Here is a 248,420-nt window from a genome sequence, read left to right on the forward strand (position 1 = left end):
ATTATCTTCTCCTGTAAGTGTGAAGCTTTTTTTTTTAATATGGTAAGGACATGGAACTTTACTCAGGAGGCACAGCGCATGATAGCGTGCTCCACGCACCAACATCAGACTCCTCAAGTCTGTGCAACGCTTGCCTTGTGGTCCAAGGAGGGGGCTCCCGAAGAGGAGACTTTGGCTTCTTTGCCACCCCGGCCCCTGCCATTCCCAACAACCTAGAGAGCACTCTGCGTCTGGTAAGGGTTCCTCAAACACGGCAGACTTCGCCGACTGACGGGCTCCACGCCTCCACTTCCCATCATTACGGAGGCTGGGCCCCAAGGATGGCAGAAGAATTAAGCCACTATAATCATTAGTGGAATGAGGCGATCTCACGGGGTGGGGGTGGGGGGCAGGTCCCAGCTGCTACAAAATACAAAATACACGAAGGCCAGACTGTTTGCAGAGATTTTACTCTGTGGATGGTGGTGTCAAAAGGACCAGTGAAGAGTCTTACAGAGGTGCCCACGGCCTGGGGCCATGCAGGTGAATTTCCTCAATCCCTCCTCCCTCAGCACTCTCTTGCACTTCCAGCTCCTTGATACAAAGTTCTTGTGTCGGCTGAAATCTTGGAAAGCCTCCTCTCCCCATCATTAGACGGGTAAGGAAACTAAGTATAAACAAACATTCTTCAAGCCAGCTGAAGGTGAGCTAAGGAAGATGGGTAGGAAGCCATGTCATGTTGACTGTCCCTCGTGAGCACATCAGCACCTGTCATGCTCCCTGCTCTCCTCCTTTCCTCTCTGTGGCTCTCTGACTCCCATCTGCCCCAGGCTCCTAGACAAGACTTAGGGGGCCCCAGGGGCATTGAGGGCCTTCAGCAACAAGGCAGTCTGGCTGCTGATCGTATAACCCAGAGTCCCCGTGTCACAGGGACCTGAATCTCTTTGCCTGGGCCTCAGCTCTCCGAGAAGCTGTGGATTCTGCCTGGGTCTCCAGCTCGTGCCGTCTCCTACTTTCCCATTCCTGTCCCATTCCCTGTGCTGAGGTGAGGAGTCCTGCCATTTCTTTTATTTATTTATTTAGGCTGCGCCAGGTCTTAGTTGCAGCACACGGGGTATTTAGTTGCAGCATGAGGGCTCTTACTTGCAGCATGCATGTGGGATCTAGTTCCCTGACTAGGGATGGAACCCAGGCCCCCTGCATTGGGAGTGTGTAGTCTTAACCACTGGACCACCAGGGAAGTCCCCTCCCGCCACTTCTTGCAGGACCTCCTGGGCAAAAGCTAATACTCAGAGTGCATCTTTGCTTTTAGTCTTTATACTGATTGAATGGCAAAAATGGGACGTTCACCTTATAGCAGAAGAAGAAAACATGGGAATCCAGCTTCATAGCCGATAACATACTCTATCTTGTTTTATGTCCAATTATATTATTTTGCCAATACATTCCTTCCGTGCTCTGGAAAGTCAGGATATTGGGGTGACATGAGTAAATGATATTGAAATGTTGGGAGAGAGGCATGTTATTATGTACACAGGGATATGAATCCCTCCATCCATGCTATACCCTTGTTCCTAGAGGCCAACCATTCACCTGGACCCATCCACACCTCTTGACAACGTGCTGTCTGGTTTCCACACCAAGAGCCCAATGGGCACATCTAGTTGCAGGTTCTTGGCCCTTTTGACCTACTTCATCTAGCTGGAGTTAATTGCTCCATATTCAACCACGTCACAAAAAAAAAAAAAACCCGGAGGTGAGGTAACTATAGTTCAAAAGCTGGCCATCCTAATGTGATGCACGAATACATTTTGCATGACAGTTAGGAAGATGAGGCATTAAGTGGCTCAAAATGAAACTCGGTCATGTATAATTACCATGCAATGAAAAGAATATAATTTAAAACTATTAAATTTAAAAAAAGTGTCTGCATTGAGAGTTAGAGTTCTTCCATTAAGAATAAATCTTCATGAAACATATGGCTTATAGTGGCCTAGGGGTCTCGCTTAAACCTCACCAAAGGTGAGTTCAATTAAAAGTTCATCTTAGCTTCAAACTTTATCAAAGCCTTGAATTCATTAATATTTTCAATAGCTCATCTCTCTCATTTTAAGCCCTTCAGGCTCCATTACATCTAACTGTTTGCTGGATTTGGACCTCTTAAAGTCTTTTTTTTTTAAACCCAGGTCTTTGGACAGAGCCATATTTTAATTATACAGTATAATTTTTCAGTTCCCATTTTCTAGTCTCTCTTATTGTCAACTACTTATCGGCAAATGCTTAGACACAGCTATTCTTTCTAGGTTGAAGAAGCCAGAAACTATCCTCATACTATAAGAATCTCAAACTATACAGGTTTTTCCCACGGCTTAAAAAAGTGTGGGAGGGCTTCCCTGGTGGCGCAGTGGTTGAGAGTCCGCCTGCCAATGCAGGGGACATGGGTTCGTGCCCCGGTCCGGGAAGATCCTGCATGCCGCGAAGCGGCTGGTCCCGTGAGCCATGGCCGCTGAGCCTGCGCGTCCGAAGCCTGTGCTCCCCAACGGGAGAGGCTACAACAGTGACAGGCCTGCGTACAGCAAAAAAAAAAAAAAAAAAAAAAAAAAGTGTGGGGAAAAAGTTGTGTCTCTTCAAGTAATCTTTATTTTTTGGCTGTCTTGGGTCTTCGTTACTGCACACAGGCTTTCTCTAGTTGCAGCGAGCGGGGGCTACTCTGCATTGCAGTGCGCAGGCTTCTCACTGCAGTGGCTTCTATTGTTGCAGAGCACAAGCCCTAGAGTATGCGGGCTTCAGTAGTTGCGGCACGTGGGCTCAGTAGTTGTGGCTCGTGGGTTCTAGAACGCAGGCTCAGTAGTTGCGGTGCACAGGCTTAGCTGCTCCGCGGCATGTGGGATCTTCCCAGACCACAGATTGAACCCGTGTCCCCTGCGTTGGCAGGCGGATTCTTAGCCACTGTGCCACCAGGGAAGTCCTTCAAGTAATCTTTTAAAATATGTTTACACTGTATGTTCTCACATATTTATAAAGAGTGGCCAGCAACTCCACCTGCAGAAGTGGAAGCACAGAATATATCCCGCATTCCCCCACTCCTCCCAGCCCCCAGTCAGTGGGGGGTGAGCAGGGGGTAGTGGGATTCTGGAGGAGGTCCCTCAGAACTGGAGAACAAATGGGGCCAATCGACCAAATGGTATAAAAAGGCTGGAGGTAAAGGTAGAGACGGGAGATGCAAACAGAGGAGGGATATCTGGGACTGAGGGAGATCCCCAGCAAGGATGGGAATGGACTTCGGAATGTGGGAGGTGAGAGGTAAAATCCCACAAGAACACTCCTGGGGGGCAGGTCAACAAACAGCATCAGAGGGCTTTGGTCTCCCCACCCTCTATTTTTGTGTGGCACCAAATGTTGCCTTGAATCTGGGGGAACCAGAAATTTAGGTCAGCTCCCTCCCTTATGTGATGACTGAGCAGCTCATTGATACAGAACCCTGGGTGGTACTCTGGTGAGGATACCAACGGACACTCAAACAGTACCACTGTGGCAGAATTTTTCAGCCTACTTGCCTTATACCAGCCCTGCTTGAGCAGTCATAGGAAAGCATGGTGGTTAAGAGCCATGGGCCAGTCTGGATGGGTTCAAATCCTGGCTCTGCTACTTATTAGCTGCACGATCCTGGGCAAGTTACTTAATTACCTTGTGACTCAATTTCCCTATCTATCTGTAAAATAGGGATAATAATAGTACGTATTCTACAGGGTTGTTGTAAAGATTTCATGATTAATACACATGAAGATCTTACAACAGGGCCTGGAACACAGCAAGCACTCAATAAATACTAGGTACTATTATTATGTGAAGTAAGTCAGAAAGAGAAAAACAAATATCATATAATATCGCTTATATGTGGAATCTGGAAAAATTGTACAGGTGAACTTATTTGCAAAACAGAAATAGAGACACAGATGTAGAGAACAAACATATGGATACCAAGGCGGGAGAGGGGGTGGGATGAATTGGGAGACTGGGATTGACATACATACACTAATATGTATAAAATAGATAACTAATGAGAGCCTGCTGTATAGCACAGGGAACTATACTCAGTGCTCTGTGGTGACCTAAATGGGAAGGAAATCCAAAAAAGAGGGGATAAATGTATACATATAATTGATTCACTTTACTGTACAGCAAGAAAGTAACACAATATTGTAAGGCGACTATACCCCAATCAAAATTAATTTTAAAACAAGATCCTACAACAGGGTCTGGAACATAGTAAACACTCAATAAATACTAGCTACTATTATTATTGTTTCCTCTATCTTGGTTCAAGGTCCTGGCATCTGAAACCTCCCTCATAATTCTTCCTTCCTCCCCCAGAATCCTCCAAATTCCCACCCACATTTCTTTATCCCTGTAGACCAAAAGTCCTTTTTCTCTCATTTTTTTTCTTACAAGAGGCCTAGAGTTCCTATCAGGCAGATCCTGATTGCTTCACAAGGAAGCCGTCCAGTCACATAAACAAAGAAAAAAAATGAGAAACTGGGCTTCACCAAAATTAAAATTTTCAAAGGACATTATTAAGAAAATGAGATGACAAATAGCAGACTGGGAGAAAAAGTAAACAGAATACATATATCTGACAAAAGACTTGTATCCAGAATATACAAAGAACTCATAAAATGACAGCACAACTTTTAAAAATGAGCACAAGATTTAAAAAGGCATTTCACAATGGATAAATGGCCAATTAGCACATGAACAGAAGCTCAACATCATTAATTGGTATGGAAATGCAAATTAAAACCACATCGAGAGAGTTGGCAAGGAGGCAGAGAAAAGGGAACCCTCATACACTGTTGCTGGGAATGTAAACTAGTGCAGCCACTATGAAAAACAGTATGGAGGTTCCTCAAAAAGTTTAAAAATAGAACTACCATATGATCCAGCAATCCCACTTCTGGGTATATATCCAAAGGGAATGATATCACTATGTGGAAGAGACATCTGCACTCCCATGTTCATTGTACTATTTATTCACAAACGCTAAGACACGGAAACAATCGAAATGTCCATTGAGGGATAAAGAAAATGTGGTACATACATACAATGGAATGTTATTCAGCCATAAAAAAGGAAGGAAATCCTGCCTTTTGCAACCACATGGACAGGTCTTGAGGGCATTATTCTAAGTAAAATAAGTCAGAGAAAAACAAATAATGTATGATCTCACTTATATGTGGAATCTAAAAAAAAAAATCAAATTCATAGAAACAGAGAGTAGATTGGTGGTTGCCAGGAGCTGGGGAAAACAGGGAGATAAACTTGTTTGTCAAAGGTTACAAACTTCCAGTTATAAGAAGAATAAGTTCTGGGGATCTAACGTATAACATGGTGACTATAGTTAATACTACAATATTTTATACTTGCAAGTTGCTGAAAGTAGATTTTAAGCATTCTCACCAAAAAAGAAAAAAAAAAAAAAGACAACTCTGTGAGGTGATGGAGGTGCTAATCAACTTGATTGTGGGACTCATTTATTTCACAAGATACATGTATATCAAATCATCACATTGTACACTTTAAATATATTACTAATTTGTCCACTGTACCTCAATAAAACTAGAAGAAAAATGAAAATAAAACACGTTGAGAGATTACCTCTCAATATCCTCTAGAATGGCTGAAATAAAAGAAACAAAAAAGAAAAACATGGTCCAAAAGGTTACATGCACACCCCTATGTTCATTGCAGCACTATTTACAATAGCCAAGACATGGAAGCAACCTAAATGTCCATCAACAGAGGAATGGATAAAGAAGATGTGGTACATACATACAATGGAATATTACTCAGCCATTAAAAAGAATGAAATAATGCCATTTGCAGCAACATGGATGGACCTAGAGATTATCATACTGAGTGAAGTAAGTCAGAGAAAGAGAAATATCGTATGATATCACTTATAAGTGGAATCTAAAAAGAAATGATACAAAAGAACTTACAAAACAGAAACAGACTTAGAGAAGGAACTTATGGTTACCGGGGGGAAGGGTGGGGGGAAGGGATAGTTAGGGAGTTTGGGAGTGACATGCACACTCTGCTGTATTTAAAATGGATAACCATCAAGGACCTACTGTATAGCACAGGGAACTCTGCTCAATGTCATGTAACAACCTAAATGGGAAAAGATTTTGAAAAAAGCATAGATACATGTATATGTATAACTGAATTACTTTGCTGTACACCTGAAACTAACACAACTTTGTTAATCAACTATACTCCAATATAAAAGAAAAAGTTAAAAAAAAAAGAAACAAACAAAAAAGATTGACAACACCAAATATGGCAAGGATACAGAAAAGTTGGGGCCTCATACACTCCTGGTGGAACTGTAAAACAGAACGGTCATTTTGGAAAAGAGTTTGGTAGTTTCTTATAAAGTTAAACACAAATTGACCATACAACCTCACAATTCCACTGTCTGGTATTTCACTCAAGAGAAATCAAACTATATCCACACGAAGACGTGTACTCAAATGTTCACAGCAGCTTTATTCATAACAGCCCCAAATCAGAAACAACCCAAATATCCATCAACAGGGGAACAGATAAAAGAAATGGAACATCCATGCAATGGAACACTGATGAGCGATAAAAACGGATTGCCAATACGTGCAACACCAGGGAAACGTTTTCAAAACGTTATGCTAAGTAAAAGAAGACAGACACACAAAAATTCTTTTTTGTGTGCGATTTTCTGTGCCATCTGATTCTTTCACAGGAAATTCCTGAACAGGCAAAACTGATCTTATAACGGCAGAGAAGGCAAATCAGTGGTTTCCTGGGGCTGGGGTCCAGGAATTGACTGCACAGGGGCATAAGGGAACTGTTTGAGGTGACGGAAATATTCTGTATCTTGATTGTGCTGGCTGGTGGTTACATGGGTTTCAAAACTTGTAAAAACCCACTGAACGGAAAAACAAAAAAACCCCACATGAAATTGTATACTTAAAATGGGTGCATTTTATTGTATGTAAATTTTACCTCAGATCATTTGATTTTTTAAAAAAGCAGCCAATCTGGTTTCTTTAGCAACAGAAAAACCAGTTCTCCAAGTCAGGGGTGACAGGGGGTAGGAAAGTTGGTAGGTGGGGGTGGGGTGGGGTGGGGTGTCAGTTTTTAAAAAACACAATTACTTGCATGGTGCTCTCTGGGAGGAAAACTGTTTCATGAGTCCCGGAAAAGTTGTTCTACCCTGCCCCGCACCCCTCCAAAAGGCCAGACGACTCCTTTAAGGCATCTGGCGGGTGGGGGGTCGGGAGGAGAACAAGTGTGTCCTATCACCCTGCGGCTCCCTCTTCCCTCTGGTACTTCAGTTCTGCTGGGGTCAGGGCAGCAGAGGTAAAGTCCCTGGTCCGAGTCCTCTTGTGGCACAGGTTCCAGAGACAGGCAGGGAAGCGGAGCAATAGATGCTTTCACACCTCTGCCAGGTGTGTGAGCCCTAGAGAGAGAAGCTGGACTCAGGAGCTGGGCCTGGGGCTCTCCAGGGCCTGTTCTCCCATAAGGGTAGAGCTGGTTACACGGGAGAAACAGGCTGTTTAGGCCGACAGTCAGAGGCCCCACCTCCCTTCTGCTCAGGATCTGACGGCCCCAGAAGGCCAAGGTCTAGACTGAGCTGCAGCACAGCCTCCACTCCCCGCTCTCCATCACTCCCACCTTCAACCCATCACCAAGTCCTGTCAATCCTCATCCAAGCACATTTCAAATGCCTCCCTTTTCTTGATCTCTCCTGTCCTCACCCCAGTTCAGGGCACTCTGCATCTTTGTACGTATCTCCCTACTCTTCTTCCTGCTCCCATTTTTTCCTCCCTACACTCCATCCAAAGCAGTCAAGTGATCTGTTAAAAAAGTAAACTAGGGCTTCCCTGGTGGCGCAGTGGTTGAGAGTCCGCCTGCCGATGCAGGGGACAAGGGTTCGTGCCCCGGTCCGGGAAGATCCCACATGCCGCGGAGCGGCTGGGCCCATGAGCCATGGCCGCTAAGCCTGCGCGTCCGGAGGCTGTGCTCCGCAACGGGAGAGGCCACAGCGGTGAGAGGCCCGTGTACCGCAAAAAAAAAAAAAAAAATAGTATACTAGATAACTCTTTGCCCCAAACCCTTCAAAGGTAAGTCATTACTTTTAGGAAGAACTCCGAAATCCTTAAGCTGTCCTTTGAAGCTTTGCAGAATCTAGTCCTGCCAGCCTCTCTGGAACCATCTGATGCCTTCTACTTCTCACTCATGATGCTTTGGCCACCCTAACCCTCTCTCCTCTCCTCAAACACGCCCTCTTTCCTGCCTCTGGGTCTCTGCACATGCTATTCCCTCTCCTTTTGTGGTCTTCTCCTCCACTCTTCGCCTGGCCCGTGCTTCAGGTTTCAGTTTAGAAGCCACATCCTGCTCCTTTATGCTCACGTAATACTCTGTAATTTTTTTCTTCATACATTTTGTGATATTCTGTAATTATACATTGATTGATGTGACTCTTTGTTTCATGTCTGTTGCCCTAATTACACTTAACAAAGGCAACAACAGCATCTGATTTGCTCCTCACTGGATTCTTGAGCCCAAGCATCGTGATTGGCACTTAAGAGGCCTAAGAAGATATTCTTTAAACGGATGGATGAATGAATAGAGGAGTGTTTGTATTTATTTATTTATTTTCGTGTAGTTCTTTTTATTATACCAATTTATGTGCGAAGAGTTACTTTCCACTTAATATAAATACAGTTTCATACTAGAAATTCCATGGAGTTCAAGCCAATCCTTATTTGCATTCCTTGAAATGGAGTATACGAACTGGACAACCTTCCTTGTGTAGGACATGTGATATCACATGTTGACCATGCGCTGACCCTCTCAGCTTAATCCCCCAATACTGTTCCAAAGTCCTAATTTGCTTGGTTTAGCCTTTCCAAAGTCTTTTTTTTTTTTTTTAATGAATTTTATTATTTTTTTTTTTTGGCTGAGTTGGGTCTTCGTTGCTGCACGCGGGCTTTCTCTAGTTGTGGCAAGCGGGGGCTACTCTTCGTTGTGATGCGCAGGCTTCTCATTGCTGTGGCTTCTCTTGTTGCAGAGCAGGGGCTCTAGGCGCATGGGCTTCAGCAGTTGTGGCGCGAGGGCCCAGTAGTTGTGGCTCACAGGCTCTAGAGCGCAGGCTCAGTAGTTGCGGCGCACAGGCTTAGTGGCTCTGCGGCATGTGGGATCTTCCCGGACGGGGGCACGAACCCGTGTCCCCTGCATTGGCAGGCGGGTTCTTAACCACTGCGCCACCAGGGAAGTCCCCCAAAGTCTTTCTTTATCTTAGCTTTTTTTTTTAAAGATGTACTTAAATGAGTTATTTTGCTGGTTGCTTCCATATTGCTTCATTCAAAATCCAAAATGGAGTTCAGAAAGACAACAAATAAAATTACAGCTAAAGTGCAAACTACATTTCTGAGTATCTGCCAAGTAGACACACCCAATCCAACGTGCTCCTTCCAGTTCAATGGATTCCCCATTGCACCACCCGTGAAAATGTCAGTAGTCTTCATGAACCCCACAGAACTTACTGTCTCTTAGTTTCCCTTCTACTCTTAACCTTACCAACCGCCTATCAGGTACTGCAGAGAAGTGTTTTTAAAATCTAGGCTTTATTATTTTTTTAGGTATGGCAAGGCCAACAGATCAGGAGATGACTACCATTGAAAAAATAGTTTGTTAAACCCACAGATCCCAAGAGAAGGGGGCATGGCAAACCATGGGGGCACAAAGGGAAGCCCCAGTGTCGGCCAGGTGTCAGAGGCAGTGAGGGGGAAGTGTGGACAAGAGCCTTCACTGAGGTTTCCTCAGTAAGTAACAGGTGAGGCAAGGTAAGAAGGCTGAGGATTGGTTAGTTTGAATAATCTCATTGGATTCTGGGCATATTTGGGGCTGTCCTTAGTTGCCTTAGTGGGGCCTCGGTCCTCGGGTGATTAGGGCAGGTAGATCATGGCTGGAGCAGAAGAGCCCAGTAGAGGAGGTAGTTGGGGGTGTGGGATCTGGATTGGTTGGTTTGCAGTTGAAAGGTACACTCCCAGGTGAGTTGCTTACATCTCTAGGAACTGGCTAATCCCAGGAAGGGCAGTCTCTCCAGAGTCAGCTGGGCCCCAAGAGGTCAGAGCATCAGAGTACAGCAAATAGGAGATGTGACAAATTCAAGGGGCAAGCTGAGTATTTAATTTGAAGGAATTCCCCGAGAGGACTGGTCCTTCAGTTATTCTCACACACGCGCGCACGCGCACACACACACACACACACACACACACACACACACACGCATACTCTATACCCAACCATGGGACAGTAGGAACGAGCACAGCTCTCTGCTTTCTTTCTAGAAGCCGGACAGACACTTCTTCCTTCTTGTTTCCTTTCTACCAGGGATATTAGGACCAGTAACCACCTTCCCAACTAAAAGCTTGTATAACTCCCAGGGCACCTGGGCTTCTGCTTCAGAAAAGGACACCCATTCAGCTGGAACCAGAGCAGTGACACGCTCTGGGGAGGGCAGCACGCCTGCTCCATGCGCAGAAGGTGCCTATGGGAAGGCCTGTGAGTTACCAGGAAGAACCCGGCCACCCGCAGATGCATTCCTCCTGGGGGTGGCGGGGTGTTGGTCAGAGTTCTAGGTTGTGGGCCACAGAATCCACCCCAGCTAGTTTGAACAGACAGCTTTATGCAGGGTTAAAGACAGATCACAGAATCAGTGGAGGGTCTCAAGGAACAGACACCAGCAGGAGGCTCCAGGAAGCACTCCCCAGACCACAACACAGAACCGTGCAGCCATGGGACCTTCCGCTCGTGCACGACTAAGCAGCTTCAGAAGCAGGCATCTCCGAGAAGCTGCTTCCTAAATCAGGAAGCCACCACCAGCAGCCACCAGATCCATGCCGCCTCTCCCACAATCCGTCCCACTTTCCTCCTGACATAATCCAACGTCACATGCACGGCCATCTGGTTGGTAGAAAGTAATTCACGTCCTGTACTCTAGGGGCAGGGGAGTCTGGGAAATGCCATTTTTAGCTCCGGCCTCTCATTTAGAGTGGGTGTGTGTGTCTATTAATCCATGTGTCCACCGCACATGGTCTGGTACCTTTCACTGGGCCTAGTATATGTTTTTAAAGCACCGAGCATGCTTACTGTTTTAAAACTGTGAATTATTGGACAAAATTCTCTGTCCCTAAATCTCAGTGGCTATGGCTGTACTCCCCATGATCCAATTTTCCAGATGCTCAAGGCCCACCTTCCTGGACATTTAAAGATGACTGTCCTCTACCCTCTGTTGGCATATACATGGCTTTTTAGAACGTAGAACCTAACATTTGCGCAAAATCCAACTTAAGATTATAGCTGCTTATCTAGCAGAAGATCACATTTCCCAGCTAGATGAGCCATTATTTTCTGCTGGGCCAGCTCAAGAGGCTTAGCAACTGGTCTTGACATTTTCTGTCCCCTGAAATGCATTAAAAAAAAAAATCCCTGTAACCCATAAGACACACAGGTGAGGAATACCTTATCGGCATCCTCAGGATTTACATCAAGATCTCTGAGTTCAAATCCTGTCTCTCCCATGATTTCTATGTGTAATTTTGGGCAAGTCATTTAACTTCATGAGACAGCAATTTTCTCACCTATAAAACAGGCCTGGTAGCGACTACTTCATAAAGCTGTTGAGAAAAGGACACAAGATAATAATATATAAAAACACTGTGTACACTGAAAAACTATTGACCTGAGCTAGCAAGTAGGCTTCATCTCATGAGCCAACTCCCATGAATTTATTAGCACTGCCTGGAGAAGTGGGTTGAGAAGGATTCTGAGGCTGTGTCTGGGCTCACCGGGAAACAGTGCTGTTGACTGGCAGCAATGCCTGTTGTGATTACCAGAGATTGTTGGCATTTGAAGGGCATCACAGATGCCACCTATTTGACGTTACCACTCTGGATGTGTGGGTGTTGTAATTATCATTATAATGGCAGAAGTCTTCTGGGGTGGCCTTAAGAAGACTGTCATTAAAGAAGCAGCAGAGGGACTTCCCTGGTGGCACAGTGGTTAAGAATCTGCCTGCCAATGCACAGGAGGACAGGGGTTCGATCTCTGCAACAAGAGAAGCCACCACAATGAGAAGCCCGTGCAATGCAACGGAGAGTAGCTCCCGCTCGCCGTAACTAGAGAAAGCCCGTGCACAGCAACGAAGACCCAACGCAGCCAAAAATAAATAAATTTATTTTTAAAAAATCAGCAGAAAATCACCTGAAAAAGAACAAGGCTTGAAAAATCAAGTGATTCATTTTGTCAGACTAGGAATTGATTTCCCAAAACAGCAAACTCCAGCAGGGCCACAGTGCGCTAGGAACAGAGCTGAACACTTGGTTCCTTCGCATTTCCCTCGGGAGCCCCTTCTCCTCTGCTCCTTTGTCAAGTCTCCAGGCCAGGCCCTCTTCCATTGCCATGACACGGATTCCCAGAGCGATCTTATCCCCTCCTATGTCTTCACACCCTTCCACGGATATCTCTGGCCCAGATCTCCCAAGAGCTCTCCACCTGTGTATCCAAACTGCTATCTGCACATTTACACGCAGTCTGTATGAGACCCAGTGTCTAGCTGCAAGCAACAGAAAACACCTCTGGCATGTGTATGCAGAAAAAAACCTTCATTTAAAAAGATACCAAAGAGAGACTTCCCTGGTCCAGCGGTTGAGACTTCGCGCTTCTAATGCAGGGGGCGTGGGTTCGATCCCTGGTTGGGGAACTAAGATCCCACATGCCGCATGGCAAAAAAAAAAAAAAAGATATTAAATAGCTCATGGAATCTCTGAAAGGACAACCAGGCAACACAGCAGAGAACAGTGTCAAAGGTCAAGCCACAGAACAGCCACCAGAGGACACAGGCACAGCGTCTTGAGCCACTGATCTCACGGACGCTGAATAGTGGATACTGCAGCTATGACAGCTGCCACCACAGCCTCTCAACACCGGCCACCGCCTCGCTCACCTGAATGGATTCTGCTCAGCTGCTGCTTCTTTGAGTTAACTTACAAATCAAAGTCCGGGGGGTGAGAAATGTCTGAGTGCCAGAGCCTAGGTTGTGTGCCCATGCTTTTGACTCAAGTAAGTCTGAGAAGGCAAGTCTTGATTTTTCGCTTTATGGTGGGAGGTAGGCTCTGCTTCATAAAGTTTGGAAGAGGGTTTGGGTGCTAGGTGGCACTTTCAGGCCAAGGTGGGTAAGAAGTAGGTATGTGTTCTTCACTTTCTCCCCCCTTTAGGTCTAAGGCCCTGGGAGATGGTGGAGCCACAAGATGGAAGGATGCTGAGTCCCTAAACCACCATGTCACCATGCTGACCCTGAATACCTGCACTGGAACATCATGTGGACCAAGAAAAAGGTTTTTTAATAAAAACTTTTATTATTTTAGGCCACTGATATCGTGGAGTTTATTTCTTAGAGCAGCTAGTACAGTAAGTCCCCTACATACAAACGAGTTCCGTTCCAAGAGCACATTCATCAGTCCAGTTTGTTCGTTAAGTCCAACAGAGTTAGCCTAGGTACCCAACTAACACAATCAGCTATATAGTACTGTACTGTCATAGGTTTATAATACTTTTCACACAAACAATACATAAAAAAAAACAAACACAAAAAATAAAGAAAACATTTTGACTCTTAAAGCACAGTACCTTGAAAAGTACTGTAGTACAGTACAACAGCTGGCATGCAGGGGCTGACATCTAGTGAACAGGCAAGAAGAGTTGACTGGAGGAGGGCGAGGAGGTGGGAGATGGTAGAGCTGAAGGATCGTCAGCAACAGGAGACGGAGGGCGAGCTGCAACGTCACTCACGCCTGACATGGATGGCACAGGTTCTGGCTCCTTGCTGGATTCAATTCTATCTACCCTCTTGAAAAAACGATCCAGTGATGTCTGGGTAGCAGCTCTTTTATTCTCGTCATAGATGACACGGTAGCACTGGATTGCATTCTGAATGGCTGCTGCAACCTTCGTGTACCGTTCTACGTCCAGGTCCTGTGCCTCAAAAACTGACAGTGCCTCCTCAAATACAGAAAATCCCCTTGCCATTTCCTGCGTCGCGAATCTCTTTGGTTCTTCAGTTACTTCTTCTTCCTCTTGTCTCTCTTTGTCCTTTCTCTGGGCATGTTCACACCTTTGAAAATTTGCAAGTTGAAGGTTCATATGTAGGGGACCTACTGTATCATCCTAACTTTCACAGTGGCCAAAATTTAAAACTTCCACTTCATTGACTCAAGAGATACCTCAAATTCAGGAGGTCATCGTCTTTATCCAATACCTCCAAACTTGCTCTCTTTTGTTGTCCATCTCCCCGGTCCTCAGTCAGAACCCTGGTTGTCACCTTGCATTCCTCTCTCTGTTTCCCTCCTGAAATTCAACCAGAGACCAAATCCTGGAGATTTTCTCCTATCAGTCCTCTCCTCACTGTTCCCCCTTGGGCTGCCTTGGCCTACTCACCGATTCTCATCTTTTTCCTGCCCTGACTATTGGGTCAGTCTCCTAGTTGGTCCCTGCCTTCATTCCACCTCAACTCTCGTCCATCCATCCATCTATCCGACCATCCATCCAAAGATCCACCCATCCATCCATCCATTCATCCAATCATCCACCCATCTATCCGTTTAATTTCCATTTATTAAATGCATCATCCTGTGCTAAATAGTGTAAATACTACAATAAATGAGTCTCTGACAGAGATGACTGGGAGGACCAACATTAATGAAATAGTCTCACTAATAAATAATGAATAGGTGCTATGAAAGAAAATGACACGTTGTTCTGAGAGTATCATAATGGGGCCTAAAACTGGTCAAGGGGCCAAGGAAGCCTTCCCCGTGGAGATGACCTCTGAGCTGAGGTCTAAAGGATGGAGAAGGCAAACCGGCAGGGGTGGGGGTTGAGTGGAATAGGACTACGATCTTGCAAGCAGAGGTAACAGTGAGTGTGAAGGTTCTGAGGCAGGGGGGATCAAGACACGTTTGGGAACCTGTAAGTCCAAGGCAGCACAGGAACCAGTCTTTTTTATCACCATGCTCCCCGGACCTAGCAGAGTATCTGGCATATAATAGGGTTTCAACAGTTTGCAAATGAACCAGTGAAAGAGTGGGTAAGGGAAGGGATGGGTAACAGGGGATGGATGGACAAGATATTAAGCTGAAATGCATGGCACGAGGTACAACCAAGAAACAGAGCTTCGGCCTCCTCCTCTCCCTGCTCCAGGTTTGCCCAACTCCAACCCTTACTCCAGCCTAGGTCCACAGGTGCTTACACCCATCATAGCACTTAGTACACAGTGTGTTACTGACTGGTAACTGTCTTCCTCCTCCCCGCTAATAATGAGCTCCACAGGCACTTGTCTTGTTTACCAGCACTGCCCAGCACCCAGTCCACTGCCTGCACAGAGGAAGCACTGCATAAACATTTAATGAGTTCATAGGCATAGGAGGCAAACACCAAGCATCAAAGTCAGTGGGGGCAGGAGAGGGTGGAGTCCGTTGTGAGTAAAACATGAGTCAGCTGCAGGCATCAGGTGGCACAAAAGAGGTTGAAAGCACACATATGCCAGTGGCATTTAAGAGCCACATCTGGAGACAAGCCCAGAAGCAGCACAGGTGAACAAGGACACAGGTGTGGGAGACACGGGGCAGGCCCAAGTCACTGGTGATGGCCTCCTTCTGGCTGCTCAAAACGTTCTGACTTACACCTGCCAGGTCATGCCATGGCCTTCAAAAACGAAACACCCACACCTGACACTTCACAGCTTCTCTACTGCATTACAGCTGTGTGTGTGTGTGTGTGTCTGTCTGTCTGTCTGTCTGGGCTGAATTCCTGTGGGACACTGGCACCCCACCAAGGGAGCTCCCTTTTCTATTAGCCTCAGCACGCTGCTAGTGCCCTGCCCACTGCCCTCTTAGTAGGATCCAGCAAATGTGTGTTGGCGGAATGAACAGCTGGCAGAAGACCTGGCAGTTAGACCAGCTGGTGGGGAGGACCCTAAACAAACAGAACCTTTGGCGGGAAATCTAGCAACACCAGGCCCCATGGATGACTGTGAGGTTGTTGTCTGAATGCTTCCTGTTTGCTTGCTTGAACCCAAACTTCCTACAGTGTCTATTCCGGTCCTCTCGTTTTGACTTGCCATCTTTCAAAATGATCAGCTTCATCACGTCATCCTGTCCTTTGGGCTCCTAGGTTCTGCAACAACTAAATTGCATCTTCATGTAATTACTCATTAAGCATTTACTGAGTCTCTATTAAATATGCTAGATATTAAATCTTCAGACTCAAGATTCTGAAGAATCTGGTAGGGAGCACAGCCAAAGAACAAACACGCACAATTCAGGCTGATAAGAGAACAAAGCACCCAGGGGTCACTGGGAAAAGACACCCAAATCAACATAATGTACGATTTTATCTTCAATGTTTTTTTCTGACTTCATTTCCTCACGTATAAGAATGACTAATGAACCAGAATTGGAGGAATGTGGGTCAGAAATGCCACTAACTGTTTCCCACACACCCAGCTGTGTGGTCCTTCAGAGCATCTGGGAACAAATACCAACCCTGCATTGTTCAGGTTTCCAGGGCTCAAGCCTAGGGATTTCACCTCGGGGCCAGCAATTACTCACTTTGTGTCCAGCCACCCCTCATTCTCAGCTGCCCAAGGACCTCAATCCCTGGGCCTCATCACTCTATACTAGAGTGACCAACTGTCCCAGTTTCCCCAGGACCGGCTCAGTTTTTTTGTTTGTTTTTTAAATTTTTTGGCCGTGCCGCATGGCATGTGGAGTCTTAGTTCCCTGACCAGGGATCAAACCCATGCCCCCTGCATTGGAAGCATGGGGTCTTAATCACTGGACCACCAGGGAGGTCCCCTAGTTCAGTGTTAGCACTGTCCCGGGAAGCCCTTCAGTCCTGGGTAAACCAGGACAGTTGATCATCACCCTACACTCTGTACCCTTTGCTGCACATGCTGGTCTGCACACGTCCCAGGGCAGCTGGTCTGGGGCTCACAGAGGGAGAGGCGGGAACTGCTGCACAGAGGATCTTGGGGTTAGCACCTGCCTCTCTGATCTGGCGCCCTGCCAGCCCCAGCTCCCAGGCTCCAGGCCATTCAAACCTGCTGCCTGCTGACTCAGCCACACCTCGTCTGCTGAGTCAGTCCCGGTGGGGAGGCAGGAAGGGCGGCTTTGAGATCGATCGCGAGGAAGGGTGGAGATCCTGCTGCTTCTTGTTCGTTCCTCTCTCCTCTATCTTAGCAGCTAGCTCCACGGAGCAGGGGCCAATGGTGAAAGAGTTCAGAGTAGCCTGGGTTTCTCCACTCAGTGGGGCTTAGAGGAAGCCCTTGGCCCAGGCCACAGGCCCCCCTTCTCAGGTCTCCCCTGTGGCCATTTGGACACAGGACCTCCAGACCCCAGGGACCAGCCTAGAGCACCCATGTTGCCTGGAACCCAGCCCCCTCTCATTTTCCCACTCCACAGGGACTCTTCAGGGCTGCCCGGGCCCCTTGGCCGATATCTGACAAGCACTCTGTCCCCTCCCACCCTGAAGGGGCCTCGCCTTGTTGCTGCCAGCGTCCCATGGCTCAGGGCCAGGGCTTCCACCTCCTGGGCTGATCTCAGGGCGTGGGTTGCCCAGTTGCCCAGTCTGAAGTCTGGCAGCTGCCTGGACTAGGATCCCATGTTTTACCCTATGCCTCCCCGTACAGGGAAATCTGTACGCTGACTTTTCTGAACCTCTGAGCTGGCAACTCCCGTGGGTTCTGTCCCACCCCACCCAGCGGCACTCTCAGGGTCAGTTACAGTCAGGCAGCTGATGCGGTGGAAACGAGGCACCATGGGAAGTGTCAGTCCTTCCTCCTCTCCTTCCCAATCAACGCTTTCCCCACCAGCTAGCGGCTGGGTCCCTGGAGAGCTGTGAGGAGGATGTGGGAGGAGTACGGGACTATTTCTAGACTCACTACCTCCGAGCTGGAAGGAACCCAGCCTCCCACCTGTGCGGGAAAGGAATCTTGCTGCTCTCTGCAGAGAAACGGCCTTTAGCCTTTGCTTAAATCTGCCATGTTCACTCCCTTTCCGGTGTCTAGTGACTGGTTGGGTCGTGCCCACTGACAGCGCGTTTTCCCTCCATACTCATCTCTTACATGGAAACCAGCCCCTTATACATGCCGTATCCAGTGCTGAGCTCCTAGGTGAGCTTAGTGGGCACCGTTGTGTTTGGAGTAACAGCTCTCCCAAAGGACATGCCCAGCCCCGACTGTATTAATCAGGGTCCCAACAGGCGGCTCGCTCATTAGAATAATGCGAGGAAGACTTATTGACAAAGGGACTCTTTTCCAAGTTGTAGGTGAGATATAGAACCACAGGGATAGCGCAGTGACCCGCCTCAAGTAGCAGTGGAGATCTTACTCCGTCGGCCTGCAGGACGAAAGGAGGAACCCTGGGCAGATGGCGTCCAGTACAAGAGGCTGTCTACCGGGACTACCTGGGGCTTCCCAAATACACTCTCCACCCCAGACTCCCAATGCTTGGGTGGGACCCAGGGGCCAGGGGCCCAGGGGCCCAGGGGCAGGAGTGGGGTCTTCAAGTTTCTTGGAGCAACTACTAGTGAGTGCAAGCTGGATTACCAGCACCTGCAGAACAGAGACTCTGGATTTTACCATCGAATATGCCAGCTGAGTCTGGGGCTGAGAAAGAGCAACGTTTGAGGGCTCAGGATTCAGGCAGCTGCTGGCCTGAGCAGGAAACCTGGGCAAAGTGCACAGAGAGCCAGTGAGAGGCCCTGCAAATGGGGTGAGTGCATAGGGTCTATTGCTTTTGTTTGTTTTGACTGTGCTGTGCAGCACGCAGGCTCTCAGTTCCCAGACCAGGGATCAAACCCGTGGCCCCTGTATTAGGAGCGAGGAGTCAACCACTGACCACCAGGGAAGTCCCCATGGGGTCTACTGTAATTGGCCTCTGGCCGTGGTCCAGCCTGTGTTGCTCCCCGAGTTTTCTTTGCTGCTCCAGACCCAGGATCCATTTCCTTGAGTAAAAGATCACTCCTTCCTCTCCCCACCAGGGAGCTCCTTGTCCATCCCTGTCAATTCAGATGGGTGACCCTGTCCTGTCCTGTTGGCTGGTCCAGCTCAGCTATGGTCTCTCCTTTGGGCCTGGAGCCTTGTTCTGGGGGCCCATGTACTGCCCAGTCAGTCTGTGATCCAAACCAGTGCTTCTTAAAGTGTAAGATGCGTAAAAATCCTCTGGAGATCTTATTAAAATGGCAACACTGATCTCCACCAGGTCCTAGAGGACTCAGAGGTGATGCATTTCCGACAGGCTCTCAGATGATGCTGATGTGCCCTCTCCACAGACCACACTTGACTAGCAAGGCATTAACCCAGCGGTTTTCAAACTTTGGATCAGAACCACCCAGAGAACATGATAAAAACACAAAGGCCCAGAGCCTTTTCTCCTTCCAGGAGCCTGGGTCTCAGTGGGCTGTGTTAGCTCTCCAGGGGATTCTGACACACACTAGAGTTTGAGAACCACTGCTCTGATCCACCACTGAGGCTTCATGTGGCAGCTGGCCGGCCTGATTGGGTGGCACTGGTTACCACCTACACTTGAGACCCTTGCACGACCCCCTGGCAAGGGCTCCTGTAAGACTCGGTTTCATAGGGATGGCCTTAGGTTGTAAATCCTATAGGGAGGGTCTGCGACCCCTTCCTTTAAACCACAGCTTGACGAGGAAAATCGCCTCTGTCAGGATATAAATTAACATGGAGCTCCTAATAACTGGAGCTTTGAGGGAGTAAAACGTGCTCAGTGTGGAGAGGCCGGCGGCCAGGCCACAGCTAATGGACACTTCCACGGAGGCCTCTGTGTTTACTTTCATCAACCAGTTATCATACTGTATCGTTTTATTAGGTTTTTCTTTTTTTTAACCTTTTGGTTTTTTAAAAAATTATTTTCAGATTATAAAATACAAGGTCATTGGTGAAAATATGAAAAATACACGAAAAAAGAAGGTCAGCAGGGGGACTTCCCTGGTGGCGCAGTAGTTAAGAATTTGCCTGCCAATGCAGGGGACACGGGTTCGAGCCCTGGTCCAGGAATATCCCACATGCCACGGAGCAACTAAGCCCATGTGCCACAACTACTGAGCCTGTGCTCTAGAGTCTGCAAGCCACAACTACTGAGCCTGAGAGCTACAACTACTGAGCCCGTGCACCTAGAGCCTATCTTCCACAACAAGAGAAGCCACTGCAATGAGAAGCCTGTGCACCGCAACGAAGAGTAGCCCCCGCTCGCTGCAGCTAGAGAAAGCCCATGTGCAGCAACGAAGACCTAACACAGCTAAAAATTAATTAATTAATTTAAAAAAAAAAAAGAAAGCCAATAGGAGACTTCCTTGGTGGTCCAGTAGCTAAGACTCCACGCTCCCAATGCAGGGGACCCAGGTTTGATCCCTGGTCAGGGAACTAGATCCGCATGCCACAACTAAGAACCCACATGCTGCAATGAAGATCCCACACGTGGGGGCTTCCCTGGCGGCACAGTGGTTGAGAATCCACCTGCCAATGCAGGGGACACGGGTTTGAGCCCTGGTCCAGGAAGATCCCACATGCTGCAGAGCAACTCAGCCCGTGTGCCACAAGTACTGAGCCTGCGCTCTAGAGCTCACGTTCCACGACTACTGAGCCCGTGTGCCACACTACTGAAGCCCACGCGCCTAGAGCCTGTGCTCCACAACAAGAGAAGCCCCCTCAAAGAGAAGCCCGCGCACCGCAACAAAGAGTAGCCCCTGCTCACCGCAACCAGAGAAAGCCCACGCACAGCAACGAAGACCCAACGCAGCCTAAATAAATAAATTTATATATATATAAAAAGGGTCCCGCACGTGGCAACTAAGACCGGTGGAGACAAATAAATAAATAAATAAATAAATATTTAAGGGGGAAAAAAAAGCCAAAAGTAAAAGTCATCCACAATCCCATTACTCAGAGAAAACTATGAACATTTCCCATCTATCTTCCTAGGCATGCATATGTGTATGTATATATAGATAGATACATACATATATAAGGTACACATTGTTTAATTTAGTTTTTAAAATGAAATATATATTCATTATAAGAAATTTAAATACTTCAGAAGTAAGTTTCCTCTTACCACTCAAATCCATCCCTCAGAAATAAGAGACACTATTTTCAATGTGATATGTCTTTTCAGGTACTTATTTTATTTGTATGTATACATGTGTCTATATTTTAACATAAATATGACCTTAACATAGTACTGCTCTGTGACTTGCCTTTTTCACTTATATATTACTGAAATATTTTCATACTCAACTTTCTCTCTTGCTTTGTTCACTTAACTTCCACAGGTAGTTTACGGACTCTCTGTAAACTGAAATATTCAACTGAACGGATATAGTTATTGAAACTCACTTAGCATTTCTTTGTTGTTGTTGTTATTCTTTCTTTTTAATTTATTTATTTTTGGCTGCGTTGGGTCTTCGTTGCGGCGAGCGAGGGCTATTCTTCGTTGTGGCGTGCGGGCTTCTCATTGTGGTAGCTTCTCTTGTCGTGGAGCATGGACTCTAGGCGCATGGGCTTCAGTAGTCGTGGCACGCGGGCTCAGTAGTTGTAGCTCGCAGGCTCAGTAGTTGTGGCTCGCAGGCTCTAGGGTGCAGGCTCAGTAACTGCGGCAGATGGGCTTAGTTGCTCCACGGCATGTGGGATCTTCCCAGACCAGGGCTCGAACCCGTGTACCCTGTATTGGCAGGCGGATTCTTAACCACTGCTCCACCAGGGAAGTCCCGTTGTTGTTATTCTTGATTTTAACTTAGTTTTTAAATTACAGAAGCAATATGTGAGTACATTCAATCTATAAAAAATTCAAAGTACAAAGAAAAAAGAGCAAAATCTCAGTCTCCTTCCCTCCCCACCCATATTTCTGTCCAGCAGCAGCCCCTAGTGACAGTCTTTTCTGTGCATTGACATATATGTACATATTTACTTAATTGGAATCACACTGTACCTATTGCTCTGCAACTTGTTTTTGCCATACACACAGAAGTCAACAGGGCCTTCACTAGCTTTGAACTGCCTTTACCCTTTACCAGATTTAGAAAAAGCACTCCTTCCTCAAATAAAATATTTTTGTTAGGGTATTACTGCACAATCTGATCCACTCTGCCCAGGGTGCGCAGCAGCCTGGCTGTGTACCCACAGCACCCACACTGTCACCCACATATACCCTGAACTCCCTGGACACCAGGGTCCTTGGGCTTCCAAATGGTGCACGCTCTATCTCCAGATGAGGAATGTGTGTGAATCTCTAGATTCAGAGTTGGGAAGGAGGCAGGAATTGGTGTAGTAGGTGAACAAGAAGAGACTTCAGTGGGCTCTCTCGTGCAGTGGACAACCTGGAGATGAACTTGACTGTATTCAACAGCTACATAGCCGTCCATAGGACGGCTGAACAAAACTTAGTCAGATGTTCCCTTATGGATGGATACTTAGGTAGTTTTATATCTACCTACCTACCTACCTATCTACCTACCTGCGTACCTACCTACCTACCTATCTGCCTAACAGCTGTCTCTGTTGTTATTATCAATACAAACAATGGTGTTAGAAACTTCTTTATTCACACTTTTTTATGTGAGTTTCTGTGGTCTAGACTACAAAAAGTACAATTACTGGGACAGAGACAGGTACATTTTAAATTTTGAAAACTATTGTGTTCTGGTATTTTGGAGCCCCAAACTGCATGATTGAGAGTCCTTGTTTCATTGTGTCCTTTCCAGCTTTACAAATTATTAAAGCAATTCCCTAATTCTGGAGGCAAGACATGGTCTCTTCCTATTGTTTTACTTTGCATTTCTTTGCTTCCTAAGTTAGGTTGAACATGTTTACAACTGTGCTGGGCAATTCCTTTTAGTTGCTTGCTAACTGTCTGTGTGTGTCCTTACTCATTTATCTATTGCAAGAGGCCATCTAATTCTAGCCACGGCTGGGTTAGATAACTAATTAGATAACATTTATAATTACTGTTTACTGAGTATTTTTGTGCCAGACACTGTGCTAAGCCCTTTGCATAAAATGTTTTTCATTTAATCAACCTAATGAAGAAAATATAATTAACTCCACTTTAAAGATAAGGAAATGAAGCTCACGGAACTTAAACAACTTGCTCCACATCACTCACCTGGTAAGTGAAGGAGCCACAATTTGAGCCCAGCACTGTGCCCAGCGTTCTAACCACTGAGCTGTTTTGTCGCCAGGGTCTCTTGCAACTTTAATACTTTGTGATTCATTGACTGACTCATTGATTTGACAGACAGACAAGGGAGCAAACGCACATCTACATGGTATCCAGGCACCGTGAGGTTGCCAGGCGCTACCTCTAAGGGCAACACCCGTAGTGCTGAGTGAAGGCTGTGCTGTAGGCTGATAAGAAAAACGGGAAAGGGCTGTTATGGGAACCTGGATGAGTAGCTGAATGGAACAGGTCACATGACAGGAGCTGTGGACTTTGGTAGAAGAATATCATTAACCTTCTGTGACCCAGCAGGAGTAGAACCAAGAATCAATAACCCGACCTCACGATCCTTCCTCCCTCCCGTCTCCTGCCAGTGTTTCCAGTTGGAAGCCAAAGGACAAGGATGCTCTCTGAGGCAGTCTATGTGGGTCAGCCTCTCAGGGCACAAAGTTGGGGGGAAATATGAAAAAAGTGTATCCAAAGAGGCAAACAGAAAATATATTAAAAATTAAAATTAAAAAAAAGGAAAATATCCAGCATCCTGTCTTCTGCATATCAGTGGTGGGTTCCCAGCAATGGCTGGGAATCCATTTGTCTTGCTCACTGAAAAGGATACACCTTAGAAGTGGCCAGGGGTGGGGTCTATTGGCCCAGGGCCCAGCCAAGGCAGGTCACTGACACATGAGAGGAAACAGGTTCTGATGAGTGTTTGAGGGGTTACTGAGAGTTGTTGGGTTGTTTTTTTTTTTTAATTATTTTAGAATAGTTTTTAGATTTACAGAAAAGTTACGAAGATAGTACAGAGCACCCAGTTTCCCCTACTATCAACTATTACTTATGGTACATTTGTCACAATTAATGAACCAATACTGATACATTATTATTAACTGAAGTCATACTTTATTGAGATTTCCTTAGTTTTCACTTAATGTCCTTTATTTGTTCCAAGATCCCACCCAGGATAGCACATTGCATTTAGTTGTCATGTGTCCTTCTGCTCTTCTAGACAGTTATGCAGACTAAGATAGGCTAAAAGAAGTAAAATTCTGAAAATACAAATGAGAGGAGCCTAGTGTAGAAGAAACAAAGCCAACATGGAAATCAAACAGTGCGGGACCTCCATACAGAAGAGACACAGCTCAGAGGTAAATTCACCATCATAAAGGCTTCTGTACAAGAGAGATAATAAGAAAACAGACACTTTATGATTTTAGGGGAAGGGGAAGTATCCTATAAAACTATTAGGAAGAAAGTAATTAAGTATTTAAATTAATTAGAAGCTATAAAAAAAGAGAATTGATAAATAAATATAAGATGGTACATTTTTAAAGTGATGATGAAAAAATGATAATCCTCTGAACTTTAGTCAAGAAGTGGGAGTCATTACAATTAGAGCGAAGAAAAGGGATCTACAGATAGGTTTAAGAGAGTTCTATGTCTAGAGAATGAATGCTTAGCTTGGCCATCCTAATGTTGTTAGGATGCCCTGCCTGGGTGAGGCCTGTAGCACATCCCCTGAGCGGCTTCATGGGGTGGCATTCCCTATCCTCGTGTGGTTACCTCAGGCCCTCAGTCTTGCATCTCAGAACACTGGTTTTGTCATCAGATTCATTTCTCATAGAGGGACTCGCATTAGCCAAGTTTGTAAGACTGATACATAAATCCAAGCATCAATTTGCAAATTGAAAAATGAGAAATATAACTGAGGCTGGAAAACAGCCCAATCATATTAACTCCTAACAAAGGAAGTCAGATATGGAGCACTTCATAATCAAAATAGCCTTGTAGAGAATGGAAACCGGATAAATGCATCACCTTACAAGGATGGTCTTGCCAGCTAGACCAGCATATATGAAATCCAGCCGCTGAAACTACGCCCCGGACAGTGCTGAGATGGGTACTGCCCATGACTGCATCTCTGCCTCTCCTTTGTCTCTGCTTCTATGGTGACGGACTCTCCCCCACTTATAATTGACACATGCTTGTTTCAGATAGGTTAGTGCATTGGAAAAGGCTACATTAACAATGGAAGGCCTGGGGCCACTCTCTCTTTAGCTATGAAGTCCATGGACATAGGTCCATGGTCCATAGATAGGTATAGGAACTCCCTAAAATAATTTTCCTTATACCTAGTTTGCACAGTTTTCTAAGGAGAGAATCCATAGCCTTTATCAGACCCTCAAAGAGGTCCACAAACTAAAATCTTTTAACATTTCTACTATAGTCCTAATGAGTTGGGTTTGCAGTTCAGTTCTCAGCAGACAATTTTACATCCTAGTGCTTGGAGGCAACCCACATGAGCCCTGGAGTACTCACAGTACAAGCATATACTGGCAAACTTGAAAATCTCAATGAAGTAAACCGTTTTCTATAAAAACATATATTGTCAAAATTGATAAAACATGGAGTGAAAAACCTGACTCCATCAGTAAGTCAAGCAGAGACTGAGAAGGTTATCAAGAATAATACTGGAGGGCTTCCCTGGCGGCACAGTGGTTGGGAGTCCGCCTGCCAATGCAGGGGACATGGGTTCGAGCGCTGCTCCGAGAAGATTCCACATGCCGCAGAGCACCTAGGCCCATGTGCCACAACTACTGAGCCCGCGTGCCACAACTACTGAAGCCCACGCACCTAGAGCCCATGCTCCGCAATAAGAGAAGACACCACAATGAGAAGCCCGTGCACCACAACGAAGAGTAGCCCCTGCTCGCCGCAACTAGAGAAAGCCCACACGTGGCAACGAAGACCCAATGCAGCCAATAAATAAATAAATAAATTTATATGTTAAAAAAAACCCCTAACTTTTGGAATTGTCTCTGGGCCCAAGGGGCAAGGCAATGGGTATTCCTGTATCTGATCAACTTCACGCAGGTGGAACTTGGGACCTGGAGAGGAGAGGGGAAGGATTCGGTTCAGGGGTAGACTTTAGTCCTCCCAGCTTCCTTGCTGCTGGTAGTAGGGGAGTGTCTGAATACCAGCCCTACCACTGGGCAGAGGAACTACTGCTGGAGCAGAAAGCAAACATGGATAGGACTGCCAGGACGCTGACAGCTGGAGCAACGCAACCAACAGCAGAATGAATAGCAGAGACTCTTCTGCCGATTTGGCTGATGTACTGGTTTTCTCTCTTTGAAGATAAGTATCCTTTGGCCTGAGTAAGTAAGTCCCCCGGAATTATCATGGAAGGGAGGGAAAGGGAGAAGAACCTTTGCCATAGGTAAATTGGGAGTTTAGAATCATTTAATGTAAGTTCATTTGATACTACTGATGAATTGGGCTATATCAAGTAGATATAGATAAAGAAACCTAAAATAGAATAGTAGCAGATGTAATTAAATCACGTAATGAAATAAAAACTCACCATAGCTACATGAAGTAATGCAAGAAAAATGCAATATAAGTAAATCTACTGATATACTACTTTACAACTGTGGATCAAATCTGAAAATGATCTCAGGAATGATCTTCAAAGATGGGGAAAAGTCAGTCATATAACTCATAGCCATTTCTAATAAAAACTAAATGTAAAAATACAAGTTACTTCCTTAACATCATTTTTTTAAAGGTGTTTATTCCAAATAAATCAGCATTTGTCAGAAACTAGCCCAGAGTATCATATATTGTCAATATTATTTAATTTCCTTGGAAAATTCTGGCTACAGCAATAAGACATGCAATGTAATAAGTATCAAAACTGGAAAAGAGAGAGAGAAAATACTATTTCATTAATGGCAAAAACAACGAAAGAATTAAAAACTATTTTAAAAGATCAATTAAATGGTCAGGTATAAAAGAAATATACAGAATTAAATATAATTAATTAATTATAATTAATTATATTATAAATGACCAGTTTGAAAATATATTAAAAAAAAATTTCATCCACAGTATCGACAAAGCATAATACAAGTGAGTTATTAATGACAAATACTATGATCATTTCTCCAGACAATGCCAAATGTCCCCAGGGGGACAAAATCATCCCTAGTTTAGAACAATTGTTCTAGATCAAACTATTTTGAGAATAAGAATCACCTGGAGGCTTACTAAAAATAGATTCCCAGGCTCCTTCCCTAGAGATTCTGATTTATTGTGCCCAGATTATGGACTTGCAATCTGAATTTTTTAAATGTTCCAGAACTTCTTATTGGTGGAGTTGAGAACTGCTCCATAAGGAATGTTGGCCCAACAGAGGTTTCGTTAAGGGAAACACTGACTGAAACCGCCCACCCTGGACAGGCACCACAGTAACCATTTGCACGAGTTCTCTTAAACAGAAGCTCCTGGTAAGGAACACAGAACTAGCAAGCCACCACCAACTGGAAGAATTCAGGAAAGGTCAAAAGGAGACACCAGTCTGTATGTCCTCCCAACCTCAGAGAATCTTCCTCGCTGGAATCCACCTTGGCTGAGCGATGTGGGCACCACCAGTAAGGACCCTGAGTCAGAACGATTGGCCAGAGACGACCCGGAAACTAACCCCATCACCATAAAACCCGAGACTGCGAGACACGTGGCAGAGCAGTACTCCAGGGCTCCCTTACCCCACGGCTCTCCCCGGGCGCCCCTTCCCCATAAAGTCTCCTGCTTTGACAGCACGTGTGTCTCCTCGGACAATTCATTTCTGAGTGTTCAACAAGAGCCCGCTCTCGGGCCCTGAAAGGGGTCCCCCTTCCTGCAACAGTTTGACCTGCTCACTTTGTGTTTCAGGAAGATCCTGGAGGCAGCGGGAGGATCAACTGGGTGGGCTGTGGAGGATGTAGAAAAGAGAATAGGAGTTGGAGGCTACTGCTTCCATTCAGGTGAGAAATAATACGGGGGGGCGGGGGGTGTATGCGGCAGTGGGGGTGGGGTACATTTCAGAGATATCTCTAAGGCAGAATCGGCGAAAATTTGTGACTAATTAGATGTAGGGGAGGGGATAACTTAAGAAAAGGGTAAGTCAACATTTAAAACTTTAAAATTTTGATACCCTTAAGCAAGCGAAAGGACAACACACAAATGGGAAACTATATTTCCAAATTATGTATCTGATAAGAGGCTTGTATTCAGAATATGTAAAGAACACTTACAACCAACAATGAAAAGATAAATAACTCAATTTAAAAATGGGCAGGGCTTCCCTGGTGGCGCAGTGGTTGAGAGTCCGCCTGCCGATGCAGGGGACACGGGTTCGTGCCCTGGTCCGGAAGGATCCCACATGCCGCGAAGCGGCTGGGCCCGTGAGCCGTGGCCGCTGAGCCTGTGCGTCCGGAGCCTGTGCTCCGCAGCGGGAGAGGCCACAACGGTGAGAGGCCCGCGTACCGCAAAAAAAAAAAAAAAAAAAAAAGGGCAAAGGATCTGAGTAGACATTTTTTCAAAGACAATATACAAATGGCCAGCAAGCACATAAAAAGATGCTCAACATCATTAGCCACTAAGAAATGCAAATCAAAACCACAACATACCACTTCATTCTCATAGGGTGGTTATAATCAATAAGACAGATCAATAATGTGTTGTCAAGGATGTGGAGAACGTGAAACTCACTCATTGCTGATGGGAGTATACAATGGTATAGCCCCTCTGAAAAACAGTCTAGTACTTCTTCAAATGGTTAAACATAGAGTTTCCATAATTCCACTCTTAGGTACCTACTCAAGAGAAATGAAAACATGTCTCCAGAAAAGCTTGTATACAAACACTCAGGGTAGCACTATTCATAGGAGGCAAAAAGTGTAAACTCAAATATCCATGAAGTGACGGATAAATAAATGTGGTATATCCATGTAATGAAATATTACTCAGCAACAAAAAGAAATAAAGTATTGATACAACATAGATGAACCACGAAAACATTATGCTAAGTGGAAGATGCCAGTCACAAAAGACCGTGTATTGTATGACTCCATATTTATGAAGTGTCTAAAACAGGCCAATCTATAGAGACACAAAATAAGATTAGTGGTTGCCTAGGGTTGGGTGGGGGGATTGGGGGAAAAACGGAGTGACTACTAATGGGTAGAGGGTTTCTTTTGGGGTTATAAAATGTTCTAAAAGTGATTATGGGGATATTGGCACAACTCTGTGAATATGCTAAAAACTAACTGAATTGTACCCTTTTTAAAAACTGAATTATAGTTGATTTACAATATTGTGTTAGGTTCAGGTGTACAGCAAAGTGATTCAGTTATATATATATATTTAAAACTTTTCCATTATAGGTTATTACGAGATATTGAATAAAGTTTCCTGTGCTGTACAGTAAATCTTTGTTGCTTATCTATTTTATATATAGTCATGTTATCTGTTGATCCCATACTCCTAATTTATCCCTCCCACCGCTTCCCTTTTGGTAACCATAAATTTGTTTTCTATATCTGAGAGTCTGTTTCTGTTTTGTAAATAAGTTCATTTGTATTATTTTCTAGATTCTGCATATAAGTGATATTATGTAATACTTGTCTTTCTCTGAACTGTATCCATTGAATGGGTGAATTCTATGGTATACGTATTAAATCTCAATGAAGTAGTTTTAAAAAATTTTTTTTAAAGAAAGGAAAAGGATGAGGTTCTAGCTCTAATAACTGTAAATGAGGTGTCACCATTGGCCAAAATTGGGACCACAGGAGGCAAGAATGTGTTTGGGGGAAGAAAATGAACCTTGGATATATTGAATGCCTCTGAGAAGAGACACTGGATACCGTGGTCTGGAGCACAGAAGAGAGGAAGGACTGGAGATAATAATGCAAATTATCATTTATCGAGCATCTATTAGGTAGGTACCTGTGCTGTAAATGTATTGTTTATGTATACACTGCCAATGAGAAGTGTTATATTAATTTAAACACGTCAATGAGAGGGGGCCCTTTAGCTCTCTTACTTCCTGCTGTATCCTGGTTGTTACCAACACAGGCTGGCAGAAAGTCAGCATGCGATGTTCGCTTGATGAGTACAAATGTAGTATCTTTTAACCCACATAACAACCGTTTGAGGTAGGTTTTTGTCCCATTTTACATGATTTGCTTAAGACCACAAAGCTAATTAGTAGCAGCGGTCTGTCTGAATTCCAAATCACTATGCAATACTGTCATCTCTCAGTACAGACTTGGAACTAAAGGGAGCAAAAGAGGCCATGTAAACCTATGCCATGTAAACCATGCAAATTCATAACAAATATACGTGAATACTCAACTGTGTTAGGTGCCAAGGTTAATATAATGATAAACTGGGCAAGAATCTGAATGAAAAGAAATTTAAGATAAAATCCCTAGGAACTTGATCATATCCTTGCCAGTTCACAAAGCTCTTTCACACATATTATTGCATCAACCGCCCCCCATCAAATCCCTAATAAATACTATTGCCACTCCCATCAGGCTTTTACCCTCCACCTAAACTATATTCTCCAAGGTGATTTCTATGTTGCTAAATGCAACAGTCAATTCTCAGTCCTCTTCACACTTGAACTATCAGCAGCTTTTGATACTTGCTCCTTAACCCACTTTTTCACTTGGCTTCTAGGACACCAAACTCTTTCTGTTTTCCTCCAACCTCCTGTTTCCTCCTTCTTGGTCTCCCCTGTGAATTCCTACACTTCTCCGTGAACTCTCAATGTCAGAACCCCCAGGGCTCAGTCCTTGGTCTGCTTTGTATTCACTTCCTGCTCAGTCTCAAGGCTTTACGTACTATTTATATGATGATGACTCCCAAACCGATATCTTCCCCTCACCTGAGCCCCAGCTCCAGCGATATACATCCAACTGCCCACCTGACATCTCGACTCGGACGTGTAAACATAATCTCGAATGCAACGTGGGCCAGAAGAATCTCCTGATCTCCATCCTGTTCCCTCTTTCAGTTGCACAAGCCAAAAACCTGAATGTTACCTTTGACTCTTCACTGTCCCCCACTACGTCCCATCTATCAGGAAATTCTGTTGGCTCTACTGGTCCAAGTCACCGCTCTCTCTCACGTGGATGCAGACAGTATCCTCCTAAAAGTTCCTGCTTCTACCCTGTTTGCGCCGTTAGTCCACTCTCAACATGACAGGAAGAATGATCCTTTAAAATCTGAGTCAGATCATGTTACTTTTCTGCTCAAAACCATGCACTGGCTCTACAGTAAAAGCCAATGGCCCCCCCAGGCCCTACGTGAGCAGGTCCTCCCTACCTCCCTAACTTCCTCTCCTATTCTCCCCAGCTCACCCGGCTCTAGGAACACCAATTTCCTGGCCGTTCCTGCCTTGGGGCCCATTGTTCTAACAGTTCTCTCAGTCTGGAATGCTCTTCTCCCAGGTATTCAGGACTACACCCTCATCTCTTACAATTCTATTCAAACCTCACTTTCTCAATGAAGCCTACCTTGACTGCTCTGTTTAACACTGCAACCCACCCTCCCACAGCCTCTACCCTGCTCTACTTTTTCTTCAGTCTATACCACTTACCATCTTCTAACTTACATACTTATGTTTTTCGTGTCTCCCCCATTAGAATGAAAAATCTATAAAGGTAGTGATCTTTGTTTTGTTTGCTGATGTTTCCCAGACTCAAAAAATTGAGACCCAGAGAGGTTGAGTATTGCTCAATGTCTCTGAGTAACACGTTTGATTAGGGATCTGAACCCTGGCCAAAAACCTAAGTTCCTTTCATATAGTTCTTCTACCCAGTGACAAGAGGGCAGTGAACAGCTGAAAGTACCCCAGGTGGCCCAGGCTGCAAAATTATTCCTAGTACCAGAAGAATCCACCAAACTTTTATAATTCACCATTTCCTCTCCTTATAGTTCTTGTTCTATAATGGCTTCCCATTTCCCACTAAGTAAAGTCAACTACTCAATTTGGCTTCGAAGATCTGTAAAATAATTGACCGTAACACCATCTCTAGTCTCCATTATAACCTGATCTCCAGTCCCCATTATCAGGGATGATGTCCTTGGGCAAAATCCTCTTTTGCTGCATTAGTCCATTGTTTGTATGTATGTTTTTAAAATTAAACTTGAATGCATTTTAAAACCACATTTTGAATACCTTTCGGTCCTGGGCAAGACCCTCCAGTTTACTACTGTCCCCCTTCTTTGGCTTACACTAGGTGTAACTTCACAGAGCACTCCTTACCTTGCTCCTGAAGCATCTGTTTGACACCGCATAACATTTCACATTCTGTTCTTCAAACCCCCACACTGCATCTTCCAGCCTCTTTAGGAGAGCAGGAAAATGCTTCTTTTGGTTCCCAGCAGGCTGGGCCGTATGCACTCTTCAGTGCCAAAAACCAATGCCACCTTCTCCTTGAAAACTTCTTTCTGGCCCCTATCTCTCCTCTATAATTAACTGCTTCTTATCCCAAAGCCGTATTTCAAAACACCTTACCTTTACAGTCAGTCACCTCAAAATCTCTCCCCCCAGCGCCACCCGACTAGGGTGAGGATAGTGAGATACTTCAAGCTTAAAATTTAAAGGGGCACCAAAAAGCTCAGTAATCAAGATAAATAATATTTCAATTACTATATATTTTAAAAATTAAATTCATTCACTTTTTTTGGCGAGGCATGTGGGATCTTAGTTCCCCAACCAGGGATCGAACCCTCGCCCCCTGCACTGGAAGCGTGGAATCTTCACCACTGGACCGCCAGGGAAGTCCCTAATACTATATTTTCTTAAACATCAAAATTAGTTCCAAAAAAAAAGATTCATGAACAAAACATCAAATATAAAATTAAAGAGGATCCTCAGGACTCGGTCCGCCTCCTACCTGCCGGCCCCATCCGAACCCCTCTTTCACGGTAGGACTGAATATCCTCGAACTCCGATCTTGTACTTCTTGAACTGCACGTGAGCCCGAAGGCCGAGAAACTGCGGGGGAGCCATTCTCATCACCCCACGCCCCAGCGTAGTAGCGCGGCCTGCTCCACTCAGCCGGGAAGCGGACACGCGCTTTTGGAAACGCTGGGAGTTGGGTGCCTGTGGGGGCGTGTGTATCGGTGCATATATGTGCGTGTGTGTGTGTGTGTGTGTGTGTGTGTGGCACACGTGTGCACGTGCGCTTCTCTTCTTCCTTCTCTTTCCAAGCCATGGCTCAGGGCGGGGCAGAGTACTGCCTTCGAATACGCACCCGGACCCTGGACTTTGCGCTTGCAAAGATGGAGTGGGGGCACGAGGTTGCACGTGGGGAGAGCTCGGAATTCCTCTTGCACAACTGGCAGGTGGAGCGCAACTCTTTCTGGCGCCTCAACCCGGGACAGGAACATGGGACACCCTTCGAGGTAGCAGAGGGACCTGAACCTACTGCCCCCGACCCAACACATCACCGCACAACGCCTCGAAACGTCCTCCCGCCGCCAGGAAGAGGAACCCAGGGAGACCGGAGGAAAGGACAGTGGAGGCGGAGAGGGCGGAGGAGCGTCTCCCCTCGCTCCGCCCCGCCTCTTCTCTGGGCCCTAGCCAATCGCTGCGCGCTCCGAGCCCTGGCCCCGCCCCTCATCACGGGCTCCGGCCTGCGGCTCCGCCCCGGCCGGTGATAATTAGGCTGCGGGCGGGGGGTGCCGCGTCAGCGCTAGGAGCCGGCCAATCTCGGAGCTCTCCACGGCGGCCGCGTCACAGGCCGAACAACCAAACAGAAAAGTTTAATAAACAGCAGGCGGAGGGGCTGGTGGCGGCGGCCGGGCCGGGGCGAGCGGGGTTTTGGTGGCCTCACCTGTCCCCATTCACCGGCGGCGACCGGCGGCGGCGGGCAGCGCGTCAGGCGGAGAGAGCCGCCGCCAGGTGAGGACCGCGGCCCACAGGGCCCTGGCGGCCCGGCGCCACCCCTCCCCCTCTCACTCCCTTCCCCCACTCGGTTGAGGCTGAGACGAGGCCCTCCCCCGGCTCTTCCCGGCCCGGGGGAGCCGGAAGCTGAGGGCGGCCGGCGGGCGCAGCAGGTGGTGGGCTGGCCGCTCGCTCGCGGGCCCGGGCCGGGCGTTTGCTGAGGGGCGAGGGGATTCCCGGCCCCGGGGGCAGGGGCCGGGGCGCCGCGGTCCCCCTCGGGCGCGCGCCCGGCGCTCGCGGTCCGGGGCTTACCGCCGGGGGCGGGGGCTGGCGCGCAGAGGTCGGATTCCTACTCCCTGCGGGCCGCGGGGGCCGCTGCGCTCGCCACTCGCACCCGGTGCCAAGCAGTTGGCGGGTGAGGGGTCGGAGGGACGCCGGGCACCCTCGGGCGCGTCCCTGTCACCAGCCCCGGTCAAGTTCCCCGCCCCGCGGCTCCGAGCCTGAGTCCTTTTTGAAATGTTTTTCACCTGCCGTGTTTTCAAAAGCCGGCGAGGAGGAAAGTCTAGCAAGTCGGACTAGAAAAGGGGATTGGGGTCGGTCTCTTTTTCCTCTGCTTCTGTTTGGTGGACTCAGGATTTCTGAATTTTACTCTCAAATACTATTTTCAAGTTGCCGTCTAGCTACGTAAACAAGTACAGCAGAATATTGTGTTTGAAATAATTTTAACTTTACGTTGAAAGCTTGTGCTAAACCACACGATTAAGGTGCTCTCATGATGTATGTTCACAGCTAGAAGGTCGTTCAACATTGTGAAGAAGTTAAGGGCTTAGGGTTACACACAGACCATTTATGTTTAAAGTTGTTTGGCGGTAAAAACTGGTTAGTTTTTAATGGTTTAATGCTCCGAGAAAGAGATTTAAAGTCCTCTTGCAGATCAAATTCGGAATGTGACTTTTTAATGTAAAATCCCGTACACTTTTAAGGTTAGTTATGTAATATTTATATTGCCAATTTTAGGACACTTGCCAAGTTTCCCGTAGTCTAGGGCTTCAGGGGAAAATGTTCTCTTTCTGCAAAATTCCCAAACAGGTTGTCTTTTAACTTTTTTTCTTTAACGTTTTAAAACACATTTAATGAGACAGGGATCGCAAAGGTGTACAGGAGGAGTATTTAGGGGTTGTTGGATTATTATCTCGATTGTAGTGATAATTTCCTGTGAAATTATCACGACAGATCACATTTTACACTTTAAAGTGTGTGCACTTTATTGTATGTCACTTATACCTCCATAAAGCCCTTTTTTAAGAAGCCAAGTATTCAAAGTATATTTGATACCACAAGAGTATGAATACACACAGTGCGGTATAAAGAGATAAAATATAATAAAACTCCTGATTTGCACCCCCAAACCAATAACTGGAACATTACCAAAACTTGCATATGTTTATGAGTTTCTTACCTGTCTTATACCTCTGCCTCTTCTTACTGAGGTAATCATTTCAGTGTAGTGGATTTTGTTTACCATTCTGTTTCATTTTTTAGAAAGTTTCATCACATAACGTTTGTGTGCTCAGTGTGTTTAGTTTGCTTTTCTTTTGAGCTTTATAAAAGTAGCATGCGGCTGTAGTTCAGTCCTTTCATTGCTGTACAATATTGTGTTAATCTTCCGTAACTCATGGGACTTCAGATTATGTTTTTGATTTTGTTTTGCTGTCAACAGCTGTGCTTTATGAACATTTGTTTCCTGGCTCCTGGTGCACAAGTGCCAGAGTTTCTTTAGAGTGAATGTAGATTTCATTGGGAAATTTTAGGTAGTCAGGAGTAAAAGAGATTGAAATACTAGAAATAAAATAAATGAAAAACTTTAGGATTCTCTTTTATGTTTTAATGGAAGATTCGTATCCGTAGTGGTTGGTTCACAGTTTTTGAACATTTGCATGAGAACCCAGGATTCCTGTTGATCTGTATACAATGACTTTTTTCCTTGGAAATCCCGTGGTAAGAAGTCTGGCACTATTTGATACCTCCTTTTTCAGTGCAAAATGTAAACATAGTAGAAAAAAACACTTGATTGGGTATAAAATAAATCACTCTGTGTTCCTCCTTCCCCCTTTGTAGTCTCTGGCAAATTACTTAAAACTTCTCTTGTGCCTTAGTATACTCATGTAAAAGAAACCTGTCCTAAGTTTATCCTTTCAGTTATGCAGACTTTAGTTAAGGGGAGCACACACATATCGAATGGCAGAGCCTTTAAGGAAAAGGATTAGGACCAAAGTGTTTTCTCTGGAATTACATTGAGTGTGTCCTTGGGAACATTTTTGGAGAAAGGTGTGTGGTGAGTATTTACCAGGATATGTTAATCACACATTTAAGTACTTTTTATTTCCTTTGCCTCAGATTTGGGAGTGCTTTTATTTATCATGCAAACAGCAATGCAAAGACAAATTAGGGAGCAGTATTAACTTCCTGAAAACGGTGTGTAAGTAATATGAGGTTATGTATATCTTTGAATAAGCTGTTTTTTGTTTAAAGGCATGAGAGATGGGGTGTGTGTGTGTTTTGAACAGGGTATGCAGCCTGCAGACAAATGTCACGATGCTTTGTTTTGATAGGGCTATTTTATCGTGTTAAAAAAAACAACTCACTTTTGTATTTGATTATAAGGGCATTTTTTTTTCAAACTTTCAGAAAATTTACAAAGAATAAATAATCATTAACATTTTGGCAGGTATACCCCCAGTCTTTCTGTTTTTGTGTATTCTTCATATCCTAAACAACTAAATGTTGAATTGTAAACAATACTAGACTGCTTCTATCTTCAAAACTTACCCCAAATATGATCCCTCTCAACATCTTTGTTGTACAAAAGATGGTGGTAGTAGTCACCTAACTGGTACCTTTTCTTCAATCTGTCTCCTACCGTCTACTTGCTTTTCCTGTGCAGAACAATCATTTAAATGTATAAATTAGATTATGTTATTCCCAGACTCAAAACCCTCCACAACTTTTCAGTACACAAAATAAATTCAAACTTTTTTATACCCTAGACCAGCGATGTCCAATGGAAATATAGTAGGAGTTACAAATGCGAGCCACATAAGAAATTTAAAATTTTCTGATAGCTGCATTTACCAAAAAAAGGGAGAGAAACAGGTGAAATATTTTTTAACCGAAAAATATTATGATTCAACAAGTAATCAATATAAGAAATTATTAATGGAGTATTTTACTTACCTTTTTTCAGACTGTCTTCGCAATTCGTTGTGTATTTTCCACTTCAGGTACTTTTTAGGCTGGCCTTGCTTGTGGCTACAGATTGGATGGTGCTGCTCGAGACTATCAGGCCTGCCAGCTTCATACACTTACATCCTGCCACTCTCCCCTGACTCATGTACCCCCAGTAATACTGGTCTTTTTGGGGGTTCGTGAGCATGCCAAGCTTAGTTCTTAAAATTGTTGTTCCTTCTGCCTGGAACACTCAGTCGTGTTTTGTTCAAAAGTCACTCCTTTTGAGATGCCTTCTCAGACCACTTTCCCTGACAACTCTGTTACCCTTCTTCATTTCCTTTTACAACCTAACATCTGAAATGATTTATTTGGTTATTGTCTGTATCCCCTGCTTGAATGTAAACTGTTGGGGGCCACAGGATTTCCTCATGTTTATCATTAGGTCCCCATATATTAAAAATTAATTTTTAAAAGGTGCATACCATTTCATCTTATGAAATACTGTAATTTAACTAGTCACCTGTTGTGTATAACGTGTTACTTTATCCCATTTTCACTATTATAATGTGGTAAAGAACATCTTAAGAGCTAAATCTTACTATGTATTTCTCATTCCTTTATGATTCAGCCTGTCTTAAAATTGCTTAAAGGATATGAACATTTTTTGTCTTTTCATAAATACTGACAAATCTTGTCTTAAAAGTTTGACTAACATTATAGTATGAAGTTGACCAAACCTGTGTAAAGTTTGACTGAAAATATGAGAGAATACACATTTCCTCCATATCTTTACCAAGAAATAGTATTTTCTTTCCTTCTTTTCCTTTCCATAAGATTTATTATTTATTTCTTAGATTAATTAATTATGATAATGAGTAGAGATATAGGTGTTGGACATCTAGTTTGTCTTTGGCTCATTTGGGGTGGTGTTTTGTGTTTGCGATACCCTTTTTAGCCTTTTATATATTTAGGATAGCCACTGTTTGACACATACTGCAAACGTTTTCCCTGGCTCTTCATTAGCCTTTCATTTGTTTATGATATATATTTTTTAATAATGTAGAAGAGTTTTTACCTTTTAAGAAGTTTAGGTTAATACTTTCCTTTTATATTTAGCTTCTACTTTCATATTTAATGGATTCTCCTACCCAGATAACTGTTTTCTTCTAGTTGTTTTGTGGTTTCATTTTTCATATCTATCTCTCTTCTGTTCATCCAGGATTTATTTTGACATAACATGTGAAGTGAAATAATTGTCCTTATTTTTCCTTAATAGTCAATCAGTTATTTCAGCCCCATTAAAGAAAACTTTTTCTTTTGTCTTCAAATAAAGCTACTTTTGTCATATACTAAATACATATATGTTTGGTTCTTTTTACCTTTTATTCTTTTTAGCTTTTATTCAGTATAAATCAGTGCACATGGTTTTAGTAACTGGGAGTAATAATGTGTTTTTATTTTGTTATTGTTAAGTCTTACCATCCCCCTTTTCCCCCCAAATTTTTGGTTGTTGCTTTGTTAGTCCTCGAGTTTTTTAGTTGATTCTTTAGGGTCGTTTTAGTTGATTCTTTAGGTTTTTGGTTTTGAATTTTTAAATTAAAAAAATATTGTGTTATTTCTACACTTAATGTTTTATGTTGTATAATGAAAAGAATTTTAATGCCATTAAGTTTTCCTTTGAGCCTAGTTTTAGCTCTGTTCCTTAAAATTTGACAAGAAATATTTTTATTAAAATCCCTGCAGTTGCAGTTTTCATTCTTTAAACCATTGCTCCATGCTAGTTGGACATTGTGCTAAGTGCTGAGGATACAAGGATGAAAATGACACAGGGTCTTTGCTCTCATGGAGTTTACAGTCTGTTGGAAAAGCTAGGCTATTAACAAACCAATGAGTAAACAGTTTCCAGATTTTGACAAGTGCTGGGAAGGAAAGAAATAGGGTGTGCTGATAGAGATTAGAAGGTGCTAGTTGGATGTCCTGAGATTATAATGTTTAAAGTTAGTGGTGATACTAAAGTGTGTTTGAGGAGTTTTCTTAGCTTCCCCAGTCTGTCAGAACATTAAAAAAATGACACACTGAACTTTTTCTGTAGAAGTTTTTTGTAAAAATTGCCTTGCAGACAGCTTCAAACTCCACCCTACCCCCTCCACCCCGTATCTTCCAGTTGGATTACTGCCTTAACGCTTGTCCTGTATAGAAAATTTGGAACTGTGATTCTGAGTTCTAAGATCAGGAAAGTGCTGGGGGAAGTTTCCCAAGTAAAGGGAACTGCTAGCACAAAGGGGACGAAAAGTACCTGGCTTGATTTAGGATTTGACCGAGATTGGAATGACTGGAGTTTACTGAGTGAAGAGAGTGGGACAGACTTTATTGCAAGACTTACTTCCAAGTGGTAAGGCTGCTTCCACTTCGCCGCCACCTTCCTATCCTATTTATATTCCATGATCCAAATCAGTCGCCTGCAAATAACTTTGTTTTGCTCCTTGATACTTTCTTTCATTATTTCTACTGTATTTTCACTTTTTCCCCATTCAGGATCTTTGCATATGCTGTCCCCGTTTGCTTAATTGTGATTTTCTTGATGAATTAATCCTTAATGCTGGCAAAAGAGGTTAAGTTCTTCTGTTGGCTATATTTAATCTTTTCACATCGGACACATTTGCTTTGTTTTAGCATCTTTTTCTTCTAAAGCTGTGCTTTCCAATCTGGTAGTTACTAGCCATTTGTGGCTGTTTATTATTAACTAAAGTTAAATAATATAAAAAATTCATATCCTCAGGCTTACTAGTCACGTTTCAGGTGCTCAGTAACCACATGTGACTAGTGGCTATTATAATGGACAGCAGAGATAAAGAGTCTTTTACAACGATGAAAATTTATCTTAATTTATAAATAATCATGTGGCTGATAGCTACGGTATTTTATTTAAGTTTAAGTAGCCACATCTGGCTATTGAAATATGGCAAGTCTGAATTGAGATGTGCTGTAAGTATGAAATAAGAACTCGATTTCTAGCACAAAAAAGGGACAAGAGCTCAATTTTTAAATTATTGATTACATATTGAAATAATTCATTACTTTTAAAAATGCTTTTACATGTTTTACATTAAATAAAATATTACATTCAATTTAACTTTATTGAAATGTTTTAGCGTGGCCACTAGAAAATGGAAAATAGTATGTGGCTCGCATTGTTTTTTTGCTGGACAGCACTGGTCTAACTCTAGACTGTAAGTTTCTACAATGGAGAGACAGTTCACCATGGCATCCACAGCAGCTAGTGGTGCCCAGCATATAGTAGGTGTTCAAAAAGTTTGATGGATGAATAAACTTTTCAATAGGTAGAGAATGCTCCCTATTCAACTTGTGCTTTTTAAAATTTTTGGTTTTCTTCATGACTAAAATTAAATATGTTTTCCTGTGACTTGAGAAGAGAAGCTTTTCTTTTGATAGCTATATAAAAATTATCCTTATGAAATAATTGCTACGCATCATTCGTCTTTTGGGTTTTTTGGGTTTTTCTGGGTTTTTTTCCCTGGCTTAGGCTGCTAAAGAAAGGGGAATTTAAAGTCTGCCAATCTGTTTTCTTTCATTTTTCTATATCTATTGTGTGTTATTTGGCACATGAAAATTTATGACTATTAAATCTAAATAATTGAGGATTATGAATGCTTTTTCCTTTACTTATACTTCGGTCTCAATACTATGATCTCTGTTCCTTTTTAATTTACTTTATTGGTAACCTGTTTATTCCTTTAGATTTAAAGCAATTTACTGTCTTATAAAAGACATCAGCTTGGTTTATGCTTTCTAATCTGTTTATTTTCTTAATGTTTCCTTTGTGTTTAGTATTTTGCTGAATGGGCCATCACCACCCTCCCTCTCTCCCCGATTCTCACCTTGTATTCTTTTCCCTTAACAAGTTAGAAGGTAGTCATCAGGAGTTGCAAACTCAAATACATACCTCACTTCTGTAGACACCATGTATTTGTCAGGGAAATATTTCTTAATTTTTTTCTTCCTCCGTTAGTTGGTGTTTTTCAGACTTTACCCTTAGTGACCCTAGTCATGTTTTTGCTAATGTCAGGGTGGTCCTTTCACCTACTACTGCCTTAACTACCTGTATTTATATTTTATATTATATATAAAGTATATTTTATATTATACCTGTAATTATATTTATATAGCACCCAGGGATACTACTGCCAAGGATTAATTTCTGTTGTAGGAAGAATAGTTTGAGCTATTCTCAGTGCTTAAAAATTCTGTGGAAGTTTTCACCCTGCTCTGTTTGTACCAAAAGTTGTTCCTAATAGTCTAGGTATTGATTCTTTATATAGGGTCTTTTTAATCAAAAGTGAAATGAGACCAAGTTGTTCAGTGGCTTGTGCTCTTCTAAATTGTTTTCAGTTGATAGGTTTGGGAAAACCTCTGAACTCCCACAAAGAATATACAATACGTCCTTTGAATACTTGATGTTCAAAAAGTGATATTGTCACATGCAATCTGGGAGCCTTGAAGCTTTTGCAGCCTCCCTGTTCCTATGAAGCAATATTGTTTTCAAATAATCTCAGTTGTGGTAATGCTTTCTTTTCGTTTATTTTTGCTGTTGTTTTCTTCTACTATGGATTTAGGAGAGGAATAAAATACCCTTAATTTTAACCTGTAAGCCACCTAAAATGATATTTATCAACTTGAAGTTCTTTCAAGTAGGTCCTGGAGATCTTTGAACAATCTGGAATAGCTAAGTCTATATTTCTCTTTTCTGTTGGTTATAGATTGAGAGTGGTTCTGGTGTTAAATTAGTGTATGTTCTATGCGTTTGTTTTACACAGATAATTAACTTCAATGTGAAAATCTGGCGTTAGAACAAAGGTTCTTTTGGTTCCCATAACTGTCTACTAATTTTATGCTTGGCACATTTTAAGATTAAAATATTTGCCATCTTTTTTTCTATAACCCTGTAAAATTTTGGCCATCTAAAACTTGTTTTATGATTAACTCAAGTTCTATGCTGTAACTCAAATTATGTATTTTTTCTATTGTTTGTTCCTGTACCTCTTCTGCTTCCAGTGTCCTTTTGCAAGTGTTCACACAGTGGGAAGAAAACCTGAACTTGACTCGTGAAGTACTGGGCATTCACAGCCATGAATCCTTGCAAAGGATTTTGGGACTAGACCTCTGTGAATTGGCTCTTTCAATTTGTCCACTTAAAAGGCATAATAGATTATGCAGCTGTTTGGGCTTCTGCAGGGTATTACTCCATATTCATGTCTAGTTGCAATTATGTGAATTTTCAGTTTCTTACAAAGGCTTCTCTTTGTATTCAAAACAAGTTTGTTGGCTTTATGTTGTTCTAATATATGAATTTTCTTTGAGGAAAAATGCTTGAAAGGTTTTTAACTTAGAAAACTAAATTCAAATTTAAAATTATATAAACTTACTGAATATGTTTTAAGAAGGAGCTACGCTAATTTGCTTTAATTTTGAATGTGTTTTTATAAATCAGTCAATTTTTGGTAGAGCTTAATATTATTTAAATGTCATTCAGTCAGATAATGATTAATGTCAGAGTAGTAGTTAATGGGTCAAGCTCCTAAAAACACACAGTTCTAATTAAAATAAACATAATAAAATACAGCAAATTTAGTAATGTACAAAGTGACTGTAGGTCTTTTTTGTTGAAAAATCAGAATCTCTGTAGTAAAAATAACATTTAACATAACTTACTGTTTTAAGAGGTGTATGTATACCCTTCAGCTGTACCTTAGGGTTTCCATGCCACGTTAAAGTAATACTTAAGTAGGGTACAAAATAGTGTCCAACCATCTCTTAAAAAAATAATAATGATTTTTTAAAAAACCAGCTTAAACCATTCCGAACTTTATACCTGAACATGTTCATTAGAACAAGTTGCCTTCTCCTTTTATAGATATCCATCTGCAGTGGATAAGCATTATCCTTGCAAAAACGCGCAATGTCAGACCTGTAAATGTGGTAATATAGAAATAATGTTTCTGCCTCATTTTTCTTCAGTTTCAAATAGAATTATCAGTCTGATGTCACTGAAAATTTCATTCTATTCTTGTGATACTGAGAACAGAAGTATCAGTGAATTTGATAGCTTAGAAATGAAATTTTTGCATTCAGTGTTTTAGTGCTATGTATTTTCACTTAAGATGTGGTTTTATGTTTAAGTCTTAGAGAAAAGACTGTTTTGTTCTTATTAGCAAAATTTTGCAATGGATTTTCTGTTGCCGTTTTAAAATTTTCATACTAAATGTGAACTGTATTGAAAAAGGAGTCTTTATAAAGCATAACTTCACCTTCAGGCTCTGTAAAAAATATCAAATGATTTAGCTTAAAAGCATTGTATTTTAAACAGTTGGTTGCTGAACTGCAAATTAATGCTGCATCTGTGAGATTTTCATTTCTGTTACTTGGTTTATTTATTTTTTACCTAGACAAAAGAGTAAGCAAATAGTATGTGATGGGAAAACTGAAACATTACCTACTGTTCCTTTAAGAAACCAGCTTATCCAGGGGGTTTTAGAGTGTTTACCTAACCTGCTAGCAAGGAAAAGTTCTTTAAAATAATGGATATTAGCCGTATCCAATCACAATTATCAGTTTCACTAACAGGGAGGAGATTTTACTCTTCAGCCACTAAAATTGGAGAAGGTGGAGCTTGGTATTCAGGTTTGGTTGCTTTGGAGTACAGCTTCAAGTGAAGTTAATCTGAGGTGAAGCAAACAGAAAATTGTGGAGGTTTTGTTGGTAGGATTTTTGTTCTAATCTTTTAATGATCCTTTATTTTACACTTTTGCTCCTTTATGCTTCTGTGTATGTTAGGTTTTGTCATTGTTGCTATTTTCTGATGCAAACTGAACATTAAAATTAAGCAGGGAAGCAGAACAAAAGGGCTGTTTGGACAGGAAATAGGTGTTCAGAGAATCAAACTTGACTTTCTTTATCATTACTTTGAGTTCAGAATTTAAGTGTCATTAAAAAATACTTGAATAAAAATCATCTCCAGTAACAGGCTTTTCTCTTGGATTGGATGTTTGAGGAGTCATTTGTCAGTTTTTGTAAATGACATCTTGAGGAGGTCTATTTGATATGTCATTTTCCTTGAACTTAAAATGTTATTAAGTTGCTAAAAGATATATGTGGTAGGGTTAAGTTGGTCCTTTTTAAAGAATTGAAATGCCAGCTGTTTAATTTTTTTTTTATCCCCCAGCATACCTCCCCTTTTTAAAAACTTCAGTATACTTTAAATCTAGCAATATTGTTGGCATTTTTAATATGCTTATAATTTTAGTTTTGTTTTTTAAAAGATCATGGATTCATTTTATATAGAACAAGGTAAAAACTTTCTCCTTCCTTCAAACTTCATTTCTTTCAAAGGTGGACGTAAAGTAATTGACACCCTTTTGAAACAGGAAATGGATGGATTTCTATTTTTCAGAGGTATAGGTAGACTACCAAAACTTAAAAAAAAGTATCTATGAATCTAGTGACATTTCTTACTTATGAAATAATTGTAGTATGTTTCAGTACCAGAAGTTTCCTTTAGAGGCTCATGTCTTTATATTGTTGCTCTTTGATCGCATAGAAATTAAGGTATAGAATAATTTGAATAATCAGTATACTTGTATTTGCTATGCTTCTTCTTCCAGATCATGTAAAAGTTTTTAAATTAATGCTTTTCTGCTCTATCTATTGCATAAGCAATACTATAGTAATAATAAAATCAAGAAAAGTCACCCAGATATCCACAAGATCATCATGAGGTGGTCTTATTTTTTTCCCCCTCTTCTATTCTGCACCTTACCATATTCTTTTATTTTCCCCCTCATTGTAAATAAAGGCAGTTTTATGTTTTTTCGTTAAACTATATCATGTATTGTTAAAATTGTTTTCATTTCATTTGCTATGTAATTCTCTTAGGTTAATGGGACCTTAATTTACCTAGTCTTTTACCTGTTTTACGTTTAGATTGTTCCTAATTTTTCACCATTTTAAACGGTATTGCGTTGAACAAACCTCTTTGTGTACATTTTAGAATACTTTCCTCTTTATTTCTTTTGGAAAAATCCCCTGGAGTGGGCTTACCTAGATCAAAGGATATAAACACTTCAGTAGCCAAATTGCCTTTCGAAAAGGTTATTCCAATTTATATTGCCACCAGAAGAATGTGCTTCAAAAATTTCTCTAATGGGTAGCCCCTGAAGTGTTCTCATTAAAGTGTGCCTCTGAAGCTCTCTGACTTGTTGATTAGTTTTTGCCTAAACTAATAGCCTATTTTAAATTCCATTTTCCAAGATGTAGATGGATCTAAATCCATTCTCTGGACATTAAGATCAGCTGAAGGAAATTGGGAGCATTTTTACCCACTTAAGTGAGTAATTATATCTTTGTTGGTTAATATTGTTATGTATTGCTTCATTTAAGTAGAGGGCTTAATGTTTTACATTGGCATTGTTGTTCCCGCCAGCTTTCCTCAGTACATGTTTCTTTGGTAAGCACATACCAGAAGAAGTATTTTCTTTTAAGAAAGTACATCAGAAACATTTTTTTGAGAGGGGGCGGTAGTATTTGACTTAACTCTGAACAGGTATGAATAGCACATTTCTGATTTTTTAAGTACAATATAGAAACAATTAGTGTGTATAGATCAAGGTTTTAAGATGATATATTACACCTTTCCAGTATTTCACAGGCTTTCAATTGAAGGTAAAATGACTACACACACGTAGTGTGTTACTAGTCCTATGTTGTTTCCGTTTGTCTGTAAGAGCATTCTCCATTTGACAATAACTTCTGCATTATGTATGTACTCTTGCCAGCTAGTCTGTTAAATAGAATAGGCTATAATTGTTTAGGATAGGAACTTGTTAACTAATGCACCAGAATAAACTTAAAAAGTTGTTTTAAAGCAAAATTCTGTAAGACGTTTAAAAATTCTAATTTTAATTTATAAATGGGAGCCAGTATTAAGTCATGAGTTAAGCTCTAACTCACTGATGGAACCAGTAGTTGAGCATGTATGTATAATCTTGAATTAAATAGTCTAGCTCATTTTGCAATTTAAGTAATTTATTTTCTGTAAATTTTTGCTGATAAATTTAGTATCTCTAATTTTCAGAGCTAACGTTGGTATGTTGGTCACTTTGTTTGTTACGGGGGAAGTGTTGTTTGTTTGTTTGTTTTTCTTTTAATGCCTATTTTGTTTTTCATGGCTTAAGAGTTTGATTTTTCCAGATACTTTGGTTTTCTTAACATTTGGAATGGAAGAGAAAAAACTTAAAACTCATCACTTTTAATTAATGAAATAATTGTTGCAAAATACATTTTCTCTGCATTTAAATTTGCTAGATGTGTCAGAATTTTATACAGATAATCTAAATACTGTATTCATGAGTAGAACAATTGTTTAAGTTTCACCTGAATATTTAAAATTTATGTTGGTGCTTGAATATTTATATCATATTTCTTTTGTTCTGAATTTGAGAAGATGCATTTAATTTTCTTCTTAAGAGATTCATCTTATTGCTGCCAGATAGAGATGAAGGTACTTGTAAATATAACAATTTTAGTGAAAGTCATTCAAATTTGGCTGTAGATTACATTTTGATGGGTACCCAACATAAAGGTTTACCTACTCCTCTAGTACTCTGGTAACATTAGAACCTTGAGAACAGATAATCTTTAATTGTTTCTCTACTGTACTGGTCTCTGGTTGCAGAACTAGGGAGTATCCTTTTTAGTACACTAGTTTCATTCGGAGTGTAGAAGCCAGTTCTCTAGAGGGAGAAGAATCTCTAAATGACCTAATATTGAGGCAAGATAACAATAGTGATAGCCCTATTTTATTCTTTTAGAATGGAGAAAAAAAGTGATCTAGAGGGGAGATATTAAATGCATTCAAAGTCTCTATTGTTCATCTCCATTCAAGGGGAATACAGTGATTTTTCATTTTCTTAATGACATAAGGAAAAAGGTTAAGGGGCAGCAAGTTGGTAAAACTTGAAAGAGCCTAGAAACCGTGGCTTAGTAATTACAAGGTCTCTTTGTTCTGTGTAATAGGGGGACTTTACAGTTTTGCAATGTTTTTCCTGTATGGCTTCTTTATAAAAGCAGGTAAATGTTTTAGGAGGGTTTTTTTGTTTTTGTTTTTAAATAACTTAGGAATGCTTATTTATTAACTGATGTGTATATTAACCTGTTTGGCTGAATCTGATTTTCTGCATTTGTATGCCATTAGGAAAAAAAAAGAACTCAAAACATTACTGTGGCTAGTAATGTTATGGTAGAAGGGAACAGATCCATCTATCTCTCTATACCTTTTTTTTCCCCTCCCCAAATAAGCATCTTGGGTACTTCCCCTACTCCCATGTTTTTTTGTTTGTTTGTTTGTTTTTTTGGTCAGTACTTGATTTCTTAGCAAAATTTAGCACTACTGACTACTCTTTATTTCTTGAAACTCCTCCCATAAGTTTAATGATATGCCTGGGCTTCCTTCTGTTTGTGATCTCTGTCCTTGCAAATGTTTCCTCTTTACAACCATTAAGTATTGGAATTTTGTAGGATTCTGACCTTAACACTTTTCTCTATATACTTTTTGGGTAATCTCCAGTCCCATATCTTCAGTTAACATCCTGTATATATTAACAATTCTGAGATTGGCATCATGAATAGTTTTTTTGTTTGCACTTGAGACCTCTGTTCACCCAGCTCATGAATATTTCTTCCATACCTGTGTTAAACTCAACAAAGCTAAACTTACCTGCTTATTTTGTCCTCCCCAGCAGCATCCCTCAAGCCCTTTTTTCCCTCCTCTCACAATAAGTGGGTATTACTATCCATGCCAGAACCCAGGTGTCATTCTGATTCTTCCTTTTCTTCATCCCCAGTTAGCCACAACTTCCTATTGATTTTAAACCCATAGTACCTCTAGGATCCATCCTTCTTTTTCTTCACCATCTTAGCACACGTCATGCTGTGGTTTCTCAGATTACTAAAACAGCATCCTGACTGATCTTCACTTCCAGTTTTGGCTCTCTATAATACATTCTTCACTATGCATTCACATATGTCTCTCTGCTTAAAATTCTTTAGTGATTTCTTATTGCCCTTTGAACTTTCTTAACTACCAGCTAATTCTGTGCTAAGTATTCTCTGAGGTTGTCACCAAACAATCTTAAGAGGGGAAGTATTGTTACCTTCATTTAACAAGTGAGATGATTTAATGAGAACCTACTGTATAGCACAGGGAACTCAGTGCTCTGTGGTGACCTAAATGTGAAGGAACTCTAAAAAAGAAGGGGGTATATGTATACGTATAGCTGATTCACTTTGCTGTTATATAGAAACTAACACAACATTGTAAAGTAACTGTACTCCAATAAAAATTAATTAAAAACGCAAGTGAGATGATTTAGAAATGCTTGCTGATTTGTCCAGGGTTGCCTTAGCTGGTGAGTGGCTAGCATACTTTGAACTGAAGTTTGCCACATCAGACTCCTTCCTCTTAACCACCCAGCCATGTGCCTTCCTAAGCTAAGCCTTACTTACTTCTCCATCTTTTTTCCCCACACCATTCCGAACTATTTGCAGTCCCTCCTTCTAAGACATACTCAAAACTTGTTGCCTGAGGGACTTCCCTGGCCATCCAGTGGTCAGGGCTCTGCGCTTCCACTGCAGGGGGATACAGGTTCGATCGCTGATCGGGAAACTACGATCCCACACGCTGCTCGGTGCGACCTAAAAAACAAAAACTTGTTGCCTGAGCCTAAAGTTGCTTTAAGGAAAACAAACATTTTCAAAGAAGAATTCCTGACAATTTTTTGGAACACTCCAAAAAGATATGACATTTTAGCATCCCTAGAATGTAAGAAGATAAAAGAATGAGACATAGGAAAAATAAAAGTAGTTTTCCATATGGGGTTAGTTTTGAATTTCAAAGCTGTTGAATTCCTCACATTTAATAAAAGCTTGAGACCTAGTTGTGTAAGAGGAAGATTAGGGAAAGTGTGAAAGCACTTTATCTGAGCTATTTGAAATGCTAATGACCTCCTTAAATAGCTGTTAGCCAGGACGTTGTGTTCATTTTTTCATCCAGGTGTATAAAGAATCTACCTGTGAACACAAGTCATATGAGGTACTGAGTAACTTATAGGTAGGGAAGTAGGCTCCATATATTTGTTTATATATCAAGTATATCATCAAAAAAGTTAAATATTGCAGTGAATCTTGCCTAGAAAGAAAATTGAGATAAACTGAGAAATAGTTGACTTGGAATCATTTTCATTTCAGTTATTTTATTTCTTTCCTCTCTCTCTCTCGACCGTCTCCCTCCAACATATTTTAAGGCAAAAGGACCTCCCCTGGACCAAAAAACCCCAAGAACCTTTTAAATCTATAGCTTTTAAAGAAACTTGGTGTTAAAAGAAAAAGAGCAAGTAGATAGAGGTTTTGTAAATATAGGTAAATAATAGTCTCTTTGAAGGGTTTGATTTCTTAACTATAGTTGGGAATTAATGTAATTATAAATTTTTAATAAAAATCCATGGTTGCCCATTATAAAAACAGAAGTTTTTGTTGACCATTGAAGTATTTTAGAAGTGGAAAATGCCATACTACTCTCAAGTTTTAATTTGGTATATTTTACTATCCAGAGTAATCTTTTGCTTTTTTTTAAATAATAAAATCAACTAACAGCTCATTTAATAGATGTTAAATGTTATAATACATTCGTATAATAATAATAAAACAGAAGAAATTTGAAAATAATGTATTACTTAGCTTTGATAAATAAGAATACACAGTTATTTCTCTTAAATGTTTAGATAGTTACTTAAAATATATAATGTACCCCTTCTGAATGAGAACCAAATCTTGATAGCTATAGAACTTTATAAAATACATTCACTTTTAATAGGAAAAATAAGTCTTGGCAGATTAAAGTGGAAACCTACACTGAAAAGGTCTCATTAATTGCCTAAAATAATTGTTACAGTAAGCCAGTTCTTAGCTGTATGCATAGAGGCTAGTTGGTTGTCAAACCCAGTTGACTAGTCAGGTGAGTTTACAAAGTGCTAAAAGACTGGTCTTTCTCTGAAGGATTCCTATCTTATAAGTCAGTATTGTGTATTACTGAGTGCCAAATTGTGGTTTGTTAAAAATGATTGCTGTAGGAGACAGAGTCAAGATGGCATACTAGGAGGATGCAGAATTTGTGTCTCCTCACAACTAGGACACCTACCAGGCACTGGTGGGGGACCATGGGCACCTAAGGGGACAGGAGGAACCCCCAGTGACTGGCTTGCAGGATCTTGGTTCCCAGGCCAGAGGTCGGGCCCGAGCTCCCGTGGTGGGAACTCCAAGTCCAAACAGCTGGACTAACAGAGAACCTCAGACCCCAGGGAATATCAATCGGAGTGAGGCCTCCCAGAGGTCCTCATCTCAGCACCAAGACCCAGCTCTATCCAACTGTCTGCAAACTCCAGTGTTGGACATCTCAGGCCAAACAACCAGTGAGACAGGAATACAGCACCACCTATTTAAAACAAAAACAAAAGAAACAAAAAAAATTGTCACATACAGTGGAACAAGGTAGAAACCTACAAGACCAAATAAATGAATAAATAGGCAACCTACCTGAAAAAGAATTCAGAGTAATGATAGTAAAGATGATCCAAAATCTCAGAAACAGAATGGAGAAAATACAAGAAACATTTAACAAGGATCTAGGAGAACTAAAGAGCAAACAAACAGTGATGAACAACACAGTTACTGAAATTAAAAATATTCTAGGGCTTCCCTGGTGGCACAGTGGTTGAGAGTCCACCTGCTGATGCAGGGGACACGGGTTCATGCCCTGGTTGGGGAAGATCCCATATGCCGCGGAGCGGCTAGGCCTGTGAGCCATGGCCGCTGCGCCTGCGCATTCCGGAGCCTGTGCTCTGCAATGAGAGAGGCCACAACAGTGACAGGCCGGCGTACCGCAAAAAAAAAAAAAAAAAAAAAAAACCCAACTCTAGAAGGAATCAATAACAATAACTGAGGCAAAAGACCAGATAAGTGAGCTGGAAGATAAAATGATGGAAATAACTGCCAGGGAGCAGAGTAAAGAAAAATGAGTGAAAATAATTGAAGACAGTCTGAGAGACCCCTGGGACTACATTAAATGCACCAACATTCAAATTATAGGGGTCCCAGAAGAAGAAGAGAAAAAGAGAGGGTCTGAGACAATATTTGAAGAGATTATAGTCGAAAACTTCCCTAATATGGGAAAGGAAATAGACAAGTCCAGGAAGCACAGAGAGTACCATACAGGATAAACCCAAAGAGAAACACGCTGAGACACATATTAAAGTATCAAAGATTAAATACAAAGAAAAAATGCTGAAAGCAGCAAGGGAAAAGGAACAAATAACATACAAGGGAATCCCCATAAGGTTAACAGCTGATTTTTCAGCAGAAACTCTGCAAGCCAGAAGGGAATGGCAGGACATATTTAAAGTGGTGAAAGGGGAGAACCTACAACCAGGATGACTCTACCCAGCAAGGATCTCACTCCGATTTGACAGAGAAATCAAAGGCTTTACAGACAAGCAAAAGCTAAGAGAATTCAGCAACACCAAACCAGCTTTACAACAAATCCTAAAGGAACTTCTTTAAGTGGAAACACAAGAGAAGAAAAAGACCCACAAAAACAAACCCAAATCAGTTAACAAAATGGTAATAGGAGCATACGTATCAATAATCACCTTGAATGTAAATGTATTAAATGCTCCAACCAAAAGACACAGACTGGCTGAATGGATACAAAAACAAGACCCTTATATGCTGTCTACAAGAAACCCACTTCAGACCTAGGGACACATACAGACTGAAAGTGAGGGGATAGAAATTTCCATGCAAATGGAAATCACAAGAAAGCTGGAGTAGCAATACTCATATCACATGTAATAGACTGTAAAATAAAGACTATTAAAACATATAAGGTAGGACAGTACATAATGATTAAGGGATCAATCCAAGAAGAAAACATAACAATTATAAATATTTCTGCCCCCAACACAGGAGCACCTCAATACATAAGGCAAATGCTAACAGCCATAAAAGGAGAAATTGACAGTAACACAATAATAGTAGGGGATTTTAACACCCCACTTAAACCAATAAACAGATCATCCAGACAGAATATAAATAAGGAAACACAAGCTTTAAATGACACAATACACCAGATAGAGTTAATTGATGTTTTTAGGACATTCCACCCAAAAGCAGAAGAATACACTTTCTTCTCAAGTGTTCATGGAACATTGTCCAGGATAGAGACCCATATCTTGGGTCACAAATCAAGCCTTGGTAAATTTAAGAAAACTGAAATCGTATCAAGTATCTTTTCCGACCACAATGCTATGAGACTAGATAATCAGTTACAAGAAAAGAACTATAAAAAATACAGACACATGGAGGCCAAACAATATACTACTAAATAACCAAGAGCTCACTGAAGAAATCAAAGAGGAAATCAAAAAATACCTAGAAACAAATACAATGGAAACACGACGACCCAAAACCTATGGGATGCAGCAAAAGCAATTCTAAGAGGGACGTTCATAGCTATACAATTCTACCTCAAGAAACAAGAAACATCTCAAACAACCTAACTTTACACCTAAAGCAATTAGAGAAAGAAGAACAGAAAAATAACCCCAAACTTAGTGGAAGGAAAGAAATTATAAAGATCAGATCAGAAATGAATGAAAAAGAAATGACGGAAACAGTAGCAAAGAACGATAAAACTAAAAGCTGATTCTTTGAGAAGATAAACAAAATTGGTAAATCATTAGCCAGACTCATCAAGAAAAAAAGAAGACTCAAATCAACAGAATTAGAAATGAGAAAGAACTAACAACCGACACTGCAGAAATACAAAGGATCATGAGAGATTACTACCAGCAACTCTGTGCCAATAAAATGGACAACCTGGAAGAAATGGACAAATTCTTAGAAAAGCACAACCTTCTGAGATGGAACCAGGAAGAAATAGAAACTATAAACAGAGCAATAACAAGCACTGAAATTGAAACTGTGATTAAAAATCTTCCAACACACAAAAGCCCAGGACCAGACGGCTTCACAGGCGAATTCTATCAAACATTTAGAGAAGAACTAACACCTATTCTTCTCAAACTCTTGCAAAATATAGCAGAGGGAGGAACACTCCCAAACTAATTCTACGAGGTCACCATCACCCTGATGCGAAAACCAGACAAAGATGTCACAAAACAAGAAAACTACAGGCCAGTATCTCTGATGAACATAGGTGAAAAAATCCTCAACAAAATACTAGCAAACAGAATCCAACAGCACATTAAAAGGATCACACACCATGATCAGGTGGGGTTTATCCCAGGAATGCAAGGATTCTTCAATATATGCAAATCAGTCAATGTGATAAACCAGATTAATAAATTGAAGGATAAAAACCATATAATAATCTCAATAGATGCAGAAAAAGCTTTTGACAAAATTCAACACCCATTTATGATAAAAATCTCCAGAAGTAGGCATACTGGGAACCTACCTGAACATAATAAAGGCCATATATGACAAGCCCACAGACAACATCATTCTCAGTGGTGAAAAACTGAAACCATTTCCTCTAAGATCAGGAACAAGACAAGGTTGCCCACTCTCACCACTATTATTCAACATAGTTTTGGAAGTTTTAGCCACAGCAATCAGAGAAGAAAAAAATAAAAGGAATCCAAATTGGAAAAGAAGTAAAACTGTCACTGCTTGCAGATGACACAATACTATACATAGAGTATCCTAAAGATGCTACCAGAAAACTACTAGAGCTAATCAATGAATTTGGTAGAGTAGCAGGATACAAAATTAATGCACAGAAATTTCTTGCATTCCTATACACTAATGATGAAAAATCTGAAAGGGAAATTAAGGAAACACTCCCATTTACCATTGCAACAAAAAGAATAAAATACCTAGGAATAAACCTACCTAAGGAGAAAAAAGACTTGTATGCAGAAAAGTGTAAGACACTGATGAAAGAAATTAAAGATGATACAGACAGATGGAGAGATATACTATGTTCTTGGATTGGAAGAATCAACATTGTGAAGATGACTATACTACCCAGATTCAATGCAATCCCTATCAAACTACCAATGGCATTTTTCACAGAACTAGAACAAAAAATTGCACAACTTGTATGGAAACACAAAAGACCCTGAATAGCCGACACAGTCTTGAGAAAGAAAAACTGAGTTGGAGGAATCAGGCTCCCGGACTTCAGACTATACTACAAAGCTACAGTAATTAAGACAGTATGGTATAGGCACAAAAGCAGAAATACAGATCAGTGGAACAGGATAGAAAGCCCAGAGATAAAGCCACACACAAATGGTCACCTTATCTTTGATAAAGGAGGCAAGAGTATACAATGGAGAAAAGATAGCCTCTTCAATAAGTGGTGCTGGGAAAATTGGACAGCTACATGTAAAAGAATGAAGCTAGAACACTTCCTAACACCATACATAAAAATAAACTTAAAATGGATTAAAGGCCTAAATGTAAGACCAGACACTATAAAATTCTTAGAGGAAAGCATAGGCAGAGCATGCTGACATAAATCACAGCAAGATCCTTTTTGACCCACCTCCTAGAGAAATGGAAATGAAAACAAAAATAAACAAATGAGACCTAATGAAACTTAAAAGCTTTTGAACAGCCAAGGAAACCATAAAAAAGATGAAAAGACAACCTTCAGAATGGGAGATAATATTTGCATACAAAGCTACTGACAAAAGATTATCCAAAATATACAAGCAGCTCATGCAGCTCAATATCAAAAAGACAGACAGCTCATTCCAAAAATGGGCTGAAGACCTAAACAGATATTTCTCCAAAGAAGATATACAGATTGCCAACAAACACATGAAAGGATACTCAACATCACTAATCATTAGAGAAATGCAAATTAAAACTGCAATGAGGTATCACCTCACACCAGTCAGAATGCCCATCATCAGAAACTCTACAAACAATTAATGCTGGAGAGGGTGTGGAGAAAAGGGAACCCTCTTGCACTGTTGTAAAGTGGTACAGCCACTATGGAGAATAGTATGGAGGTTCCTTAGAAAACTAAAAATAGAACAACCATATGACCCAGCAATTCCGCTATTGGGCATATACCCTGAGAAAATCATAATTCAAAAAGAGTCATGTACCACAGTGTTCAGGCAACACTATTTACAATAGCCAGGACAAGGAAGCAACCTAAGTGTCCATCAACAGTTGAATGGATAAGGGAGATGTGGCACATATATACAATGGAATATTACTCAGCCACAAAAAGAAGTGAAATTGAGTTATTGTAGCGAGGTGGATGGACCTAGAGTCTGTCATACAGAATGAGGTAAGTCAGAAAGAGAAAAACGAATACCATACGCGAGCACAAATATGTGGAATATAAAAAAAGAAAAATGGCTTTGATGAACCTAGGGGCAGGACAGGAATAAAGACATAGAGAATGGACTTGAGGACGCAGGGAGGGGGAAGGGTAAGCTGGGACAAAGTGAGAGAGTAGCACTGACCTGTATACACTACCAAATGTAAAATAGATACCTAGTGGGAAGCAGCTGCATGGCACAGGAAGATCAGCTCGGTGCTTTGCGACCACCTAGAGGGGTGGGATAGGGAGGGTGGGAGGGAGACGCAAGAGTGAGGGATATGGAGATATGCATATAGCTGATCCACTTTGTTATACTGCAGAAACTAACAACACCGTAAAGCAATTATACTCCAATAAATATGTTTAAAAAAAATGATTGTTGAAGGTTGTATATGTTTGAGTCTGCCCAGGTGATGCAGTGCTGCTACCAACTTTTTAAAAATTTAATATAATTTTATTTTGGATATAGAGCAAAAGCTTTAATTCTGTTCACCTGGAAAGGGACCACCCCAAAATGGTAAAGCAGGAAGAGTAGTAGAGGGACATGCTCCCTTCCACATTTTCCTGGTTCAGCAGGTTCTATGTAATTTTCCACTTGCCCAGGAAGCTCCAACTTCATGGGATTCTTCAGGTGATGAAGAGGCATGGCAAATACACTCTGTATGTGAGAATGACGCGACTGTGAGCAGTGGTGAACTATCGAAAGCTTCTATGCAGAGAAGTGGTGACAACAATGTTAAAGAGGATTAATTTAATAATTACAACACATATACTGAACATTGTATCAGACAGTTTACCTTTTTTTTAGTTTTAATATTTAAGAGCAGTTTTAGGTTCACAGCAAAATTAAGAGGAAGGTACAGAGATTTCCTGTGTATCACCTGTGTCCCCACACATGCATAGCCTACCCCATTATCAACATTCCTCACTGGAATGGTACATTTGTTAAAAATGATGAACCTGCATTGACACATCATTATCACCCAAAGCTCATAGTTTACTTTAGAGTTCACTCGTTGTTATATATTCTGTAGATTTGGGCAAACATACAAGGAGATGTATGCATCATTATAGTATCATAAGAGTTTTTTCACTGCCCTAAAAATCCTTTATATTCCTCTTGTTTAACCCTTCCCTCTCCTCCTCTGCCCCTGACAACACTGATCTTTTTACTGTCTCCAAAGTTTTACCTTTTTCAGGATGTCATATAGTTGGAAGCACACCATATGTAGCATTTTCAGTTTGGCTTTTTCTCTTAGTAATACGCATTAAGCTTCCTTCGTGTCTTTTCATGGCTTGCTATCTTATTTCTTTTTGGCACTGAATAATATTCCATTGTGTGGTTGTACCACAGTGTATTAATCCATTTCCCTACTGAAAGACATCTCAGTTGCTTCAGATACTTAACTCTTCACAGAATATTCCTTTGTCACCTGCCCTAACTGAAGCTTTCCCAAAGACCGCCACTTTCCTGTGGTCTTCTCAAGCGGTGGCTATTGATTCTTGTTAAAAGGGGAGTGAGGTCTGTGTTTTCTAACTCCCTTTGTCAAACCATTGCTCTTCCGAGCAGAAATCCTGTGATCCTTCTAATATGACTGTTTCTCCTGTCCATTGTCTCATCTATATCATCTTCATGTTTATTGAGGATTTTGGCACCTGATTTAAGTTCTTTTTTCTCCTGTTTAGCCATCCAAGTGACTTTCCACTTCTATGAATTCAGGGATTTTGGTTTTTTTAATGTATTCTTTTTTTTTTAATGTATTCTTTTATCCTCAGTGCCTAGAACAGTGGTTGGCACATAAATGTGCTCACTTAATATTTATTGAATCAATAAACTTTTAATAAATTTTTATAAACTTCCTGACTTCTGTCTCCACAGAGCTTTAGCAATCTATTCCAAAGACCAAGCCTGAGACCTTATCACTGCTTGAAACAATTCCACCCCAGAAATTTTTTTCTGAGTATAGAAGTATAATACATGATAATTACTAAAAATTCAGTAAATAGACAAAAAAAATCGTTCATAATCTAGCTATCTAGAGATGAAAATGGATATTTTGCCTATATCTTTTTTTCCTCTACACATATGTTTTAAAGTTTTTGGAATGAGGAGTCATAATGCAAATACTGTTGAAAACACCCAGATGTTTTATGTGTGTGTAATTTTAGGGTTTATTGTGAAATCTTACCATGTAATTATTCTTTATTCACTCAAAGCATATTAATGCCTGCTCTGTGCTAGGCAGTGTGCCAGTTGCTAAAGATACAACATTAAAGGAAACAGCCCCTGCACTAAAGATGCTTTACATAAATCTCTTAAGTGATGACATCATTGTCAATGGCTCCATAGTGTTCTGTTGTATGAAGTACCATAGTTTGTTTAACCAACCCGCTATCCTTTTTGCTTAGGGAGTAATTTTTTTTACTCTGAGAAACAGTGCTGCCATCAGTATGTCCTTAGGGTAAATTCATAGAAGTGGAATCTTGGGTCAAAGTGTACATGCATTTTTAAGTTGTTCTGGGGAAAAGTTGTACTACTTTATATTCTCACCAAGAAAGTATGTATTGGGTTGGCCAAAGAGTGCTTTCGGTTTTTTAAGTAAAAATAAAAGAAACATTTTTCATTTTCACCAAGAACCTCATTGAACAACATATTTACCCTTTTGTTCCACTGCCTTCTGCCGTTTTTCAGGCAACTTCATAATTCCATCTTCCCAAAACTTTTTATCTTTTTGAGCAAACAACTGTTCCAGGTGCCCTTTACAGTATTCCAAGAAATCGAAATTTTTCCATTAAGAGAATTTTGTAAAGACCTAAATAAATGGAAATCTGAAGGTGCAATGTCTGGTGAATACGGCAGATGAATCAGAACTTACCAGCCAAGCTGTAACAGTTTTTGCCTGGTCATCAGAGAAACATGCAGTCTTGGGTTATCTTGATGGAAGATTATGCGTTTTTTGTTGACTAATTCTGGACACTTTTTGTCGAGTGCTGCTTTCAGTTGGTCTAATTGGGAGCAGTACTTGTTGGAATTAATCGTTTGGTTTTCCAGAAGGAGCACATTATAGAGGACTCCTTTCCAATCCCACCGTATACACAACATCACCTTCTTTGGATGAAGACCAGCCTTTGGTGTGGTTGGTGGTGGTTCGTTTCACTTGTCCCACGATCTCTTCCATTCCACCTTATTGTACAGTATCCACTTTTCTTCGCCTGTCACAATTTAAAAACAGAACTTTTTCATTACATTTAAGTAGAGAATTGCATGCAGAAATATGGTCAAGAAGGTTTTTTTTTGCTTAACTTATGTGGAACTCAAACATCAAAGCAATCAACATAACCAAGCTGGTGCAAATGATTTTCAACGCTTGATTTGGATATTTTGAGTATGTTGGCTATGGTCCTGCGTGGTATAACGTTTATTGTTCTCAATTATGTCTTGATTTGATCACTATCAACTTCAACTGGTCTCCCCGACCGTGGAGCATTGTCCAGCGAGAAGTCTCCAGCACAAAACTTCACAAACCACTTTTGACACATTAGATCAGTTAAAGCACCTTCTCCACACACTGCACAAATCTTTTTTGGCAATTCAGTTGCATTTTTACCTTTCTTGATATAATAAAGCGTATGCCAAAAATGTTTACACAAAAATTCACCAATTTTGGTAAGTTTTTCTAATGCATGCTGATATGACAGCTGTCACATACAATCTAACAAAATTGTTTCGAATAAGTTAAAGGCAACTAAGTGCTACTAGAGCCATCTTACAGAAAACCCGAATGAACATTTTGGCCAACCCAATAAAAGCTAGTTTAACTGCATAATAAACCAGTAGGTATGTTCATTTTTGAGTGATTGCCAATTTGGTGAGTAAAATTTTTTTCTTTATTGAGGTGTAATTTCCATACCATAAAATTCACCCATTTAATAAGTGTTCAGTAATTTTTAATAAATTTACAGAGTTGTGTAATTACTACCACGCTGCAGTTTTAGAACATTTCCATCACTCCAGAAAGATCCCTTGAGTCTGTTTTTAAACAGGACTCATTTCCATCCCCAGTCCTGGGTATCCAACCAATAGTCTGCTTCTCTATCTCTGTAGATTTGCTCTTTCTCAGCATTTCATATAAATGGGAATCATAAAATACATGGTCTTTTGAGTTTGGCTTCTTTCACCTAGGATGTTTTTGAGGTATATCCGTCTATCATTAGCTTCATCCTTTTCTTTTTTTTTCCCTTCTGTATCTATAATTAGCTTGGTCCATTTTTTTCTTTTCTTTTTTCTTCTTTTTTTCCCCCTTTTTTTCCTTTTTTCTTAAGTGGAATTAAACAGCATTTATCCTTTTGTGTCTGGCTCATTTCACTTAGCATGATGTCTTCAGGGTTCATTCATCTTGTAGCATATATGAGAATTTCACTCCTTTGCAAGGCTAAATAATATTCCATTGTATGTATATATGTCACATTTCGTTTATCCATTCATCCATCCATGGACATGGCGTTGTTTCTACCTTTTGGCTATTGTGAGTAATGGTGGTATAAACATTAGTATATAAATATCTGTTCTAGTTCTTGCTTTCAAATCTTTTGGGTATATGCCCAGAAGTGGAATTGCTGGATCATAGCAGTCCTATATTTAGCTTTTTGAGGAACTGCCAAGCTCTTTTCCATAGAGGCTGCACCATTTTACATTCCCACCACCAACGCACGAAGCTTCCAATTACTCCACATCCTTGCCAAAACGTACTGACTTTTTGAGAATAGCCATCTTAATGATATGAAGTGGTATCTCATTCTGGTTTTGATTTGCATTTCTTAATGATTAGTGATATTGAGCCTCTTTTCATGTGCTTATGGTCCATGCTTGGGTGTACCTTCTTCGGGGATATGTCTATTCAAGTCCTTTGCCCATTTTTGGATTAGGTTGTTTGTTGAGTTGTAGGAGTTCTTTATATATTCTAGATATTAATTGCCTATCAGGTAAATCATTTGCAAATATTTTCTCCCATGCTGTGGGTTGTCTTTTTACTCTGTTGATAGTGCCCTTTGATGGACAAAATTTTACAGTTTTGATAATGTCCAAATTATGTTTTTCCTTTTTTTGCTTGTGCTTTCGGTATCATATCCAAGAAATCATTGCCAAATTCAGTGTTTATATCTTTTGCCATATGTTTTCTCCTAGGAGTTTTGTAGTTTTAGCTCTTATGTTTAGGTTTTTGATCCATTTTCAGTTAATTTTTGCATGTGGTATAAGGTAAAGGGTTCAGCTTCATTCTTTTGCGTGGATATCCTATTTTCCTGGCACTGTTTGTTGAAAAGGCTGTCCTTTCTCCATTGAATTGTCTTGGCTTAATCATTTTTTATTGCCAAATAGTATTCATTGTGTAGATATATACCATATTGTATTTATCCATTTACCAACTGATGGACATTTGGATTGTTTCCAGTGTTTGGCTAGTCTGAATAATGCTGCTATGAACATTTATGTGTAAGTTTTTGTGTGGCATACATTTTTGTTTCTCTTAGGTAGAAACCTAAAACTGGAATTAGTAGGTCATGTGATAACTGCATGTTTATAGGAAATGGCTAAACTGTTTTCTTAAGTTTCTGTGTCTTTCACATTCCTACCAAGTAATGCATGAGTGTTTCACTTTACCCTCACCAACATTTAGTATATATAGTAAGTCTTTTTGAATTTAACCATTCTAGTAGATGTGGAATGGCATCTCATTGTGGGGTTAATTTGCATTTCTTAAATGACGAATAACTAATGTTGAATGCTAATCTCCTATTTTTCTGGCTGTAGCCTCCTGTCATTCCAATTCTCGCTCCCTTTTTCCCACCACACTTAGTCTTAAGCTTGATTAAGACATCCACTTTCAACACCTGTTGTTTCGTCTTTTCCTTAGCTTCAGTTCCTTCTTCAATTACTTTTCTTCCCAGTATTCTTAGCTTCTAGTCTTGGAGCAATTCTACTGTTTATATACTCTGCTTTTTTTTTTTTTTTTTTTGCGGTACAAGGGCCTCTCAGTGGTTGTGGCCTCTCCCGTTGCGGAGCACAGGCGCTGGACGCACAGGCTCCGCGGCCATGGCTCACGGGCCCAGCCGCTCTGCGGCATGTGGAATCTTCCCGGACCTGGGCACGAACCCGTGTCCCCTGCATCGGCAGGTGGACTCTCAACCACTGCACCACCAGGGAAGCCCTATATACTCTGCTTTTAAACCTAAGCTGCTGAATGCTACCAGAGAAAGTCACAGAATTTTATGTTTTGATACCATTGTGAATTTTTCTGCAACTTTTTAAAATTTTTTATTTTATTTTATTTTTGGCTGCGTTGCGTCTTCGTTGCTGCGTGCAGGCTTTTCTCCACTTGCACTGAGCGGGAGCTACCCCTTGCTGCGGTTTATGGGCTTCTCGTTGTGGTGGCCTCTCATTGCAGAGCACAGGCTCTAGGCACGCAGGCCTCAGCAGCCGCGGCACATGGGCTCAGTTGTTGTGGCACGCGGGCTCCGGAGTGCAGACTCAGTAGTTGTGGCTCGTGGGCTCCAGAGTGCAGGTTCAGTAGTTGTGGCACACCGGCCCAGTTGCTCTGTGGCATGTGGGATCCTCCCAGACCAGGGCGCGAACCCGTGTCCCCTGCATTGGCAGGCAGATTCCTAACCACTGCGCCACCAGGGAAGCTCTTTCTATAACTTTTTATTTTGATTTAGTTTCATATAGAAGTTGCATAAACATTACAAAGAGCTCCCATTCCCTTTTCCTAGGTTATCAATTGTTACGCTTTGTCCCATCTGCTTTATCATATTCTGTCTTCTGTGTGTGTGTGTGTGTGTGTATGTGTGTGTGTGTGTGTGTGTGTGTGTGTGTGTGTGTGTACAAATATAGGCATATTTTTTCTGAATCATTTGAGAGTTAAGCTGGAGACTTGGGTTATATAGCTATTAAGTGGTAAAGCAGGGATTTAAATTCAGATCTTTCTTTGGTCTCCCTTGTATCTGGCACGTACTTGGTGCTCTGGGAATGCTTCTTGAATTGACCAGTGACTACAACTCACCTGTTAGAATCTATATCGTGTCTCTTCTTGGGGTTTTAGCATGTATAGGTGCGTGGGCTTTGAAGTCAGACTCCCTGGATTCAAATCCTTGCTTTACCACTTACTAGCTGTTTGACCTGAGCAAGTTCCATAATCTCACGAGGCCTCAGTTCCCTCATTTCTAAAATGGAGGTGATAATATTCCTACTTAAAATTGTGAATATTAGAGGAGACAATGCAGGTAAAGAATTTATCATGGACCCTCTCATTTCTATTCTTATCTTGTCCTGCTACTCTGATTTAGCTACTAGCTTCTCTTAGTTTGTCCTGCCCCATGATTTTTTAACTGACAGAGTTGATGAGACATCTAAGTGAATTTCTAGGCAGTTAGCAAAAAGAGAACTCTGGAGAAAGTTCTAGGCTAGAGTCATACTTGGAAGACATTTACTCAGACCTGCTAGTTAGAGCTTTGAAACTTGAACTTTGTAGATAAAAAGACAAATAGCAGGTGATGAGATATTGAGATACAGGTCCCAGGAGCCATAAATCTTTGGACATTCCAGTTTTCAAGTATTTTTTATTGGCTTCTAAACTTTTGAAATATTTCAGAAATATCAACTTTTTGGCATCCATAAAATACAGTCACATACTTGGAAGCAGTACAGAAATTTGAGGTACCCTGATGTTTCTGCCCCTTTTCTACACCCTCTCCAAAGGTACATGTTTTTTTCAATAAAATATTCTATCCTGTTAGATCACACATCCTAGGTTTTGATTCAGAAGATAATGATCATCATAGGTGTGACCCATTTGACAAGTAGGAGGAAAAGAAATCATCAAAGGAATTAATTCCAGAGTAAGATTTCATTAAATGTTATATTGTCTTTTTTTTTTAACTGAGCAGTCATTCTTTATTTTTTTTAACATCTTTATTGGAGTATAATTGCTTTACAATGTTTTGTTAGTTTCTGCTGTATAACGAAGTGAATCAGCTGTACATATACATATATCCCCATATCCCCTCCCTCTTGCATCTCCCTCCCACCCTCCCAATCCCACCCCTCTAGGTGGTCACAAAGCACCAAGCTGATCTCCCTGTGCTATGCAGCTGCTTTGCACTAGCTATCTGTTTCACATTTGGAAGTGTATATATGTCCATGCCACTCTCACTTCGTCCCAGCCTACCCTCCTCCCTCCATGTCCTCAAGTCCATTTTCTACATCTACGTCTTTATTTCTGTCCTGTCCCTAGGTTCTTCAGAACCTTTTGTGTGTTTCTTTTTTAGATTCCATATATATGTGTTAGCATACGGTATTTGTTTTTCTCTTTCTGACTTACTTCAGACTTTAGGTCCATCCACCTCACTACAGATAACTCAGTTTCATTTCTTTTTATGGCTGAGTAATATTCCATTGTACACATATGCCACATCTTCTTTATCCATTCATTTGTCGATGGACACTTAGGTTGCTTCCATGTCCTGGCTATTGTAAACAGAGCTGCAATGAACATTGTGGTACATGACTCTTTTTGAATTTATATTGTCTTTTTAGTCAGTAAGATGTCAGTAACTATTCGTTAGTTGCTTTATTTATCAGAGGAAATGGGGCAAGGGGGACATGCACATGAAATCAGAGAAAGTGTAAATGATAATCAGAGAAAATGTAAATGATCACAAGAATCCCTGATGAATTTAGATGTTTAATTGCCAGCTTGTATATGATTAAACTCCAACCATATTTTATTCTTCTAATTTGATAGTTTTCTCAGAATAATTATCCCTTTGAAGGAAATGGGTTACCAGGACCTCTTGTCAGATTCCTTTTACAGAATGAGTTCCATGTAGATAAAATTTTTATAGTGCTGTCTTCCCATGAAAATCAGGAGTAAAATATTTTAGAAAAATAGCACAGAGCCTTGCCAATTTGTCATCAATATCCTTGGTTTGGTTGTCTGTAATAAACAGATTCCGGACTTCCTTGGCGGTCCAGTGGTTAAGACACTTCCACTGCAGGGGGCATGGGTGTGATCCCTGGTCGGGGAGCTAAGATCCCACGTGCTGCAAATCGTGGCCAAAAAAATAGAAGAAAAAAAAAAAAAACAGATCCCATTTTTCAATACATGCATACCTTTAATACCTCACTCTGACGGTGAGTGTTAACAGGTGATAAAATTCTAGAATTTAAAATTTTACTGTTTGATAATGAGAAAGCTTATTTCTCAAGTTAAGACCAAATCAGTTGCAGTGATTATTCATTTGACATTTTGGGGTAGAAACTGTTTTATATTTTCAGTACCTTAACTCTTAAAATGAGAATGCTACATAAATTGAGGATGTTTATTAGTAAAGAGAGAACAATATGCTGGTTTGCTGGTTGTGGCCACTTGATTTCACATTTATGGTATATCTTAAGACAAAACAAAAATGTATGAATAACTATAGAAACACAAATATATTTCATACTAACTAGAAATCTTGCGTGTCAGATGAGTCTAAGTGACTGTCAGTTTTTTTAGCAGAGGAAAATGAAACTGAGTGTTTATTAATAGGAAAAGGTAGAATTATTTTGTACTGCAGGTGAAATATTTTTTTATTACCTATTTGTTAGACCTAGCTTCTTAAATAATTAGGAGAGACAAAAAGGTTTTAAGTAACATTCACAGTACATAGGTAGCAAGATAATTATACCCCAGAGTGTCTATAAGGTGTTAGCCACAGCTGAGCTTTTTTTTTTTTTCTTTTTCTTTTTCTTTACGCGGGCCTCTCACTGTTGTGGCCTCTCCCGTTGCGGAGCACAGGCTCCGCGGCCGTGGCTCACGGGCCCAGCCGCTCCGTGGCATGTGGGATCTTCGCGGACCGGGGCACGAACCCGTGTCCCCTGCATCGGCAGGCGTACTCTCAACCACTGTGCCACCAGGGAAGCGCCAGCTGAGCATTTTTAAATGATCATAATCCCAGGAGGTCTAATTATTTCATAGTTTACATTTGCTTAATCAGAATATATATTGAATGGTCACTCCATCTTTTTGATGGAAACTTTTATTTCATAGTTGGTTTTAGAAGTTTAGAAAAAGCAAGAAAAGAAACCACGTTAACCACATTAACCACACAAGTTATTCTCTGCAAAATTCACCTTGGAATAATACAGGCATAATGGATATATTGTAACTTCGTTCTATGAAATCAAACTTTTGTACACCTGCCTCATGTGTTACCTTTTTTATTTAAAAAAAAAACAGGGAAAAGTTCATACAGTTCTCAGTTCTTTATGAGAAATAGCCATCTTGGTGAAGAAGGGCTTGTTTTGTCTTTTCTGTTAGTATAGGAGGATAGCACTGACGGTGTTCCCATGTGGTTAGGTCCTCACCCTCTGGAAATGATTGAGGCAGAGAGCGTGATGCCAGGGGTTTTTTTTCCTATTAAATACTTATTCATTTTCTCATTGGGGTGCATGTATCTTTTTGAATTAGTGTTTTGGGATGTTTTACATATATATCTATATATATACACACACACCCAGGAGTGGAATTGCTGGGTCATATGTTAGTTCTGTTTTTAGTTTTTGGAGAAACCGCATGTTTTCCACAGTGGCTGCACCAGTTTACACCCCCACCAACAGTGTACGAGGGTTCACGTTTCTCCACATCCTCACCAACATTTGTTATATGTGTTCTTTTTGAAGATAGCCATTCTGACAGGTGTAAGGTGATATTGTGGTTTTGATTTGCGTTTCCCTGGTGATTAGCGATGTTGAGCATCTTTCCATGTGCCTGTTGGCCGTCTGCATTTCCTCTTTGGCAAAATGTCTATTCAGTTCTTCTGCCCATTTTTTAATCAGGTTGTTTGGTTTTTGATGTTGAGTTGTATGAGCTGTTTATATCGTTTACAAATATTTTCTCCCATTCAGTAGATTGGTCTTTTCATTTTGTCATTAGTTTCCTTTGCTGTGCAAAAGCTTTTAAGTTTAATTAGGTCCCATTTGTATATTTTTGCTTTTATTTCCTTTGTTTTAGGAGATGCATCCAAAAAAATATTGCTCAGATTTATGTCAGACTGTTCTGCCTTTGAGGAAAACTCAGACTTCTTAAACTTGCATATCTCTTGAAATTTTGAATCATACTCTCCTTGGTCTTTGGTTCTGTATGACTTAAAGTCAGGTCCTTGGGACTTTAACTTCCTGGCAGTATATTGAGGCTAATGTTAGAGCTAGTTGGACTTCATCCAGCAGATTTAAGACAAATAAATGAGGAGCTATTATAGGGCCTATTGTTGATGAAGTAGAAACAATTTTCAGCTGAATGCTAAATGGCTTCAAAGAGTATGGTGCCTAGTAATTTATTTTGTGTTTTTTAACTACACATGGAAACAGAAGAGAAAAGCCTGATCTTGGAATGACTGATTTAGGCCTGCCAAACAATTACAGGTATCACTAACATAGGAACTTAAAATTATCGAGGTGATCTCTATGTAATATTGAAACAAGATCAGTGGAGATTCACGTGTTGACTTTTAAGTAGTTTTAAAGCTAATATGCTGCTTTTTTTCTTAATTAAGGGAGACTTGAAAATTACTTAAATTACTGGTGGTTTTTTCAGCATTAGAAGTAGTGAAAATATACAGATAGGATTTTTTTTTTGGCTGAATTGGGTCTTTGTTGCTGAGTGCAGGCTTTCTCTAGTTGCGGCAAGTGGGCTTCTCACCGCGGTGGCTTCTCTTGTTGCGGAGCATGGGCTCTAGGCTCACGGGCTCAGTAGTTGTGGCACACAGGCTTAGTTGCTCTGTGGCATGTGGAATCTTCCCGGACCAGGGCTCGAACCCGTGTCCCCTGCATTGGCAGGCAGATTCTTAACCACCGCGCCATCAGGGAAGCCCGCACATAGGATGTTGTAATGCTGTGAAAAAGAGACTACTTTGATTGTATTTGTATATAGTTTTTATGTTTTAAATGACCTATGGGTTACATTAAATTCCTGAAGAGAATATAGTACAAATTAGAAAGTTTTAAACACAGACTTGTCATCTGGCACACTAATTTTAGATTGTCATAGATTAATCCGCTTCACTATTTAATGGCCTGAAGGAGGAAAGGAGCTAATTTAAACTGGATTAGTGTATTCTACACTGTTAAAGCATTCCCAGATAGATCCTAAAAATTAAAGATGGAAAAGACTGGTAATTTGATTTTTACACAGGTGATTGGATTTCCTATAATTGATATATATAGGGGTTCAGGGTTTGTTTTCGTGATGTGGGTAAATGCAAGTGTTAATCCATTGTATAAACATTTGAGTGCCTAGAACACCTGTTCTATGCAGGTGTGCCAGATACTAGAAATACAGTGGTGAGCAAGACAGATGGCTCCTAAAATTTCGTGTTATTAAAATGTAGTGGGCTGAATTACATGGTCTAAATTTGACCAGGAAAGTGGCTTGTGTATTAACATGTGCTTTGTTTCTAAGTAGTGGTGTTTTTATATTTACTTTTCTCCATATATACATATCTCACTTGCAACAGATAATACTTATCTGCAAGATAACTATTAACTGGGATAAATGCAAGAGGATTTATAGACAAAAAATGGTTTGACGTTTATTGGAAACTTTTAAAAAATCAACTATATATTCTCAGTGAACAGAACATGGTATTTAAAACACCAGTTATTCAAATTAACATTTTTATTAGATGGGTAGTAGCAGTTTAATTTATTCAAACTTTTAAATGGTAAGAGTTATGAGAACAAAGGACCACACCTAACTCATTGAGGCTGGATTTGTGTCTTATTTTTTTTGTATCCCTCACAACTCTGCATATAGTCAGTGATGAGTGAATGGGTTCATTGAAGGTGTTTACCCGGGAGTGTTTTATCTTGGCAATTTTGATATAACCATTATACTAATAGAATTGAGAAAAATTGTTTAAATAAAAGGCTACTCTTTTTTTAAAAAAATAGCTGTTGTTTTGAGCATTTCAACTTTGTAGTAAATGAGTAAAAATGTGTCAAATTACAGGGTTTTTTTTTTAATACTTTAAGATTCTTTTAAGTTCTCTGAAGAAATCTCTTGGCCTCAAATTACCCAGCTTATTATAAGGTAATCTTTAGGTTTTATATTTGATTACTGGTTACTAAACTCTTCAGGAGAAGGACTTTTGTTTTTAATGAAAGTTCTTATCTGATAAACTCTTCAGGAACACAAATTAGTTTGTAGCATAACTAGTAATTGGACAAAGAAGTGTGGGGAAATTGCTTTTTCTGTATTTTATGAAGAATTAGGAAACATTCAGAGGTGATTCTTGATGAAAGGAATAAGCTATGCTGCCTTTTATTTTTTAAAATAAATTTATTTGTTTCTTTGTTTATTTTTGGCTGCATTGGATCTTTGTTGCTGTGTGCAGACTTTCTCTAGTTGCGGCGAGCAGGGGCTGCTCTTCGTTGCGGTGCGTGTGCTTCTCATCGCGGTGGCTTCTCTTGTTGCGGAGCACGGGCTCTAGGCGCGCGGGCTTCAGTAGTTGTAGCTCGCTGGGCCTAGAGCGAAGGCTTAGTAGCTGTGGCGCATGGGCTTGGTTGCTCTGGGGCATGTGTGATCTTCCTGGACCAGGGCTCGAACCCTGGTCCCCTGCACTGGCAGGCAGATTTTTAACCACTGCGCCACCAGGGAAGCCCCAGTAACATGTTATTTTAAAAAGCAGTCGAAGCTGATCTTGTTTAAGGTACCAAATCATTTTCAGGTTTTGGAAATTATATAAGAAGTTGATACGGAGAGAAGGTAAGAAAGGGAAAAGTTTGTTTTTCTGCTTATATCTAAATGAGGATAAGTTTTTAGAAAATTATTTTAAAATGTAAAAAATAAAATAATTACTTAGAGGAAAACTGATACTTGCAGAAACTTGAACTCATTAGTTATGTGGCTCATCTTGGTGTAACTCATACTTGTAATATTTATCCTTTACCTAGCATAGGTATAAATCTGAGTAATATTTTGAACCAAAATGACTTTCTCTACTCCATTGTCCTTTCTTCTTCTTCTTCTTCTTTTTTTTTTTTTTTTTGCGGTACGCGGGCCTCTCACTGTTGTGGCCTCTCCCGCTGTGGAGCACAGGCTCCAGACTCGCAGGCTCAGCGGCCATGGCTCACGGTCCCAGCCGCTCTGCGGCATGTGGGATCTTCCCTGACCGGGGCACGAACCCGTGTCCCCTGTATCGGCAGGCAGACTCTCAACCACTGCACCAGCAGGGGAGCCCTCTTATTATTTTTAAAAAGCAATTTTATTGAGATAAATCTGCATACAATAAAACTTACTCATTTAAAATGTGCAGTTTTAGTTACGAGAGTTGAAAATAGTTGTGTAACCATCACTTTGATCGTGATGTGGAGCATTTCTGTCACACTTTGGAGTTAATCTTGTCTCCTACCCCTGGTCCCTGGATCTGCTTTCTGTCATAGTTGCTTTTTGTAGCAATTCATATAAATTGACTCATACATTATATAGTCGTATCTGTCTTTTTTCACTTAGCATAATAATTTGGAGATTCACCCATGTTGTTATGTTCATAAGTAGTTCATTTCTTGTTATTACTGAATAGTATTCCATTGTGTGGATATACTGCAATTTGTTTATCCATTCACATTTGAAGGATATTTGGATTGTTTCCAGTTCTTGGCTACTATAAATAAGGCCACTATGAACAATTGAGTACACGTCTTTTCAGGGACATGTGTGTAAATACCTGTAAATGGGAGCTTTGCTGTAGTTTAAATGTAAGGCCTTGTCTCTTAGTTTTGATGGGGGAGATAGAAAAATTTATGTTAAACCAGAAGGTCAAAATTTATCTCAGGGAAAGAGTCAAATTGCCAGCTATTACTCCTATTCTTATACTTCTGTTTTATTCTTTATCTTCCTTCCCCCCAAAAAAGGCTATTACCTTTTCCCTTAACTAAAACGTCTTATAAAATGGCATTCCTTATTTAAAACTCAAATTTATAAGAATATGCTAATTTCTTTTCAGCACAGTTGTTCTCAAAGGGCTTTTTTTTTTTTTAAGTATAGTTGATTTACAATGTTGTGTTAAGAATATGCTAAATTTTGAATGGGCTAGTTGAACCATGGCTATTTTATACATTTCCTGTCCCCTACCCCCTAGTATTTCCACCTCCTACTAAACTTTATTGTTTTGGAGCCTTTTTTCATTTCTTTCTATAGCACCCCCTTTCTCTTCAGAATAGGGACCTGTATAGTACACATGACTTAAGGGAAATACAGAAGAAGCTACAGATAAAGGTTCATGATTTGTCATGTCATATATTAGGGGTTTACTGGAGATTGAGATGCAGACCATGTTGATCTGACTTAATGAAACCTGTGAAGTAAGCTGTATTTGCTGACTCATCTATATATGTTATAATCTCTTCTGCAGTGTAGTTAAGAATTGATTTAGAAGCAGGTGATACCTGAAAACTTGCTCCCTGCCCTCCCAAATATATTCATATGTATACATACAAATGCCCGTATACACATCCCATATTTCTTAAGTTATTTTGAGTTGGTCAGATTTCACTCACGGTGTGGGTTATTCTAATCCTTTTATTATAACAGCATTTACTGCAGCATTTAGGGAAACGGAGTTTGAATTGAGGTCAGAGGAAAAATTTGGAGAGTTAGCAGGTAGATTGGGTAGGGTAGAGTATTTGACACATGCTACCTGAGAAAAAGGGAGAGAAGGCAGGGAGTGGAATAAAATAATTTTGCCTGTTTTGCAGTTGGGCATTCTACAAGTACTTATTAAAATTAAAATGCCTTTTTTTTTAACAAGGTAATGTTTGGTGCTGTTGAGTTACAAAGATTAATCTGATATAGAGCCTGCCTGAAAGAAGGCCACACGGCTCAGTAACACTGTTCCAGACCTGGAATTAACTAAAGTACCAGTAAATATTGTACCAGTTAACGTTGCTCATACCTGATAAGAGGGTATATCCAGATTAGTATAGGAGACTAAAATTCAGCCCTTTGTCCCAGGTCAGCTTTGTCCTGACCCTTCAGTTTTGCTGGCTATCTACCCCTCCAATTCCTGCCTCTGTCTCTGTTAGACTGTGAGCTAAGTGACGTGTTGTTCTATTCTGCTCCTTTACAAGGTGGATTGTTTGTGAGATTTCCTACTAGAGAGACTGCTGTTCTGAGCGTCCTGACAAGTAAAACAAAAATGGAGTACGGGCATAGACTGCAAATAATTACAATATAGTCAAAGCGGTGCTCTTAACAACTGTCGCAGCCTTACAAAGACTGACTCTTATAGTAGGTAAAAGACAATCCAAAGTAAGTTAAAACAAGGGAAAATAGGTTAAGCCATTGGAGAGGAAGGAGAACATGAAATTAGTGAGGTGATAGTGAGGATTTTCTCCTTTATGCACATTTTATTTTATTCATTTTCTCTCTTTTTTTTCCACCTCTTTCCTCCCTCTCCTTTATTTTGTGGTTTTATGCCACTGAAATGTTTGTGTTTTATCCATTTGTGTTTTGGCCTCTCAGTGATAAACATTTTGTTATCTTGTCTTTTCCAGGTGCTCTGTAGGTCAGTGTGTGCTTTGCTGGCTTCTTATTGGCATTACAGAGTTTGGGTGGGACATTTGTTTTAGTATTTCCCTTGTATATTATTGATCACTCAACTCTTGCTTTGGTATTGCTTTGCTACCTGGCATAACTAGAAATTAACTTAATTTGGAGTTTTTAACAAGGACACACCTGCTACTGCATATCCAACTGAGGAATAGCCCTGCTTTATTGGAGAAGTTTGTCTCTTTAACTGCAATAGAATAAGAAGGTTGAGAGGAGGCATTCACTTGACTCATAAGCATTCACATCTGATGTTTTCAATGAGAGCACTATTTCTTACAGTTGATTAAAATGGATAATCACAAATCAGTTTAGATTGCCATTGAATTAGAGTTTGAGTGTATGGAGATGAGATAGGAAATAATAGTTCACTTGTTATTGTTAGGTATTTGGTTGAAATCCTTAGAACATCAGGTCCAAATATTTATTTTTCTCAGGTCTTATTTTGAAATAATCTCAAATTTATAGGAAGTTGCATTAATAATACAAATAATTCCCATATACCCCCGGCAAGATTCACTCATTGTTAACATTTTGCTACATTTGTGCTATCATTCTGTTATATTATTTTTTTTTCCTAACTGAGAATAAGTTGCATGCATCTTGTCCCTTTACCATATAGTACTTAGACATATACTTTCTAAAAACAGCATTCTTATATTTTCAAGGACATTCCAGTTATCATATCAAGGAAATTTAACACTGATATAATATAATTCTCTAATATACAGCCCACATTCAGATTTCTCTAGTTTCCTCAGTAATGTTCTTTAATAATTTTTTTTCCAGTCTAAGATCCAACCCACAATATTCATTGTGTTTAGTTGTCATGTCTCTATTTTCCTTTAATCAGAACCATTTCCTTAACCTTTCTTTGTCTTTTATGACACTGATACTTTTGAAGAGTGACAGACCATTTATTTATAGAATATCCCTCAATCTGGGTTTCTCTCATGTGTCCTTGTGATGAAATTTAGGAAATATAGTAGTTTGGGCAGGAATGCTACATTACTGCTATGTGCTTCTCAGGGCATCACATCAGGAGGCATATGTCCATTTGTCCTGTTTTCAGTGATACCAACTTCGATCTTTTGGGGGGGTTTTTGGGGGTTTTTTTGTTGTTTTTTTTGTGGTACGCGGGCCTCTCACTGTTGTGGCCTCTCCCGTTGTGGAGCACAGGCTCCGGACGCGCAGGCTCAGCGGCCATGGCTCACGGGCCCAGCCGCTCCGTGGCATGTGGGATCTTCCCGGACCGGGGCACCAACCCGTGTCCCCTGCCTCGGCAGGCGGACTCTCAACCACTGCGCCACCAGGGAAGCCCTATAAAGAAACATTTGAGTTATTTTGAATGAATCCTAAAACCTTTATCCATCTTTTATGGCATAGCAAATACACAGTCAATTTTCAGCATTAAGTAGAACTTTAAAAATTAGCCAGTGAATTTTGAGTGTTTGGATTCTATTTCTTATGATGTTTTAAAGCCATGTTGTTAATATAAATAGTAAATTTACTCTGTAAAATCCTAAAACTTTTCCTAAAATTTACTATAGAAATTGGGGTTAATAATATACCTTTATGGGGGGAAAATAGTTATCTAGCTATTTTAGGACATATTGATTGAACACAGTTTTATTTTCCAGACAAGCTTTCTATAACACTTGAGTAACCTGTCGCAGTAATTATACTATAGAAATTTTAATCTGTGGGGAAATGTGGTGTAACCCTTCATTGTAAATGTTAGAAATATGGCTCCTCTTTCTGTCACAACGGGACCAAGAGTCTCTTTCTCCTCAGTCAGGAGGGTCCCAAAGGATATTCTTGGGACACTGAGGGCACCCCGCTATCTCCTTGTAAAAGTTGTTCTTTAATTGGTGGCTCTTTATGCTAAAGAAATTAGCTAAACTTTAGAAAAAAAGAAAAATACCTAGTTTTGCTTACTTTGGGTACAAATGATTATAAAAAGTAATTCTTCCTTACCTAGCCTGTGGCCAGGTGAAGAAAAATCTATATGTTAAAGTTACATATTGTCAAATTATACATTGGTGTCAGATAGCAAATGAAATGTTTTTCTTAATTTTACATAGCAGCCCTTTTATAGCTATAATAGTGAAAGCACTCCTTAAAAGTTTAGACAATTAAAATGTACATAGTCAGTTTGAACTGTCTCAACTCTGTTTCATGTTAAATGTGTTACAAGAATGAATCTGAAGTCTGCTGCAGTAAAACACTGAAGGCTTTAAAATGTTTTCTTGCATAAAACTCAAAGTTTAGCTGCTTATGAGGGTAGGGAAGGCAGGAAGCTAATGTCTGTCTCAAGATACAGGACAGCTGTTTGCTCATCAACCTCAACTGTGTGAGTAGACTTAAGCCTGTAACCCTATGTAATTAGGCATAATAATTTAAAATTTTTTAAATCTAAAGTGCTTAAAGATAACACATCAGTGTGATGAGATTTTTTTAGGGTCTATTTTTTTTCTGGTGGGTGCGATGTTGAGGGTAGAGTGGGTGGTAGATTTTTATTTATAAAATATTTTTGAGAATATCACTTAATAACCATGCATCTTTTTTCATCATTATTCCATTCCTGTGAAGCAAAAGAATATAAATCTTTAGATCCCTTTATTTTGCAGTTGATTTCAGCCTTTTAAAATTAATACTTTAACCAAACAGTCATGAAAATGTATTTTGGGAATATGATGTTAGATATTAATATAGAAAATTGCTCTTGGAAATAATTAAATAACTTAAATTATAATTAATAATTTTTTTAAATTTATTTATTTGACTGTGTTGGGTCTTTGTTGTAGTTCACGGGCTTCTCACCGCAGTGGCTTCTCTTGTTGTGGAGCACGGGCTGTAGGCACACAGGCTCAGTAGTGGTGGCATGCGGGCTCAGTAGTTGTGGTGCACAGACTTAGTTGCTCCACGGCATGTGGGATCTTCCCGGACCAGGGATCGAACCAGTGTCCCCTGTATTGGCAGGCGGATTCTAACTGCTGCGCCACCAGCGAAGTCCCTAAACATGACATTTCTTGATGACACACAGCTGTATTTGTCTGGAACATGAAAGATTGGTCTTGCATCAGATGTAACTCCACAAAAGAGGAGGAAAGGAAGCAAAAATATGTCTTAAAGAATGTTGGTGAAAGTTAGGTATATTTTCTTTGGGTTTTAGGTAAAGTGATTTTTAGCAAATTCAGCAAAGTCATTGTAATGTTATTTTAAAATAAAGGCATGGATGGGTGAATTAAGTGGTGTTGCAGGTTTTGAGTTCTGTCGGTAGTGACTGCTTCTTGGATTAAAGTGAGCCATTTTTTTACATTTAGATGCTGGTAGAGTGCTTTCTAATCTAGAAGCACTGGTAGTGTTATGGATGGTGCATTAAGTCTTTCAGGAAGGATTAGGTGTCAGTGGTTTTATTGTAAGAGAATCTCCTGTGTTCGGGATGATCCTACTAAAGCCTAAAAGTAGTCTGGGTTTCAGCACTGACCATCACTCTCACTGTGTGTTTAGAAACATGGTGGGTGTTGTGGGGGGAGGTTGTAGCAAGAAGTAGAAACACAGCTTTATGTTCTGTAAGAACTTGCTGTTTACTGGAATCTAATCAGGGGCCTGAACACATCTGAACAGATACCCATTCTAACTGAAAATGGGAAAGGGGGAGATTATTTTAAAAGATATGTGAAAATCTTGTGGAATTGGCAAGAAGTTTACAGCTTTGGTACCTTTCTATGTGTTTGGTGTTCTTCCTCTTCTCCACCCCAACCTTTTCAGATTGGTTCATTGGGTCAGTTTTTCACCCGTGTCTACATAACTTTTCTGGAGATATTATCCCATGGTACCAATGGAGCAACAAGAGTTAAGACCTGTAGGTAGTACAGGTTGTATTAAAAGGAAATGTTAACAAGGAGTCAATAGTTGGCAAGTCTAACTGCAATTTCTTTAACTGATTAGGAAGCAGGGAGGGGGCTGATAATATTACCTTCCTCATACAGATATGGTGAAACTAAATGAGACAGTTCATCTAAAGTGCTTAGCACAGGGTCTAGTACATAACAGCTAATGTTTTCAGTGAGTACTTACTAATGCATATCGAAGTATGTACTTTTCTAATCTGATTTTTTAATTTAGGGAGAAGGTTTGGAGAACTTAAGATTAAATGATGACCTATGGATACCTCACTCAGAGCATTTAATTCAGAGGTGGAGTGGCTGTCTGACTGGGCTGGTAGTTATGCCCTAAACTGTTCATGATATTCTATTAACCTTAGATTGGCTTACTGTTGAGCATTGTATGTTTTTAATCAGGAGCTTAGAATAGTTTTTCCGTATTTGTTTTAGCCATTTGAACCCTTTGTTCAAATGAAGTCTTTTACAGAAACCTGGTATTTAAAAATAGTAAAAAGGAACTGTTCTTGAAGCAGAAATGTTCAACCCAATCTACCATCTCAGTTTTCTCCTCACCTGTGCCCTCTGCCTTGGCAATCATTGATAGAATGCATAGTTATAAGAAGTAAAAGCACACTTATGAGAAATTAATTTAGTGAATGATTGCCTGAATGGATAAGCATGCATAATCCCATACACACCCTTAGATGTTTTAAGATTTTATTTTTGACTCTGGCTGCTTGTAGACTGGCTGTTAACTGAAGTTGACCATGATACTGGTTTATCTTGAAAGGTGGTACTAATAAACAACCCCAGAAACTTGTATTTTACTTTACAGATATTGTTGACCATACCACATATCACATTGTGTTCTCCTTATAAACTATATGTGAAATACTCACTCTTATGTTATCTGAGTCAAGGTTAATTGTATTTCTGAGTGAATGATTTCATTTTTCTTTTGAATATTGTACCTCTTAACTAGTCATATCCTTTGCATTGGCTGTTAGGAAGAGTAGAGTCAGCTGAATGGCTTCTAATTAGTAAAAAAGCCCTATGGGCATGCGTTTTGTTTTGACAATATACCTGACCCCTCATTTTTTCTACCACTTTGTCTTGGATTGACCATTTTTGCTTCTGTCTAATGTCATATAGCATGCATTTTAAAAGTCACCTTAAATCCTTTTCAACACACCATGAAGTATATAAAAAATCATAGTGATGCGTTTAGTGAACAGCACTTGTTAAACCCTCCGTCCCATTATAGGGTGATGCTTATAGGTTTAAATTCAGACACCTTAGCGTGGATACAAAGCCTTCACTATATGGCCTTACTGTTTCTAGGATTAGTCCATCCTGTATTCCAGACACACAGGATTCTCTCCCCTGATAAGATACCGTACTTACTTTATCCTGCCCCATAAGTATAAGTAGTAGGTATAAGCACTTACTAATCAATGTATCCTTTTATAAACTTTGGTAGGAGGATGTTAGAAACCTTTCCCTCACACTTGTAATCAAGAAATCAGCTCGGTAGGAAGTAAGGTTAAGAGATCTCCTAACAGGCGATCACTGTCTGTGAGACAAAGGACACCTTTTATGTACCTGCCCTTTGTGAGCTGTGGGTAAAGAAGGAGTCTTGGATTTATGACTGTAAGATGTTATGGAAAAACCCGAACGAACTTTTTGGCTAACACAATATTTGTGGCTTCTTTCTCACAACTAAAGTGGAGTTGAGTAGTTACCACAGACTATATGGCACACAAAGCCTAAATTATTTACTTATCAGGCCCTTTAGAGGAAAACTTTACCAACTCGTAATATACAGTGTTGGGGATACAACCCTGAAAAAACTAAATAATCATTTTGTGTATTTTATTTGGTTTTTCTCTTTTTCTATTAGTCTTTACAGACTATATTATCAGTTCATCGTTCATATTTCAATTCATATTGAAATTCGATGTTGGTTACTATAAATAGCTCTCATAACTCTGAGTTTGTGGGGTATGTGTCCTTAGTAGGCCTTTCCCTGAAATGAGAAACTAAGAGCCGTATGCCCAGATTCTGTCCAAGGGTAGACTTCAATTTGGGGTATGTGGGTAGGAAACTAGAATGAGGGAAGACTTTACTGTGCAGTACCAGTATCCCACAATAGGTCAAAGAGGAAGAATACAATGAAGTATAATTAGTTTCAAGATTTAATAAAATTAGTACTTTTATTGTTTAATCAAGAATATTCATAAGTGGTACTTTTTGGGGGGGAAGAAGGTAAGAGTATGGTGATGAAGAATACAGTGGCTGCTGACTGCTAGTACAGTTTGGTGCATGAAGCCAAGGCTCCAGCTTGTTTTACCTTCCCTTGCTTTTACGCTGCCAGTCGACACAGTGAAAAGGCAAATAACAAGTTCTTATTTTTATGAAAATAGTTTTGACCCCCTGGGCCTCTGAGAGAATCTCAGGGATCGGATCCCCAGGGGGTCCACAGATAAGCTTTGAGAATTACTGACCTAGGGCATGGACTCTAGCCAGACTGCTAAGGTTGACTCTTAGTTCCATCACTTACTACTAGCTGTATGACTTAAGCAATTTACTTTAACCTCTCCATGCTTGTCTGTGATATGGTGATAATACCTATTGCCTAGGTTTGTTATGAGGATAAAGGAGTTGAGGTTTATAAACGTGCTTAGAACAGTGCTTGGCACATAAAGCACTATATAAATATTATTAAATAAAACCAAATGGTAAATCCGGTTATTTGTATAAAAAGTGTTATACAAAGTTTCAGAAGAACAGGAGAGATTTAAATTCAGAGATTGACCATACAATGGAAGAAATCAGGGAGAAACATTCATTTACAAGTATTGGAAACTAAGTTGGAGATTTGCCTTAGGAGAAGAGATTTCTTAAAGGGGCTGGGGACAGAGAGGTGAAGCACAAAGTCATGCGTGTTGAGTTATGAGGTTTAAGGTCAGAGAAGAAGAAATAAAAAGAAGGTTCATACAAGTGGATCTTGCATACATAGAGCTTATTTTGTTAGTCTTTTGGAGAATAAAAGTGAATGAAAGCCCATGAATGTGGAAACCAATGGGAAAATTTGAGTGGGTTCCCCATTTTGCAAAAAAAGGTATTGGGTTGCCTTGTGCAGATAGTAACTAATTCTTTAAGATATGCAATATGGAACCTAGGTCGGTTTGAGAACATAAAATTGACTGCAACTTTAATTATAAAACTACTAGGTTTGGTATGCCAACTTAAGCAAATTGCTAAATGAACCTCTCTCTGAGTGAAATGAATTAGAAAAGATACCCCAAAACTTAGAGTGTGAGGCTAAGCATCTTTGTTCAGTGTACAAACTGTATAACATATGTATTGGGCCCTGCTGGCAAATCTAGATCTTTTCTCAAACAGCAAATTCAGTTTCTTTAAAAAGAGCCTATTGCAGCCTGTTTGCCTTGTGGTAAATTCTTGGTTACCACAGGTTGTAGTACAAGGCTGCGCTACCTTGCCAGCACAGTTTCATTCATGCATTCAACAAATATTGAATGTCTACCATGTGCCAGGCATTATTTTAAGCATCAGTGAATAAAATGGACAGAATCTGCTGTTACAGAGGTGACATTTTAGTAAAGGGACGAGAGATAAGTGTAATTTAATAGTAAATTAAGATCAAAGGCATTGAAGAAAAATAAAACTGGAAAGGGTAATAAAGGATGCTGGTTGCAATTTTAAATGGGGTAAAGGAAGCCCTCTCTCAGAAGATGACATTTGAGCAAAGGTCCTGAAGGAGATGAGGGGACCTAGTTGTAGTGACTTCTGGAGGGTAGAAGTTACAGCAGTTACAAAGGCCTTATGACAGGAGCATAGCTGGCATATCTGTATATGATCAGGGAGGAGTGGGAGAGGAGGTCAGGTAATGGGGGAACAGATTATAAAAGAGCCTTTAAGTCATGGTAAGGAGTTTGGCTTTTACTTGGTGAATTGAAGGATTTTGAGTAAGCAAGCAGTGTGATCTGCTTTAGATTTTAACATAATCACTGGCTGCTGTATTGAAAATACACCATAGGAAGATAAGAACAGAAGCAAGGAGACCTATATACCAGTAACTATATTAGTTATCAATTGCTATATAGCAAATTATTCCAAAAACTTCATGGTTTAAAACAACAAACACTTATTGTCTCACACAGTTTCTGTCAGGAATATAGACGTAGCTTAGCTGTGTAATTTTGGCTCAGAGTCTCTCATGAGGTTGCAGCTCAGAGATTAGCCAAGGTTGCAGTCATCCAAACACTTAACCAGGGCTGAAGGATTTGCTTCCAAGTTCACTCATGCACCTTTTGGCCAGAGACCTCAGTTCTCAGCAAGTGGGGCTGTCCTTATGACAGTGGTAGCCGCCTTCCCTGGAGTGAGTGATCTACGAGAGAGAGAGAGCAAGGCAGTAGCCATAATGTACAGTGTCTTTTATGACTAGACTCAGAAATGACAAACCAACACTTCCACAGTATTCTGTTGGTTATCCAGACCAACACTGATAAAATGTGGGAGGGGACTACAAAGGGCCAGAATATCAGGAGGCATGGGGATCATTGGGGGCCACCTTGGAGGCTGGCAACAAATAGAAAATGAAATTTTAAAAAGATACCATGTATTGCCTTTTAACAAATACCTAGGAATATCTACAAGAAATATGCAAGACCTGCATGAACACTGTCAAAACATTACAGGGAACTTAAAGAAGACCTAAATTTAAGAGTCTGCTGTGTTTGTACATCTGTAGATTCAGCACAACGCTAACAGGTCCCCCTCCCATAGAAATTGACAAACTGAATCTAAAATTTGTATGGAAATGTGGAAACTGCCAAGAATAAGCAACACAATCTTGAGGAAGAATAAAACTGATACCAGCTATCCAAAATCTATAATAACTTGAAACAGGATAGACAAAATAGACCAGTGGGATAGAATTGAGAGTCTAGGAAAAGACCCGCATTACATGTATGATAACCCATGTATGGACAAGAGTGAGACTGCAGTGCAGTAGGGAGAGGACAGTCTTTTCAATAAATGGATTTGGGTTAATTAGATAACCATATGGAGAAAAACATGAATCTTAATCCCTACCTTATTCCATACAAAAAATCAACTCCAGATGGATTACAGATCTAAATGTGAAAGGTAAAATAATAAAATTAATAGGAAAATAGAGAGCATCTTCGTGACCTTGGAGTAGGCAAAGATTTTTAAAATAGCTAACTATAAAAGGTAATTGTTAACAAAATCATATTAAGGTGAATTTTGGTTTCAAGACACCATTAAAAATGGAAAGACAAACCATCGTGGAAGGTAAAGTAAGCAAAAGGCAATCCAACAGAAAAAAGTACACAGAAAACTTAGACACTTAACAAAAGAGGATTTTAAGAATATTTAAAATAGAAAGGCAGATGTATTAATTTCTTAGGGCTGCAATTACAAATTAATACAAACTAGGGAGCTTAAAAACAACAAAAATTTATTCTCTCACAGTTCTGGAGGCCAGAAGTTCAAAATCAAGGGGTTGGCAGTGCCATGCTCTGTACAAGCTCTAGGAGAGAATACATTTCTTGCTGCCAGATTCTAGTGGCTGCATGCATTCTTTGGCTTGTGGCCACATCACTCCAGTCTCTGCCTTTGTCTTCACATCACCTTCTCCTCTGTGTCTCTCAAAACTCTCTCTGCCTTTCTCTTATAAGTATACATGTGATTGCATCTTAAGCCCAACCGAACAATCCAGACTAGCTCCTCTTCTTAAGATCCTTAACTTAATCATCTTTTGCCATATAAGATAGTATTCAGAGATTGCAGAGATTAGCACATAGACATGTCTTTGGGGCTACCATTTTGCCCAGTATAGCAGGCAGTACTAAGTATTGGTGAGGTATGGAGTAACCGGAATGCTCATACTTTGCCAGGGGCTCTAACGTTGCCAGGAGTGTGTAAATTTGTATAACCCGCTTTGGGAACTGGTAGTATCTGCTTAAAGGTGAACATACATATACCCTGTGACCCAACGTGTCCCCTCCTAGGTATATACTGAGCAGAAATGTGTATGTATGTTAGTCAAAAAACACATAAAATAATGTTCATAACAGCAATATTTGTCATAGTCATAAGCTGGAAAGTTCCCAAATCCCTGTCATCACTAGAGTAGATAGTGGTTTATTCATACAGTGTAATACAGTGTAATATACTAGATAGCAAAGAGAAGGAGTGGACTGTGGTTGGACACATTAGCGTGGTTGAATCTCAAAAACAATTTGAGAGAAGCCAGACACAATGTGTGTACACTGTATAATTCCATTTATTAAAAGTTGAAGAATAGGAAAAGCGAATCTAGAGTATTAGAAGTCAGCATAATGGTTATCCTTGGGGAAAGGATAATATTTGGAAAAGAGCATGAGGAAGCTTTTGAGGGGTACTGATGATAATCTGTTTCTTTTTTTTTTTTTTTTTTTTTTTTATTGCGGTACGCGGGCCTCTCACTGTTGTGGCCTCTCCCGTTGCGGAGCACAGGCTCCGGACGCGCAGGCTCAGCGGCCATGGCTCACGGGCCTAGCTGCTCCGCAGCATGTGGGATCTTCCCAGACCCGGGGCACGAACCCGTGTCGCCTGCATCGGCAGGCGGACTCTCAACCACTGTGCCACCAGGGAAGCCCGATAATCTGTTTCTTGATTGGGGTGCTTAGTTACCCAGTTGTGTTCAATTTGTGAAAATTTAAGCTTTACACTTGGGACTTGTATATGTTTAAAGAAAAAAAGAATGGGAGTTGTTGGTTACTTTTGTAGGTTTCTTTACTATAGGACATCTCAGTTGAACTAATGGGAGTATCTTTCATTTTGATATGCATTGATTATTCTGTTCTGTTTGAAAGTTTTAGTAGAGCAACTTGATTATAACATTTGTAAGGACTTTGAATTGCAAGTGACAGAAGCCCAAAGCAAACTAAAGCAAAATGAGAATTTGTTCACATAATTGGGAAGTCTGAGGGGTGGAGCTGTCCTCAGTAAGCCTTTGTCTTGGCTGTCTCCTTCCTACCCATTTTGGCTTTGCTTACCTTATTTTAATTAATTATGCGGCCTCTTTCTCCATTGTGGCAGAGACGGCCACCAGCAGCACCAGGTTTACATTGTATTGTCTTCAATGTAATCTCAGAGCAAAGTCTGCCTCTTTCCCAGTAGCACCAGTAAAATCCAGGAGGAATGAATGATTGGCTCAGATTGAGTCATAATGCCCAGGCTTGGATCACGTGCCCATCACTGAGACAGGTCTGGCCCTGAGGAGGAGGGCTTAAGCCTACCCAAAGCAAATGAAATGGTCTTCCCACAGGAACAAGAGGTTCTGTTAATCTGAAAGAGGAAGGAAACATACCAGGCAGACAGAAACTATCAGTTTCAGGAATATGGATGTCTTCCCAGTCCAGTTATTGAATGATTTTATAATTATTAAGATACCACGGATTTTATTTAGCCTTGGTGAATAGAAAACTGTGTGCTAAAATAGAGGACAGTTTGTACCAATAACATTACTGTCATTTTTCACATCATAGCTACAGCTTTCTGTATAAACTATACCTGGTGATACAGATTTGGATGAAATATTGCCTTTCATAGTTCTTTCCCCTTATTGGGTGATGAACATATACTTAAATAAGAGATGAGGCTTAGCAAGAGCAAATAATACTTTAAATTTACATTACTTGGATTAGAGACTCCCACAGTTAATAATATTACCTGTGCTTGAGTCCCATGTCTACCTAGCCTCCCCACATCATCTTCAGTGATGACCGCATTAAAGTCATTTGCTTATTTAATCCAGAGGTTGGCGGATTTTTGGTTCATCACCTGTTTTTGTTCAGCACATGAGCCAAGAATGGTTTTTGCATTTTTAAGTGGTGGGAGGAAAAATCAAAAGAGGGACATTTTATGATGTGAAAATTCTGTGAAATTCAAATTTTGGTGGCCATAAGTATAGCTCATTTGTTTACATATTGTCAGTGACTGCTTTTACACGACAACAGCCGAATTGAGTAGTTGTAACAGAGACTGTATGGTCCTGAAGCCTAAAATATTTACTGTCTGGTCATTTACCAAAAGGTTTGCCAACAACTGATATACACATTTTTGGGCAGAATGTGACAAATTAGAGTCAGATGATGGGAATGCCAATCAGAGTTTTTCTGAAACCTGTCTTCTTCAACTGGAGACACTTACAGTGGCTTCTTTTTGTGAGATTTATCATGCCAGTCAATGAAAACTTTCCTTATATCAATAACTGGGAGGTTTGTATATATTAGAATTAGCTTTGGAGTCTCTTATCCTTACATAACCTAGTATGTTGAAATTGATGAATTATTTGCTGGGAAGGAATATATAGTATCCTCAAAGATGTTATTCTCATGTTAGCTGGACTCATGCCTTTTTGTCTTTCAGCCCAAGAAACAGCAGGAAAGACAACCTGACATAGGGAACTGGGGACTGCTATACAGAGAGAGAACTACAAAGCATCCTCAGTGCAGTAGGAACCCTAATCCAAAGTCCCTATACTTTTATCAGAGTGAGTAGCGTTCGTCTCAACTGTTCTATATTGAGTCATACTTTCTGATCTATTTGCTTTATGAACTTTCCTAGATATTTTGTAATCTCTGCAAAGGTTCTTGACCTCCAGAACATATGTATGTTGCCCATATGATAGGTATCATCATAGGTTAAGATTAGGTAACTGAAAGTGAAGGTAGCCTTGAATTGGAGAGTATAAGCTCTATCTAAGAGCTCTATCTAAGGGTCCTAGCTGATTGGTTTTAATTTTGGGAACATCAGTCCACTGTTGTCAGGTCTTGCTGTTTTTCAAGAGAAGCTGGAAACCTGGGTTTTTTATTTGACATTCCCCAATTTCTGAATGCTAACAATAATTTTTAAAAGTTAATATGTGCTGGCTTACCAGACATGCCTGTGGGTCAGATTTAACTTGTTTGCCAGTTAACAACTTCTGTATTTAAGTCATCATTATAAATTATATATCCTCCCTATTTATTTCAGGAGCAGGGAGAAGAACAATGAAATGAAAAATTATATATGCCTTTTGTAACTGGCTTGGGTTACTGATCATTCTTGCTGAATGACTGTTTCAGTATATAAATTATGAGTACTGTGATTGAAACATTTTTCATCAATCTGTTGTCGCCCCTTTTCAATGGAAAATGACCATTTTTCGCCTGATGTGAATACTTCTAACAATAATGAAATGTGTTTATTCAACAAAATATTTTGTAATATTCATATAGGCATAAAGGGGATTTGAAGAAGAAACTGTTTAACTGGGAAATGATTTGTATACCTGTAAAGCACTTGAGTAATGGTAAGCTTAAGTGCCCCAAAAGGGTGGTGTACAGACAGCTTCTGTAGGAATACAGAGCAGAGGAGGATCGAGGTGGACAGAAATGAACCCAGAAGAAGTAGAATTTAAGCTGATTCCTTAATAAGATTGTTATAGGCAGAGTGAAGAAGCGGACAACATTTACGAAGGAAAGAGCAGTATGAGCTGGAAGCTTGTTTCCAGCAACGAGGATGATTTGTTTCAAACAGATAGGCGCAAAAGGACCCTCTGCTTTTAGGCAGAGCAGAGTTAGAGCAGTTACTGAGTTTCTGCTAGGTGCCAGGCACTATATGGAAGCTTTCTGTATACACTGTCTTAAATAAATATGAGCACACTTTTAAAAATAATTAATTAATTTAGTTTTGGCTGTATTGGGCCTTTGTTGCTGTGTACAGCTTTCTCTAGTTGCAGCTAGTGGGGGCTACTCTTCGTTGTGGTGCACCGGCTTCTCATTGCGGTGGCTTCTCCTGTTGCAGAGCACGGGCTCTAGGCGCCCAGGCTTCAGTAGTTGTGGCTCGTGGGCTCTAGAGCACAGGCTCAGTAGTTGTGGCACGTGTGTTTAGTTGCTCCAGGGCGTGTGGGATCCTCCAGGACCAGGGTTCGAACCCGTGTCCCGTGCACTGGCAGGCGGATTCTTAACCACTGTGCCACCAGGGAAGTTCTGAGCACACCTTTTTTTTTTTTACATCTTTATTGGAGTATAATTGCTTTACAATGGTGTGTTAGTTTCTGCTGTGTAACAAAGTGAATTAACTATACGTATACATATATCCCCATATCCTCTCCCTCTTGCATCTCCCTCCCACCCTCCCTATCCCATCCCTCTAGGTGGTCACAAAGCACCGAGCTGGTTTCCCTCCCTCTGCTATGCTGTTGCTTCCCACTAGCTATCTGTTTTACAATTGGGAGTGTATATATGTCAATGCCACTCTCTCACTTCGTCCCAGCTTACCCTTCCCCCTCCCCGTGTGCTCAAGTCCATTTTCTACGTCTGCATCTTTATTCCTGTCCTGCCCCTGGGTTCTTCAGAACCTTTTTTTTTTCTTTTTTGGATTCCGTACATATGTGTTAGCGTATGGTATTTGTTTTTCTCTTTCTGACTTCACTCTGTATGACAGTCTCTAGGTCCATCCACGTCACTACAAATAACTCAATCTCGTTTCTTTTTATGGCTGAAAAAACATGGAACGCTTCACGAATTTGTGTATCATCCTTGTGTAGGGGCCATGCTGATCTTCTCTGTATCATTCCAATTTTAGTATATGTGCTGCTGCTGAAGCAAGCACCTGAGCACACTTTTAAGGAGTTGAACTTAAGGAAGTTTAGTAACACGTCCAAGCTCTTATAGGTAATTAAAACGGCAAAACTGGGATCTGACCCCCAAGCCTGTTCACTTTTCACTCAGCTTACTTTCCAGGGAGATTGGGCTGGTTAAGGCAAATTATGTAGAGCATGAATGCCAGGTCTAGTACTCCTTTCTGGGGAAATTATTTAGTAACTAGAACAGAAGTAATACGATGAGAACTGAGTGTTTTAGGAGAATTTAAATAAGTGGATTGTGAGGAGAGGCAGTAAAACAGAAGAAAAAAACTGTTAAAATAACCCAGATGTGAAGTGATAAAGTCAGAATTGGGATGCAAAGAAGAAAAGAGCATGAGATATTTCAGAATGAAAATTATTGGAACTTGGTGACTTAAAATTCTATGGGATGAAGCAGAGGGAAATAAGTTTAATTGACATGTATTTGCAGTTATAATTGAGTCTGTGTTGCATTCATTCATTGCTGTCCTTTTGTCAGAATTTGAATAATTGGTAATGAATTTTCTTTGCAATCTTAATATTTGATCTTGAATTTTTATGCTAATGAGAATTTTTAGGTTAAAAGACTTAAAGGAAAAACAAATTTTCTCAAGAACTTGGTTAAGCTAATTAAAGCTGCATAATATCTTAAGGTTGAATAAATGAATGAAAGTTTAAATTATCTTTTAATGAAAAGAATAAGAATTCATAAATGCTCATGAATTTATGTTTGGCAGGGACAGGATGGACTTTGAAAGTCATTCTCTTTGTTTTTTTAGATCCAAAAAAAAAAAAAAAGGACATTGACCTAATTGCTTACTAGATATGTGACCTTGGGCAAGTTATTCAGTCTCTTTGAATATCAGTTTCCTCATTTAAGAATGGGGATATCAGTAATACCAACATCATAGGGTTCTGGAGAGAATTAAATGAGATAATATAAATAAAACAATAAAGACAGTTTTTGGCCCATAGTAAGCTCTGAATAACTAAGTACTATCCGAGTGGGGTAGGGAGGACAGTCAGTTGTAGGTTTAATTATGAATGTTAAGAGTCAGAAATCACATTTTCTGAATTCTCTTTAATTTGTAAATTTTTTTTTTTAATTACACCATGCTAATCCATTTTTCTCTGTATGTCTGGTAATCTCATTCTTTACCTCCTTGGATTTGTGGTTTTCTAATCCCACAATACATAGAGCAATTAAGGAATTGTTCTGCCTTCTCATGCTCTTTCCTCTTTTTCTTTCCTGAATGCCAAGCTAATGGGTCCTCCAAATTGTTTACCTACCAAAAAGGTACAGTAGCAAGGGGATGCGAGATTTCCAGTTTCTCCATAGCTACCCCATCTTTGCCACTACACATAAAGATAAACTAAGATACCCTTTTATGGCTTTTGGTCTTTTCCTGAATCTTCATGGAAAGGTACATTTTGTGGCCTAAAAATGAATAACTAACACTGATTCTTTTCCTTTTTCTCTTTCTCTCTCTTTTTTTCTTTTCTTTTTAAGTAAGCTGTGAAATCTTTTGTGCTTCTTATCTGCCAGGATAATAGCTTTTTATAAGAAAGCTCTTGACTTATGAAAATAATTGCTAGTTTGCAACTGTGCAGGGCAGTTTGGCTTGGGGAAATTGCTAGTGTTACATGTTTTAAATTTTAGTCTTACTATTCAGAAGCAGGGATTGTGATACAAAAAACTTGGTGGTCATATTGTACTTTTAATCTGTGAATATTTACTTGAGTTTTTATAGAAATAAGATATTTATCTTCTCCGGATGCTTGTACATTGCCAGTATATACTGAAAGATTTATCAGTACCAGTGGGGAAGGTTCTTTAATTCTTATAACATATCATTTTAATGTCATTAATAGGTAGCATAGAATAGTTGGTGATTTAGAACAGTGTTCCTCGAGAATTCCCTGGCAGTCCAGTGGTTAGGACTCGGTGCTTTTACTGCTCGGGTTCCATCCCTGGTAAGGGAACTAAGATCCCACAAGCTACACGGCGCAGCCAAAAAACAAAAGTGTTTCTCAATCTTTTTTCCTTTATTGCCCTCCCCCCCATCCCCAGGAGCCTTTTAAAACAGTTTTTTCCTAATTGGCTTCCTACCTCCATAAAATTTTAATTCCACATATATATAATAGTTATCTATTTATGTATTATATGTATAGCTGTGTTTTATACATAAATAGTAAGGGGTGTTTTTTTTTTGTACTCCCATTCCCCGGAGAATCAGTGCTTGCCTTCTTGAGGTGATTCTGCCTGCATTGATGGTTTACAGAGTGGATTCTCAAAATTTTTGGTTTCAGAACCTTTGTATTCTCTAAAATTATTGAGCACGTTGAAGAGCTTTTGTTTATGTTTGTCATATCTAGCGAAAATTTTATCATGCTACAAATTAAAGTGAGAAAAATCACAAAATATTTATTAATTTATTTAAAAATATTTTATGAAAAATAACCATTTCTCCCTCCCCCCTGCCCAAATGGTTTGGTGAGAAATGTGGCATTGTTACACATTTTTGCAAATCTCTTTAAGGTCTGGCTTAATAGCAAACAGCAGGATTCTCATAGTTGCCTCTGCATTCATTCTGTTACAATGTTAAAAAGAAAAGCTGGTGTCATACAGATATGTAGTTGGAAAAGGAAGGAGTATTTTAATAACCTTTTCAGATAATAGAGGTTTGTCTTCTTCGATATTACACCAAAATGTAACAATTTGTAGTTTCTTAAAGGGATAGTTGCAATGTAGGATCTCATACTATATAAAAACCTTTTGTCTGTTACTCTAAAATCCAGTGTTCTTTCACTTTGAATAAATCTTTTGTTCATGAATAATTTTGTACTGTCATACATTGGTCACTTAGGAAATATTGGTTTACTGACTTACGCAGACCTTCCAAATGTCAATAGTAGTACCAACTACTCACATGTCATTAATATAACCACTGACCTCATCAAAGACTCTCTAAAAATTGGAGAAACTTGTCAAGCTTTTTTTCATTTGAATGTTGTCCTCGGCAATAAATAGTATTAGTTATTTTTCTTGAAGTGACAGGCTTATTACTTCATTCATTTTTGAGAAAATATCTGCCACATACTCAAGTCTGAATAACCAGAGTTTGTCATTCGTTCTTTGAAATAAAAAACTTGTTCTGTGAAAAAGGTGACTCGGTTAGGTTGTAACTCAGACTATTGCACAAGTGCTTTTTCTTCAGTCATCATACTTCCTATATGCAGCAGGAATGCTTTATGTGTACTTCCCAGTTTGTCACAAAAAATATTAGCAAGACGTGTGTTCAGGCTCAAGATTTAATAAAATTAATAATTTTATTGTCACAGTGTGGTGATGAAGAATAGAAGGTAGTATACTTCACTGCCACTGTTATGGTTTGGCTCCTTGATGAAGCTCCAGGTTTTTAGCCACCATTGCTTTTGTACCGCAAATGCACATGTCAACATGGTGGAAAAGGCAAACTAGTTAGCATTAGTATGAAAACAGTTTTGACCTCCCCAGGGGTCCAAGGAGCAAACATTGAGAACCACTGATTTAGAGCTTGGACTTCTACTGAATCTCAGCTCCATCACTTATTAGCTACATCCATGACTTTGAGCAATTACCCTGATTCCAAACCAGACAACCACACTATTCCTCATGAATATAGGCCCCCAAAATCAACAAAATGTTTGACATTTGCTTTTCTATCCTAACATTGTTAATGGATTTTTTTTAGTTTGATACACTGTATATGTATTTACAGAACTACAGGAAAGGGAGGGTTTTTAAAAGTAGCATAATGTATAAAGCAGAGCAGCCAAGATTAGATTCTGAAATGACTTGCCATCATGAAGTAAAAAAGATGTTTGTCAGAATCCCAAATTACATTCCTAGGCCTAAAGATCTTTTATTTATATTCCTAGGCCTAAAGGTCTAAAGATTCTAAACAGTTTTAGGTTTTTCTTTTTAAAGGCAAATGCTAAACCTGCTTTGTTTTGTAGAGTCAAATGCATTATTGCTCTTGGTTCTGAAATTTGCATTGAATACCCTCCCCCCATTCTACAACTGTCTTTTCAAATAATTTAGGTGAAGAAAAAAAATCTGTTAATGGTAAACAGTGAATGTTTATCAGTTCAGGGAAACTTCAGTGGCAGAACAGTGTCCTTCGCTTAGTCTTGTCCTGTATGATCTTTGAACATACACTCATCTGTAAATACACATACGCGCATTTTGGAGGAAACTTCATTTCATTTGTGAGGCTTTTGTTTTGTTTTGTTTTTTAATAAAGTGAGATAGAACCTCTTATTACCTTCTCACGTTATTTATGCCAAAGAACCACTTGCTGTATGGGAGAAATGGCACATGGGGTTCTTCCATCTGCTGTAATTGATTATTGCCTGTGTGGTTCCCAAACAGTTCCTCTGCCTGTTAGTTTTTAAATTTTAAATAACTCTAAAAATAAATAAATATTTTGTTCCCAATTACATAAGTAGTATCTTCATTTAAGAGGATTTTAAAAGTACAGAGAAGGTACAAATCAGAAAAAAAAAATCACAGTTAGCTTTGCCATCCTTGGATATATTCTTTCTTATCCTTATTGATGGTTAATAGATGCATTTTTTGGTACTAATTGGCAACATATTGTATATACATTTCATATTGTGCTTTTTCATTCATTATCAGCAATTTCCTCCTTCAAAAAGAATTCTAAAATATTTTTAATGACTGCTTAACTTTTGAAAAAAAATCCATTCTCCTAATATTAGATATTTAAGTTATTTTAAGTTTCTCAGCATTATAAATATACTGTAAAACACATCCCTTGTGTGTGTGTGTATGTATATATATATACATATGTATGTATATATAATTTTCTCCTGATTATAGCCTAGTTATTCTGTTGAACGAGAATTGGTTCAAAAGGGCAATCTTTTTACAAGGCTCTTAAGGTGAGTTGCCACATAGCTTTCCAAAAAGATTGACACAACTTCTCATTTTTCCAGTGTTCTGCCAATTTCTCCACATCTTCACCAGCATTGATATTCTGTTCAATGCTTTTTAAACAGAAAACATTATGCAAGTTAAAACATGAACTTTCAGCAAAAGTTTAAATGCTTAAAAGTTAATAATATAACACATAGCGAACTGTATTTCTCATTACTAGGAGTCCAAGCTGAACCTAGACTTAAAGGATTTTCCTTAACATTCTGATGGTGCGGAGTCTTTAGTACAGATTCCCTTCTCTAGTTCATAACATTTTTTGAACCAGTACAGACCGACTTGTATACAGTGGGTCGGAGATAAAAGTTCAGTTTGTATCCTTTTGATCTTTATTTTTTTCTGTCTCTACCTCAGCCTATGTGTTGAGGCAGCTGCACAGAGTGCTTTAGGGCAGAGTATAAGTGCATTTTCCTTTATTATATAAAGCAAATTTGGATAATGTATGATTGTAGTGTGTGTCTGAGTTCTTTGCTAATTCTGTGTAAATTTCAGGTGTGCAACAGAGGAACATGGCTCAAGAAACTAATCACAGCCAAGTGCCTATGCTTTGTTCCACTGGCTGCGGATTTTATGGAAACCCTCGTACAAATGGCATGTGTTCAGTATGTTATAAAGAACATCTTCAAAGACAGAATAGTAGTAATGGTAGAATAAGCCCACCTGGTAAGTAATTCTTACCTGGTAAGTAAAACACAGCACTATTCATAATTGAGATATACCTGAATAGCACAGGGTACCCAGTACCTTTTTCTACTTTCACATTTTACTTCTTTTACTACACTTACATCAGGAAAATGTCTCATTACATAATGTGATTATCAGTGGTAGGGAAACAGGAATAGGAGTATCTTTACCCGTTGAAAAGAACTACTTCTTACTTGCTGTGTTAGAGAATTCTATTATCTTATTAAAATAGAGGCACACTTCATTCAAGTATATATAGCTGTCTTGGAAAATAAGGTGTAAGGGAGTGAGGGCTGTACGAGGACCTTGCTTCTTTTATCTAGGATGACTTTTGAAGCCAAGACAGTTGTAGAAGGAAAGAGTGAGTTATATATAGCCACAGCTGACTGTAGAAAAAGCCTTTCTCCATTAGGAAGGAGAGATGTAACAGTTTGACTCAGAGAAAGGGATGTTCATCCCCAGTTCATTTGAGTTCTTTATGCATTTTTATGTCAAAGGATTTTCCTGGAAATGAAGTGGCTTTTGTTTCAGTAGTTGTGTAAGAAGGATCATGAGGATTTTGAGTATAAGCTTTGCAAAAGTAAAGTGTTAATGGTACTCATCTAGGATAGTTCTCATGTAGCTTAATGCCTAAATGTATAGGTTTTCGTGGTGAATGAAAGTGCAGGCTGTTACTTAGTTCATTTAAAATTGTGTGTAGAGTCTTTCTCATCATTGCTTCATGTTGAAGCCAGAAGCTAGAATCATTTAATCAAAACTTCTTTACTTAAGGCTAAGATCAAATGAATATAAATTATTGTTTTTTAAGTCATCATCTACATTTCTGCCTTATAAAGAACAGGTAGAATAATATAACCTGAGCACAGATTTTAATTTTGAACTTATGTTTGCCTTACTGCAAAATTCTTTTTTATTTGAAATATTTGTGCGCTAGTACTTGGAAGACATTTGTGAATTAAAGGGTTTGGGTAATAATCAGTCCTAAGAAATCGTAGTTTAATTTTGGATATATACATTTTGTATATGGTTTCCTTGGTTAAAATCAGCATTCTTTTCATAGGCAAACTATTGAAAAAATTTTAACTAAAGTAATGAACTGGCTTATTATATAGTAAAACAAAATCCATATACTATATTTCGTGGAAAACTGATCTTGATTTTTGTAGATGAGGTGTTGGCCTGCCCAGGGTACAGAGTCACTAACCTGAGATGTGGTCCTGTTACAGCACCTTCTGTCAGTAGTCTGTCTGAGTCTTTACCAGTTCAGTGCACAGATGGCAGTGTCCCAGAAACTCAGTCGGCGTTAGACTCTACATCTTCATCTATGCAGCCAAGGTAAGATGTAGCCTCTGAAGTGTGATTGGAAAGCTATTGAAAAGTAAAGCATATATTCCATATGATCAGTTCTGTTAAGAAGGAAAACTGTGTAGTCAGCTTAGGATTAACTGGCATAAAATTATTATTATTAGTGACTAGTCAGAAAAATCTTTTTATTGGTTTTAAATTGGGGTGGGAGTAGGGAGTTGTCTTTTTAAGTCTCAGATTTCCTTTCAGACAGGTTTTTCTTTATTTCTCTTCATAATATATCCTGACCAACCCTTGAAGTCCTTCTGAAGCATGTTCAGTTCTTCTAGTCGTAGGCTTATTATGCAAGTACTAGTGCTTTGTATTAAAAAGTACAGTCTTGTCACAGGTTCCCTTCGTTTAATATCATGATGTGGTACTGATACCTATTTGTACTGTAGTGTATTTTTTCTTTTTAACTTTGAAGTCACATCATTTAGAAGCCTGAAAACACAGAAATGTTTGTTTTATTCTTACTCTACTGTTAGGAAACAGATATTAAGTTTCTACTCTGAAGTTCCTTTTTCCAGTTTATGATGGGAGTTCTGCTATGCAAGTGTATCATATAGAACTTTGTATTAGGGTTCCTGAATTATGTCTTTATCATACTAGTTTTCATTTAGTGAATTCATACACAGTGGACATATACTGTTGCTTTATTTTCAAAGCAATAAACTTCTGGTCCAAATTGGTCTCAAGTTTCAAAGCTCTGTAGTTATGTTTAAGTTATAAAAAAAAGTATCTCTGATTAATTCTTGTCTTAATGATCTACTTACATATGTGAACTCTTACTTATTAATCACTTTAGTTACTCTTCATGCATAGAGATCATCTTTTAAAATCTAAATATTTTTGCTTTTCTAGCCCTGTATCAAATCAGTCACTTTTATCAGAATCTGTAGCATCTTCCCAAGTGGACAGTACATCTGTGGATAAAGCAATACCTGAAACAGAAGACCTGCAAGGTTTGCACATGAACTAGCGTATATTTTGTCATTTATTTAACATTTGAATATTACAAGCCAGGCGCTATCTTAGATGCGTATGTTTTTTAAATTACCTGCCTAAGATAACGTATTTTTACGTTTGTTTTCTTTATGAGCAGAATATTTTATATCCTCAAGTATTTAATTGACTGCAATGTTGGGAGCCATTTCCCACTTATATATAATTAGGTCATCAGCATAAACATAGAAAATTAAAAATCTGTTTTGTTTAAGAAATATAATTAAATGAATAAGTGGTGGTATTATACTGTTCTCTTTTACTGTTTTGCCCAATTTAACCTAAATACTATTTCCTCTCCCAGCAAACTGGGGCTGCTGGTTTGAGAGGAATCTCTTGCTTTTGACTCAGGTTATCTAAGTGACTGATTATTTTGACTGGCAGTGACACCCTCTTTCCCCGTGTGTGACTTCCAGCACAACAGTCACATTCAGTTACTCTTACTTATAGCATGGTGTCTCTTGTTCTTGCCCATGCTCTTTATATCCACATTATGTGGATTAAAGTGAAGTGGATCTAGGAAGACTTGAAAATGTGTTTGAAGGCTTTCTTAGTGGGCAGAGATGGTGGAGGAGGCATTTAGGATGCTGTTAAAAATCTGTGCTTAGTTATATTCTATTACTGTGTGGAAACAATGTGTAAATTGAGAAGGATACTCTGGAAAGACAAGTCCAAAGATGAGCTGTGTGTCATTTTACCTATGGCATGATTTAAAGGGAGAAGATGCCATGCCCAGTGAAACCTTTCCATTGTACATGGTGTTCACAGGGTGGTGACAGATATATCTGGCAATCCTAGCTGAAGTTTGCTGAAGTTTAAATTCAGTTAAGCTAGCTAATTCCCCTTCCTCTGATTTCATGCCCAACAAATGATTGGTATAATTTGCCTCTTTGTAGATTTTGCCATAGAAAAATATACTGTCTGACCAACATAAGTATTCCAGTATAACATAAGTATTAGGTGAATAATTTTTATTTTTTAGTTAAATAGGAAAGTTTAAGGTTGGGCAGAGATAAGGAATATTTTAAAAACAGAAATAGAAAAATTCCCCAAATCTAGTTATCCATTAGACGTGGGAAATAAGACAGGGGTGGTATTAAAGCTTTCGGTTGTATGACAGTTGAAATGGCAATGGTGTGGTTGTTTGCGACAGGGAGGTTGAAAGAAGTAATGGTTAGACAAGATTTTAGATAGAGTAAATTGGAAGTGGTCAAATTTCAAAACTTAAAATCTCAATTGGAGGTTGTAGATAGTTAATAGGTATTTAAATGTATGATCAGTATTATGTCTGAGATTTGGAAGTCCTTGGCATAGGTTGAAAATGAGAGGCAAAATCAAGAAGAGCAAGTAGGATAATGAGTCAGCAAAGGGGAGAGGAAGAAGTCATCTAGATCCTGGTTAGTTTTAGGCCACAGATGTCAACAGAGAGTTTTCAAGAAGCAAAGGTTGCTTAGCAATTTTGAGAGAGAGCTAAGTAAGGAAGAATGAGAATAGGCTGCCAACCATGAAGGTGTTATTTATGTCTTACAATCGAACAAATTTTAGAATGTTGGTAGTGGGAAAATATATGCTGCTTAAGAATAAAATAGCAGGGATTTCCCTGGTGGTGCAGTGGTTAAGAATCTGGCTGCCAAGACAGGGGACACAGGTTCAGTCCCTGGTCCAGGAAGATCCCACATGCGGCAGAGCAGCTAAGCCCGTGCACCACAACTACCGAGCCTGCACTCTAGAGCCCTTGAGCCACAACTACTGATCCTATGTACTGCAACTACAGAAGCCTGCACACCCTAGAGCCCGTGCTCCTCAAGAGAAGCCACTGCAATGAGAAGCCCACGCACCACAACTAGAGAAAGCCCACACACAGCAACGAAGACCCAACGCAGCCAAAAACAAAATAAATAAATAAATTTATTTTTTTTTTAAGAAAAAGAATAAAATAGCAGTTGTTTTGCAAGTTTGACAAAAAATGAAGATTGTGTGAACTAATGTAATATGAAGTGACATTTATGGTGTATGGAGAACAATACAGTTTTCTCCACATAGCCATAGATACATTAATGCAAACAGTGGTCTTGATGCCATATTAGGAGAAATTGTAGAGGGGTTTTAAATTGTATAGCCTCCTTTTTTCACTGTAATTTCAGTGACTTTTAAGTTAAACCAGTATTAACTTTTAAGTACCTTTTAAAAACTTAACATTCATAATTTCAGCATAGAAGAATCTTTGAACAATCAGATGTAAGTTTCATCTGAGTTTGAGAGGATTCGTTTTCAATGGGTAAAATCTCTTAACAGCCTAGTTTTTAAAAAATATACTGTTGAATTAAAAATGTCTTTTGTTATAAACATGCACACGAATATGTGTATATATATACACATACACTCATAACACATAATGTACTTGTGACTTCCCTATTTGATAGGAACAAATGCAGAGAATATTTTTTCCATCTACTTAATAGATGGACGAAAAGAGAAGTCTTTGACTCAAGTCCTGTGGTCATTTGAGCTGTAACTGGAACCTAGGCACCTGACTCTAGGCCATTATTCTTTCCACTAGACAGTTGTGGTGCTTCCTGGACTAGGATGTTCTTGTGTGTGTTTCTGTTGCCATATCCAGCCCTCCCTCAGTTCCCAGGGTAGGATCAACTGGTTTGGTGACCTACCCAGGTATCTCTTCTCTTCCTTATTATTCCACTTGTATTCCTCAAGGGAAATTTTTTTAGATAGGAAGATCATCCCAGGTAGAAGAGGGTACAAGAGTAGCATCTGTGTGCCTAAGCCAGAATTTCCTAACATTGTCGTTGGAGTTTTCAGAATAGTGTCCTTGAAACAGCTTTTTTTCTCTGTAGGTATTCTGCTTATAATTAGGTAAGTTGCCACCAGGTGGTTGGTACTGCTTCCATTTTGTCCTCACGGCTCTGAATAATTTTTCTCCTGTTTAACGGAGAAGCTCTGAAGAATTTTTTTCATGTTTACCTGAGAATTTACCATATTACTGCATCTTTCTCATTTAATTATGCCTTTTAACTTAATAAACAACAGTACCTCACTTACACAGTATCAGTTAGGAATGACAGATTTCCAGTTTATGAAAGCTTAGCTTTGTATTAAAAAAATTTTTTTTCAAGTTTTTTTTTTTTGGACGCATTAGGTCTTTGTTGCTGCACATGGGCTTTCTCTCTAGTTGCCGTAAGTGGGGGCCACTCTTGGTTGTAGTGCGCGGGCTTCTCATTGCGGTGGCTTCTCTTGTTGCGGAGCACGGGCTCTAGGTGCGCAGGCTTTAGTAGTTGCGGCATGCAGGCCCGAGAGCACACAGGCTTCGGTAGTTGTGGTGTGTGGGCTCAGTAGTTGTGGCTTGCGGGCTGTAAAGCGTGGGCTTAGTAGTTGTGGAGCATGGGCTTAGTTGCTCCTCGGCATGTGGGATCTTCCCAGACCAGGGCTCGAACCCATGTCCCCTACGTTGGCAGGCGGATTCTTAACCACTGGACCACAAGGGAAGTCCCAGTTTAGCTTTTTAAAAATGAAAACTTTTAAGTGTCTTTGTGCACTCTAAACTATCATACTTCATTTCTATTAGAACAATATGCTTAACTTCAGTTAACCTCTCAGTCCCTCAGGTATTGGAGCAGAGTAAAAAGAATATGGAATTTGGATTCAGAAGTTCTGTTTTCATATCTTGACACCTCCTCTTCTCTGAACCTTATTTTAATTATTTTTGAAGGAGAATCATAACCATGTCCACCTTAGAAGTTATTAGAAGTCAGTGAAATAAGATGAAATGTGTTTTGTTAATAACTACAAAGGATATTCTTATTCTGTATGATACCAGTGTTTGGGGAGGCTTAGCATAAGAGAATATTGAAGCTTTCCAGCAGTAGAATGTAATCATGACTAAGGTGGTGAGCTCTCTGTCACAGAAGTGTTTTCAGAGAGCTGACTTACTGTCAGGAACAAAGTAGAGGGGATCTCTGCACTGAGTGGCAGAGTAAATTAGAATTCTCATAGTCTTTTCAGCTCTGAGGGTTCCTTTCTTCATACCAAGTTGAATTGTCAGATCAGTGGTTCAGAGCAATCAGAGAGGAATAGTCCCTTTCAACTAAAAATCAGGAATTTGTATGGATTAAAAATCAGAGATTGATTTTTAAAGAGTGGGTGATAATAGCCAATACAATCTGGACAAAGTTGGAGGACTAACAATTCCCAATTTAAAAACTTAATACAGGCTACAATAATCAAGACTACATGGTACTAGTATGAGGATAGTCATATAGATCAATGTAATAGAATTGAGAGTCCAGAAATAGCATTCTCACATTTACAGGCAATTGATTTTCCAACAAGGTGGTGCCAAGATCATTCCATAGGGAAAAAACATATGATGCTGGGCCATTTAAACAAATAAAGTTGGATCCCTACCTCACTCGGTACACAAACATTTACACAAAATACATCAAAGACCAATATGTAAGAGCTAAAACTATAAAACATGTAAGAGAAAACAGGCATAAATCTTCATGACCTTGGATTAGGTTTCTTTTGACATGACACCTACAGCTCAGCAAAGAAAAAATAGACACATTGAACTACATCAAAATTAAAAACCTTTTTGCTTCAAAGGACTATCAAGAGTGAAAAGACAACACAGAAAGGGGAAAAATTTGCAAATTGTATATCTGATTAGAACATATAAAGAAATATAATTCTACAATAAAGAGAACCCAATTTTTAAAAGGGCAAAGGGTTTGAATAGGCATTTCTCCAAAGAAGATCTAAAAATGGCCAAAGTGTTAAGGATGTGGAGAGATTGGAACCCTCATTCATTATTGTTGGGAATGTAAAATGGTGCAGCCACTTTGAGAAACAGTTTGACAGTTAAAAAAGTTAACTCAAAGTTAAATAGAATTAACTAAATGACCAAGAAATTCCATTCCTAATTCCCAAGAGATTGAAAAAATGTGTTCACACAAAAACTTATATAAGAATATTCATAGCAGCATTATTCATAATTAACAAAATATGGAAAGAACCCATAATGGCTGTCAACAGATGATTGGATAAACAAGGAGTGGTATATTCATACACTGGAATAGTATTCGGCCGTAAAAAGGAATGACGTTCTGATACGTGCTGCAACGTGGATGAACTTTGAAAATATACTAAATAAAAGAAGCCAGGTACAAAAGGCCAGCGTATTGTGTGACTCCATTTATGTGAAAGATAGGCACCATGAAGAGGGCTTTTTTGCTGGAGAAGAGTTTGTAAAAGCAAAAGCATACTGGTAGGAAAACACGAAATTTGGGAGATAGAACAACAGTTGCTAGAGTGGCCAGTTCAGACAAGTATGTGTTGGAACTAAAGTTGGAAAGATTGTGTAGAATCAGGTCATGGAAAATCTCTACGGTATTGGGTTCTAATCCATGATAAGGGAAGAGAGCCATTTTGAAGGTTGGTTGCTTCTTTTTGTTTGTTATAAGATGACACAAAGTTGTATTTTAAGGATTCATTTAACAGTGTTTTGCCTCCAGATAGCTGCTATTAGAAACTGATCTCATTTACAGAGCTGCTCTCTTCAGGATGGTGGCCACTAGCCTCATGTGATCACTTGAAATGTGGCTAGTCCGAAGTTAGATATTTAGTGCATATTTATTTGCCAGTTACACTCTAGTTGTAACATATACAGTGCTTTTGAAGACTTAGTAGCAAAAAAGACAAAGTGAAATATTCTGTTAATACTTTTCATATTGATTTTTTATTTAAATGATAACATAAATTAGTTTTATCTGTTTCTACTTTTTAACATACCTGCTAGAAAATATAAAATTAAATATATGATTCTCATTATTTTTTTTTGGACCCTATTTTTTTTGGACCGTTAGCCCGCTATGCAGGCTAATTTTTCTCTTGAATATTAAAAAAAATTTTCATTTTGTAATGGATTTTTTTTTTGCTGTGTTGGTCTTCGTTGCTGCGCGAGGGCTTCCTCTAGTTGCTGTGAGCAGGGGCTACTCTTTGTTGCAGTGCGCAGGCTTCTCATAGCGGTGGCTTCTCTTGTCGCGGAGCATGGGCTCTAGGCGCACGGGCTTCAGTAGTTGTGGCACATGGGCTCAGTAGTTGTGGCTCATGGGCTCTAGAGCGCAGGCTCAGTAGTTGTGGCGCAGGGGCTTAGTTGCTCCTCGGCATACGGGATCTTGCCGGACCACGGCTCGAACCCATGTCCCCTGCATTGGCAGGCGGATTCTTAACCACTGCGCCGCCAGGGAAGGCTTGTAATGGATTTTTGAGCTAAGAATAACATAAAGATCATTTTGTTCTCCCCCTTATTTTGCAGGTAAGAAAGTGAAGTCCAGAGAAGGGAAATGAATTTTATCCCAATGGGTCATTGTAAAAGTGTACATTTATTCACTCAGTATCTGTTGAGCAACCACTCTGTGTAAGCACTGGGTATACAGTGGTGAACAGAAATAGTCCCCACCCTCAGAATGCTTAGTCTAATCCTTGAATGAGACTTGTCATGACAAGTTATATATATGGATATATGTTATATATATAACATATATCCATATATGTAAGGTATATATGCTATATTACATAGATATTGTATCTACTGTAAGATAATGTTTGGGGATTACGTAATAATGTCATCTTATGTTCAGTTTTATTTTTCACCATGTGTCTTGACTATGCCCCCAAACAGGTAGTGCTAAATAGTTTTATGTACTCATTGTTATATTTGTGTACTTTTTTCTTTCTTTTCTTTCTTTTCTTCCCTCCCTCCCTTCCTTCCTTCCTTCCTTCCACAGGATGCAGAGCATAGGGCCTTGTTCCTCTTGAATGTGGTCCTCCATGTGGGTAGTTAAACCAGTTTTACCTGCCTGGTGCTTTTTGAAGTATCTTTAAAGTAGTGGTCAGAAGACTTTGTCTAGTTGAGATTACCATTAAAAATTATTAGCAAGTGCTGTACAGTTTATCTCTCAGCCTTTATGCCATTGCATAGGCCTCCCAAATAGCCCTTTAGGACCACTGGATGCAACACAGGCAGCCACCTGTTCTTTATCATTAACAAGTAGGTATTCTCTGTTTACAATTCTCAATTCAGAATATGAAAAACTGCCTAGTTCTGAGGAAACTGTCCTTATTTTGGCTTCAGGTTCAATAAGAGTATGGCCCTTTGGCCCTTAGTCTACTGTATGGCTTGCTTGCTTATTTATTTATTTAGTATGGCCGTTTTAAAAGATTGTTTCCTTTTACGTAACTTAGAGTTTGATAATTATGGTTTGCTTTGATCTTAAATCTCACATGAAAATTGGGGAAACAGGAGTAATTTCTAAGAATCTTAGACTTTTACAAAATACTGTTATCATCTTGCCCATGAATTCATTTGGTAAATGTTTAAATTCAGGTACCAGCCATTAACTGCAGGTAAGCTAAGGTTACCTTAGTCTGATGAGGATATAGTGGACATTGGTCAGCCTCAAATTTGAACCCTAGTTTATAAGCTTTTAGCGTGCCACCTGATCCTTCACTTCAAAGGTTATGCAGTTACCTCAGTTAAAGAGAAACCGTTTGCTTTGACAGATCTTTAGGGTTAATACTGTGAAATGTCTCTGTTGAGGTATGCAGTAGCATTTGTATCCATAGTAGGTAAATGTATTTTCACTATTCCAGATACCAAAGTTTGTGTCTCAGTAGTTAAATTGGTTCTGTTAAATATGTAATCTTGTGGGATAGTGGTGTTGTTACTGCCAGTAAAGCATTATTTATATTAGTATATTTGAGTATCAGACTTGCTTGGGAGAATAGGTATGCCTTATAGATTTCAAAGGTAATAAATAGAATAGATTCTTTTCTGATTGCAAGTTAACTATTTTTGAGCTCTTTACACACAGCCCAACCTTATCTGATACTGTTCTAGGAGCTGGGGATAAAACAGTAAGCGAGACATTCAGCCCCTGCCCTCATGGAGCTTACATTCTAGGGGTATTTACTTATTAAAAATAAAAGGCTTTATGTATCCACATTTTGTTTCAAAAAAAAAAATGTAGATATTGGTAGCACTGTCTCCCATCTAGCTTTAGAATGTCCAGGTGGAATAATCATGTTATAGAGTTCTTCATTCATGCATATTTATTTGTTAGTTTGTGGTGTTTTGCCTTTTGTCATATTTTGTTAATAATGTGTTGACATAAGCAGGTTAGAATCCATTGCATCAAATGTTTGAGCATCTACTGTGTGTAGTTCACTGTGATAGGTGCTGGAAATTCAAACAGGGAATAGGATGCTATCCCTCTTCTCAGCAGGCTTACAGTATAGTTGGGGAAATGGAGCACATAAATACAATAGGTAAATAACTCAGTACTAATTCAGTTCAACAGATATTTATTGAATGCCTGCTGTGTAGTAGGAGGCACTGGTAACAAGGATGAAAATGACAGGTTCCTGCCCTGAAAGGTTAAGGGCAGGTTAAAGTCAAATAGGCATTTACAGGGCTTCCCTGGTGGCGCAGTGGTTGAGAGTCCGCCTGCCAATGCAGGGGACACAGGTTCGTGCCCCGGTCCGGGAAGATCCCACATGCCGCGGAGCCTGCGCGTCCGGAGCCCGTGCTCCGCAACGGGAGAGGCCACAACAGTGAGAGGCCCGCGTACCGGGGGAGGGAAAAAGGCATTTATAATATAATAGTGCAGAAAGTGCTACCGGGCATAGTAGGGTTTCCTAGTCTAAGTTGTGGGGGAGGGAATGGAGTAAGAGCTGATAATATAAGCTTAAACAAAAAAGACACATTGGAGTTAGCCAGGTAAGGAGGAGAGGGACAAGGGGGCATAGGAAAAGTGTTCCACATAGAAAGGACAACTTTTACAAAAAACCCAGAGGTAAGAGAGAATTTAGTATGTTCAGGGAAACTGCAAATACTTCACTATGCCTGAAGCATGGATTATTGTTGAGGAATGGTGAGAGACAAGGCTAGAAAAGAAGGATGAGAAAAATCCTGAAGGACCTCTGGGCTTTATTTATCCTGGGGGTTAGTGGGGAGTCGTCAAAGAATTTTAAACATTGGAGGGCACATCATTAGATTCTCATGTAAGGCAGATGACTTGGATGCAATGTGTGAAGCATGGATGGAAGAGGGGGCTCATGTGAAGTGCCCAGAATTTGGTAGAGAGTACTTAAGGGAATTAAGGGTAATCAGAATGAAACGTTGCAAGAGAACTGAGACAGGGTTTCCTGGAGGCTTTAAAGGGCAATTGAATGGTGAAATGAGAGAAAGGAAGCCCTTTTGAATTGGTTGTACACAGCAGAGGTACCTGGCATAGTCCCATAGATTGGTTAAGCAGTAGATTACTGAAGAAGGAGGACTGGTTGGTGATAAAATTGGAGAGGTTAAATCCTTGATCCCTGGCAAGTCACTGACTGTTTTAGCACAAGATACCATGTCTGCTAGGTCACCTGATAGATTCTAACTCTAGTAACAGCATTTGGGAGGGCCAGGGTAGTTAGTGAGAGGGAGTGGCAGGGGTCACATTAGTTAGGATTTAGGGGCAATAATTAGACCTGAATTTTGATGCAGCTGGCCTTGGCTTCAACACTTAAATCAATTTATTATCTTAATTGTAACATTTTAATCAATTTATCTTATTCTCAATATTTTAAAGGTTTTATATGAAACATTCTGAGAATTTTGAACATACTTAGTATTCCACTAAATCTTGGTTTCAGGCTTTTTCCCCTTATTCTCTTTGAAGTCTACATAGTTCTGAGCTCAACAGTATTTAGAAGTTTGCATGTGACCATTTTCTTACACACTCCCTTAGAATACCCAAGTAGTATTTGTGTTTTGTATGTCTTTTATTGGTCAAATACATAATTATTAGAAATTTTAGAAAATATAGTGCTTTTATAGTCACTTGTTAACAAGTCAGTGTATAGTCTAGATTTTCTCCATGTGTGTATACATACATGCATACTTAACATACATATATGCATTTCACCAAAAGGGGGTCATATTATATAAACTACTTTGTAACTTAATGTGAGCATCTTTCCATGCTAGTAAATAAATAAATTACTCAGTTATCCTCTGAATAAACAGATCAGTGGGGGTGGGGTGAGGGGTAACAACCACCCAAATTTCAAAATCTCATTGAATAATTAAATTTTACCACCTTCCTATTTTTATCAGCTTCAGTATCAGAAACGGCACAGCAGCCATCTGAAGAGGAAAACAAGTCTCTTGAAAAACCAAAACAAAAAAAGAATCGCTGTTTCATGTGCAGGAAGAAAGTGGGACTTACTGGTAAGGGCCTAAATCACATGATTTAAAATTAAGATTTTATTTATGATGATGCATGACTTACTATTAATGGCTTCAATTAAGATTGTTTTTGTTCCCATATGAGTTAATAATAGATATGCTTCACCTTCTGAATTTTCTTAAATAAAAGTAGCTTTAATTACATACCTAATAGTAAAATGAATAGCTTTTCTTTTAAAAATTCATTTCAGCTGAGTTTGAGAATATTAGACAGGTAAGGTCAGTGCGCCAGGTGCTGTGAAGGGGCAAAGATGTGGCTCCTGCCTTCAGAGAGCCAAAATTGTTGTGTGTGAGAGAATATTTAAGTCCTTGGTGAACTGTGAAGTACTTTCTCTATGTAAAGTAGCTAGTCACAGGTTGTCATGAGGGTTCAGAGAGCTCATATGTAAGGTGATAGCCGCGTGCTGCCACGCAATAAGTAATCAATACATGTTGACTACTGTAACAGAGCTGTTAGCTGGGATTGTTATTAAGAGAGGGAGGGGCTTCCCTAGTGGCGCAGTGGTTGAGAGTCTGCCTGCCGATGCAGGGCACACGGGTTCGTGCCCCGGTCCGGGAAGATCCCACATGCCGCAGAGCGGCTGGGCCCGTGAGACGTGGCCGCTGAGCCTGCGCGTCCGGAGCCTGTGCTCCGCAACGGGAGAGGCCACAACAGTGAGAGGCCCGTGTACCGCAAAAAAAAAAAAAAAAAAGAGAGAGCGGGAGAAGAAAATGTTTGAAATATTACTTGGATATTTGGCAAAGAGAGTACATTTAAGTGCAGTCAAATAGATTTCTTTGGGAATTCAGGGATGGATGTGATTAATTTATATAAAAGAAGAGGAGTAGAGGCCCATCAAAGTCATGAAGGTAGAATGTTTCAGCTGGGTCTTGAAAGATGAGTAGGACTTAATAAGTGATGGAAATGGGAGCATTTCAGGCAAAAAAAAAAAAATACCTTGAACAAAAGCTCACAGAAAGGATAGGGCATGTTTAGGGGACCGTAAAAGGGGATTGTAGCACAAAATATATGAAGAAGGGGGTTAGATACCACCATAGAGATAAGGCTAATGATGTGTACTGTGGTTAATTGATGGGGAACAGTTGCAGCTATAAATAGTTACCATTTATTGTTTACTATGTGCCAGACATTGTGCTGAATACTCTAAGAAATTGGCTTAAGAGGAGATAAGTTTGTTTTTTTAAATTTATTTTTGGCTGCGTTGGGTCTTTGTTGCTGTGCGTGGGCTTTCTCTAGTAACAGCGAGCCGGGGCTACTCTTCATTGCGGTACATGAGCTTCTCATTGTGGTGGTTTCTCTTTTGCAGAGCACAGGCTCTAGGTGCGCGGGTTTCAGTAGTTGTGCCACATGGGCTCAGTAGTTGTGGTGCATGGGCTTAGTTGCTCCGCAGCATGTGCGATCTTCCCGGACCAGGGCTCAAACCCGTGTCCCCTGCATTGACAGGCGGATTCTTAACCACTGTGCCACCAGGGAAGCCCGAGATAAGATTTTGAGTAAATTGTGTTTTAGGAAGGTTTATCTGGCTAAGGTGTAGATAAAGAGGAAAGGAGATTTACAGTCTGATATCAGAGATGTTTAAGACTGGCCCATGCCTTGGCAAATGTATTTATTTAAAGAGTACAGACGTGAACAAGTAAGGCATTTTAAAGTGTACATATTTAGCATCAAATACTGTCTTTCTAAACCTCAGAAACTTGGACTTCACGATTAGAAAGAAGGCTGCGACTTAGTAATTTCTGTCTTGTCAGTCTAGTATTATTCTTGGCTCCATTTTTCATTCATTATTATGAAGTTATAGGGGAATTCCTTGGCGGTCCAGTCATTAAGACTCCACACTTCCACTGTCGAGGGCCCAGGTTCCGTCCCTTGTCGGGGAACTAAGATCCCACAAGCTGTGTGGTGCAGCCAAAAAAATAATAATAAAATTTTAAAAATAAAAGAAAATTATGAAGTTACAGAGTATCTTTTTGAAGTTTAAAAAAATTTGGTAAAGGAAGTTTACATCAAATGTCAATGTTTAAAATTTTGATTCCTATCTTCCATTTCCAGTAATTCCATCATACCATAAAATCCTAATTTGGGGGTGCAGGACTGGTTTTATTTAAAGACTATCCACACTGCTTATTTCTCTGTTTTGGCTTCAGTTCTTGGGGCATTTCCCTAAAATCAGTAGCATTTATTGCATGTTTACTATATGTTAGGCACTTAATACTTCCTCATTTAATTCTTACTGTAACCGATTCCAAAGTTAGAGATGCAGAAGCTAAGGGTCAAGTAATTTGCCTGTGTTAGTAAATAGATTCAGGCTTAGGCAACCGTAACATCTCATGCTGTAAATCACTCAGCCAGATTACAGTTCACCTCTCCATTGGAGGTTAGCCAAGGAAAGCTAATATACTATGCTATTTGTTAACAGTTCTGTCAAAAGTTTCATTTCCTCTTCCTTAATTAAATCTTAAGATTGCCTTCTGACAGTATGCTTATTTTTTCACATTGTAGTATTTGAGGAGTGTTTCAATTTAGCAACCCTGTTTTTGATAGGAAGCAATTTGTGTCACGGGTGAAAACTTGAGCTCAGAGAAGTGGTTATGACTTGGTCTGCTGATACAAACTTGTATTTGTATTTGTAGGTAGGAAAAAGAAATGAAGCTATCAGCTATGGATTTTGAGAATGTTACTAGGTTGTGAAACTGCTTGTTTGGAATGATTCTTTAGATTGCTGCCCTAAATATATGATCTTTTTAACATTAATTATGCTAGAGAGTTTAATATTTTTAGACCTTCCATTCAACTCACGTATGTGTATTAATCCATTTTCAGGGTTTGAATGTCGGTGTGGAAATGTTTACTGTGGTGTACACCGTTACTCAGATGTACACAATTGCTCTTACAATTACAAAGCTGATGCTGCTGAGAAAATCAGAAAAGAAAATCCAGTAGTTGTTGGTGAAAAGATCCAGAAGATTTGAACTCCTGGAATACAAAATCCTTTGACCATCTGCAAACTAAAAATTGACTTGAGGTTTTTTTTCCTAGTCATTGGGAATGTAGAGCAATGTATCTTGCATAGACCTTTTAATCATGCATGTCATCAGAAGAATAGATTTTTGTTTTTGTTTTGAAAATGACTCTGAACATTTATTTACATTGCAGTTTCTGTGGCTGAAAAGACTTAAGTAAACTTTACAAGTATTATCCTTTTAAGATCATTTTAATTTTAGTTGAGTGCCGAGGGCTTTTATAACAAACGTGGAGAAATGTTGGAGGGCTGTGATTTTTCCAGTATTAAACATGCATGCGTTAATCTTGCAGTTTATTTTCTCATTGTGTATGTATATATAGCTTTTCTCTGCAGCACGATTTCTCTTTTGATAAATGCCCTTTAGGGCACAACTAGTTATCAGTAACTGAATGTATCTTAATCATTATGGCTGCTTCTGTTTTTCATTAACAAAGGTTATACATATGTTAGCATATAGTTTCTTTGCACCCACTATTTATGTCTGAATCATTTGTCACAGGAGAGTGTGTGCTGAAGAGATTCTAAGTTTGTGTGTTTTTAAATTTTTTTGAGCAAGGGAAGGAAAAGCTGTATGCATTTCATTGCTGACTGCAGGTTTCTTTCAGATTGTGTTCATTGGTCTGTGTGTATACAATATGAAGAATGATCTGAAGTAATTGTGCTGTATTTATGTTTATCTACCAGTCTTTGATTAAATAAAAAGGAAAACCATAATGTTCCCTTGTATTACTTTTTCTCTTATTCTTTCTGGTAGTTCATTTTGACTTTGGTCCTTCAGTTTTCTACTTTACTTAATTTTGTGAGATGAACTCACATCTGTTTGTGAGTAATCTTAGGATGACAAACTGTGATCTTACATTCCTGTGAGTCGAACATGTCATATTTTCTAGCTCTTGTCTGATTCTCTGTTCTGAACTCTGTCACACTGAATTAGCATCTAGCAGAAGCTTCGTTTTGGTAGGATTAGAGAAACAAACAGCATAGCTCAAACACGGCAGTTGGAGAATTGTGAAGTAGAAAGACCTCCAAAAGACCATTTGTCCTGTGGTTTCAAACTTACCTGGCCGCCAACCTTTTTAAAACTTGAAATATGTAAACAGATTAAAATAGTATTTTACAATACAAATGTCTATGTTTACATTTGTTTGCTTACTACTTGTGTACTCTATCTTAGTATGTATATTGTACCTTCATATGTCATATGTAATGATGGCTTAGCATTGAAATCTGTAAATAAGAGAAAACCATTATGACTATCTCAATAGATCCAGTTAAAGTATTTATTAGAATTTAATACCCATTCATGATAAAAACCCTTGATAAATTAGGACTAAAAAGGAATTTCCTTAAGGTGATAGTTTCTATGTAAAACCAAATAAACAAAAGACAAGCATCTTCCAAAAAGAGGAAAATTCATTTCCCTTTAAAGTCAGAAACAAAGGGCTGGTTTTCCACTATCAGTGCTTATATTAAAAATCGTGTCAGAGATCCTAGCCAATTTTATAAGAAATAGAAAGTAGTAAACTCATTATTTGTACATTACATGTTTGTTTTTTAGAAAGCCCAAATAAATCTAAAGAGAAAGTACCAGAAATACAGGGTTTTGTTAGGTGGTAGGTGTAACATTAATTTTCAGAAGGCAGTTGCATTTCTTTATAGCAGAAACAACTAGAAAACTGGAGGACATCTTTTACAATACCAAGTACCTAGGAAATTAACAATGTATGTTGAAAACCTCTTTAAGAAAAAATTCTTAAACATTAAGAGATAACTAAGACCTCAAAAAATAGACATGTTCGTGGCTAGGCAGACAATATCATGAAGATGTCATTTGTACCCAAATAGACCTATAGATTCAAAGCAATTCCTATCAAAAATCCCACCAAGTTTTCTCTTGGAACTTATTAAAGTGATTCTAAAGTAAAAGATAAAGGAGAGCAAAAGGCTAGGACATTTCAGAAAGGAAGGAGCAGGGAGGTGGGCATTTTTCCTGCTGATGTTAAGACTCACTGTGAAGCCATGTTAATTAAAATAGTGTGGTATTAGCTAAGGGCTGTACAGAATCCCAGTAGATTAGACCAAAATGCCCAGAAAAAGCCATGCATGAGCTGAACTTGGTATAAGAGTGGTGGGACACCACACTGGGGAAAGGAGACTATTAGATACTGAGAGCACAACTCAGTGTGGAAAAAGGTGAAAATTGATCCCTATGTCATACCATAGGGGAAAAAAATTAATGTCTTAAATGTAAAACAAAAGTTTTAAACTCTTAAAAAAAAAAGATGATTACTGCTTAGACCTTGGGATACAGAAGGACTGTTTAAGACACAAAGCATTAACTGAAAGTATTATTGATGAATTTGTCTATTAAAATGAGGCATTTTAAACCAAAAATACCTTAAGGTATCTTCAAAGAAAGGGAAAAGCCAAGTTTCAAACCAGGAGAAGTTACAGTGCAAATCAAGACCATAGTAAAATACTATTTTACACTCATTCAATTGGCAAAAATGTAAAAGTCTTGCAGTATCTAGTGTTGGAGGGATTCCACACAATCTCTTAAAGTTTCCTGATACTAACCAAAAGTGGTTCAATCCTTCAAATGCTTTGGTAATTAATACCTTTTAAAGTTGGACTTTCAAACATCCTATAATCCAGAAATTTTACTCCTAAGTGTATACCCAAGACAAACTTGCACATAGGTGTAACAGGAGACATAGGAATTTTCATAGCATTGTTTACAGAAAGCAAAAATCCAGAAACCACTCAAGTCCCCACTGAAGAATGATGGGTAAATAAAATGTGATATATTACAATGGAATAGAAATATAGTGATCAGAACTAGAGATCCCTACAGACAACAAAATAGAAGTACCAGATAGTAAGCCAACACCTTTTTGCAAGTCACGTAGATGGAATTTATATGAAGAGAAGGCAGGGTAGTGATGACAAAATTCAGTATGATATCCTTAGATGGGAAGAGGCCAGGCATGTGGTACCATATGATCAAGGCCTTGACTTTTTTAGACATAACTAAAAGCAGGCTATGTGTGAGCCAATGCTGAGAGTCTTATGAACCAAGAATTATGATTAATCCAATTTCCTGTACCTGAAGTCCAAAGTCATAATTATGAACCTTTTTTATGACCACATGTTAAAATCGGGAGTTTTGGCAATGATTTGTTTGTTATTTTTTTTCTCCATGCACATGGTTTATTCTTAAAAACTTTTATTGAATATTTAGGAAAAAGTCCAAAATACAGGTAAATGAGTCAAAAGAGGTAATCCTTTTTAAAGATAATTATACAAATTGCTTAATTGCGACTTTAGTTCTAAGTAACTCAGCTTACTAGTATGGCTGACCATTTCTAATGTAGATGGTTAGTTGTTCCATGGTGTTTCTAGATAAAACACCAAAACCATGATTCATGAAAAAGATTTTTAAGTTGGACTTTTTTACAATTAAAAATTGTTCTGCAAAAGACATTGTTAAGAGAACAAAAAAACAAGCCACAGACTGGGAGAAAATAGTAGTAAAACACATAAAAGACTTCTAAATATAAAAATAACTCTTAACTGTATGAAAACAACCCAATTAAAAAGTGGTCAAGGGGCTTCCCTGGTGGCGCAGTGGTTGAGAGTCCGCCTGCCGATGCAGGGGACACAGGTTTGTGCCCCGGTCCGGGAAGATCCCACATGCCGCGGAGCGGCTGGGCCCGTGAGCCATGGCCGCCGGGCCTGTGCGTCCGGAGCCTGTGCTCCACAACGGGAGAGGCCACAACAGTGAGAGGCCCGCGTACAGCAAAAAAAAAAAAAAAAAGTGGTCAAAACATCAAGACACCTCATCGAAGATATACAGATGGCAAATAAGCAAATGAAAAGATGGTCAACATAATATGTCATTGGAGAATTGCAAATTAAAATGAGAGAGCACTACATACCTATTAGAATAGCTAAAATCCAAAACAACACCAAATGCTGTTGAGGATGTGGAGCAACAGGAACTCTCATTCATTGGTGATGGGAATGCAACATGGGACAGAAGAAAGTTTGGCAGTTCCTTAAAGCTGATCAGAGTCTTACAACCTAGCAGTTGCACTCCTAGGTATTTGTCAAATGAATTAAAAACTATGTCCACTCAGAAATCTGTACCCAAATGTTTTTAGAAGTTTTATCCATAATTGCCCCAAATTGGAAGCAACGAAGATGTCCTTCAGATGTACCAGTAAACTGTGGTATATCTATATAATGGAACCGTATTCAGCAATAAAAAGAAATGGGCCGTCAAGGCACAAAATAACATGGAGGAACTTTAAATATATTGCTCAGTGAAATAAGCTGTCTGAAAAGGCTTGCTACTATATGACATTCTGGAAAATGCAAAACTATAGAGACATTAAAGAGTGGTGGCTATGGGTTTAGGTAGAGGAAGGAAGGAATAAATAGGTGAAGCACAGGGAATTTTAAGGCAGTGAAACAGTCTACGTGACACTGTAATGGTGTATACATAACAGGATGCATTTGTCCAAACGCAGAACTGTACAACACAAAAAGCAGAACCCTGGGAATTCCCTGGTGGTCCAGTGGTTAGGACTGGGTGCTTTCACAGCCAGGGGCCCAGGATCGACCTTGATTGGGGAAGTCAGATCCCACAAGCCACGAGGCACAGCCAAAAAAAACCCTAAGGTAGACCTTGGACTTCAGTTAATAATATTGTATCAATACTTGTTTATCAATGATGACAAATGTACCATACAAATCCAAGATGTTAATAATAGAGGAAACTGTGTCAGGGCAGGGGTGTATATGAGAACTCTTTGTACTTTCTGCTTAATTTTTCTGTGAACCCGACACTGCTGTAAAAAATAAAGTCTATTAGTTAAAAAGACAAGGAAAGTGGCTGTCCTCTGTTGGTAGGTTCAGACAACTCTGTAGAGACCCCTGCAGAGGATGCCTGGGACTGCTTCTTCTGGCTTTCTGGTTTGGTCTACTTTTAGGTAGCATAGCACACCTTTCACCTTAAAAAAAAAAAAAGTCACGTTAAATTTCAGGGCCATGGGACACCACTACATACAGCAGAGTCTATAGGTGTACTGTCTAGTAGAGTAACCACTAGTTTATACGTGGCTTTTTAAATTTAAGGGACTTCCCTGGTGGTGCATTGGTTAAGAATCTGTCTGCCAATACAGGGGACATGGGTTCGAGCCCTGGTCCGGGAAGATCCTACATGCTGCGGAGCAACTAAGCCCGTGCGCCACAGCTACTGAGCCTGCACTGTAGAGCCCATGAGCCACGACTACAGAAGCCCGCGCGCCTAGAGCCCATGCTCCACAAGAGAAGTCACCGCAATGAGAAGACTGCACACCGCAACGAAGAGTAGCCCCCGCTCACGGCAACTAGAGAAAGGCTGCGCGCAGTAAGACCCAAGGCATCCAAAAATAATTAAATAAATTTATTAAATTTTTTTTTAATTTAAATTTTTTTAATTTATTCTTTTTGCGGTATGCGGGCCTCTCACTGCTGTGGTCTCTCCTGTTGTGGAACACAGGCTCTGGACGCGCAGGCTCAGCGGCCATGGCTCACGGGCCCAGCCACTCCGCGGCATGTGGGATCTTCCCGGACCGGGGCATGAACCCGTGTCCCGTGCATCGGCAGGCGGACTCTCAACCACTGCACCACCAGGGAAGCCCAGGAGTAGAGCTTTTGATCTGAAAACCTTAGGTAAGAGAGAAGCCGGTCTAAACTTAGTGCTGTATTTCTGGGTTTTCTTAGAAAGGAAGGAGCAGAGATGTTTATGAGAGACATATTTCAGTGGGCAGTTGTTGTTGACAGGAAAGCAGTGTTTGGGGAGAGAGGCACTGAGAATTGTCTCTGCAACTATGCCAAACAGGTTGGATACAGAGTACATGTTAAATGTTGAAATTTCTCTGCATTTTTGGGTACAGGATGTGACCCACAGCTAAAGCTCAAAAAGACCCTGAAAATTCAGATGGGAAAAGGAAAAATTTGGATGGGAAAACTCTTCGATAAGTATTCATACAAAAAAGCAAAACAAAGTTATAAGTATCTTGTTGAAATCACAGAGAAGGAGGATCTGAAAAGTTGCATGTGCTTTGATAACAATAAACGAAAGCTCCTTGTATGGTACACATTATTATCCAGTCAGTTGTCACTGATATTCTCTCTACTTAACATGCTGCTTATTTATGGGTCTTTCAGATCCTGCTTAAATCCAATATGGCTTTGAGGTAGTATTCCATCAAAACATGGAAACAATAAAAGCAGACTAAAGACAGAATAAAAGAGGGCAGGAAGAAGAAAATTTGTCTTGCAAAAAACCCAGCCCTGATTGAGCTGGTTCATTTGGGTCTACTTCAGAATTATCAAGAAAAAGAGGAAAAAACAAAACAAACAAACAAAAAGGGAGCTATGATAGAGACCGAGCTCTTCAATGAAGCAAATATCTTCTCTCCTTAAGGCTCAGGCTCAGAAATGCTTATTGTGAACGTTTCAGAGGGGACACCATGTGTTTGGCATGTATACCATACACTTTAGCATCAGAGGGCTGTGTATCATGTGCAAACATGAGTGACATTCTGTTCTCTCCAAGGAGTTCAACCTTTAGAGGACCTTGCAACTGGACTCAAGTAATTCAAGTGCAAGTGAAATTTGTAGGGTGGGGAGAAGGGAATGGATGGATTCCTTAGGGTTGCCCAAAAAGGCCACCCTCCTTCTCCCAGTGCAGGCAGAGTCCACTTCCTGCTTATCTGGATGGCAGTTGCCAGCCTCTCGGAGCCCTTGCAAGACATCTGCGCACTGGATTCAGAAAGCCCTTTCCAGTTCTCTTGTAAGGGAGTCAGGGGCATGCTTGTGTGAACGAGGCCAGCAGTGCAGCTGTTGGAGCCTCTTGGGTGCTACATTTTAGCATCCGAGGGAGGTACTGAATTTGGTGCTACAGAGGCTCAAACCAGCCCTTCGTGATGGAGGTGCCAAAACTCACTTCCGGTCCTGAAAGCACCCATACCCTTCGACCCAGGAATTTACCCTCCGGCAAAAGTGTAGGAAAAGGAAAACATTTTGTGCATGCAGATCTCATGGCTCCATTATTATTACAATCCCGAACATTGCAATTTCTTCAGGTGATGAAAATGATAATAATGAAACCTATTTGACCACAAGGAAAAATGTTCAGGAGAAAAATGTAAGGAAAGACTGAAAAATTGCCTCTCTGTAAAGTTCACAAAGATGGAAAAATCATGTGCATAACAAATGGAACGAGCAAATAACATGAAAATGTGAAAACTGTAGGATGGTGGGATTACAGGCAATATTTTTTCCTTAAAACTCTTTTTTATAATTGTTGTAATGTACATGCTCAACAAACTCCCTCCCAAAAGAGGAGAAAGAAAAAATATAGTGTATTTGCAAGTTACTTCAAATGTTTTTTTCCAAATAGAGAACAGCTTTGGTGTCTTCAGGCACTATATATAATTAGTGGGTTGGCAAGTCTATTTTAAAACTAGGAAATCTTCCTCCCCCTTCAACTATCTCATGCCCACACCCCTTCCCATACACACATCAGCCCTACACCCTTCCCCCCAAAAGTTTTCTCTTTACATGGTTTTTATCATCTAGGCTTTCATTAGCTTGTGAGTATTCAGGGGAAGCTCCTGGCCCATTGCTCACACAGCCCATGCTCAGAAAATAAGGAAGCTGCTGTGCAGTATGCCCAGGGCCTGGATGGGGTGGGGGGCAGGGGAGGAGGCTCACTGGTTATTGATTCATTGCCTTTAGTCAGTAGTTTCTTATTATTTACTTAAGTATTTATGGAGTACCTATTCTGTGCTAGGTGTTTTGCTGGGCGTTGACAAAGCTACACAAAGAATAAGAAAGACAGTTCCTGTCTCTAAGGGGAGGGGCAGGGCCAGTACAGAACAAGTAAATAGTTTATTGCCCTGCAGCTAAAGAGTCACTAGAATTCTGTAGGTATTAGGTGCTGCCTGGAAGAGTAACCAAAAGTGGGGTCCGGCTGCTCGCTGCTCAAAAGCCAATAAAGAGGCAAGGTTGGTGGAAAGGAAAGTTTGCTTTATTTTGGATGCTGGCAACGGAGGGGCGGGGAGGAGGGTGGACTCCTGTCCGAAGGCTGACTCCCCCCACTGACAATCGGGGGCAAGAGCTTTTACAGACGGAGGCGGGGGGCTACATGCAGAAACAGCACAGTCAGCTCCGACAGTCATCTTGAACTTGGTCATTGGTGGTCTGATCAGCGTCATCTTGATTGTTTTAGCTAGAGTTAATCTTCAGTTCCAGGGTTGGTTTCTATTTCTTTGAGGCCAGTTCTCTGCATTGTGGCAGCTTATGTCATGGCTACAGTCTGGTCATCATGTGGTTAACTTCTTCCACCTGGTGCGGGTTTCCGTACCTACAAGACAGATCACAGGATATGGCTCAGAATATTATCTGTAGCCCTTGAGGGGAAACTAAAGGTCCTTGACTTTGCTTACTGACTGAACTATTATTGTTTAGTCCTGTTTGCTTTTCTTTGCTTCTGCATTTTCTCACTTCTCTGATTAAACTTATCCTTTGGCTAAAGTTTTTCCACAGACAAAAGGCAGGTGGAGGACATGGGGGGCATAGACCATAGCGTCCTGCTCCATTTCAGAAGGCTTCTTATTATAATAAGGCCACAGAACAAGAGTTGGGACCTTGTCCTGTTTCTTTTCCCCTTTCTGGAACCTGCCAGAATGAGTCAGAACATCTACCACTGCCAGAGACTGCCCTTCATCCCCCCACCCCCACCCCCACCCCCCCCGCCAGGGCAGACTTAACCAAAACTGAGGTCTACCCTTGGCACAGACACTCGGGGCAGGAGATGAGAGCCGAGAACAGGTTGAGCAAGAGGGAGCCCCTTGCAGGGTGACCACTGGTCAGCTCCAACCATCTGGACCTAGGGAGGAGGTTCAGCAGCCAGCCCTACTTGTAATACCCCCTCATCTCAGGCCTTCTGGTTTCAGGCCCTCTTATCTCACATGATGCCACCAACCCAGCCTCTCCTCTCTCCAAGCCAAACTGCAGGGCAGCCTCCCTAACTCTGCAGAGTTGTGTGTATGTATTCTTTTTTTAATTAAAAAAATTTTTTATTAACTTTTTGGCTGCATTGGGTCTTTGTTGTGGTGCACTGGCTTATCATTGCGGTGGCTTCTCGTTGCAGAGCACCTGCTCTAGGCGCTTGGGCTTTAGTAGTTACAGCACACGGGCTCAGTAGTTGCAGCACACGGGCTCAGTAGTTGTGGTGCACAGGCTTAGTTGCTCCTAGGCATGTGGGATCTTCCCAGACCAGGGCTCAAACCCATGTCCCCTGCATTGGCAGGTGGATTCTTAACCACTGCGCCATCAGGGAAGTCCCAGTCACCCACAGTTTTAATACTTGATTCTAACTACAAGCTCTTTGGTACACACTTTACTGCTGATCTTGTTGAAAAGGCAGCGTTGTTTTAGAGTTGAGGACAGAGGAAGGAAGACAGGGAGGAACAGCTGGGAGACTTGGGACTGGCTGTTGACAAATGTGTTTGAAGAATGAAGATGACTGAACCTGATTTAGGGAGCAGGATAGTGGATGAGAGGAGATATGGGCAAGACATTGCAGGCAAAGGAGGTGCAACTTCTATTTACTTTTAGGTCTTTCCATCTATCATTATTATTCATTATGAAATGTTTTTGAAGGGAAACTTATGTTTACAAACCTTAGGATGATTCTGCCACCTTTAAAAATAATTTCTAGGATTTTGGCTTAAATTGGTTTTCAAATTTATTTTCAGACAGCTCTGCTTGTGTATCCATTAATTCTTTAACTTTGGACTCTACTGTCGCAAGAATTCCCAAGCAAATTAATCAAAAGTCAGTGTTGCAAATACTGGTTTGTGTATTGATGAGTATTGTGCAGCCTATACTTTAATTTTAACCCACTTAAAGAAATAATTTTGTTAGGTTTCTAAGAAATTGCATTTCTATTATAAATGTATTTTCAGACAGTGCTGACCACTTTACCTTTATAGCTGTGTTCTCTCCTTTTTTGATTGTCTTCTTCAAAAAGAAAAGCAAAACCCAGACACAAAGAAATGGCTACCTTTCTGGTTGGATGTCCCTGGGGGTAAAAAAGTAGTTAATTGATAACTAACTCTGTGCCAGGCATTATTTGACCATCACAGAAATCCTGGAGTAGGTATTGTTATTATGTCTGTTTTACAGATGAGGAAACGGATGATTGGAGAGTTTAACTTGCCTAAAGCTAAACACTTTTGGTGCTGTCAGAGGTGGATCTCAAATCTTCCTCCTTTTTGCTGTTAGTCACCAGCATTGCAAAGAGGATTAAGGTGTAAATTTGTTCTTCTTCTCTCCCTCCCTTCCTTCATTTTTTTCTCCCTCACTCCCTTTCCCTCTCTTTCTTTTCTCTCTGTATTTTTTTTCTCAGTCTCCCCTTTCAATCTTTACACACAAATAGTTTCTTTATGCCAGGCACAAATGCTCCATAATTAATTCAATTCTCCTATCAACTCTGTGGAGTAGAAACCATGATCATCAATGTCATACAGAGAAGAAAGCTGAGGCAGAAAGGGGTTAAGTAACTTGTCCAAGGTCAAACATCTTGTCAGTGTCATTTTAACACTAGAATATGAAATAAACAGGTGAGTTATATTTTCTAGAATATTAATCTCATTAATGTAAGCCACAAAACAGGCACGACTGTTCCTTTCCCCGATAAAGTGGAAATGCCATAGCTGACAGATTAGCATGGTTTATGAAGGCAGAAAGGACGAGACTGGAAGCATTGTACCAGCCCCGGAGGCAGCGTCTGGCGTCAAAGGGTCTGCTGTGTCCCGGAAACCCAACAAGACTTCTGTTGAGCAGAAGAGCGGGCCACGCAGCCGGGGGAAAACGAGGCTGAAGTCACCAGGGGCAGAGCCTTAAACGCCAAGCTGGGGATCGCTCTCGGTAGAACCAGGGCCCCTGGGCCTGGCAGCTGGACCGAGGTCTCCCGGGAGGTGGACTCCGGGACCAGGACCTTCAAAGAGGAGGCGGGGCTGCTTGCGAAGGGTCAAAACTGTAGTGGGAGAGCCCGGAAGGACCGTGCGGGGGTGGAGCTTGCGAAGCTGGAGTGACAGGGAGAGGAGGGATTGTGCAGGGGTGGAGTTTGCTGAGGAACAGGCCTAGTGGAGGGGCGGTCTCTTGGTGGGCGGGGGCTCCAGGAGGGGCGGAGCCCTAGGAGGGGGCGGGCAGGGTCCTACCGTGTCACAGCGTCAGCTCTGGAGGGACGGGCCTGAAGGGGCGGAGCCCGCAGGGGGCGCGACCCTGCCTGACCACCTCTGCGAATCCAGTCTTGCTGGTCGCGCGCAGCTCGCAGCCCGCCACCCTGCTCCGTGCCACCAGCATGTCTTTCGTCCCAGTGGCCGAGGATTCCGACTTCCCCATCCACAACCTGCCCTACGGCGTCTTCTCCACCAAAGGCAACGTGAGCTGCAGTGTTCGGCTTCCGGGCGCGGGGAGGGAGGGCTTCCCCTCCGCCCGGGACCCCCACGCCACCTTCCTGCTCCGCCCCTGGCCTCAGCCCAGCCCTGCCACCTCCGCCAGCACCCGACGGAGCAGGACATCGGGCCCGTCGTTTCCCTGCTAGACGCCTCTCGCGAAGACCGCCGGTGTCATTTGGGGCCTAACGAGCGGTGCCTCGCATTCTCCTCCCTGGGGAGTGCGATGGGAGGTGGGGTGGAGGCAAGGGCCTTTTTTCTTTGGAGGGGCCGATCATGGAGAGTACTTGTGGGTTCAGATCCCTCCTGGTAACTTTCTAGATGTGCAAGTTATTGAAATTCTCAGCCTCAGTTTCTGCAGGTTTGTGTGAGAATTAAACGCAAAATGAAACGGTACATATGAGTCTCCCTTTCGGGTAGGCAGAGCAAGTTCTCTTATTATTACAGAGGAGTTGAAACACAATCATACTGCCTACTCCGAAGTCATTTGGCTTTGTTGTCTCCCCCCAAGGCACCACGTTGTAACCGGTTGTTTTCTCCCAGGTTAGCCTCTAACCCTAGAACTCGGGAAATATTAACTGACCCGGTATTTTCAGTAGCTCGGAGGGATGAGCGCCTTTGCTGGCAGTAGAGGCCTGGGATCTAAGAGGTTACGTTTCTTTACTTCCAGCTGGCCTTCTTTCAGCTCCCTGGGCTCCCTGGCATTCCCTTGCTGATCAGAAGAAGCCCTTTTGGGCAGAGAAATGAAATTTCACTTAGTAAGTGTAGTCTGATTGGCAGAAAGAGATCTTTGAAAACTGGGGGTTTATCAACAAATATATAAGAAGGTCCCTGGGTGGGGAAAGCAGATTCCCCTGGATTTATTCATGGTATTTTGGGCTTAGCTTTCTGCTCCCAACTTTAAAGGTAAACTCCTGATTCATAGAAGCCCAGAATCTGCTTGTGCCCAAGTGTTCGGGAACTGTTTGCTAAATGGAGTTCCTGTCAGTTAGCCCCTTCCTGGAAACTGGGTTCCCTGCCCCCATGGCAAAAAATGCCTAGGTCTAGAAGATTCAACATGTGGTTTCACAACTGCCTGGCCTGGCCAGTTGTTGCAAGGATGCAAAAAGGTAACACTCCGTCCCCTGGAGGGCTGCAAATACAAATAAGAGGCATGTTAAACCTTAACCTGCGTTAGCCAAGTGCACTCTGCTGGCGAGCCCTCCCCTGCACTCCTCTGACACTTTGTCCTCAGCTGTGTGTCCTCAACCTTTACTCCACAAATCCATTAGGCAGAAGCCTTTGGGGGGGGGGGGTGCTCTGACTTGCTCTCCCAGAAGATTCTGGAATGAATGCCCCTTAGGGTATGGCTAGTGGCTTTCAGACTCCATGCCCCAGCTGTTCCACATTAGAATGTGCAAGGACAGCCACTAGGGAGGTTCACTGCCCTCTGAAAGGAGTGCTGGGGGTTGGGAGTGGGCCCCCTGGGCATTGCAGAAGGCTGAGGGCCTTCAAGTGGAACAGGCTGTGTCTGAAGCTATGGCTGCAGGCACTGGACATTCCAAAGGTGGTGGCTGCCTCTCCAGGCTGACCTAGTCGCCCACGCACAGCCTCCCTCTCCTCCATGCCAGTGGCCAGCCGTGCATAATTTGGGTGGAACAATAATGAATTAATCCGGCTTTCATTTTAGTCATTCTTTTATTCAGTGAATGCTTATGAACCTCAACCCTGGGCCAGATTCTGGGCTGGGAGTTGGGGATCAAAGGCACACGGGACACCCTCCCTCCATCGTGGGTTGCTCATGGACTAGTAGAGCAGACCCTGGCTCTCTCTGTGAAGACAGGGACCGTGGCTTCTGAGAAACAGACGCTGCAGTAATCTGGAGCTGACGGCCAAGGTGCTCAAGTCCCCATGGTTCCGGCCCTGCCTCTGCCTCCAGACCCTCTGCTCTCTCTAGCCACACTGGCTGCCTTTCAGTTTCTGAAACATTCTTTTTTTTTTTTTTTTTAAATATTTATTTATTTACTTTGGCTGCGCTGGGTCTTAGTTGCAGCACTGGGGATCTTTTAGTTTGCAGCAAACTCTTAGTTGCAGCGTGTGGAATCTAGTTCCTCAACCAGGGATCGAACCCAGGCCCCCTGCATTGGAGGCGCAGAGTCTTAACTGCTGGACCACCACGGAAGTCCCAGTTTCTGGAACTTTCTAAGAGCAGTTTCCTGCCTCAGGACCTTCACACGTATTGCTCTTTCTATCTGGAATACTCTTTTTTTCCTACTCTGTGTATGCCTGATTTCTCACTCTTCTGGGCCCAGCTTAAATGTCACCTCCTCAGAGAGAGCTGTCCCCTAAGCACCCTCACTGAACTCCAGCCACAGTTATCGTCTGTCACCTCACCGTGTGCTTCCTTTTGCTTCTGGAGGGTGGGAACCATGTCTCTCCTCGATCGTCAGTGCTTCTGCAGCCTTCGTGTACTGCTGGGCTGAAGGAGATGCTCCATAAATTGTTTTGTCTGAGTGAATGTCTGCCCTGTGTCTGGTCTGGTGATAAGAGATTTACAGATGTTAATTAATTGAATTCTCACTACAAACTTGCTGTTGTGCTACTGTCCCCATTTTATAGATGAGGAAACTGAGGCTCAGAGAGGCTAAGAGTCCTGCTCCAGGTCTCACAGCCAGTAAGAGGCAGATTTGGGGTTGCACCCCACAGCTGTGAGCTCCCAAACCCCATGCTTTTCCCTCTGTCAAGCTGGGAGGTGGGTAAAGATCTCCTTTGGACAACATGCTGTCGGATATGACCAAATGTTATAAAGCGGAGGCAATGCACACGCATTCTCTTAAAGTTAGACTTAGGATATCTCTTACTAATTTGTCTCCCTCAGGTTATACATGGGAACCTGAGGCCCTCAGAGGACCAAGGACTTGTCCAAAATGATAAGATGGTGAATGACAGAGTAGGCAGGACCCCAGGGATCGGGAGTCTAACACTGAAGAAAATAACTCCCAACAGTTAAAGTAGAGGGACTCACTGTCTCAGGTCCTCACGTCTAGGTCTAGAAGATTCAACATGTGGTTTCACAATTGCCAGGGTTTGGAACACAAGGGCAGCTTCTCGCCATTGCTTGCAGCCGAAGAGGCAGGCAGCCACTCTTGTGATTAGGTCTCTGATGTTGCTCAGTGGCCTCGGTTCCTTCCTGCAGCTTGGTGTGGGGGCCAGGGTCAGAGAAGTGGCCCAGGAGTCTGCCTGCATATCCCTTAAGTGGGCAGCCGCTGGGGTCCAGGTGGCCCAGCTCATTGCCCAGGGAGATGAGGCCCAGGGAGCTGGGAATGAGGACCGGCCTCTCCAGGCAGCTTCCTCATGGGCAGGGTCTGCCCGGGGCCTCAGGGCCAGGTGAGGGTGTGGCTCCGGTCTACCCCTGTGCACGGAGGGATAGCCATCTTCTCTCAGCCCCCTGAAATGAGCAGCCACTGGAGATAAGGCCAGCCAGTAGCCCCACCTCTAAACTCCCTGGAACTGAAAAGGCAAAGCTGGTGGTTCAGGAGAGCTGGAAGCTCAGCTCAGGACAGAGCTTTAGGAGGTCGAGTCTGCAGACGTGCTCTCAAGTTCCTTGTTGATGAGCAAATTTCAGGGCCATGTGGACAAAGGTCAGGCTTTGCCAAATATTTGCGACGTTATCACACTCAGGGCTGAAGCTGGGATTGGATGGTGCAGAAAGGAACTTTTCCTGCCTGCTCTGAGCAGTCTGGTTTCATGCTCCCCGGTGACCCGAGCTCTGCTCTGTTTGAGCCATAACAGAGCTCATTAGTCCAAGCCCCTGGCCCTCAGCACTGTGCCTGGGACACGCTCTGCTGTGCAGAGGAATTGCCCCCAAGGGAAGGCCTAGGTTAAACCTGAGAAATAATCCAGTTGCCCGGTGAGGTGGTGAGCTTTTCATCATCAGAGGCATTTAAGCAACACCTGAGGAGCTTTGCTGGGGACTTTGCCTGGATGAGGGGCTTGGACTAGGCCTCTTTCAACTTACCCACTCCAAGGGGTGTTTGATTTATTTTCCATTGAGGAAACACAGATTCTTTTCCCTTCTTGTCTTAGAGGCAGACATGGCACCAGGTTCTTCCCGGACAGAGATCACAAGGTCAATTTCAGCCCTCTGAGAGGCAAAGGGAGCTGGGGTACGGTGCTAAGGATCCAGTTCCTCAGTCCCTCTCCACAGAGGGCCATGTAAAGACAAGAGCCAGGGGCTCGTAAACAGACAGACTTGCTGGGTAAGTGAGCCAAGCCCAGCTGAGGCTTTGCCCAGTGCTGACCATGCCACCTTCCTCCCAGCCAAGACCAAGGATCGGCGTGGCGATTGGTGACCAGATCCTAGACCTCAGTGTCATTAAGCACCTCTTCACTGGGCCTGTCCTCTCCCAACACCAGGATGTCTTTGATCAGGTAGGACATTGTGACATGGCTTGTCCTGGATCTCAGTGGCCTTTGTTGCAAATGCCACTAAGAAAATGCCCTTTGCCTTCCGTTTCTGAGAGAGGTAGTGCCTTGAGGGCTCAGAGGTTTTACTCGGGTAAGGTTGGGGGGTGGCTGTGAGACAGACAGGCTGGCAGGAGGTAGCCTTGGGACAGCGCAGGGTGGGTTCCTGGGTGAGAAGAGTGTCAGTCCCGGGCTTCCCTAGTGGCGCAGTGGTTGAGGGTCCGCCTGCCGATGCAGGGGACGCGGGTTCGTGCCCCGGTCCGGGACGATCCCACATGCCACGGAGCAGCTGGGCCCGTGATCCATGGCCGCTGAGCCTGCGCGTCCGGAAAAAAGAGTGTCAGTCCCTCCGCAGTCCTAGGCCCTCCTCAGTTGTCTCTGAGATGATGCTCTCCAATAACTGGTTCATTTCCTCATTTTAAGCTGGTTGAGTCTCTGCTTGTTCCAGGCCGGTGCTGGGCCCTCCGAGGGAGGGAGCCATGGGCCCTGCCCTCCAGGTTTGATTCCAGCCTGGGAAGAATGGACAGCTTGCCCCAAGTGCCCTCTGTGTTGCCACCACTTTAGGAGTCAGCCTGAAGGATACGTACACGAGTGATGGACGTGAATTTACTTCCCTGTAAACAGTCCAGTGCTTTGGTGTGCATCCTCCCTCCCGTTCCACGGAAGGAAGATGATATATATTGAGGACCTCCTATGTGTCAGGAGTTTTACACACATCTCTTGTTCAATTCTCATGACGACCCTCTGGCGTAGGAATGGAATCCTCATTAGATGGATGAGGGTCTAATCTGAAACGGGACACGATTCTCCCAGGTCACATGGCTGCAAGGACTGGAGCTGGGGTTGGAACTCTGGCCTTGAGAATCCACAAGTGCTTTTTCTGCTACACTTCACTGGCTCAGAAACCTCTTCTTAACTTATGTGAAGGGGATTGGTGTAGACTGCAGTACCCCTGCAGACCGGAGGCCCCCACTGGAGGAACGCGGCCATCTTCACTGCACGCGGGGGCCAAGCTTAACCAGGCAGCTGTCCCAGATAGGAGCTCCCAGGCTTTGCCAATTGCAAGTCCATGAGGGGATGAAGCCCCATCAGGAAAGATGACACATCTCCCCAGCTCGATGAACAGATGACAGAACTGAGAACCAAAGTCCTGAGAGTTGGAATGAACTGGGATAAGTGACAGGGGACCCAGAAAGCTGGCCAGGCTCTCTCCTGTCAGTAGGAGGGGTAGCACAAGGGGCTTTCCCACGTGTGATCTTCTTTCTTCCTGTGCATCTTGGTCCTAGCCAGCTCTCAACAGCTTCATGGGCCTGGGTCAGGCTGCCTGGAAGGAGGCAAGAGGATTGTTGCAGAACCTGCTGTCCGCCAGCCAGGCCAGGCTCAGAGATGACACAGAGCTTCGGAAGCGGTGAGGAGCCCGTGGACCGTGGTGGGTGGGGAGGAGGGGACCTGGCTTGTCGGAAGAGGACGGTGTGGTCGTCAGGGACGTTCTGAGTCACGGGTTGGCTGCCTTGGCTTCATCCAGCCCGGACCTGGGCTGCATTTTGGTGAGAGGGCTCTGGGCCGCCTGGGATTCCCTCTCTGCCTGGACTGGGGTGTCCAGGCCATGCCTGGCCCACCGGCCCACTCCCTTGCTCACTCAGCCATTCCTCTTCAGCATCATTTGTGTCCTTGTCTGGTTTCCAAACAAGGGGTAATATAGCCCATTGCCTAGAGTGGAACCTAGAAGCGGGGGAGAGGCAACTTGTCTTTAGTGGGTGGATGCCCATCCTGGGGTGGCCCCAGGCCAGTCTGGAAGTGCTCGCTGGAGATTGTGAGCAGGACTTGGGCCATGATCTAGGCTGAGCCTGTGAATGACCAAAGCTCGACCTTGAAGCCCCTTGTTCTGTGTTTCAGTGCATTCACCTCCCAGGCTTCTGCCACAATGCATCTTCCGGCCACCATAGGTGAGTCCAGTCCCTTTACCAGGATGCACACGGAGCAGCCGGCTGCTCGGGGCAGGCACAGCTGGAGCAAAGGCCTGGCGAGCGGAGCCCGCGGGTGGGAGGGGGGTCTGGCACTCTTTTGCAAATTCCATTGTCTGTTTCAGGAAGTCTGGGCTCCTTGTTTCTTTTTCGTTTCTCAACTGGGAGTTCTCAAAACGAATTTTTAGTGAGGCGAATTTGTGTTGCATGTCTGGCGTGCTCTCCTGGCCCCTTCTGCCCACCCCTCCTTGTTCTCCCGCTCCGACCCTGCCTGGGAACTGGCCCTTCTCCGACCTGCGGAATCCAGGTCACTGACGGCATCTCCCGACCTTTCCCCCGCAGGCGACTACACGGACTTCTATTCCTCTCGGCACCACGCCACCAATGTCGGAGTCATGTTCAGGGGCACAGAGAACCCGTTGATGCCCAATTGGTATGTTCTGGACCAGTGTGTGGCTAAGTTCCAAGTCTGTCTTTACGTGCCCAGCAGCGTGTTGTCCCAGGAGCTGCCAAGTCCTCTCAGGTTAAGGAAACCCGGGAGGAAAGCTAACAATGACCATGATGTCACCACTTCTGGAAACAGTGGCCTCAGACTCTGGTCCTCCTCTCCCTTCAGCCCTGGACCTGCTATGGGATCATGGGGACTTCCCTTGAGCTCTTTGATCTAGAGAACACGGGTTGGAATTAGATCCTGACTCACTAACATCCTTCCGGATCCTTTTGTTTGTAAGCTGTGAATTACGGTTCTATTGGCAAGTCTTCCATGCCAGCATTCTCCATACTTAGACTCTTCCGAAGAATGAGAATCCTCAAGTGTGCCCAGTGCTGTGTTTTCTCAAAAAGTGATCAGCTCGAAACGGGGGCTGCATTTATTTATTTGATCCTCATAGGGGTTCTTTGGGGTCGCCAAGGCTATGACTGACACCCCCATTTCACAGGAAGGGAAACAGACTTAGAGAAGGAGCAACTTGCCTGAGGACAAACAGGGCCAAAGGCTGTCTCCTAACACCCAAGTCAAGGCCATTGCCAGAGCCTAGAACGCAGAGCCAAGATCCTTGCCCTTTGCTGTGTGTTGTCCTCTAGATGTGACGGTTATTCAGAGCACAGTGGCAGGCACACGCCCCAGGCCGAGTGCCCTGGGCCACACACAGTTACTGGGGTGGACAGAGACTTTCCCCTCTTTTAGTGGGTGTTTCAGATACGCTGTGCCAGAAGGGGCTGCGTCTGTCAGAACCAAGAGGAAGAAGGGGGAAGAGAGTGGGTTACGACCCAGAGAAGTTAAGCAACCAGGCCAAGGTTGCAGAACAAGGCCAGGGTGCATCTAGGACTGCAGGAGGCCAGTGAGTCACGACTCTGGCCCTGGGCATGGTCCAGGCCAAGTGGGGGAGTCCCAGCCCGTTTCCTTCTGCAGGGTAAGAGCAAACGGGCTTTCTCTCTCAATGTTTGATGCAAAGTAGTTGGCGGCTGTGCCTTTTTTACTTTATGCATATATCCTTTATTATAAAGGTAATATATGCTTGTTGTGATTAACCGAAACAGAAAATACATAAAGTACATAAAGTAAAAATTTCAAATGTGCATACCATTGGACACACAGTCTTACTTTCATGCATCTATCCTACAGAAATAATGTTTGAATTCAAGGGCAAAGATGTTTACCAGCAATCTTTCTAAGGACCCAAAGCTGGAAGCAATCTGAATGGTTATTGGTGGAGGACTAGTTGAAAAATCATGGTCTTTTCACAATATGAAATGTTTTGTAGCTGTCGAAAGAAAGATTTAGGATCAAAAGTCATGTGCATGATATACATATATATTTTTTTAAATAGATTTTATTTATTTATTTATTTTTGGCTGCGTTGGGTCTTTGTTGCTGCGCGCGGGCTTTGTCTAGTTGCGGAGAGCGGGGGCTACTCTTCGTTGCGGTGCACAGGCTTCTCACTGCAGTGGCTTCTCTTGTTGCAGAGCACGGGCTCTAGGCACGCAGGCTTCAGTAGTTGTGGCATGCGGGCTCTAGAGCACAGGCTCAGTAGTTGTGGCTCGCGGTCTCTAGAGCACAGGCTCAGTAGTTGTAGCTCGTGGGCTTAGTTGCTCTGCTGCTTGTGGGATCTTCCCGGACCAGGGCTGAAACCCATGTCCCCTGCATTGGCAGGTGGATTCTTAACCACTGCGCCACCAGGGAAGCCCCACTTTCATGATATATGAAGTGAAGGTATTGTGTAAAGTGAGTTCTCATTTTTATAAAAAGACAAAGAAAAATATATGTACATTCATACTGTATTAGTTTCTTGTGGTGGCTATAACCAATTACCACAAACTCGGTAGCTTAAAGCAACACAGATATATTCTCTCACAGTTCTGGAAGTCAGAAGTTTGAAATCAGCTTCACTAGGCCAAAGATAAGGTGTCGGCAAGGCTGGTTCCTCTGGGAGGCTCTAGGGGAAGAATCTATTTCCTTGTCTTTTTCAGCTTCCAGAGGCTGCCCACGTTCCTTGGCTTGGGACCCCTGCCTCAGATAACTCCACCCTCTTGGTTCTGTTACCCACCAGGGTTCTTGGCCTTCCCCAAGCAATAGAAATTGACTAGAGGCCAGACAAGAAATTCAGGCAAGGCTTTATTGTGCCCCTGCTGCAGCCGTGGGGGAGCGAGAACAAACAACAGGTTCCCTTCATTGCTCACTCCCCGAGGGGGGGCAAGCTTGTTCCTTATATGGGGTGAGGGTCGGGGTGTGTCCAGGGGTCAGGCCAGGGGGGTGGCTTAGGTGTTTTGCCCACCCCGTAGGTGGTGGTGTGTGCAGGGGGCATGCGCAGCCCCCTGCTTTTGCTCCCGACACCCTGTTTTTGCCCCAGGCTCTTCAAAAGTGGCAGTTGGGATTTTTTCGGTCTCTTTGTATCTTTTGGGTCCAGAATTTGCCCCAACTGTGTATGCACATGCACGCATTTATCTTTAGTCCCATACAGTTTCTTAGTATTTTGTTGCTCATGGAGAGGTGTGTCCATGTGCAAGGATTGCGGCACTGCAGCAAAGGGTCCCAGGTCCCATCCTGTCTCAGTTCCATCTGCAATTGTCCTAATTCCTTCTTTGACCTTCTTGCCTCCCCTTTGTAAGGACCCTTATGATTACGTTTAAGGACCACCTGGATGATTCAGCATAATCTCTACCATCTCAAGATTATTGACTTAATCACATCTGCAAGTCTCCTTTGCTATAGAAAGTAACATCTGTAGGTTCCAGGGAATAGGACCTGAATATCTTTTTTGTTTTATGGGCCGTGCCTCATGACTTATGGGAGCTTAGTTCCCCGACCAGGTATCAAACCCACTCCCCCTGCATTGGAAGCATGGAGTCTTAACCACTGGACCATGAGGGACGTCCCAGGACCTTGGTATCTTTTGAGAGGCTATTATTGAGCCACACACACACACGCACACTCATACATGTACACACACATATACCTACACACATACCTACACATATACACACACTCGTACATACACCTACACACACACACATGCACACATTTGCAGAGACTGCTATGAGCATAGAGAAAAGTCCAGAATAATAGATTCCAGACCAACTTTACTTCCTTCAGGGGAGTGGCTGGATGGGGAGAGCTGACTAACTTCTGTGCTGTTTGAATCATTACATGGAATGTAATTGCACACAGTTGTATTTTATAACTTAAGCCAATAAGGGGAGCAAAGGGGGAGAAGAGGGAAACCCCCAACCCACTCCCCAGAGGCCATTACTCTGAATGGTGGCTGGCCCATCGCCTTCACCTCTCCAGGTTACGGGTGCGCACACACACACACACACACACACACACACACACACACACACACGGACACGCACGGCCACATACACGTTTCATTTCTTTAGTTAACAAAACGAGACCATGCTGACTGACATTTGCGTTTTTCACTTTAATATGTCATTGACATTGCTCCGTGTAAATAAACTTAAATCTACCTCAGTCTTTACGAAAATAGATTTTTTTTGATTAGGTAGTATAAGGCAAATGCATGGTAAATTGCCGTTTATCTAAAAAGATGCGAAAAATACTAGACAGTGGTAAAAGTGTATAGAAATATCAAGGGACAGTAAATTCCAGGTGGTGGCCCCTTCTGGGGTGGGGTCAGGAGGGGTGGGAAGCAGAGGGAAGGGGCCGGGAGGGCTACCAAGGGGGTGTTATTTTTATTTTTTGGTGTTTCTGGCCACGTGGCACACGGGATCTTAGTTCCCAGACCAGGGGTCTAACCCATGCCCCCTGCAGCGGAAGCGCGGAGTCTTAGCCACTGAACCGCCAGGGAGGTCCTTATGAAGGGGGCGTTTTTAATTGGCTTAGACAGCCTGTTGGTGCTGTGTGGTTATTTGTCTTATTATATCTTTTTGTATATCATAAATATTGCAAAATACATATTCAAACATTTAAAAAACTAAAAGCTACAAAAAATCATCAATGCATGTACATAGTCCGGAATTCCAAAGGAATGTATGGGTAAACAGTGGGAAAAAAGCAAGATTCTGCCACCCTGTCCTTCATCCTCCTTCCTTTCTCTGAAGGCAAAACCTTTATCAGCTGCTTAGAGATTCTTTCACAGATACTCTTCTACACAGTCAGTGCTCTCTTATTAATTTGAAAGACTGTTTTGTGCTGAATAGAAATTAACCCTTTGTTGTAATGCGGTGCAACTCTTTTCTCCCAATGTGGCATCTTTTTACTTTATTTGCTCTTTCTTAATGCAGAAATTTTACCTTTCTATAAAGTCAAACATGTCCATCATTTCCTTCATGGCATTTACTTTTTTTTTTTTTTCGGTACGCGGGCCTCTCACTGTTGTGGCCTCTCCCGTTGCGGAGCACAGGCTCCGGACGCGCAGGCTCAGCGGCCATGGCTCACGGGCCCAGCCGCTCCGCGGCATGTGAGATTTTCCCGGACTGGGGCACAAACCCATGTCCCCTGCATTGGCAGGCGGACTCTCAACCACTGCGCCACCAGGGAAGCCCGGCATTTACCTTTATGTCGTGCTCAGACTTTCTCCACCTCAGGAATTTGAAGATTTGGGGAGTATTTTTCCCTAGTACTTCTTAGAGCCTTACTCTGCATAAATTCTGATCTATAATCCACTGGGGATTTCCTTTTGTGTGTGATGTGAGGTGTGAGTCTGTATTCGTTTCCTGGACTGGTGTAACAAACTTCCATACGCTGGGTGGCCTAAAACCACAGACATTTATTATCTCGCGGGTCTGAAGGCCGCAGGTCTGGAATCTAGGTTTTGGCAGGGCCCCACTCCCTCTGGAGGCTCCAGGGGACAGGCCATCTCCCTGCTTGTCCCGCTCTGGTGGCTGCAGGCCATCCTTCCTGGGCAGCATCACTGCAGACTCTGCCTCTGTCTACACAGGGCCTTCGCCCCTTCACTTTGTTTCCTCTTGTGTGCCTCTTATAAGGACACTTGTCACTGAATCTAGGGCCCACCTGGCTAATCCAGGATGACCTCATCTCAAGATCCTTAACTTAAACCCTTTTTCCAAATAAGGTCGAGTTCGCATCTTCTAGGGGTCAGGACGTAGACATACTTCCAGGGAACCATATTCTACCCATTACAGGATCTAACTTATCTTGTCATGCAAAAACGTTTTTCACTTTTTATGTATTATGTTCTTTTGTTCAGTTGGTCTGTTGTTCAATTGGTCTGTTCAATTGGTCTGTTCCTAGCAGTACCGTCCTGTACCGTAAATCACCTTATGATGGTGTTTGGATGCTTGGAAGTTCTTTCCTCTTTCATTTCCTCTCCCATATTTCTGTCTTATAAACAGAGCTCTTGATGGTGTTCCTGTGCTCTGGATGGCTCTCCCGCTCTGAGCTTTATGATCTAGTCCCCGGGTCCCATTGTAGTAGGTAGGGAGGGGGCTACAGGGGAAGCAGCAGAACTTTGTGGTCGGAGAGACCCAGGTTTGAATTCCAATGGCAGCACTTCACACGGGGTCACCTCGGCCAAGCCTTGGACGCTCCTGAGCCTGAGTTTGCTCAGCGCTGTCCCATTACGCCTACCGTGCAGGGCTGTTGCGAGGAGGGCATGAAAAGGGAAACAACAGGAAAGCACCTCGTGTGATGCTGCGTGGTCTAAGCGCAGAGTACGTACACAGTAACCATTTCAGTTATTCTGCGTGTATTTGCATCAGCACCATATTGATGCTGGAGACGAGGATGGGAGGAAATCATACTTTTTCCCACTGTTTAAGTACCTTTTGCTTTTTTGAAAAATGTAAATTGCACATGACATAAAATTTACATCTTAAGCGTTTTTAAGTGCACAGTTCAGTGGCATTAGTACCTTCATATTGTTGTGCACCCATCACCACCATCCATCTCCACAAGTTTTTCATCTTTTCAAACTGAATCTCTGGACCCATGAAAGAATAACTCCCCGTTTCCACCCGCCGCCCCGCCAGCCCCTGGGCACCACCATGCTACTTTCTGTCTCTATGAATTTGACTCCTCTAAGTACCTCATGTAAGTGGAATCAGGCCGTATTTGTCCTTTGGTGTCTGGCTCATTTCACTAGCACAATGTCCTCAAGCTTCGCCTGTGGTGTAGCCTGTGTCATTATTTCCATCCTTTTTAATGCTGAGCAATATTCCATTGTATGTGTAGACCTCATTCTTGCTTATCTGTTTATCTATTGCTGGACACTTGGGAGTACCTTTCGATATTTGAACCATGTATGTATGTTGACTCCCTTTCTTTTTTTTTTAACTTTTTATTTTATATCGGAATATAGCCGATTAACAATGTTGTGATAAGGACTTCCCTGGTGGCGCAGTGGTTAAGAATCCGCCTGCCAATGCAGGGGACATGGGTTCGATCCCTGTTCCGGGAAGATCCCACATGCTGCGGAACAACTAAGCCCGTGTGCCACCACTACTGAGCCCGTGTGCCACAACTACTGAAGCCCACGTGCCCAGAGCCTGTGCTCCACACTAAGAGAAGCCACCGCAGTGAGAAGCTCGCGCACCGCAATGAAGAATAGCCCCCGCTCACCGCAACTAGAGAAAGCCCGCACGCAGCAACAAAGACCGAATGCAGCCAATAAATAAATGAATTTAAAAAAACCAAAAAAACCCCAATATTGTGATAGTTTCAGGTGTGCAGCAAAGCGACTCAGCCATACGTATACATGTATCCATTCTCCCCCAGACTCCCCTCCCATCCAGGCTGCCACTTAACATTGAGCAGAGTTCCCTGTGCTATACAGTAGGTCCTTGTTGGTTATCCATTTTAAAGCTCTCTTTTTCTCATCCACTTTTTTTTTTAATATTTATGTATTTATTTGGTTGCACTGGGTCTTAGTTGCTGCAGGTGGGCTCCTTAGTTGCGGCACATGGGCTCCTTGGTTGCAGCCCATGGACTCCTTAGTTGTGGCATGGAACTCTTAGTTGCAGCATGCATGTGGGATCTAGGTCCCTGACCAGGGATCAAACCTGGGCCCCCTGCATTGGGAGTGCAGAGTCTTAACCACTGCATCACTAGGGGAGCCCCTGGTTATCCATTTTAAATATGGCAGTGTATACATGTTGATCCCAAACTCCCTGACTATTCCTTCTCCCTTTCATTTTTAATTTGAAAACATTTTGAAATTTACTTTGCACGTGTAACAATGTTGATGCTTTCTCTCTCCTTCCTTCCTCAGGCTGCACTTACCAGTGGGCTACCACGGCCGTGCTTCCTCCGTCGTGGTGTCTGGCACCCCAATCCGCAGGCCCAAGGGACAGATGAGACCCGATGACTGTAAGTACCTTGCCGTGCTCCACTCTGTGTCCCCACACCCTGAGTTCCACGCCTGGCACTCACTAGCCTCTTTCTGGTATGATTCCAGCTAAGCCTCCTGTGTATGGTGCCTGCAAACTCTTGGACTTCGAGTTGGAAACAGTAAGCCATGTCTTGATGTTTTATTGGCATAGGGTCTGTATATACACTAGGGCAGGAGAGCTCCCTGGGATGGCCGCCCTGGACGACAGGCCGTTCCCCCATCTCAGCCACGTTAATGGCAGTCCTGGGTCCCCACTGGGCCATCGGAAGTACTGTCCATCCTCATTATTCACTGATTCCGTATTTGAAAATTCACCTACTCACTAACAGTTCGTTCGTAGCCTCCAAATCAATACTAGCGGGAGCTTTTGGGGGTCACCTGAGGGCATGCACAGGGTGGCAAAAAATTTGAGTCTCCCGATGTGCGTGTCCCCATCTGAGGTTGAACAAGGCCCGGCTCTGCCTTCGTGTCTCAGCTCTCGTACTGCAAACAAGTGTCCTTTTTACTGTCTGTTCAGTGCCGCGTTATTTTCCATTTTTGTGCTTTTCGTTGAGGTGGTAGCTCCCAAGCACAAGAAAGTTGTGATGCGCACCCTGTAGAAAACCTGTGTGCTAGATAAGCTGCCCTGGGGCCTCATAGTGCCTGTGCCTTGAGTTCACGTTCACGAATCGACCACATACAGGCAGACCTTGTCTTACTGCACTTGGCTACATTGCACTTCACAGATACTGCGTTTTTACAAATTGGATGTTCGTGGCAACCCTGCATCGAGCAAAGTCTGCTGGTGCCATTTTTCCAACAGCGTTTGCTCACTTTGTGTCTCTGTGTCACATTTTGGTAATTCTCATAATATTTCTCTTCTTTTCTTTTTTTAAATAAATTTATTTTATTTATTTATTTTTGGCTGCGTCGGTCTTCATTGTTGTGCGCGGGCTTTCTCTAGTTGTGGCGAGCGGGGGCTACTCTTTGTTGTGGTGCGTGGGCTTCGCATTGCGGTGGCTTCTCTCGTTGCAGAGCACGGGCTCTAGGCGCGTGGCTTCAGTTGTTGTGGCACATGGGCTCAGTAGTTGTGGCTCTCTGGATCTAGAGCGCAGGCTCAGTAGTTGTGACACACTGGCTTAGTTGCTCCACGGCATGTGGGATCGTCCCAGATTGAACCCATATCCCTTGCACTGGCAGGCAGATTCTTAACCACTGTGCCACCAGGGAAGTCCCTCTTTTTAAAAAAAAATTTATTAATTAAGTTTTGGCTGTGTTGGGTCTTCGTTGCCAGGCACCAGCTCTCTCTAGTTGCGGTGAAGGGGGGCTACTCTTCGTTGTGGAGCGCGGGCTTCTCAGTGCAGTGTCTTCTCTTGTTGTGGAGCACGGGCTCTAGGCACACGGGCTTCAACAGTTGTGGCACACAGGCTCAGTAGTTGTGGCACATGGGCTTAGTTGCTCCACGGCATGTGGGATCTTCCTGGACCAGGGCTCGAACCCATGTCCCCTGCATTGGCAGGCGGATTCTTAACCACTGCATTACCAGGGAAGTCCCCTTTCGTAATATTTCAAACTTTTTTGGGTTTTTTTGGCCATGCCAGGCAGCATGTGGGATCTCAGTTCCCCAACCAGGGATCAAACCCATGCCCCACTGCAGTGGAAACACGGAGTCTTAACCACTGGACTTCCAGGGAAGTCCCAATATTTCAAACTTTTTCATCATTATTGTATTCGTTATGGTGATCTGTGATCGGTGATCATTGATGTCACTACTATGATTTACTGAAGGCTCAGATGATGGTTAGCATTTTTTAGCCATAAATTATTTTTTAATTAAGATATGTACATTGATGGTTTAGACCTAATGCTAGTGCACACTTAATAGACTATAGTATAGTGTAAACATAACTTTTTTTTTGGGGGGGGTTTCAGTTAATTTTTGAATTTTTTTTCTAAAGTTCTTTTTTTTTAACTTTTTATTTTATATTGGAGTATAGTTGATTACCAATGTTGTGATAGTTTCAGGTGTACAGCAAAGTGATTCAGTTATACATATACATGTATCTATTCTTTTTCAAGTTCTTTTCCCATTTAGGTTGTTACATAATACCAAACAGAGTTCCCTGTGCTATACAGTAGGTCGTTGTTGGTTATCCATTTTACGTATAGCAGTGTGTACATGTCAATCCCAAACTCCCTGACTATCCCTCCCCCCAGCCCCCACCCTTCCCTCCTGGTAACCATAAGTTCATTCTCTAAGTCTGTGAGTCTGTTTCTGTTTTGTTAATAAGTTCATTTGTATCATTTCTTTTCCGATTGCGCATATAAGCGATTTCATACGATATTTCTCTCTCTCCCTGACTTCACTCAGTATGACAATCTCTAGGTCCATCCATGTTGCTGCAAATGGCATTATTTCATAAACATAACTAACTTTTATAAACACTGGGAAACCAAAAAAAATTCGTGTGACTCGCTTTATTGAGATCTTCGCTTAATTGTGGTGGTTTGGCACCAACCTGAAATATGACCAAGGTGGTCCTGTATATGAAACCAGCTGTCCTTAAACAGAAGCACACACAAAGCAAGGTTATATGCTGATTTGTTGATGTGAATGTTGTGACCTGAGGCTGGCAGGAGCTTAACCCCGTATTTCCCCTAGAAGCGATATACCTGTATTTGCTAACTCGGTGTTTCTAATGACTTTATAGAATATAATTATTACCAATAACAAGAATCAACTACATCAGCCCCATTGCACTTGTGGCTGGACCTGCACAACCTCAAAACTGGTTATTTCAGGGCTGTGCATTTTTTTAAATTAAACTTATTTTGAGATCATTGTACACTCACGTGCAGGTGTAAGAAACAGTACCGAGAGCTCCAGAATCCTTCACACACTCTACCCCAGTGTAACATCCTGCACAGCAAGATTGCCATCTCACAGCCAGATGTTGACATCAATCCAGTTGGTTCCCTCACCCCAAGGACCCCTCATGCTGCAGGGTTGTGCATTCTGAGAGGGACACTGAATTCCAGGAAGCCCCCAAGGTCAAGGGACCGGGAAAGAGATGGGAAGGAAGAGCTGAACTGGAGGGGAGTGTCCCGGGACACCGGCAGTGTCTTCAGTCTCTGCCGGGTCATCGGATGCTGGGTAGCAGAGCCAGGCCGGGGCAGGGAGGTGTGGGCAGGCCGTGGAGGGGGCTTCTCAAAGTCAGCACTCAGGGCTTCAGGTGATGCTCAGAGTGTCTCCTCATGCAGGTGGAGGGAAGGGGCTGCGGAGTGCGCTGGTAGGGCTGGGGGCGTGGGAATCTAGGTTGATTGGAGGCAGGCTGGACCTCCCTGTAGTTCCAGCCCTGCCTTGTGATTTCTTTAGATTCTGTCCAGAGGAGGGGAACAGGTGGGCACTAGTCCCCTAGTCCCAGCAGGGCCTTACCGGCCAGCCCTCCGCCCCCTGATGCCTTTGTGAGGCTGCCCCGTGAACCCTAAGAGGAGGTCTCCCAACCCAGATCCCCCAGAGCAGGGCCCCCCGGTTGGGGGCCAGGGTCTTCTCTCTGGGGGAACGGAGGACTCTGCAGACAGATGCTTCACCTGTGTTGGTTCCTGTTTCCGGGGGAGGGGGGCGGGGTTGGTGGAAGGGGTGGGCATGATATCGACCAGGGTTCTTGGCCTCCTTAATTAATAGAAATTGACTAGAGGCGGACAAATTCAGGCAAGGCTTTATTGGGGCCCCTGCTGCTGCAGCGGGGGGCAGCGAGAACAAACAACAGTTTCCCTTGCTTGCTCCCTGAGCGGGGTGGGGGGGTGGGTGTGGGGGCGGCGGGGGGGGGCGGGGCAAGCCGAGCTTGTTCCTTATCTGGGGTGAGGGTAGGGGTGTGTCCAGGGGTTGGGCCGGAGGGTTGTCTTAGGTGGTCTGCCCACCCCTTAGGTGGTGTTGTGTGCAGGGGGCATGCGCAGTACCCTGCTTGTGTTCCCAACACCGGTTTTGTTCCCGCTCTTCAGAAATGGCACTTGGGTTTTTTGGTCTTTTGTATCTTTTTGTCCATAATTTGCCCCACCTGTGCATGCACCCAGTTATTTTTAGTCCCCTATAGTTTCTTTGCATTTTGTTGCTCAAGGAGAGGTTTGTCCAGGTGCAAGCACTGCAGCAAAGGGTCCCAGGTCCCATATGGTCTCAGGCAGAGGAAAAATAGAAAGTCATAGTGTGGAGAAACAGTGACGGGTAGGGAGCACAGATAATCTTGACGATGGTGGTAAGATTCTCTATAAGATGGCATTTTTTTTTTTTTTTTTTTAGAATCTTGACAAAAATTTGCAACATTTAAACACTGTCACAGAATGGATATAACTGCAACCTAGGTCCTGCAAATGTCATAGCTGATTTTGTGTGCTTTTGAGTTATCTTCTCAATTTTTTTCCCCCCAATGATGTCTACATATTCTCTTGTTCCCTGGACGTTGTGCTGATGATGCTTTCCTCTGAGATGGTGGGTGATGGGTTGGGGTGTGGGGTACGCCCCGGCAGGCTCTCTTTGCTGCATCACAGAGGCCTTCTTAGTTTTGTGAGACGAATACAAACCCTGATATTTTCATTTTTCACAAGCCTGGTGTAGCTGTCAAACCTTAAAATGCAGAGCACGGTATCGGGTGAAGGGGAAAGGGCAGAGGTGTGGGGTGGGCTGAAGGAGGGAAAGGGGGCTGCCTTGGTGATCAGGGGCCGTGAGTGGGGGCCCTGGGTGGGTACTGGCCCGCAGCTGCTCACCATGTCCCCGGGGTAGCCGTCTATCTACTCGGGTGCTGGTCATGGCATAGAAACTGTGGATTCGTACACAACGGTCCAGGTCCCTAGCCAGGGTTTGGAAATACCTGACCTTTACCCTCCAGGCAAGTGACCTGGGGCAGCAGGTCAGAGCCAGATTCTCATCAACTTTTCCCCTTGTCAGGCTTTCTTTGTAGGCCCCGGGAACAAATTTGGAGAGCCGATCCCCATTTCTAAGGCCCATGAGCACATTTTTGGAATGGTCCTTATGAACGACTGGAGTGGTAATTACGGGATGTCGGGCATCCTGGTGTTGAGTTTCCTGCGCGCACCCTGCTCTGGGTGAAGGCTGGGTATTTGGGAAGCCATGGATGGTCTCCTGGGTCTGGTGCCGGTCAAAGTGGCTGAGAGCACAGGCTTGGGTATCAAACAGACTTCTCAGCTCTGAGCTCTTGGCCAGTTACTTCACCTCTCTGAGCTCCAGTTTTCTTGTAAGATGAACAGGGACAAGGCTGATGTCACAGCTAGTACGTTTGAGCAATTTTGTGCCAGGCCCAGGGCTGAATACGTCACATGGACTCTCCTGTCAGGTCCCTGCGAGACACTGATAATATTACTACTCCTGTTTTACACGGGTGAGGAATGAGGCACAAGGACGGCTTCAGCTAGTTGCTGAGCTAAGATTTCAAACAGAGCAGTTTCTGGGCCCAGTTTCTGAGCCCATCTCAGCCCCTCTGCCATTGGTAGGAGGACCGTGGTGCCGTGAATCTCAGCAAGTGTTGCCTCCCCGTGTGAGGATGAGCATGAGCTTCCAGCCCCTTCATGGGGAAGTATCCTGCCTGCCCTTTGGTCATCCTCCTCTTTGCTGCAGCTTGGCACAGTGACCTCAGAGGACCTCTGTCCTTGGTCCTGGGGCAGCCAGCCTGGTTGGGGCCAGAGCACAGGGGTGGGGGAGGGCTGTGCTGAGTGTCTGTGCTCCTTGGTCAAGGGAAGGGGGGAGCCTTGACGCGGGGCCCGGTCAGCCTTTGTAAGCCCTGCTCGGCTTTTCTTCTGTAGCTCGAGACATTCAGAAGTGGGAGTACGTCCCTCTTGGGCCGTTCCTCGGGAAAAGTTTTGGAACCACCATCTCTCCGTGGGTGGTGCCCATGGATGCCCTTATGCCCTTTGCTGTGCCCAACCAGGAGCAGGTAAGCACGCCCTCTGCAAGAAGTCCAGGCCCCTCTGCCTCCGAGGCTGTTTGCCCAGCAGGCATGGAGAGGGCCTGGAGGATGCCCATGTGCTGGGGGTCCTGGTTATGGGGACCTCCAGGCAGGCATGGCACTAATCATTCTGCCTTGTGCTTTCCCTGCCCCCTGCACAGTTCTTGAGGAGAACATGGAATTTTGTAACCTTTAGAATCCTCTGAGGCCGGGAACTGGCCAGTTGGCAGGAAAAGGGGTCCCTTCCAGTATCACCACATTGCACAACTTTCCAGGTCAACAAGTTGTGTTCTGTGTGATGGCGCCCCCTGGAGCCCAACTGATAGAATGCAGCATGGGGTCAGACAGCAAGGCGTCCGTCCTGGCACTGAGCCTCGGCCTTGTGTTCCCTGAGCCTCCTGTCCCTGCACCACTGTCCAGGCTCGTCTCGCAATCCTAGCCCTCCTCAGCCTGTCACAGTCTGGCCGCTGCTTCCACCCCATCAGCACCAGCGGTCTCACCAAAGTGCCCAGTGACCTTGGTCAGTGCGGGGACCTTGTGCCCTCTTCAATGTGGACCCGTTGGTGGCCCCCTACTCTTCCTAGGCACTCTCTCCCCCTGGCTTCTGGCATGTGACCTGTCCTGGTTCTCCTGTATCTCCTAGAGTCCTGTGATGCTCCAGCCGACTCCGTCCTCCACCTGGGGGCAGCCCTAGCTGAGCTCTGAGCCTTGCCCTTCCCCCGGTCCCATTCCCCCTCGCCTTGCTCACACGTGGGCACCTCTCAGCCTTCCTGTCATCCCACGGAGCTGTGCTTCAAGACTTGGAGTCTTTCCTCACAGACCGGTGCCTCGTGAAACTCCTGTGCGGCTCTCACCCTGTCCCCTCGCTCCCTCCTCTACCACTCTTGCCACAGTATCTCCCTCCCCATCATCTTCAGTCTCCCAGACTTGTCTCTTCCGTCTTTGGTGAGTCCTGCCCTCCCAGGACCGCCTGGCCTGCCGCCACACCTCCTGCTCTTCCCCTCCAGGCTCCATCCCTGGTCCAGATCTCTGTTCACAGGCACTGCTGCACCCTCGCCAGAGACCTCTGGGCTCTGTCTCCCTTCATGCCAGCCCTTCCCAAATACCCTTTGCGGGCAACCTTCACGACCCTTGCCACTTCTGAACAATTATTTATTAAATGCTTTTTCAGCTTCCATCTGAAAACTCTCATAATGTATTTAGAAAAGGAACTTTATGTCCCTACCTTCATTACTAGCCACCAAGTTAATCATAAAAAGAAACACATAACCATTAAAATAAAATCACCCCGCATTGTCTCATGGCCCACTAGTGATTCAGGTACATGTTGCTCTTTGGGAAAACGCTGCTTTTGGCCAAAGTTCAGACCTTCTACCAAAGCTCTGGCTACCAAAGCTGCCTGCACACTGAATCCAGCACTAGAAGGGCTGAGCGCCTCTGCCGGCCGCCCCTGCCTTCCGCCTTCCCTTTCTGTTGGCCTGGCCTCTCCCTGCAGGCCTGGCTTTGTCCCGCATCTCTGGCCTTCCCGCTGTCCGCTTCCCACTGACCCCCTTCCCCAGCGCTCCCCTCCCTGGCTTTCTGGGTCCTCTGTCTACCTTTGACCTTCCGCTGCCCCTCCCTCGGCTGCTTTTCCCAGAGTCCAGCACACATGACCACCCTCGCCCCCCAGTGTCCAGGGACACAGTGCTGGGCCCTGGAGAGGGGACACCCCTTCTCCCTCAGGTTCTCTCTGCCAGCTGCTCTGCTGGGCTGTGGGGCTCAGCCCCTCTGTGCTGTGCTCTGCCCTCACAGGACCCCAAGCCCCTGCCGTATCTCCGCCACGACCAGCCCTACACGTTCGACATCAACCTCTCTGTCACCCTGAAAGGTACCGTCGTGGGGTCGAAGGGTGTGTCCAGCAGCTGGGTGGACCCCTGTGCCCAAGTGCCGGTGCCCAGGTGGCTGCTGAGCTTCTGAAGGGGGGAGGGGATGGGGTGCCACCTGCTGCAGACTGGGAGACACGTGGGGCTCTTGTAAAGGATGGGAAGGGACACCCTTGTGCTCATTGCGAGCCGCACAGGGCCCATGTGGCCTTAGCCCCATAGCACCGGGCTCTCAGCTGTTAGGGCCAGAAACCTTGGAGTCTGGGACCTCCACCCTCCACACAAATCCCCTCTCCAGCCTCTCCGACCAAAGTCTGCCCAGCCTCTGCTCACACGCCACTGCCAACCCCTCACTCTTGGGTGGCATTTTTTGTCCAGTGCCCGTTTGAAAGCCTGTCCTCGTGGGCCTGGCTCTGTCCTCCGGGACCACACGGAGCCAGCACACCTAGCCCCCGGGTCCTGCTCTCAGTCAGCCCTGAGAGCCTCGCAGCAGGGCCTGCGTCCCCCTGAGGCTGCCCAGCTGGGCTGAGGTAACAGGCCAGTGGAGCAGTAGTAAGAGGGAGCTGGGCTCTGCAGGCCACGGCTGGAGTTCGAGTCTTGGTTCTGCCCCTGCCCAGCGGTGGGACTTTGGACAAGTTACTGAATCTGTCTGTGCCACTTTGTCGTCTGAAAAGTGGGATAATAGTGGTATCGATTTCAAGGTGTAATTGTGAGCGGTAAGCAAGGTGATACACATCAAGGTCTAGAACAGCACCTGCACCTGGGTAGAATCAGGTGTCATTTTCCGATCCTGAGGGGGGCCCTTGGCGCTGGGAGAGGGCTAGTCTGGGGGCTGCACACAGACCTCCTGGGCCACACTCTGGCCAATCTCTTTTCTTCCTAGATCTCTCTCCTCTTTTTGTCCTGTTTACATACCCCAGGCTCTGCTGTGGCTTTCTCGCTGCAGCTTCCAGGGTCTCCATCCTTCATGGAGGTGATTTTAGCAGCAGGCTGTGTCCGCCAGGAAGAGGAAGGAGCTGTCTCTCTCGGGGGGAGGTCGCTCCACACAAGAAAGGGCTCCTAGGAAGAGCCTCGTAGCCGCCAGAGCGCCCCTGGAAAACTGTGCTGGTCCCACTCTTTCACGTTATCAATTGGGAAAGTGAGGCTCAGAGAGGAAAAGGGATTCACCCCGAGTCATTTAGCCGGCCGATGGAAAGGCTGAGACTACAGCCAAATGTCATAAGCCCTAGGCTGGTGTCCTCCTACCCACAAATGCCTCTTTGGAGGTCATTTCTCTCTTGTTTTCCTCCTGACCATCTGGAAACATCCAGGGGAGTGCACTGTTGGAGAAAGGGACAAGATTATCAAGAAGTTGCAGTGCCCAGAGATGTAGAAAGACCTGGAAGAGGGAGGACCGGGTGCAGGGATGGCTTCCAAGACCCTTCCCCACACCAGTCCTGAATGTGCATTTCTGATGTTCTGAATTGGGGTCTGGGTGAAGCAGGCTTGGGGGACCCTGACCTTCCATGGGGCCGATGAGCTCACCTGTTCTGTGCAGCCTCAGAAAGGAAGACAGGGCCAGGGGAGGAAGGCCCGTCCTTAGGGGGTAGAAGAGCTTTCTGATTATTAGCACGCTTCAGAAATGGTACAGCAATGGCCTGGTACCTTGTGTGTAGTAGGTGTGTAATGGTTTAATAAATATTGTTGAAATAGTAACACATTATCCATCATGGGAGGAGTCTGGCAGGGGACAGATGGCCCCAGCTGTCCAAAGGGCTCTGGTGGGCGTGGCAAGTTGGTTTCGACTTGTACAGTATCTCCAGTTGATGATCAGCTTCCAGGAGCATCGTGTTAAGCAGGGTTCTGAGGCTACATCTGATCTCAGGGGATACCAGTACTGTGATCAATTTGTGCTGTCTGCCGTGGGTGTGGGAGGAGGAAGTGGCGTCTTGTGTGCATCTCTTTGCCATCCGTGGACTAGATCCTCTCTGTGGATGCCTCCCAGCTCTGATATCCTATGAGCTCATTGGTTCATGGACTCTGTAGGTAGAATCACATTAGACAATGGGAAGCTTAAACCACAAAACAATTCCCCCTACGAGGTGGGTCCCTCCCTCCTTGATGAATAAAATTAGTCTCTTTGTCAATGTTACTTGTCTTGTCTACCCAACAGGAGAAGGAATGAACCAAGCAGCTACCGTATGCAGGTCCAATTTTAAGGTAAGCTTTGAAGTTAGGCAGACTGCTTTTTGGAAGTGAGGGAGACCTTTCTTCCTGGGAGGACCAGGGGAATGCATCTATTTTGGGCTATGATGATGGGTCAGCATGCGGGCCTAGAGCTTCCATGGCCCTGTATCTTTCCGAAGAGGCCGGGAGGTCACAGAGACCCCTCCAGATGGAGGCTGCATGGACACGGCCAGTGCTTTTCCTGGGGAATAATAGATAATCCTCTGAGGGGCTAGTCCCTGACTTCTGTCTTGCCAGGGGCTGGGTTGATCAGAGTGACTTATTTTTTTAAAGTGAACTTTTAATTGAAGCATAACACATAGATATGAAAATGCACACGTTATGAGTGTACAGCTCAATGAATTCTCACAAAACAACATCCCTGTGCAACCAGCACCCAGATCAAGAAACGGGAAACCTCCAGGACCTCAGCTGTGCCCTGGGGCCCCTTCCAGGCACATCACTGCTCTCCCTGTCAGGTGTAAACTTTCTCCTGACTTCTCTTACCCTCCATTCATTTTGTCTGTTTTGTAAATTTTATAAAAACAGAATCATACGGTATATACTCTTTTCTATCTGGCTTCTTTTTTTTTTTTTTTTTTTTTTTTGCGGTACGTGGGCCTCTCACTGTTGTGGCCTCTCCCGTTGCGGAGCACAGGCTCCGGACGCACAGGCTCAGCGGCCATGGCTCGCAGGCCCAGCCGCTCCGCGGCATGTGGGATCTTCCCGGACCGGGGCACGAACCCGTGTCCCCTGCATCGGCAGGCGGACTCTCAACCAATGCGCCACCAGGGAAGCCCTGGCTTCTTTTGTTTTAACATCATGTTTCTGAGATTCAACCATGTTGCAGTTTGCAGTGACAGTTCATGTTTCTTAGCTGTTGTATCGTGTTCACAGTATAAATGTTCCACAATGGATTTTTCCATTCTACTCTTTTTTGTGTGTGTGTGGTAAAAACATGGAACGCTTCACGAATTTGCGTGTCATCCTTGCACAGGGGCCATGCTAATCTTCTCTGTATCGTTCCAATTTTAGTATATGTGCTGCCAAAGCGAGCACTCCATTCTACTCTTGATGGACGTTTGGGTTGTTTCCGTTTCTGGGGGGAGAGTTACTGTGAACATTCTAGTCCAAGTCTTCTGGTGCATGTATGTGCGCACGTCTGTTGGGTGGATATCCAGGAATGGAATTGCTGGGTCATAGAGGATATGTGTCCATACTCAGCTGAGGGGTACATCCAAACACTTCTCCAAAGGGCTTGTTCCGATTTATGCTCCCACGCGCAGCATGTAAGCGTTTTGGCTGCTCCACATCCAAGTCAACATGTGACGTCGCCGGCCTTTTCATTTCCGCCTTTCTGGGGGGCTGTGATTTCCGTTTGCATCTCCCTAAAGACTGATGCAGGACTTCCCTGGTGGCGCAGTGGTTGAGAGTCCGCCTGCCGATGCAGGGGACGCGGGTTCGTGCCCCGGTCTGGGAAGATCCCACATGCCGCGGAGCGGCTGGGCCCGCGAGCCATGGCCGCTGAGCCTGCGCGTCCGGAGCCTGTGCTCCGCAACGGGAGAGGCCACAACAGTGAGAGGCCCGCGTACCGCAGAAAAAAAAAAAAAAAGACTGTTGCAGCCGGGCGCCTTGTCATATGCTTGTTGGCCATTTGAACATCCTCTGATTCAATGTATTCCTTTTTCCTCCAGTCTCCCTTCTAATTTAACTTTTTTCTGGGCTCCTTAGGCTACTAAGAAGGAATAAGGGGGGCTGCTTTAAGGGGTCTCTTGGGTAAGAATCCACTTCTAAGATTTCCTCTGCCTGGAGGTGTCGCTCCAGGAGTGGCAGATCTGAGAAGCTGTGACCTTGCAGAGGCGCAGGCGTGCCGCCTCTGAGCTGCTCGGGGGGCGTGTGGTCCCCAGCCTGCCCCCACCAAGCCTGACCTCCTTCAGTGCTCCTTCATTCCTCAGTGTGCTCTGAGGTCCTGTTTGAGTCGTTCAGCTCTGTTGCCCAGTGTCTGTTCCAAAGCCCAGGGTGGGAGAATGGAAAGGAGGTCTTTGCTCATGAGAAGCTTCTGCTATGACGAGGACCTAGACCTTGTCAACTTAGGACTCAGGGGTAATCTCAGGACAGGGTGGAATTATGGACAGATGAGCAGATTGAGGGTCTGAGCGGTGAGGTCGGCTCCTCGGGGAGCGCTTCGTGGAGAAGGTGGGTTAGGGGAGGGCTGGAAGGGGCAGAGGAGCGGGGTCTGTTGCTGGTGAAGGGGTGGGGAGAGAGGTGGGGAGGGTCACAGGGTAGCTGCAGGAAGACAGCTTGTCCTTGCTCTGAGGGCCGGGAGAGAGCCCAGGGAAGGCCTCAGTGAGTGGCGCAGGCTGGCAGACTGCTCCAGGAGGCTGGGAGAAGCCCACCCTGCCCGTCCCCGCCTCTGTGTCCCTCGCCCGCAGTATATGTACTGGACGATGCTGCAGCAGCTCACTCACCACTCTGTCAATGGCTGCAACCTGCGGCCGGGGGACCTCTTGGCTTCTGGAACCATCAGCGGGCCGGTGAGTGTCTGCTTGCCTTGGGGGCTGCCCACCTGGGGCACCCCTATTCCCCCTACAGACTGCAGGGCCCTCAGCTCTCCCCTGAGAAGGGATTCCAGCCCGAAGCAGGTGTATCTTTCAACTCTGTCCTACTCAGAGCTTCATCCATCTCTGGGTGCAGGAGGGCCTTCTTTTTCAAATTCAGGAGAGGCTGGTGTAGGGATGAGAGGCTGTGTCTGTGTCCTGGGGGAGAGTGAGAGTGACACGGGGGCAGACGCAGGAAGCCACTACAGTGTCTGGCTGTCACCACCTCACAGTGCCCCCACCCAGGAGGAGTGGCCCACTGATTCCCCCCAGCCCCCTTCCACGAGCCCTTGGTGATGACTTTTGGGTGGTGCATGTACCAGTCACTTCCGGCAAGGTCGAGACTGCAGGCTCTTTGATGGAGAATCTCTTCCCAGTGGGTGGGGTCAGGCACGACAGCGTCTGGGTAAGCCGCAGCCTCTGGAGCCGGCAGGGGCCTGACAGGAAGGGCCTGGGCACACTTGTCCAGCATCCCGCACCTCCGCGTCCTGGATGGAGTGAGCAGGGCAGGTAGAGTGCCCGGCCTCGAGGACACTTCTGCAGTGGTCCCACCGAGGCAGGGTCTCTGAGGGCCGCGGGATCCCCCGCCCCTTCCCAGCATCCCCTGGCCCCCGCCTTGCTAACCACTGCCCACACCAGATCCGCCACGCTCACCGTGATGTAAGTACATATCGCACCCTCTTCCCTTTCCCGTTATGAAGGAGCCAGAGAGCTTCGGCTGCATGCTGGAGCTGTCGTGGAAGGGAACGAGGGCCATAGAGCTGGGGAATGGACAGACCAGGAAGTTTCTGCTGGACGGGGATGAAGTCATCATCACAGGTGAGGGGGCCGGGGCCCGCGGGTGTCCTCTCCTCCTCGGCCGCGGGCGCTGTCCTAACCGTCTGGCCAGGAAGCCATCTGTCCCAACTCGTCCCCACTCTGGCAGTCCCAGGTCTGTGTCTGCTTATACTGGCCTTCGCCCCAGCGCTGCCTGCCGGGACTTTATCTTGGTTTAAATTAAATTTTTTTTTTTTTATCTTTTGGCTGCACTGCGTGGCACGTGGGATCTTAGTTCCCCGACCAGGGATCAAACCCACGCCCCCTGCATCGGAAGTGCAGAGTCTTAACCACTAGATGACCAGGGAAGTCCCTGCCAGGGACTTTAAATCAGAGTCTCCCCGAACCAAAAAGACTGCAGAAGTCCCTCTTTGTCTCCTTCCTCCCTGAGCGAAATTCTAAAATAATGGCAGGTTCCCATTGTTCTGGACTCGGCAGTGCAAAGACCCTGTGTCCTATGACCTTGTGCCCTATGACCCTGTGCCTTATGACCTGGCTGAGTTAGTGACGAGATTTCCCAGCAGCCCATTCCGAGGAGGTCAGGGCACCCCTTACATCTTGGGGGGTCGTTCTGCCCACCACATATCATTTCTGGAGAGGAAGGAGCCGCCGTGGTCAGCAGCCCGCTACTCAGGGTCAGGTGCAGGTTGGACTCCCACATCCCCACCGGCCCTGTGACCTTCCTCAAGTTATTGAACCTTTCTGGACTCAGTTTCCTCATCTTTAAAATGGAGTTGATGATAGATACAGTAGTTAACCTCACAGCATGGTTGTAAGGATGAGACGAACCAGTTTATTCCTTCAGGGGACGTTTCTGGAGCAGCTGCTGTGACTCCCATGCTGGGGTTCAGGGGTGAACAAGGCAAGTGCAGGATCTGCCCCCTGGGGTCATGTTCCACTGTCACTGCTGCACCTGCATTTTACAGGTGGGAAAATGACTTGCAGGGGGTAAATAACTTGCCCAGGATTTGCAACCAGTAAGTCATGAAATCAGATTTCGCATCCAGGCAGCTTATCTTCAGAACCCCAATTCTTAAGCCCTTTGATAATATCTAAAGAGCCTAACAAGGTGCAAGGTACCTTGTGAGTGCTTAAAATTGGTGCCGGTCTTCACCGTTGTCCTCATTGTCATTGCTGTTTTTTCCAGAACCCGGTTTTGAGAATGCCCAACATCCTGACTCCTCCTTAATAGGAGTCCCTACCTGAAGCGTGGGAATCAGCCACGCCCATCTGCCCTGCAGGCAGGTTAAGGGGGCACCCGTTCTCTGCACTCGCTCTCCACATCCTGGTCTCTGCCTGCCGACCACACATTTCCCTTCCTGGGTCCTATTGTCACCCCTATTTCCTGGAAAACTGGGCTGCAGCTGTAGCTATGGGTTCTCGTTCCCATTGGTGGGATGGAGTGGGGAATAGGCAGAGGGTCAGATTTCAGGAAAGGGCCAGTGAGATCAGATAACATTCCAGAGGAGATTATACTTTTCCCTTCCATTTCCATGGTTGATGGAGCCCAACCCAGGGAGGCAGGGAGCTGCTTTTCCCCTCTGCCCAGGGCTCGGTGACACGCTCTGACTTGGGTGCAAACTTTCCTCATGCTCTGGCCTCTCGGGGCCCTCTGTCCCTGCCTGAACGCACCTGCCCCCAGCTTCTCCTCCCTGCACTGGAGAGCAGCAGCTTGGGAGCCTGGAAAGACCTTCCTCAGCTGGGTGCAGAGCCTCACTTTTCATCCTTTGGGCCAGTGGTCTCAACCAGAGTGGCTTTGCCCCTTGGGGGACATTTGGCGACGTCTGGAGACAGTTCTGGCTGTCTCCGAATGGCAGCCAGGGATACTGCTAAACATCCTAAGTGGACAGGACAGCTTCTCATGAGAAAGAATCATCTGACTCAGAAGGTCGTCTCTGACGTTAAGAAACCCCATGTGGACCATCTGCTTGGCAGCTGTAAAATGGGGAGGAAGTGGCCAGCTTTCCCACCAGGATGTAATCGTGCATCTGTTCTCAGGAAGCAGGCAGGGCTGTTTGCTGGGGGTGGTGGCTCTGTTGTAACCCAGGGCAGGAAGGAGCAATGTGAACGACAGAGCACCCGGCATTGGAGTGGGGAGGAGAAAGACACCCTCTGAGTATTTGCAGCTCTCCAGGAAGAAGGCGCTTTAAAGATGCTGCAGCTTAGGGCTTCCCTGGTGGCACAGTGGTTGGGAGTCTGCCTGCCGATGCAGGGGACGCGGGTTCGTGCCCCGGTCCGGGAAGATCCCACATGCCGCGGAGCGGCTGGGCCCGTGAGCCGTGGCCGCTGAGCCTGCGTGTCCGGAGCCTGTGCTCCGCAACGGGAGAGGCCACAACAGTGAGAGGCCCGCGTACCAAAAAAAAAAAATGCTGCAGCTTGGAGTGAGCTGCTTTGATAGATGATTGATGAATTTCTGCCAGGTTTTGCTTCCATAGGCTTTTTTTCCCCCCCAGGGACACGAATATTTCTGAGCATTGAGATTCTAAAGTGACTGATGGAAAAATAATGAAACAGAATAGGCAAGGATGTTGCTCTGGACAAAAGGTGACACTGCGTGTTAAGGGTCAGTGCTGGGGTGGCAAGGATGTGCCTCGGTGATGCCGGGGAGGGTGAGGGGCTTGTTTGGGGATGTTGCTGGTGTCCAAGCTGCCACCTCCCCAGAGAAGGCCAGCAGTCAGAGCAGCCCTCACAGGGAGGACCGGTGGGATGATTGGGCAGGTGGGAGGAAGTGGGAGGAGACAGGCTGGGTAGACTGTACTGAGCTACAGGTGGCCGTGAGGACTGTCCCTGCACTCACTGGAAGGGCTCATTGAGGCGTCCCTGACCCCGTCTCCCAAAGCTGTCTTTGGTCTCAGTGTTCAGTTGGCTGGGAGTCCTCTCCGCAGTGAGCTTCGATTTGTTTCTCTCAGTTGTGGGAATACCGCAACTCCTTGCTTTCCCTTCTTCACATTGGGTAGCAGAAGGCCTAACTCCAGATTTGGGGGTCGTCCTCGGCAGGTGAGGGGGTCTGGTGGTGTTTTGTGTAACTCAAGGTCACGGGCATCCCCTGCAGTGGCCCTCATGTTCGTCATGGGCAGGTGGCCGTCACCTCAGCACCGCCGTGGCTCGTGGTGCTTGAGAAGCGTCTCAATCTGGGGAGCCTTGGAGCCTCTGTATAGGCCTGACACTCGTAAACCTATGTGCTTCCATCTGTCTTCTCTCTAGGGGCCACTGGAGAGGGCGCTGTTTAAAACATAGCTGTAAAACACAGCTTTCACTGTCTTGCTGAAAACTCCTGAGTCACCTCAGTGCCCTCGGGAAGAGGTTCAAACTCCTTAACATGGCTTCTAAGAATACTCTGTACTCTGGCTTCTCAGGGGACCCCACACAACAGCTTCACTGAATAAGTGCACCTCGTGCATCTCTCGCCTTGGTCTCCGTGTCTTTGCACACGCTGTTCCCTCTGTCTGGCACACCCTTTTCATTGTGTCCCCCCTGGTGAACTCGTATCCACCTGTCAAGTCCCAGCTCCGACGTTCCCTCCTTTGTGCTCCTGTTTCCTCCATGCTGCTCTCCCAGCTCCTCATAGACTTGTCTGCTCTGACTCAGACAGCTGCTCCCACTCAATGGACCCTTCTCAGGTCCAGGGACAAGGGTCTCCTCCTCTTTGCCTTTCTGTTGAAATGTAATTGAGTGAATTTGTTTAACATCTGCTCTGGGAGATGTCATGCTAGGGCTTCAGCCACGTGTTTCATCAAATCCTCACAACCCTGAGAGGTAAGGATTGCTATTCCCATTTGCAGACAAGGGGGCTGAGCTCAGAGGTTAAACAAGTTGCCCCTAATCCCCCAGCTTATAATCATCATAATAGCTGACACTGAGCATTTCCCCTGGGCAAGGCACTCTTTTGGAGTTCTCTGTGTATTAACTCATATCATCTTTGCAACAGCCCTGCGCAGTGAGTACTATCATTAGATCCATTTCACAGATGAGGAAACGAGTTCCAGAGACTTCCCTCGTGGTCCAGTGGTAAAGACTCCACACTCCCAATGCAGGGGACCCGGGTTTGATCCCTGGTCAGGAAACTAGATCCTGCGTGCTGCAACTAGGCTAAAGGAGCCTGCATGCCACAACTAAGACCTGATGCAGCCAAATAAATAAATAAATATTAAAAATAAAAAAAAACAAAAACGAAAAGAAAAGAAACTGAGTTCCAAGGGGACTCAAGGTCATGGAGCCAGTAGGTGGAAGAGCCAGGCTTTGAACCCAGTCAGTCTAGCCTCAGGCTAATTAGCAAGCCTAGGATTTGAACTCAGACTTACTTAGGGAGAGTTGACCTATACCTATTGCTTTACCTCTCAGGAAAGCCATTGTGCCATCCTTGCACCGCTTGTGAGGGTCCCTGACAGTAGGGCGGGCCTGGAGTTCCATCTTGGTGCTCCTGTAGCTCTGCCCAGCTTCTGGAGAAGGTGGTTTTTCTGTCAAAAATACCTGTTTGTCATTCAGATGGCGCCTTCCTGCCTTGGGCCCAGCTGTGTGCTGACCGGCACCGTGGCCGCTTGGGCGTTGGTTCCCCTGAGCCCAGCGGCTTCGTGGCTGACCCCTGTTCTCCTCTGTTGCAGGACAGTGCCAGGGGGACGGGTACCGCATTGGCTTTGGCCAGTGTGCAGGAAAAGTGCTGCCTGCCCTCTCAGCGGCCTGAGGTTCTCTCTGCCTTCCTGGAAACACAAGCCTTGAGCACTGCCCTCTCCACCTCCCTGTGGGGAACCAGGGGCCCCCACTGAGGCCGCAGGCCTGGTTCTTCATTCAGTAATAAATAAAGCCGTCGTGCTCCCTCTCCGTCTGGGCCTGGCACAGCTCTGAGTGTGCAACGTCTCCTCGTGTTCTTGGTTTGACCCAGTGGGTCAAGGTGTGTACCGCTTCCTTGAGAGACCAATTCGTTTTCTAGTTTTTATTAGCGAGGCTGAGGGTCTGCTGTTCCTCCTCAGACATTCTAGAGCTCCCAGTATTCTCTGGAACGTGGAAGAAAGAACGGCACTTATATTAGCTCAGAGTCCTCCAGAGAAATGCGACCAAGTAGATGTGTAGAGAGAGAGAGACATTTATTTTAAGGAACTGGCTTATGTGATTGTAGAGGCTGGCAAGTCCAAAATCTGCAGGGTGGGCCGCAGGCTCGAGACCCAGGGAAGAGCTACAGCTGGAGTCTGAAGGTGGTCTGCTGGAGAGTCCCCGCTTCCAGGGAGCTCAGGCTTTTTTCTCTTAAGGCCTTCAGCAGACTAGATGAAGCCCACCCATATTATGGAGGATAATGTGCTTTACTCAAAGTCCCCTGACTTAGATGTTAATCTCACCTGGAAACTACCTTCACAGCCACATCTACACTGATGTTTGAACAAACATCTGAGTCCCGTGGTTTAGCCAAGTTGACACATAAATTTACGCACCACAGCACCCCTCACGTTCAGTATTTCTTGGGACCGACTGATGGATGTACGTGGGGTGCAGACTTGGTTCAAGGGCCCTGTAGCCGTATCAGCACAGTATGAACCTTTGGCTGAGCCCCCAGGTCAAGGGTTCACACACCTGAACCGTGAGAGGGCAGGAAAAGGGCCAGGGGCTTGCTTTTCTCCCCTTGCAAGCCCACCAGAGTCAGGAGAGTGAGCCTTGCCCCGTCTCCTCTGCCCTGCCCGCTGCAGACAGGCAGCCTGGTTCCTGGTGACCACAGGGGAAGAGGATGCCTGGTGACACATCTTGGGCCTAATGGACCCCACACCAGGGCCTGGGAGGATGACTGAGCCTGCGGAGCCTGCCCATTAGATCACGCTACTCATTCATCCATTTATTCACCAAATCGTTATTGAGTGCCTTCTCTGTGCCAGGCACTGTAGTAGGCACAAGAGGTGCAGCAGTCACAGAATAGCTGTGACTTGTGATGCCCTTGTGCCCTGTGATGATTGCTTCCTAGCGGAGGGAGATGGACAGGAAACAAATGGGCAAGGAGAAGATACGTACTATTGAAATGGAGCAGGACCCTACGGTCTGTGCCCACCATGTCCTCCTCCTGCCTTCTGTCTGTGGAAAAACTTTAGCCAAAGGATAAGTTTAATCAGAGAAGTGAGAAAATGCATAAACAAAGGAAAACAGTCAAAGGAGACCAAATAATAATAGTTTAGTCATTAAGCAAAGTCAAGGACCTTTAGTTCCTTCTTAAGGGCTATAGATAATATTCTGAGCCATATCCTGTGAGCTGTGTTATAGATACTGAAACCCACACCAGGTGGAGAAGTTAACTACAAGATGACCAGACTGTAGCCATGACATAAATTGCCACAATTCCGAGAATTGGCCTCAAAGAAATGGAAACAAACCAACCCTGGAACTGAAGATTAACTGTACTTAAAACCATCAAGATGACAGTGGTCAGACCACCGATGACCAGTTTCAAGATGACTGTCAGAGCTGTTTCTGCATGTAGCCTCCTCCCTCTGTCTATAAAAGCTCTTGCCCCTTGATTGTCGCTTGCGGGGGAGTCAGCCTTAGGACAGGAGTCCACCCTCCACCTCCACCCCCAGCATCCAAAGTAAAGCAAACTTTCCTTTCCACCAACCTTGCCTCTTCATTGGCTTTGAGTGGCTAGCAGCCGGACCCCACTTTTGGTTACACTATGACAGATGGGGATAGATTCTATGGAACAATGGGGGACATGGGTGCCGTTATAAACAGGGTGGTCAGAGAAGGCCTTAATGCCTCTGGTTCTTAGTGCTTTTTTGCTAGACAGCTGATGAAAGTGAGAGATCAAGGCAGATGGACATCTGGGGCAGAGTGCTCCAGGCAGAGGGTCCAGCCAGTGCAAAGACCTGAGAGTGGAGCATGCTTATCAATTCTAAGGAACATTAAGGTATTTCTTTCTCACGTAAAAGCATTTTGGAGCCAGGAAGTCTGGAGTTTGTATGGCAACTCCACAGTGTCATTAGGGACCCAGGGCCCTCATCCTCAGCACACGGGGTTCAACCTCAAGGTCACCGCATGGTGCAAAAAGCTGCTGGAGCTCCAGCCAATACACCCAAGTTCCAGGCTTGCAGAAAGAAAAATTAAAGAGGTGAGGGTTGGGGGGATGAAGGGCTGAAGGGCCCTCCTCCTAGATGAGTTAGGTACCCTTTGAGCAGCCTTCCTGGGAACCCCATACTACACTTTTCTTGCGTTTTATTGCCAAGAACATAGTCACAAGACCACACCTCATTGCAAGGAAGGCTGGGAATATAGTCTTTTAACTGAACACATTGCTTCCTCAGCTTAAAATCGGAGCTCGACTGCTGAAGAAGAAGGGGAGAATGAATCCTCGGGGGTGGGGTGCAGCTCGTAGTCTCTGCCACACACAGGCTGGGAAGCATCGTGCTCTGAGGCTGAACTGGTCTTGCACAGCTGATTTTATTCCACGAAGCTGCGCCCTGGGGCCATGGTCTTCAATGCTTTGCTGATTTCAGTGGAAATCCTGTACAGTAAGTCCCCTGCATATGAATGAGTTCCGTTCCGAGGGTGCGTTCGTAAGTCCAATTTGTTTGAAAGTCCAACAAAGTTAGCCTAGGTGCTCAACTAACACAATCGGCTGTATACTGCTGCTTTTCACTTGCTTCCAGACATCCTGGCCTTGAAATAAAGATACTGTACTACTATATACAGTACTGCAGAGTAAAGTGCACAAAAGCACAAACACTTGTAGAGGATGCACGCACGTGACAATATACTCCAGACACGTGGACTAACTTAACGTGATTGGACATGCAAACGCACGTTCGCATCTTTGAAAGTTCACAACTTGAAGGTTCGCATGTAGGGGACTTACTGTAGAGTCACCAGGGTCTCTCAGAGCCCTACCGTCTAGATAAGATTGATCCAAATACGTATTCTCTGAATTTGGAAGACCGAAGTCTTCCTTGGGTTTGTTCTGAATTCCTGTGGGCTGTGTTCCCAGGGCCACCTCTGCTCCTGCTTGCTCCACTGAAATCTCTGTTCCTCACCTTGTGTTTGGGATTGTTCCCTTAGCTCTATCTCCTGGCATCAACATGCATGAGTGACCCATCTTGTTTTCCTCACCTAAATACACCTAAAGAGCTATTGCACATGGCAGATCTTCACCAGAGGTCCCTGCGTCGTGGGCAAAAGTCATCTAAAATCATTATTAGTCCACTTGCCCGCTGGCACCAGAGAGTGCTGATGCCAGCTATGGAGATCACATACTTACCCCTCACTGTGCATTTAATGGGCTTAGGGGCTGGTGATGCTGGATGAACCCTCTGGATCTGGCCCTGGAGTCTGAGACACACACAGGGTGGATGTTAATAGGGGGTCTGGCGTGGGATTTCTCCAACGATGACTTTCCCTTAACCTTCAGCAACATGAGCCTCTTTGTTTTCCAGCCTCGATCTCAAAATTCCCATTGCCAGCTCCAGATGAGAAGTGAATTTAATAGTCTAGTTCGGGAACCGAGCTCACTGAAACCTACCTGTGTATAATGGTAATGAAATAGACAAAAATGCTTTTCATGGCCAAATCTTCTCTTTTTCACAATGGTTTGTTAAGAACTAGAGACGTTTGATCAAATAGATGGAGCTGACAGATCCGGTGATGAACATCTCAAGGCAAATTGGCTGTAATTATCACTGTATCTTCCTTATTAATTCATACTTCATTCACGCCTCCTGTTTTAACCAGTGGCCCATGATGAATCTAAATGAATGACTATGCAACTGAGAATAGAATCCATTTTTTGTGTGTGTGTGTGTGTGGTACGCGGGCCTCTCACCGTTGTGGCCTCTCCCGTTGCGGAGCACAGGCTCCGGACGCGCAGGCTCAGCGGCCATGGCTCACGGGCCCAGCCGCTCCACGGCATGTGGGATCTTCCCGGACCAGGGCACGAATCCGTGTCCCCTGCATCGACAGGTGGACTCTCAACCACTGCGCCACCAGGGAAGCCCTAGAATCCATTTTAAACTGCACTTGAGGAGCAAGCCCAGTGATGTTTCTGCCAGGATGCGGCCTGCTGGAGGGTGTCAGAGGGCTCCGGCTGGACTCACGGGCGTGCCACTGCCCTGGGCCTGGCAGGCACTGGGTACCAGGGCCCAGGAGACCCTGCCCTGGGCGGGTGGGGAGCAAGGGAAGAGGAGCCTTGTTGCTTTCACCATGGGACTTCCCTGCCCTTCACCTGCTCACTCATGCTGGTTTACCTTAAAATGCCATTTACAGGGCTTCCCTGGTGGCGCAGTGGTTGAGAATCTGCCTGCCGATGCAGGGGACACGGGTTCGACCCCAGTCTGGGAGGATCCCACATGCCGCGGAGCAGCTGGGCCCGTGAGCCACAACTACTGAGCCTGCGCGTCTGGAGCCTATGCTCCGCAACGAGAGAGGCCGCGATAGTGAGAGGCCCGTGCATCGCGATGAAGAGTGGCCCCCGCTCGCCACAACTAGAGAAAGCCCTCGCACAGAAACGAAGACCCAACACAGCCAAAAATAAATTAATTAATAAATTAATTTTTTAAAAAAAGCCATTCAGAGCTATTCTGAGGATGAGGGTGGATTTCGGCCAAGATAATGTTTTTGAAGGCAAGGGAACTTTAGGATTTTTTTGTTTTTGGCTCCACCCGTCAGCATGTGGGATCTTCCCCGACCAGGGATCGAACCCACGCCCCCTGCATTGGAAGCACGGGGTCTTAACCACTGGGCCACCAGGGAAGTCTGGGAACTTTAGGATTATAAGTATCATAATTAATAATTATCTCAGAGTCTCAATACCAAAATGGACCTCCGAAGTGTTTACATTTAAATTTTTCTTTTCTTTCTTTAGTTTGGGAGCGTGTTCCTTTTAGCAACCCCAGAAAAATTAATGTGTCAGGGTTGCATTCCACAGTAAGAGTTTGTTTTCTGTGTATCTCTCTCTCTCTGTCCTCTCTGATACCCCAGGGCTGAGGGAGAGGCAGAAAGTAACTCAAAGAACTACCGATCTATGGGAGATGGTTACAAATGATGGTTGCTTGAAGGGTCTGTTTTGTCTGTTTGGCTTTGTTTCTTTTCTGCTCTTAGAGAGAAGCTAAATAAGACTGGGGCCAGTCTTATTTTGAGGCTCTCTGCCAACAGCACATAAAAGCTGGAACAATAAAACCTTTCTTGAAGCGGGATCTGGATGGAACCTCTCTGTGTCTACAGAGGACTTGATCCCGGAGATGAATACACTATTGCTGTCTGTGATTTTTGAGCAATGTCTGTCTTCATTAGATTTTAAGCTCCTGGGGGCAGAGTCAGTTTTGCTCATGGAAAGTTCTTCATTATCTAGCACAGAGTAGGCGCTCAATATATACTTGTTAAATAAATGAATGACTATCTGGGAGATGATTGGGAACAGGGATTATGTTGTATTCATAAGTCTACCCCTGCTTGGCCAAGAATACACATGGAGACCCACTTATGTCTCAATATTTAAGAGATACAAGTGAAGCTAAAAACTGTTAAATCCTCTCTATTCTCCTACCTTGGCATACACATTTTCGTAATTACAAAACAAAAATATTTGCAAAGCTATGGTTTTTATATGATTGAAAACTGGCGAAATATCAAATATAAATGAATATAATTATCATTGCACTTGAAGAGTGTTGACGGACTGGTGATGTTGGAATGAGCGTTAAAGATGTACAAATACATGAATTGCTATATCAATATTTTTAAAATAAAATTTTATTTTTAAGTTAGTTTTTCTTGCCTTAATTTCATTAATTAATTAATAATAAATTAATAATTAATTAATTTCATTAATTAATTTCACTAATTATCCTATCTTAATCAAGTTTTTCACATAATTTGGGTTTTATTGACAGACTAATGTAAATGATTACAAAGTAAAATGAGTTATACTCAAAGTATATGAAATGTAGCTATTTTCATCAACACCTTAAATGTTAAAAATTGAAAATTTTACTTTATATTCATTTCCAGTTATTTTTCTTTGACATTCAAAATTATCTGTTAAAATGAAAAGGCAAGATACAAATTATAATTAAAGGACATCAGCATTTCATATCAAGCTTATTTAAATCAAGTTGAAATGTTTAAATTTATTTTTTTAAATTCGATTAAATCCTATTAAGTGCTTTTTATAAAAATAAAACTATTTATAATCCTAGCGTTCAGTGTCCATCTGGTTGCCAAAGTAAAGGATTAGTATCACGCTCCATTTATGTTACGTCGAGACTTATGTACATATAAATTAATATGAATTAGTTAACATTGCAAAATGTGCCCTAATTGCCACGTGCAGCTGTTGTGAATCCCGTGCCAGAACCACGAATTGGAAAACAATCAAGAAAATGAATTTTGGGTAGAACTGAAAAATGATACAGGTTGGGGCAAGAGTCCGTTGCATCCATGCTAGGAGGAAGTATTGAGTGACCTAATCAGTCTCTTCTCTTACCAAAGTGCTTTCACTCCCCCACCCCCACCCCCGCAGGAGGGAGGACGCCCCCATCGCCAGCGCTGGCAGTGACCCACCACAGGGCTGTGTGGCATTCACGTGGGCACTTTTATTTTGTGGACGCAGCCCAGAGGTGTGAAGAGGCGTTCCCCTGGGGCCTGGGCAGTATTACTCTTGAGAGGTTACGTAGGATACAGGTGGGGCCGCATCAGGATGAGTCCCGAGGGGAGAGGGGCCCGCGTGCTCTTGAATATATTCATTTGTGTGTGTATGTTTGTGATATGCTGAGCCCTCCGGGGCATGGATCCCAGGGAAAGCCCGCCTATTCCCCAAGCCTAAAGGCACTATTGCTTCTTTACCTCCATCTCTGGACCCCCCACTGTCTCTGATAGTTTTTGTATAAACGAAGAGACTTGTTCATTTCACATAGCCAGTGAGTGGCAGAGCTGAGACTGGATTCCGCAACTTTGAACTTCTAGGGCAACACTTTTCTCAGCCTGGTAAATTGTGGTGTTTTTGTGGGGTTTTTTTGAGAAACGGTAACATTTTATTACCATTGAAACACATCTTTTTATTTGGAAATAATTTCAAACTTACAGAAAACTTGCAAGAATTAGAATAGTCTAAAGAACACCATATAAAGACCACACCAGAAGTCTCTGGCCGTATTTAACTAGTGTTAACATTTTACCCCATTTGCTGTGTTATTTGTGCTCCCTGTCTTTACATGTACATATGTTTATACTCTCCAATATGATATATGTAAATGTATATATACTCAGACTAGTTTTTCTGTACCATTTAAGGGTAATTTACATATATTATGGTCCTTTATCCTTAAATACTTCCGAGTGTATTCTTAGCACAAGGATATTTTCTTTTTTTTTAATGTTTATTTTATTTATTTATCTGTTTATTTATTTTTAACATCTTTATTGGAGTATAATTGCTTTACAATATTGTGTTAGTTTCTACTGTATAACATAGTGAATCAGCTATATGTATACATATATCCCCATATATCCTCCCTCTTGCGTCTCCCTCCCAGCCTCCCTATCCCACCCCTCCAGGTGGACACAAAGCACCGAGTTGATCTCCCTGTGCTGTGCAGCTGCTTCCCACTAGCTATCTGTTTGACATTTGGTAGTGTATGTATGTCAATGCTACTCTCTCACTTTGTGCCCAGAGATATTTTCTTACATAACCACAGTACCACTATCAACCTCATGAAATTTAACATTGAGGCTGGCAAATTGTGGAACAGTGGTTGGAACTTTGATTTTGACCCATGGAAGTGAGCTTCTTAAGAGCAGGACTGTGCTTGACTCATCTTTGTGTCCAAACCCCCCATTAAACAGTAGCTGCTCATAAATGTGCGTTGTATCAAGGAGTTCCCTGTTTCACAGCTATGAGCTCAACACGAAGCTCTTCTTTCAAATAATCTTAGAGCTGTATTTGGTAATCTAAGAGAAGGAAAAAATCATGTGCATAAGAATGGTCATCGAAGCACTGCTTATGTACCCAAATTTCAGCCTGCTGGGTGTCATCCCATCTCTTAGCCCTCTGGGGTCATTCTTTCCTTAGTATATATTCATAGGAAGCCAGAGCCCCCATTCTACCATCAGGGTGAAACCCAACATTTCCCCATTTGATGGACTGACTGTTATGAAATGAGGCTGGGGGGGAGGCATGTGTCAACCAGCTGCTTCTCTGTGTAGTTAGGCTGAAGGCTTCTGAGTTCTGTGGTCCCTCTTAATTATTGTATTAGGGCCACAGGGCACTCCTTTTCTTGGAGAAGGGAGTACAACAGAACTTAGCAAGGTCACCCCGTCCTTGGTGCAGAAGGGAGGAGAGATAGCGGGCCAGACTTTGTAAGAAGCCCAAGGGGCATCGGTGACAGACACTCTGATCCCCTTTCTGAAGTATTCAAAGTTAGAGAGTTGGTTTTGGAGCACTTGGTGGGCCATGCCTAAGCTCTGTTGTCAGGGAAGAGCAGCGTAGGTTATTCTCTCTCAAGCTTCCCAGGTGATTCCGATGCACGCTAAAGTTTGAGAACCACTGTACCAGAAAATACTTCCTACTGCATCCCGGTCAATAAAGATAATAGGTTCTGCATCTGGAGACACTCGCAGTGCACTGCACCCGGCCCAGCTTCTCTCAAAATGTCTACCGTTCATGAACTTCTCTGCAAGCTCAGCTTGGAGGGTGATCACTCCACACCTCCAAGTGCATATGGGTCAGTCAAAGCGTACACCAACTTTGATGCTGAGCGGGACGCTCTGAACATTGAAACGGCCATCAAGACTAAAAGTGTGGATGAGGTCACCATCGTTAACACTTTGACCAACCGCAGCAATGAACAGAGACAGAATATTGCCCTCGCCTACCAGAGAAGGACCAAAAAGGAACTTGCATAAGTACTGAAGGCAGCCTCGTCCAGCCACCCGGAGACAGTGATTTTGGGCCTATTGAAAACACCTGCTCAGTATGACGCTTCCGATGTGAAAGCCTCCATGAAGGGGTTGGGGACCGATGAGGACTCCCTCATTGAGATCATCTGCTCAAGGACCAACCAGGAGCTACAGGAAATCAACAGAGTCTACAAGGAAACGCACAAGACCGATCTGGAGAAGGATATCATTTCCGACACATCTGGTGACTTCTGCAAGCTGATGATTGCCCTCGCGAAGGGTCAAAGGGCAGAGGATGGCTATGTCATTGATTATGAACTGATTGACCAAGATGCCTGGGATCTCTATGATGCCGGCATGAAGAGGAGAGGAACTAATGTTCCCAAGTGGATCAGCGTCATGACCGAGTGGAGCGTGTGCCACCTCCAGAAAGTGTTTGAAAGGTACAAGAGCTACAGCCCTTATGACATGCTGGAGAGCATGAAGAAGGAGGTCAGAGGAGACCCGGAAAATGCCTTCCTGAACCGAGTCCAGTGCATTCAGACCAAGCCCCTGTATTTTGCTGACAGACTGTACAACTCCATGAAGGGCAAGGGCACTCACGATAAGGTCCTGATTAGAATCATGATCTCCCACAGTGAAGTGGACATGTTGAAAATTAGATCTGAATTCAAGAAAAAGTATGACAAGTCCCTGTACTATTACATTCAGCAAGACACCAAAGGCGACTACCAGAAAGCGCTGCTGTACCTGTGTGGTAGGGATGACTGAAGCCCGCGATGGCCCAAGGGTCCAGGATGGCTGCTCCGCGCTCCCAGCTAACAGTTCTACACAATCAGCTTGTGGCTAACAGTCCCCTTGTGCCCATCCCTGGGAGGATGACGTTAGCATGCCCACCCCACCCGCTCCATCCTTAGTTTAGTTGCCTAAGCATTACCTGGCTTTCCGATCTAGTCTCTCTTTATAGTCAAAGAAATGAACATTCCAAGGAGTTGGAAGTGAAATCTATGATGTGAAACACTTTGCCTTCTGAGTACTGTGTCGTAAACAGATGAATAAACTGAATTTTTACTTTAGGAAAAAAAAATAAAGGTAATAAAAAAGAGTTCACCTTCATCGGGCAGGGGACAGTGGTACCCCTTAATTGCATTACCTCAGGGATTTGCCATTTTCCTTCTCTCTGTTGTATTGTAGGGGCCCTGCTCACCTTAACAACCCACAGAACTTCATGAGTGTCTATTATATAGATGACATTATGCCAACCGGCTCTGGTGAAGTAGCAAGGACCACACACGGCCCATGCTTGCCAGAGGGTGAGAGAAAACCCCTATGGAAGTCCAGGAGCCTGCCATCTTGGAGAACTTTCTAGGGTTCCAGCAGTCGGGGGTATGTTGGGACATTCCCTCTTAGGTGAGAAACCTTGCTTTTCCTTGCATCCATGGAAGATGGGCCTCTTTGGGCTTTTGAGGCAATGTGGAGCACATTTGTGTGTGTCACTCTGCTGCATTTACCGGGTACGTCATAAGGCTGCTGGCTCGGAATGGGACCCAGAGCAATCAAGGGCTCTAGAACGGTCAGGCTGGGACGAAAGCTACCTGACCAATTGAGCCTTAAGACCCAGCAGACCCAATGGTACAGGAAGTGTCTGTGGCAGATAAAGATGCTGTCGGGAGCTTCTGACTTTCCCCAGTAGGGGAATCAGAGTGCTGACCCAACTGCAGTAAGATTGGAAGAGAGGACTCAAGGCAGTCTTGAGGAGATGTATGTAGAAGGATGTCTTTGAAGGAGCCCTGAATGTGAAGATATTCATGTGCCACCTAAATGCCTATCAAAAGGTATCCATTGCAGAGAAGACTGTCAGTAATCAGGTGGACACCATGACCCAAACTGAGGATGCCTTCCCCTCTCCACTCTGGTGTGTTCTCAGTGGTACTGTGAACAAAGTGACCGTAGTGGAAGGGATGGAGGCTAGGCTGTACATGGGTTTAACAACATGGGCTTTCCCTCACTAAGGCCCACCTGGCTGGTTTCCATCACTTCTGGGTATGCACCCTGCCCAGGATGAAGCCAATGCCCAGCCCCTGATGCACGGCATCCTTCCCCAGGGATGGGTCGTGCGAGACAGGCCAGCCACCACTGGCAAGTTGATTACACCGGACCCCTTCCATCATGGAGGGTGGTGGGAATAGACTCGTATTCTGCATACGGATTAGCCACCTCTGCCCTCCTCGCCGCTTGTGGTGTTTCATTGATCTCAGCGTATCTCACAAACATGACCTTCAACCAGACAACCCATTTGTTTCTTGTCTGTTTGTTTTTTAAAGTTTTTTTTTTTTTGACGTGGACCATTTTTAAAGTCTTTATTGAATTTGTTACAATATTTCTTCTGTTCTGTGTTTTGGTTTTTTGGCCCCGAGGCATGTGGGATCTTAGCTCCCCAACCAGGGATCGAACCCGCACCTCCTGCATTTGAAGGCGAAGTCTTAACTACTGGACCGCCAGGGAAGTCCCTGAGAACTCACTTGTGAAGGAAGTGCAGCTGTGGGTTCATGTCCAGGAAATTCACTGGTTTACCACATGCCTCATCACCCAGAAGCAGTTGGCTTGAGTGAAATTTAGAATGGCCTGTGGAAGGCTCGGGTATGGTGGCTGACCTACAGGATGCAGTATTCACCTTAAACCAGAGACCAATATACGTTGGCATCTTCCCTTGAGCTGGATGATGCTAGTCTGGGAACCAAGGGATGGAAGCGAGAGTGATTCCTCTCACTAGGATACCTAATAACCCAGTTATAGAATTTTTGTTTTCCATCCTGTGACCTTGGACTTGGTGGGTTTGGAAATTCCTAGTAACAAAGAAGAAATATTTCCACCAGGGAACATAGTCATGGGTCTGTTAAATTGGAAACTGAGATCATCCTGTAGCCATTTGGGTCTCCTCATCTTGGACTAGGAGGTGGAGAAGGGGATCACTGTGCTGTCAGGGTGATTTATTCCAATAGCTCAGAAGAAACGGTATTGCTCCACAATGGGGGCAAGGAGGGCTAGCTCTGGAACCCAGGGATTCACTGGGGAATCTCTCGTTATTCCTCATCCCATACCCTACTCTGTAGGTCTGGGGTGGGGGCATGCATTTAGATTCCTAGCAAACTCCCCAGTGACGCTGATGCTATCCGTCCTACGACCGTAGCATGACTAGCGCTGTCCTAGGGCACCTGTTCTCTCCTGAGTATTCAAAAATGTTTCCAGGAGAGGCCTTCAAGGCCTTGTCAAGTTCTTTGAGGGGGTGGGGATCAGTGGAAACTGGCAACCAAAAAACAGACAGTGCACCTAGAATTTGGATCCTCTGTGAAGGAAGATTTGGGTCATTCCACTGGATAAAAGACTCCGGCAGTGGAGGGACCGCCAGAAGGTCGAGGGGATATGGAACGCGTGGCAGAAGAATGACACTGTGGTTATCAGCCTAGGCCTCCTGACCAGCCACAGAAGACGGGACTCCAGCAGCTGTGCTTTATAGGAATCGTTTCATTCACTCACCTAGAGGTGGACACGTTACAATGGAAGTTCTGGGGGGAGTGGAACTAAGCTGATAGCAGCCTCAGACAATGTGGCTGTTGATGGAAATTTATATTTCCCCTATGTTGGGGACATAGATATTTTCCCCATCCACGATGGACGCTGAGTGGTAATAGGGGTGCAGTGTACTGGTTAGTTTTCGTTTGCTCTAGTTCGCTAATATATAGGAAGGATATCACCCAGAGTCCCCTGTCCTTTAGCTTCTGTTCTTGGCCGATGGCATAGGAGATTAGGGGGCAGGAGGTGAGAAGTCAAGGTATATAGTCTCTTCTCACTGGGTTGCGCTTTGATTGTCCACCTGTGGCCTTGGCTTTTGTTGGGGGACTCCTCTCCCACTGCTACAGCTTCCACTGGATTCTGGGAACACCCCTTCCCCTTGTCGCTTCAGGCCCAAGTGGTCATGGACTCACCCTGTTGCCCGTCCTTGGGCATTTTGCCAACCCCTTTCGTTTCCCTTAACCCTGCCCAGCCTCTGGAAATATTCTTTCATTAAACCCTCTTCATTTAATGCTTTGGGTGTGCATCTCTTTCCTGCTAGTGTTCTGAGTGATACGGGTCCCAAAGACAAACTCCCCAGGAAGGAGGGAGAGTCTTAGCTGATGGTGATCAAGGACGTGAGGATTCAGGGGGCCGGTGGGTATGGCCGAGGCCGTCCTGTCCCTCTGAACACAGCCAACCTGGCTGTACTGTTTGGACAGAACGAATGAGCATGGGAATGTGGACCAGTGAGCTTAACTCGAGCGCCTCTCAGCAGACTGGGCTATAAACCAAAGAGGGCACTGCAGGTTGTCATCCGTCACGCACGTAGGACCCATCTTCAACAGCTAGACTGCGGGGTGTGAAACCACACTAGTGGACACACCAGGCTTTGAAATTCTCTCTACCTGACATTTGGAAGCAGGACCAGCTCCTTTTGTTTTTGTTTTTGTTTTTGTGGTACGCGGGCCTCTCACCGCTGTGGCCTCTCCCGTTGCGGAGCACAGGCTCCGGACGCGCAGGCCCAGCAGCCATGGCTCACGGGCCCAGCCGCTCCGCGGCATGTGCGATCCTCCCGGACCGGGGCAAGAACCCGTGTCCCCTGCATCGGCAGGCAGACTCTCAACCACTGCGCCACCAGGGAAGCCCTAGGATCAGCTCCTTTTGGATTGAGTTAGCCTCGAAATTCTGGGGCAATTTTATAGGAGAGGGAGTCACGGGTCTTTCAATTCAATAAGAGCATGTAGATATTTGAGCAACTAATCGGAAAAAAATGAAATAGAGATGATGGGAATTGATATACCAGGCTGGTAAAACGAGTGTGCTATTATTCATATCAGCCCATCTGAGCATTCTCAGGGGTCACATTTACGCTAGCAACCATCATTCTGATTTTTTTAAATTAATTCTTATTGGACTATAGTTGATTTCCTGTTTCTGCTTATTTCTGCTACCTCACTTGTCCCTGGGATGACTCTCCCTTTCCAGATTACATTTCTTCACATTGACCCCCTTCCAGATGTCTTTATTGCCCCCAAATACCACAACCACAAAGTGGATTGTGTATCAGACTTTACTGAGGGTTTGGAGTAACATGGGGTAACATGGGGGGACTGTAGCAGAGCACAGAGTAACATGGGGGGACTGTAGCAGAGCACAGAACAGGCAACAACGTAAAATCAGCCACGAGACACCACTGTCCGGAAAATCCATCACCCTTTCCCTGCAGCGGGGAGTTTCTCTCTCATCATATTTTGCCTTAAGTCCTGGATTAGGGCCAATGCCACAGATGCTTTTCATTTGCTCTCTGCCAGCTTCCAGTCTTCAAAAATTCTCTTCATTTCTTTTGCTGGACAGTTTACCTCTCCATACCAAACCCCAAACTTCATCTCAGCTAGCTAGAAACTGGCTAAGATGCTCTGATGACAAAGGACCATCTCCTCCATCCTTTAGCAGCTAAAGCAACGACAGGAGCTTGACATTTCAGTTGGTTTTTCCCCTTAATATGATCAAATGTTTAGATGACTCTTCGTCCCCCATGTGTGTCTAAGCTGGCGGGGGTGTTATTTAAATATTTATTCTCCGCCAACCTGAGCAAGCCCAGGGTTCGTCATATCTGTCTTTAGCTTTCTTTCTTTCTTTTTATTTTGCAACATGTATAATAGGGAAAATGAAGGCAATCTAAGTACTTATTAATAGGACTCTGGATAACTATGTACATGCACTAGATGGCGTGGTTTATAGCCAGTAAAATGATAAATAGGAAGACTGTAGCAGAAACATGCTTATGACGAAATGTTAGGAGATATTGATTTAAATGACATAACTGAAGCCTTTTATGAAAAAATATCTTGCACGTGGGCAAGGATTAGAAGGGAACACATGGACACACAATAGAAATCACTATTTTGTGGAGGCTTGGATTTGGAGTGAGTTTGAAATTTTCCATCTTTTTCTGAAATGTTATTTCCCTTTGCCACCAAAAAAAAGAGTCAAGAGATAGAGTGGGAAATATTAGCAAATCTAGGTGTGGAAAAGAAATAATTGAGACCAAAGGATTCCCGGGGTAGTGCTTCTCAAACTTTAACATGCATACAAACCGCTCGGTAGATCTTGCTAAGAGATTCCTGGGCCCCATCTCCGGAGATTATGATTCTGTAGGTCTGGAGTAGGGGTCCATGATTTTGGATTTCTAACAAGCCCCTCAATGTTGTAGATGCTATTTGTCCTTCATCATGGTTTGAGTAGCACGGCCCTCAGGCACCTGTTTTTCACTCCTGAGAGCTCTAAGTATCTCCAAGTGAGGTCTTCAAGACCTCTTCTTGTTCCTTGGGATCTGTTATTAGCTGATTGGGTGTTGGTTCTGATTTGCATTGTACATCTATGCTGATGAGCTTTTCACAGAAGTGTTTGGTATCTCTGAGGTAGGCTGCAGAGTGAAGGCTGCCGCTAGGCCTGAGGCTATGTACAAGGTCCTTGCTCTAGATCCTCCTCTCACACAGAGCCTCCAATGCACCTTGGTCCACTGCCTTTGCCAGCTGTCCCTTTGTGCATCCCACACGGTGAGGGTGTGGAGGGAGGAACAGCTGGATATGCCCTGGAAAGCTGTCTGAGCAGCCGTGGGCTTGTTCACTTTCAGGGGTCACCTAGCGGTGATGGTGCTTTGGAAACCCACTTCCCAGGTGACCTGGGATGGAGTGGGACCCATGGCTGGGAGGCAGGTGGTGGGAAGGGAACCTTGAGCTTCTTCACAGCTGCAGGGCACTTCTGATGGGGGTGGCAGGTGTGCCTTAGAGGAATGGAATAAATGCATTCAGAAGGAAGGGGAATTCTGGTGGTCTAGTTTAACTTCATATTATGTTTGTGGGAATACCGATGACCATGATAATTACATAAATTAATAGACACCATATCCCTTGAGGTCAGGTGCTGGGAGAGGTTGCTGTGAGTATTCCTCTGACCAGTGGTCCTGGCTGGGAGATTTGGCCTTTCAGCAGTGGAACTGAAAAAAAGCCCAGGGTTCCAGGCTCTGCAGAGAGGGGGGAAGCCAGACCTCTCTTCCTCCCAGCTCAGACCCCTGGCTTCTCCTGGGGTGGTAATATCAAGAAAATACACCAATGTTTGCCCATGTTCTCTCATTTCATCCTCACAACAACCTTGTGAGGTAGATGTTATTCCCTCATGTTACAGATGAGGAAACGGGGGCTCAGAGAGGCTGAGTTATTTGGGGTCATATAGCAAGGAAGTAGAGGAGTTGGGACTTGGGACCAGGTTTGTGGGCTCTGGTCCAATATTCTTGCTGCAAGGTCTTAGATATAGGTGATGGGGTGGGAGGGTGACAGAAGGGTGGGAAAAGAGGGAGAAGTCATTATCAACAACTTATCCCTTGTCTCACCCCACAGCACGTTTACGTTCAAAGCACTCCCACTCCTGTCCTTTCATTCACGAGGTTTACACAAAACAAAAAGGGCAAGGCTTTTCCTACCCTTTTTAAAATCAGGGAACGGAGGCACTGAGAGGTGAAGTGACTTGCTCAAGGTCACACAGCCTTAGAGTGACTGACAGGACTAGAAGCCAGGTCTTCCTGTCCGATATTAATCTCATAACTGTGTGCTCTCAAGAGGTCACTGGGTGAAATAATTTTGCATGAGGAAAAGTTAGCAGAAAAAAAAAAAAAAGAAATGTAAGACCAAAGGAGATAATTATGAAACTATGACTTATCCACCTGATGGAATACTCTGCAGCCAGTAAAAATGATGGCTATAAAGAGTGCTTGATGAAATGAGAAAGTATCCCTGCTCTAATATGAAGTGATACAATGTCATGCACACAGTATGATTTTGACTATTTAAAAATACATGTAAAAAATGCTGGGAGAAAATATATCAAAATGGCGGCTTTGGGGAAGTGGGATTATAAGGGTTATTTTCCCCCATCCTTCTATTTTTTCTGTATTTTCCCAAACTTCCAAAATACACATTTCATTTATAACAGGAAAAATATACCCCTCTATATTTTAGTTTAAAAAAATACTGTTGGGAAGCAGCCCCTGTGCCTTTTGTGAATTTGGGGTGGTTCACCTTCCACCTCCTTTCCCACGTCACCACGCGCTCCATTGCTGGCCCACTGGGAAGGGGCTGGGGCTCAGGTGAACGTCTGTGCTGGGAGCCTCCCAGTGTGTGTGCTACTTTGCATGTTAAGGGCAAGAGTTTCCTCAAAACGAGACCACTGTTGTTAGGATGGTGGGTGACTGTCCCGTATCCGATGCCAAAAGGTGTGCGCGAGCCAGGGAAGATGACCGCCCCCTAGGCTCACAGTGATTCCCCAGACTGGAATCCGGGCCTCCTGACTCCCGGTCCAGCGCTCTTATCCCCAGACTGGCCCACCACTGCAACACCCACAGCATCCCGAGCATCTCACCCTGCTGCTCCTGTGAGAGCAGGCAAGGCTAAGGTGAACCTTCTCCATCCCCGGGTGGCCAAATCCTTTCTCGCCTCCATGGGCTGGAAAGCCGGTGGCCAGGGGACAGAGGCACATCCTGGGGCAACCCTGTCCAGAGAGCGCTGGGCTCTCGGTCCCTCGCCGCGGCCCCCGCCCGCGGGCGCCTCAGTCATCCAGGTGTTGCTCCTCCCAGGTGGATGTGGGGATGGCGCTGTAAGGGTCCATGATGACCTTGGCGCAGCGAATGATCATCACGACGAGGAAAAGGCAGAGGAAGACGAAGCAGGCCAAGGTCAGTCCTTTGTCCACGTCGACGTAGACGGGCTCAGGCGTGGGGTCCTCCATCTCTCGGCAGCGGCTTCGGGCTCCTCCTCCGGCTCACGGTTGACTGGTACCATCTTCCACCCCTGCAGAGAGCCATAGCAGTGGGGACCGGAGGGTCGTGCCAACTTGCCTGGGGTGTGGGCAAGGCACAGCCCTCCCCCTTCTTATATGTCCCCCTGGCATGGGAGTCTGCTGTTCCCCCTCCCCTCCCCCTCATGAGAGCGAGGAGAGGAAGGGTCACGTGCCTCCTTTTCAGGCGCCTACGTGGTCTCAGCCCTGAACCTTATAGGCAACCCAGGTGCCAGGGCCCAGCCAGTGCGTCCTGGCGGGTGGGGGACGTGACAGAGGAGTCCCAGCAGGGGTAGAGCTGGGCTGTAGCGGATGCACCTGCTGAGGATGGAGCCCCTGAAGTTGCCTCCACCCTCTGAAACCCTTTAGGACGAGTTATAATAATGCTTCCAACTCTGCCAAGCCACTGACTGAGGGTGATCAGAAAGCATTTTATTTTATTTTATTATCGTTGTTTATTTTTGGCTGTGCTGCATCGGCAGGCGGGATCTTAGTTCCTCCACCAGGGATCGAACCCGTGCCCTCTGCAGTGGAAGCGCAGAGTCCTAACCACTGGACCGCCAGGGAAGTCCCCAGAAAGCATTTTTAAAAATTAGGTAATTAATATATATTTTTTAAAGCAGTAGAACTTACGTTTCAAATGAAAATGAACGTTGAATCCCAATACATGAATAGATTGAAGGGGAGCTGCTGTCCCAGAGTTGGGTGGGCAGGCAGCATGAAGGGTCTGCATCCCTTCCCCCTCTATGGGGGCCTTCTGGGACTCCTGAGGGACCTTTGCTGAGCCCCCGAGTCACAGTTGATAAACTGCGGGTGTGAAGGAAGAACGGTTTTGGCAGTCAGGTGGACCCCGAGCCCAGCTGCCTTGCAGTGCAGTCCTGGGCAGTGTAAGGTTATCCTTGTATCAGGCCTACGCCTCCCTGCTGTGATAATACAGGGCACGAGGCTGCATCACAAGGGTGTGAGGATTCAGTGCATCTAGCATGGTCCCTGGCCCTGTGGGTGCCCCAGAGCAGGCCAAGATAGCAGGTCACGTCCTTGCAGCCCAGCAGTCAGGGAGAGCTTAGGACGAGGGGCACTGCTGCTCGTTATCATCACCCCCTCCCCCGCCCACCCCCCGCTGAATTTTCAGAGCCCTTGAGCTGTACATTGTGCTTTCACATCCAGTTTATTATTTGATCCTCACGACAGCCCAGGAGGCATGTTAGCCGTGTATCAATATGCCCATTTTATAAACGTGGAAACTGAGTTACAGAAAGGGGGGAAATGACTTACCCAAGGTCCCACATCCCAAACCCTAGGCCTCTGCATGCCTCTCTCTTCTCTGATGGAAAGTAAAGTGGGGACCCATCTCCCCCACCCACTTTGCAACTTCAGAAGGGCACCTATGCAACCCTGGGCTGGCTGGTCCTGACATATCTGTAACCACAGGTGACTATGCTTTCCCCTCCTTTTTTTTTTTTTTTAAAGTTTTTTTGGCCACGCCACATGACACGTGGGATCTTAGTTCCCTGGCCAGGGATCGAACCCATGCCCCCTGTGTTAGAGGAGCTGGACCGCCAGGGAAGTCCCACTTGCCCCTCTTTCAGACATCGTCTCCATCCTCACCCCTTTCCAGAGGGCACTGACCTGCTGGTCGGAGTGATCACCACTTCACAAGGGCCACTGGGTGGGCTCGCACCCTGGGTGGGGCTGCTCCAGGAGGGAGGGGGAGTGACCAGACATCACAGCTGGAAGTCAGTGAGAGCAGTGGCCTTTCCCTTATAGAGCAGGTACCCACACTGGCAGCAGCTGGAACAGAATAGGACAGAAGAAGGCTGATTACCTCCCAAGATGCCCACTCCCAGCCATGAGCTGGGCTGGCAGGAAGGTCTGGCCTGGGCAGCTTCTCCCTGAGCATGGTGGTGGGAGCAACCACAGTTTATTCTGATGCTTTTTTGTTTCCTTCTCTCTTTTAAAATATATAACATTAAAAAAAATTGTGGTGAAATTTATATGACATAAAATTTACCATAGTGACCGTGGTTAAGTGCACAGTTCGGTGGCTTTAGGACGTTCAAATCGCTGTAGAGCCATGACCACCATCCATCTCCAGAACTCTTTTCATCTCGCAAAACTGAACTCTGTGCCCAGGAAACAACGGGTCCCCATTCCCCCTTCCCCTCAGTCCCTGGCATCCACAGTCCTATGCTCTAGGGACCTCATATAAGAGGAAAGATACAGTATTTTTCTTTTTGTGACTGCCTTATTTCACTTAGTGTAATGTCCTCAGGAGTCACTCGGTGAATGTCAGAATCTTCTCTCTTTGTGAGGCTGAATAACAATTCTCTTGTTTGAGTATACCACGTCTTGTTTATCCATTCATCCATTGATGTACACTTGGGTTGTTTCCATCTCTTGGCTATTATGAATAATGCTGCTGTGAACATGGGTGTACAAACATCTCTTTGAGACCCTGCTGCAATTCTTTTTTTTTTTGAACAGAGAACATGCTTTACTGAGGAGTAGATATAGAACAGCACATTCTACCACATGTGGGGAAGGGTTAGCTTCTGTAAAAGGCCTTTACCCCTTAAGAAAACCCCCAGTGAAGTTGATTTTGGATAAATTTTAACAGTGACACTGAAACTGGCAGGGAGCTGCCACTGAACATGCTTAAAATTAGCTCCCCCTCAACCCACAGTGAATATAAGCCGTGTACAAAGACGACAAGAGAAAGGCACAAATGACCAGAGCTGGGATTGCGGTGAGGGCTCCACATGAAGACAGTGGTGTTGCAGGAAAGGGTGACATGACGTACATCAAAAGCTGCCCCAAGGTAGCAGGTTATAATGGGCTAGAGAGAAATTAGAGGGAGCATCTCTTCCTTCACTTAAACAACACCAAATATAGGAGGCCAGAGAATGGGGGAATGGTGGTAAATCCCAAAAAGGAAATGGAGGAGGAGTTCTTGGAAGGGCATAAGCACTTTAGTCCTAGGGGGAGGGGGAGGCAGTGTTGAAAAGCAAACCCTGGCAGCGGTGACCATTCTGCCTTGCTGAGTCATGGGCTGAGACACGGAAGTCATTTTCAGTCACTTCTCCAAGGATGTTCAGACAAAAGCAATGTAACTTATGTGGAAGCATAGGTGTGCTGTATCAGACTGGTACTGGTGAAAAGGTCTCTGCAGTATAATTAACCAGTTAACATGCAGCATGAAAGGGAGAACTGGAAATTATTTGGGCACCTGCAAATGTAAAAACGGGCAGGGAGTAAAGAGAAGAAAACGTTTACTACTGAGCGCTTTCTGGTGAGGCAAAAAGTAGCATTCCATTCCCTTCCACCAAGACGTTGCCCACTGCCCACAGGTGAACTCAAATCCAAGTACAGAATCACCACCTCTCAATTCTTTTCTCCATCGCATTCAGATAATGTGCTGTAACCAAGACTAATCCCTGCGAGTCTTCAAAGGTGTCTGGCTCTGGTCAGCCTGATACTGATCAAAAACAGGTCTTTCAGTAAAAATGGAGGAAAAAACTTAAAGTGAGAGGAACCCAAAGGGAAGGGACCCCTCCCAGCACACACACACACTCAGAAGTGTTACCTCTTCCCTGCCCCTCCAAACACACACGTAAGGAATAACTGGGAAGGTCCTGGTGGCGGTAACCATAGTTGGTGGCCTGGTGACGGGGTGGCAAGAAGTACTATTACAAGGTTTAGAAGATACGACACGACCTCATGGGGCCAGAGGAGAGAACCAGTGACTGGACAGGTACAGTACCAAAACAGAACACCTTGGGTCAGTGCCACGAGGGATCTGCACTCAAGTCTAATACAGATCCCATCCAGGCAACCTCACTGAGGCCGAACAACAGCTCCTCAGAACCAGCGTCTGCAGGGTACACGAAGGTCAGAGCCAGGACAGTCCTGAGGGGGATGGCCTTCCCAAAGGATACTGTACTTGCCAATCACAAGAGCAACACAAATGACAGACAGATCCCTAGAGTACAGACTCCTACTGCTGGGGTTTGCTGGCTCGGAGTAACCGGTCACTTTAAGTGGCCTTCGGAGGGGTCCCTTTTAAACTGCTTGCATCCATGGTTTTATTGGAGTTGGATCTTTTGGCCTCGTTGGCTAACCACTCATCAATCAGGTCCTGTCTCTTCAAAACGAGGTGTTTTCCTTTCCAATATTTGAGCATCTGAAGGGCTTGCAGAGTGCTGACAATGTCCACGGGATTCACAGCTGTCTCCTGGCTAATTTCTTTGATAGAAATCTCTTTGCCTTGGAAATTATGCAGGTAATGAAGAAGCACTTCTTCCAGTAACTGCGGTAGCTTATGAGCCCCAGATCTGAGAGTGGACGTTCTGGGGAGCCAACTTTTTCTTCCTCTTTGGAAAGCAAATAACTGAAATCAATGAGCATCTTGCCATAGCCCTGTCTCATGTACTGAGGCGTGGTAAGGATACAGGATACATTGTGGTGGAGGAATGAATTCTTTTCCTCGGAAAACTATCCAATCAGGTGACAACCAGTGTTGTCTGCTTCTGTCATAACATAGAACAGGAAGGGTTCTACATCATAGTATAATGTCTTGTGGTCCAGAAAAACCTTGGCCAACAGGCACAGTTTTTGGCAGTAGATCTTGTTTTTCTTGCCATCCACTTCAAACACAGAGATTGAACCTTTGCATTATATCTCATCTCCAGGTGGGTGTTTCCACACACACTTAGCCATGTGTCAGTGGAATATTGTCTGGCTCTTCATGTATTTTAAACAGAATTCACACATGTAAAGACATCCCAGTCATGCATATTCCTCAGGATAGGGAGAATGGTACCAAGTATCAAGCTCATAGCGACAAAAAGCAATAGTTTTAATCATGTTGCTCCCCTCTGTGATGTGGCCTTGCAGCCTTAACTTCTCCAGACCCTCTGAAGCCCGGGCTTGTGCTCTTCCGAAAAGATCCGTCATACTCGCTAGTCAGGTTTTCCAGGAGAGGTTCCCGAGTGTTCCCATAGGTCTGCCTGTGTTCCATATATTTCTCTTTCTGTTCTTTGCTCAGCCCACCATTTCTTTTCTTCCTGAGTTCAGCAACCTTTTCCTTATATTGCAACTGCCTCTCTGTTGGTACCTGGTGCCTGGTTGCATGCCTGTTGTTGCCATCTTGCCTGTGGGACAGCATCCTTTCTTCTCTCTGCTTATCCTGGCTCTGTGCTCTCAGCTTGCATTTATCAGCTGAGAGGTTACGATAGAGAGGGCATCCTGAGGTAGAGAAATGTCTCTCGTGTTTTCCTGTAAGGTGTCCTAGGGAGTCACAGCCTGGTGTAGGACCGTTCATGCTGAAATTGTAGCTTTCACGGAAGTGGCAGCGCTTGGGGCGATGAGAGAGATCACTGCCTGAGTCCTTCAGGGACGCATCCTTGGCAGTGCTCTCATGGTGAGACACGTTGGGGCTGGAGATGTCTATATCAGACTCAGAAGAAGGGGCATTTCCAGCTGGCGTTCGAGGTGGAGACTCACATGATCAGCTTTATTTTTAGTTTCTCTATCTGAAAAGTCAACCACTTGCTCACTTTCTGAGCCAGATGAACGAGTCTGCCGAAGCGGGTATTTTTCAGGGTCACTGGGGTAGGCTGCCGCTGACTACGCGTCACTCTCCTGGTAGAATAAGCAGGTTCCTCGGTACCGAAAGACTGCAAGTTTCCAACAGGACTGGAATCTTGGGAACTCTGGCTTAGCCGGGCCGAGGAGCGGGTGACTCGGGCAGATGGCCGGGATGTACCATCACTCTCTGAACTGTCTGTGTGCTCGAGATCTGTAGAAAAATCGGAATCTTCGGTTCCATCTGAACTACTGCCTGCATTCCTCTTCCTTTGCGGCATTGCCGGCGGCTGCGGCCCACCGGTTCCGATTCGGGCAGCGGCGGCAGCAGCAGTAGGAAGGGTGGCTCCGGCGGGCTCCGTGGCGGCCTCTGTAGCATCCCGATCCTGCGGACGATCCCAAGTGCCTCCTGCTTCACAGCGTCTAGAGCCTTCTCCTGTTGCAATTCTTTTGCACAAGTGGAGTTGCTGGATCAACGGTAATTCTATTTTTAATTATTTGAGGATCATATTTAACATCGTTGTATAAAACAATACTTATACACAGTTCAAAATTCAAAAAGTACAAGAAGAAAACCACGAAGAACCGTTTTTAACGACTTCTCTCTCCAAGCAATCCAGTTCATTTCCAGACAGACAACTACTGTTATGAGGTCCTCAGACATCCCTCTCATCTGGAGGTATTCAATACATAGACATTGTATTTGCCACTATTTACATGGTGTTTACATTGTATCGGGTATCATGAGGAATCTAGAGACGATTTAAAGTACGTAGAAGGACGTGCATAGATTACATGCAAATACTATGCCATCTTATATAACAGATTTGAGCATCTGTGGATTTTGGTATCCAGTGGAATCCTGGAACAGACTCCCCACAGCTACTGAGGGACAGTTGTATTGCCTAATCATGTTTGCTTTTTGTCTTTTCTTTTTCCAGAAATATATCCCTCTGTTGTAACTACTGGAGCATGCAGGACCACTTCCTCTCACCCTATCCAGTGGTGACACCATCTTGAGTGTGGTGTCCATTTTCCACTCAGGGCACCCACAGAACTTTTAGGGTTCCTTGGACCATACTTTGAAAATACGGATCTAGTCCACCTCTCTCCATTTCAGAAATGAAGAGACTGGAATTGAGGGAAGGGGAGGGGTTTCTCAGCATCTCAGAGTGACAGCATAGCTGACCTTGGAGCACACTCACATTTCTGACCCCAGCCAGGTCTGTGCTTTGGGCCACATGCACCGATGCCACGTGGTCCTTGGTGGCTCTCAGGGATGGAGGGACATGCTGGAGTTTCATGCTCTTGTGTTTCACAGCTGCACCCAGTGTGACCTCTCAAACACAGACTCTGAAATCCCTGGCCAACGGTCTGCCTTAAGTTAATATCAGATACCCTGCACCAATTGTAAAAGTCAGACCTCAGAGAAATTGTCTCGTGACCCTCCCGTGTCTTGTATGGGGCGAGAATTGGTCCCTGTAACCTGGTAACATGCCCCAGAGGAAGATTATCAGCATTTTCTGGATGCTTCCAGCTGGAATGAATGCCAAGAACTTGGATGCAAAGAACAGATTCATCTTTCCACCCTCCAGATGGCATGTGCTCATTAATGTTAATTACTGGGCTGGCACATGTCCCTTCCAGCCCCGTTTCCCAGGGAGGACCTGACACCCGGGAGTGATGCAACGCTGAACTCAGCTGCCGTTCCCTGGGAGCTGAGGAACTGGTCTTCCCACGGGCCAGCTCAGTGGTCCCCAACAGAGTTGACCCATCCTTCAGCATGGCGCCTGCGCAAGCCAGATGCTCCGTGTGCCATGCTCTGGGGGCGGCTGGAGGTGAGCTTGCTTGAGTCCGGGGTTCCGATCTGGGCGAGTGAATGACCCTGAAGGGGAATGGCTTCTGGGCCGACCCAGCACACTTGTCTAAGTGAGCGGCTTTAGGGTTGGGGTGTAGAAGATTCAAATGGAAAAGAGTCCTGCCAGATGCCATGGGAAAGTCACAGGACAAAGTGACCCGTCCAAATATAGGCCCTGGAAACCAGTATCTCAGTCAGGGTTTTAGGAAAAAAACAAGCAATAGGGCAGCCACAATTCAAAGGGCACACAAATAGAGGATTTACATACAAACGTGTGTACCACCCCAGGGCTGGGAGTGGGGGGCTCAAGACCTTACTCTCTGGGCTGACATATTTCTTTATTTCTGTACATATGTGTGTCTTACCTGCTAGGGCTACCGTAACAAAATACCACCGACTGTGTGGCTTAAACAACAGAAATTAAGTTTCTCACAATTCTGGAGGCGAGAAGTCCCAGATGAAGATCTGGCGGGTTTGGTTTTTGGTGAGAGCTTTTCTCCCTGGCTTGCAGACAAGCCTCCTTCTCGCTGTGTCCTCACATGGCCTTTCTTCAATGTATTCGGTTAGCCATAAATTTCGTTCGGGTTTTTCTGTAACATCTTACGGAAAACCCGAACAAACTTTTTGGCCAGCCCAATATGAGAATGGGAAGAGGGAGCGAGACATTGCCCACTCTTCCTCTTCTTATAAGCCCACCAATCCTATCAGACGAAGACCCCACCTTTATTCCCTCGTTTTACCTTAATTACCTCCTAAATGCCTTACCTCCAACACATTGGGAGTCAGGGCTTCAACATATGAATTTTGGGGGGATACACAATTCAGTCCATAGCAGTGTGTCAGTTCCTCAAGGGCAGGGTCCAAGTCTGCCCGAGGGGCACTGCCAGCCTGGAACCAGGCCAGGCCCACCCCTTGTGGGTTCACAGGAAAGTCAGAGAAGATGCAAACCTGCACCTAGCCGCTGCCCTCTGGACACCAATGGGAGGAAGCAAGGGGACTGAAAAAGCATATCACTTATTACTGTGGGGAGAAACAACGGGCTGTACCGACATTGTGAATTCAATCAGGTAACAAAGATTGGAGCTGCTCACGTGCAATCATCCACTGGTTCTATAAATAGTAGTGGAGCCATTATGGAACGTGACCTGTCAGAATCACTTCCCCACATGACAGATGGATTAAGTGGATGACATTTGCTCAGGACACAGAAGATGTCCAGTGTCATAACCCGACACCAATTACGTCGTCCTGTGGGACTGCGCTTGGTGGCTCCACGCCTCCATCAGAGCAACTAACAGGCTTGCCAGAGAGAAATGATGAGTATGTGCTAAGAGATGATTAAGACCATAACCACTACCAGGGCTGGAAGGATGTATGGAGGGGATGGGATTCATGGAATACTGTGGTGAGAACTTGTTATCTTCCAATATTTAAATATCCCTAACCTCTAAGAAACATTCCAGAGCAAGGAGGCTGTATGAAGCAGCACTGTTTCGGATAGAAGAAAAGAGAGTATTTCTGCCAAGAGAACGCATCAGCCTTGTATCCTACTTCCATAAGCCGTCACACCGGTTCTGCTGTATCACTTTTATAATATGATGCTCATGCTGTTGGTCTCACTTAGATCTCATACTCCCTTAACTATTTGGTGTGCACACCCCCCCAGCCTCTGTATGTTTTGATCCTAGCAGCTCACACCTACTGTTTTTTAGAAGACTGCCCTTGGGCTGCTGCAGCTGCTTCACCCATGCGTGCAGAGAACTCGAAATGCCTAGAAGTTTACATCAAGGACTCTTACCCTACCCAGACTGCACAAGATGCTAAAATTAGGAGATTCACTATCAGGAAAGCGTGTTCTGAACAGAAGGCCAAGGGTGGGACTGGACAGCCTTTTGCTAGTGCCGAAGAGATTAGATGTGCCACTTGGCCATCTCAGCAGAAACCAGGAATAGAAATGAGATTATCCAGGAAAGATCTCTGGAGGACTCTCTTATCTAATGGAGTGCATCCCTGGGACATGCATGGGTAATATACAAAGGTTTTGAGATGTTACATTAGAAATGCTGCTGGCTGGGGCTTCCCTGGTGGCGCAGTGGTTGGGGGTCCGCCTGCTGATGCGGGGGACGCGGGTTTGTGCCCCGGTCCGGGAGGGTCCCACATGCCGTGGGGCGGCTGGGCCCGTAGGCCATGGCCGCTGAGCCTGCGCTCCGCAACGGGAGGGGCCACAGAGGTGAGGGGCCTGAGTACCGCAAAAAAAAAAAAAAAAAAAGAAATGCTGCTGGCTAGAATCGAAAGGGACACAGACAAGATAAAACGAAGGAAGGCTATTGGACTCTAAAATTTCTACAGGCAGGAGCAGGATGATAAAACTAGTCAGCTACAAAGTGTTCTTCCCTTCAGGACAATAGAGTAATGACTCTGAGAAGAAGAGCTTTGGCTCAGACTGCGGAGCTGTGTGGATCCTTGAGTCACAGATTATTCCCCAGACCTTGAAAACTAATGAAGTTTTCCCAGTTGGATTTTGAAATTGCTTGGGACTGGTGACTCCTTTCTTCCTTCCATTTTTTTTCCTCCTTTAAAATGGGAATGTGTGTAACTGTTATCCTATGTCTCACCACTGTATTTTTGGAGCAGATAACTTGACTTCTAGTTCCACAGATGGAATTTTGCCCCAGGGTGGATCATATGCCAAGTTTTACCCATACTTAATTTAGATTTGGAGTTGATAATTTTGGACTTTGAGTTGATGCTATAATGGGTTGAGAATTTTGAGGATGTCAGGATGAGGTGAATGTATATAGGATAGAGATGAATCTTTGGAAGCCAGAGAGTGGACTTCAGTAGATTGAATAATACCTCCTCAAGAAGTCCACAACTGAATCTTTGGAATCTGTGAATGCTATCTTATATGGCAAAAGGAACTTTGCAGATGTCATTAAGTTAAAGATCTTAAGATGGTGAGATCATCTTGGGTTCTCTGGCTGAGTCCTAAATGTAATCACAAGTGTCCTAGAAGAGTAATTACACAGGGAGACTTTTGGCTACAGTGGAGGAGGAAGTGTGACCACAGAAGCAGAGACTGGAATGATGACGCCAGAAGCCAAGGAATTCTGGAAGCCTCTCTAAGTGAAAGAGGCAAGGAATGAATTCTCCCCTGGAGCCTTCCATAGGAACCAGCCCAGCTGACACCTTGATTTTAGCCCCTTAAGACTCATTCTGACCTCCAGAACTGTAACAGAATATATTTCTGTTGTTCTAAGCCGCTAAGCTTGTGGTCATTTGTTACATAGGCAACAGGAAGTCACTGTGGAGGTTTAAGAGAAAGGCATTTCTGTACACAATCCTTTTGATTCCTATATTCGATCTATAAAAGACATGCTCTATTTCCCCAGGTTTGGAGAAATGGAAACAAATCAATCAAAGGTACACAAGAACACGATGTGTACTTACTAGAGGAGGAATGACTCACTGGCAGGCTGTCAGAAAAACGCACCTTAAAAGGGAACTGAAAACCCAAATGAAGATGGAACAAGAGCACAGCAGCTTCGGGCACTGACGCAAGTCAGACAAAGGCAGCCATATAGTCGGGGAAAGCGAGGGGAAAGAAATTGCACAAAGATATGGAGAGGACTTCCCTGGTGGCGCAGTGGTTGAGAATCTGCCTGCCAATGCAGGGGACAAGGGTTCGAGCCCTGGTCCGGGAGGATCCCACATGCCACGGAGCAACTAAGCGCATGCGCCACAACTACTGAAGCCCGCGCGCCTAGAGCCCGTGCTCCGCAACAAGAGAAGCCACCGCCATGAGAAGCCTGCACACCGCAATGAAGAGTAGCCCCCATTCGCCACAACTAGAGAAAGCCCGCACACAGCAATGAAGACCCAATGCAGCCAAAAATAAATAAAAGTTAAAAAAAAAAAAAGATACAGAGAGTTTCATCAGTGGTCTTGCTGAGGCCGTAGCATCAGGAACTGAGGCCTGGAACTTGGTGCAGTGGGAGCTGTAGCTCTTGCCCTTCCCAGTTTGCTGATCCATCAGGCACAGCAGTCACAGCAACAGGAGGAGCCAGAGCAAGCGCGTCAGTAGAGACCATGAGAGGCAATGAGAGGAGAACAGGGGCAAGGCTGCTCTCGTCCTTACACCAAAAGATCCATTCTTTGTGGTAAACTTAGGGAACTTCTGTTCCTTATAGAGTCACTCTCAAATAGAAAACACCTGAAAAAAATCGTCTTCATTTCTGGAAGGCAGTGCACTGAATAATGCCGGGAAGGGCACTAGCTTTCTACTGGTTATGAGGAGCAGGTTAAAAAAATAATAATGCTACATTGTTACAGTGTATATATATATATATATATATATATATATATATATATAAAATGCCAGATAAGGCTATGTGACACCACAGGAAAACTCACACTCTGGACACAGGGATGTGGGTTCAAATTCTGACTTCACTGTTTACTAGTGGAGGATCTTGAAAAAGTTGTCCCCATCAAGACTCAATCTCCTTGCCTATAAAATAGGGCTAATTATGCCTATCTCATGGGGTTGGCATGTGGATCAAATGCAAGAATGGTCCTTTTCTGGCCCAGATCTTTCCCGTTCTTGCATGAGCGCAGGGACAAAACACACCTGGAAAGCTTTACATGACTCCTGGTCTGCTCAGAGCCTGCTCTCTGGTTTGTTTTACCTCCTTTGATAAGCTTGCTTTCAGACTCCCCTCTGTTTGTCCTCAGACCGTGGTCCCGAGTCACCTGCTTGGCTCCTGGGTTCGGTGTGCGTACGGGGATGTGGAGCTGAGTCACCAGGCTCTCTTGGTCTCAGTCTGGCCTGCAGATCTCTCTGCTCTTCCCCACAGTTCAGAGCATCCTTCTGGTCTCCTCCCCGTGCTGACTGCTGCTTGTGCTTTCCACTGAAAAGTAGATGATGACTACACAGCTACCCTCCACACCTGGCCCGTGACTTCTCAGGCCTCTGGGAAGGGCCTGTCATATCCTGTCCATGACCTGCTCCTGTCATTTGCCTCGGACATTTTCAAACTTACAAGAAACAGGAAGATCTCAGAAGTAAAAGAAAACAGAAGTGAATATGATTGCTCAAACAATAAGTATCATGGCATACCTAGGAGCTAAATTATACTTGGAATAGGAATTTCAGGAAGAGAGGAAAGAATAGAAGAAATTATAATAGAAGAAAAGTTGCCTCAGCTGAAGAAAGCCTTACGTCTGTAGCTTAAAAGGACTAATTGAATATAATGGATTTTTAATGGAAAGAGACTTACACCTACATTTTTCTTGGTGACCTCTGACTTTCAAAGATAGTGGGGAAGAAAAAAATCTATGAGGATATAAAGAGAGAGAGAAAAGTAGGCTATTCACAGAGCGTAAGAAAATAATGTCAATAGACTGGCATCAGATTCTCCTCAATAACACTAACTACCTGAGGACAGGAAGTAATATCTTTAGGGTTTTGAAGGGGAAGAGTAAAAACAAAGAATTCTGTATAAAATAATGTTATTCAGCTGTGAGAGCAACAGAAAGTCATTTTCAGATATTAATGGATTTGAAGTACCCATCTCATGCATACAAGTCCTCCATCCTTCCAGCCAAAAATAACTTGCTTGAAGAGGTACCCCTTTCAATAAATGAATATTGATATAAATGAATAAATTTATTCATACCACTAAGTAACTCAAAGTGAAAGATTCAAGGGAGAGGAAAACGTGCAGAGAATAATAAAACCAATAAAATAATCTATAGTGTAAATAATTATAATAAATATATGTATAAAACAATGTAAATGTTAAAAAAAGAATTTTAAAAATAAAAGTTACATAACATAAAGACTTTATAAAATTAATCCGTGTCTAAAAATTCCACATTATTTCAATAAAAATTAGTGGAGGGAAGGGGGAGGGAAATCAGAATATAATACATTTTTAATATTATTTGGGTAATGTAAATATTTTAATAATTTTAATTAATTCAATAATTTAATGCCAGTTCTATTTTAGTATTGATAGAGTAGTGTAGATTAAGATATGTGTTTGACTATTTAAAGATAAAACTAGGAGAATGACAAAAAATAATTGAATAATATAATTGGTAAGCTGAAGAGACGTTTTTGTTGCCTGTGGGGAATATACATTATTTTCTAATGTTCATGGAACATGTACAAAAATTGATTTAGTGTCAATTTACAACAAAAACACCCACATATTTTAAAAAGTAGAAATTTTACAGGCTGTATTTTCCGACCACAAAGGATTAAACAAACTAACAAACCAACAAGATGTTTGAGTTAAATAACGTTTAAAAATAATTATTGAGTTAATGAGGAAATTAAGCTGCCATTACAGAATATTTAGAAAATCACTCTAATGAGAATACTACATATTAGAAGTTAGGGGGTGAGGTGAGTGACAGCGCTTTACTACACTCAGGACCAAAATCATAGCTTTCATGATTAAACAAAAAGAATTAAACAAAAGGAAAGAAGAAATCAACTGGGACAGTTAATAAAACAGTATCAAAGAAATCTGGAAGATGAAATTAGTAAAATTCAAAGCAGAAATTAACAATTCACAAAACAGAGCACCAATAGAATTAAAAATAAACCATAGAGAAAGGTCTCTGTGTAGTTTGAACCTGGGCCAACCTCTGGCAAGGTTAATCTAGAAAAAAAGAGAAAAGGCAAGTAAACACCTTTAGGAATGAGAAAGAGGCTATAACCATAGACACTAAGGAGATTAAAAATATAAAGAGGCAGTGCTTGTAAAACTCCACCAATACATTTGAAAAATTCAATGATGTGGATGTTTTCTAGAATGTAAATTGTCAAAACGGACTAAAAATATGCAGTATTGGAAAACAAAATTAAACAGTCTCTGTGAGGGGTTTGTCAAGAGCCTCTGCTTAGCCTAAGTTGGGCTGGGGTCCCGCAACCAGACCAAGGTCAAGTCCATGAAGCTGCCTAAAGTCCTCCAGTGCATCATGGCCTCCCTGGAGCTTCCCTGGACTGGGGAGGCACCCTTCCTTGTTCTGAGAACTGGGGACGGCCTGGTGGCCACCACTAGGCTTCCTCTCCTCTTTGCCAGTTTGGGATTACAAAACAACAGGAACACATTTCTTGTTACTAATTCTACTGAACAGCTCAAGCTCCAAAGTCACCACCTTTGAATATGTTTCCGGAGACTAAGAAGTCCCCAGCGTGCTTATTTATGACCAAAAGGCCAGTTTGCTCATGCCTTCCAGGTGGAGTGCCCCCTTGAGGCCAAAGGATGCCACATCACCTCAGGAAGCTGGTGGACAACTAGGAAGCTTACTTTAGAGCGTAGGTGGTTCTTCCAGGTGTGGGCTGTTCCAGCCTTCCAAAGTGCTCTGTCAAGAGACCCCCCCGTCACAGCTCCTTAGATTCGCTCCCATGTATGAGCCACATTCCTGGGACTCTAGTCAGCCTCCAGGATGCTGGACTGTGACCGACCCCAGGATCCACAGCCTCAGGGATTCAAACCATTCCTCTCTCAAGAGACACCAATTCCAAGCCTAATGCTTTTATCCTCACAATGATTTTATTTCAGAGGCTTCGTTGCTTTTTCCTCCCTCTGGATATTGTTTAGGCAAATCGTGAGCTACTGAAGCAGATTTCTGGAACTTGAATCTCAGGGACAAAGGGGTAGAGTCTCAATCAGTTTCCATTCACGAGGCTTCCAGGCTCCTCATGCAAATATGCCCGCCTCCCCCGGCATCTCTCTAGGTCTGCTCATCAGCAGTTTATTTCCCGGAAAGAAATGTTAAATTTCCATCTCTTTGAATATCCTGCTACACAGAACCAATATGAGATTTTAAAATGTCTGTCCTTATCTCATCTTGCGTTAGAAAACTTTGAAGACTGTCTTCCTGTTTGCTAGGGCTGGGGCTCCATGAAAGTGCATGAGCGTATGTTTTCTGTCGCTCCTCGTGTTAAACATATGGCAAAAGGGAACACTTTCTGTTGATAGTATTTCCCCCAAATTAATGCAAATCCCCTCTGCAGAGCTCCACAAATTGCTTTCCTGGGTTTGAAGGGTAAACTGACAAGAGCCCAAAGTTTTGCAAACTGGGAAGAGATGTTTCTTTTCTAAGGAACATAATTCATTTCCAGCCATGAATTGAGATGTTCACATTTCCTTCTTACAAATTTTACAAGTGTTATCTAGCAGCAGGGGGGCCAAGAAGCTGAAGCAAATTCCTTTGCTGCGATTTTCAAAAGTAACTTGAGCCTTGTTTGGGATAATTAGTCTTTCAATATAGAATCAGAAGTAATGACCTTGGACAGCATCCAATCCAGTGTCATTATTTTGAGACTGAGGCTCAGAGAGGGCAAATGATGTGATCAAGGATCCCTTTATGGGACCAGCACTCTTGAATGCTGATTGCTGGGGAGAGCAGTGACTTGACAGTATCCATGATCTCCAGCAAAAATCTCTGATTTCCTTATATTCCTTCCAATGGCAGAAGGTAGGCTCTAGTGCGAAGACATGAGGGGAAAAATTCATCTTGCGTTTTTCGTCTGTGCCAGTTATAAGCAGGGCCTCTGTCCTACTGTGGACTGCATAGTAACATAGCTCTAAAAAGAAACATCTAGGAAATTGAGACAAGACTGCCAAAGTTGAGGGCTGGTGGAGATCCAAACAAGGGGTTGGAATCCTATTTCAATGATTATGGTGTTGGCTATTAGCTTCTGGTAAATAACTTGCACCGAGTTAAGGAAGTTTTATTCCTAGCTTGGACAAAGTACTTAAATTCTCTAAGTTTTAGTTCCCTTATATAGAAAAAAGGGGACAATAATGACACTGACCTCATAGGATTGTTATGAGGATTAAATAAAACATGGGAAATTCTCAGCACATAGTAAATGCTTAATAAATGCTAGCTGTTCTTATTGATTCTAGTATTCTAATGATTTTCAGGATCTTTTGAGATGAACGTAGAGTTTTTCACTGTCTGTGAAAAAATATCTGAATGTTGAACCAAATTTATATCCTGGAATAAGTTCTACTCTGTATACTATTTTTAAAACACTGCTGGATTCAAACGTTAATGTTTTATCTATTTTATTACAACGATTACTAAGTAAAATGGATCTATTGATTTTTTGATGTGCCATTCTGTTAGATTTTTGTATCAAGGTTGTGCTAATTTCTAAGCACAAGAGTAAGATTTCTGTATAATTCTGTGTCCCTAATAGTTTAGGAAGAGGAATTATCTGTTCCTTAGTAGTTTTTAAAACTCAGCCTGTGCCTGGGGTCTGTTTTGGAAATGGATGATGAACAACACTCTGATTTTTTAATGGAAATATAAATATTTTTATATTTAAAATATAAATATAAAATATAAATATGGTTAAATATAAAATATATATTAAATATATTAAAACCAAAATATAAATATGGTTAAAACTGGCTAGTAAATATATAGATATTCTCCATATTCTCTCTAACTTTCTGCATGTTTAGCTCTTTCAAATAAAATACTGGCAGAAAAAAGTGGTAATAGATACTACTGAGAAAAAAAGGTAATGAGAAAACAATTCATTGGAAAGCAAGAGAAAAGCGTAGAATTGATCTATAACATCAATAATTTTTTTAGACATCTTTATTGGAGTATAATTGCTTTGCAATGGTGTGTTAGTTTCTGCTGTATAACAAAGCTATACATATACATACATCCCCATATCTCCTCCCTCTTGCGTCTCCCTTCCTCCCACCCTCCCTATCCCACCCCTCTAGGTGGTCACAGAGCACCGAGCTGATCTCCCTGTGCTATGCGGCTGCTTCCCACTAGCTATCTACCTTACATTTGGTAGTGTATATATGTCCATGCCACTCTCTGGCTTTGTCACAGCTTACCCTTCCCCCTCCCCATATCCTCAAGTCCATTCTCTAGTAGGTCTCTGTCTTTATTCCTATCTTACCCCTAGGCTCTTCATGACCTTTTTTTTTTCTTTTTTAGATTCCATACATATGTGTTAGCATACGGTATTTGTTTTTCTCTTTCTGACTTACTTCAGTCTGTATGAGAGACTCCAGGTCCATCCACCTCACTACAAATAACTTGATTTCATTTCTTTTTATGGCTGAGTAATATTCCATTGTATATATGTGCCACATCTTCTTTATCCATTCATCTGTTGATGGACACTTAGGTTGCTTCCATGTCCTGGCTATTGTAAATAGAGCTGCAGTGAACATTGTGGTACATGACTCTTTGAATTATGGTTTTCTCAGGGTATATGCCCAGTAGTGGGATTGCTGGGCCATATGATAGTTCTATTTTTAGTTTTTTAAGGAACCTCCATACTGTTCTCCATAGTGGCTGTATCAATTTACATTCCCACCAACAGTGCAAGAGGGTTCCCTTTTCTCCACGCCGTCTCCAGCATTTATTGTTTGTAGATTTTTTGATGATGGCCATTCTGACCGGTGTGAGGTGATACCTCATTGTAGTTTTGATTTGCATTTCTCTAATGATTAGTGACGTTGAGCATTCTTTCATGTGTTTGTTGGCAATCTGTATATCTTCTTTGGAGAAATGTCTATTTAGGTCTTCCACCTATTTTTGGATTGGGTTGTTTGTTTTTTTGATATTGAGCTGCATGAGCTGCTTGTATATTTTGGAGATTAATCCTTTGTCAGTTACTTCATTTGCAAATATTTTCTCCCATTCTGAGGGTTGTCTTTTGGTCTTGTTTATGGTTTCCTTTGCTGTGCAAAAGCTTTGAAGTTTCATTAGGTCCCATTTGTTTATTTTTGTTTTCATTTCCATTTCTCTAGGAGGTGGGTCAGAAAGGATCTTGCTGTGATTTATGTCATAGAGTGTTCTGCCTATGTTTTCCTCTAAGAGTTTGATAGTGTCTGGCCTTACATTTAGGTCTTTAATCCATTTTGAGCTTATTTTTGTGTATGGTGTTAGGAAGTGTTCCAATTTCATTCTTTTACATGTAGCTGTCCAGTTTTCCCAGCACCACTTATTGAAGAGACTGTCTTTTCTCCATTGTATACTCCTGCCTCCTTTATCAAAGATAAGGTGATCCTATGTGTGTGGGTTTATCTCTGGGCTTTCTATCCTGTTCCATTGATCTATATTTCTGTTTTTGTGCCAGTACCATTTTTCTTTCTCAAGATTGCTTTGGCTATTTGGGGTCTTTTGTGTTTCCATACACATTGTGAAAGTTTTTGTTCTAGTTCTGTGAAAAATGCCATTGGTAGTTTGATAGGGATTGCATTGAATCTGTAGATTGCTTTGCGTAGTAGAGTCATTTTCACAGTGTTGATTCTTCCAACCCAAGAACATGCTATATCTCTCCATCTATTTGTATCATCTTTAATTTCTTTCATCAGTATCATAGTTTTCTGCATACAGGTCTTTTGTCTCCTTAGGTAGGTTTATTCCTAGGTATACTTTTCTTTTTCTTGTTTGTTTCTTCATTTTATTTTATTCATTATTTATTTATTTATTCATTCATTCATTTATGGCCGTGTCGCACTGCATGAAGTATCCTATTTCCCCAGCCAGGGATCGAACCTATGCCCCCTGCATTGGAAGCACAGAGTTTTAACCACTGGACAGCCAGGGAAGTCCCTGTTTCTTCATTTTAGATATTTCTTCATTGGTCCTGTGCTTTGCAAAATTTCCCCCCAGTCTGTGGCTTGTCTTTTAACTTTGTTCATAGAATCTATTTATACTTGTTCAAATTTTTTTTTTTTTTTTGGCCGTACGCGGGCCTCTCACTGTTGTGGCCTCTCCCGTTGTGGAGCACAGGCTCCGCACGCGCAGGCTCAGCGGCCATGGCTCACGGGCCCAGCCGCTCCGCAGCATGTGGGATCTTCCCGGACCGGGGCACAAACCCATGTCCCCTGCATCGGCAGGCGGACTCTCAACCACTGCGCCACCAGGGAAGCCCTCAAATTGTTTTAAAGTTTAATATAGTCAGCCTCATTCATCTTTTCCTTTATAATTTATGCTTTCTGTGACTTCTTAAACCCTTTCCTATCCTGATGTCTTCGATGTATTCTCCTATATATATTTTCTAGAATTTTGACATTCTGTTTTTCTTACTTACTTAGGTTTACCATCCATCTGAAATTGATTTTCATGTTATCTGACATGGAGGTGTACAGTTATGTCTCCCCATATGGATAGACAATCATCTCATCCCCATCTATTGACCAGTCAGTCCTTTCCCCAGTGATTTGTAATGCAACCTCAAGTTTCCATCTACACAGGAGTCCACTTCTGGGCTCGTTATCTATTTTTGTTTACTGTCTCTCCCTGTGCCAGTAGGATGCTGTCTGAAACTATGTTACAATGACTTTATAGTACATCTTGATATATGCTAGTCCAAGTCCTCCACTTTCTAGTTTTATTCAAGAGTACCTTGGCTCCTCAGATATGTTAGAATCATTTTGTTGGGATGTTGATTGGAATTGTGCTGAATTCATAAATTAATTAGTAAGGAATTGCCATCTCTATGATATGGAATCTTTGACTCATGACAAAAGTATTCAGGCTTTCATCTATGTTCATGAATCATGTTTTATCATTTTCTCCATGAGAAAATGCACATTTTCTGCTTATTTCTGAGTACTTAATATATATGTTTATATTTTTCTTTGAAATAATTGGGGGAAATTGAACATGGATTAAATATTGTATGATATTAAAGAGTTGGGGTTAATTTTTGTTGGTTATGATAGAGGTATTGTGGCTATGACTACTTAATATAATTTCTTTGGCCTATTTGTTACACACACACACACACACACACACACATGTATCCTGCTCCCCAGAAGAAATCACATTCTGATATCACCATAGATTAGTCTTATCTGTTTATAAACTTCCTATAAATGAAATGAAGTGTGTACTCTTTTGTGTCTGGCTTCTTTCACTCAAATTATTGTCTATAATTTTTAAACCGTATTTCTGCATCTATCAATAGATCTTTTTTATTGCTGCGAAGTACTCCACTGTGTGATCACGGCACAATTTATTTTTTCACTCTACAGCTGTGGGCCATTTGGGTTATTTCCACCTTGTGCCTATCATGAATTGTGCTGCTAAGAAATTTTTGGACTTCTTTGTTTATCTTTTGGTGAATATATGTACCCGTTTCTATTGGTTGTATTCCTTGAAGTCAGGTTGCTGGACCGTCTAGTAGCTGTATGTTCAACTTCTGCAGATCTGCCCAAAGAGTTTTCTAACGTAGATGTTCACATTTACATTCCTTCCAGCAATTCCAGTCCCTCCGCATCCTCATCAGCATTTGGTATTTTTAGACTTTGAAATTTCAGCCATTCTGTTGGGTATAGTGTGGGTTTTATTTGCATTTCCCTAATATGAAATGAGGGTTTTTTCCTTTCCTTTTTAGCTAGTTGGCTATTCTCCTCTGTGAAATGCTTATTTAAGTCTTTGGAGCATTTACTTGTTGGGCTATTGGTCTTTTTCTTTCTGATTTGTAGGCATGACATATATGTTAGATAAGAAACTTTTGTCGGATATATATATTGCAAATATCTCCTCTCAGTCTTTGTGTTTCCTTTCCATTCCCTTACTGATGTCTTTAGTGAACAGAAGTTCTTAATTTTAATAAAATACAGATGATTAATTTTTCCTTTTATGGTGAGTGCTTTCTATATCCTTTTAAAGAATTTTTTTCCTACCCTAATATCATGAAGATCTCCTGTTTGCTCCCAGAAATTATATATGTTGCCATGCCCTAAAATAAATGTCTGTGTTTGGTGTTAAGCAAGGTTCATTTTTTTTTCCCAAACAGATATCCAATCTCTTTTGCACCGATGATTGAGAACACCGTGTTTTCTCGTACTGTATTACTGTGGCCCCTTCACTGCAAGTCAAGTGACCCATATAACTGGGTTGAGGTACAGATTTAAAAATATGTCCACAAATCCTTTCAAAAGGGGCAGTCCATGGCCCTTGGACCTGGATGGGCCTCTGTGGCTGCCTCAGTGAATAAAATGAGGTGGAAGGGATGCTGTGTCACTTCCGGGGCTGGGTTAGAAAAGGTCACACAACTTTTGCTCTTCTCTCTTGGGCACTGGCTCTGGGAGCCTTGTGCCATGATGCCAGGAACTGCCCAGGGCTGCCATGTGGAGAGACTGCCAGAAGAGCCAGGCTGTTCCAGTGCCAGCTGTGTGTGTCTTCCCAACCCACGTGCCAGACACGGGAGTGACAGAACTTGGAGAAGACCCCAGCCCTAACCACCGTCTGACCACCACCCCCTGAAAGATCCTGAACCATAACTGCCTAGCGGAGCCGACTTCACCTCCCAGATCTGTGATCAAAATGAAAGGTTACTATTGTTTTAAGTCAAGATTTGGGTGGCAAATTACACAGCAATCGATAACCAGAACCATCTATTTATGGACTTCTCTATCCTGTTCCATTGTCTGTCTTTTTTTTTTTTTGCGGTACGCGGGCCTCTCACTGCTGTGGCCTCTCCCGTCGCGGAGCACAAGCTCCGGACGCGCAGGCTCAGCGGCCATGGCTCACGGGCCCAGCCGCTCCGCGGCATGTGGGATCTTCCCGGACCGGGGCACGAACCCGTGTCCCCTGCATTGGCAGGCAGACTCTCAACCACTGCGCCAGCAGGGAAGCCCCATTGTCTTTCTTTTTACCAAAACCCCATTTTCTTATTTTAGCTTTATCCTGAGCCTTGCTCAGCTCGTTGGGATGTTGAATGTCCTCATCTTTTTGTCTGCTCACTTCTATGAAAGGAGGTGGAGATCCATTTATATTGGAAGCCGCTGCGGCTCCTTCAGCAGTTGCCTTGGTTCCACATACCCAGCCATCTGCTCTTAAGAGCTGCAGGGCTCCACAGGTAGGGTCCACCCTGGGCACAGTGACTGAAGTGGGGAGCACGAGGCGAGTTTTATTTCAGGGAACTTGGGCCGGAAACAGAAGGAAGAGATTAGCCCTTCCCTTCTCCCACGGGAAGGTGGGCAGCTCAAAATCCGCTCTAGAAGCAAATCCCCGATTGCAGCCAATTAAGAAGGAATAGGGCACCTTCCTGGCCTGGATCCTCCCTGCTGGGTTCGGGGCAGAGCTTTATAAACCCTTTCGTTTTTCTCTAATGTCCATCGCTCAACCTGCCTTCTCCTGCAGATGCTGCTGCGAGGTCTGGTTCTTTCCTAAGAGTTCCCCTCCCCCTCAGTATTGGTGGGGTGCCCCCCGCCTCCCCTGGCCCTCGTACTTGGGTTAGCAGTCTCCAAGAGCAAATTCTCTACTTCATTTAGGAAGCAGTCCATGCACGAGACCCTGGGGCAAATGGCAAGCCTTTCGTGCAGGAGGCCCTGGCACGGCTCTCAGATTGGAGTTTTTCAGTTTCTCCTGAGCCCCAGGGCCTGATGCTCTGGCCCTGGGCCTTCTGCTGCTGCTGGAGATAAGTCCCACATCCCTCCGGGGGTCAACTTTTGACATAAGTGTTGAGCATTCAACCAGTGATTGTCACCTGCTCCCATCTGATTCATATCTTCCAGAAATTGTTATACTCTTCTGCTCCTCTGAGGACACCCTGACTCCTTTTCCTGCACTGCTACAGGCGTTTGTGTCTCCATTTTATTTCTTTGGTAATTTCAGTGGGATATAAAGAATGAAGAGAAGGAAACAAGGAAGCAATTCTTCATTTTGAAATGAGCAACCGTCACCACCCCCGCCCATATCTTTGCTCTTTTGTCTATGAACTGCTCTAGTCTTCATATCTTACTTGTTGGGATCATGGTTTACTGAGTTTTATTGAGTGCGCCTAGCAGATTCTATTTAAAAATTACTTCTGTTCTGTGAAATACATAGTTTCCTACATGCTTCCCCTGACTCTTGAATTGCAGCTCCTTCCTTAATGTTACAGAGAAAAACAAAACAAACCCAGTAACCTTGGCGTGCAAAGAAAAAGTACCTGTGCTCCCTACAGCAGATTGAATGTCCTTCATAGGCACCCACCCTGGTGAGCAGTACGGGACAGACTCATTAACAATATCACAGTCTTCTACTTTCTTCAGCTTTTCAGTTTCATTCATTCATTCATTATCTGTCGTTCAACTTTCCACTTCCCACTGAGGCTGACTTCGATGGTCCATATCTTTAGGTAAACGTGCAGGCTTTCGGAGTTCTGCCTCTCTTCCCCCCTCCTCCTCCTCTAGTTGACATCTGTGTCCACGAGTGGTTACGACGGCCTTGCAATGGGCAATGAGGACCTTCAGATCCACGTGTCCCCCTCTGGATCCTCGCTGGCTTCCGTTCCCTAGGACAGTGACTGCTGCAGTGTGCCTGGTCCCTTCCGGACTATTGGAATGATGGGCTTTGCCCCTATTTCCAGGTCCTCATCCACGGTCCTACTTTCCTCCTAACCCTAGGCTTTTGACCCTGTCACATGTCACACCCCAGGATGCGCAGTGATGTCTAGGTGCCCTGCACACTGTGCACAGGCAGTGGAGACCCAGGAGCACGACCTCGGGCTTGTGATCTCACCACCTCTGTGCCACTTCTCCTGCACATGTCACCATCAGTGGGTTTATCTTAGGTCCTGCAACTTCCCTCACCACATGCCCAGAAAGTGAGCTCCTGGCCCCATGTTTGTGAACTCCTTACATGTAGCTGGGCGTTCTGAAAGCCCCTAAGGTGTGACCCCCAAGGCATGTGAGGCTGGGATACAAGATCCTGCCACTGTACATGCTCACCTTCCTTGTCCCCCTTTTCCCTCCCATGATCTCTCGCCCTGGAAGGGACAGGCTTCAGGCTTTCCGTCTGTTTTACAGCAGGCTTCATGTCTGTCCTTGAACTTCCTGGTTCACACCAGGTCAGCACAGACTTGAGAGTGAGTGTTAGGAAACTTTGACAGCAATTTGACATTGCAGTGACGCCCAAGTGTGTGACAGCGGACTCTCTCCCGGGACACCGCACTGACCAGCTAGGTATGAGTCACGTGGTACAAGCTGAGTACTGATCATGCGCAGTAAAACCGCAGATGGGAGTTTAGGGGAAACCCGGCAACAACAGGGTCTTCGCTGGAGAGTCTGAGAAGCGCTTCTCTCCACCGTATTCTCCTTCCACCCTGGGACCACAAGCCACCTGGCCTGGCTAGATGGGAGGGGGAGGGGGGTTGTGTTGGAGCATCCTCTCTGTAGGATGGAAGAACTCCATGACCTTGATAGTCTCACGGAAATGAAAGGGTGATAACCTCCTATTCCCTTGGTATTCCAGCTTTCAAAGCAATATTAACTTGACCAAGAAATTCTACTGTGGTATATGGTAGTCAAACACTGAATAACCCACTCTTTTAGCTTTTTTGTTTTTAATTGAAGTATCGTTGGTTTTCAATGTTGTGTTAACCTCTGCTGTACAACAAAGTATGAATAATCCTTGAGATGCTGTGCTTTGGGCTGATTAGGGGAGAACAACAGGTGCAAAAAATATAAAAGATACATACATATCGTTAAAAAAATTCCTTTTTATATTTATCTCAAACAAAGAGAGTTCCATCTGGGCTGGACGATGTTCCCCGAGATACTAAATCCTTTCACATTGAGGCTGTAAGGCCTTATACTGAAGTGAGGCAGAAGGAGCTGATTAGGGTGAGGCAGGTATGTGTCCTGGTTGAGAAAAACAGCAATGGTTGTTTTTCTCCAACAACCATTGGAGAAATGGTTGGTGGGCGTGGTGCAAAGTATGATTCCTGGTGCTGTTCTGAATTATTTGAAGGGCCTGGACCTAATTTTCTTTAAGGCTTGCCTAGTTATTAGAAAATAACAAGACACTTTTATAGACTTTGCTCAAATCAATTGATTCGTTTCTAGAGCTACCTTCTGGAATTCTTGAGCTGACAGAATTACATAAGGTAGAGAATCAGTTCTGTTTGCAGATCTGTAGCCCTGTAATCGCAAATTACATTCTGCCCGAGGGCCAGCGTCACACAGAGTCTCCAAATGCCCCTGGGGATGGGGGTGGGGGAATGATGTCACCACTGAAAAGAATGAGGACTTTCAGTTCCTGTCACTTGAATACTCACAGCTTCCCAAATGGCACAAATGTCAACATATACTCACCCATTTCTGTTAAGAAAAAGTGTGCAAGATTTGGAAATGGGGCCATAGGATTGCTGAACGACCTTTCTCTGTTGGCTGGGTGTTGCTTGTGTCTAGCAGGCCTGCCCAGGCTGTATTGATTCTCTCTGGCTGCGGGCCTCTGTTTGATCTGCTCCTTACTATTTATTGATTATACTATTTTACAAATCTGAAGAGTAGATGTAACTTGTAGAAAACTGATGGCAATGCAGATGACTCTTGCCTGATAGCAAAGGCAAAGAATTTTGCCTGGTAGAAAAGATCACTCCAGAGCTTACAGTTTATTGCTCTGTAAGACATTAAAAATTTTGTATGTAAATCAGCAACTGTATTCAAGCAGCTTTCTTTCAGGGACTTGGAATAATTTACTTTTTCCAGTTCTCTTGGAGCTAGCCTTACCATCCTGATGGTCTCTTCATTAATGAATTGAATAAATCATTGCTCACTTTATATATTTGCATGAGAGTCGTAATTTTAATTATTTTTTGGCTGCGTTGGGTCTTTGTTGCTGCGCACAGGCCTTCTCTAATTGTGGCGAGCGGGGGCTACTCTTCGTTGCGGTGCGCGGTCTTCTCATTGTGGTGGCTTCTCTTGTTGTGGAGCACCGGCTCTAGGCACATGGGCTCAGTAGTTGTAGCTCGTGGGCTCTAGAGCACAGGCTCAGTAGTTGTGGCGCACGGGCTTAGTTGCTCCGCGGCAGGTGGGATCTTCCTGGACCAGGGATAGAACTCATGTCGCCTGCATTGGCAGGAGGATTCCTAACCACTGAGCCACCAGGCAAGTCCGATTTTAACTTTTTGAAAATTATACATTGACACTTCTATTGTCCTCTTGGAAACGAGACAATGTATGAAAATTGAAAATCATTCCCATCACAACTCTGATACACGGAGAAAATGTAACGTCTTTCTTTTTTGCCTGTTATTGAAGTAATCTTTTTCCAAGTGTCAAACACAGTTTAAATTTTGTCTGATCTGATGATTGTACGCAGCACCTTAAGGCAACAGTCGGGCTTTCTAGGGAAAAAAAAAGGTAGGTCCTTCCAAGAGTCTTCTAGTTCATCCTTCTCTAAGGTGGTGTCTGGGCTCCAGGGAGGTGGGGTGTGTGGATTATGTGTCCTGTGGCACTGGGTGTGGTGGCTGTCCTCGTCCCCTGGTCACTGGGGCTAGGTCCCATCTCACTCTTCTTTGCTCATGCTGTCAGCTGCTGTAGCTTGGCGGTGGTGTTTTGGTTCTTTGGTTGGTATGACTTCTCACCAGCGCTCCCTGACTGTAGAGTCTCTGAGCCCTCTTCTTTCCTCCATCTGGCCTGATGGCCGTGCAGCTCACTTCAGTCTCTGAGATGGGGTGCTGAGCCTCGGTGCTGTCTCAGAGGCCACACAGAAAGCAGGGGAGCTCGAGAAAGCCAAACTTCAAGGCCACCGCACTCGGACCACTACATTTGCTAAGCTGTGTTTTTCAAGAAATGTATCCATTTCATCCAGATTGGCAAATTGACTGCAAGTTGTTTGTTTATACCACTCTCTTAATATTTTCTTTGCTCTTTTAAATTTTTATTTATTTATTTATTATTATTGTTTGGCTGTGCTGCGGAGCATGCAGGATCTTAGTTCCCCAACCAGGGATCGAACCCGCGGCCCCTGCAGTGGAAGTGCAGAGTACTAACCACCGGACCACCAAGGAAGTCCCATCTCACTATTTTCTAGTATATGTAGAATCTATTGTAATGCTGCCCTTTAATTCCTGGTATCAATAATTAGCATTTTCTTTCTTTTTCTTCACCAATTTATCAATTTTATTAATTTCTTTAAAAAATTTTATTTAATTAATTTTTTTGGCTGCGTTGGGTCTTTGTTGCTGCGCGCGGGCTTTCTCTACTTGTGGTGAGCGGAGGCTGCTCTTTGTTGCGTTGCGCGGGCTTCTCATTGCGGTGGCTTCTCTTGTTGTGGAGCATGGGCTCTAGGTGCACAGGCTTCAGTAGTTGTGGCTCGCAGGCTCAGTAGTTGTGGCGCACAGGCTTAGTTCCTCCACGGCGTGTGGGATCTTCCCAGACCAGGGCTCGAACCCGTGTCCCCTGCATTGGCAGGCGGATTCTTAACCGGTGCGCCACCAGGGAAGTCCCGATTTTATTAATCTTTTAAAAAAGCTAACCCTTGGCTTTGCTGTATGTTTGCTATCTAATTGATTTCTACGCTTACTTGACGGCCTTTGATTTTGCCGTTCGTTTTCCACCTTCTTCAGTTGGAAACATACATCATAGAAGTTGGACCTTTCTTCTCTTTCCAACCTATGCATGTAGAGCTATCCATTTTCCCATAAGTAGTGCTTTAGCTGTAACCCACAAGCTCAAAATATTTTCTAATTTACATTGCGCTTTCTTCTTGGACCTATACGTTTTTTAAAAGTGTGTTGCTTAATTTCCAAACATTTAGAGATTTTCCGGTTGCCTTCCTGTTATTGATATCGAGTTTAACTCTGCTCTGGCATCTGACCACTGCTTCTCTGTGTGTGTCTCACCATCCCCAAGGGGCAAGGACCCTCAGTCCTCAGTGATCCTTCAACTTCTCCAATGCACCTTGCCCTGCCAAGTCCAAGTGTGGAGAAGTTGGGGGACACATCTCACCACCTTCAATCTCTCTTTCACCACCCCCTCTGCCATTTTTTGTCCTGCCTTCTTCTTTTTTTTTCCCTAATTTTACTTCCCCTGAGTCTGATTCGCCTTCTTGAATGCAGCTAATATCTCATTAAGAACAGAGACAAGGTTCTAAACCACGGCAGAAATTTATGAGCCAACTACTCTAAGTTGGTTTGTGATTTGCTAAATAAAGAAGGAAATAAGGGAGTTTGGAAAATTTCTTCTCAGGAAAATAGCCTGGCTTGCAAGCCTATTATTCTGCTGCATAATTGTATTTTTGATTGTGTCAGGAACTGAATATGAGCGTGACCTTTCTTTTGCATGCTGCCTGTGGCATTCTAATCTCCTCTCCAGCAGATCGTTGCCCAGGATGAACCGGTTGAAGGTGAAAGAGAAAAGCCCATTAACTTCGTAAAAACATTTTCCATCTTGCGACCAGGGAAAGGTCAGTGCACGCTGAGAACAGCAATGGCTGATACCTGTGCACAGTTTATATTTTGGAAACGCGTTTCCATTAATGGTGATGTTAAAGCAATAACCATGGGATTGCTTTGGTTACCAAGCTAAAAAGGTTCATGAGACTATGTTCCAGTCTGGGCACCCGGATAGTGTGGTGCTTCTGGGGCCATTGGGCCGTGGGGATCCACAATGGCTCTGAATAGTAAGTTCCTATGTTTGGAGGGAAGTACTTGGGGTGGGCATGGGGAGAGCCACGCCCCAGGAATGGGGTGGGGTCTGCCTGGGACACTGAACACCTGGAGACCGGCAATCAACAAGCAGAGAGATGATGAGGGCTGTGAACGAGGGTAGTGGCAGTGAGGACCAGCCTAGTGTGGGTAAGGCAGCCAGCGAAAAAGGGAAAACCCTTGGCTTTTGTGAACTTCCCTTCTTTTTCTGAAGCTCGGAGGACTCACTTACAAAGTCTCATTCATTTGCAGTGATCCAAATGTCTTACATCAGACCAGCGGCCAAAGAGATGTTTAGAAAGTTGAACCTACATTTCTAATTCCACAGCAATTTCATTTGTGCCCTTATGTAATTATTTACCTTTTCAACACCGGCAAAGAGCCTTTAACAGATTTTTCTTTTAAATGGAGAGAATCAACCTTTCTTCTCCTCATAATGAAATTGATTCGCACGACACAGATGAGCAGTACATGTGATCCAACAGCTCTGCTCAGGCGGCCCTTTCAGGCCTCAACCACAACCTTGGGGACAGGACTCCCCGAAAACGCATGGTTCTTCGTGCCCCTCATCCTCCCGAAGAAAACCTTCCACCTCCTGGAGAGCCTCAGCAGGGAGTGTCTTTTCATAAACAGTCCGGCTGACTCAGGTACATTGAGCCATTTTTGCTGTTTTAACATCTCAAAGCCCTTTCTCACGTGAAAACAGAAACCAGTCCCCTTCTTAGGAGGGGAGTGAAGTGGTTACAAGTTCAGGTCCTGGGACAAGATGTCCAGGCTCAGATTCTGGCCACCTGACGCACCAGCCATGTGACACTGGACAAGTGATGTAACTTCTTCAAGTCTCAGTCTCCTTATCTTTAAAATGGAGATAAAAATATCCCAATGAGTCTCACTGGATCTCTGAAAAGAATAAAGGAAGATGTATGTCGAAAGTGCTAAGCAGAGTGTCCAACAGAGAGTAAACACGTGACGAAAATATTTGCTGTTGCTTTGATTTTTGTTTTGATGGTCCCTCCATAGGTGTGAGTCCCCCAAGATGACGGCAGGAGTAAAGATGCTCCCAACTTTCCGCCTGCACACCTGCCTGGCTCTCTGTGCTGGCTTCCCCCAAACACAGCCAACCACACAGCAAATCACCTGGTGTCCTCTGACAAAGGAACAACCACAATGACTGAATTATCCAAGAAGCATTCCTTCCACCCAAAGCTGGATCAGAGGGCTGAGGGCTGCACTCCGCTGGCTGTACTTGCTGGGTCGAGGGGCTCAGGAGAGCGACACAAGCCTGTTTCCCCACAATGACTCAGACCCACAGAGGCAAGCTGCAGGTGACTGACTTGGCTGTCCCTGGGAGTAATTAATCTCCCTGAAATTAATGATCCCTCCAAGGCAGGCAGCCACGGTGGCTGCACACCTTCAAGCTGCTAGACTCATCTGCATATGCAAAGATGTCTGTGAGGACAGATGACACCCCTGTGGGTGTCCACAGCCCTCGGGGATCCACAGGGCTCCCCACGAGTTCCGACACTGGTCAGGAATGGGGTCACCATCACAGGGCTCCTTACCTACCTCCTCCATTCTCATATACAGAGGAGAAGAGTGTCCTTCAGAATGGGAGCAAATCTACTGTGGAAAAGCTGAATGACCTTGAACGAGTCACCGAGCCTGGTGTCCTCACCAGGAAAACGGGCAGGTTGGTTTGGCCGATTCCGTCCTTGCGTGTAGGGCACCGTGCAGAAGCCAGAAACCAAGGAACACCAGCCTCCTTCCTTCAATGCATTTGCAGACTTCTTGGGGGTGGGGAGGGTTTGGGGACAGGGATTGGTTATGGAAACTTGACAGTTTGGAGGCTGATCCTCTGAGACCAGGGGCATTTGGACGAAACTCGGAAAACAAATCACTGAATATTTTTTAAAAACCAGGCACTGTGCTAAATTAGTAGGGTGATGGAGGTCAGGGATGGATGGAGCCTGGGCAGAGGTTGGGTCAGGGACAGGGTGAGATGGGCTGCTTATTATGCACAACATCTAGAAGTAAAAACTGGGACGCCACACCTTGGCTGTGTCAAATCACCTCTATCAAAATGCCCCCCTCTTCACAACTGCTGCACCGGTTCACCCTCCCAACGCCCCGCAGTGTTCCAGACGCCCTAGCTCAGTTCTGGACACAAGCCTGCTTCTTGGTCGTGGCCCTCTTCAGTGAGGCAGGGACAGTGAGCTGCAGAGAGCAGCAGGCTGAGGGGCGGCCCCCACCCCAAGAGTTTGAGTAATGGCTCTGCCTCTTGGTGGCTGTGTGACCTTGGTCAGGTTGCGTAGCCTCTCTGTGCTTTGCAACCAGAGTTCTTTCCCTGCTCCTCAGCTGTTCTTCCTTGTGGAGTCATGGGGAGATGATGAGGCAGGGGGAGGGGCTGCAAGACAGAACCAGTGTATGGGCCTCCTGTGTTCCTCCATTTATGGTATCCTGTGGGGTTACCCCAGTGCTGACAGGGACCTAGTCAGACACCGGAGCAGCAGAAGCCTAGAAAATGGGATTCTCTCTCTGGGCCCCTGAAGCACATCCCAATGTGAGCTATAGAAGGGATTCAGGACAGGTGCCCTCCTGATCCAAGGGCCATGGTGCACTTGTGTCTCCCGGGGGAAAACTGTCCAGGCTGGCTGACCTCCTCAGCTCAGCACCTCAGAACGAGCTCCCCCTGAATCGTGTTTATTTGCATAACCTACTTGTGGGCTTGTCCGGCAGGGAGCAGCTGGGAGTGAGTTGCATAACGTCACTCTGGAAGGCTGCAGGGGAAATCAAGTCCCGGTTTCTATCTCCAGCCTGACCTCTCTCCTGAGGGCCATCTTCACTGGGATGTCCCGGTATGTTGCTCCTGGCTGCGTGGAGTCGCCAGTGTGTAGTTCTGCAGTGAAGGCAGCCCTCTCCTCGCCCCACCACCCTGCCAACCCCTTCCTCCTCTCAAAAGGCTTGAGTTTGGCTCTGTCCCCTCATGATGATGGCCTGGAGCAAACTGCTGAACCCTTCTGAGCCTCAGCTAGCTCATCTGCAAAATGGGAAGAGCGGCAGTAACAACCTCATGGGGTGGTGATGAAGATTAAGAAGAATTAATATACATAAAGCACTAAGAAGAGAGTCTGGTTCCTAGCAAGCACTGCAAAATACTCCTCAGCCAGCTGTCTATCTGGACTTGTCTTTTGCTGGTGCCTCGGTCTGTTCCGGCTGCTATAACAAAATACCGCAGGCTGGGTGTCTTGTGAACAACAGAAGTTTATTTCTCACACTTCTGGAGGCTGGAAGCCAGGGACTGGGGTATCAGCACAGACAGGTGAGGGCCCTTTGCCAGGCTGCAGACATCTCACTGTGTCCTCACACGGTGGAAGGGGCCGGGGAACTCTCTCTATGGTAAGGGTGCCAGTCCCATTCACGAGGGCTCCACCCTCACGACCAGTCATCTTCCAAAGGTCCCACCTCCTAATAGCATCACTTTGGGAGTTGGAATTTCGATATATGAATTTGGCGGGGACACAAACATTGAAACTGTAGCGGCTGAGAACCATACTGAATCCTGCAGGTTCAAATTCTTAGCCCAACATTCCCTGGAACATGTTGGAACAGGGAAGGGATCCCCTGAGTATTGCTCAGTCCATTTGCAAAACACCCCATTTCTTGGTCCCTCTGGGATGTTCCCACTGCACCAATATGGAACAGTGGCAGGGGCTAATTATAGCCCGTGGGCCAAATCTGGTCCCCTCCTGTTTTTGCGTAGCCCATGAGATCAGAATGGTTTCTGCATTTTTAAGTAGTTGAAAAAACAAAAAAACTGAAATCACGACACACGAAAAGGATATGTAATACTGATCTCAGTGTCCATAAGTGCAGTTTTCCTAGAACACGGCCACACCTGCGTGTACACATCTATGGCTACTTCTGCATGGCAGTGGCAGGGGGAGCAGTGGCCTCAGACCACATGGCCCTCAAAGCCTAAAATATTTACTATCCAAGCCATTACTGAAAAAGTGTGCTGATTTCTGTGTTAGAGGTCCCAAGAGATCCAGAGTAGCTGTTTACTTTTTAAATTAATTTTTATTGGAGTAGAGTTGCTTTACAATGTTGTGTTAGTTTCTGCTGTACAGCAAAGTGAATCAGCTATACGTATACATATATTCCCTCTTTTTTGGATTTCCTTCCCATTTAGGTCACCACAGAGCATTGAGTAGAGTTCCATGTGCTACACAGCAGGTCCTCATTAGTTACCTATTTTATACATAGTATCAATAGTGTATATGTGTCAATCCCAATCTCCCTATTCATCCCACCCCCCTACCTTCCCCCTTGGTGTCCATACATTTGTTCTCTACGTCTGTGTCTCTATTTCTGCTTTGCAAAATAAGATCATCTCTACCATTTTCCTAGATTCCACATATACGCATTAAGATACGATACCTGTTTTTCTCTTTCTGACTTACTTCACTCTGTATGATGGTCTCTAGGTCCATCCACGTCTCTACAAATGACCCAATTTCGTTCGTTTCATGGCTGAGAAGTATTCCATTGTATATATGTACCACAGCTTCTTCATCCATTCCTCAGTGTAGCTGTTTCATAATTAGTGTTTCCTAGATTTCTTTGGCCGCATCTTCCTTTTTCTTTCAAGTGACACCTGTTCACATTCTGAGTGATGGGTGACAGCAGTGCTGCCTGGGTTCTCGTGGACCTTTTGTTTCTGTCAGCCACATCCTAGCTCCGGAGGCTCGGCTTTCTGAAGCCCTCCCTGTCCAGACCTTCCCTTCCCGCTCTTTCATAAGCCCTAGCGCTCTGACCCGGGTCCCTCCTTCTGGTCCCCTGCGGCCCATCTCTCTGTCCGATGCCCACTGCCAGACTAGCCATGTCAAAGGGCCGCATTAATCACCAACGTGCTACAGCTCCATCATCACTAGGGTCAAGTCAGCCCTTTGGCCAAGACTTCAAGGCCCGCTGTGGCCTGGCTCTGCCCAAGCCGCCCTGCCCCCTCTCCATTGCTCCTGACACACTGGGGACCTTGGTTCGTTCTAGTCCCTGCACTTTAAATGTTCACTCTCATTGACCAGCCAAAGTCCCCTAGGCCTGAGCGAGGGAAGTTATTGTTTAATGGGCAAAGAGTTTCAGTTTAGGAAGATGGAAAAATTCCAGAGATGAATGGTGGTGATGGCTATACAAGAATGTGAATGTACTCGATGTCACTAAACTATACACTTAAAAATGGTTAAAATGGTAACATTGTATGATATGTATATTTTACTGCAGTTTTTTAAAATTAAAAAATAAAACTAAATAAAATTGACAGTTACACAGGAAATAAAAAAAAGTCTCCTAGGCCTAGCTCAACGGCCCTTTCCTCCAGGAAGCCCTCCCAGATCTTCTATGTCCCTCTTCAGAGGTGCCTTTCCCATAAGGCTAATGGTGCTTAAGTTTCAGGGCCCCTCACTTGCATGGGCCCCTTCTAAGACCTTGGGAGGTATGTGCTCTCACAGTATGTTCTCATGGTCATGTATTTTCTCAAAATTTGCAAAAGCAAGATATAATAACTTCAAATGATTAAGAACACTGCATCTTCCTACTCCAGCTGCCCACCACCGGGCTCACTTCCCCTCCAGTCTGAGGCCTTTGAGAATCAGCGGCATTTGGGGGATCAGGCCAAGAGGAAGTTCCGTTGGAAATACATTCAGTTTGGATCACTGGAATATATTTACCTGGTCCACCATGACCTGTGTATAAACATGCCATGTGTAGCTAGGTTTCCCTGGCTACAGAGTGGCAGGGAAGATTGAAACTGAGGCCTGTCTGACTTGATCTTTAGAATCCACTGTATTGGCTTTCCCATGCTTTGATGGTCATGGACAGGCCTTGGATTCCTTAAGCAAAGGCAGGTTAGTCTATTTTCAGAGCCTTGCCAGCCTCTGACACTGTTTCCCACTCTGCATCTGTTCCCACGTGCTTTCCTGCCTCATGGACCCCCCGAGCTGCCCGGACTTCCCCAAAGTGGACTTTACACCTTTGTCTTGGGTCCGCTCTTCCTGGCCTGAAATGGCCTAGTTCAGCCATCTGTGTGGCTCTTATTGATTTCTTACTGCATTGGCATAAAATACTGACACCCATGAAGATGTGAGGAAGCTCTGAACACCCCCCTGTAGTGTGGACATCAAAGACAGCTGGCTGGGCTTCCCTGGTGGCGCAGTGGTTGAGAGTCCGCCTGCCAATGCAGGGGACGCGGGTTCGTGCCCCAGTCCGGGAAGATCCTACATGCCGCGGAGCGGCTGGGCCCGTGAGCCATGGCCGCTGAGCCTGCGCGTCCGGAGCCTGTGCTCCGCAACGGGAGAGGCCACAACAGTGAGAGGCCTGCGTACCGCAAAAAAAAAAAAAAAAAAAAGAAAAAAAAAAAAGACAGCTGGCTGCGTGTCATCATTCAGAATAGCTACGATCAGTCCGCGACTGAGAAGACTGGAAATGCCTTGAAATCTCAACCCCTGATAAGTGAAAAAACCATGATAGAGGTTTCCTCACATATGACAATTTAAGACATTATCAATAATGAGGTGCAAAGCTAAAAGAAACATTTGAAATTAAGCCTCCCCCCAAGAAATCAGTTTGGCCAACTGTGAAAGGAGATTGACACGATTTCTGTTTTCTGTAGAAATGATTTTACCAAAGTCGTTGAAATAGGAAGGGGAGATCAAAATTCAGCCCAAAATGTAGGAATAAGAATGTCATCCAGGTGGGGCAAGCAGTGAATTTATAAAATTATGTTAATTTTTATGGATTTTGTGATGTCTGTAGGGTTTTTATCTTTTTTTGAAAACAAAAATATTTTTGAAATGTTTTTATTATTTGTCATTGGCTGTGATTTATTTCCTCATTCGAAATAAAGATTCTCTTTTGTTCTTAATTTTGTTTTCATACTTTTGTGTGGCTTTATGAAGGAGGGCTCCCCGAATTGTACAAATTTTAGGGCTCATAAAATCTGTGTCTGCCCGTCCCTCATCCCCAGGGAGGACCAAGCTCTCCCTCTCTATATGGCTATCTTGTTTTGCCTGTTCCGCCAGGCGACCCCGATGGGGACATGGCTTACAGCCCACGCTGAACTGATCCCCCGCCTGCGGATCTGTTACACTGAACTGCAGGCTCACCTTCCCCCCAGCACCCCGCCTCCCACCAAATGATAAGCTCTTCGCAGCGGAATCAGTTCCTAATCACCGTGTAAAGTGAGAAGTCTCTCCACGGAGACTCCCTTCTGGAAGTCCTGAGAACTTTCCAGACATCTCTTAAGGGGAAAAGGATTTTAGAAGCTGATTTGTCTCACTGATTCATTGATAAGAGCTCTTTAGAAATACATCTGTTTGGGATTTCCCTGGCTGTCCAGTGGTTAAGACTCCGCCCTTCCACTGCAGGGGGTACAAGTTCGATCCCTGGTCTGGGAACTAAGATCCCACATGCCGCAAGGTGCAGCCAGAAAAAAAAAAAAAAAAAAAATGCATGTTTATTGCAGGCACTTTGTACAAGATATAAAAACCAGTGGCACGTGTCACCTGTAAATGAAAATAAAACCAGTGAATAAACGCTCAAGCAGCCCTTGACGAGGGGCATTCTTTTCTCTTCAGCAGCCAGCATTATTATTCTGAAGCCACCCAGACGTCCTGGGACACAGAGAAGTCCCCAGGAGCAACCTGGCCTCCTTCACCTTTGGGTCCTGCTTCGTGCCAGGCCCTGAGGGGAAGCCGCTGGGAGACTAGTGCTACGGGGTGAAAGTGCTGGAATCCAGCCAATACCAGCTGCTGTGCCGGAAAGCCTCAGTGCTCATTCACCGCCCCCTGGCCAAGGCCTTGGGGGTGGGGAGAGGCACGGTACCTCTGCTTTATAAATAAAGAAACAGATTCCCAGGGTATCACACAGGTATTAACACATAGAAAATACAACTCTGCTATAAACTTCAGTGACTTTTAAGAAATTCACCTATAAAACATTAAATCATTCATATTAGTCCAGAATAATCATTTTAATTTACCTTCCTCAATTTCAGGAATTGTTTTACAAGGTGTGTTACAATTTTTCTCCAAATAATGTGGATACCTTGTCATCTTGTTTACTAAAATTTTTCTTTATTAAGGGAGAGATATTGAAAAGTCTCCCAGTTTTATTGGAACTGTGCTCTACAAATAATAAACTTCTATTCATATGGGAAAAAAAAAAAAAAAAAAAAAAGAAACCTAGCAATGGCCCAGCCAATAGCAACTAAGAAGTGGGTGGGAGGTCAAAGGCTCGTCTATGGGCAGCAGAGCCCCTGGGTGTGACCGCTCACTCAGACCACTCCCCGGGGCCAGGGTGCTGTGCTCAGGGCAGGAGGAGCCCTGCAGGGATGTCTCCTGGGAAGCCTTCCCACCAGAGTCCCACCCCCACACCCTCCAGAACAAATAGGGTTTGGATGGGCAGGGAGCTCGCAGGAAAGGCCTTCCTATTTTTTTTTTAATATCTTTATTGGAGTATAATTGCTTTACACTGGTGTGTTAGTTTCTGCTGTATAACAAAGTGAATCAGCTATACCTATACATATATCCCCATATCCCCTCTCTCTTGCATCTCCCTCCCACCTTCCCTATCCCACCCCTCTAGGTGGACACAAAGCACCGAGCTGATCTCCCTGTGCTATGTGCCTTCCTATTTTTAACAGTCCAGATTTCCTAAGGCAGTGGGTGTCTAGGCGGGAGGGTGGCCTTTGCTCCGCTCCCCTCACTTCTTTTCCTCCTTCCCCTGTTCCCTCTCTCCCCTCCTCTCCTCCTCTCTTTCCCTCCCCTCCCCTCTGCTTCCTTTCCTGTCTCCTGCTTCTCCTTTTCTCATGTATTATACTCCAATCACTGTGTTTCACAAACACAATATTTTGATCGATTCAGTAGATTTTCACATAGTCAATACCTTTAAGTCAAGTAGAATCAGGCAAAAATTGTCCCAGTTTTGACCAGAGGGAGCCCTATTGATCTGGTTTTTATAACCTTTTGACATCATCTCAGTCCCTGAAATCTTCTTTGCTTTTTAGATCAACAAGATGTCTTTGGCATCAGTTAGCAACATTCCCTAGAATCAGTCATTTCCCTAAGGAGCACTGGCTCCCTTTAATGGGAACTTGTATTTAGGTACCAAAATCTGGGTCCTAGGGATGCTCAGTGCTACGAGGGTGTATTGCTTCTTGGTCTTTTCATTGGATCAAATCAGGAAAAATATCTTAAAAAATCATAAATGTATAATAATGCCAATTAAAATGAACAAATGAATATATCTCTTACCTCTTAAACTGAAAATCTTGGTTCCAAAAAAAAATCATCTTTCCCCACGTCCATGCCTTTGTTCACACAGACCCTTCTGCCTCTAAAGCCCACTCCCCAGAGAAATATTTCAGGCCAAGTTCAAAACCACCCCTTCTGATGTGAATTGAAGATCTCCTTTCGGGTTCCTTATGGCTTGGCTTCAAGTGTGTGCTCTGGTCCAACATAGAAAGGCTTCAGCAGTCATGTGCCCATCTTCCTTTCCTCCTCCCGTTTGAGGGCAGGGACCCCCATACACCCCTCTGAGCAGAGGGGATGCTCAGTGGCTGGAGACAGTGAGGATGGCGGCCCCTACTCTACCTTCTGCCATCACCCAGTGTCTGGAGGACTGGACGGGCTCTCTGACTGTCAAGGAGGCAGGTACCCCTCAAGATCAGTGTGGGCCCCCTGCAGTAGCCCACCCGTTCTACCCATAGCATGACAGAAACACACTGCCACTGGCAAAACCACGGCGTCCTGATGTGACTTCTGACATTCAGAAATCCATAATGCTGGGCCTGCCTCCTGGATGCCTGCCTAGTGCAGCTGGGGAAGGAGGAGACAAGGACCAAAGTCAAGTTCGTCTGCTCTTGCTAGCCAAGAACCCAGACACGCAAAATGGCAATAAGCCCTATCTTCTGCCTTGATTCACATCTAACACTTTCACATCCATATCCCATTTGCATTCCTATAACGCCCTTGGGAGGTGGGCAGAGTGGGGACTAGTATTCCTATTTTATAGATGGGAAACTGAGGTTCAGAGAGACCTCCTTATCCAGGCAGATATCTCTGAGCCCATTATACGTGACATAGGTTGAGAAGATTTGGGGACACCACCCTAAAGAGACTGCATTTTGACTGCATCACGGTCACTCCAAGTGACTGACCCTGTTGAGAGGCAGGCCAGATGGACGGGTCCTGAAATGAGCTCCTTCACCCCAGACGCCCTTCACTCTGCTTTCAGGGACTTCGTGGCTAGTTTGAAACCTGCAGAAACTCTCCTGGCCCACCAGGGGGCTCCTGTGAGCCTGGGGAAGAATCCTCAGTTTCCACGGTCTCAGGGCCAACACCCCCTGGGGCAGCAAAGGGCGGCCAAGATATGGTCCCATCCGGCTACTCCTCACCAGAACAGCTCTGAATTGTCTGTTTTCTAAATTGGGTCTCCTATGTCACTCCACCAGACAACGTCAGCGTAGTGTGGACATCCAAGGTCACAAAAGTGTCCTCTGGTAGATTTGGGCAAAGTTATGCTATGCTTGGGCTGCAGAATGGCTATGAGTTTAATTTTGTTTTAATTTTAAAGAATTGGCCATTGGGAGATTTTAGATAAGATTCAGAATTTCTGCTTTTGGAAGATTGTCAGGTCTGGCGATCCTGGGCCTACATATCTGCTCGGCAACGTGTAGTCGGAGCTAAGTTGCCAGTGTCCCTTTTAGACTGTTCCTGGGTCTCATTTTCCACAGTCTCTACCACTCCCTATTGTCTTAGACCCAGCCTCCTTCAGTCATTATGTCCCCTGCCCGGCTTCTGGAGATATTTGATTTTGCTATCCCAGGCATGTGTTGCTTAAAGAAGCAGGTCTTGAGTTAGAACATGCAATCTTTGTTACCCAGGGAGGTCCAGAGCCTTGGACTTGTCAAAGATTTCATCTGTGACCATGCTGAGCTGTAGTTTCCATCTGCCAATCCTCTGATTCCTTTCAACCACATCCTCTTCACTCAGGAAGGAGGCTGTGCATTTCCCTTGACCTTTCCCCCAGAACAGATGTGGGTCAGCACAACCAGCAAGGCCTGGCTTCCGGAGCCTCCAGGGTCTCCTATGTGGCCTGGTTGTTGGGAGCTTTTAAGCTCCCCCAGCTTGGTAAATGCAAAGTTAGATCTCTCCAAGGTATGCTGGAAAAATTACACATTGGGCAGTGGCCACTCCAATGGTTACTAGACACTTTACCACCCAGGGAATTCCCTTTGTCCACTGTCACCTTGCCTTGTTCTCTGAACCAGGCCCCAGGAGACCTAGAAGGGTGGCCACTGGGTGGGTGAATGAGGAGTGGGGTGGGCAGGACCCTGAAATGGGGGAGTCTTCACAGGTTGGTGCCCAAGAGCTGCAGCACACGCCTTGGACAAGAGGTCAGAGATATTCTCCAGGGCCAGCCAGGTAGTGACACATTAAGAGAATCCAAACGCCTTAGTGTCATCACCTCCTTTCCTACCTTTCCTGCAAAATTTCAGATGCAAAAGCATCTCTCTCCACCCCCTTGGGTAAAGAATGCCTCCCAACTGGGAGCCCGTGAGATGAGGTGGCATGCAGACCAGACGTGGCCATCTCAAACTGGGCTCAGTTTGAGCTAGTGACCAGTGGGGCAGCCTGGGTGGGTCGCTGTGCTTCCTCACGAGAATGGGGCAGTGACACCCACCTCTCGGGGCTTCCGGCTTAGATGGAGCAGGAAACATGGGAGAGCGGGCTCCCCTGGTGGCACAGTGGTTGAGAATCCACCTGCCAATGCAGGGGACAAAGGTTCGAGCCCTGGTCTGGGAAGATCCCACATGCCGCGGAGCAGCTAAGCCCGTGCGCCACAACTACTGAGCCTGCGCTCTGGAGCCCGCGAGCCACAACTGAGCCCACGTGCCACAACTACTGAAGCCTGCACGCCTAGAGCCGGTGCTCCGCAACAAGAGAAGCCACAGCAATGAGAAGCCCGCGCACCGCAAGGAAGAGTAGCCCCCGCATGCCATAGCTAGAGAGAAAGCCCAGACGCAGCAACGAAGACCCAGTGCATCCAAAAATAATAAAAATAAATAAAATAAAATAAATAAATTTATTTTAAAAAAGCAAAAAAACAAAACAAACATGGGAGAGCATTTTGCACAAGTGGAAAGAATGGTGTTGGCGGTTCCTGGGGGAAAGCAGCGGGTGTTGGAGGAGTCTGACGCTCTGGGCCATCTGCAGAGCGAGAGGAGTCTGGCTCCGCTGGAGCACGGCGCAGCGCAGCGTCCATCTTCTGGATCTCCCCGTCCGCACAGAGATCGTCACGCAACACCTGGCCGAATTTCACATCCCAGTCACCAAGGGTGTGGGAAATGGGAAGATGAGTCCAGCTGTTATTACTCATCACCCTTCTCTGTTTAGAGTCCTTGAAAATGTCGGCTTGTTTTCTGCAGAACATAGAGCAATCCTCTCACAGTCTGCTAATGCTTTCTTTCCTCTGAGCCCAGCAAGCCAGATTCAAGTGAACAGATGAGGCCTGAGAATTTATGTGCAAACCCCCCAGCTCAGGACGATGGGGGACACGCTGGTAAAGGATGTGTTGAAATCAACAAGCCCTAAAAGCATCCTTTTATTATTCTTGATAAACCGAACCGTGGGGAGGGGCAGCCTGACACACGGTTGACTATGGCAGGCTGGGCTTGTAGCTGCCTGCTCTGCAGGTAAGACACGGGGGACAGAGCCAGACCTCCCTCTCCCAGGAGGACATGCAGAAAATTAAGGGGTCTCTTTTTCGGGAAAGTAAAGGACCGTCATTGATGAAAACTGGGTAGACTCTCTGAGTCTGTACAGAAGGGCTCACAGCAAAGGGTGATGCTGGTGGACTGGTCAGCAAGGATTGGATAGCTTTGCACAGTGCTGGTTGTAAGAAAGGTTAATCAGACCCAGACACAGTCCTCTGCAATCAAAGCAAAGGTGACACAGTGACTAGGACTTACGTTTCTGATAAGTTTCCTGGTGATGTCGCTGCTTTTGCAGACCCTCCCGGAGCTCTTTGGACTAGATCTTTGCCACAGAGAAGGTCAGTTCAGCCCCTGATACGCTAAGTACCTACACCTTCAGATATACGATCTCGTCTGTATTCCAGCCCTCCCTGGACAGGGAGAGAGTATAAAGGTTGAGACTAGGAACCGGAGCCAGTCCCTGGGTTTTGAATCTCAGCCCCGATCCCATTTCCTGGCAACGCACCTTGGGTCAATTATTTAATCTGTTGGTGACCCAGTCTCCTCACGGGTAAAATAGGGTGATGGTTACAGCAGCAACCTTATAGAGTCAAGATAAGGATTAGAGGAGTGACGTCACAGAAAGCACTAAGCATAGTGCCCACATGTAGAGATGATGGTGCCGTTATTCTATCCCTCTGCAGGTGATGACTTGTAGCTGAGCAGTTTGGGGAAATCAGGCCTTGGGCATCAAGAGCCTCTAGGCTCTGACCCCAGACATCCTCGTGTTGCCTTGGCAATCGTGTGTTTGCCTCAAGACTGGAATAAACATGGTCCCTGAAGAGACTTATTCTGGTTGTTTATTCATAAACAAATAACAGTCATTTGTTTTGCTGATGAAGCTGGAGGCTGACTGGGCTCAGCTGGGTAGTCCTTGCTCGGAGTTCTGACGTTCAGTTAAGGTCAGGTGCTGGGTGGGGCTGGGGTCCTCTGGAAGGCTCCGTCGCTCACGGGTCTCACATCCAGGCTGGGAAGACTCATAGCGGGGGCTGGAGCAGGCAGGCTCCTCGGGCATTGCCCTCCGTGACGTGGTCTCTCCACGTGGCGACCTCAGGCAGCTCAAGGGTCACAGAGCAAGTGTCCCAAGAGAGGCCAGCATTAGTCGAACGGCCTTTTCTAACCCAGTCCAGAAGCCACAAGGCATCCCTTGCACCTCATTTTGTAACCGAGCAGGACCCTAGGGGGCCTTCCTTCCCCCTAGATTCTCTGCTTTAGTTCCTCTCTGAAGTACCTAGGTAACAGTATTTGATGCAAATTTCCGGAGTTGTTTTGCAGATGTGAAAACCCCCCATCAAATGGAAGATGTTAACTACTTGATGACCATGAGCACATTGCCCCAGGCCTCCCAGAGCCTAAGGACTGACAAAGTTAACCCCTGTGACACCACCCTGTTCCCTCATCATCAGCCCATCAGTGAACTCTGCGATCCCCTCCCTCACCTGGCTTTTAAAAAGGTTTTGCCAAAACCCTTCGGGGAGCTCGAGGCATTTTAGGGCATGAGCCACCCGTCCCCTTGCAATAAACCTTTCTCCGCTCCATTCTCCGCTCCAAACTCCGATGTTTCAGTTTGTTTGGCCTCACTGTGCATCCTCACGGTGTCTCGGGCACACAAACACGTGTTAACAATTTTATTCACTGAGGCAGCCACGAAGGCCCGCCTGGGCTCAAGGTGGGGTGGGGGTGGGGGGAGCATGGGCTCCACCTCTTGATGGAATGAGTGTCAAAGAATTTGTGGACATGTTTCAAAACCACCCTGAGGCTCCGTCCCTGCTGCCCCTATTTCTTTCTGCCACCACTCTCGCTGCCTGAAATGCCACCCTGCCTACCTGTGCTGCTCAAACCCTGCCCATCGTCCAAAGTCCTCATCAAACTCTCTCTCCAAGAGTGAGCCCTGCCCCAGGGCCACCCCGAGCCCTACAGCATCCTCTGCTCTTGACACAAGTCATTGATTTTATGCTCACAAATTCCAGTTATGTAAACAAGCAAATGAGAAATAACACCAAAAAGGTATGTGTACATGGGGGAAAAGGCATGTACAGGAGGAACTACCAAAATGATAGTGATGTGCTGGGGATCGCAGGTAGTTGTTATTTCCTCCTTTTTTTATTTTTCGGTATTTCCCCAAACTTCTACAAAGTATATCTATAACTTGAATAACCAGAAAAAAATTTTTTTCAGAGCAAATACCTTTAAAAATAAAGGGTAAACCTTCCTTGCTCTGAATCCAAAGGGCTCAGCTATTAAGCTATTAAAATCTTTCCCCTCCAAAGCAGCAAACTGAGATAATTTCAAAGTTTACTCTGTATAAACGTGAAAAAAATACCACAAGACAGATCAAAGATGAACATATAGATTGAAATTAGAGCAATAGATTGAAATTGGACTTTTGTGGTAAAAAAGTAATGGTCAAAGACACAATTGCCTTAGACCCAGAAGCACAGGTTTCTTTCCAGATACAGCCTCCGCTGTTTGTCCTTCTGTGATTTTCCAGGGCTGGTGCGATGGAGATTGAGGCCACGTCAGCCCAGACAGCAAAGCTTTGGCTACAGGTCGTGCTAACAGCTGGCTGTGTCGTGACTTTTGTGGAAAACAGGAAATTACAAAATGCCCTTGAGTGAAGCCCGTTGTGGGAACGAATGTGCCTCTCTAGGTCGAGAAGGAGAGAGAGCATTCGTGTTTCTGTCCAGGCAGAAGGAGCTGTGGACCTGGAGGGGTCCACAGTTTAAATCAAGCAGGGGTGCAAACAGTGCTAATTTCCCCAAGTAGGGGGTGTGATTCTCAAACTTTAGGCTCCAAAGTTTAGCTGCTAATCATCTCTCTCAGAGCTTGTTGAAACATGCATTGTCAGCTCTGTGCCGGGTTGAGCCTCTGAATGTGAATCTTACAACGAGCCTCCCAGCCGATTCTTCGAGAATTTCTCTGTTTCATTCTTGCAACGTCAGGTACAATCAGAGTCAGATTGCACACGCGCTTCTGCAGGCCTGCTGCATGGTAAGCGCGGTGCTACTTGATTTCACATGTTCTCTTCTGTATGCTCCTCCTGGAACTTCGGAATTCAGCGTTCGTATCTCCATTTTATGCGTGAGAAAGCTATGGCTCAGAGTGGCAGGGTGATTTGTCCGTGGTCACACAGCTCTAAGCAGTGGAGCTAAGATTTGGAGACAGGTCCGGGGAACGTGGAAACCCAGAGTCCCTCGTGTCCCCAGCATTACTCGAATGGCCTTTTCTAACCCAGTCCGGAAGCCACAAAGCATCCCTTGCACCTCATTTTGTAACCGAGCAGGACCCTAAGGGTTCCTTCCTTGGAATCACAGGTGGGGAACCCCTCGTCTGAATGGGGGAGTGGAGGCACTGAGGGGACGGGGAGCGGAGTGGTAAGAGGGGAAATCAATTCTTTTTTTTGGATATTTTTATTTTTATGCTTATTTTTATTTACTATTTTTTTTAAATTTATTTTTTAGCCATACCACGTGGCATGTGGGATCTTAGTTCCCCAACCAGGGATCGAACGGGAACCCTCTGTGTTGGAAACATGGACTCTTAACCACCGGACCACCAGGGAAGTCCCGGAAATCAATTCTTGATAGAAATACTGCAGACCCAACCTCCCCACACTCACATACTCATTATCTTTCTAAGGAGCATTCTCAGAAATCAGAGAAAGTGCTGAACCAGAAGACAGATTGTTAGGAGAGTTTCAGTCTGCTGGGCATGTATATTGATTAACAATATTGTCCTTGGTCGCTTGGAGATGCGGCCAGTGGGGAGGTGCAGGAGTTTCAAAGCGTGGTTTGCCAATGGTGGCAATGTTTCTCCCTTCTGCTGTAGACACTGAGAACGACTATCTTAGTGTTGTAACTGGGGCACAGGGAAGGGAGACATATGCTCTGATCATACTAGACAATTCCGCCTGATGGTCGATACTGATGGAGCCCAGGTCACCTCCTGGGAGTCAAATCCAGAACGTCCATTTGGCCAGTTCGTTGGCCCACTGGACAAGAGCACCCTTCCCAAACATCAGTTAATAAGAGAGGGGAGCAGACTATTTCCAAGAGGAGGGCCATCTTGGAAGCTGAACAACTGCCTTAATGACGGACGTTTGGATGCAGGTCCATCCACGCCCTCCAGAGACCTGGTACTTGTGGCTGGTCCTCTGTATGGGGTCTCGTTACTGTGCCAGCCTGGACCGCACCCTCTCAAACAGGCCAGGTTCAAGCATCATTCCCTCAGATGTTGTTATGGACTTAATTGTGTCCCCGGCTCCCCTCAAGTCATATGTTGAAGATCTAACTCCCAGGACCTCAGAATGTGACTGTATTTGGAGATGGGGGTCTTTAAAGAGGTAATGAAGGTAAAAGGAAGTCATACGGGTGAGTCCTAATTCAATACAAGTGGGCTCCTTATAAGAAGAGGAGATTAGGACACAGACACACAGAGGGAAGCCAGATGTGAAGACACAGGGAGAAGGCGGCTGTCTGCAAGCCAAGGAGAGAGGTCTCCAAAGAAACCCACCCTGCTGACACCTTGATCTCAGACTTCTTGCCTCTAGCATGGCGAGAAAGTAAGTTCTTGTTGTTTAAGCCCACAGCCTGCGGTACTGTGTTACAGTACCAGGAAATTAACACAGATGTCCTGCTTGTACAAGCTACACCTGATTCAATGCAGGCAGCCCAAGGTGGGCACAGGTGAGCTCCCCGAGGTCCACTGGCAACACTGCATCAGGATAATCTAGAGGCCACCACTGAAGGCTGGTACTTCTGTCTTAGCAAGTTTGGGGACATGTTGAGCCGCACAGGGGTAGATTTTGTCAATGTCCCTATGGCTTATAAGACGGCTTGGGGAAAGGTGAGGGGGCCGTCATCTTACTCCTATGTCTTAAAACTCCACAGTGTCCCTTAAAACTCCCCAGTATCTTCTTACTGCCTACAATGCCCAACGAAATACCATTTCAGGAGCCAACCCCAGGCAGTTGTTGAAGATTCTGAGGCCTCATTCTGGCTGCGTGGGAAAGAACGTCATGATTGACTAGCAACGTCTGCTCTGGGCAAGTGAAGGAGGCGTGACAGATGTGTCCAATCCGTTTGCACACAGGGAGCTCAATCCGAGCCAATGAGAAGTCAGTGTCACTGGAGAGAGTTGGATGTCATGATGAAGGCCATACACTTCCAGGACACTTGTTGACTATTAATGCCAACCGCTGGAGGACAAATAGAATGTCACCTCTGGTCAACTTGTTATGGCTACCTGTGCATGTCCACGTTCATGTCCACGGAAACAACATCATATTTCAATCCCAATGTCTGCCATGGGCATGGGTTGCAGGAGTGGCTGCTTCTCTAACCCTGCTCAATCTGTAGGGGAAACTCAGGGCTCCTTTCTGTCACGCCATCCCAAGGGCAAGGATTAAATGCCATTCTGGAGTCTGTAGGGTTCTATGTGCCAAGGCATTAGGAGTCAGATCTTTTAGAGGAAGGGTCCAAACCCTTCTAGGGCCTGGCCTCCCTACCTGGGGTATGCATACCATGGAGGGGGTATGCATACCATGGAGGGGGTGTGGCCCAGGATAGAAGGGCGCTTCCTTCCCAGAGTGGTGTTGGTAGTAGGCTGCCTTGCTTTATATTAACACAAAGCTGTATTATGGAGTAGAATAAAATACTTAAAAATAATGTAAACATTAAAAAATCTCAAAAGAATTAAAATTTTTTTTAATTCCATAAGAACAGAGTGTAAACTGTATACTGAACATGAAATGTGTGCCTTGAGGCCAGTCATTTACTGAGACCCAGGGGCACGTTCACTCTTTTGTCATTGAGTCAGCAAGAGGGCAGGACATGACTAAAGGGGACAGGCACGCTGAAGGATGCTTGTTTCTATGGACGCCGCTCTGTGCTACAGGGGTCTCTTATGAGATGCTGGCATGAGGGATCCCAACTTCACCTGTTCCCATCAAGGATGTTGGCCTTCTATATTTCCCTTGAAATAAGTTTTCCAAGGGGGCTCCATCTGAAGGGCTTGAAGCATCATTGTTCCTGGGGGGACCGCCTTCAGGAATGGACAGCATAGGGCCCTGTGTTCAAGAACACACAGAGGAAACCTATGGAGCACAGATGTCCGTGGTAAAGACAGGGGCAGACTCCGGAAGGGGGGTCCACAAGGGCTTCGTTCCTATGTGCTAGGCTCTTTCATATACATCACCAACTATGATTTCCACAACCACCCAGCAAAGAAGGCAATGGTTTCCTAAGTTTAAAACAGGGAAACCGAGTCTCAGAAAGAGTTAGGAGCTTCCATGTCATAACTGATTGTATAGAGACCAGTTACAGAGGGACCACTTCCCAGGCTGAAACGTGAATGACCTCATTTAACTTCACCCTCACAAAGTGGAACTGGTCATCATAGTTAACGGCAGCTACCGTTCTGTTTTGTTTTTTGTTTTTTTTTTTTGAGTGCTGACTCTACATCAGGGATGTTTTCGTTTTAGCAACTTCATCTGCTATGTCAGAAGAATATAGGTTTCAAAATCAGATGATCCCAGTCTGGAAGAGCAGCTTTCCTACCCTTTAACCTTGGGTAATTCAAGTTGCTTCTCTGATCATAAGTTTCCTCATCAGGAAAATGGGAATGATAATTGTTTCTCTGGGAATTAAATGACAGCATGTATAAAATGTTTGGCATACAGTAAGTACTTAACAAATGGAACTGACTTTTAGGTATCGGTTCTCCTAGGGTTTATAAATGAGAGAACAGAAGCTCAGAAAGGCATCTCGATTAAGTCAAGGTCATCTGAGCACAGGCAGAGCCAGGACTAAATGCTGATCTGTTGGATGCAAATGTCAGGGCTCCTTCTCCGCTATGGACACAAGATAGCTGATTTTCACGGGGCTGGTCCCCAGGCGTCAGGAAACGCATACATTCTCATTAGCAAGCTTTCTAATTGTAGGGAAGCACGGGATGCACTTGAGGGATATTTTCTTCCCAAACAAATCAAATATTTGAAAACGTTGCCGCTTTTAATGTTTTAATGTGAACTTCAGTTAGCTAAAAAATTCACTGACGTGGACCATTTCCAGAGCCTGCGATGCCAAAATTCAGAGCCATTATGGTCTCCCTACACGTCAGGACTTACTAGAGCATTAGCCTCAGAGTCTTGGAACTTTGTCAATTTTAGAAACACTCTTCTTTCTATTGTGGCCGGACAGGATAATTTAAGGACATTTTCCTTGATACCATTTCATTCTCCATGTAAATCTTGGAAATGTTGTCGAATTTGAACGATACTACACACAGACCACCTAAGGACTGCAGATTTTGAGTCTGTGCTGTGACAGTGTGGCCTGGCCGTGTAAATATTTGTTGGAGAAAAATTAACTAGCGGGGCAGTATATTCAGAGTGGCTACGTTTTTCATTAACCCTGTAAGTAAATGAACTGGAGAGACATGCCGTCCTCTGAATCACAACTTATAAGCAGTTAATAGAACTATTTCTTTTCAGGCTAATTCAGGTTCCTACTATCTTAAAAGCCCTTTATTTTACCATAACCTTGTCTATTTTAAATTTACATCTTAACTATCTAATAGCTGGAAATTTGCTATAAATTTCCAAACATATTTGAGTTCAGAGACACATTATACTTCAAGCATTCATTACTTGGACGTTGTTCAGAAATATTAAATACACCTGAAAAAAAAGTGACTGGGAAATGAATTGTTTGGAATAAGACTATATTAAAGATCATATAGAATCAACTAACAGCTGACCCACAATATCTCTTTTGGATAACTGTGAAGTCATTGGTTCCAGAACTGTTTTCCAGGGTAGGTTTTTTCTTGACAATTTTCCTTCTCCTCAAAGCTGCTGCACGTCTTAGGCTGAGCCATCCCTGAAAATGTAGCCTTATTCCAAATCCAACTCGTAAATGACATCTAAGGCCTTGGATGTTTGGCTTTCTGATGTCCTAAACCCACTTTGTAGGTTTGCAAAGACCACCAATCAGGTTATTACAGCTCATCTCGAGTGGTGGCTTAAAGAGACGGAGGGAAAGTACAGGAGACCCAAGTTACCTGGCACCTAGGCATCAACCCCCTAATTTCCTGGGTACATATTTTATGTAAACGAGTAAGATTGCATCATAGATACTCTGATTTTCTGGTTGGAATCTGGGGAGGTTCGGGTACACCCACACAGTGATTAAGAAGATCCTTCAAGCTGATGCAGAAGTGGACTAGAATGGAATCTCTCCCAGGAGAGGCCCTGCCTGGGACTTTATTTCTGGGTCCAAAGCCACACTGTGACCTTACTGAGCATCTAGTGAGAAGGTGTGTCACCTTGGTCTTTCCTGACAGGTTTTCCCTTCCAGAACTTTCCTTATGAGCAATGGAGACTATTATAAAATTCAGTTCCATAATGCATTCCCCCAAAATCACCCAGTCATTCTCCACTTCTACACTGACAAGGGAAAAAATATTTGAAAGGTTGTATGAGGCTTTTCGCTGCAGATCAGGACAAAATCCAACGGGGCCTGACATTTTAGAAAGGCTGCCACCAACAGAACTTTCCCCAGAAGTTACCTCAAATGTGACCTTCATCAACTACACTGAGAAAAATCTGTTCCAGGTATACTGTCAGCCACAAGAAGGGACTGAATTTTAGGCACTGAACTTAACGAAAAGAAATTTCTAACTTTGATTCAGTTTCAACTCAGACTCCTTAAACCCCCCAGTGGAGAGGGGCCGAGGGCCCCCAAAGGGAGAGGAGACGGCCCAGTTGAGTGACTACGCCTTGAACACAGCACACCGCTCTTCCAGGCTTTAGAGACCCGAGCCCCGAAGCAGGACTGGGGCCGCTGCAACGCGGAGCCCGGCGCGGCTCCCACCCGGGCGGCCCAAGGCTGCTGCCACCTGCCAGCCCTCCCGTGCCCACCGAGGCGCGCCCCGGGCGCCGTGCCACCAGGAGGGGCGTCCCGGTCCCGGCTGGCCAGGCGGGTCCCCTCGCGGAGGGGGCGGCGGGGCCCGGCGGGACCCCAGCGAGCAGATCCTCCGCCTGTGGCCGGCGGGCTGGCTCCGCGGCCGGGAACCCACCCGCGCGACGCCGCGGCACCGCCGACCGCGCTGCGCCCCAGCCCCGCAGGCGCCGCGGCGGCGGGTCCCGGGATGCTCCTGCAATGCTTACCGGGCGAGGCCGTCCCGAGCGCTCGCTGCGGCGCGTGCCGGCCAGGGGCTCGGGGCGCGGAGGGAGCTGTCCAGGCCCGGCTCGGCGGGCAGCGGCCGGGCTGCGGCTGAGTCAGCGCCCCGGCGGCGCGGGCGAGCGCGGGCCAGCCGCCGAGAGGGGGGCTCTGAGAGGAGCCGCGGCCGCCCTGGCATTTTAAAGGCGAGGCAGCTGGATGCTGTTCAAGCGGAAACGCAGGGAGAAACTTCAGCCCCCAGACCAGAGCGTGGATAGCGCGGAGGGGGGGCCCAAGAGCCCCTTTCAGGCGCACAGACCAGCCTGGGCTTCTCTGATATGCTGTTCACAGGCGTTCCCATCAGATATTTCCTTCATGGGAAAGCAGATACCTCTCTCAGAGGATCCGCCTGCATTATGCTTCATAGCGAGACAAACGTTTCCATCAAAGTTCGGAGCAAGACCAAGAGGCTGGTTTGGAAAGTCTGGTTAATGCAATCAGACAAGAAAAGGAAAAAGGTGTAAAAACACTGAAGTTGTGCCTTTGTAAAACAAAAAATTGGGGGGGGGGGCTTTAAAAAAATTGGGAAGTAGAAGGAAAGCAATGACTATATGCAGCAGATGTGATTGTTTAGATGGAAAATCCAAACTGAAGATTGAGTGAAATAGTAGTCTTTTCCAAGGAACTGGCAGGTTACAAAATAAACATCCCAAATTCACAGCGTTCCTGTGCATTTACTAACCAGTTAGAAATGCTAGTAGGAGGTGCAGGAGGGAGATGTCAGCCCAGCCTATGGTCCCTCGTACCATAGGAGGAGGTATGGAGGTGCTGCTGTTCTGTAGCCTGTTTCCGGGCGGTACCCACGTGCCCTCAGGAAATACACTAAAGTATGAGGGGAAGGGTATGGCACGGAAGACCCCTGACTACCTTAGTCATGCATACCACCCTCCTGTCACCTTTTAAAGAGGGAAGGATCGTAGCTGGCCTGCATCTTGGATGGGCATCCAGGATCGCCTCTTGCTGAAGGGGGCGGGAGGTGGAGAGAACTGGAGAGCCGGGAGAGGGTACGAGATCCCGGCCCAGAAAGAGATGCAGCCAGAGGAAACTATCTGGGAGAGGATTGGGAAGCAGAGGACAAGTTTTCGGGAGGTTCTGGAGCTGCAGCTCCAGCAGAATAAGGGGGAGGACTCTGGAGAGAGGCAGCAGGGGAGAGGCAGGAAGGGGGTGGAGGGAGGGATTATCAAATAGCTGCCAGAGGGGCTCATATTTTGTGAAGAGAGAAAGACATGATTTTTTAAAAATTTTATTTTATTGAAGTATAGTTGTTTACAATGTTGCGTTAATTTCTACTATACGGCAAAGTGATTCAGTTACATATATATATACATACATATATATATATACACATTCTGAGAAAGACACGTTTAGAACAAGCTTTCAGAAAGTCTTGCTGAATGGTTTACAATGTAACCTTCTCTTGTCTCCTGGAGAAAATCCTTAGTAAAGATCCCATTATCTGGAATTCTTTGGGAACCTGCTTTGGGGAAGGTCTTAATGTGCCGGGGAAGGGATGGGGGGGTTCTGTGGGGTGCAGGGCAACAGCAAAAGCTCTGGTGCCATGAGACACTCGAAGGTTTTCTGGAAGCGAGATCCACAACAGAGACCAGCTGGCTGTGACCACGGGTGAACTTCTGGAGCCAGACAGATGTGGGTTCAAATTCTGGCTTTGCTACTTATTCACTGAGAGGGTTTGGGCTTTTTACTCACCATCTTCACGTCCCGGGTTCCTTCCCTGGACAGGAGGATAAACGGGTGTCTGCATTTTAGGAGTGTTGTGAGGACTGAACCAGGTTGCACAGGTGAAACGTGAGTGCGGAGCCTGGTGTATAATGAGTACATTATACACTGAGAGAATGAGAGAATAGTTAAAAGTCATTAAAGATGGACGCATCAATTGAAATGGTTGCCAGTTATTAGAGTAATGCTAATGAAGATTGTAGGAAAATGTTTGTCATATGATAATGAGCAAAACATGATGAAAACCACTCAACAATGTACAATTATTTATTCAGATGAATAGTGGAAGGAAGAGAAAAAACATGAAAATCAAAAATGGTTGATTTGTTAGGGTGATGGGATTCTGAACATCTTCCTTTGCATTTATTTTATTTTATTTTATTTTTGGTACGCGGGCCTCTCACTGTTGCGGCCTCTCCCGTTGCGGAGCACAGGCTCCGGACGCGCAGGCTCGGTGGCCATGGCTCACGGGCCCAGCCGCTCTGCGGCATGTGGGATCTTCCCGGACCGGGGCACGAACCCGCGTCCCCTGCATCGGCAGGCGGACTCTCAACCACTGCGCCACCAGGGAAGCCTTTCCTTTGCATTTTTTACTACTTACATTGTTGTGATATTTGTACCCACCAAATCCACAGGAAGAAATGAGTGCTCTCCCCTGGAGGTGACTATCGTGGAGGCTTCTAGTGCTCACCCACGGTGATTCTCTCCTCCTGGGCACATGGGAGGGTTATATTTGACTCTTTCTGGTTAATGGATTGTGAGTGGACATGAGTGTGTCCCCTCCAGGATGAAGCCTCTAATTGCCAATGCAAAGGCTTCTCAGCACCTGCTTCTCCTGCCAGGTGATGGAGAAAGCCATGGATTCCAAACAGTACAGCCACAATATGGTAGAATTTCCATCAGTCAGGGCTCTTGAAGGACTGCATAGAGCAGAGCTCCCTACTGACCCCTACTGGTCATGGACAACTTGAGCAAGAAATAGATTTCATAGCATTCAGCCACTAGATCTGTTGGTTAAATTTTGCACAGCATAAACCAGCCCATACCTTACCCATACCTCTGCTTGCTACAGCAGTGTGTGCAGAAGTGCTTTCCTGAGATGGAAGCAGGCCGGCAGGTGCCTCACCTGAGTCTCCCTGTGTCCACAGAGGCAGAGGAGAAGCAGCTCGGTTACACCTGACTCGTTTAACGCTGTCCAGCACCCAGTACAGCAGCTGACGGGTAGCAGTTGCTCAGTAAATGCTAAATGAACAAACAAGTGAATAAGGGAAGGGCATGGTCCTTTTCAGGTGCCCTGTGTTAAGCCCAGTGACTCAGTGCCTCGGTGGGGGAAGGCTGCGTTGTATCTAGTCTGTGCTGGGTTGCAGTCCCACTGATGCCTGCGGCCAGCTGCCCACCCCTCCCGCTGACTCCATAATAAAGCCAGGCAGCACTGGTCCCCTGGACTGATTTTTGCCACCAGGAGCAAGGCTGTTGTTTGTAAGGCATGTTTGCTTCTAACGTAACATGCCCAAGAGAAGGTTGGCATTTTCCTGCTCTGTAACAGGAGCTGTGTGTATGGAATGGAAGCAATTGTTCTCCATGCCCCATAGTTACAGGCGTTATTGAGCCATGGTAAATGAAGGCAGGGCACTCACTCTGAGCTGTTTCCCTCAAAGTCTGCTCTTCCCTATGTGAACACTCCTTTCTAAGTCCTGGATTCAAGTCTTGCCCTCCTGAAGGGGATCTAGAGAGAAAGAAAATGTAAGCAGGGTATTAAAAAAATTTTTTTTCATTGAAGTAAAATGCACATAACATAAAATCCATCATTTGAAGTATTTTATTTTTTGATTTTTTTGTTTTTGTTTTAACTTTTATTTTACATTGGAGTATAGTTAATTAACAATGTTGTGATAGTTTCAGGTGTACAGCAAAGTGATTCAGTTATACATATACATGGATCTATTCTTTTTCAAATTCTTTTCCCATTTAGGTTGTTACCTAATATTGAGCAGAGTTCCCTGTACTACACAGTAGGTCCATTTTAAATATAGCAATGTGTACATATCAATCTGAAGTGTTTTAAAATGTACAATTCAGTGGGTTTTAGTATATTTATAATGTTGTGCAACCATCCCACTGTCTAATTCCAGAACATTTTCTTCACTCCGAAAAGAAATCCCACACCCATAAAATAGATACTTCCTCTTCTCCTCACCCCCTAGACCCTGGTAACCGCTAATCTGCATTCTGTTTCCATAGAGTTGCTTACTGTAGACATTTTACAGGACTGGATGACAAATATCAGTCCATTGTGACTGGCTTCTTTCACTCAGCATGTGTTCAGGTTCATCCGTGTTGTAGCACGGATCAGTACTCCATCCATTTTTATGGCTGAATAATATTCCATTTTGTTTATCTAGTCACCAGTTGATGGACTCTGGGGCTGTTTCCCACTGTGTGACTGTTGTGCCACTGTGAACATTCCTATACAAGCTTCTGTGTGGGCAGGTGTTTTCAGTTCTCTTGGGTATATTCCCAGGAGCGGAATTGCTGAGTCATATAGTAATTTTCTGTGTTTAACTTTTGGAGGAATGCCAGCAGGTTCACAGGAAGCATAAAAGATCCTGTGACTGGTGGAGCCTTAAGGGCTGTAGAATTTTCCAGGCAAAAGAAATTGCTCTCCCTCTGACCCTTTCCCATTTATTTTTGCTGTCACAACCTTTGTCCTGGCACCTGCCAGGATGTCATGCACCGATTTCCATGACTCCTCCTCTCTTTTCCAGGCTTTCCCAAGGCCCTTCCAGTCTGTCAACACTCCTGCAGCCTGACCACAGCAGCCCCTGAGAACCCAAAGGGTGGCCCCAGGACCCCAGCATCAGCGTCACCTGGGAATTCTCATTTTTGTTAGCTGTACAAACTCGTGGGCCCTATCCCAGATCTGAATCAGAGTCTCTGGGCGGAAGGGCCCAGCCGTCTTTGTTCAAGCACGATCCCAGGTGATTCGAGAACCATCGAGTTTGAAAGTTCAGCCCGGAAGAGTCTGACCTCTTTGGGATCTGCCTCATTCAGTACAGAGATCTTTGGGCCCCTCGTCTCCTCCTTCAGCCCAGAACGGGTGACAATGTGTGTGTGTGTATGTATATATGTGTGTGTATGTGTGTGTGTGTGTGTATGTATACATGTGTGTGTGTGTGTGTGTGTGTGTGTGTGTGTGTGTGTGTGTTGGGAGGTGGTGTGGAGGTTCGTACCGACTCCCAGGAAGATTAGGTTCGAGTTGGTGATGCCCTTCAGGAACCCTGGTGCTGCAGAGTCCCCGGTTACTGTGGACCCTCTTTTCCATCCTTGCTGGAGTCTAGAGTTACTCGTCCTCTGAGAACTTGGCCTCCTCATCCCACCCGTGTCTCTGGGCTTTCTTTTGGAGGGGGGCTGAGCCCCAGCTTCCCTCCTCCTTTACTTCCAGAGACAGGCACGCACTGTTGCTTTAAGGGGCTCCTTCTCTGGGCAAGCAGAAGGCAGTAGCAAATGGCTGGGGGCGGGCGGAGTGCAGAGTTTCCGGAACTCACAGAGCTCTCATCGCAGTCCTGATCCTAGGTCTGTGGTTCCTGACTCTCCCACGAGGGAGTGGGTCTGGATGGATGCTTCCCAGGAAGCACTGCCTGCTCAAAAGCCCACAGTCCCCTGAAGATCCATAAGGAATCCCCTCTCCAAAAAGACCATTTGCCTCTTCACTCCCTGTGCCTCCACTTCCCCTTCGGGGCTGGGTATGAGGTACAACTCCAGGCACTGCTGGCATCTCCCCATATCCTCTATCTAACTCCAGACTCCAAACCTCAGCATTGTCTAGCAGATGGGATGCACTTCTAATTCAAGTAAGCTGTGCTCCCACGAAGGTAAGAGCTGATGCAAGAGAGGAAAAGCGGAGAGATAAGACTTTTAAAAAGCTCTGAGCTTAGGGTAGGAAAGGAGAGAGACTGAAATGAAATCTCAGACCACTCAGTCTCTGTCTGTGATCAGTTCTTGTCTTCTTCCCTAAGGCTGATGAATTTGTCATTGAAAAGGGTCAGCGAGGAAGTAGTGAGGTGAGAGTCCCGGGTACCCTTTACAGTAATTCCCATGGCCATGGCCACCACTGATGACCCTCGGATGACCTGCCTCAGGAGAGCCTGGCGGTTCAGATTACAGGACAATAACCTGTCATTTCTAGCTACGGAAGAAGGAGAGGACCCCAATTGTTTGTGTCTGCTATACTCTTATCCTGTGCCTGGTAATTTCATATTCCCCACAAACCTACAAAGGGATGACAAGGGCTTCCCTGGCGGCACAGTGGTTGAGAGTCCGCCTGCCGATGCAGGGGACACGGGTTCGTGCCCCGGTCCGGGAAGATCCCACATGCCGCGGAGCGGCTGGGCCCGTGAGCCATGGCCACTGAGCCTGCGCGTCCGGAGCCTGTGGTCCGTAACGGGAGAGGCCACAACAGTGAGAGGCCCGCGTACCACAAAAAAAAAAAAAAAAGGACAAACAACCCAATTAAAAATGGGCAATGATCTGAATAGACTTTCCTGCAAAGATGTATACAAGATAGAATACCTATCTATCTATCTATCTAACTATCATCTATCTATCTATCTATCATCATCATGTATCTCTTCAAGATGGACAAGAAGCACATGAAAAGATGCTTAACATCATCAGTCATTAGGCAAATCCAAATTAAAACCACAATGAGATACGATTACACACCCACTAGGATGGCTAAAATAAACAAGATAAACAATAAAGAGTTTTGGCAAAGATGTGGAGAAATAGGAACTCTCATGTACTGTTGCTGGGAATACAAAATGGTACATTCACTTTGATAAACAATTTGGCATTTCCTCAAAATGTTAAACATAAGAGTTAACAAGTGCTGAGAAATTCCACTCCCAGGTATATACCAGAGAGAACTGAAAACATGTTCATGCAAAAACTTGTACAGACGGTCCCTGAGTGAAGATGGTTTGACTTAGGATTTTCTGACTTGACGATGCTGAGAAAGGGGTATGTATTCAGTAGACACTGTACTTCAAATTTTGGGACTTCCCTGGTGGCTCAGTGGTTAAGGCTCTGCACTTCCAGTGCACGGGACCAGGATTTGATCCCTGGTCAGGGAACTAAAATCCTGCATGCTGCAACTAAGACCCAGCGCAGCCAAATAAATAAATAAAATTTTTTTTAAGAAAAGAATTTTGATTTTTTCCTAGGCTAGCAATATTCAGTAGATACTTTCCTGATGCTGGGTACGGTCAGCAAGCCAGAGCTCCCAGCCAGCCCTAAAACCACGAAGGTAAACAACTGATATATTTACAATCATTCTGGACCCAGACGACCATTCTGTTTTTTACTTTCAGTACAGTACTCAATAAATTACATGAGCTATTCAAACTTTATTATAAAATAGGCTTTGTGTTTGATGATTTTGCCCAACTGTAGGTTAATGTAAGTGCTCTGAGCATGTTTACGGCAGGCTAGGCTAAGCTATGGTGTTCTATAAGTTAGGTGTATTAAATGTATTTTCAAGTTATGATATTTTTAGCTTACAATGGGTTTATCAGGATGTAACCTCAGGCTTGTTAAGTTGAAGAAGATCTGTACAAAGATATTCAAAGCAGTGTCATTAGTACTAGTCAGAAAAATGTAATCAACCCAAATGTCCATCAACTGATGAATGGATAGACCAACTGTGGTATATCCACGCAATGGAATATTATTCAGCCACGAAAAGGAATAAATTACTGATACATGCCACAACATGGATGAACATTGAAAGCATTATGCTGTGTTAAAGAAGCCAGTGGCAGATGGCCTCATAGTGTATGATTCCATTTATCTGAAGTGTCCAAAACAGGCAAATCTGTACAGACAGAAACTAGATTAGTAGTTTCCAGGAGATGGGGGAATGGGGAAATCAGGAGTGACTGCTAATGGGTATGCGGTTTCTTTAGGGGATAATGAAAATACACTGAAATTAAACAGTAGCGATGGTTGCACAACTTTGAACATACTAAACCCCACTGAATTGTATACTTTAAAAAGGGTGAGTGTTGTGGTATGTGGATTACATCTCAAAGTTATATGTGTAAGGAGAAACAGTGAGGGACTTCTCTGGCTCTGGCGGTCCAGTGGGTAAGACTCTGTGCTTCCACTGCAGGGGGCACGAGTTTGATTCCTGGTTGGGGAGCTAAGATCCCGCATGTCATGTGGTGCGGCAAAACAAAAAAAAGAAAGAAAAGAAGCAGTGAGTGGGACAGTGTGGCTGGCACAGTGTTGGGTGGGGGGTGTCTGCGGGGAGACCTTGGACCATCCTGAGTATGTGGGTGGCATGGGTAGGGTTGTGCCAGGATGCACTTGGCCAGGATGTGTGGAGTGGGCTTGGAATGGGAGGAGGTGGGGGCCGTCTTTTTAGTGATCAAGGATATCTATTTGCAAGAAGCTGGGCTGAGTTTCAAATGGCATCTGTGTTCAGTGAACTGAATAACTTCCTGGTCTTGACCTTAGCACCATCTGCTGTGTGCCAAGCTGAAAAGGCTTCCCAGGCACTGAAAAATGACTCACCCCTCTCTGTGCTCACGGTCCTACAGAAGGTGGATTATTTCCCAGCTGCCTTTGCTGTCAACACCATCTGGGTGGTGGGCTGGTCACGGCCCTTCTTCCTTGAAAGGAGGCCAGTGGTGTGTTGGTCCACGGGACCCAGCTCCTGGCTACAGGCTGATTGGTCTGTGGTCCCTAGTGACCCCAGTTGGGGCATCTGAGTCTCTGTCTGGGTCAGAGCTGAGCCCCACGTGGCCTGAGGGACAAGCCTGACCACCAAGGAGTCAGCTTTGCTCTCAGTGAAGGTGTGTGTGACAAGGGGCATGTTTTTGGAAGATTCTTCGAGCTCTGGGGAGCTCTCCCTTTGCTCCTGGGGAGGGAGGAAGCTGCGGTATTGGGTAGGGGGTGCTGTGGACGGAGCAGGGAGACGCGGCTGGCGTGTGGGCTGCGGCTTGCTCTGTCCAGGCCCAAATCCTGGAGGTCGAGGGGAGGAGGTGCTGAACACTGAGCGGCTACTGCCTCTCTTCCAGGCTGAGGTCTGGCAGGAGCCTGAAATAAAGCGTAGCCAGGCAGCCCCAGGTACCTCCCGCTCTCCATCACCTCAGACCCCCCTCAGGGAAGGGCCTGCTGTCCCCGTGGGCACCGCCTCAGCCTCCGAGACCTGCCTCACCAAGGTCCTAGGTGTCCCGGGGTCTGCGCCTGGCAGGGGTGTAAAAGCCCAGCCCTCTCTGCGGGCCCCTTCCTGCCCCAGAGAGAACAGCTCGGTTGGCTGGGACTTTGCTGGGGCTGCAGCCCAGGTTGGCTTTCCCCTGCCTGGTCCTGCTTCCCCCTTGCTTTCACAGGTGGGATCCCTGATAAATATTGTGCACACCAAACTCTGCTTCTGCATCCTCCTGCAGAAGCCCCAGCAGCACCCAGAACGTGAGCACAGGTCCGGGTGGCCCGGACCCCAGGGTGAGGGATTCCTGCCTCACTCGGCCTCAGCCTGTGACCAGGCTGGGGACGGGGAAAAGGGGGACGAAACATGACTCTTATTCTGACCCAATCTGCAGCTCACTCAGTGAGGCTGAAAGACCCACACCTCCCCTGCTGGGCAGGAGAAGGGCAAAGAGACAGCTTGGAAGGTGGAGAATTCAGCCCCCAGGGCCTTTTTTTCAGGGCAAAGGGGCATTGTGCCAACCGGTGACATCACCCAGCTGGGCTGGGTTCGTGAGGAAGATTACATCAGAAACAGCATAAACAAGCTGCCTTTTCTTTGCACATCTGAGTGACCACAATGCATATTCAAACATATAAACTTATATTGTCATTTTTTTTTTTTTTTTTTTTTGCGGTATGCGGGCCTCTCATTGCTGTGGCCTCTCCCATTGTGGAGCACAGGCTCCGGACGCGCAGGCTCAGTGGCCAAGGCTCACGGGCCCAGCCGCTCTGCGGCATGTGGGATCTTCCTGGACTGGGGCACGAACCTGCGTCCCCGGCATCGGCAGGCGGACTCTCAACGACTGCGCCACCAGGGAAGCCCAACTTGGCATTTCTTGATCGTGATTATGACGGCACGCGTCTGGCCTCCCCACCAGTCTCTGGCGCAGGAGGCCTGGATGCCCCTTCTGTCGCTCAGTAAGAGTGTCCCCTTCTCCGCCACAAATCAATGTCTGTAGAGAGCTGCTGTGACCCACGATGAACTTGCCATGGACGCAGAGAGAGAACACGAGGTCCAGTAAGGCCATTTATGTGGGTGAGAGGGAGAAACCATTGGCCTGAAAGTTTAGTTTGATCTTTTTTTTAACATCTTTATTTGGGTATAATTGCTTTACAATGGTGTGTTAGTTTCTGCTTTATAACAAAGTGAATCAGTTATACATACACATATGTTTCCATATCTCTTCCCTCTTGCTAGTTTGATCTTAATAGCACCAGATCTGTGGAGTGCCATGAATTAAAAGTCTTGATGCAAAAAAACATCAGGAATCCAAAGTGAACCTAGTCATGTTGTCAGGGCTTGAAAGGGCCCTGCAGGCTACCTGGCTGTCCTTTCTTTTTCCATGTCCTGGGAAGGTGCTGCCCAAAGTGACGGGAAGGGAGGGGCCAGGGGTGATTCTTGGTCTTCTGATTGCCAATCCAGTAGGTTGTTTATCTGGAGGATGTTTAGGAATTGAAGGGTAAGCCCACCAAATGAACAGTGTATGATGTCAATTACAGGACCTAACATGGGGTGGGGATGGGGGTGGAGCATGTGTAGGGGTGCGTATGGGATCAGGGCCACCAAGGTTCTCAAATTTGACTTTGCACCTTCTTGCCAAATGAGGTTTGTATACAGATGCCTTGTGTTTTTGTGTGTATGTTTAAAGTGTTGTTTCACTCAATGTAAACATTTAAGGTATACTATAATTTTCCTAAATCCATTCTGACGCTTTTTCACTTTTTCCAGATACTGGCAGCCTTTAAAAAAAAAAGCAATTGGTCTAAACCCTCCTCAACAACGAGAGGTCCTACCAAATGATATTAATCAGGCATAAAGTATTCAAATATTCATATAACACCCACTGGGTGCAAATAGGAACAAGAACTATAAGTTATGCAAATTAGACATTTCAGTCATTTAAAAATAATTCCCTCCCCATATGGGCCCTGTTGTTTTAAGTTTCAACCGAATGATACCACTTGCCATTGGCCAGTCGTGCTGTTTCACTTCCTGTGGTTGCAGCATCCCAGGAGTTGTTTAAAGACCAAGGAAGTTTTTGAGTTTCCACATGCAGGTAGCAGCCCAGTCTGGGTGGGAGCTCTTCGTCCATGTACACTCTTCCTTGACGTGAAAACAGGGACCAGGCAATCTCTCTTCTTGGGAAGTGAGAGAAGGGAATTTGGTAAAAGAGATGATCTTGTTTTAACTCATCGTTGGAGGGGCTTATCCAAGGGTCACGTGATGCTGGATCAGGGGCAACAAGGGGAGTCACACGCAGGGGTCCTAACTCCTCCTACACACTTTCCCACCAACATTTTACAGATTCCTGCAGATTAGCTCAAGTCCTTATGAACTTGTTCAGTAAGAACGCATTCACATACTGAGTGAAGTAAGTCAGAAAGACAAATATCATATGATATCACTTATATGTGGAAACTAAAAAAAGGCTACAAATGAACTTATCTACAAAACAGAAATAGAGTTACAGATGTAGAAAATCAGCTTATGGTTACCGGGGAGGGGGGGCCAGGGTGGGAGGTATAAATTGGAAAGTTGGGATTGACACATACACACTACTATTATAAAATAGATAACTAACAAGGACCTCTGTATAGCACAGGGAACTCCGCTCAATACTCTGTAATGGCCTATGTGGGAAAAGAATCTAAAAATGTGGATATATGTATAACATATATATGTATGTTACATGTATAACATATATATGTTATATATGTATATCTAAAAAGGAGTGGATATATATATATATGTATGTATGTACATGTGTTCACTTTGCTGTACACCTGTAACTAACACAACATTGTAAATTAATTATACCCCCATCAAAATTTTTAAAAAATGCATGCGTTACCCCCAACTTCACTCCTCCAACCGGTGGGACCTGAGTCCGTGTGTCATTTGCCCATGACGAGTCCGAAGTATTATTCTAAAGGTCACACTTACCATCCCTGTGTGTGATCACGCCCTTTCAACCACCAAGCTGGCGGCTCGCCTGCATTTGTACCCACACACTCTACTTTCCCGTCCTGTACAAAGGGTTGGCTGTCCTCGGTTCTACGTCCAGCCCTCCACTTCTGCCCCGGAGCTCACCCACCTCTCGGACTCTGTACCAGCAGCAAGCCTTCCTCTCCTGCCTACCCATTTGCTCTCTCCACCGCGTGGCGACTGCTGGCGTCAAGCTGCGATGCTGCTCCCCCGAGGGTGACGGCATGTGAGTGTGCTTGGAGGACCAGCATGAGTTTCACGGATAACGACTGAGAAGGTTCGACGGCCCAGGGAGCAGATGTTCACGTGTGGCGTGTGGCGGCTGAATCCGCAGTCAGCAAAGGTCTTCCCCGCCTCGAGTCCAGCCCCACGTACATTCATCCACGGAGCCAGCAAATATGTATCTGGTGCCCGTTGTGTGCCAAGCTCCGTTTTAGGGTCTGGGGGATACAACGGTGAACAAAAACAATCACAGTCCTACTTTCTTGGCACTTAGGGTTGACTGGGGGATGGAGGGCTGGCAATGGGCAAATCCATCAATGACACATATTCAGAAGTGACACGTGATATAAAAATAAACTGGGCAAGGGGAAGGGAGAAAAGAATGAGGGGAGTTAACTGCTTATGCTGAGTCGTTAGGGATGCTCGTCTCCAGATGCTGCGTCATCCATCAGGTCTAAGGTCAAATGGTACCTCCTCCAGGATGCTTTTTTTGGCTCCCCTGATCGGTCAACACCCTCCCCCAGTGATAAGCTCTCGTAGCATAGTCCCCAGTCCCCTGACTTATTAAAACATACCGACATTTCAATTTTCCATTTATTTAAGCAGTTGTTTGATTGCAGAGAAGGTGCGGCTGAGTTTACTCACCATGCCCCTCCACTGCCTGGAAACGGTGTGACGGTTCTTCAGTGAATGACTGAGTGGATGGAGCTGGCGTCTCTTCCTTAGACCTGCTTTTCTTCTTGGGTTGGTTAACTTGGCCATGATGCTACTTACCCAGAGTCATTGCTAAGTCTTCCCTTTTCTCAGCCTTGGCCTCACGATGTGCACACACCACAAGGAAGAGTAGCCCCCGCTCGCTGTAACTAGAGAAAGCCATGCACAGCAACAAAGACCCAATGCAGACAAATAAATAAATAAATAAGTAGATGCCTCTTTAAAAAAAAAAAAAGTCCTTCCCCTTTTCTGCTTCCCCTCTTGCCCCTCGACCACCACCAGGGGAAGAGAGGCCCTTGCTCATCTGCTGGCGCTGGTCACAGGGAGGGGACAAGGGACATGGAGCAGAGCCTCCTCGTCGACCTGCAGACCTCCAATGAGAAGCAGTGCTGTCCACTCACATCCCTCCAAGATCAACCAAACCCAGTGATCGCAGATGCTTGTAAAGAGATGCAGAAAGCACAGTGGGTGGAGCCTGGCCTGGGCACGTTGCCCCCAGAGCCTCCTCCGCAGGAAAGCTCTGCGAGCAGGGCCAGGGGTGGACACACCTGGGTTCACCTGATTCTGCCAGGGCGGGGAGTAACTCCCAAGACAATGGCCAGTGTGTGATGGCTTTCCCCTCAAAGCCAGCAACAAAATGAAAATGATGTTACACACCACTCTCAGTATACCCCTGTTCTTGAAAGTTCTGTGTCATTCAACCAAGAAAGGGAAAGAAGCTTGATCGTGAGGAAGGAGAAGGAAAAATTACCATAACTTATTTACAGGTAATACAATTGCCTACTTAGAAAACTGAGAGAAGAAATTGGAAAACTGGAAGAATTAATATAAAGTGGCTGGCTGCAAAATAAATATTCAAAAAATCCATACTTGTCCTAGTAATAATTAAATAGGAAATATCACAGACTCCATGAGCAAATAGCAACATAATTTATAAAATGTTAAAAGAGTAAACTTACTATGAAGTTGGCTGAGTCTTTATTTTTAGCAATGTTTTGTTTTTTACTGAGGGACATAAAAGTAAACTTGAATAATTGAAGAGAGATGCCTAGGCAATGGAATAGTTATTTCAAGTTATTAATTCTCTCAAAGCCAATTTATAAATCAAATGTGATTCTAATGAAAAAACAGGAAGATCATTTTTGAACTTGTCAAATAGATTTAAGTTCATCGGAAGGAATAGACGGTCACAACGAGGCAAGAAATTTTTGAGGAATTAAAAATAATGATGTCAGTGCTTTTGCTATGAGCATTGGCTGAAAGCCATGATAATTAAACCAGTTTGGTTATAGTTCAGAAATAGGCAGATAAACAGAAAGAAACTAAATATTTTAAGGAAATTAGTACATGATAAAGGTGACATTTCATAGCAGTGGTCAAAATAATATTAATTTTTAAAAATTGAAAGATCCCACTGTTGGTGGGAATGTAAATTGGTGCAGCCACTATGGAAAACAGTATGGCAGTTCCTCCAAAGATTAAAAATAGAACTACCATATGATCCAGCAATTCCACTTCTGCGTATTTATCCAAAGAAAATGAAAACACTAACTCAAAAAGATATATACACTCCCATGTTCATTGCAGCGTTGTTTACAATAGCCAAGATATGGAAACAACCTAAGTGTCCACCAACGGATGAATGGATAAAGAAGGTGTGGTACATATATACAATGGAATATTATTCAGCCATAGAAGAATGAAATCTTGCCATTTCGACCACATGGATGAAGCTTGAGGGTGTTATGCTAAGTGAAATAAATCAAACAGAGAAAGACAAATACTGCATGATCTATCTTATATGTGGAATCTAAAACACAACACAAAATAAAAAGCCAAACTCATAGAATCAGAGAACAGATTGGTGGTTGCCAGAGGCAGGGGCTTGGGGGGCAGGGAAACATGGGTGAAGGGGGTCAAAAGGTAAAAAGGAAAAATAAAAAATAAAGAAAGAGCTACAACCAAGACTCTGGAACTGGGGAAACCGCCAAAGGGGAGTTATATGCAAAGGAAGCAAGTCAGGGGCCACAGGGACCTTGGCAAGGGGATCCCAGCATGGCTGCCAAATGGCACCCTCTTGGTTGTGGCCACTCTGGACAGGCCTTGGGCTCTGGCTTCAGCCCCTTAAAGTTATGTCCTGGCCTCTGACAATTCTTTTGTGCCAAATAGGTGCACAAGAAATACCCAGCACAAAGTAGATGCTCAATAAATACATGCTAAAGGAAGGAAGGAATGAAAATGGATTTGGGCCTTAAATGCTGCTCAGTGAAATACTGATTTAAATTGGCTTGTTTCCATTTTCAATCTTAAGACTCATGCCTGGGCCAAACTTTTCCCTCTTAATGCAAAAAGCACAAACATATATTAAACTTGGAAGTATTAATGAGAGATACTTTGGAAAGGTCTAAAACGAATGAGGAGATTTTTTAACAAAAGAAAAAAAAGAAAGCTAGAAGCTCAGACATATATATCAAAGTTAATTCCAGATGGATAAAATATTTATATGCTAAAATAAAGAAGAACGTTGTCTATTTGTTCTTAAAATGCCTTTTTGATTTGTGTTTCCTAGTCTACTTCATCTGTTATGAGATCCTTTCTTCTATTATTCCTCTACTATTTCTCTTAAAAAAAATCATTATGTTGTAGTCAAGCATGCCTCTATGTTGTAGTCAAACATGCCTTTATTTTAACAGAGACAAGTTCAAATAAACAGACCAATATGCAAACTACACTTTTGAAAGAAGCTAAAGTATTGAAATCGTTACAGAGACAGAAACATATTGCACATTTATTTACTGGCAAGTCAGGACTACAGTTGCCTTATGCTATGGTCTGGATGTTTGTGTCCCCACGTGTTAAATACTATTTGAAGAAAATACAGAAGTAAGAGCTACAGGGCTTTTCATTCCAATGAAATGTTTATTTCCCTGATAAATGGGCTGTTACAACAAAACAAATCATGGATCCTCTCTGAAATCATTGCTTATTTTCATCCAGGAGACCAATTTCCTCTGGTTTCAGTGCATGTCCTAATGGTGGATGCTTTCCAAGATTCTAATAATACATTTGCAGTCTTCAGAATCTTCCTCTCCAAAGGACTGTCTCTGTCCTTCAGGCAGAGATGCAACTGTGACCAATGTTAGAGTTACTCTCAGTCACGTGTGAACATAGCCAGGCACATGAATTTACAAGATCTGAGCCTCTCCACTGTTTTCTACCCTCATTTGCCTTACTTCTCTTTTTGGCAACATCTGAAGTCTGTGTCAACGCCCATCCTGCTTATACAGATGTGCAGGTAAGACGGCATGAGCCTCCGCCTGCTGGGGTAGCTGAGGGACAACAATGAAACATTTTCTGTAGAATGCAATGAATTAATAATTGATGATTACATGTCACACTCACACTCATCTGGAGAGGATACTCATTCTACCATACCATGAGAAGCAATTTCTGATGTCAAATGAGGAAGGGGGTGAACGTGAGTTTTCCTAAACTTTCCCCTGTACTTTCAACTTTTGTGCCGAGCTCATTAGAACTGATTTATGGGAAGTCACTGGAGATATTTCCAAGTTTATGAAAAGGATGTTAAATTCATTCATCAGAAAGACAAACTGAATGGGTTCTTCATTAAAAATACACACTCAACAGATAAAAACCCTCGGCTACATTTGTCTGTGCCATATAGTCAGCGAGGCAACGTAACCCTGTGCTGAACGTCGTTAAATCACTCACATACAGGCCACTGCTTTGATTTGGTAGAATTTGTAATGTTTTGCAAAGAGGACGCCTGGAGTGTAAGCTGTCTAAGTGACTTATGTCAGGAAGACCTGTGTGCTAATGTCTCAAGGGAAAGACTAGTGAACTGCTTCTAGAAAGCTCCAAGTTTGAGTCAAATCCCTAGAGCATCAAAACAATAGACCAAATGCTGAGTTGAATTCATTCTCATTTTCTCTCTCCCTCCCCCCCACCCTCCTTCCCCTGCTTGTCTGTTTCAGACAGTGAGCTAAACAGAGCACTGGTTGTAACCTCAGCCTAGGGGTCCTACTTTTGCCCTTTGGAGACACATGCAACGAGCATGAAGTGGATGGGCAAGCACAGATATGAAGAGACCTAGTATGTCTCCACTGAGACCTCTTTCTTCTTGAATCTCTCTCTCTCCCCATCCATCCATCCATCCATCCATCCATCCACCCATCCATCCATTTCTTTACCTCCTCACCCACACCTCGACTGTCATTAATTACTGACATATCTCTCCAGAGTGTAGACCCAAACGTAAGTTTAAGTTCACATTCTCCCTCCTGTATACAAAAGATAGCATATTATTCATACTGTTCTGCGTCTTGTTGTTTTTGACTCTCTGATTCAGCAGAAGAGAGATTTATTCCTACCCACCCTGTCCCCCATCCAGTGGCAGACTATTCCACCCTATGCATACAATACACCATTTTCAATTTTTTTTTTTAACCAGTTTGTTTTGATGGGCATTTGGGTCATTTCCAGTCTTTTAAACTTAAAACTACAGTGAATAAAAAATATGTTCTTTTTGGGCTTCCCGGGTGGCACAGTGGTTGAGAATCTGCCTGCCAATGCAGGGGACACGGGTTCGAGCCCTGGTCTGGGAAGATCCCACATGCCGTGGAGCAACTAGGTCCGTGAGCCACAACTACTGAGCCTGCGCGTCTGGAGCCTGTGCTCCACAACAAGGGAGGCCGCGATAGTGAGAGGCCCGCGCACTGCGATGAAGAGTGGCCCCCACTTGCCGCAACTAGAGAAAGCCCTCGCACAGAAACAAAGACCCAACACAGCCAAAAATAAATAAATAAATAAATAAATTAATTAAAAAGCAAGTTTAAAAAAAAAATATATATATATATACACACACATATATATATATGTTATTTCGTGCCAGCGCTAGAGCATCTGTGGTATAATTCCTAGAAGTGGAATTGCTGGGCGAAAGAGTGAAAGCACTTGTAACCTGGATTCACAGTTCTACATTCTCCTCCATAGGTGGTATTGTACGAATTTCTGCTGCCTCCCAGTAGTGTATGGAGGGCAGGGAAGTGGGGGAATTCGGCCCCTGGTAGAGGCAACAAGGGCTCTGTTGTCTGTAGGAAACTTAAAAGCCAATAATAAAAGCAACTGAAAATTGGTGTGCTTTCTTTTTGACCCCATGAACTGGAAATGCGACAGTCTGTGATAAAAGACTTCTTCCCTCCCCAGATCTCTGATGGATCTAAATTCTAAATAATTGCTGCAGTCACTATTGGGTTTTAACAATCGACATGCAATCACTGCATTCTATCTACGTGAAAGTTAATCTGGAGGGCTCATTGTTATACTGTTGGCCCCATTCAGAGTCAGCGACTGGTGCGGCATGAGAGGCAAATGTTTCCAGAATCGGGGTGTGCATGTCCATGGGGGCCGGCTTCTGGTGCAATCCTGTCTCAAGCCCCCATGGTCCTCCACATGCCTGGGCTTAACCAGTAGATTAAAAATAAACTAGGATTATGCAGTGACAATAAAGATGAAGAAACAGAACTCAGGTTACTTCAATTCTGTCCTTCTGTGCGATCACTTAAAGCTTCTACTTGCATTGAAAACTTTAAAAATTTACAAAAATTAGTCTTAAAAACAGAGACTGCAATGTTATTACTTATTACTCTGAGAGACGAATATGTACACATTTAAAAATTTTTGTTAACAAAATTAGAAAGCATTGAGCCATATTGTTTTGGTACTGTAATGATTATTTTTGTACCTTTTAATCTTTTTTAATGGTATGATTCATTAGAGATGGGAAGTTCAAGAAAGAAAACAAAATAACTGCACCTCTCTTCTGGCCATAACAATAACGTTTTGTTTGACCTCATTTTTACTGAAAATAGTTAATAAATACAAAGGAAGAGGTATTAAAATATGATCTGCTCTGGGTGTCAAAATATGCCTGGTATCTACTCCTCCTCCAGCAATGTAGAAGGGGGACCCCAGTCATCTTATCAGTGGATGATGTCATTATACTGTCGATGTCTGCCATGCTGAACACTGGAGAAAGGCACCTCAGTGTTGCCTTATTTTGTACTCTTCTTATCATGGGTGAGGCAGGCATTTTTTCCTATCTTTTAGTGTGCCTTATATTTCCTCCAGTTTTCTAAACTTGGGGCACTAGCTCTTCAGTTCTTTTCTGTTGTTCCCTCTCCTTGTTTTCTTCTGGGAAAATCTGACTGAATTCATCCTTCTCAAATCCTGGTACCCAGAACAATGAGATACTTTTCGTGGTGGATGGCTGAGTAGAGACCAAGACCATCTGCTCCCTTGTTCTGGACACTCTGCTTCTATTAATACAGCCTCAGTACCCATTATTAGTAGCCTCCTCAACAACTGACTGATGTTAAGTTTAGAGTGTCAACCTAACCTCTTCATTCCTTTGGTAAATGACCTCCCTTAGCCCTAACCTCCATATTTCTGTACATGGACACTTAGCTTTTTGAACCCAATGAAGGATGCATTGTTTCATGTGTACATTTTGTTTCATTCGATTCATGCCATCATTCCAGCTTGTTGAGATTATCTGGCCTTTCGCTTCTGGCACTTGCAGAAGCCTCTAAGGCTTTCAGCATCACATTACTGGCAAATCGAATAGTCAGAAGCATCTGTCCTTATTCTGATCACTAAAAAAAATGGGGGAATGATGCCAGGGCCAGACCCTTGGGGAAGATTACGAGATACTTCCCTTCAGCTGGCCTTATCCCATTAATGAACACGTTACAGGAACGGCCTTGACTTATTTCTTACTACTTTACCGTTATTTAGAAAGAAATATATGCTCCTTATAGAGAATTTACAAGATATAGGAAAATATGCAGTAGAAAATGACATCTCTCCAGAAACAACACTGTCACTGTTAACGTTGTATAATGTTAACATTTCGTTATAATGTGTATCTGTGCTGTCTGAGAGAGTAACCCACACGCGGTTATTAAGCACTCGAAAGTATGCTGGTCCAAACTGAGATGTGCTGTAAGCATTAAATACACTGGAGTTTGAAGACTTAGCATGGAAAAAAACGTAAAACGTAAATAGTTCATTAATAATTATTTATATTGATTACATGTTGAAATAATGTTAATTTTGACATATTGGGTTAAATTATATTATTACATTAACTTGAGTTGTTTCTTTTTTTTTTTTTTTTTTTTTTGCTGCGGTACGCGGGCCTCTCACTGTCGTGGCCTCTCCCGTTGCGGAGCACAGGCTCCGGACGCGCAGGCCCAGCGGCCATGGCTCACGGGCCCAGCCGCTCTGCGGCATGTGGGGTCTTCCCAGACCGGGGCACAAACCCGCGTCCCCTGCATCGGCAGGCGGACTCTCAACCACTGCGCCACCAGGGAAGCCCCTGAGTTGTTTCTTTTTACTTTTTGAATTTGGCTGCTAGAAAATTTTAAATTATGTGTGTGGTTCATTGTATTTCTGTTGGACACTGCTATGTATTTTCTGTACATTAGAGGCATGGTCTGAATATATCTGAGAGATCTTGAAGGCTCATGACATGGATGGGTCGTCCATGTCCTCGTTTAGGTATGTATCCACTCACATGTGCTAGAGGAAGCAACTTAAAGAAAAAATGTCAAATAGCTCACCACCATCTTAGCCCACGTGACTCTGGTAGAGCTAAGTCCAAGTGGGCTCAGAGATGCACAGTCATCCAGGCCTGGCCAACTGGCAGATCCCATCCTCCAATCAGCAGTGAGCATGCGACCCAAGCCAGCACAATTGCAGTCAGCTCCTGGACTTCCACAGTGGCTGGAAGGGAGATGTGCTCTTTCCATTGGGGTGGCCCATAGAATAGAATTCTGCCAGCTAACTACACGTACAAATAAGGCATCTGAGAGGGAAGCAGTGCAAGAGAGGGATGGGGACGGACCACCTTGTTTGCGCACCTGGATACAGCCATGCCTAAAGCTGGAAACCCCTGGACTTCTCAGTTATAAGAGTCAATGTATTCTTTATTTTAAAAAATATATTTATTTATTTATTTGGCTGCGCTGGGTCTTAGTTGCAGCATGTGGGATCTATTTGCCTGACGAGGGATCGAACCCGGGCCCCCTGCACTGGGAGCACAGAGTCTTAACTGCTGGACCACCAGGGAAGTCCCAAGAGTCAATAGATTCTACTTCCCACTTTCCCCTCTTAATTCAGTTTTAGTTAAGTTTCTGTCACTTGCAACCTCAAGAGCCCTGACTAGTACATGTACTGTGAGTCTTTTGTGTGGAACAAAATGTTTTAACTGGTAAGAGAGCCTGGCACTGGTCCGGCGTCTGTAACTTATTGGCATTGCTGCTCTTTACTCATTTTGTCTATGCTGTTAATTGCTCTGAAGTAACAAATACATCATTTCTTGGGAATTGCGCCCCCCCCCCACAATTACACCGTGCCCCAAGCCAACTGCTACGTTGATGATATAAGTGAGGAAAAGGTGTTGTAATGTTTTATTGTATTTTTATGCAGTTATTAAATGTTATCAGCAAAGATAGAAGGTGTTGAAGATATCAGAACCTATCTGTCAACCAAACCGAGGGTCTATTGTATCTTTATCTGTGCCTATCCATACCCAGATTGCTCATATCTGGGTCTGTTTGAGATCATGCTGTCTGTAAAGAATGTTTACAATTATTTCACTCACGGTTGTATCTTGAACATTTTGACAGATGTCAAAAACATTTGAAATGTAATTTGTAATGACTGATGATACTCAATTATATTAACACGGTGTCACTTCCCCCTCCTTTATCCGGTAGAATCTGGCGGAGTGTTTCTTAATATCCAGTTGGATTTTTTTGTTTTATGCTTTGTAGTTTTATTGCTTCTTGAGTGTTAAATTTGGCTCCAGCAATTCCTACTTTTTAGATCTTAAAATTTAAAATCAATTTTTGTAAATGATTAATTGTAACTTGAAAATACGGTATGTTATTTACAGGTCAAAGTTTGATACATATATTTGTATGTACACACACACACAAATATATATATATATATACATATATACACAGTGTATATATGTGTATATATATACATACGTACATACAATGCCATTGATTCAGTAAGTATTCAGTCTCTCAAGTTTCATCTGTTTTATCTGTAATGCATTGATAGTGTTGTGTTAAAATTGCCCAGTACCAAAGGCAATGCCAAATGACTTTGTCAGGGTTTTTATTTATGCATGTTCTCTATCAGCCAACAACTTCTAAAATCATTCCAAAGAAACATACCATTTAAAAAGCAAACAGACAAAACCCAGCTCTGCGTTGCTGTGCACATACAGCATTAAGGTAAGTCCCTCAGGCCCTTCTTCCATCAGAGTCTACTGCCAAAGCCATTCGAAATGGATCCTTTGAAGCCGATTGCAACTGTGATCCTGGCAAATCATTTAAAAACCATTTAAGCAATAGTTATGGGGCACCCACAATGCTTCAGGCAATGTGCAAGATTTTAGTTCCTCTTTGTATATCGAATACGTTTGCTTTATATATTTTTATGTTCCGTTTTGTGTATGGTTTCGTGGCTGTTCCATTTGTTCTTGTTGATTGTACCTCTCAGTTTAAATGTCTTCTCCCCTGCCCCGCCCCGGGTACCAGTTATCAACTGGTTTCCTCTCAACTCCCAATACATCCTTCATTACTCTGCTTCGTGCTGCTGGAGCTGGCCCCTGTAAACACTGTATGTAATATGTATTTGCTCTTGCTGCTTCAATGAAGAATTTTTCTTTCTGTCTCTGTAAGTCAACCATTATGCCTGCAGTTCAGTGACTCTTTTTTTCAGCACACTCTGTATTATCTGACTCTGTACAATGCCCTTGCTATCGATATAATGACCGTGGTATTTACTAACTGGGGTCTTCTGTTTCCTAAATAATGAACAAATATTTATTGAGGCTCTTATATGTGCACAGCACTATGGGGGAGGAACCTTGGGAAAGTATGGTGAATTCATTCAATCTAGAGGATTTACTATTTGTCAGACTCTAGCCTAGCTATTGAGAATGTATGCGTGAAAGCAAGTGGGCTGCTTCACCCATCTGAGGGGAATGGGGAAGGGAAAGTAAAGGCTCTCTAAGCTCTCCTGCAGCCATGAGAACAAAGAGCCTAGGCGGGGACAGATGGGAAGGGAAGGGAAGACTTCCCTGCAGGAAGGAGCCCTCCAGGGCAGGCACTGTCGCTCCTCCTTGGAGTTCTTGGCGGCCAGCACAGAGAGGTCAGCAGAGGGCAGGGCCCTGGTATTGCCGATGAATCCATGTATGAGCGGAGTACACAATCAGGCCGGACGTAGAAGCTATTTAGCATTGTCACACTGTGAACCTCATACATTCCCCAGGGCAGTGGGACCCGGGCCCTTCCAGAGAGAGGCACAGGGGCTTCCAGACAGGGACACAGCTGGCTGTGTCCCCAGAGGTGCACTGCTCCAAGCCATTCTTTGGAGACTATTTCCGGGACCAAGAAAGGCAGACTCGACAGACATACAGGTGATGATGGGTCAAGGAAGGGAGATGATTTGGGCTTTATAGCCATCCAGTCTTTGAGACCAGTGATTTCAAAATCAGAGAGTAATATCTGAAAAGTGAGTGAGCTAGAAAATGGAAAAGAAAGGAATTGTGCCTGTGGAAGAGTGATTCGTGGACAGCTATTTAGTTTTTAATTTCCAGGAAGGTTGCCTAATCTCAGTTCCTGTACCATCAAAGGAAATACAAAGTGTGATTTCATCACATTTATTCCTAGTGATATTAAATAAAGCTGAAAGCTCGACAGCACATTAATTTGCACTCAGAGCGTGGTCTGAAGCTTAATAAACCTAATTTAAAAGAACTCAGGCCATGAATTTATCTTTTACTCAAGTAAAAGGAAGAACTTGGATGCATTCTCTTGAGCAAATGAATCCCCTTTAAATAAACCTGTATGGCTCACTCCAGCTGTATCTATAAAAACGCATACCTCCCAAAGCTTATACTTTAATCTCTAATTCTAATTCTGTGAGCAATCATACATATACAAACCTAAAGCTTAGAGATCGTCTGAATGGAAAATCACAGGATCCCTAAAGGTCGGGGATTGAGATGTTGTTTCACCCCTTTCACTTCCCAGATGAAGGATCAGGCCTGGGCATGAGAAGTGACTGACCCAAAGTAGACAGTGTCCAACTCCCCAAGGCCCAGACAAAAGGGAAAAAAAGGCATTTGGAGAGCAACAATGCTAGAGCAATTCAAGAGGCATTTTCCATTAGAAGCAGTTTATTTCATTTGAGGCCATTTGTCTTCCTTCCTTAATCCTCTCAAGCATGAATTTAATATCTTTACTTCAAAACAAATAGCTCCTGTAAGGCTCAAATGACAGGAAGGATATTACAATCTACCAAGTCCAAGAAGATCATTAATTATTTTGCTGGCCATTCTCTGAGTTGGTTGAAAAGTTATGGGCTAAACAACAGAATCTTCAGTATGTCCCACGTTATAAAAATCCATTACACAGGTGCTCAGTGGATCTCTGGTCCTGGATAGCAGACCCTCTGCCCACCTGTTCCTTGATGCCATCTCTGAACCCCATCTTTCCTTGTGGTGTTTCTAGGTACTCAGCCCTCAGGATTTGTCCTTTTTCTCAGGCTCTAGACAAATCTCTCCCTAGTCCTCAGTTGGGTTTCTACCTCTTGGTCTGATACCCATTTCAGACCTCCACAAATAAATCCACCAGCCCAGGCCCCAGAAGACCTTTTCCTGAGAACTTTGTGAACACCCCAGTAGGGGAAGTCTCTCTCTCCAAGGTCCACACCTCTCTTTCCAGCTCTTTTCCCAAACAACCGTTCTAGACATACATAGATGACCACAGCAACTTAGCAGAGAGGCATTCTTGTTTTCCCTTTCCCTGCGTGCAGATATTACCAACCACAACCCCTGAGATGCTGATGGCCTTAGAGTAGCCTGTAGACGGTGGCTCAAACACTTACAGCTTGGCAAGAAGCCCCCATGCAAACTCGGGGCATTTTTTTAAGGGGAGAATAGAACGAGAAAGGCTGTCTGAGTAATCACGTGGATTCTTCCAGAAAGAACTCAGCCCCCAATACACTCTTTTTCCTTCTTTAAATCAGAGAGGAGAACCCTATCCCCACCCGGGCCACAGCAGCAGACACAGTGCTGCTAAGAACAAAGTGAGGTCCCTTTGCGCTGAGCCATGAAGAGCTAAGATCAAGAGCAATTAAGTTGGGGAACCTCACAGTGAAGGCTGAGAGCTTCTGCTCTTGGGATCATGCTTGGGGCACGTGTCGACCTAAACACTGAGAATGTTCTGGAACCAGATTGTCAGTTCTGACGTTGCCAGCACACATCAGCTTGGGCAGCAGGTGGAAGAAGAAGAATACAGGAGAAGGGTGATGAACTAAGTCAGGGCCAGGGTGCAACCAGAACGTAGCTGTTGCCTGACGTTCCCTGACTGAGAGGAGATGAATTCCCAAAGGAGGAGGGATTGGGAGACCAATACTGCAATCGTCTGGCAGCAGGGCCTTGAATGAATTCCACATCACCTGGTATAGGTTCACGCACAGGCTTTATTTAGGGAAGGAGGAACTTACAAAAAGGTAGGTTCATGGAGAGATGAGGTTGGGGGTTCGCCCTGCTCCCTGGCCCTGCTGTGGGTGTGTGTTGCACAGGACCATGCTGGCAGACAGAAGCCTTACTGGCGAAGGACACGCAAACCACAGGGACCAACAGTGTGAATGTGGGTGCAGCTGCTGGAGCCATTGTCTGAGAATGTGGCTGCAACAACCTGGAAATCTTAGGTCCTGTGGGAAGTTGAAGCTTCCTATCCTGGTCCTATCCTAGGGAACTCATTGCCTGCGCAATCATAGTGAGCCCCAGAGTCACTTTCTGGCCCTCCCTGTCCCTTGTATCGCGGTAAATCAGGGTCGACACCTAGAATGATGGCAGATGTCAGGCAGGTGACATGAGGAAGGGCCCAGGGGGAAGTATGGGAGGTGGAGAGCGTGAGTCCCAGCTAAAGGAGACATGTGAGATCTTGGTTCTCTGATCAGGGATTGAACCCACTCCCCCTACAGTGGAAGCATGGAGTCAACCACTGGACCGCCAAGGAAGTCACGTTATTTAATTCATTTTTTAGAAACACAGTGTGAGCCTCATAAAATCATCCCTGAGCTGGAGGCAGCCTGTGGCTGCCAGTTTTAGCCTGTCTTGTAAACTATAATTTGCAATGTGTTTTAATTCAACAGTCATTTGCTTATTATTCATTTTTGCAAATTTAGTTTTTTTTCTAGGTTAAAAAATTTTTATTATAAAAGTTTCAGGGGCTTCCCTGGTGGCGCAGTGGTTGAGAGTCCGCCTGCCGATGCAGGGCACACGGGTTCGTGCCCCGGTCTGGGAAGATCCCACATGCCGCGGAGCGGCTGGGCCCGTGAGCCATGGCCGCTGAGCCTGCGCGTCTGGAGCCTGTGCTCCGCAATGGGAGAGGCCACAACAGTGAGAGGCCCGCATACCGCAAAAAAAAAAAAAGTTTCAGGTGTACAGCATTATAATTCAACCTCTGATTACACCAGAGAGTGGTCACCACCACAAGTCTAGTTGTCATCCTTTAAAACTCACTTTTTTTTTGCTGGCAAACAGAGATATCAATCTATTCTTCTGGAATTCCAGTGGGCTTGGGGGCTAGGGAGAAAGGATCTATTGTCCAGAGCAGTGCTTTGCAGAACTCTTTTTTCAAATAAAACCTTCTGTAGAACTAGTACAATATATAAACTGATAAAAATGATAAATGGGTTCCTTCATTTCCATGGTGAAAATAGATTTTTGAGGGTTTTTTTCACCCTGATTATATAAATAATGCATGTGTGTTGGGGAGGAAAATAAAACAGTACAAAACAGTATAAAGGAAAAAATGAAAGTCCCTGAAATCAGACCTCCTGAGAGAGTCACCATTACCTTTCTGTCATTACCTTTTTGTACATCTCCTTACACACACACACACACACACACACACACACACACACACACAATATTTACACAAACGAGGTTGTGCTGTATTTACTCAGGACATCATTTTTAATTTAAATTCTCTTTTTGTTTTGCCTGCCCGGCCCTTCTTCCCTTCTGTCTCTCCCCCGGCTCTGTCTCTACCCCGATTCCAACACATGTTAAGAACCTAATGGGTATTTTCCTATTTCCCTGTCTCCTTCCTGACTATGTCTGTGTCTGTCTGTCTATCTACCTATCTGCCTCTCTCTCTCTCATGTGTGAGTAAAATACACTTAGGGTATCATTGTTTTGCATGAGTGAGATTGCGTCACGCATGCCTGTTGTTCAAGA

General features: G+C 43.9%; 4 protein-coding genes, 1 long non-coding RNA gene, 2 other non-coding genes and 1 pseudogene across 13 annotated transcripts in view; 4 read left to right on the forward strand and 4 right to left on the reverse strand.

Annotated features, from left to right (window-relative positions):
* LOC132420671 (uncharacterized) overlaps positions 1 to 13,424 on the forward strand; it is a 54,178-nt gene extending 40,754 nt beyond the window's left edge. For all 4 annotated transcript variants that reach the window (XR_011246373.1, XR_011246372.1, XR_011246371.1 and 1 more), the window contains exon 4: positions 13,302 to 13,424. This is a non-coding gene — a long non-coding RNA (uncharacterized lncRNA). The remainder of the gene's footprint in view (positions 1 to 13,301) is intronic.
* Positions 13,425 to 33,869: 20,445 nt separating this feature from the next.
* On the forward strand, positions 33,870 to 109,465 carry ZFAND6 (zinc finger AN1-type containing 6). Of its 4 annotated transcripts, XM_060005324.1 has the most exons (8): positions 33,870 to 34,053; positions 45,589 to 45,664; positions 84,753 to 84,876; positions 92,486 to 92,656; positions 93,904 to 94,012; positions 94,886 to 94,986; positions 105,204 to 105,317; positions 108,157 to 109,465. In XM_060005324.1, exons 4-8 carry the CDS (start codon positions 92,503 to 92,505, stop codon positions 108,303 to 108,305), a joined length of 627 nt encoding a protein of 208 aa, XP_059861307.1. In that variant the 5' UTR covers positions 33,870 to 34,053; positions 45,589 to 45,664; positions 84,753 to 84,876; positions 92,486 to 92,502; the 3' UTR covers positions 108,306 to 109,465. The 4 variants fall into 4 exon arrangements, with proteins under 4 accessions (XP_059861307.1, XP_059861308.1, XP_059861305.1 ...); XM_060005322.2 differs by lacking the exon at positions 45,589 to 45,664 and having other exon boundaries at positions 33,925 to 34,053; XM_060005323.1 differs by lacking the exons at positions 33,870 to 34,053; positions 45,589 to 45,664 and adding an exon at positions 62,842 to 63,509.
* LOC132421511 (U6 spliceosomal RNA) lies at positions 86,872 to 86,981 on the reverse strand. Its single transcript, XR_009518754.1, has one exon. It is a non-coding gene; the product is annotated as a U6 spliceosomal RNA (small nuclear RNA).
* A 10,229-nt stretch (positions 109,466 to 119,694) lies between the features above and the next one.
* Positions 119,695 to 152,325, forward strand: FAH (fumarylacetoacetate hydrolase). Its single transcript, XM_060005326.1, has 14 exons — positions 119,695 to 119,864; positions 124,177 to 124,287; positions 125,607 to 125,728; positions 126,217 to 126,266; positions 126,627 to 126,717; positions 133,976 to 134,073; positions 134,162 to 134,214; positions 139,017 to 139,116; positions 139,889 to 140,019; positions 141,823 to 141,898; positions 144,046 to 144,092; positions 146,531 to 146,632; positions 147,397 to 147,514; positions 152,113 to 152,325. Exons 1-14 carry the CDS (start codon positions 119,784 to 119,786, stop codon positions 152,190 to 152,192), a joined length of 1,260 nt encoding a protein of 419 aa, XP_059861309.1. The 5' UTR covers positions 119,695 to 119,783; the 3' UTR covers positions 152,193 to 152,325.
* Positions 145,051 to 145,157, reverse strand: LOC132421491 (U6 spliceosomal RNA). The gene has a single exon (XR_009518735.1). It is a non-coding gene; the product is annotated as a U6 spliceosomal RNA (small nuclear RNA).
* Positions 152,326 to 161,111: 8,786 nt separating the features above from the next.
* Positions 161,112 to 162,318, forward strand: LOC132419706 (annexin A2-like). Its single transcript, XM_060003599.2, is given in 1 exon segment — positions 161,112 to 162,318. A coding segment is annotated over 1 exon segment (1,020 nt). The 5' UTR covers positions 161,112 to 161,113; the 3' UTR covers positions 162,134 to 162,318.
* Positions 162,319 to 169,794: 7,476 nt separating this feature from the next.
* On the reverse strand, positions 169,795 to 171,899 carry CTXND1 (cortexin domain containing 1). Its single transcript, XM_060003601.1, has 2 exons — positions 171,878 to 171,899; positions 169,795 to 170,262 (listed from the first exon to the last, which is right to left on the reverse strand). The coding sequence occupies exon 2, from the start codon at positions 170,198 to 170,200 to the stop codon at positions 170,021 to 170,023; it is 180 nt and encodes a 59-aa protein (XP_059859584.1). The 5' UTR covers positions 170,201 to 170,262; positions 171,878 to 171,899; the 3' UTR covers positions 169,795 to 170,020.
* Positions 171,900 to 174,281: 2,382 nt separating this feature from the next.
* LOC132419708 (histone acetyltransferase KAT7 pseudogene) lies at positions 174,282 to 176,112 on the reverse strand (annotated as a pseudogene).
* Positions 176,113 to 248,420: the final 72,308 nt, after the last annotated feature.

This window comes from Delphinus delphis, chromosome 2, assembly GCF_949987515.2.
Source record: "Delphinus delphis chromosome 2, mDelDel1.2, whole genome shotgun sequence".
NCBI lineage: Eukaryota > Metazoa > Chordata > Mammalia > Artiodactyla > Delphinidae > Delphinus > Delphinus delphis.

Excerpts from the sequence above, each read along its gene's own strand:
- ZFAND6 (XM_060005324.1), top strand. The coding sequence starts at position 92,503 with ATGGCTCAAGAAACTAATCACAGCCAAGTGCCTATGCTTTGTTCCACT. Across the intron at positions 94,013-94,885 it reads TCTTCATCTATGCAGCCAAG|CCCTGTATCAAATCAGTCAC; the intron begins GTAAGATGTAGC and ends TTGCTTTTCTAG. Across the intron at positions 105,318-108,156 it reads GAAGAAAGTGGGACTTACTG|GGTTTGAATGTCGGTGTGGA; the intron begins GTAAGGGCCTAA and ends ATCCATTTTCAG.
- FAH (XM_060005326.1), top strand. The coding sequence starts at position 119,784 with ATGTCTTTCGTCCCAGTGGCCGAGGATTCCGACTTCCCCATCCACAAC. Across the intron at positions 134,074-134,161 it reads ACAGATGAGACCCGATGACT|CTAAGCCTCCTGTGTATGGT; the intron begins GTAAGTACCTTG and ends GTATGATTCCAG. Across the intron at positions 141,899-144,045 it reads CCTCTCTGTCACCCTGAAAG|GAGAAGGAATGAACCAAGCA; the intron begins GTACCGTCGTGG and ends TCTACCCAACAG.
- CTXND1 (XM_060003601.1), bottom strand. The coding sequence starts at position 170,200 with ATGGAGGACCCCACGCCTGAGCCCGTCTACGTCGACGTGGACAAAGGA.